The sequence below is a fragment of the Gorilla gorilla genome, chromosome 9, assembly GCF_029281585.2.
Source record: "Gorilla gorilla gorilla isolate KB3781 chromosome 9, NHGRI_mGorGor1-v2.1_pri, whole genome shotgun sequence".
NCBI lineage: Eukaryota > Metazoa > Chordata > Mammalia > Primates > Hominidae > Gorilla > Gorilla gorilla.
The window spans coordinates 76,612,907-76,895,389 of NC_073233.2; the positions used below are offsets into that span (position 1 = coordinate 76,612,907).

General features: G+C 49.4%; 4 protein-coding genes and 1 non-coding gene across 14 annotated transcripts; 2 read left to right on the plus strand and 3 right to left on the minus strand.

The window, feature by feature from the left end:
• The first annotated feature begins 3,637 nt into the window (after window positions 1-3,637).
• On the plus strand, window positions 3,638-10,520 carry GAL (galanin and GMAP prepropeptide). Of its 5 annotated transcripts, none has more exons than XR_008669441.2 (7): window positions 3,638-4,029; window positions 4,221-4,301; window positions 4,896-4,950; window positions 7,321-7,407; window positions 8,259-8,377; window positions 9,992-10,144; window positions 10,262-10,343. XR_008669441.2 is itself a non-coding variant. In XM_019037298.4 (6 exons), exons 2-6 carry the CDS (start codon window positions 4,221-4,223, stop codon window positions 10,364-10,366), a joined length of 447 nt encoding a protein of 148 aa, XP_018892843.3. In that variant the 5' UTR covers window positions 3,697-4,029; the 3' UTR covers window positions 10,367-10,520. The 5 variants fall into 5 exon arrangements, 3 of the variants coding, with proteins under 3 accessions (XP_018892843.3, XP_004051727.1, XP_055210666.2); XR_002007911.4 differs by lacking the exon at window positions 8,259-8,377 and adding an exon at window positions 8,143-8,220 and having other exon boundaries at window positions 3,721-4,029; XM_019037298.4 differs by lacking the exon at window positions 9,992-10,144 and having other exon boundaries at window positions 3,697-4,029; window positions 10,262-10,520.
• On the minus strand, window positions 8,538-71,625 carry TESMIN (testis expressed metallothionein like protein). Of its 3 annotated transcripts, none has more exons than XM_055354690.2 (11): window positions 71,496-71,625; window positions 70,221-70,730; window positions 67,237-67,395; window positions 65,005-65,125; window positions 62,332-62,408; window positions 58,717-58,805; window positions 35,489-35,591; window positions 32,923-33,060; window positions 30,559-30,734; window positions 28,046-28,180; window positions 8,538-8,810 (listed from the first exon to the last, which is right to left on the minus strand). In XM_055354690.2, the coding sequence occupies exons 2-11, from the start codon at window positions 70,689-70,691 to the stop codon at window positions 8,777-8,779; spliced, it is 1,503 nt and encodes a 500-aa protein (XP_055210665.1). In that variant the 5' UTR covers window positions 70,692-70,730; window positions 71,496-71,625; the 3' UTR covers window positions 8,538-8,776. The 3 variants fall into 3 exon arrangements, with proteins under 3 accessions (XP_055210665.1, XP_018892842.1, XP_004051728.1); XM_019037297.4 differs by lacking the exon at window positions 8,538-8,810 and adding an exon at window positions 26,438-27,016; XM_004051680.3 differs by lacking the exon at window positions 8,538-8,810 and having other exon boundaries at window positions 27,120-28,180.
• Window positions 71,626-74,982: 3,357 nt separating this feature from the next.
• CPT1A (carnitine palmitoyltransferase 1A) lies at window positions 74,983-163,047 on the minus strand. Of its 2 annotated transcripts, none has more exons than XM_031015971.3 (19): window positions 162,891-163,047; window positions 135,874-136,027; window positions 132,975-133,114; window positions 128,007-128,178; window positions 124,543-124,644; window positions 119,749-119,886; window positions 117,389-117,466; window positions 115,339-115,446; window positions 113,845-113,932; window positions 105,350-105,545; window positions 102,307-102,495; window positions 101,175-101,280; window positions 95,852-95,968; window positions 93,798-93,962; window positions 82,715-82,849; window positions 81,622-81,774; window positions 80,311-80,424; window positions 79,655-79,747; window positions 74,983-77,819 (listed from the first exon to the last, which is right to left on the minus strand). In XM_031015971.3, the coding sequence occupies exons 2-19, from the start codon at window positions 136,012-136,014 to the stop codon at window positions 77,733-77,735; spliced, it is 2,322 nt and encodes a 773-aa protein (XP_030871831.2). In that variant the 5' UTR covers window positions 136,015-136,027; window positions 162,891-163,047; the 3' UTR covers window positions 74,983-77,732. The 2 variants fall into 2 exon arrangements, with proteins under 2 accessions (XP_030871831.2, XP_055210667.2); XM_055354692.2 differs by lacking the exon at window positions 162,891-163,047 and adding an exon at window positions 151,963-152,050.
• Window positions 163,048-221,920: 58,873 nt separating this feature from the next.
• On the minus strand, window positions 221,921-229,098 carry LOC101123926 (uncharacterized). Its single transcript, XR_010129146.1, has 4 exons — window positions 229,036-229,098; window positions 225,846-225,916; window positions 223,217-223,302; window positions 221,921-221,956 (listed from the first exon to the last, which is right to left on the minus strand). It is a non-coding gene; the product is annotated as an uncharacterized protein (transcript).
• On the plus strand, window positions 228,925-266,088 carry IGHMBP2 (immunoglobulin mu DNA binding protein 2). 3 transcript variants are annotated; one of them, XM_004051683.5, is made up of 15 exons: window positions 228,925-229,366; window positions 231,405-231,574; window positions 233,481-233,673; window positions 233,871-233,968; window positions 236,760-236,923; window positions 240,135-240,335; window positions 243,163-243,310; window positions 254,593-254,767; window positions 258,752-258,934; window positions 259,249-259,367; window positions 259,918-260,012; window positions 260,764-260,887; window positions 261,702-262,568; window positions 263,666-263,838; window positions 265,019-266,088. In XM_004051683.5, exons 1-15 carry the CDS (start codon window positions 229,062-229,064, stop codon window positions 265,214-265,216), a joined length of 3,213 nt encoding a protein of 1,070 aa, XP_004051731.5. In that variant the 5' UTR covers window positions 228,925-229,061; the 3' UTR covers window positions 265,217-266,088. The 3 variants fall into 3 exon arrangements, with proteins under 3 accessions (XP_004051731.5, XP_063549359.1, XP_055210668.2); XM_063693289.1 differs by lacking the exon at window positions 231,405-231,574 and having other exon boundaries at window positions 229,276-229,366; XM_055354693.2 differs by lacking the exon at window positions 228,925-229,366 and having other exon boundaries at window positions 231,432-231,578.
• The last annotated feature ends 16,395 nt before the right edge of the window (window positions 266,089-282,483 follow it).

A 282,483-nucleotide genomic window follows, 5' to 3' on the forward strand; every position in this document is an offset into this window, starting at 1 on the left:
GCTGCTGATTTCACCACTGCAGCTCCACTGCCAGGCAATGGACGGTTGAGCTCCCGTGCAGTGGGCATGGCCCAGGTGACCCTTGACCCTTGACCCTTGCTTGAGTTCTCAGCTTCAGGGTGGTTTTTCCTGGTGGTGGACAGCGCTTCTAAGGAGGATGGGCTGGCTCGAAGGCAGCGGGGGACATCAGGCTTTCTGCTTGATTTCGATTACTCTAATGGTGACCCACTTTGTCTGCCGCACACTGGGCTGTCTTCAAGATGACAGGTTGACAATGACTGCCATTGGGTCATTACCGAGCAAAGAGCCATTAGCACACTGGCTGTGGTTCCAGCACAGTCTGTGCCGGGAGGCAGGTGTCTGTCATCCCAGGTGTGCTGGCCTCATTTGTCTGAAGGAATCTGCTGACCTCAGGAAACCCCAGCACGCCTTCAGGCCACTGCCTTGCTTGTCTGTAGCCTTCCCGTGGTCACCGCACTTCTGGGCCAGGGTCCCAGCCAGGGTTTATACCGAGACCCACTCACCCAGACTAAGCGGGAAGCAAGACGGTGGGTGTCATCCCACGTGGAAAAAGAACTTAGGGACCTGGAGGAATCAGGCATGGGCATGTTTATTTTGAATACATGTGTCTAATTATTCAATGGAGCTTTCTTAAATGAATTCAAAATACACGTGAAGATTTGTTTCCAGTTGCTTAATGTCTTTTTAATAAGGAGGCTCTGACCAGATAACCTACCCTGAAATATCTTTTTTGTTTTTTGCTTTTTGTTTTTCGAGACAGAGTCTCGCTCTGTCGCCCAGGCTGGAGTGCAGTGGCACGATCTAGGCTCACTGCAAGCTCCGCCTCCTGGGTTCCCGCCATTGTCCTGCCTCAGCCTCCCAAATAGCTGGGACCACAGGCACCCGCCACCACTCCCGGCTAATTTTTTGTATTTTTGGTAGAGACGGGGTTTCGCCATGTTAGCCAGGATGGTCTCGATCTCCTGACCTTGTGATCTGCCCGCCTTGGCCTCCCAAAGTGCTGGGATTACAGGCGTGAGCCACTGGCACCCGGCCTGAAATTTATTTTTGTTTCTTTCCTTTCTCTTTCCTCACTTTCCTTCCTTCTTCTCTTTTCTTCTTCTCCTTCTCCTCCTCGTCCTCCTTCTTCTTCTTTCTTCTTCTTCCCTTCTCTCTCTCCCTCCCTCCCTCCTTCTTTCTTTGACAGAGACTTGCTCTGTTGCCTATGCTGGAGTGCAGGCTTGATCGTGGCTCACTGTAGCCTCAACCTCCTGGGCTCAGGTGATCCTCCCACCTCAGCCTCCTGAGCTGAGTAGCTGGGACTACAGGCACGTGCCATCATGCTTGGCTGATTTTTAAAAAATATTTATTTATTTCTTTTTAGTAGAGATGAGGCCTTGCTATGTTGCCCCAGCTGGTCTTGGACTCCAGGGCTCAAGTGATCTATCTACTCACCTCAGCCTCCCAAAATGCTGGGATTACAAGCGTGAGCCACCGTGCCCAGTCTGAAGTTTCTTTGAAAGCAAAAAAGGAAACAAAAAGAGTACATAGGCCCAAATGAAGACAGCTGAAAGTTTAATGTACCTCAAATTCCAGCCCACGACTAAGGGATGGACTTTGAGTCTCTTTTCGAATCCATCTCAAGGATTTAGGTTTAGAGTTTCTGCTCCTTTAAACAGACTAAGAGCCTCTGTGGCGAAGTAAATAGAGAAAATAAGTGTAGTCAAGCTCTGGCAGGATTCGGAAGGGGGCCTAACGTGGAAGAAAGGAGAAGGCTGGAATTGACTAAGATGTGCTATGCACTGGGCTGGATTTGTTCTCAGCAGAAAGCAAGAAAGAGCTCTGGGATGGTAGCAGGGCTCCCACTACCACCGGGGGCCAAAGGTTGCAGTATTTCTCAGGTAGCCAAGAGGCAGCCATGAGCCCAGCCCCTGCCCACTCCCTGATGTCATCTAGACACAAGGACATGGGGCGTGAGAGGACATCATCGTCACTTCTCTGCAGAGTCACAGGAACGTGCCCTCTGCTCCTCTGCCTCTCAGCTGTCCTGCCCACGGCTGGCCCAGACTCCCATGGCGACTCACTGTCTCCCACGCCCCCCACTCCCGGCAGGAAACCACTTCAGGGTTTACTGTGGGCTCCGAAATCAGCCTGTGAGTCCTAGTTAGGGTCCCCTGTGCCTGACTCTCCTCTCCCCAGGCTGCAAGAAATAGGGATGACCAGAAGTCAAACTGTGCCCTTGGGAACACCCCACCCCTCACAACTGTCGTGCCAGGAGTCTGTTCCTAAGACCCCTCCCCAAGCCCTGTCTCCTCCTCTTCCTCCCATAAACCACAGCAGACACTCAGCCACCAGGCTGCAGCCCTGCACCTTCTCCAGCAGCCGCTGGCCTTCGCCAGAGTTCTTGAAAGCCCAGTTGTCCTTCCCCAGCCACGTGGAGGCAGACGAATCTCTCCTGGGGGCAGCCTGTAGCTGTCTGTGCAAAGGTTCCCAAGACTAAAGTGTAGAGGACAGGTAAGATGACACTGTCATGATCATCATTCGTCCTGTGCCCTGTGGACATCAACCCACAGATGTGACATCAACCCATCTGATATTGAGCCCAGTGGGTGGGGAGATCCTAACCCAGCTGCTGCTGTTGAGGACTTGGGTGGTGTCTGGCCAGTGGGAGGGGAGGTCAGGCGAGTTTTCAGCAGATGACCCCGTGCTCTTCGGAAGCCCGGAGGTGCCACATTGTACAAGTGTGATGCCTGGGATCCTGTGCTCCCCTGATGCCTGGGAACGGGGTGAAGGAACAGCCTAGGCTTGGATTCTCTCCTGGGTTGTTTTGGGACTTGGCCCCAGCTCAGGAAGGGTTCGTGGAGGAGCCAAGGAGGGCCTTGTTCCTGTGGGATGTCTTTGCCTTGGGCACAAGGACAGCCTCTTGCTGCTGCTCTGCCCACCGCCCACCCCTTGGCAGCCTCTGGGAGTCTGGGCTGCTCTCCCTCTGGACCTAACCAGTTGCCCAATGGCTGGACCTGCTTAAAGCTCCATCTTACAACTGGACCAGGGAGCCAGGGGAGGCACTGAGAGGCCGAGCTTCTGAGCTGGTGCCTGTGGATGCTCGACGGTCCCGCAGCTCCCACAATGGGATGGCCAAGCAGACCCTGAGATCCACAGCCCCCCTTTAGCGAAACAGGAGGGAGGTCGCTGGGCACAGGGAGCCGGGAACGCCTGCCCTCCCCGCCATCAACGGCTCCCGAGGCCTGAACCTTCGCTCCAGCCCCAGCACAAGCCGGCCAGGGCGCAGGGCCAAGTGTTGCCCGCCATTCCCCGGGTACCCCATGACCTCCCAGCTGGGGCTGGCGCGGACTGAGGAGTCGTCCCTGCCCGTCACCCTCTGGGGTCTCCAGTGCCGCGGAGCTCAGCTGGCTCTTGCAGCGGTAGGGGCTGGGAGGAGAAGCTGCAAGGAGACCGCAGGCGCGGGACGTTGTGGGGGGGTCAGGCTTGCTCTGGTGCTGGGACCCCGGGGGGAGCAGTGGGGTTGACGCCACAGCGATGACCTGGGCCGCGGGTCTGGGGGCTCTCCCGCGGGGCGATGGGGCTCTGTCTTTCAGGATTAGGATCTCTCCCACCGGGTTTGGGGTTCTCTCTGCGGATTTGGGGGAGTCTCTCCCGCGGGATGAGGGGGGGCTCTCCGCCGCACCCGCCTATGATGGCCCAGAGGACCCGAGCTCGGGTCACTCCCGTCGCCCTCGGGGCTCGGCGAGGGCGCAGGAGGCGGGCGCTGAGCCGGTGACGCGACTCCGGGCGGCTCCCGGGCGCGCCGCATATATAGCAGCGGCGGCGGTGGCGGCGGCCACACCGGGCGGCGGACACGTGGAGGGACCCGGTCCGCGCCTCCTGCCCCTGCTGCCGGCCGCGCCATGCGGTGAGCGCCCCAGGCCGCCAGAGCCCGCCCGACCCGGCCCGACGCCCGGACCTGCCGCCCAGACCCGCCACCGCACCCGGACCCCGACGCTCCGAACCCGGGCGCAGCCGCAGCTCAAGGTACTACAGGCGCCGGGCCGACCCCGCGCCCCCGGGAGGCCTCCCCCTCGGCTCTCCTCTGCCCAGGGACGGTTCCCCCAGGACCCTGGCCCGGCCGCCGCCTCTGCTCCTCCCCGCAGCCCGGGCACTCCTTGCCTCGGGGCGCAGCCCACTCCGGGTTCCGACCCGCCCGCCCTGTCCTTCCCTTCCAGATGGCCCGAGGCAGCGCCCTCCTGCTCGCCTCCCTCCTCCTCGCCGCGGCCCTTTCTGCCTCTGCGGGGCTCTGGTCTCCGGTAAGTGCGGGGCGCGTCTCCTCCGAGCGAAGGGGACATCAGAGCCGGCCGGGCGTGGAGGGCTTCCTGGAGGAGGCAGCCTCCACCCTGCCCGCGGGGATGGGGGTGGAAAGTGGAAAGGCTCGTGCGGGCGCTGTCCTGGCCGCGGGCGTCGCGGGAAGGGTCCGGGGGTCCCTGGGATTCCCCCGCGCGCTTCTCCGAATGTATCAACAGCCCCGGGCTATAACCGGGCCGCCGGGAGAGCTCTGCGCTTCGGGTCAGCGCCTCGGGAAAGCGAGAAGCTCGCCCGTTCCGCAGGGCTTAGTTAGAACGGAGGGCGAGGAGCCACCGGCGTGGCCTCAGCGTCACTAAAGCAGGTGCAGTGCGCTGAGAGTGCGCGGGCTCAGGCCCTCAAGTGAAGTATTTCGTAAATCAAGTGGTTCCATTTTCATGTCAAATACAGTCGACTTAGGGGTAAACCTGGAATCTCGCGAGCTATCCAAAAGCACATGCATTGTTCTAAGTCCTCTGCCATGCCGGGAAAGCCTGGGTGCACCCATTCAGCATCGGCTCCAGGCACAGCCCTGGCGTCTGACCCCCTTTTCTCCCTTCAAGGCCAAGGAAAAACGAGGCTGGACCCTGAACAGCGCGGGCTACCTGCTGGGCCCACGTAAGTGACTGACAGCATGGCCTTCCCACTCCTGACCCCACCTGCCCCCTCGCTTTGAACCCTGGCTCCTGCCCCTCCGCCTGCGGCTGGGCAGACCCTCTGGCCTCCCTCTTGACCTCATTGCCCGTCTCCATTGCTCTGCACACTTGATCTGTGTACGGTTCTTTCCAGAAGCTTCTCCTGCCCCGGCTCTGCCGCCCTGTCCCAGGGTGAGATTCCCACTCTGGGCTTTGCTCAAGTTCTCCTGGGCTTTCCCGCCTTGCAGTCCTTACAGGCCCTGTTCTGGGCCTCTCCCCAGGCCCCCGGGTCTCCCAAAACACTCAACTCCTCGGCTTGCAGAGCACCCTAGGTCAGCGGACCCCAAATCCTGCCTCCCTCTTCCCTTTCTCCAAGCTCCACACGGGAATTGCCAGATCGCCTGAAGGCAGCCCAGAGAGGCTCTCCTCAAAACAAGGTTCAGGTGACCCTGCCTGCCCAAGCCTGTGTCCCCTCCCTCTCCCTGTCCTGTTGTTGTCACCTGTGTCAGCGGTGTCCCCTGCTGCCTGAGGTGAGCCCTAGCCCTAGATGGGACACTGCAGGCTGACACCTCCCCGTGTCCGCCCCTGCCCCTGCCCGTCCCAGGCCTCTACTTTCTCCACATCCTTGGTCTGTGCAGCAATGCCTTCTGACTTTCCTCCAAAGGAGGGGACAAGAGGAGGCCTTGGCTCCCTCCTGTAACTCACCTTCCCCTCCACACCTCACCATCCACCTTAAAAGCCTCCCTGTACTGCCTTCTGCCAGAGGAAGGATGTGAACAGCACGCAGGGCCTATCTGAGCCCCGCGGAGCAGCAAATGGGGAGAATGGTGCTCTTCTCCCCATGCCGAGGAAAGCTGCCTTAGTTCTCAGTCCCAGAGTCGAATACAGCTTCCTCCTCCTGCAGACGCTTGTTTATCGGGGTCACTCAGAGGACCCCCAGAGTCAGGCTTTAAGAAACAGACACAGGGATGACAGAGCTGCCTGAGGCCGCGTGCGGATCGGTCCAGGCTGTTCACCACAGGGCCTGCTGGTCTCTGCACGGCCCTCTCATCCTCTCCCTGCCCATTGAGTGGCCTGACCTGCCTGAGGGTCGGCTGATTTCCTCAACCCTTTGCAACCCTGAGCTCTGCCACTCAGAGGGCACCTCATCTTTGTGTGCTACGGGCCCAAAACAAAGGCAGAACTGGTCAATGAGAACATTTATCTGTGTTGCTTTGGAATATTGAAAATCTATTTGTCAAGAAGAGTTTGACCCCTAATTAGAAAACAAACTCATTTTCGCCATCAATTTTACGGCCCTGTTCAGCTGTAGCTAGACGAGTTGTTTGTCAAAATACTTAACAATGTGCCTTTGATTTCTAGGATCTGCTAGAAATGCAGCAAAAGCAATGTTTTTGCACCAGCTGCTGCTGAACGCAGTGTGGCCGTGGCTGAGGGTGCATCAGTGACATGAGGCGACCTATGATTCCTCTATAAATTTAGCACCAAGAACGGCATCTCTGGAAATACGAGTTAATTCTCCTTTGTCTGGCCTTGTAGATGGCACAGTCCACCCAGGCCAACCAGCTGGAAACACAGAGGCGTCCTCACCCTCGTCCCCATCTCTCATTTCCATTTCCTTTCCTGCACAGCCCCAAATCCAGCCCTCCTCTTCACCCCACGCCTCTTGGTTTACAGCACTCATCGTTTCTTCCCTGGACTTCTGGGATCTCTGTGCTTGCAATCACAGTTCCTCCATTTTCGCACCACGAAACACACCCACACACACATGGGAACGCACACACGCTCCTGCACCCCCCACCCCCATCCTGTCTCCCTCTGTGACCCTCTCGCTCCCTCTGTCTCTCTCCTTCTCTCTCTCTGGCTCCAGTCCATCTTGCACACAGCTGCCAGAGTGAAAATAAAAATCGGATTCAGTCACAACTTAAACTCTTCAGCGTCCCCCATGCTTTCAGGGACATGAGGACCCAGCTCCTGTTGTCTGCCAGGGAGCCACCCAGTTTGATGCCAGCTCAGTGCCAGCTCAGATGCCAGCTCCTCTGGACCCAGGCGCAACCCCTGCAACAGGGCAGGTTCTGGGCCTCTCCCCCACTTCAGGAGCCACACCTCCCTTTCTCCCACCCACCCTGTGCAAACCCTCACATTCCCTTTGACCCTGGCGTGAGCGGCCAAGCTCTTACCTCAGCTGGGTGGAGAATCGCTCCCTCTTCTCTGGTGTCTGTCCCTGGGCTCTATTTCACAGTCGAGTTGCGTGTGTGTGTTGGCTACAGGCAGCCCTGTGTCCTTCTTTGGGTGTGGGGAGGGCGTGCATGACAGTCACACCCAGAGGCTTTCCTCTCTGATCTGCAAACAGATGCCGTTGGCAACCACAGGTCATTCAGCGACAAGAATGGCCTCACCAGCAAGCGGGAGCTGCAGCCCGAAGATGACATGAAACCAGGTGAGAGGACTCCTATCCCGGGCCCCGGGGCACCTCACTTCCACCAGCTCCCAGGTGCATGCAGGGGACAGCTGTGGGTGTCGGGGCTGTCCACAGCTGCAGCCCAAGCCTGGCCATGACTTGACTAAGACGATGTGGCCTCGCCACACCTGTCAGCAGCTGCAAACAGAACCTGCAAACCTGAGACAGCAAGGGGTCCTTCTAGGCTGGGAGGCTGCCCAGGCACCAGGGCCTCCAGAAGAGCGGGACTGGGCACGATGGCTCCTGCCTGTAATCCCAGCACTTTGGGAGGCTGATGCGGGTGGATCACCTGAGGTCTGGAGTTCAAGACCAGCCTGGCCAACATGGCAAAACCCTGTCTCTACCAAAAATATAAAAATTAGCCAGGCGTGCCTGTCATCCCAGCTACTTGGGAGGCGGAGGCTCGAGAATCACTTGAACCTGGGAGGCGGAGGTTGCAGTGAGCCAAGATCATGACACTGCATTCCAGCCTAGGCAACAGAGTGAGACTCCATCTCAATTAAAAAGAAGAAGAAGAAAAGCGAGGCCTTGAACTGGATATCTCCCCCACTCCCTCACATTGAACAAGGGCCTTGGAAAGCACAGCAGGGCCTCAGGCTGCTGGGATCAGATCATTGACCTTGCAGCGCCCAGCTCCTCTGTAGGGAGGGGGATGACCTGAGACACTGAAGCACCCTCTGCACAAGTCGTGAATGTTGATCTTTTCTCTTCTAGGAAGCTTTGACAGGTCCATACCTGAGAACAATATCATGCGCACAATCATTGAGTTTCTGTCTTTCTTGCATCTCAAAGGTATGTGAAATATCACCAACTTAACATTCATCTCTTAGCACACTGGAAACGTAAAAGGCCCATCGAGAAGAGAACCCATAGAATCCCCCTGGGAAGTAGCCGATTACTTATCTACATACAAAGTCCTGTTTGGCTGTGTGTCGGGATGACAGAGAAGGTAACACTAGAGCTAGCTCCAGAGGGCTGGGATTGCGGCAGGGGCATTCTACCGTCGTGGAGGGCCATCGGGCCAGCGCTGCTCCCAGGAAGAGAGTGGGCCTCAGCGTGCAGCTCATTCTACTGGAACCATATCTATTCACACGGTGACAACTGCTGTACCTTTTAGGGCACAGGTATACTACAGGCAAAGTTCTTTGTGAACCGTCCTAAACCTTTTCTCTTTTCTTTTTTCTCTGTCTTTTCTTTCTCTTCTCTCTTTTCTTTCTTCTCTTCCTTCCCTTCCTCTTTCTTCCTCTCTCTTTCTCTCTTTCTTCCTTCCTTCCTTCATCTCACTCTGTCGCCCAGGCTCGAATGTAGTGGTGCAATCTCAGCTCACTGCAGCCTCTGCCTCCTGGGCTCAAGTGATTCTCGTGCCTCTTCCTCCCAGGTAGCTGGGAAAACAGGTGCGCACAATTATGCCTGGCTAATTTTTGTATTTTTAGTAGAGGCTGGGGTTCATCATCTTGGCCAGGCTCATCTTGAACTCCTGGCCTCAAGTGACCTGTCTGCCTCAGTCTCCCAAAGTGCTGGGATTACAGGCGTGAGCCACTGTGCCTGGCCCTAAACCATATTTTCTAAGCATGGGAAATTAATAGAAGCCCATATCTTAGACTGCAGTGTTTCTCTATGCAGCCTTCCTGCCAGGCAGGCTGCCTTGAAATCTAACTGGAAAGGCTCTGATCCTGGCTTCCAGTGTCTTCTGCAAACACTGGGGATGAGGAGACCTCCGCACACTACGCTTGGCATTCATTCCACGATGGGCATCTGGCCTTGATCAGATAACCACACAGGTCCTACTGCAGCAGTGGAGGGAGCCGGAAAGTGGCCCCGGTGCTCTGAGGGTTAATAGGGAGGTGGTCGTGGGGAGGAGGGATGGACCGCTTTGCCTCTCCAGCAGAGAAGACCTTCACCTGGTGCTCTGAGAGTTAACAGGGAGGCAGTGGTGGGGAGGAGGGATGGACCGCTTTGCCTCTCCAGCAGAGAAGACCTTCACCTGGTGCTCTGAGAGTTAACAGGGAGGCAGTGGTGGGGAGGAGGGATAGACCGCTTTGCCTCTCCAGCGGAGAAGACCTTCACCTGGTGCTCTGAGAGTTAACAGGGAGGCAAGCGGTGGTGGGGAGGAGGGATAGACCACTTAGCCTCTCCAGTGGAGAAGACCTTCACCTGCTGCTCTGAGAGTTAACAGGGAGGTGGTGGTGGGGAGGAGGGATGGACCGCTTAGCCTCTCCAGTGGAGACCTTCAGTTGCACATCACAGTTTTGTCCAGTTTTGAAAAATCAAGGCTGATCCTTGGGTTCATTTTGGATCAGGGCTGCACTTTAGGTGGTGATGGGGAGAGGGAAGAGGAGTGAGGGGAGGGGAGCGGGGGAAGGAGACTGCCAGAGAAGGTCTTGGAAAAGGCGGTGTTCATTAGAAATCTCAAAACCGAGTCACCAAGTTCCCTCTGTTGGAGCCCAGTGGAGCCTCTGGGAGAAAAGCTGGGGTGACTTTTCCTACAAGGGGCAGAGGGACTCTGCTAGATTTTTGTTTTTCATTTGTTTTTAATTTTGTAACATGGAAACTCTTTCCTTAGGATATACCAGCTCTCATTACTCAGCTAGGAATTATACCTCTTTAAAGCCTGAATTTAAAAGTCTGACAGTTTTAAATGCTTACTAACTGTGGGAGTTAAATCATTACGAAGTGAGGAATACAGAGTGTCGTCCCTGATTCTGGGTTTAATCTGGTAAGAATCTTTACAGAGGACGACCACACGCCGCTTCCTGTAGCATGTGTCGTGGTTGTAATTCTCTTGTGTGCGTATTAAGAAGTTGCTGCTCAGATGTGGCTCTTCCCTTTGCAGAGGCCGGTGCCCTCGAACGCCTCCCGGATCTCCTCGCCGCAGCCTCCTCAGAAGACATCGAGCGGTCCTGAGAGCCTCCTGGGCGTGTTTGTCTGTGTGCTGTAACCTGAAGTCAAACCTTAAGATAATGGATAATCTTCGGCCAATTTATGCAGAGTCAGCTATTCCTGTTCTCTTTGCCTTGATGTTGCGTTGTTATCATTTAAGAATTTTTTTTTTTGGTAATTATTTTGAGTGGCAAAATAAAGAATAGCAATTACTTGCAATTGTCTTTTTCTTCCACACCTCTGTCTCATCACCAGCGCCACCCATGGGTTTTAAAAGATAAAGCTTGATCATAATCATGCATTAGACATGAATTTTAAACCCAAATTCTACCATCAAGAGCATCTGAGATACCACCTCTTATTGCATGTCCAGGGGACATAAATTTATCTCCATATTAAGCTGAGTCAAATGTAATTATGAAGGTAAGTCTGTTACTGAGATGAACAAAAACACAAAACAGACAAAACCCCTGCCCTCATGGAGCTGATATTTTAGGGAGATGGGAATGAAAAAGACTACAACAACCTTAAACAGATGGGTGAGTTGCGTGGTACTCATGGAGGTGGTCAGTGCTGAGAACAGACGTGGTGGCCGGGTGGGAGGGCCAGGAGCAAGGTAGAAGAGGAGAGATGGACGGGCAGGTAGAAAGGCAAGGGCAGGAGGTGTGTGCTGGGATGGTGCTGTGTGAAGGAAGGCCTGTGGGAATATCTCTTAACGTGACAGAGACTGAGTCTTTTGAGCAGAGATAAAAAGATCATCCCAGAAGTTTTGAAAAGAAGGCAGGCGGCCTGGCGCGGTGGCTCATGCCTGTAATCCCAGCACTTTGGGAGGCTGAGGTGGGCGGATCACTTGAGGTCAGGAGTTTGTGACCAGCTTGGCTAACATAGTGAAACCCCATCTCTACTAAAAATACAAAAATCAGCCGGGCATGGTGGTGCACGCTTGTAATCCAAGCTACTTGGGAGGCTGAGGTTGGAGAATCATTTGCTCCTGGGAGATGGAGATTGCGGTGAGCCAAGATCACACTCTAGCCTTGGCGACAGAGAGAGACTCCGTCTCAAAAAAAAAAAAAAAAAAAAAAAAAAAAAAGAAGGTAGGCGAGGGGGAAAAGCCGGACATTTCTGTCAACGTGGGAGGTGGTACACAGGCCTTTTTGGTTTCACCAGAGCTGGCTGTGCGGTGGGAGTGGGAGGTGGCTTCCCAGTTTCCCCCCATTGGCAGTTTGCTGCCTAAGACCTGTTTCAAGGGGCACAGAGCCCTGGCATCCCTCTCCCGGCTCGGTGACCCCCCCTCCACCACCAGTCAGCTGTGCCCCAGCTCCATCCTGGCTGCCTCCCTCTCCTGCAGGCTCCACGCTCACGCTTGGTGGCCTTGGGTCGCCGGCGCTTCAGACCACTCCCAGCCCAGAGGTAGTGACATCACCCACCTGGTGGGCTAAACACCTGGGCCCACCCTCTCACTTCCTATTCACCATCCGCATTTATCCTTTTCCACTTTTTGTTTCGTTTTGTTTTGAGATGGAGTCTCACTCTGTTGCCCAGGCTGGAGTGCAGTGGCGCGATCTCGGCTCACTGCAACCTCTACCTCCTGGGTTCACGCCATTCTCCTGCCTCAGCCTCCCGAGTAGCTGGGACTACAGGCGCCTGCCACCATGCCCGGCTAATTTTCTTTTGTATTTTTAGTAAAGACAGGGTTTTACCACGTTAACCAGGATGGTCTCGATCTCCTGATCTCATGATCAGCCCGCCTCGGCCTCCCAAAGTGCTGGGATTACACTCCTCCATGTTTTTTAAAATCTCTAGTTCTCCAACTTGGGCAGGCACCAGAAATCCCCGAGGCCTTGTCAGGAGGCAGTGGCTAGGCCCCTCCCCAGGGTGTTGGAGCCAAGAGGGCTGGGTGGGCTGGAGCTGGTGGAGCTGGGCCCCCAGCAAGCTTTCCTGCCGCTGCTGCTGCTCACTGGAGGCCTGTGCACATGTCCCTCCCAAGGCCTAGGGAGCTCCTGGCATGGAGGAGGCAGATGAGTGGGTGTGTCTGGGGACCACACTTCGGCCACTGGGCTTCAGCCCCACGGTTTGCAGCCTGTCCTGTCTGGTCTTCCTGTAGCCTTTGCCCCCCAGATCCAGTGGCCATGGACACCATCTCTGCCTCAGCCCGCCCCCCAGCCTCCTGCACTCAGTCCTTCAGACGCCACAACTGCGGCCCTGCCTCGCTGACCTAAGGCCTTTGCATGTGTCCCTCCCAAGGCCTGGGGAACTCCTAAGCAGCCCACGGGATTCCGCTCCAGGGTCACCTTATCCAGAGTGCCCTTCCCGTTCCTCCACCCCAGCATGTGCGGTGCCACCCTAATCAGCATGCCTGTCACTCTAATTGTTTGCAGATGTGTCTCTCCTCACTACACCATGAGAAAGAAGTACCTGAAGGACCCGAGATTAATGACGCTGTGCTGAGTGCTGGGCTCTCCGCACTGCACATGGCTCGCATGAGCCTCCTGAGCAGTGTTCAAAAAGGGTCAAGGAGCCCAGCCTCCATGCAGGTGTGCGGCCTCTGTGCAGGGGTGCGGCCTCCATGCAGGTGTGCGACTTCTGTGCAGGGGTGCGGGCCCCAGGGTCAGCAGCACAAAGGTGTCGGACTCTCCCCCTGCGGCATCATCTACCTCCTTGTCTAAACCTTGCCTTCCTTTTAGGTATAAACGGAGTGGGGCAGGTGGCAGCCAGAAGGTGAGGGAAAGGAAGTGAGGGGCCAGGAGCAGCTGTGGTGCCATTTGCTGTGATGGACAAGGCCACAGAGGTGACGTCTTTACTTCCCAGAGAGAACGTGGTTGGAGGTGGCCGCAGCCATCCTGGATCAATCTGTTGCTAACAACAGCAGTCTTTTCAAGGGAAGGTGTTCTCCAGCCACCTCGGGAAGTGAAGAATTTACGGACAGGCCTGAGAAACACCAAGATGCCTAATGGAGAGGTGGAGAGTGTTGAGGTTGTGCACCTTGGAGGAGGTGGCTGTCTCTATCATAAAAGCTGATCAGCATGAAAGCCCGTCCACCTCCTACTTGCTCTATCTAACCAGGAGCAGAGCAGACGCCAGGGTGATGCTGCCTGAGGGCGCCTGGCATGGTGGAGGCAGGTGAGCGGTGGGCCAGTCTGAGGAAGAGGCCTGGGCTCAGGAGGTCCCTGGAGGAAGGAGGAAAAGTGCTTTGTTTAAGAGGAAGAAAGAGAGGCGGGGTGTGGTGTCTCATGCCTGTAATCCCAGCACTTTGTGAGACCAGCCTGGGCAACATGGTGAGACCCTGTCTGTATAAAAAGAAGTAATTAAAATTTTTTTTTAATTAAAAAAGAAAACAGGAGGGAAGAGAGAGTCTTACAGGGATAAGGAAACCCTAACGCCAAAGATGTAAAGAATTTACAGCTGATCATTTTCTAACATAGGGCCCAGGAAACTTTTATTTCAATGCAAAAAAAAAAAAAAAAGGGATTCTTGTACATTTTGGAGTCAGGATTGTAAGCCTCCAATAAAATTCTAAGCCGCCTAACCGACTGAATGGATCCGTCTCTTGGCCAAGGAGACCCCAAAGAAGCCTCAAAAATTAGGTCATGACGGGAAGGGAGGGGCCAGACATGCTCATTATGCCTCTTCCCCATGGAGTTTAGACACAGCTGACCAGGGACCAGCATTCACATTACAACAGAGATCTTGAGACTGACAAATCAGCCTCTTTTTAGCAATAAGATACCAAATTCCAGCCTGACTCTGGTATAGCATCACATGACAAATAACAAGCCCTGAAGGAAATGAAAGTATTTTAGCCCCACATATATTTCTTTGACATATTCTGAAATGGCCCTGCAAAGCTGACTCTTGTGGGGGAAATTTGCATTCTATAGAGAATCTCCTTCCTAGTCTGACACGTTTCTAAGGTCTGGTAAGAGACATTCACCTGAATGTCTATTCTCTCTGGAGCCTGCTACCTGGAGGCTTCATCTACATAACAAGAACCTTGCCTTCCACAACCGCCCCCTCCCACCTCCATCTACCTTCCCTTAATTCAAGTTAACTTCAACTCTTCAGAAGGGCTTAACTCTTTCAACCAATTGCCAATCAGGAAACCTTTGAATCCACCTATAACCTACAAGCACCCACCCTACCCCACTCATTGAGATGTTCCACCTTTCTGGGCCAAACCAATGTATACCTTACATGTATTGATTTATGTCTTTGCCTGTAACTTCTGTCTCCATAGAACGTATAAAACCAAGCTGTAACTCAACCACCTTGGGTATATATTCTTAGGACCTCCTGAGGCTGTGTCACGAGCCATGGTCCTTAACTTGGTCCTTAACTCAATCAGCTCTACCTTGATTGAGATCTGTCTTGATACTTCTTAGTTTACAAGATTTTATCGTGTGTTATCATGATAAAAACTAAGAAGGCTCTAGAAACCAGAAAGCTTGACAGTCTCTGATATAACTTTAAAAAAAAAAAGATCCAGTGATTTCTGCTTCCAGGAGATGGAGTAGAGGTAGAATTTTCCTTTGTCCTTTTGCTAAGTACAATTAAAAATCCTGAACATCATATATAAAGCAAACATAAGAAGACTCTGAAAGCCCAAGCGATAGGCAGACCAGCTAGGAACTTCAGCCCGTGGTGAGTTCCCTGGGTTTTCTTTTTGCCTTACATATCTTAGACTTGGGCTGAAGGAGCCAGCATCCTAGAAATGCCAACAGGCACAGACCACGAAGGCCCCAACAAAAGCTGCCCTCTCTAGATAAAGGACCAGGAAAGGGAAGGCTGGTAAGACAGAGAATTGTAGATAATGACCACTCTACTCCAGACAGACACCCCAGCAAACACTGTGGCTTCACCAGGCCAGCCAAGGCTAGGTGGGGAGCCTAGACTTACTTATAAGGCTGTGACAAGGTGGCCCAAACCCCAACCAGGGGAAAGTTGTAGGGTGCCAAGTAAAGAACCAGGACTTCATCCCCCACAACCACCCCATCCCTGGCAGTAACAAGACCCCCCTATACAGTGTCAGCAGAGACCACCTGGGAGCCTGGATTCTGTGTCCCTCCTCCCACACAGTAATAGGCATACTTCTCTCCATGCATTGGGGTGGTGTCAGAGGAAGGTTAGTGGAGAATCAGCACTTTTACCACCTCCCAGTGTGACAAGGCCACCCCCTTCTCCTGTGGTGTTAGCAGAGACCATGCAGAGGGGTGCAGTAAGAAAGCGCTCCTACGCCTCCCAGCAAGGGAGGTATTAGTGGGGAGCTGGAACTCCCACTCCTGCCCAGCCATAATGAGGAGCAGCCCACCCATGCCCAGGTGTCAGTGGAGACTGAGTGGGAAGCCTGGACTTCTGTCCCCACCTGGCAGTAATGAGGTGGCACCCCCAGCCTTTCCCCTCCAGGGCAATATCAGAACAAGCCAGCTAAAAGAGAAGGTTCAAATAAAATCCAGAGTTTCATACCATAGCACCCTAAAAGTCCAGGTTTCAAAGATCACTTATGATACCAAGAATCCAGAAGATCTCAAACTGATAAAAGACGATCAATAGATGTCAACACTGACATAGTGAGTATTAGAGTTATCTGACAAAGATTTTAAAGCAGCCATCATAAAAAACAAATGCTTCAACAAACTATTTCAAACATACTTTAAACAAGTAAAAATACAAAGTTTCAGCAAAGAAACAGAAATTGGAAAGAAGAGCCAAATGGAACTTTTAGAACTAAAAAATACAATAATTGAAATAGAAATTCCAGTGGATGGACTAAATAGCAGAATGTAGAGGGCAGAGGAAAGAACCTGTGAACTTGGTTTTGTTTGTTTGTGTGTTTTTTGTTTTGAGACAGAGTCTTGCTCTGCTGCCCAGGCTGGAGTGCACTGGTGTGATCTTGGCTTCCTGCAACCTCCACCACTGGGGTTCAAGTAACTCTCCTGACTCAGCCTAATGGGTAGCTGGGATTACAGATCTCACCATTGTACTCCAGCCTGGGCGACAGAGCAACACTATCTCAAAAAAAAAAAAAAACAAAAAACTTATGTGTAAATATGTAAATATAATAAAACATGTTATCATTATATACTAAAAACTATACAACACTGATGAAAGAAACCAAAGGAGTTTTAAATAAATGTAGAGACATACCATGTTCATGTTCATGGATTGAAAGACTCAACAGTAAATATGTCAGTTTTCTCCAAGTTCATATACAGGTTTAACACAATTCCTATCAAATCCCAGCAAGATTTTTTGAAGAAATAGATAAGCTTATTCTAAATTTTTTTTTTTTTTTTTTGAGACAGAGTCTCGCTCTGTCTCCCAGGCTGGAGTGCAGTGGTGCAATCTCGGCTCACTGCAAGCTCGGCCTCCTGGGTTCATGCCATTCTCCTGCCTCAGCCTCCTGAGCAGCTGGGACCACAGGCGCCCATCACCACGCCTGGCTAATTTTTTGTGGTTTTAGTAGAGACAGGGTTTCACCATGTTAACCAGGATGGTCTTGATCTCCTGATCTCATGATCTGCCCGACTTGGCCTCCCAAAGTGCTGCATTACAGGCGTGAGTCACCGCACCTGGCCAGCTTATTCTAAAATTTATATGGAGAGGCAAAGAAAGTAGAACAGCTAAAGCAACGTTTTGAAAAAGAAAAATAATGAAGAGTCTACTTGAGTTAAAAGCTACAGTAATCAAGACTGTGTGTATAGATACATAGATCAACAGAACAGAGAATCCAGAAATAAACCCACCCAAATACATCCATCGGTTTTTGACAATGGCGTGAAAGAAATCAATGAAGAAAGGATAGCCTTTTCAACAAATGGTGCTGAAGCAATTGAGTATCTATAGGCAAAAAATAAAATCAAAGTTGAAGAAGAATTGTGACCTAAACCTCATACACTGTTTTTTTAATTTTAGAGATGGGATCTCACTATGTTGCCCAGGCTGGACTCAAACCCCTAGGCTCAATGAATCCTTCTGCCTCAGCCTCCTGAGTAGCTGGAACTATAGCCATGCAACACTGCACCTGGCTTCACACCTTATTCTTAAAATTAACTCAAAATGGATGATAGATTTAAATGCAAAATGTAAAACTATAAACTTTTAGAAAATCCTTAGGATCTATGGCAAATAAAGAGTTCTCAGACTTGACACCAAAAGCATGATCCATAAAAGTTATATATAAAGATATATTAGACTTCTCCAATAAAAATACAAAAATTAGCCAGGCGTGTTCGTGGGCACCTGTAATGCCAGCTGCTCTGGAGGCTGAGGCAGGACAATTGCTTGAACCCAGGAGGTGGAGGTTGCAGTGAGTCAAGATCGCATCACTATACTCCAGTCTGGGCAACAGAGCAAGACTCTGTCTCAAAAAAAAAAAAAAAAAAAAAAAAAAAAAACAACTCTGAAAATTCAACCGTAAAGAGAAAAAAAAAAAAAAAAGAAAAATAAGTCAAATTAAAAATGGGCAAATGCATAAACAGATATTTCGCCAAAGAGGAGATATACATGGAAAATAAGCACATGAAATCATGTTAACATCATTGGTCATTAGGGGAATGCACATTAAATCCACAATGAGGTGTTGCTAACCACCTATCGGAATGACTAAAAGAAAAAACAGTGACAGCATTAAATGCTGGCAAAAATGCAGAGAAAATGTGTTGCTCACGTACCGCTTGTGGAAATGCAAAATGGTACAGTGTGTTTGGAAAACATTTTGGCAGTTTCTTTAAAAACTAAATATACAACTTGGTTAATGGGTACCAAAAATAGAAAGAATGAATAAGACCTACTATTTGATAGCACAGTAAGGTGACTATAGATGATAATAAACTAATTGTACATTTAAAAATGAGTTAACAAGTGTAACTGGATATTTTGTAACTCAAAGAATGTTTGCAGGATGGATACCCCATAACCCAGGACGTGCTGATTTCACACTGCATGCCTGTATCCAAACATCTCACGGACCCCGTAAATATATATACCCACTATGCACCCACACAAATTTCAAAACAATTAAATTTTAAAAATAAAAATAGGCCGGGCGCGGTGGCTCACGCCTGTAATCCCAGCACTTTGGGAGGCAGAGGCGGGCGGATCATGAGGTCAGGAGATCGAGACCATCCTGGCTAACACAGTGAAACCCTGTCTCTACTAAAAATACAAAAAAATTAGCTGGGCGTGGTGGCGGGCGTCTGTAGTCCCAGCTACTCGGGAGGCTGAGGCAGGAGAATGGCGTGAACCCGGGAGGCGGAGCTTGCAGTGAGCCGAGATTGCACCACTGCACTCCAGCCTGGGCGACAGAGCGAGACTCCGTCTCAAAAAAAAAATAAATAAATAAAAAATAAAAAATAAAAATAAATATGCAACTACCATACAACCCACCAATTGCACTCCTGGGTATTTATTACAAAGAATGAAGACTTAGCTTTACACGTAAGCCTGTACACAAATGTTCATAGTAACTTTATTCATCATAGCCCCAAACTAGAAACCACCCATATGTCCTTCAATGGGTAAATGGTTAAACTGTGGTACATCTACGCCATGGACTACTACTCAGCAATAAAAAAGAATAAATTGTGTGGCTTTTTGTTTATTTATTTTATTTTTATTTTTTATTTTTTTAGAGAAAAGGTCTTACTCAGTTGCCCAGGCTCCTGACTTGGCCCCTTGAAGCCATGGGATTACAGGCGTGAGCTGCCACACCCAGCCAGAAATGAGTTGTTGAAACACATAGCAACTTGGATGAGTCTCCAGAGAATTATGCTGAATGGAAAAAAGGGAAAAAACAAAAAACAGGCTGAGAGTGGTGGTTCATGCCTGTAATCTCAGCACTTTGAGAAGCTGAGGTGGGAGGATTTCTTGAGGCCAGGAGTTCAAGACCAGCCCGGACAATGTAGCAAGACCTTGTCTCTACAAAAAATAAAACATAAAAATAATTAGCCAAGCATGGTGGTGCAGTACCTGTAGTCTTAGCTACTTGGGAGGCTAAGGCAGGGGAGGATCTCTTCAGCCCTGGAGTTCAAGGTTACAGTGAGCTATGATCACACAACCATACTTCAGCCTGGGCGAGACAGCAAGACTCTGTCTTTAAAAAAAAGTTCCCAAAAGTTACATACTATATAATTCCATGTATCCAACATTCTTGAGATGACAATATTACAGAAATGGAGAAGAGATTAGTGGTTACCAGGGGCTAGGGAGGTGATGGGGATGGTAGGAAAATGTGTGCGGGCAACTTGAACTTGAGAGACCTTTGAGGTGACAGAAATGTTCTGTCTCTTGACAGTATCAATGTCGCTATCCTGGTTGTGATATTGTCCTATAGATTTGTAAGATGTTATTATCATTAGGAAAACTGGATAAAGGGTACATTGCATTTCTCTGTATTATTTCTTCTTCCTTCCTTCCTTCCTTCTTTCCTTCCTTCCTTCCTTCTTTCTTTCTTCTTCTTCTTTTTTTTTTTGAGATGGAGTCTCACTCTGACGCCGAGGCTGGAGTGCAGTGGCACGATCTCAGCTCACTGCAAGCTCTGCCTCCCGGGTTCACACCATTCTCCTGCCTCAGCCTTCCCAGTAGCTGGGACTACAGGCACCCGCCACCACGCCCGGCTAATTTTGTTTTTGTATTTTCAGTAGAGACAGAGTTTCACCGTGTTAGCCAGAATGGTCTCGATCTGACCTCGCGATCCGCCAGCCTCAGCCTCCCAAAGTGTTGGGATTACAGGCGTGAGCCACCGTTCCCGGCCTCTCTCTATTATTTCTTAAAACTGCATGTGGGCTGGGTGCAGTGTCTCACACCTGTAATCCCAGCACTTTGGGAGGCCGAGGCAGGCGGATCACGAGGTCGGGAGATGGAGACCATCCTGGCTAACACAGTGAAACCCTGTCTCTAGTAAAAATACAAAAATTTAGCCGGGTGTGGTGGCAGGCGCCTGTAGTCCCAGCTACTCTGGAGGCTGAGGCAGGAGAAAGGTGTGAACCCGGGAGGCGGAGCTTGCAGTGAGCCGAGATAGTGCCACTGCACTCCAGCCTGGGCGAAAGAGCGAGACTCAGTCACAAAAACAAACAAACAAACAAACAAAAACTGCATGTGAATCTATAGTTATTGCAAAATGAAAACTTTAATTTTTAACGAAACAAGTTAAAATATTTTTGGAAGCCCTGATGTGTTCGTTGTTGAATTCTAGCAAACATTTAGGAAAGAAATTGTTTTAAATTCTCTATAATCTCTTCCAGAAGATAGAACTGAAGGGAATATTTCCTGACTCATTCTATGAGGCCAGCATAACTCTAATACCCAAACCAGACAAAGACATTAAAAGAAAACTATAGACCAATATCTCTCATGAACATACAAGCAAAAATCCTCAACAAAATACTAGCAAGTTAAATCCAACAATGTGTAAATAAAATTATATGCCATGAGTAAGTGGAATTTATCACAGGTATGCAAAGCTGGTTTAACATTCAAAAATCAATTGATGTAATTAATCAAATCAACAAGCTAAAGAAGAAAGATCCATTAATTATATCAATGCACACAGAAATAGCATTTTACAAAGTCTAACACCCATTCCTAATAAGAACTAGAAATAGAGGCGAATTTTGTCAACATGGTAAAGAACACCTACTAAAAACCTACAGCTAATATCATAATTAATAGTGAGAAAAGAAGCCAAAGATGTCCCCTCTCATCACTCTTTTAAACATTGTACTGGAATGCCTAGTCAATGCAATAAGATAAGAAAATGATATACAAAGTTTACAGATTAGGAAGGAATAAATAAAGCTTTATTTGCAGACGTCATGATCATCTATGTAGAACTCTAAAAGTATCATCAACAACAACAACAAATGTCCTGGAATTAATAAGCAATTATAGGAAAGTTGCAGGATACAAGGTTAATAAACAAAAGTCAATAGCTTTCCTATATACCAGCAATGAACAAGTAAAATTTGAAATTAAAAACGCAATACCACTTACGTTAGCACCTCCCAAAAATGTAATACTTAGGCATGCATTTACCAAAACCTATATGAGGAAAACTATATAACTTCGATGAAAGAAATAAATACAGAGCTAAATAAATGGAGAAATATTCCATGCTTGTGGATAGGAAGACTCAATATTGTCAAATATTAGTTCTTCCAAATCTGATGTATAAATTCAACACAATTCCAATAACAATTCTGGCAAGTTATTTTGTGGATAGCAAAAAACTGATTCTTGTGCCAGGCATGGTGGCTCGTGCCTATAATCCCGGCACTCTGTGAGGCCAAGGCAGGAGGATCGCTTGAGCCCAGGAGTTTGAGACCACCCTAGGAAACATAGTGAGACCTTGTCTCTATAAATAATAAAAAAAATTAGCCAGGCATGGTGATGTACACCTGTGGTCCCAGCTGCTCAGGAGGCTGAGGCAGGAGGATCAGTAGAGTCTGGGAGGTCAATGCTGCAATGAGCCGTGATCACATGCCACTGCACTCCAACTTGGACAACATAGTGAGATCTTGTCTCAAAAACAACAAACAAACAAACAAACAAACAAAAAACCTGATTCTAAAGTTTATGTGGAGAGCCTAAAGACCCAGAATAGCCAAAAAAAAAAAAAAAAAATTGAAAGAAAAGAACAAAGTTGGAAGGCTACTATAAAGCTACAGTAATCAAGATGGTGTGGTATTAGTAAAAGAATAGAAAAATAGATCAATGGAACAGAATAGAGGGCCCAGACTCATACAAATAGAGCCAACTGATATCTGACAAAGGAACAAAAGCAATACCATGGAGAAAAGACAGCCTTTTTGACAGAAGGTGCCAAAACAACTGAACATTCGTATGCAAAAAAAGACTAGATAAAGCCTCTTATCCCTCTCACAAAAATTCATTCAAAATAGATCATAGACCTAAATGTAAGTTGTAAACTATAAAATTCCTAGAAGATTGGCCAGGTGCAGTGACTCACACGTGTAATCCTAGCACTTTGGGAGGCCAAGGTGGGAGGATTGCTTGAGGTCAGGAGTTCGAGACCAGCCTGGCCAACATGGTGAAACCCCGCCTCTACTAAAAATACAAAACTTAGCCAGGTGTGGTAGCAGGCGCCTGTAATCCCAGCTACTCAGGAGGCTGAGGCAGGAGGGTCTCCTCACTTGAACTCGGGAGGCGGAGGTTGCAGTGAGCTGAGATTGCCCCACTGCACTCCATCCTGGGGGACAGAGAGAGACTCCATCTCAAAAATAAAATAAAATAAAATAAAATAAAATAAAATCCCTAGAAGATAACACAGGAGAAAGTATGGATGGTCTAGATATGGCAATGATTTTTTAGACACTATGCCAAAGGCATGATCCATGAAAAAAAAAATTGATGAGCTGGACTTTATTAAAAACTTCCGCTCTACAAAATACACTGTCAGGAGAGTGAGGAGACAAGCCACAGACTGGGAGAAAATATTTGCAAAGGACGTATCTAATAAAGGACTGTTATCCAAAATATACAAAGAATTCTTAAAACCCAACAATAAGAAAAGAAACAACCCAATTAAACAATGAGCAAAAGACCTCAACTGACATCTCACCAAAGAAGATATGCAGATGGCAAGTATGCATATGGACATATGCTCAACATCATATGTCACTGGGGAACTGCAAATTAAAATGGCAATGAGATACCAGTACACACCTATTAGAACGGGCAAAATCCCAAACACTGACAACGCTAAGTGTTGGTGAGGAGGCGGAGCCACAGAAACTCTCATTCACTGCTGGTGGGAATACTCATTGAAACAGCTTCTTTGGAAGAAGATAGTGGTCTCATGCAAAACTAAATATATTCTTATTACATGATCCAGAATCATTGGGTAAATCCATTGATGTTTACCCAAAGGCATTAAAAACTTGCATCCACACAGAAACCTACATACAGATATTTACAGCAGCTTTATTCCGAGTTGCCCAAACTTGGAAGCAACTCAGATGTTCTTCAGGAGGGGAAGGGATGAACAGTGGTACATCCAGACAATGGAATATTATTCAGTGCTAAAAGGAGATGAGCTATCAAGCCATGAAAAGATATGAAGGACATAAATGCATATTACTAAGTGAAAGAAGCTAGTCTGAAGAGGCGACCTACTGTATGATCCCACTTAAGTGACATTCTGGGAAAGGTAAAACTGTGGAGAGAGTGAAAATATCAGTGATCGCCAGGAGTTGAGGGGAGGGAAGGATGAACAGGCAGAGCAAAGGGGTGGTTTAGGGCAGTGAGACTGTTCTGTGTGCTGTAACCCTGGATATGTGCCATTGTACATTTGTCAAAACCCATAGCATGTGGAATAACAAGAGGGAATCCTAACGTCAGCATGGGCTTTGGGTTTGTGGTGTATCACTTTGGATGATGGTGTATCACTGTAGGTTCATCAGTTGTAACAAAAGGACGGCTCTGGTGAGGAATGTTGGTAGTGGGGAGGCTGCGGTGTTGGGGGGCATGGATTATATGGGAAATCTCTGCACTTTCTGCTCAGTTTTGCTGTGAACCCAAAACTACCCTAAAAAATACTCTAGTAAAAAAAATAAATAAATAGAGACCCAGCATGGTGGCTCACACCTGTAATCTCAGTGCTTCAGGAGGTCAAGGAGGGAAGATCATTTGAGGCTAGGAGTTTGAGGCCTGGGCAATATAGCAAGACCCTGTCTCTACAAAAAATAAAAATACAGAAACTTAGCTGAGTATGATGGTGTGAGCCTGTAGTTCTAGCTACCTGGGAGCATTGCTTGAAGCCAGGAGTTTGAGGCTGCAGTGAGCTATGATCGCACCACAGCACTACAGCATAGGCAACAGAGTGAGACTCTGCCTCTATTAAAATATATATATTTCTAGGGAATCATCATTAAAAAGGTTGTCACTGCAGACTCTGTCTTCATAATTCGGTAATAATGTTTCTATAGTCCGTCTATTTCCAACAAACATATGAAATGGTTTACAGTAAAAGATGTATGTAATAGTACAAATAAAAAGCATGTTTAAAAAAGTAAAGCTGTATGGAAAAAAGAGAGGGACAGTTAATCCTAAACCTGGGCTAATGTGATTTCTGGTATTGAATAGATTTACTTTTGAATTTCCTGAAAGTCAAGGCAAAATTTAAAATATCAAACATTAAAGTTTTTATTAAAGTTTGTTGTTGAAAAACAAACCAGCTACCATTTTTAGGAGGCTCAAACTTTTTCCTGATAGTCATTTTTAAATATATGAAGAGAACATCCATGCAATGACAGTCTTCAATTCCAGTTTTATCGGTGGCTGGGGCCGGGCAGTGCTCCCTGTGGCTCTCCAGTCTCTGCTGGGGGCCGGGGGTTGGGCGCAGGATGGAGGCAGGGCTGGGGGAAGATGCCTCTCGGTGATCCCTCCTGTCGTGCTTCCTCCCTCCTCTGAGGCTAAGGACTCCTGGGGAGAGAGTGCAGCACGGAGACTGCACAGCCGGCCCCATGCACAAAGCTGTGCCCGGGTGCCTTCCTAAAGAGCGCGCCGCCTGCAGAACGGGAGGCCTCCTCCCTGCTTCGTCTTCTGCGCCCCCTCCTGCTCTCTGGATCCTCTGGCTGCTCTGATCATTTTATCTTGGATGAGGGTTCAACCTTTGAATTCCCTAAGACGGTATTTTAACTGACTCCTTACGATAACTTGTTTATTATGGTTTGAAACCGCGCCCACACTGAAAGGGGACCAGTGCTGGCAGAACTTCAGGTACTGGTGAGAGGTTTGTAAAGGGATAGGAGCATCCAAGCCGAGATGAAAAATACACCAAGCCTTCTGCTGACCTTCCGCCGCCAACAGCACCTTCTCTCCTAAGGATGCTCCCTGGCCGCCAGACTTTCTGTGCAGTGCGCAGCCTGTGTTCACTGACAGGAAAGAGCGATTTCAGCGCGTGTCATTCTAAACAATGATTTCTTCTCCGTGTCTATGAAAAAACAAGGTTTTTTTTTCTTTCGGATAAACAAAACAAAAACCCAAAACCAATAGATAATCTAACCTTAATCACAAAGGTGGTCCGAGTTATTTAATAGGTACAGAGTAGAAAGATATGGTTAAGGCTGGGCGCGGTGGCTCACGCCTGTAATCCCAGCTCTTTGGGAGGCCCAGGGGGGCGGATCACCTGAGATCAGGAGTTCAAGACCAGCCTGACCAACATGGTGAAACCCCATCTCTACTAAAAATACAAAATTAGCCGGGCGTGGTGGTGCGCGCCTGTAATCTCAGCTAGTCAGGAGGCTGAGGCAGGAGAATCACTTGAACCCAGAAGGCGGAGGTTGCAGTGAGCCGAGATCGCGCCATTGCACTTCAGCCTGGGCAACAGAGTGAGACTCTGTCTCAAAAAAAAAAAAAAAAAAAAAAAGATATGGTTAAATTTGCACAGCTACTCTCTCAGATAAGAACATGATATGTTAATTTGTATATCGTTTTAAAATAGCACTGGCTCTCCGCCAAACACATAAGAGATGGGATTTTCTAGCTTTGTAGTCATCTTCTGTACTGTCTCTGGTCAGCATAGTGGCTTTATGCACGTCTGTATCTCGGCTTTCACTTCTCAGACGGGATTCCCTGCAAGTGGCACCTACTCAGTGAATTCTTCTCTGCCAGAAGACCCTGCAGGGCTCATGCCTGCCCAGGTTGGCTCTTCCCTCACCTCCAGGCGTTAGCTCAGTACACGTGGCCACAGTCAGAGCATCCTTGGCCAGCGTAGGCTCCTTCTCCATAGGAGCCCGGGATTCAGGGCGGGCTCCTGTGCAATGTGGGGGGCCTGTATCCCCAGCCCCACACTGAGTTCCCTGCTCACACTTCCTCTGGGCTCCGCGGGTGGGCCACACCTGGTTCAGGATCTCCCTAGGCAGCCGTTGCCTCAGGAGAATGCTGGAGGACATTGTTCCCTTTTCCTCCCTCCACTCGGTGCCCCAGGGCTGTGCTGAGGCGCCCGAACCCTTAAGGTGTGGCTGGTGCCAACTGAGACCTGCTGTGAGTACAAGACACCCTGCATTTCAAATATTGGGTACACATAAAGGAATGTGAAATCTCAATCATTTTCATTTTGATTACACATTGAAACGATAGTATTTTGGATACATTGGGATAAATAAAAGATTATTAAAACTAATTTTACCTGCTCCTTTTCAAAGTTTTACATGTAGCTACTAGAAACTTTAACAGTACTCATGTGGCTGGCAGATCTTGCTGTTGGCAGTGTTGCCGAGAGGGACAGCAGGATGGAGGCAGCACCCCCAGAGGCAGCTCCCAAAGTCCCCATTTCCAGGTCACCTTCCAGCTCCCAAGGGTGAAGGAGGCCAGGTGGCTCCCCCAGCAGTGCGCCTCCCTGTTCGCCGCGATGCTGACGGGACTGAAAGCACACACAGCAAGTGGGGTGTACGGCTGGCTGAGGGTTCCACGTCTCACAATGCATGTCTTTACCTCTGGTTTTCTGCCACAGACTCTGGATCCCAAGGGTCCAAAGGGAATTGCAAAGGGGAAGAATTCAGTCTTCCTTTTCTCCTCTGTGGCTTCTTGTGGCTGTGTTTGCAACTAGACTGTTCCAGACAGCTCCACAAAAGACAGCTTCCTCCCTGGTTGCTTGCTCACTTATGTGCCCAGTGCCTGGGCCCAGCAGCCACACTTCTGTCTCTGCTGCATTTGTACTTGAGTTTCCTGAACACCCTCTAAATGGCCAACACTAGTAATGAATGCAGAAACATGAAAGAATATTCTCTCAATACATTTCAGGGTGGGTACTCATCAGATGAACACATTTTCAGTTACTAAGTTAATGACAACAATTGAAGACATTGGAAATTTTTATTCATCTTTGCTTTACAACAGAACCAAAAGCGTCAACTTAAGAATTCATTTTACCTGCTGGTTTCCACAAGCTAGTTATGTGAACCATGTTTTACAAACAATAATAATATTACAACAATAATTATGGAGAAGTTAATTGGATAATAGAGCTTTTCGACAATTCAAGTAGAAACACAGAAGAAACTGGATAATTTTAAGTCCTCTAACTCAAGACATGCTGGTGCAAGCCCGGTCTGTGAGGCCCCATTGCCTGCGTCTCCCGGGGGCCTTAGGAAAGACTGACAGTTCGCGTGCCTCTGGGGAAATATCTACGCTACAGAAAATCTTTGGGTGTTCAGTAGTTCTCTAGAGATTTTAAGTGGTATCACAACAGCCCATCCGGAGAACTTATTTCTAAATAATTTGAAAAACAAACAAGAAACCATTAGGGTTTTCATGCAGAGCAGCCTCTAGAGCAACATTCTCTGAGAGGAAGAGTCGACCAGAGTGAGCTCTCCGCAGGGCCTGCTCTGCCCTCCCCTGCCCCGCTCTGCCCTTCGCAGGGCCTGCTGTGCCCTCCCCTGCCCTGCTCTGCCCTCCGCTGCCCTGCAGACACTCTCCCAGGACTATGGGAACCCAAGCTCTCCCCTCTGGGCCAGACAAACAATGCTCAGGCCACGCACCTCCTCAGAAAAGGGGGCATGGGTTGCCACATCTTCAGAGAGCTCTGAGTAAACTCCCTGGGCCCAGGGATGCAGGGGAGCCTGGTTGTTGCTGCAGAGCCAGCCTCATGTTCCCCTAAACAACCTTTCTAAACTAGAGATTTCTAGACTAAGACAAAATCAACATGCATTCACACTTTATACTCTACTCCATTTTCAATCCCTTAGATTTAAACTCAGTGTGGAGAATCTGCGATAAGCACCTTCCAAATTCCTCCAGGATCATCTGCTCTGCCAGGCACTTGGAGCAGTGTTCTTTCTCGGCCTCTTCTCCCTGAGCAAGCAGGCAGGCGCATGTGGCCTCCACCACCTCCCAGGAGATGCATGAGGAAGGCCGCCTGTCAGAAACAGAGCAGTTAAAGGCCGCTCAACAGTGCACCGTTTCTACCTACAGTACTATTTATATTCAACAGAACATTGCTTGTCCATGCTATTTTAAAGAACATCATCCACTAAAATCTAACGTTGTCTTCCTCATACTGGAAACTTAGGCTGGGCACAGTGGTCTGTAATCCCAGCCCCTTGGGAGGCCAAGGCAGGAGGATGGTCTGAAGCCAGGAGTTCGAGACCAGCCTGGGCAACAAAGTGAGACCCTTTTTTTTTTTTTGATACTGAGTCCTGCTCTGTTGCCAGGCTGGAGTGCAATGGCACGATCTCGGCTCACTGCAACCTCCAACTCCCTGGTTCAAGTGATTCTCCTGCCTCAGCCTCCTGAGTAGCTGGGATCACAGGCATGCGCCACCACGCCTGGCTAATTTTTGTATTTTTAGTAGAGACAGGGTTTTGCCATGTTGGCCAGGATAGTCTCGATCTCCTGACCTCATGATCTGCCCTCCTCGGCCTCTCAAAGTGTTAGGATTACAGGCGTGAGCCACCACACCTGGCGGAGACCCTGTCTTTAAAAAAAAAAAAAAAAAAGAAAGAAAAGAAAAGAAAGAAAGGATTAACTGGTTTTAGAAGAATAACACATAGGACAAGTAAATCTGTCCGTTTTTGACATGCCTCTCATGGCGGGTTTGAAATTTCCTCAAAATTAGATTCACTGACGAACCCAGAGGATCCCGGGCTACAGTGTCAAGCACGTGGGCCAGGCAGGAAATTGCAGAGGCAGGACTCTTGGCTGAGGCAGGGCACGGGGACAAGCCGAGCAGCTTTGCTCTGAGTGCTGTCCACGCTGGGTGTCTGCCTGTCCTCCCCGCAGGCCCACGTGCAGCCAGAGAAGGCCAAGGTTCTGAGGACTCACCTGTCAAACCTTGGGGTCCTGCTGTCAGGACAGCCTTCCCCATCAATGCCGCTTGGAGCTGTGAAAGAGGTTCTGGAAGACAAGCTGAACCGCATCACATAGCGCCAGCTATTCTCCCCACTGAGCTCAGGGGGCAACTGTGGCTTAGCTAGATAGCAACCCAGGTGACGCTAAGTCGAAAAATTTTCAGGAAAACTTTATAAAACATTAAAAAGTGTTGGATTATAAAAATAAAGCAAAATGTTGGATTAAAGTCTCTCTATAAAGACAATACATGACGACGTTGGTTGAAGAAGAAAAGACAGGGCTGCCCTTGGGAAAAGAAGGACTGCTAACACTGCAAGACCAGGCTCCAATGTACAGGCCCCCGCCGGACTCCACAGAACACACATCCTGCTGCAGGCGATGACATTTTCACACATCACTTCACAGACAACGCAGCCAGGTTTTGGTAAATTTTTACTGATAAAGACCTCTGTGGGTCAGCTGGGTGCGGTGGCTTACGCCTGTAATCTCAGCAGTTTGGGACGCAGAGGTGGATGAATCACAGTTCAGGAGTTCGAGACCAATATGGCGAGACCCCATCTCTACAAAAAGTAGAAAAATCAGCCGTATGTGGTGGTGCGTGCCTGTAGTCCCAGCTACTCAGGAGGCTGAGGTGGGAGGATCACCTGAACCTGGGGAGGCTGAGGCTGCATGAGCTGTGATCGCACCACTGCACTCCAGCCTGAGCAACTGAGTGAAAACCCTGGCCTCAAAAAAAAGACCCCTGTAGGTCACAATCATGAGTATTTCTGATATCTCTCTAACCAAATAAGCATGAATTTGGCTTTGCAAAATATTAATTAATGACATCTGGTAGTTTATCATGATATGACCATTACATTGAACTCAAAGAAGTTTTTTTTAAACAAATGAATGGAATCTAATAGATAGTAAAATTATGACTCAACTTTGAGAACTACTAGGATTACAATGTGGCTTCAAAACTGATAAATGCAAAATTATCCAACTAATCCGGATCCACAATTGCTTAGTAAGGAAAACAATCTGGACCAAGTACAGCTCTTTGCTGCCACTTCCCACGATAAAGGATAGGGAGGTACGCGCTGTCTTTGCTGCACCGGGTCGTTGTGGCTCTATATTAACGCAAAGGCAGTGTCAGAACTCTGCTAGCCCTGCTGGTGATCCTGGCAGCAGGGCTCTTTTGTCTGGTACAAAACGGGAGTAACTCAGACAGTGAGGATGAGAAGACAAAGAGGACAAAACAGGTTTCTGCAGCAGGGCCTCTAAGGAAACACAGTGGCCACCCAGGATTAGCCCATGGAGGGAGGAACGGCTTCCCTCTGCCCCCAAACACACGCCCGCCCCTGCAGGCTCACACATTCTTTCCAGTGTATAAATTGTCCTTAATTCTCCTCTCAAATTAACCTCTGTTCCCTCTATTAGCAGAGGTTAGTTCAAAGTACCTACCTATCGTGACTGAATCTTGGAAGTCCTGAAAATTTCGTTGGTGGCAGGTAACGGCTGCCTTCCAAACCTCCAGTCTGCATGTAGTTTGGCATGCTCATTAGTGTCTTTCGTTCTGGGCTTTCTTCATAATTTTTGCAACCAATGCATTTGCAAATAGAAGAACACATAATTTGGGCCTGGTAATATAAAATGCTTCAATAAAATTAGGTTGTCTCACAAGTCATCAAAAACTGACAAATTCTATTTGGACCTTAAATAATTCTTCATGTATATTTGCCCATGACAGAGAGTGTGTGGGTGTCTGTGTGTGTTGAGTGTGAATGTGTGGGTGAGAGCGTGTGTTGAACGTGAGTGTGTGTATGAGTGTGTGTGGGGTGTGTGTGTTGAGTGTGAATGTGTAAGAGTGTGTGTGTTGAGCGTGTATATGAGTGTGTGGGGTGTGTGTGTGTGTCGAATGTGCGTGTGTGTGCATGAGTGCATGTGGGGTTTGGGTATGTGAGTGTGTGTTTATGTGTGAGTGAATGTGACTGTGTGTGTTTGAATGTGTGCGTTTGAGAGTGTGTGTGTGTGTGTGTGACCTGCAGTTTTCATCACGTGCTGCTGTTGTGGAGATGCCGTAGTCCTGCTGCTGACAGAGTGGAGGCCGAGTGTATGGGTGTGAGTCCCAAGCAGAGAGAGGGTGTTGCTCTCCCTTCTCTACCTGAGAGCCAGCAGGCTGCTTCTTTGACTTGTTTTGAAGAAAGCCTGCCTTAGCTGATTATAAAACTCTAGCTTATGGTTCTCTTTCAGCATGTGAGGCTATTATGCTGGTTCTATGGGTGCAGAGAATGTACAAGAGAGTAGAATTCGAAACCTGCCTGAGAGCAGGCCTGTGGCTGGAAGCTGTCAGGGGAGACCTCTCCTGCTGCCTTGTGGGTGGATTTTGTTTCAAGCTTTTCCTGGCAATGTGATGCTCAGGGGGCCGGCATGTCCCATCTGTACCCAGCAAGCCCCCTCTTGCCCCCTCATGCCAAATTCTTGCTCATGTGGGCCCCAGGGGCTGACCGAGAGCTGGCACTGCCAATCACTATGGTTTTTGGCTTTCTCTTTCCTTCAGCCCCCCGGGGATTTCCCTCTGTTCTTTCCAGCTGAGAGATGCATCTTCAGGGGGATGCGTTCTGTTTCATCTGCACCTCTGGGTGTTTTGAAGCAGGAGGGTTTTCAGAGTTTCTAGTCTACACGAATGCCAGAGACTAAAGAGCAGTGCTATCCCTTTCCTCTGAGCCTGCACATTCTGTGGGCTGTGCCCAGCATAGGCTCTGCCTTGGGGAAGTGGGCTGAGCCACAGTTCCATGGCAGCCAGTGAAGGTGTTTTGCAGGACAGAGGAGCTGCTATGGGTGCGATTGGAAGTGGTTCCTCGGGGGTGATGTCAGTCCTGTTTCAACTGTGCATCTCTGTCGTGTTTTGACTGTGTTTTCCACATCCGAGCTGGGGAGTGTGGGGTCCACCTTCCCAGGTCTTTCAGTGCATTTCTCAAGCCCAACCCTCTGTGACAGACAGCCTTTGAAAAGTATAATTCACAGGAACCCCCAAAAGACCTCAAGCAAACCAAAACAGAGGTTTGTAAGGAAGGTTTGCTCGGCTGTTCCCCTGATAGGGCCTAAGGGTTCCCTCACTTTCTCTTTCCTCCTTTCCCTCAACACAAAGGAAAAGAGAAATAGCAAAGAGAGGTGAAACAGCGACAGCACTGAAGGGGAAAGTGGGTCCTCATTAATCTTTGGGAAAAGAAAAAGCTTTTGTCCAGGCCGTGATCTGCAGCTTGCTTTGTTAGCCTCTCTCCATTGGCTTAGGCTGGCTGTCCATTCTGGTCTCTGATGGGGCTGTGAGCCAGGGAGGAGCTACCCTTGGTCAAAGCACCAGGTGAATGGATGTCTGGGGACAAGCGCCACAGGGACTTGGAACAGACTGAGACTTTGAGGCCAAACTGTCCCCCACGGCCCCACCTAGAGCACCTGGGCTTTACTCAGGGAGGAAGAGGCACGGCTGCCCTCCGGGAGCTTCTACCCTGTTGGAGGACCAGCGTGGATCAGTGGCCGCGGAGGGACAAAGCCACGCAGAGGGCACCCTCACTGGGTACTCAGGGCTGGGCTCAGGGGAAGCAACATGCTCCAAAAGGAGCCCTCAGCAAATTGACCTGGTTCACAAAGCTCAGCTGTATTTGGGAAATTAATTCAGATTAATGTAAGTGTCCTTCTAGAAACTCTGGAAGAAAAAAATAATTACATTTATCTTTTTAAATTACAGCAAAGTTTTTTTAACCACAAAAGTTACTCAACATATTTACCTGTGTTTTTTGTTAGTGAGTTAGGGAGCTGGGCACTAACCTCATAGCACTCGCAGTAATTCTTCAGGCAGCCTGACCTCCTGCAGTTGCACCCTTTGTTGTGCTGGGGCTTGACATTGCCCAATTGGCCCTTCCCAATTTTTGGCTGGAAAGCTTCTGGATTTCTACCAAGACATGCCTAGGGTAGAATGGGAAGCTCCATCAGGATGGATTTTATCATTTAAAACTCAGCTCAATGAAGGGCATCTCATTTGAATCTGATTGTTGTAAAAGATGCCACAATAAACAGAGTCTCTTGACATGGTTCAGAAGGTGCAGCCCCTTCTTGTTTGATTTCAATTTGTTTCCATACACAAAAAGATATATTGTAGCTAAGGTTTCTTCATGTTTTGTTTTCTGAGTTTCCAAGTCTTACATATTTACTGTAAAAAAAAATAGATGGTAAAGATGCAAAGAAAATCATTATTTCCGTGTGGACACATTTCCATCCAGCATTTCTGGGGCCCTCTTTCCTAAGATGGTTGAGACCATGGACCATACTAGCAGCTCGCACTGCCTGATCACAACTCAACACACCATGTGCCAGGCTTCTTTCCATGGGATTTATATATACATGCCCTCTCATTTAATCCTCAGCAACTAACGCATGATTGTTTTATACCCGGAGAAACCCAGGCACCGAGAGGTTAAATAACTGCTGGTAAGTGGCGAGATCCTGATTCAAAGTCCCTGTGCTGACTTCAAAGCAGGTCTCAACCGCTGGGCCATGGCTTTCTCAAGCAATACACACGATATGTTATCCAGGTCTATTTGTTGTCCCTTTTTAATCTATCTATACACACAAATACATACATATTTTTACATACAAAACAATTCAATGCTCTTTGTAAAAATTCAAATACAGAGGTCACAGTGGAAGTCCGTGGCCTCCGTTCCGCCTCCTGGGGTTGACATTTGGAATCGGTGCTGTCCAGCAGCATGGCCCCTAGCACAGGGCCATCGCTGCAGAATGTGCTGCTGGACAGCCCCCGCCTGCGGTGCGCGGCTTTAGGCATTTTCACGGATCACTGAAGTGTGACAGGCAGTGGAGGCACACATCTGCAGCTGTGGCATGATGATCTTGTGCATGTGTGCACACCTGTGTACCTGTGCACACCTGTGTACCTGCTACCAAGGTCAAGTTAGAGGACAGGCGGCCCCACAGGTTGCCTTGTGACTCCTCCTCAGCGGTGCACCCCCGCGGGGAATGCTCTTCAGACATAGAGGGCTTTAGGTTTGCCTATGCTGGTGCCTCAGGTAAGTGGAATCCCACAGCTTGTACTCCCATGTCGGCTGCCTCCCTCAGATAACAACTAGGAGGTCCGTCCGCACTGCTGCTCTTAGCTGTAGCTCCTGCTGTTCATCAATGCGTCAATTCATCCATTCTACCACGGATGGACATTTGGGCTGTTTCCAGTGCCTGGCTACTCTGAATGAAGCTGCTGTGAACATTCCTGTACAAGTCTCCCGGTGGACATTGGCGCTTGTTTCTATTGGCTATATTTGTAGGAAGGAAATGGCTGGATCATAGCATACACAAAGGTTTAGTTTTGGTAGCTATTGTCAAACAGTTTCCCGAAGTGGTTGTGCTCCTTTATATGCCTATCAGCAATGTATGAAAATTCCAACCCTTTTTGTTTTTACAGTTTTAACTGTAGATAGTATTCTTTATCCCTAAATAAAATGTACTAAAGTTTACATGCGTGACAATTTTCTTCTGTCCTATGGATCTGGCTATATCAAAATTGGTAAGATATTTCAAGTCATTTATCCATAATTCAAGAGGAGAATTAAATTATTTTAGAAAACAATGCAGAGAGCAGCCACACCCTTATAATTGTGTTCTATTTGCACAGGACAATCTCAGGTCTACAGTCAATGGCTCTCAATTTCCCTTCGTGAATGAGTGGGCACTGGAAGTGTCTCCCTGGAGTGGGTTGACAGCCTTGAGCCTAACTGTCCCTCCCTTATCCCTGATTATCTTTTGTGCCTAAAGAAAGGGATAAAAGCTGCAAGCTCCTGTGTTTAGCCTTCAGCAGAGTGGCCATCGGGGCCATCAAAGTAACCTTTTGCGTCTCTGGGAAAACCTAGATTCTTCTCTTTTTCTGGAAGCTGAGGGGTGAAATTTAAATTGTTAAATTTTACAATTGAAAATGTAGGCTGCCTGAGCACTTTCCCCCAGCCTTCTCACGCAGTGGACTGTCTACACCTTTGCGGCTACACTGCTCCAGCTCATGCTTATCTGCTATGTAAGATGACCCCAAATGTCTAAACTCCAAGATAAAGTGGACATTCGCATGTTCTTGAATCAGAACCTTCCTAGACTGCTGCATCTCTGAAGCCTTCCCACATAATAAAAGGGAAAAGGCCTTTCTTTGCCTACCACTTTTACAACAGCCGCTTGTCGTGGTTCAATACCCCCACCGGCAGGAATCAAGTTGTATTCAATGTAAATTCTTCAAAACTGTGGGTTTTTTCCAATGAGGAATCTCTGAAGGTGATTTTATGAACATCTCAAACAGTTTGAAATGCTTTTAAAATGCATACATTTAATGGACATTTATTACCTTAATGGCTTTAAACCGTTCAATATCATGATGCAAGTTGTTGCAACAATTATTACAATTGCAGTTGTTGCAAAAGTCCCCACTGGCAAAGCAGTCACAGTACCTGTGAAGGAAAGGACAGAGTGAGTGGCAGGCACAGACGGCACAGTGAGTAGTGAAAAGAAGAGCACACACGTGTAAGGAAAGAGCGGGCAGTGTGCTGCAGTCAGAACACTGAATACTTTCATAGACGGCTCAGACTCCTTTTATATGAGAACTAGATCAACTAGGATAATGCTCACCAGTGACTAACACAGAAGGGAGTAAAACTAGTTAAAACCATTCATTTCATAATATAGGATTTTGCAAAGCAAAACAATTTCCTGTCAAATCCATTGCATCAATCAATCCTCCCTGGCCCCTAATTGCCCTCCGCCATTTTCCAAGGAGTGCAATAAGTTTGGTGGGCAGAAACATCAAGTAATGAAGAGCTGTCCCCATCAACCATCCCAGTCCATCCAACATGACTGAAGGTGTGTTCACTTCTTCACCAGACCTTGACTTTGAGTGAAAACTAATGGGACCCAGAGGTGGAACCTGGCCTAGGCCTTAACTCGTTTTCATTCTGTGAGGGGGAAGTGAATGGCAGAGGAAAGGAATGGATGAGGCGGCTGCAGTCACACCTCTTGGTTGTAATGCGAGGGTTGTTCGAGAATCCTGAGTCTAGTGAAGCCCTTGGAGTGCACACCACCATGCCCTGTGACTCCTGGGGCCACACAGGTGGGTGGCAGTGCTGTGGATTGTCTCTGAGGGCTTCCTGGGAGAGCCGCCAGTGCTGGCAGCCAGTCCCCCTCCCAAGGTCTTGTAAGACGCCTGCTCCTGCATTATAAGGCAGAGGTGTTTACAGGCACGTGCTTTACCCTTACCGGGATGGGCAAGGGCGACGCTCTCCTTAACTCATGTGAAAATGTAGCATCAAGGCAAGGACTCCTACTGTGCCACCTATGACCCGCGCCCCAGAGAGCCACCCCATGGCTTCCACCTGTGACCAGAGAAGACCCCTGTCGCTGTCTTCTGTGAGCATGGTTCATCGAAAAGAGCTTCCAACTTGTTTTCCACATCGGCTCTGCCGCCTTCTCCCCATGTGCCAGTCAGCTTTGCAAGCTGTAGAGTGGGAATCGTGGTGCTCAGCCTCCCAGTCCCAAAGCGCTGCTGAGGGAAACCCTGGGCGTGTGAAGCTTCCCATAGTGCTGCAGGAACACGGCGAGGGCCGTGCAGGAGACCAGAGGTCTGCAGAAGCCTCTCTGGGGCAGAATTCCCAAACACAATTCTTTTCATAATTATTATTTTCATATTTTAAAATAATATTTTAATGTCAAGTCAACAGGAAAGTAAAGAGGATCATTAGAGGCCAAAAAGACAAGAAATTGTGAACCCAGAGAGGCGAGTTCTGCAGCAGCTAAGTGCTGCCCTGGGGCATCTGCCAGTCCCTAGGGACCCGGAGCTTGGGTTCCAATGTGCAGCAGACAGGAGACAAAGTCTGGGCATCAGACCAGAGACCCCTCATAAAGTGTGGATCCCTGAAAGGCGAGCTCCCCAAGGAGTGAATTATTAGAGACAACTCCACTCCACAACAGGGGAGAGGAGAGACACATCCCCTGCAGGGAGAAAGGGGAACTATAGAGGTCTCTCCTGAGCCTGCAAGCCACGCAGATGGAAAGAAGGGAAAGGGGACAGTGACAGAAGATTTGGACACCAGATAGCAGAGGGGCGAGAGAACTGGCGTGGCAGACTCAAGAATGCTGAACCTGAAGTCAGCAGGAAAGAGCTGGGAAGGAGCTTCGGAAGGCTCTGGAATGGGCAGCACCAGGTTCCTCCAAGGGAGAGCAAAGCCAGGCGAGATAAGAAGAGAACCAGGGGGATTCTCTGCAGGAAGGCACGAGTCCCCAGATGACTCCTCCTTCCTAAGCAGCTGGGACCCCCCTGCCACCGTGGCAGAGACTAAAAGTGACTCTCTCGGAGCAAAACCATTGGGCGTGGGATATGATAATGAACAAATCCAAGAAAAGTGATTGTTGAGACCCCTAGGTTTCTTCTACTCAGCTTCTAGCATTCTAGCAGGAGACTAGAAAAGCCTCCTCTGAGGACTCTGACCAGCCCAGGAGAAAATATCTAGAATTTGACATTGAGCTTTCCCAATAAAATAGCTAAGTGACCACCCTGTGGTGAAGCTACAGTGACCAAGCCCTCAGCAGTGCACCTGCAGGCCCAGTCAGCCCACACCTCAGCTACAGCCCCCAGACAGCCCACTCCTCAGCTACAGCCCCCCGGTCAGCCCACCCCTCACCTGCAGCCCCCAGTCAGCCCACGCCTCACCTACAGCCCCCAGTCAGCCCACACCTCATTCTTAAGTATGAGCAGAGTGACGCCCAGGGATCCACAGACATGTTAGGAAATCTTCCAGAGTACGAAAGACAGAGGCCCAGAGAAACGGACCATGCATGGAAAAGAAAACTAGGAGGAAAGTGGTATCAACAGCCTTAGAGAGACTAAGAAAAGTTATTGATCGATGAAACAGGAAAATAATTCTTATTAAAAAATCTCAGGATATGAAAAAAGATATTTTAGGAAGCAAAAAAGTAATCACAGTGATGAAAGACCTAGAAGGTATGAAAACTAGAACTAATCAGAGGAGAAAGCAACAGTGGGCCAGACTAGAAAATCCAACATTTATGTAGTAAGAATTTCAGAAATACTGAATATTAAGAATGAAGGGGTTACAATAATTCCAGAACATTTCCCAGAACTAAAGGCCATGAGTTTCTGAAGGGAAAGGACCTGCCTTGGGCTCTGCACAGTAGCTAGGAAAGAGACTGGAACCAAGACAGCATGAGCACATTCTGCAGCACTGGGAATAAGAGATGATCCTCTATGGTTCTAGAAAGTATAAAACAGTTTTCATACAGAGGATCAAGAAAAACAATGATGTTAAAATTCCACTAGCAACATTGGAAGTTAGAAGAAATGCAGTAAGGCCTTCAAAAGTCCAAAGAAAAACCATTTCCAACCTGAAGTTATACTCCCAATCTAAATTATCATCTAAGCATGAGGATAGACTAAGACATTTTTAGACACGTAAGGTCTGAAGAAATTACATCCCATGTACTCTTACTCATGGAAGCTACTGGAGAAGGCACTGCACCAAAATGAGGCCGTGAATCCCACAAGGAAGATGCGGGCTCCAGGAGTCAGGAGCCCAAACATGACAAAGAAGCTGGTGAACCCCTTAGCATGATAGTAGAGGAGAGTCCAAGACGGGAGCTGCACGCAGGCCTGGAAACCAGCCCCTCCATGGCAGGCCAGGCCAGGCAGCTCAGGAAAAGCCTTCACGACAGGACTGACAGTGCCCCCACTTCTGGGCATGTTGAGAAGACTGTTACACAACCAGAGGAGAGGTTAGTATTATGTTAGTGTTGTGTGCATAGAAGACTAAGTACTGGGTATGAACAGAAAGGGAAAGGTAAAGAAGTTCAGGAAAGGATAATTCATGAAGGCTCAGCAGGGACCAGAGTTTTCATCGTCATAAAAATGTAAAGACTCAATGCTAATCTAACCAAGTCTATCTCATGTCTGGGTGTGGGAAATGTGTGTGTTGGTAGGGGTTGGTGTGTGAGTGGGAGAGGAAATAAAGCTAAATCCACATTTCCCACAGTACAAAAACAATAGATCACACCAAACTGAAAAGCCGAGGAGTAATTCAGACCTGTTATTTAGACTTATGGAAGCAAATATTAGAAGATTCAGTTAAAAGAGTTGAAAGTTCCTGGGGGGCAGAAAATAAGGAACAATTGTCAGGGTACTACTATGTTTTGTCATGAGCCTGGTACAATTATGTGGCTCTCTAAATTATATGTGTATGTGATTTGGATAAAAATAATAAACTGAGAGTAAGACAGAATAAAAGATAAAGAAATTAGTCTAGATGCAGCACAGAAGACAGATTGCAAATATACAAGAGAGGTTAAGAGAAACAGTCAAGAGTTAGAGAGGCTAATGTGTCTGTCTGGTGAGCATTACGGAAGGAGAGAGGAGAGAAAATGAGGGAGAGGCATCTTTGGAGTGAGGATATCCGTGAGTTTTCCGGAACTGATGATAACTGTGGATGCTCAGATTTAGGAAACCTAATGAACTCTAAGAAAGACAAACAAAAAGAAAAACCAAAGACAAAAAGAAAATCTCAAATGCACCAGAGAAGAAAGATACATTACCTAGACTTGCATCTGACTGCTTGTTAGAAATAATGGGAAACAGCAGACTGTTTTCAAAGCATTGGCAGAAAAAACCTGACAACCTAGAATTGCATACCCAGTAAAAGTATGTTTACTCACCAAGGTCCAGGCTAGGCACACTTCTTTTTTTCACTGTACACTCTTTTGCTGACTGATTTTATTAACTTTTGCCCTTTTAATCTTTTGAAGATTTTAAAATCTGTTTTCACCAAACCTGCTCTCTCTCCCACACTCCAGACCCTAAAATCCTTATTGTTTTATTTCCCAAACATAATGAAAGGGTGGGCTGTCCACATGTGCTCTTATCATTCCTCATCTCCCATTCATTCTTTAACCTTTGCGTTCAGATTTCCTCCTCCTGCCTACAGACTCTCAAAGGCAATCAACCAGCTCCTGGAAAACCCAGGGCTCTCTTCACTGTTATTGAGAGCTTTAGACCCTACTGTGTTCCAGAACCACATCCCAGCTTCCAGTCAGAAATCTCTATCTTCAATTCAGCGTGTCCACCCCTCCACCCACGGTCTTCATCTGCACCCCTCGTGCTCCTCCAGCCACTCTCTCCTCCTGTGCTTGCTCTCCATCCATGGTGTTACCATCTGCCCAGTAACACAGCCCCTGCGTTGGTTCTGACAATTACCTTGCTCTGTTTCCCCACATCCAAGGGTTGCCAAATCTACTGATTCTGGCTCAGAAATGTCTTTTATTAATTTCATTTTTGATAAATGTAAATCATATTTATTGTGGAATTTTAAAAAATACAAATAAGTAAAAAGAAACAAATTACATCCAATCTGAATCTCATTCCCTAGAGATGATCATTTGATGAATATATTTCAGACTTTTTCTGTAAAACTATACATACTGAAATAAGTATATGTTGTTTGGTTACAGATTATATGTAAACAAAAATAAGATCATATTCTACAAACTGTTTCAGTGTGCTTTTATTACTTATGAATAGAAGTAATAAAGATAACATCTTTCTTTTATTACTCATCAGTATGTTATGAATGTTTCCCATGTAAATAGATTTACATACCATTTTAATTGCTGTACATACCCCATACTATAGCAGCACCTTGATTTATTTAATAATTCACTTTATACTGAGCATGTAGATGTTTTGTATATCTTGGAAATATAAACAATACTATAGTAGTGGTGTTGGTCTTCTTTCTGTTCCTAGAACCATCCACCCTCCCTCTCTTGCCACAGGGCCTTTGCACCTGCTGTTTCCTCTGCCTACAACACTCTTAGCATCCACTTTCAATCTACTTCCACCCAATGAACTCCCCCTAATCCAAACACACCTCCTCAGGGAAGCCTTCCCTGACTGGCATGCTTGCTCAACACGTCCCACCCCCTCAGCCCATTACTGCTCCTTTGCCACATTTTCCATGGTTCCACTCCGACCTTTAATTACGTGATGATTCATACGGGAATAGTCACTGTAGACTGTGAGTGCTGGGAGGGCAGGGACCGTAACTCTCTTGCTCACTCTGTCTTCCCTGTTCCTGAGATCATGGGCATTCAAAAATATTTACGGAATGAATGTATAAATGAGTGAAAAAATGATACAATGCATATGTTAGAAATGTCTCTGGAATCTGTGTTTTTTCCTTCATTGTTACCACCCCTGCCCGGGTTCAGGTCTGTGCTGCTGCAGTGGCCTCCTAATTAACCTCCCTTTCAACTTCCTCCACTTTGCCATTAGCACTAATTTTCCAAAACATAAATCAGGCAAAAATAAGCAAGCGAAAAAGCAGTAATCAGAAAATGCAAAATAAGATGGTATTGTATATTCCTAGTGGGGGTATAAAATGGTATGGCCACTATGGAAAGATACGGCAGTTCCTCAGAAAGTTACTATATGATCCAGCAATTCCACTTCTGGGTATGTACGCAAAAGGAGTGAAAGCAGGGACTCAACCAGATACCTGCTACAACAGTGTCCATTGCAGCATTAGGGTAAACAAAACATGATTCATCCATACAATGGAATATTATGCAGTCATAAGAAGAGAGGACATTCTGACACATGCTACAACATGGATGGCACTTTAGAAACACTATGCTAAGTGAACTAAGCCAGATACAAAGGGACAGATATTGTATGAGTCCATTTATGTGAAGGACTTAGAATAGTCAAAAGAAAGAAAGTAAAATAGGGGTTACCAGAGATTGGGGAAAGGGGATGATGGAGAGTTTGATGGGTATAGAATTTCTGTTTGGGATGATGAAAAAGTTCTGGAAGAATTCAGTGATGGTGTTTGCGCAACACTGTGAATATATTTCATGCCACTGAACTGTATATTTTAAAAGTTTAAAACAGTAAATTTTATGTTATGCATATTTTGCCACTATCTTAAAAGACAAGGCACAGAGCAGAATGTATGGAATGCTGCCATCTGAATGGGAAAAAGGAACCTAAATAAAACTTAAAACTTAAAAAAAAAAAAAAGTTGTTACAAATAAGTCCCTATGTGTCAATAATCAGACAAAGAATGCAAATAGATTAAAGAAAGCTATTGAACATGGGTTATTAGATTTGCTTTTTGAAAAATTCGGCTATATTTAACCTACAGAAGACACACCTAAAACAAAACTGCCACACAGAAAGTGCAAAACTAAAGGAATGTTATAAAGCATAACTCACTAATACTGCACTAGAGAAAGAAAACATGGTGCAGCAACATTACCGTCGGACAGAAAAACAACTGAAGGCAAAATGCGCCAAGATACAGAGGCATAGTCATTAACAACTGATGGAATAATTCACCAAAAAGATGTAGCAATCATGAATTTGTATGACCTTCATGCTATAGATTTGAAATATATAAAGCAAAATAGAATTATAAGGAAAAAGGAGACGAATTCATAATCTTAAGTGAGGGATCTAAACACATTTTTAGCAAAAACATAAAAATCACACAAAATTGAATAAGCAATTAGCAGATTTAAACAACAAAATAAGCCAGTGAATGGATAGATAACTGCCCCCAACAAATAGAGAATATACATGTTTTTCAAATTAATATAGAATATTTTCAAAATTGATTGTATTAAGTCTTCATTAAAGGAAGTCTTCATTAATTTCAAAGAATTGATGTACAGACTACATTATCTAACTACAGAGTAATTAAATGAAAAGAATTAACTAAAATATCATTTAAAAATATATACATATACATACACATATATGTATACATAATACAAATGTGGACACTATGAAATGTACATCTAAATAACTCATGAGGTAAAGAGAACATTACAATAAAAACGACAAGCTATTTCAAGCGGATGATAGTGAAAATACTGCATATCAACTCTTGTAGGATGCAGTAAAGTAGTCCATAGGGGTAATTTACAGCTTTAAGTGCATTTCCTAAAAAAAAAAAAAAAAATTTAAAGATTGAAAATAATAAGGTAAGCAGTTAACACAAAAAGCTAGCAAAACAAGAGAAGGAAATAATAAAGACAGCAGTAAAAAGCAGAAATTAATGTACTTCATGAACCACAACCAAGAAAATCAATAAAAGCAAAAGCTGGTGCTCTGAGAAGGCTGACAAAATAGACAACCTCTCCTAGAACTGATAGAGAAAGTCTAGAAAAGGTCAAAGGACATAATTATAGATACAGAGGTCATCTTTAAATATAGAATATATGAATACAAATATATGAATAAATTTGAAAGTTTTGAGGATTCAATACTTTTTAAGAAAAATATAAAATATCAAAATTGACTCAAGAAAAAACATAAAAAAGAAAACAAACTACAAAAGAAAGTGAATGAGTAACCTATCACCTTCACCACTCCAACTCCAATAGACACCAGACCCAGACAGTTTTTCAGACAAGTTTTTTCAAACGTTCAATGAACAAATAAATCCTACCTTACCCAAACTTTTTTAGAGGCTAGAGAAAAAGAAGCCAGTGGGGTGGGGATGGGGAGCCTAACTAACGCATTTTATTAGGCAATACAATATTGATACCAAAATGAAAGAATATATGAGAAAGAAAAATTACAGGTCTATCTCACTTGTGAACAAAGATTCAAAAATCCTAAAGAGCTAAATCTTACAGTACATAATAATCAAATTGGGCTTAATCCCTGGAATGCAAAGGCAGATTAACATTGGAAAGTTTGTTGTCATAGATATATTATGAGATTAAAAGAGGAAAACAATCTGATCATTTCAACAAATACATAAAAAGGCACTCAATAAAATTCACCAGTCCTTTATTATAATTCCAATAATTATAATAATAGCAAATCCCTTAGGAAACTAGGAATAGAAGGAAGCATCCTTAACCTGAGAAGGGCACGTAGCAGAGAAGCCAGTCAGTCCTGCAACAGCCACTTCCCCTTATCCTACAGTGGCAGCAATTGTAGTGGAGCATATGGTTGGCTCACCTCAAGAGTGCATTTCCCAGCTTCCTATTTAGTTGGCCCGACCACATGACTAGGCTGTGGCCAAAGGGCTATCAGTGGAAGTGATTATGACAATGCCGGTCTTGCCATGAAAGGTTAAGGAGTGTGCACTTGCCCTCCTGTTTTCTCTTCCCCAGTGTCTGGAAGATGAACATAAGGGTAGGGGCTGGTGCAGCCTTCTTAGACCACAAAATGCAAGCCCTCCATTGAAGATGTCAGGGCAACTAAGACAGAAATCTGAGACAATAACATTGATTAGCCACCATATTAGTCCTGAAATGGTTGTAGTTTTGAGTCTTTGTTATAGCATCTGAGTATGTATTCTACCTAATAAGGGCATCTCTCAAACACCTACAGCAACTATCTTATTTAGGGCAAGGCAAGGGAATTTTAGAAATATTTAGAATTTAGGAGGAATTCAACAGTGCCCCAGACCAGAACTTCCATTCATCACTATGAGGTTCTAGCCAGTATAATAAGGCAAGGAAAAGGGAAAAGAGTACAAAGTTGGGGAAGGTACCACGGTCCAACATCTGTGATAACATCATTGTTTAAATAGAAAGTTGAAGGAAATCCACAGACAAATCATTACAAATAAGAAGCAGAATTCATGTCTGGAGCGGGATTGAGAACCCCAAATCAGACACATGTGTAATCAAACCCTGAGAGCTGACGGGGCTGCACTGCAAATATCGTGGACTATATCTGTGTTTTGCCATACATGCTGCTAGACAATTAATTGTCCGTATGGAAAAAAATAAAATTGAATCCCTACCTAATGCCAATCACGAAAATCAATTCCAGGTGATTTAAAGCTCAATGACAAAAGCAGAAATGTAAAACTTTTAGTAGAAATTCTAACATCACATTTATCCCACCTTGATCTAGGTTGCAGTGAGCATCATTCCATTAAAGACGCTGTCCTGGAGGCGCAGACTGCCTCAGTGCTGGCACACTGGCAACACTGCAACACTTTTTGGGTCATCCTGCCCTGTGGCTTGCTGAGAGGGTGATGATACTGTTCAAGGAAATACTCATGATACCCTCTGTCAGATTCACTTCCCACAGGCATATTGAATCGTGAAATTTTAGTCTTGGTGGTTGAAAAGACCTAAAATGACAGTTTTTTTTTGTTGTTGTTGTTGGAAACGGGTTCTCACTATGTTGCCCAGGCTGGTCTCGAACTCCTCGGTTCAAACAATCCTCCTGCTTCAGCCTCCCAAAGTGCTGGGACTACAGGTGTGAGCTACCATGCCCAGCTCAGTGACATATATTCTAAACTCATTCTTAATTCATTGGCCATCCTGACATATTGCTTGCTATAAAACACTTAATAACATTGAATTAAATATTTAAAACCTTTTAGATGGCTATTTGAGCTGGTAAAAAATTGAGGAAACCCAACAGAGGGCAAAATTCAGAGGGCCAAGCTAAAACTGAAGCCTGAAGTGACCTCTGAAGCATCTGCTGATCCCAGCAACCAAAGGCGCTGGTTTTAACTGCTGCGTGGAGGAGAAAGGGGGAACTATGGCAACCCTAACTGTGGCAAACACTTACAAGGACATGTGCGATCTGCTGGGCTGTGCTCTAGGTGCTTTATGTATATTAACCCCAGTCGAAGGCACACTCAGGGTAGAAGGTCTGCTGCAGGATCCACACATGGACCAGAACTGCGGAGGGCTCTATCTACTCTGGGAACAAATGCCCTGAAAACAAATGGCAAGGAAATGTGCGTGTGATCCTGGCTGGTGGGAGGGGAGGAGGCTCACTTCAGGTTGAAATCTGAATTCATACTGTGCAGCCTAATAAAAAAAAAAATTAGCCAAAAATTGTTAGTCATCCAAGTTGGAAGTGCCACCAAGCTCCAAGTGGAAGCAAACAAACCTTCTCTGAAGAGCACATTCTCAAAACAAGCCTCAAAGAACTCCCACAGGGAAAGCCCCAGTGATTATAATTCACAGTTTAAAAAAATCACAAAATATGTGAGGTTCCAAGCCATAAGGAGAAAAATTCAAGAGATGAAACAAACACAGAATGAGACAGAGACTTTACTATAGTTATGAGCTACAGAGAAGATAATTATTTAATATTTTAAAATTTAAAATAAGAAATCAAAAGTGTGAGTAAGCAACAAGAGACTACCAAAAAAATGACCATCCAGATTTCACCTTCTACTCCACAGAATTCTGGTGGCAATAATTAATCTAGTTAATTAGAGACAAAAGGCCACGTGAAGAAACAATATCACAGACTGTACAATCTATGCCTGAAATTTTAGGGCTTGGGCTGGGTGCAGTGGCTTACACCTGTAATCCCAGCACTTTGGGATGCTGAGGTGGGAGGATTCCTTGAGCTCAGGAGTTTGAGACCAGCCTGGGCAACATAATGAGACCCTATTTCTAAAAAAAAATAAAAATAAAAAAGCTGGCTTGTGATAGCAGGAGGTTGAGGCAGGAGGATTGCTGGACCCCAGGAGGTCAAGGCTGCATTGAGCTATGATCATACCACCTTTGCATATCAATTCATCCAGCCTGGGTGACAGAGTGAGATCCTGTCTCAAAAAAAAAAAAAAAAAAATGAAATGAAACTGAGTCTGGATTTTCTTAAAGTCAATCAATATATGAAAGGGCTAATTAAAACTATCCTAAAAGGCTGAGTGCAGTGGCTCATGTCTGTAATCCCAGCACTTTGGGAGGCCAAGGTGGGCGGATCACTTGAGGCCAGGAGTTCAAGACCAGCCTTGCCAACATGGCGAAAACCCATCCTACTAAAAATACAAAAATTAGCTGGGCATGGTGGTGCATGCCTGTAATCCCAGCTACTTAGGGGGCTGAGGCACGAGAATTGCTTGAACCTGGGAGGTGAAGGCTGCAGTGAGCCAAGATCACACCACTGTACTCCAGCCTGGGCAACAGAGCCAGACTTTGTGTCAAAAACAAAAACAAAACAAAAAAACAAAAAAACTGTCCTAAAAAATATCTACACTCATGGTATAAAACCAATTCCTGCTTTTCTGAGAGGAAGAGACCTCTCTCCATCCTAGTGGACAGTGCTCCTTCTCACTCTATGAAATAATTGTCCAAAAATGTATAATTTAACATTTACAGGCAAACCTCATTTTATTGCACTTTGTTCTATTGGGCTTCACAGGTAATGCTTTTTTAATAAAACAAATTGAAGGTTTGTGTCAACTCTGCATCAAGCAAGTCTAACGGCTCCATTTTTCCAACAGTATGTGCTCACTTCATGTCTCTTTATCATATTCCTGTAATTCTTGTAATGTTTCAAACCTTTTCATTACTGTTATGTCTGTTATAGTGATCTGCAATCCTCGTTCTTTGATGTCACTAAGTGTAATTGTTTTGGAGTACCACAAGCCACGTCCATATAAGAGCACAAACTTAAGTGCAATTGTTTTGGAGTACCACGAGCCATGTCCATGTAAGAACATGAACTTAACTGATGAATGCTGAGTGTGTTCTGACTGCTCCACCAACTGGCGGTTCCCTGTCTCTCTCCCTGTCCTCAGGCCTCCGTATTCCCTGAGACACAACAATATTGAAATTAGGCCAGTTAACAACTCTACAATGGCCTCTAAGTGTTTAAGAGAAAAGAAGAGTCTCACGTCTCTCACTTTAAATCAAAAGATTAAGCTTAGTGAGGAAGGCATGTCGAAAGCCAAGATAGGCTGTGAATCAAAGGAAAAGCTTTCGGAGGAAATTAAAAGTGTTACTCCAGTGAACACACAAATTATAAGAAAGCAAAACACTGCTGACATGAAGAAAGCCTGAGAGGTCTGGAGAGAAGATGAAACCGGACAAAGCCTAATCCAGAGCAAGGCCCTAATGCTTGTCAATTCCATTAAGGCTGAGAGAGGTGAGGAAGCTGTACATCAAAAATTGGAAGCTAGCAGAGGCTGGTTCATGAGGTTGAAGGAAAGAAGCCATCTCCATAACGGAAAAGTACAAGGTGAAGCAGCAAGTTCTGATGGAGAAGCTGCAGCAAGTTCTCCAGAAGATCTAGCTGAGATCACTGATAAAGGTGGCTACACTGAACAACAGGTTTTCGGTGTAGATGAAGCAGCCTTCTACTAGAAGAAGATCCCACCTAGAACTTTTGCAGCTAGAGAAGAGAAGTCAATGCCTGGCTTCAACGCCTCAAAGGACAGGCTGGCTCTCTTATTGGGATATGGTGCAGTTGGTGACCTTAAGCTGAAGCTAATGCTCATTTCCCATTCTGCAAATCCTAGACCCTTTAAGAATGTTGCTAAAACTACTCTGCCTTGTGCTTACAAATGGAACAACAAAGCCTGAATGACAGCACATCTGTTTACAGCATGATTTACTGAATATTTTAAGTCCACCGTGAAGACCTACTACTCAGAAAAAGATCCCTTTCAAAATATTACTGCTCATTGACCAGGTACCTGGCCCCCCAAGAGCTCTGATGGAGCTGTGCAAGGAGATTAATATTGTTCTCATGCCTGCAAACACAATATCCATCCTGTAGCCCATGGATCAAGGTGTCATTTTGACTTTCAAGTCTCATTATTTAAGAAATACATTTCATAAATCTATAGCTGCTATTGATAGTGATTCCTCTGATGGATCTGGGCAAAGTCAATTGAAAACCTTCTGGAAATTATTCCATTCTGTGTGCCATTAAGAATATTCATGATTCATGGGAGGAAGTAAAAATATCAACATTGAAAGGAGGTTAGAAGTTGATTCTAACCAGCTGGGCGTGGTGGCTCACGCCTGTAATCCCAGTACTTTGGGAGGCCGAGGCAGGCGGATCATGAGGTCAGGAGATTGAGACCATCCTGGCCAACATGGTGAAACCCCGTCTCCACTAAAAATACAAAAATTAGCTGGGCGTGGTGGTGGGCGCCTGTAATCCCAGCTACTTGGGAGGCTGAGCCAGGAGAATGGCTTGAACCTGGGAGGTGGAGGTTACAGTGAGCCAAGATCATGCCACTGCACTCTAGCCTGGTGACAGAGGAAGACTCTGTCTCAAAAAAAAAAAAAAGTTGATTTCAACCCTCATGGATGGCTTTGTGGGGTTCAAGACTTCAGTGGAGGAAGTCACTGCAGATGTAGAAATAGCAAGAGAATTCGAATTAGAAATGGAACCTGAAAATGTGACTGAATTGTTTCATTACCATGATAAAACTGTAATGAATGAGGAATTGCCTCTTACAGATGAGCAGAGAAAGCAGTTTCTTGAGATGGAATCTGCTCCTGGTGAAGATGCTTTGAACACTGCTGAAATGACAATACAGGATCTAGAATATTCCATAAACTGAGTGGATAAAGCAGTGCAAGGCTTGAGAGGATTAACTCCAATTTTGAAAGTTCTACTGTGGGTGAAATGCTATCAAACAGCATCACATACTATAGAGAAATCTTTCCTGAAAGGAAGAGTCAGTTGATGTGCCAAACTGCATTGTTGTCTTATTTTCAGAAACTGCCACCGCAACCCCAGCCTTCAGTCCCCCACCACCCTCAACAGTCAATAGCCACGACATTAAGGCAAGACCCTCCCTCCACCAGCTAGAAGATGACTACTCGCTGAAGGCTCAGATGATTGTTAGCATTTCCTAGAAACAGTGTTTTTAAATTAAGGTATGTACTTTTTAGATAGAATGCTATTGCACACTGATTCGACTACAGCATGTTTATAGTTATATAAACATAACTTCTACATGCATTAGGAAACCAAAAACCTTGTGTGACTTGCTTTATTGTGATTTGCTCTGTTGTGGCTGTGGAGCTGAAGCTGCAGTACCTCCAACGCAAGCCTGTATGTTGTTGCCTATACCAAAATAGGCCTGTTATAAACGTTTTTATATTTTATATTTTACGTTAAATTTTTAAGTTGTATATTTTACAGTTGCTTTAAAAAATGATGTAGCAAGGCCGGGCGCGGTGGCTCACGCCTGTAATCCCAGCACTTTGGGAGGCCGAGGCGGGTGGATCACGAGGTCAGGAGATCAAGACCATCCTGGCTAACACGGTGAAACCCCGTCTCTACTAAAAACACAAAAAATTAGCTGGGCGTGGTGGCGGGCGCCTGTAATCCCAGCTAGTGGGAGGCTGAGGCAGGAGAATGGCGTGAACCCAGGAGGCGGAGCTTGCAGTGAGCCGAGATCGCGCCACTGCACTCCAGCCTGGGCGACAGAGCGAGACTCCGTCTCAAAAAAAAAAAAAAAAAAAAGAAAAAAAGAAAAAAAAAAATGATGTAGCAAATCAATGTTTAACATATAAGAAAATGATTAAGAAAGACATTTGTCACAGTGCTGGAAATGTAGACGTTAATTACTTAAAAAATCTGGCTGGGCGCAGTGACTCATGCCTGTAATCCCAGCACTTTGGGATGCCATGGCGGGCAGATCACCTGAGGTCAGGAGTTTGAGACCAGCCTGGCCAACATGGTGAAACCTCATCTGTATTAAAAATGCAAAAATTAGCTGGGCATGGTGGCGGGCACCTATAATCTCAGCTACGCAGGAGGCTGAAGCAGTAGAACTGCTGGAACCTGGGAGGTGGAGGTTGCAGTGAGTCGAGATCACACCATTGCACTCCAGCCTGGGCCGACAACAGCCAGACTTTGTCTCAAAAAAAAAAAAAAAAAATATTTAAAATCCATCAGTAAGTTTCCAATAAAATAATCAGAAAGCATTTAACTACCTCTTCAGTTTACATCAACACCATTTTAATCATCCAGATTAATTTATCAGTTAAAAATAATTCCCAACTTTTTATGGCTAATGAAACAATAGCAACAAAAGGTTGGGGTACATTGTTTCAAGTTTCAGGGGTAAGGAACTAAGAGAGGAACTAAAAAGGGTAGTTCCAGCTCTATTTGGAGGAGGAAGATGAACGAGTAAAACGCTTGTCTACCACAGGAAGAGGGCAGGAGACAATCTTTACAGGTGTGGAGGTTCCCCCAGGAAACCTGAAAGCAGAAGTTGCTAAGAGTGGAAGCTTCTTGGAGGGAGACAGACTATAGGAGAAGTGGAGCAGGGTACTATCACTTTCCATGGAGCCTTGACTGTGGTAATCGATTTTTACCCATGCCATCGCTAAAAACAAATACAAAAAATTAGCTGGGCATGAGGGCGCATGCCTGTAATTCCAGCTACTTTGGAGGCTGAGCTGGGAGGATCACCTGAGCCCAGGGGGTCAAGGCTGCAGTAAGCCACGATTGAGCCACTGCACACCAGCCTGGGCGACACAGTGAGACCCTGTCTGAAAAAAAAGTTATAAAATAAAAAAAAAATACTGTCATGTGTTTTTATCTCTATTGATGGCCAATTATAATAATAATCCCTCATAGCCTGTATACAGCAGAGACTCCCATGAGAGTAGGACTAACTCACGCTAAGAAAATTACATTCCATTGCCTTGCGCTCATGACTTAGTTGCGGGGAATAAAAAGGTAAAAGAAATGGAAAGCTATTGATGGCGATGATGCCACAAGTGCGAGTGAAGCAAGCAACGGAGGATCCCCAGCTTATGTTCCTTCACCTGAACCAAGTGTCTCCACATGAGGACAGGTGGCATGTATGGAGAGACACCAGCACGAGGTCAGGGGTCTGCCACCAACAGACCTCACTGCTTGGGTGAATTTACCTATTCCTTAGCTTTTCCAAAAACAGAACACAAACTTTATTAGTATTTCCAGAGATAACTGGTTTCTCAGTGATGGATTGATTCCAGCCAAATCACAATGCATGATCAGAATGCCATGCATCAATTCATGATGGAAATAACATCCTTTTCCAGTGCCCAAAATGTTCACGTTGTCTCTCCAAGGCCTCTCATTTCTCAGTATGGAGCCACTAGGAAGCTAAGTCAATGGCCAGACAGTTGCATGTTGAGCACAGAATTCGAGGTGTGTAGACATCGAGTAGATTGGGAGGGCTCTAAGTCTCTTGCCCACTGCACACAGCACTTCGTGGAGAAGGCATCTCCGTGCCCTTACAGACAGTGCTCTGTCGCCTGCCAGCACTGGACACACTCTGGGCCTCCTTTCCTCTGTTCCAATGCTGACCGAGTGCCCTCGTGATGGTACATTCTTTCTTACATGTGTCGGTCACCAATTAAGCTAGGAAGCTGCTTCTAGACAAGAAGCTGTTTCTTTGGCCTTCCATTCTGACGTAATTCAAGTTAAGCCTTTCTTAGAGTCATCTCATTTCCAAGTCCATAGGAGTTACCTCATTTTGTCCCCAGTTACAGTCTACACCCTACTTTAGGCTTCATGGTCATTTGACCTGCCTGGTCCCCACACCCAGCCAGCAGCTGAGCAGCTCCCATCCCCAGGAGCCCACCACCCTGTACAGCTCTGTCCTCTGGATGCCACCACCTGGTCCTCCTCCACATCTGACATCTCCATCTGGGAAGGCCTGCTCTGGCTTGACAGCGTCACAGGGTCCAGGCTTTCTCCCACTGTCCTTCCTCCTCCTTACCCAGAGCTGCGTCTTTAGTTTCCCCATCAGTCATGTCATGGCGTTTCCAATGTTCAGAGAAGTATATGGCCTCATAGACTAAACCAATGAGAGCTCAAACATTTTCAGACAGTCAACCCTAGACTGTCTGCAATTACTTTTTAAAAATCAATTTGTTTTTCCACTTTGGTTGTATGAACTAAGTTTCACGGACTTCTGGATTTCTACCCACTGGTGCACCCCCACATCACTGTCCCATCACTGGGGCTCTCAGTGACTTCAGCAGGAGCTCTGCAATGGAAAAATCACGTGAAGACTGTGGTTAGGGTTGTTAGACATTGGGACTAGGACATGTTCTCCCTTTTCAACATGTAACTTAAGGCTAGGCAGACATAAGAGCCGAAAGTGAGCAGCCCACAGCAAGAGCTGAGGGAGGGCAGACAGCACAGACACCAGACGCCAGCTTTGGCAGGGTGGCCGAGGAAACTGATGCCCCTAGTGCTGTCAAGCATGGCAATGAGGTCCGCCTCCTACTTCAGCCACATCGTCTACTTCCAGCCCCCGACTCCACGTGACAATTGGCCCTATCATCCCTTGACCACACCTCCTGGCTGGGGGAGAACTTTCTGAGAAAATTTCAATGTAGAATAAGCCAATTCATAAAACTTTTTAAAAATGGGATGTGGAAATATTACAGTTAACGCTCAACAATGACATGGTTAGCACTTGTCTGAGGGGCTAGAGGATGCAAACCAAAACCCAAGAAAAATTACGCCCCTTGAAGTGTGAGCCACCAGTGTCTTGACTAAATTAGTTGGCCAAGATAATACCAAAAATTCGTACCAGCTTCATGCAAAAGTGGCTGCTTCTCGCTGTTTTGGTTGACAACGAGCATTAGGACAAGGTTGCTGAGAAGTAACTGTAACACGTGCAGTGCTAGCCGTTCCGGTTTCTCTAGACTATGCTCCACTTACTGACTTCTAAGCAACCTTATTTCATATTTAATAATGAAGGATTTGTGATTACTTACAATTTCAGACACTGGGATTTGGTACAGTTACATGGCTTTTTACACTTTGTGCCCCATGAACTAAGAGTTACTCTATAAAGATTAAAAAAGAAAATGTATTCAGCTGGTTACTCCTTATATAGAGAATTAGCTAAGCATCTGGTGTTTTTCAACACATTGTGAGAATCTCAACACCAGATCGTTATAGGTATTATTGACAGATGCCTAATCATGAAGTGGGAGTTTCCAATGTGATGGAACTAGCACCACCAAACACAGCCACACATGCCCAGGGAGTCAGTGTGCATGCGGAGCAGGGTCCTAAGGCTCTTCACCCTTCCCAAGATGTCTTCCTGGAGTTCTTCTCCCCCTGACCTATTTAAATCTCTATTTTTTGTGCTCCTCTCCCCACTGAACAGCTCTTTCCCCCCCAAAATCTGAATGCTAATGGGAAGTACAAATTAAAGAACAATAGATAAAGCGTCGTTCATCTTCAGATATACCAGTGCTAAAGCAGTCCACGCTGTAATATTACTAACAATATCAAAGCATGTTAGTAATCACTTAAGTGTGCCATGTGATCACTGGGGACTTTCCTCATTTTAGGAAGGGATTATTACAACTCCCTCCTAACTGCATTTGGCGATTAGCTCAGAAGTCATCTTCAGGGGCATTAGAGAAGAAACAAACTCTTCCTCTAACGTGTCTCTGGGTGTTGCTAAATGTGAGGGCAGCTGCACATTAAACCATCGGGAGAAGTTCCCAAGCATTGCTCAGAAGAGACACTCACCAAGGAGCTCAGAACATTTGCAATGGAAGTGGTTCAATAGGCTGTGATGACAAGGGGGGTGCACGTGTACAAAACACCATGTGACAAAAACCAAACTAGATGAATTCTAAACGAATACAGCATTTAATTTAGAATTCTGTGACAGGGCTGTCCCTGTGCCCAGTGGGGGCACGCATCTCTGTCAGTGTGCTCTTTGAGGTCATGTACACAGGCCTCATCTCTGCAACGCACTGGCCACTTCTGAGCAAGGCTGCATCTTAGTCTTGGGTTTTCTACCAGAGCTAGAACAGCACCTGGCACACAGTCCGTGCTTGCTGTCAGCCTCGTGCCATCTCATGGAACATAGGGGTTGGTAACTAATACAAACGCCCTAAAGAGAGGCAAAGTCTTTGCCCTGTCCTCTGTGCTCCGAGCGCCCGCACACTCAGCAGTCTTGGCTGGCTGTCGGGGCTGAGGTCAGTTCCAAATCCCCCCCCACTTGGCCTGCCCTCACCTCAGTGCTCTGGTCTTCCGCCCCTGCTCTCACCACCTGTGCCTCTGTTTAGTGACCCATCCCACTCCCCATGGGAAACAGCTCATGGCACGTGACACGGGGGCAAGCTGCTAACTTTGACTGCTTCTGGAGAGAGCTCCCATTTTAGAGGTAAAGACAATGTTGCTGAATGCTGTATTAATTGAGAATTCATCTAGTTTTGTTTTTCCTTTAGAGACAGAACAGTTACAGCTTTCTGCCCTCATGGGTGCCTAGAGGTGGCAGGTCCAGCTATCCTGCCACCTGGCCTGTCCACCTGTGGGTCAGACCTGGGCCTGTTCAGAGGAGGGCTCTGACAGCTACTTCACTGCTCTTGCCCTTGGCCCTCTCAGATCTGCCCTGAGCTGGGGCACAGGGTGGCCCGGCACTTCCTGTCTAGAGGAATGAAAACTGTTCCGTTGAGGAAGTGGTGTGGGGGCTTGCGGAGGCAGTCCAGTGGGGACCCACTGTAACTGTGGAGGGAGGGTGACAAGCCTACGAGTATCTACAGAGTCAAGAGGAGGCCGGCAGGCATTTACTATAAATCACTGTGTGGCCAGGACTGTGGTCAGTGCTTCAGGCGACACCAAGGATAACTATCTGTTTAATATACAGTGCCTGTCCTGCAGGAGTCCACCAAGTCAGCAGGGACACGAGACATAGGCAATGGAAACATTAGAGCACAGAAGAGAATAATCAACCAGCACACTGTCCTATACTGACTATGCACATGGTGCCATATTGACTGTAAATGCCACAGGAACTCAGAATAATCAACCAGCACACTGTGCTACACCGACTGTAAACACTGCAGGAACTCAGAGGCAGCATAGTTCAGCACAGATGGAAGAACTGAAAACCAAATGCTCTTGAAGGAGGTGGAACTTGACATCAACTTTTAAGGCGGCAAGGTTTCTTCACTATTACTCAACAGGATGACCCAGTTGAAATAACAGCGCCAGTAAAGACACCCATCAGGAATGAGCACGGAGTGCGGGGGCAGTGAGGGCCTCTGACGGCAGTGGACACTAAGTGGAAACTCACTTCCATGGCTCCAGATGGACTGCTCTCTCAGTGCCCATCTAAAAATTAAAGAGTTAGAAGAGATGTGGACAACTCTGCCTCAGAAAAGCATTCTAAACAAACTACACCACAACAAGATAACCTCATCTTTAGGAAAAAAATTTCCAGAGAAGCGGACTCTTAAATATTCTTTATTATGATGTTCATTATGTTACTAAAACCAGTAGCATCAACAATGTGTCAGAATTCACATTTATTACCAGATTGGTAATAGGATTATTAAAGCTACAGAGTGTCAGGACAAGGATTTGTATTAAAGAGTTTTTATTAATATGATAAGCTAGTTAATAAGTTAGCCAGTTCACCCCCCAACCCTAACAAATGACCATCGGGTCAGCTCGCACACTCAGCCTGCTGGCCTCCAGCCTAAGCTGAACTGCTTCTATGGCCTCTACTAAGTTAGATATGGCTGAACCACACTCGGCTGACAGAGTCTTGGTTGGGAACTCACACGGAATGAAATAACCAGCAAAACGTTCTCTGACTGCTTTCTTACCACCAAAAATAAATTGGTAGAGATTCCAGTATATCATCAGTATTGCAGATGTCGACATAAAAATCATCAGGCCCAATTAAGTGGAGAGGCATTGGATTAAGTAATTATGTGCATAAAAAATACAAATACACATCTCATGTTTTTCCTGGCACACCGTTTACAATAGAGAAATATTTTGTAACATTCAAAATAAAGAAAAACATGTGACTGATTGAAAAAAATCTAGTATAGACACAGAAGGAGGAAAAGGAGAGAGGAAGAAGAGCAGGGGGAGGAGAACAAAGAGGAGGAGGAGGGGACGAGAAGAGGAAGGAGGAGGAGGAGAATGGGAAGCCGGGGGAGAGGAAAAGGGGGAAAAGGAGAAATAGCTGCCCTGAAAACGCTGTCATGACTGCTGCTCTGTGCAAATGCCCATCGGCTGCACCACATGGAAGCCTCAGAGGGTGCTGCAACTGGGGGAGCACGCAATTAAAGTATGAGAAGTATCAAATGTCCTTGAATGTTCTAGACACAATACAGCACAGAGTCAATACTATTGACCAGGTGTCCCCAGATTACAAGAAAGATGAGTATCTTCAGAACTGTAGCCTTTTAGATCATCCTGTGTAATGTATCAGCAGAATCTGGAAGTAGCTGAAGTCATTTTTGTTTGGTCCAGAAATGTTAACAGCCATGATGAGATGACCAATTACAATCATAGCAACTGCACCCTCACCGATCCATCACACCCAGAGAGTGAAGCAAGCAGCATGGCCCACAGTCTTATTCTGTCCAACTCAGCAAAAGTTGTCAACAGCCTAGGCACAGAATTACAACAGCTGAAAGAGCCACTGCAGAAACTGAAGCAGCGGTGCCCAGGAGCAACCAACGCCCTTCAGCGACCATGAGGGCTGATAGCGTTGATCGGTTCCAGTGTGTTTCCAGATTCATGGCCTTTCATTCCAGCCCCAAACCACTCTCCTCGCACTTACCAAGGCCATCACGAAGCCATGCCCGATGGCAGAACTCTGCAGGAGCCTGGAAAGCACTGGAGGCTGCGGGCTGTATCCTGTAAGGTGTTTGACTGCTGTCTCTCAGGCCCAGGGTGTGTGTTTGCCTTAGACTGTGGGCCCAAAGAACTCCTGCAGGCAGGCCGGGCACGCCTGTAATCCCAGCACTTTGGGAGGCTGAGATGGGCGGATCATCTGAGGTCAATATTTCAAGACCAGCCTGGCCAACATGGTGAAACCCAGTCTCTACTAAAAAATACAAAAATTAGCCTGGTATAGTGGTATGCGCCTGTGGTCCCAGCTACTCGGGAGGCTGAGGCAGGAGAATTGCTTGAACCCAGGAGGCGGAGGTTGCAGTGAGCAGAGATCATGCCATTGTATTCCAGCCTGGGTGACAGAGCAAGAGTCTGTCTCAAAAAAACAAAACAAACAAACAAACAAAAAAAACAAGAAAAAACAAACAAACAAACAAACACCTCTTGGAGGCAGGAATATGCTGATCTCCATAATCAACTACAGGGTTCAATGAATGGAGAGGGTTGCCCAAACCACTGTTAATACATAAATGTTAACCTGATAATTTCAACCAGTTGATTAGTTTAATTAGCAACAATTATAAACACAAGACAGGCAAGAAATAGCAAGATTATAAACACAAGACAGGCAAGAAATAGCAAGATGAGGTCCCAGATAAGTGCAGCCTATGTCCACCTGGAGATGTGAAGACAGATCATGCATTAGCACCTGCCATAGAGCTCGAGCCAACTCAGCATGGAAGGCAGCGGGCGGAGGCAGCTGGAGGGCACTCTGCAGCCCCCCGTTCATGCTGCATGGCTGCCACACCATTATTTCCACGGACGACAGCGAAAAAGAGAGGCCAGCACAGTTTGAATCAACATGGAATGAAGACAGAGCTATAAATGGCAACAAGCCTCAGAAACACCAACATAGGACAGTGGACAGGAGGACAGGGACAGATGCAGGTTATGGGCCAGACTTTCCAGCAGCCTTTGCAGCCCCAATGAAACCAGACACAGACAGCAACACTGTTAGTGGCATTGCTGATGGTAAAAACATTTCTCAGAAGTCATGAAGGTGTGCAGTGAAGCTCATTTTATAGTATAGAAGAAAATCGTGAATGTATCCAAGAGTCTCTTAAATTATTACATTAGAGTGACAATGTATTGCTTCTAATCCTTACCCAGCCAAAGTTATTTTTGGTGGTCCTGGAAGAGTTGATCCCGAGGGGAAAGCAGACCCGTTGACTACCGATGGTAAGGCTCCCTCAAGCTGTTCAAAGTCAAAGGCAAGGATATTTTGAATTAGCAAGGATTTTTAAAGTTCCAGTCAGCCAGCCCCGTAGATAAAAATGATTCTTTTTTTCCCTAAAGGTTTACATCACCATCCCTTTATAACCATGTCTGGCCTTATTACCACAAGGAATCCACTGACATTCGGAAGGTCTAGTGCTGAGGTGTGTCACAGGCCTGCCTGGAAGTGTGCAAAGATGTCTGGAAGTGTGCAAAGATGCAAGGCTGGCCTCCACGGGCTGGAGGCCGTCCATAGCTGTCACTCAGCTGGCCAGGGGTATTGTCATGGAACTCCTTTTCATTTTTATAGACTATCAATTATGAAATAAATTTAATGACAAATTTCCATAAACTAGAAATGTTCTTATACAGATCTTGACATTTGAAGTCTTGTTGGCAACCATGATTTTTCATGTATTCAAAAAAATATTTTGCAACCAGTTTTAACAAATTCAAAAGCAATGTCATCATCTCTGCATTGTCCATGTTCTTTGCTTTCCCAGGTCTCATCTTTCTTTATGTTACTCATTAGCATGGCCTGTGGAGGCTGTTCACAGGGAAAGGAACAGGCAGCAAAGCCATCACTGGCCTACTTCTCTTCTACTCAGTAGCTTGAAGAAATTAACAGCACTAAATACAATTAGGTTTTCAGATTATTTGCATATATCACAATTAAACCTCATATCCTTGTCCCTTCCTCTGTCCAAAAATGGAAATGTATCTTTAAATTTATTTTTAAAGCTTTAAGAAGTATAGTCTTAGAAAAAAAATGCATCTTGTATTCATCCTCTGCACTTCCTCCATTCTGTGCCCAGTTTAAACTGTGTGTCATCACCATCCGTTAGGGCTGGAAGACACTGAGAAAGCCTCCCGGGTCCCACTGCCTCATTTACAATCAGTCTTAAGTCCCCAGGCTTCTTCCCGGGAAACCCCTTCCTGCTCTCCTCTTGCTCGTGCACAGAAGGGAGTGCTCACAAGGCCCTGAGACAGGTGTCCCTTTTGCCCTCACCTGGACACCTAATTGTTAGGCGCCTGTCTTCAAATGTCAGTCTGAAGAGTTTTGCATTCTTTTGGAGAAAGGATGTCATAGTTCTCAGGATTGAGGCAATTATTCGCATAAACCAGGTAAAATTACTTTTTTTCCCCCTTTGCTTATTTAGCCCCAAAGTAAAGCAGAGACATCTCTTATGTACTCCATAGGTTGTAAATCCAGGGCAACTTTATGCTGGAATCCATGAGTTTCTTCAGCAATGTTTGGTCCTCTTGGAGTGAAGGAAGTCAACTCGGAGGCAGGGCTTCTCAGACTCTGCTGTGTGCACAAGTCACCCGAGGCCTTTATGAAAATGCAAATCTGATTCAGGGGGTCTGAATCCCAGGTTTGGGGTGGAACCTGAGGTTCTGCACTTCTTAACAAGCTCCCAGGTGATCCCAACAGTTCTGGTCCATGGATCACACTTTGGGTGGTAACGCTCCAAAGAATATACAGAACTGGGGTCTGGCAAGGAAGCAAACGATTCTCGAGAAGCAGCAAATGCATTGCTAAAAGAATTGTCCTTGAGGTCCATGCTGGATAAGGGGCCAAAATGGGGACGATAATAAACAGTCAAGGAAAGGTGGGGGAAGGTGGGGAGACAGCAAGTTATGGCCAAATGGGTGTTTCTTATGGAAGATCTTAGAGGTGAAAGAGCAAGTGCAATGTGTGCCTTCTGGACTGGTGGCTGAAACAGCAGAGAAAGGCCAGCAGCGTGGAGGGGGCCAGAGGGTAGGAGGGTTCTATGAGGTTCCAACACAGACTCCATCTGGGTGCTCGCCAGATCCTGACTTACACTCACCTCCTGCACTGATAACACTCTCTTTTATCTTGGCCAATGTATCACTTGAGAAGTATTTACTCACTCATTCAACAAATATCTAACTCAATTTACACTCACTTCCTTTGAGATCTCATCTATTCATATGGCTTTCAACGCCATCTATACACTAGGACTCCCAATCTCAGCCCTCCTGCCCAGCCCTTCCTCACTCTAAACTCCTACGCAACATCTTCTGAGGCATCCCAAATTTAATATATCCAAACGGAACTCCTGGACGCCTTTGAAAAACTTGTACCATCTCATCTTTGTTGATGGAAACTCCATCTCTCCAATCATCCAGGCTGAAAACCTTGGGTGCATCCTTGACTCCTCTCTTTCTCTCACATCCCACATCCAATCCATCAGCAAATCCTGTTGACTCAAACTTCAAAGTATCCCTAGAAGCTATTTCTTGCCACCTCCACTGCCACCACCTGATCTGAGCGATCATCTCTCCCCGAGATTATTGCCATAACAGGCTCACCGTTCTCCTTGACCCCTCCTCCCCACCAGCCCCTCTTTAGAGTGGAAGCCATAATCCTCCCAGTGCCTTGACTTCCTCCCTGCCCTGCTCCCCTAGCTCACACTATCCCAGGCCCAGTGGCCTCCTCGCTGCCACCATAGCAGGCATGACCCTATCCAAGGCCCGCCTGGGATGTTCCACAGCTTGCTTCACACGGCTCATTCCCTCATCTCTTTAAAGGCTTTGCTCAAATGTCACCTTCACAACGGAGCCATGATCACCTTTTTTAAACCTGCAACTAGGCTTTTTCCCCATCAAATCCCCATCCCCCCAATCCGCTTCCTCTGCTCTCCTAACAGATGATGTAATTGGCTTCCTATTAGATTTGCTAATTGTCTATCTCCTGCAGTAAAATGTAAGCTGCAGGAGGGCGGAGTTGTGTGTTTTGTTTTCTGAGGTTCACTTACCTCACAGATCAGTGCCTGCCCTTATTGAAGGGTGAGTGGGTGCCCTACATGGGCCAGGCTTTGTGCTGATTCTCATTTTACAGAGATGAACGAGACACATATGGCCTCTGCCCCCATGGAGCCTGCATTCTTGTGGGTGGATGCAGACAAACCAACCAACCACAAAACGCAAGCCAGTGAGAGTGCCATGCAGAGCAGGAGACAGCACTGTGACTGTGGCTGGATGTCTACGCTGGGGAGTTAGGGAAGGCTCTTCCGGGGAGGTGACACTTCATACCAAAACTCGGGAAAAAGAGCGTATTTGTCCTCTACTTATATGTAATATACACATATCATGGTGTAATCATAAAAGCAAACTTTAAAAAAGTATTTCCATAACACTGAGGAGGGTGAGGAGTGTTCTGGACCGAGGAGGTGGAATATGCTGTTGGTGGGGTCACAGAGGACAGACAAGTTAGCAAGCGTGGCAGAATGCCGGTCTGGAGGCTGCAGGAAAGGGCAAAAGGGCTTCATCAAGTTGGTGAAGAATAATTGTGTCCGAGACTGACTCCAGCCCACAGTGTCTGACACAGTGGGGCAGGGACTGAACACTTGGTCAGTATTTCACTTTGACTTTTAAATGGAAAATAAATTATATTTCCTGAGTAATTCCAACCATAACAATCAAAATTTTAAGAGACAATAATGCAAAATTGTATTTTTTAAATTAAAACAATGACTCACTTGTTGTGTAATGAGATTTAATTTTGTTGATGCTGGCAAAAATCTCCCTACTAAAGCAGTCATTGGTTTAGGGACATCTGTAAGGAAGACAATTAAAAATTAATTGTAGCATCTATCGTTCCTCTTCCACTTACACGTGGATGAAAGTACAAAAGTCTGTTATGGACGTGTCCTATGCAAAGTTATTTCAACTTATCTTGATGCTAGTTACGCATTTTATTCTCTAAAACCTTTCAAGTCAGTATTTTACTTAATATACTCATTTTTCTTTTCTTTTTTGGGGAGATGGTCATAAAGCTACTTGATCTGAGCTTCCAGGGTTGGTCTACTAGGCTAAAACAATGTTGTTAGTGCTCTGGTTCCCAAATTGTGTGCCAAGGTGCCCTGTGTAGCCACAGCAAACTCACTAGGAAAAAAAATGTTTGAGATAGGGTCTCGCTATGTTGTGAGGCTGGCTTCAAACTCCTGGGCTCAAGCAATCCTCCTGCCTCAGCCTCCTAAGTAGCTGAGCCTATAGGCATACCCAGCTTCGCTGGATATTTTATGTTTTCTTTTCTTTTCTTTTTTTTTTTTTGCTTTTTTGAGATAGGATCTTGCTCTGTTGCCCAGGCTGGAGTGCAGTGGCACTACCACGGTTCACTGCAGGCTTGACCCCCCTAGGCTCAAGTGATCCTCCTGCCTCACCCTCCCACATAGCTGAGACCACAGGCTTGTGCCACCATGCCTGGCTAATGTTTTCATTTTTTGTAGAGACAGGATCTTGCCACATTGACCAGACTGGTCTTCAACTACTGGGCTTGAGCAATCCTCCGGCCTGGCCTCACAAAGTGCTGAGATTACAGGCGTGAGCCAGCACTCCAGGCTGGTATTTTATGTTTTTAAAGAAAGCCCAGGGACATCTATTGGATACCACAGGAACTACTTTTTTTTTTTTTTTTTGAGACAGGGTCTCACTTTGTCACCCAGGCTAGAGTGCAGTAGTGCAATGTTGGCTCACTGCAGCCTCAGCCTCAACCTTCTGGCCTCAAGCAATTCTCTCACCTCAGCCCCCCAGTCAACTGGGACAACAGGTGCACACTACCAAGCCCAGCTCATTTTTTTTTGTATTTCTTGTAGAGACAGGGTTTCGCCATGGTACCCAGGCTGGTCTTGAACTTCTGAGCTCAAGTGATTCACCTGCCTCAGCCTCCCAAAGTGCTAGGATTATAGGCGTGAGCCACCGCAGCCAGCACTACTTTCGATTTATGTGTATTTTTTTTTTCAAGTGGTTACTAAGTTGTTTGGATATAAATACTTACTAAGCTATTTAGACTAAACTACTTAGTACTGGAACTGATAGGTACTTATTTGGTTTACAAGTGCCATGAAAAACATTCTTGAGACACTAAGGGTGTGTAAGCCTTTGTGCTCATGAGTTCAAGCAGAAGCACCTGAACACTTTTTCTCCTCCAGGCCTAGGCATCCTTTGAGTGAGGAAACTCAGACGCAGGCAGCAGGATGCACGTACCTTATGGTGATGTTTAATATGTGCACAGTGTAACAAAGGAGATGCAGGTGGGGGGAGTATGATTATATGATAAGGAAGTTGAACTGGAAAACACTATATAAACTCTCTCCTCCTGCAGACCTTAAGGCACCAGGATTTTGTCATGTGCCAGGAGGAAGGGGAACAGGAAAGACCTTCTCCCTGCCTGTAGAGATCAGAGATGCAGCATGAACCTATAGGAGATGAGGCCAAAGCTCCAACCTCAGCTTCTTCACTGTGAAAAGAGTCAATGTCTTGAGGATATTTATTCTGTCCCTGGATAGGGAGACAATCAGGATGCAATGGGGAGACAGGGAGTCACGCTTTGTCTTTTTGCCCTGGACTTCAAAGGCCAGTGAAACTACATCTGGATTTGCTATTGGTTTCAAGTTATAGGCAAGGTCAGTGAATCACCTGACAGTGAATATTCTCTCGTTAACTCAAGATCTAGGGTAATGTGATTACGTGCAGTCCCCATAGAGAGGCCTAATTTTCAAGAATTAGCATCTCACTTTTGTTAAACACAATCCTAAAATACGTCATTTACTCTTTCTCTAATCATGCATAAGGCATTTCAGAACAATCAAGTACTTACAGGTCATTTCTTATTATTGTGCCAGGTTAAAAAAGTTTCTTAGTCAGATAAGAATGAATTTCTTAGAATGAATGTCAGACAAATCCTTTGTTATTTCAGAACTCATGGTGATTAAAGCAGAATGATAGTTCTCATTGATTACATTGAAATGTTTACATTAAAATGTAGGTGTTTACACCACACCTGAAGTCAACCCATCAGGTCAGTCTGGGAAAGGCTGATATTTCAATCTAGGCACATGGAGGCACCTACTTGTGGAATTCCTACCAATGCAGTGTCGGTCTGAGTCATCACCTGTTAGGATCACAAAGCTCTCAGCAGCTAGGTGACATGAGGGACAGCTATCCAAGAATTTGAGACAGTCAGTACGGGGTACAAAAATTAGTCTATAGATATATATTTTTACATTCTTAGCTTACTAATATGGACTACGAGGTTTGCCAAATTTCCTATTTAATATCCTGGTTGCCATTTCACTTTATATAAAAAGCCAAACATATTCATTTACCAACTTACATATATGACATAGTTTTTTTATTAATTAACTTTGTACCTGACTGTAGATAATTATTTTGATCTTGATACTGAGGAACCAAGTGGAGTGCTTTTAGTTCTCTTGTTCTAGAATTGTCTATACATAGCATTTGTGTGCCCCCTTTCAATTGGCATATCACCTAAAATGAAAAAGAACAATCAGGTTTCATTTTTGAAACATAATTCCAGTAATAATGAACCTAAATAAACTTAAATCTGAGAAAATAGCTTTAATCCAGAAGTTACATTTTAATGGAAGATAGAAAACTATAGATCTGTTTTCAATTTCTTACTCTACACTAACATGCTCTTTGGAGACACCAAAGGGCAAAAAAAAAAAAAACAAAAAAAAACCCAGAAATGTTTCCTGAGATGCGTCCAGTGTGTGAACAGAAAAAAGTTCCTGTGCCTGGCTTTCTCCACAGGTGTCTGATTTAGTTGGGGATCAGGTAGCCATGCCCCAGAGCTTCCTTTGTCCTGTCCTCACTCCACCATTGACATGAGCAGAAGAGAGTGCTGCTCCGCCAAGTCCCAGCCCATTCAGCCCCAGTGGGCACTGAGGCCCTTGGCGGCATGTCCCTGAGTCCCTGGGCACGCACTTAAAATCCTCTCTAATTTTACTCCAACTGTTCTTTCCTGCCACACACATGTCATTATTTAACACATGGGGTTTTAAAAACACATCTATTTTATTTCCTACAAGTACAGCTTAGAAAGGTTAGTCCAAGAACTATAAAGTTCTAAGAAGCCACACTGATCTGCTTGGGCCTGAGCAGCACTGTCAGACCCCTCTTGGATACTGACCGTAAATAAATGGTCGCAAGCCGGGTGGGTCTGCCAGTCCATCCCATCAGTCAAGCAAAAGCACTGAGGGAACTCACTGTGTGCCCAGCCCTGCTTCAGGCTGTGGCATGTGGGGATAGAAAGGCGAGAGATGCTGTGGCTTCTGCCTGGACACAGCTTCCAATTCTGCTGGCAGAACCACAACTACATAGAGCAGCTGTGCTTTATACACTTAAATTGCTTATAATCTAGATAGGAGAACCCAAAGAACCATAAAGGACCAATGTTATCAAAGTAATACACATTGGACCTACTATGGTCATTGGATCAATATTCCACATCATCCTGATATCTGATGAGAGGCCAGCATTCATGTTCAATTGGAGTTGTATTTGTATTTGGAGGATAAAGTTATAGCTACACACACACACACACACACACACACACACAGGAAAGGCTCAGAGTGAACTCTGCAGACCTGCCTCTACTGCACACTCCTGGGCCCTATCCACATGGGAGCCTTGGCTCTGCCCTCTGGGGAAATGTGCTAACATCACTCTGCAGTCTTGGGGAGTCGGAGAGTTCTCATCCTGCTGACCTGCTTTTAGGGTCCTGGAAAAACTGCTATCAGAACCCACAGCCCCAAATAGAACCACCGATGGAGAGGCTAATGTTAGTGTACACCACAGCTAAACCAAACTCATGACAGGCTCATTTTCAAGTATTTGCTTGTTAACGTCTATGCCTTACAGCAAGGGCCTCATTTCTAGGAATAAAGAATTGCTGGGGGAAAGGCAATGATCAATTCTTGGACTCTGGGTGCTTTGCTAAGGGAATGCTGTGGGCGACACTCTCCCCATTCCTAGTCCTTGCCACGTGAGATCTGGAGTCCCAGATGCACCACTTAATTATGAAGACCAGTGTAGATGATGTAACATCTCTGTTTCTTACCCATAAAGTGGTGATAAAAAGAATGCCTATCCTACAGAGTTGTTAGGAGGATTAAATAAAGGTGCAAAAATATGACATAAACCACAGCTGTGACTGATTATGTACCCTATACAAGCGTTACCTGTTATCATGAGAGATTGGGACACGAAGGAAGCAGGCTCTGCCCTGAAGACACAGAACCGTGCCCCACACCAATATGCCAAACCATGAGGCTCAGCTGCAGTCCCTGACCCCAGCACTGCACTAACTGATGTGATTTGTGCTTGCTCTCCTTAATGAATACAGCAATGTCCTCATCTTTGTTCGATTTGCTAAGATGGAGTAGAAATGAGAATCTTAGAGGTGAGATGTGAAAGGCTGTAGCTCATGTCCCTGTTTTGCTAATGAGACAACCAAAAATCCTGATACAATACATACGTGAAATGAAAAACGAGTGAAATGATCAGTCGACTTAGTAATGATGGGGTCCAGCATTTAGTATAATGTTAGTCCTACACATCTTCTTTAGCATAATTACCATTGGGTTGGAATCTTTCTTAAGAGAACAGCAGGAGGCGTCCTCTAGTTCCTGGGACGATGGGAACTTGCAACAGGATTCCTGAGCAAGAAGATTCTGCAAAGTTGCTTCTTCCAGATTATTACTTGTAGTAGTACCACCTGCTTCCTTGATTTCAACCTAGAAAAAAGCAGTAATTATTTTAGAGAACACATGGTGGACACTGGCTCTTGCAGTTGCATAATCTAGAAAATTGAAATCTCAGTGATAAGTAGAAGTTATGGTGAAACCCTGTCTCTACTAGGCATGGTGGCGCACTCCCAGCTACTGGAGAGGTTGAGGCAGGAGAACTGCTTGAACCTGGGAGGCGGAGGTTGCTGTGAGCTGAGACAGTGCCATTGCATTCCAGCCCGGCCCCATCACACATTCTTCCAGCATGCTCAGTAGTTTGAATTAGATGTTCTAGTCAATTGTTTTTTCCTCAAAAAGCCCAAAATCCTTGGTAACGTTTTAATATTATTTATGATGTGTTTATAGGAAGATTTGTAATTAGGTAGTAGCCCTTTCCTGCCTTAATAGTAGGACAACGAACGTGAAATGGTGGAGAGTAGGGAGTGGCTGCCAGCTTTGTGTTCAAGCTGTCTTCTGTAACAACTGTCAACCCGATGACAAAATTACCAAAGATATGGAGAAATACAGGGATAATACTGAAAATCAATAGAATTTTTAAAAGTAAGAATCCTTGTGGTTAAAAAAAAAATTACAATCAGGATTGTTTCAACACTGGGATGCTGCTTTTTACAACCTGTAGGAATGTGAGGAGGAGTGGGAAACCCACGCTTTGCATCCTCCCCTCCCCTCCTCCTCCACCTGCACTTGCCCAAGCTGCCTGGACCAGAGGACAGTGGGGCTCCCCAAAGGCCAGGAGGCAGGCCACAGAGCCCTTCCAAAAAGATGGTGGCTCTAAGGTAACATACTAAAGACCTCAAATAAAAATCACACAGCAGGTATCTTTCAAAATGCAGATCATGACTCAAATTGGAGCTTGTCCAGCCCAATAAAATCAGAGGCCCAAACAAATCATATTTCCCATGTATGGGCAAATCACTCAGCACAGCAGACTAGCATCTAGGTATAAATCTTAAAAGAGATAAAGTTTAGCTATATTTTAAGTAGCTTTATTTAGAAATTTTAAATTTCATATAAATACACATAAAATTTTCTTCTACTTGCTGCTTTGGGGGATGTGCTATGCACGTCATCCCAGTTTAGATTTAACATATCTCCCTGTAATCAGCAAATACTACTATAATAAATATATCATTTCCTCAGACCTATGCAACTAATATCTGAACTACTTATACTAAAATTCCATTTCTGACCTTTCAAAACAAAGGTCAACATGTGGGAATGAATTTCTAGAAGAAGGAAATTAGCAACTGATCCTGAATATTTACTGAAAATAATTCCATTCTGTTTAAACGATAAACATGTCTGTGCTGTATCTGGTCCATTTTATTAATGAATCAGAAAGCAGTCAATAAAAATTTAAAAAGCAAAGTCTCTCCTTTAGTTTGTCAGACCAGCAATCTCTTAAAATTGGATTAAAGAGAATTTTACTATCTTTAACATCAGAAAATTCTCTTGTGTGTGTTTTGTTTGTTTTTTAAGACAGGGTCTCACTCTGTCGCTCAGGCTGGAGTGCAGTGGTGCAATCTCGGCTCACTGCAGCCTTCACCTCCCAGGTTCAAGCGATTCTCCTGCCTCAGCCTCCCGAGTAGCTGGGATTACAGGTGTGCGCCACCACACCCGGTTAATTTTTGTATTATCTTCCCTGTTCTGATTAATGCTTTCTGACTCCACTCTGTGAGGAAATGAGCCGAGCTAGGACCTACGGGCAGGAGGCGCTGGACACCAATCCGGCTGGGCAGCGAAATGCAGTTCTTAACATTTCAAGCCCTCTGAGAAAGGCTGTGAGAAAGACCTCTGTCCTGGGAAAAGGCTGGGGGGACTGGTGAGCTCTATGGCTCCTCTGAGGACAAACAGAGGTCAGTGGAGGCCCCAGCCTCTGCCCATCCTTTTCCAGTACACTAAGGAGTGGCAATTACCATAACAGAAAACTGGAAGAGCAGAAATCCAAGCTCCTGCTGCTCTGGCTTATGATACAGGGTCAGGCTCCAGCCATCTCAATACTGACTCAAGCATTGTGTCCCACAAACGCTTTATCTACAACTTACTAAAATGACCTCATGGATGAGTGGTCTCGTTTTCTGAGCTGGGTCCTTTTTGAGGGGTCGAGAACACATTTTCCTGGGACCCTTTGTTTCCTTTGAAAACTCATTAGTTTTGGCAAGAACAAAGCGGAAAATTATCAGTGGTCATCTACAGCTAGAGAGGGCAGTCGGCTGAGAGCTGGCAAGCATTTCTTTAGGCTCTGATTTACATTGCATATGCTTGAAGAGCTATTACTCATTAGCAAAGGGAAGATCTCACATCTTGACTTCAAGGCCCGGAAAATCCAAGTATTAACTCTGAGTCCTTGCTGTGGATTCCAAGCCTGGTAAAGTTAAAGGAAAAAAAAATGCAAGATGCAAACACGCCAACCCTCCAACACATTGCGTTTGTTTTCACAGACAATAGTTACCAGCAGACAGCGGGCCTCTCTCCTTAAGCCAAGGATAGCAACAGGGCCCAAGGGAACCTACGTCCTAGCTTTCCCCCTCTTTTTTTGTTGTCCGCCGTCTGCATGGTTAGGTCAGCTTTGGACGACTGGTGCAGGGCAGAATTCCCTCCAGGGGAAAGGGCTTGGCTGGGCCGATGCATGTTGGATTAGGAAGACGACATAGAGCATACGCTCTGCCGAGAATCAGTGACTCCGGTGGGCTGTGTGTGGTGTCACCAGCGAAAATGCTTGTAGAGGGAAATCCTGGGGTAGACTAGCAGCCTCAGATGGGTTGGGGAAGGGATGGAGGGGGAGCTGTGCCCATTCCCCAGGCGGTTCTTACTGGGATCATGCGGACGCCCGGGTGGGCGGCTCCTTCCAGGACCCAGGCGCCCAGGGGCAACACCGCCCGGCTGCGGTGCGCGGGCAGCAGCGAGGACAGGAAGTGCACGTTGCAGGCGGGCGGCTGCGGGGCCTGCAGGAGCGCGACGTCCTCCAGCGCGCTGAGCTCTGGGATCCCGGGGTACTCCCCGAGGAGCTCCCCGCCGTCGCTATCGCCCCCCGCGAGCTTCGCCTTGACCTGGCCCTTGCAGTCGGCGCCCAGCGCGGGGTTGAACGCGTGCAGGACGGGTTCCTTGGGGTCCGCCGGGCCCAGGTACGCTTCTTTGAAGACGTGGAACTCGTCCTCCTCGTGCTTCACGGGGGCCTTCAGGCCGATGTTCTCCGAAACGAACGGACCCTCGGGGCTTAAGAGCTCCGTCACCATCGCATCCTCCGGGCTGGGCAGCCCGCCCGGCAGAGGGCCCTCCTCCATGGCGCAGGGCGGCGGGGCGGGATGGCGGGGGCCGCGCACCTGCAACACGCGGCCAGGTGAGAGGCAGCCAGGGGAGAGGACGAGGGGAGGGGCGGCCAGGAAAGGGGACAGCCAAGGGAGGGGCGGCCAGGGGAGGGGACCAGGTGAGGGGCGGCTAGGGGAGAGGGCGGCCTGGTGAGGGAGGGCCAGGTGAGGGGCCCGGGGAAGAGCGACCAGGTGAGAGGGTCAGGGGAGGGGCGACCAGATGAGGGGCGATTAGGTGAGGGGCGGCCAGGTGAGGGGCGGCCGGGGAGGCGGTCAGGTGAGGGGAGACCAGGTGAGGAGCGACCAGGGGAAGCGGTCAGGTGAGGGGCGACCAGGGGAGGGGCGGCCGGGGAGGGGGTCACGGGAGGGGCGACCAGGTGAGGAGGTCAGGGGAGGGGCGGCCAGGGGAGGGGGCCAGGTGAGGGGCGACCAGGTGAGGAGCGACCAGGGGAGGGAGTCAGGGGAGGGGCGACCAGGTAAGGGGCGGCCAGGAGAGGGGCGGCCGGGGTGGGGGTCAGGTGAGGGGCGGCCAGGGGAGGGGGCCAGGTGAGGGGCGGCCGAGGAGGGGGTCAGGTGAGGAGCGGCCAGGGGAGGGGGGGCCAGGTGAGGTGCGACCAGGTGAGGGGCGGCCTCGCCCACGGCCCGCCGCCCGCCGCCCGCCGCCCACCGCCCACCGCCCACCCGCAGGGGCCCGACCCGGCCCGGCAGCCCCCATCCCCGCCTGCAGAGCCGAGGCCCAGCCCGGGGACCGCCCCGTCATGCCTCCTCGGAGGGACGCACCTGGGGCCGCCGGGGCTGCCGCAGCGTGGAGCGAGCGGGATGAGGCGTGGGCCGGGCCTCAGGCGCAGGCGGCCGTTGGCGGTTGGAGAAGGGGGAAGGGTGAGGGGGCAGGAACCTGGGGGGAGGGGAAGAGGCGCCCGGGCAGTGGGCGGGGCCTGGGAGTGGGGCGGAGTCGAGGTCGGGGCGGGGAGGTAAAGGCGGGGCCAGGGAGGTGTGGTGGGCGTGGTCTGGGGCGGGCGGAGACAGAGTCGCGAGGGGCGGGGCCTGGACTGCCACTGTTGCCAGAGCGGGTCAGGGGAGGCACTCCCAGGGTTCAGCCGATCCAGGCTCAGGTGGGGAAACTGAGGTCCCCATCAACTCGGGCAGCGCTAAGTGGGACTGCCTAGCTTGGCTTCTGACCTTGGGCTTCAGATATATTTTTCTGGCCAGGCGTGGTTGCTCACGCCTGTAGTCCCAGCACTTTGGGAGGCCGAGGCAGGCGGATTACTTGAGGTCAGGAGTTCAAAACCAGCCTGGGCAACATGGTGAAACCCCGTCTCTACTGAAAATACAAAAATTAGCTGGCCGTGGTGGCACGCGCCTGTAATCCCAGCTACTTGGAAGGCTGAGGCAGGAGAATCGCTTGAGCCCGGGAGGTGGAGGTTGCAGTGAGCCAAGATCCCGCCACTGCACTCCAGCCTGTGCCACAGAGCTAGACTCCGTCTCAAAAAAATAAATAAAATAAAATAAAACATTTTTCTACACTCGAGCTCTCAAGACAGATCCCGGCCTGGGACGCTGCGGGTGGACAGAGGGCAGGGGCTTGCACCGCACGTTCCCAGCCTCGCACCCACTCCCGATCGTTGGCGACGCAGCTTACAGGTGCAACTGATGGAGTTGGTCCCGAAATAGAAGTAACAAATACGGCTGGGCGTGGTGGCTCACGTCTGTAATCCCAGCACTTTGGGAGGCCGAGGCGGGTGGATCACCTGAGGTCAGGAGTTCGAGACCAGCCTGGCCAACATATAGTGAAACTCCGTCTCTACTAAAAAATACAAAAACTAGCTGGGCGTAGTGGCACACGCCTGTAGTCCCAGCTACGTAGAAGGCTGAGGCTTGAACCTGGGAGATGGGGGTTGCAGTGAGCTGAGATTGTGCCACTGTACTCCAGCCTGACCAACAGAGAAAGGCTCCCTCTCAGAAAAAAAAAAAAAAAAGTCACAAATACAATGAAAGTCTCAAATTTTGGGTGGGGAATGAGCTATTTCATCTTTAAGGAGTCAATAGATATCACTGTTTAATCAAGAGAAGAGGTGAAAGTTTAATTCAAGTGATGGCGAAACCTGCAAAGGGTGTAGAGGGACTGGTGGGAGTGGGTGCTGGGGAGACAGCCTCAGGTACTGTCTACTCAGGTACTGTTTTGGTAAAAATAAAGAATGTAAAACATCAGCTTTCTAATCTCACTTTTAAAAATTAAATACTTTTCTAAATTTTTAAAGGGTAGTACCCAAGGCACAGCAACACCGTGTACTATTTAGTTGTACATTTAACATTCAAAAATTAAGAAAATTTTGCCTGGGGCTGGGCGTGGTGGCTCATGCCTGTAATCCCAGCACTCTGGGAGGCCAAGGTGGTCAGATCACTTGAAGTCAGGAGTTCAAGACCAGCCTGACCAACATGGTGAAACCCTGTCTCTACTAAAAATACAAAATTAGCTAGGCATGGTGGTGCACACCTGCAATCCCAGCTATTTGTGAGGCTGAGGCAGGAGAATTGCTTGAACCTGGGAGGCGGAGGTTGCAGTGAGCTGAGATTGCACCATTGTACTTTAGCCTGGGCAAAAAGATTGAAACTCCATCTCAAAAATCAAACAAACAAAAACAACAACAACAACAACAAAAAACACTCACAAAAGCAGAAAAAATAATAAAAATAATAAATCGAAGAGCCCAAGAATTATGCATAGCTTGAGTGGCCCAAGCAAGAGAGTAACCCACAAGGTTGCACCGTTCATTCGTTTACTAATCAGAATCAGACGTCTACTGAGTAGCATCATGCCAGGCATACACAGCCACCTGTGGGGGTCACCCACGGGTTGCAATCAAGCCTGGAGGCTCTGCACCTGCTGCTCCTAGATGCTTGCTGCCCTGCTGCACTGGCCGGGCTGGCTCCGTCGAGTCTCTCAGGTCTCAGCTCAACCCACTCTAAGTGGGTCACCCTTCCTGCCAGCTACCACCCCCTCCCAATGATCCTCTTAGTTGCCTCAGAACACTTAAAATCCTTCAACTGGTTGGCTTGTTCTCTTTTTCCTCTGTGATATGGTTTGGCTCTGTGCCCCACCCAAATCTCATCTTGAAATGTAATCCCTCTGTGTCAAGGGAGGGACCTGATGGGAGGTGATTGGATCATGGAGGCGGTTCCCCTACGCTGTTCTTGTAATAAGAAGTGAGTTCTCACAAGATCTGATGGCTTAAAAGTGTTCGGCAATTCCCCCTCACTCTCTCTCCTCTGCTGCCATGTAACAGGTTTCTTGCTTCCCCTTCACCTTCTGCCATGATTATAAGTTTCCTGAGGCCTCCCCAGCCATGCTGAACTGTGCGTCAATTGACTGTCTTTCCTTTATACTTACCCAGTCTCAAGAAGTTCTTTACAGCAATGTAAAAATGGACTAATGAGACAGCCAGAACCTGGTGGGGTCACTGCTGTCTCCCCAGTGCCTAGAACAGGCGCTGATATGGTTTGGATGTGTGTCCCCACCCAAATCTCAGGTTCAGTGGTAATCCCTAATGTTGGAGGTGGGGCCTGATGGGAAGTGACTGGATCATGGGCGTGCATTTCTCATGAACGGCACCATCCCTCTTGCTACTGTCCTCACCATAGAGTGCGTGAGTTCCTGTGAGATCTGGTTGTTCGCGAGTGTGTAAGAGAGCACCTCCTCTCTCTCTCTCAGATCTGGTTGTTTGCAAATGCGTAAGAGAGCACCTCCTCTCTTTCTCTCTCTGTCTCCTTTCACCATGTAGAATGCCTGCTCCCCCTTTGCCTTCCACCATGAGTAAAAAGCTGTTTGAGGCCTCCCCAGAAGCAGATGCCTCCATGCTTCCTGTATAGCCTGCAGAACTGAGAGCCAATTAAACCTCTTATAAATTACCCAGTCTCAGCTATTTCTTTACAGCAATGTGAGAATGGCCTAATACAGGTGCTCAAGAAAAACAGAAAAATGGAATTCATGCATTACTTTAACATATTTATTGAGCATCTTTTATGTGTCAGGCACTGTTCTCAGCACTGAGGCAATGGAATGGATGAATAAATGCACAGCAAGTGAAAATCAACAGGCTTTTCTTTCCAGCCCAGCACATGAACTTGGTGATGTCCATGGTCTCCTCCAAGGCCTTGTTTCCATATGCTGAGACTTTTCACTTTGTCTCAAGTATCTGAACTTGGTCCTTGACTTATAATCCCCTTAATATAACAAAAGAGACAGAAACAAATCTTGTAGTAGACTGGGGTTAATGTTTTATTAATGATAACCTACATTCACACTGCATTTCTAAGATTTACATCCAAAGAGCATATTGTATTTACATGCACCGGTCAGCCCAAGATAACAAATTCAAACCATGGCTGCGTTAAGACAATGGTTTGTTCCAAATTAAATTAAATAGATAATACTCTTATCACCCCCCTTGGACATGTACAATAAGACCCCTCTTTCTCCCCTCAAGGAATATAAAATTGCATTGATAACTGCACTGATGAGCAACAATTACATTTGAAACATTTAAAACCTGAGAGAGAAACCCAAATATGTTTAAGCACTCACGTCTACACTCAAAATGCCCTGTGAACTCTACTGTAACACAGATTGCTCAGTGGTCAACAGTGCATGATCTAGCTGGCTCTGATAGGGACTGACGCCGGCTGCTGGCTTTTAACGGGAAGTGCTATTCTTGCCCAGGGCAGAGAGAGCTACATCCCCCCTGCCTGCTTGACGGACAGTCAGGGGCTTTTGTTGTTGGTTTATTTTTGCTTTTTTTTTTAGACGGAGTCTCGCTCTGTTGCCCAGGCTGGAGTGCAGTGGAGCGATCTCGGCTCACTGCAAACTCCGCCTCCCGGGTTCACGCCATGCTCCTGCCTCAGCCTCCCGAGTAGCTGGGACTACAGGCGCCCGCCACCACGCCCGGCTAATTTTTTGAATTTTTTAGTAGAGACGGGGTTTCACCGTGTTAGCCAGGATGGTCTCCATCTCCTGACCTCGTGATCCGCCCGCCTTGGCCTCCCAAAGTGCTGGGATTACACGCATGAGCCACCGCGCCTGGACGCTTTTTTTTTTTTTTTGTCTTTTGTTTTCATTTTTTCTTGCTTTCAGGAGAAAAAAAATCTTTGGCCCATAAAGGTGGGATTTTTACATCATGAAGTATACATACATAAAACATGCATGTGGGCCGCACATGGTGGCTCATGCCTGTAATCCCAGCACTTTGGGAGGTTGAGGCAGGTGGATCACCTGAGGTCAGGAGTTCGAGACCAGCCTGACCAATATGATGAAACCCCATCTCTACTAAAAATACAAAAATTAGCAGGGCATGGTGTTGGGCGTGTTATCCCAGCTACTTGGGAGGCCGAGACAGGAGAATCGCTTGAACCTGCAAGGCAGAGGCTGCAGTGAGCCGAGATTGCACCACTGCACTCCAGCCTGGGCAACAAGAGTGAAACTCCATCTCAAAAAAAAAAAAAAAAAAAAAAGGCATGTGTTCTCCGGCAAGCACCTTCCATCGACTCCAACAGTTCAGCCATCGCTGTTGTACTGTCGGGGTGCAGGACTCTGAAGGAGTCAGGCCCAACTAGAACCAAGTGGTCAAAAAAATAAATACACAATTTAAAACAATGGACAGCTAAGCTTGTCATGACAGACAGTGGGAATTTCATTCCATGATGCTTCATTTTTGCATTAAATACTGAAGATGACTCAGTGCATAATTGCTTTGTGGTCCATGAGACGCTTTTGTGAAGGCACTCCTATCTGAAGGACAGGCTGGGTGAACACCTAGCACCGTCACTTGAGACATCTTGGCCGGTCACCAAGGTGAGCCGGCATACTGTCTCCATCACCCTCTGGTGAGTCTTTCCCCTCACTGGGTGGGAGCAGAAGGCCATCCCTTGGGGTCATGGAGCCACTCTCTCCTCACCACGGTGGGCTGCCCTCCCCTTCCTCACTTGCTAGTCCCCGCTTGGTGGCCGATGCCCTGCCCTCCTTGCTGTCACTTTGGGAAAGAGATCCTCCTGAGGCACGTGTCATGTTTTATTCTTGAGTGAATTATCTGACCATCATGGCCCTTGCTCCCCTTTTATGACATGTGCCTGTTATTTCTTTTGTTGCTTCTGATGACAAGAAGGCAGTCCCGGGAGGGGAGTCTGGCACAGCTGCCCTTGGGAAGGAACTGGTGTTTCTGAGGGGGAGGGGGCTGGTGGGGTGTAGCAAATGCTTACGTACGGTTATCCATACTCAGTCAATTGTGAACGGAACAGTATACCCACAATTCCACCCAAAGACTCCACAAAATAAATCTTTCTCTCCATCTCCCTTACATTTAGGGCCTTTCATTTTTAAGGCACTGGGTTGTGAAGACTTGAAGACATACAAGGTCAGTAAAACTGAAGACGTTGCATCCTGCTTGCTTCAAATGTGGAGAGGCAAACACAGGCTACTGGACCAGACGGGAACGGTTACCCACGGTGACAAAAGCAGGTCTCCAAAGCACAGCATTTTGGTTAGTGCATTCCAGATGTGTTAGCTACAACTGGGGACACCAACTTGAATAACACATTTTTCTTTTAACAAAACAAAAGTTTACCCTGCTTGGATGATGCTAAATGCCCTTAAGCACTAGGCCTTCGGTTGCCACTGAGAAAGGACACCATTTCCATTCCACTGTGTGTGAAGCCACAACCCTACTAATTCCTTCATTAACTCAACAAGATTTGCATCCCTTAATAAATCCAAGCCGATGCAGAGACATCAGGGGAGACTTTATCAGATGTCCCCCAAGGGAGGGCAAGTCTGGAAGTAGTGGGGTTATGCTTCACAGGGGAGAGATACTGTTCTAGGAAAAAAAAAACACCCACATTTTCTGGAAGGAAAACTGAGTTTTTTTTAAGAGCAGCGTTTCATCCCGAGCTAAGGTCAGGATTAATGCCTATTTTTCATTTGGTTTGCATCAGAAGAGCTTGTTTTCCTTCCCAGCAGCTCCAGTGGAATTACTTTTTGGAATTAGAACTGAGACCAAACAAAGTGATGATGTCAGTCATTGCTTCTTTCAGGTGCCTTCCAAAGCGATGAGAATCCTTTCATGTAAAAACAAAAACCAAAAACCTATTAAAACGTGGCCATCCCCACATTTCAAGCTTTTTCATTTGCAATCTGACCCAATGTTTCATTGAAATTCCTTTCTGCCAGTTCTCTAAGATCTGACCAACGTCTTAAAGCTTAACTTAGACATTCCAGAGAAATGCTGAGAGTAAAGAGATGACAGCTGATGTGTCATTGTGCGGGTGTGTTGTCGATCTAAGCCTTCCCCTAATGCCAATGCGTTTATCCCACGGAAAACACAATGACCATCCTGAGCATGGTGGCTCATGCCTGTAATCCCAGCACTTTGGAATCGCTTGAGCCCAGGAGTTCAAGACCAGCCTGGGAAACATGGTGAAACCACATTTCTACAAAAAATACAAAAATCAGCCAGGTGTGGTGGCACTCCCCTATAGTCCCAGCTACTCAGGAGGCTGAAGTAGGAGGATCCCCTGAGCCCAGGAGGCTGAAGCTGCAGTGAGCCGAGATCACACCACTGCACTCTAGCCTGGGTGGCAGAGTGAGACCCTGTCTAAAACAAACAAACAAACAAACAACAAAAGAAAACCACAGTGAACAAATAAACCCCAACTTCCTCTGTTAACAGCGACAGTGGCATGGGTTGCCAGGCTATGTACGACAAGGAAAGCAGAATATAAACAAGGGCAATGTGCCATGCTAGGGAGGAGGTCCCTTGTTCCATCCACAGAGGAAGCCGGGGGTCCCCTGCTCTGTATGCAGATTTCTTAGTGTGTACCCATTATTTTTAGTTCACCTTCCAAGTGCTAAAGAGTCTGAAAGTTACAGCCGCACTCCAACGTTAAGCTTCAAAACCATTGCTGCCAACAGAGGTAAACATGTTAAACCAAATCAGATACATTTCCATTTTTTTTTTTTTTCTGAGATGGAGTCTCACTCCATCACCCAGGCTGGAGTGCAATGGCATGATCCTGGCTCACTACAACCTCCACCTCCCGGGTTCAAGCGATTCTCCTGCCTCAGCCTCCTGAGTAGCTGGGATTACAGGCGTGTGCCACCACACGAGCTAAGTTTTGTATTTTTAGTAGAGGCGGGGTTTCACCATGTTGGCCAGGATGGTTTCAAACTCCTCACCTCAAGTGATTGGCCAGCCTCAGCCTCCCAAAGTGCTGAGATTATAGGTGTGAGCCACCGTGCCTGGCTGAGATACATTTCTTTAAAACTAGGTAAAGAGAATTTTGAAATTCACTTATGGCTGGGCACAGTGGCTGAAGCCTGTAATCCCAACACTGGGAGGCTGAGGTAAGAGGATCGCGTGAGCCCAGGAGTTCAAGACTTGCCTGGGAAATGTGGGGAGACCCTGTCTGTACAAACAATTTTTTAATTAAAATTTAGGCCAGGCGCGGTGGCTCATGCCTGTAATCTCAGCACTTTGAGAGGTCGAGGCAGGTGGATCATCTGAGGTCAGGAGTTTGAGACCAGCCTGCCCAACATGGTGAAACCCCGTCTCTACTAAAAATACAAAAAAATTAGCCGGGGTAGTGGCGGGTGCCTGTAGTCCCAGCTACTTGGGAGGCTGAGGCAGGAGAATCACTTGAGCCCGGGAGGCAGAGGTTACAGTGAGCCAAGATCTCGCCCCTGCACTCCAGCCTGGGCGACAGAGTGAGACTGTGTCTCCAAAAAAAAAAAAAAATTTTTTTTAAAAAGCAGTCCATTTACATGAAAATGCCCAAACCAAGTAAAAGCAGGCAGTTGAATTGACTTTTTCTGTCAAATTAAAGATGTGTTTCCTTAAAAAGAATAAAGCAAAAATACCCCATCTTCAGAAAAAGGAACTTCTTTTCATACATACCGTCTCAGGGCAAGAGAACTTGGAAGAAATGTGGAAATTGATGAGGTTCTCTCCCACAAGGATGTACGACACACCATAGCCATCATCAGCAACCTGGAGGACAAGGGAATTTGAATTTGTTGCTGGGAAATGAAACGACGTGAAAAAGGGACTTTCTAATGTTCTAAATGCAACACTGGCGGGGCTCGGTGGCTCCTCCTTGTAATCCCAGCACTTTGGGAGGCTGAGGCAGGCGGGTCACTTGAGCCCAGGGGTTCGAGACCAGCCCGGACAACATGGTGAAACCCTGTCTCTACAAAAAAATACACACACAAAAAAAAATTAGCTGGGCATGGTGGCATGCATCTGTAGTCCCAGCTACTCAGGAGGTGGAGGTGGGAGGATCACCTGAGATGGGGGAGATTCAGGCTGCCATGAGCCATGATCATGCTTACTGCACTCCAGCCTGGGTGACAGAGCGAGACCTTGTCTCAAAAAAATAAAAAATAAGTGCAAGACTGCCAAGGACATCCATAGCAATGATCAGCAGTAATTCCTTTATGGTGGTAGAACCACAAGGTAACGGGGGCACCCAGCACGGAGATGGGCCCATCACACCCCATTACCCATCCCATCACCACGCCCCACTGTGCCTCGCCCAGCCCCGCCGCACTCACCGGTCCAAAGCCCCCTCCGCTGGACACGTACTCTGGGTTATTCTCCAAGTCAAACAGCTCCACTTGCTGCTGAGGGGTCTGGCTTGTTGATAATCTCCAAGGCTCAGATAAAACCTATTGAGTGAAACAGGGAAATGTTTCCCAATCCCCTCCTCTACTGTCCCTCAGGAGTCGCTTTGGGAAGACGAGAAAAGCCTGGCTTGGTCTTTTGATTGTTCCACACACCACAAGTCTATGTCTCCAAAGGCCTCGCTGGCTTGGGCAGCGTATCTGCAGAGAGCATGCGGGGTGGGTGGGGCCCCCAGATTGGGGCAGGGAGTGCAGGGCGGGGGTGGGGGCATACCAGCAAATAACATCTCAGACAGTGAAGGTAACGGATATATGGAGTAAGATTCGGAACGGGGACAGAGGTGTCAGACTTGTACCAACTCCCACGAGCCAGCTGCCATATTTTCAGAGAATTTTCAAGCTGGCTGTTAAATACAGCCACTATTAAAAATTAAATTTGCCAGGTGCAATGGTTCATGTCTGTAATCTCAGCACTTTGGGAAGCCGACGCGGGTGGATTGCCTGAGCTCAGGAGTTCGAGACCAGCCTGGGCAACACGGTGAAACCCCGTCTCTACTAAAATACAACAACAAAAAAAATTAGCCAGGCGTGGCAGCATGTGCCTGTAATCCCAGCTACTTGGGAGGCTGAGGCAGGAGAATAGCTTGAACCCGGGAGGTGGAGGTTTCAGTGAGCCAAGATGGCGCCACTGCACTCCAGCCTGGGTGACAGAGCGAGACTCCATCTCCAAAAAATAAAAAATAAAATAAATAAATAAATAAAACTTAAATTAAATTTGAGCTGGGCACAGTGGTGCACATCAGCTACTCAGCAGGCTAAGGACGAAGAATTGCTTGTGTCTAGGAGTTTGAGACCAGCCTGGGCAACACTGTGAGACCCTGTCTCAAAAAACAATAATAATATATTTCATAAACTTACAATAAAATAAAGGATTTTTAAAACAAAGGTGGTATGCGCTCACAGCTCATCACTCCCTAGTTACTTCCGTGCGTCTTACTGTGACGTAAGCTCTCAAGGTCTTCGGGTCTATTAAGTCAGGGGCTACGTGTGACAGCGAAGTTACTGAAGAAAGGCAGTACTAAACGCGCTGCTCACATTTTCCGTTTTATGACAGCTACGCCCACAGACCCGTTTTTTTCAAATGCCCATTCTGACATTAAAACATGTTCATGCAAGGCTGTAGTAATTTACTAAGTTTTGGTCTAGCCAATACAACTGATGGAAGAAGTGGAAGAGACTTACTTCCTTAAGGAAAGGGGACTCCACGGCGAGATATTTAGACACCACGTAAAGGCAGAAGAGGTGACGATCGATCCCAGAGCCGGTCATGGCGAGGCGATACATATGCTGATGCTTCTCAGACGCCAACTTGAACAACTTCAGCCTCTGTTCCACCTGAGTGACAAAAGGTGGGAAGGACATATGTTGCGTGTCTCAAGTTGAGCGGTTACAGATCTAAGTTAGCCACCACACCCGGCTAATATTTTTTGTTATTTTTAGTAGAGACGGGGTTTCAACATGTTGCCCAGGGTGGTTTCGAACTCCTGCGCTCAGGCAATCCGCCCGCCTCATCCTCCCAAAGTACTGGGATTACAGGCGTGAGTCACCGCGCCCAGTCTGACAGCCTTTCCAGAATGAAGTTTGTCTCGGAAAAAAGAGCCCTGGCCGGTGTCTCCTCTGGGGATCAGCAGAAAGCACCTGCACGCTCTGGGGATCAGCAGAAAGCACCTGCACGCTGGAGTCAGGCGGACCCAGTGGCCTGGGTCTGACCTCGGCCATTAGTGAGCAGAATGGTCCAGCAGCTGCTGAATTCATCTAGGCCTCTGTTTCTTTATCTATGGAAATGAACTGATGACACTTCTCAGGACCACTGCTAAGAAAATTTAAAGGACAATGTACAGAAAACCCCCAGGCCCCAGCCTGGCACTTGGGGCCCAGTGTGGCAATGGCTCTAATAAACAATGGAAGGTCTCCATGCGACGGTCACAGCTCGCCTACCCTGACACCAACCACCTGTTCAGTTCCAAAGCAGCCACCTGCTATGCCTTTCCTCATTATGTGTCCTGGCCTAATTTAAAGACTCTCAGGAAGTAGAATATGATTTGGAGAAGTATCATTTGTAACATGCGTCTCTGTCCTTGTCCCTACCTTTACCTTTTAATATTTTAATACCTTCTGTACCCTTGAAAGGGGCAGAGGAAAGAAGCTGAATTGAGCACCCCTGAAGAAGAAGGTACAGGAATGATGAGATCAGAGAAGCTGGAGTGATGGCCTCCAGAAGCCTTTTAGGGAAGTGTGACAAGCATGTTGTGTCCTCAGCCTGATGGCACATTACCGTCTGGGCCGGGTCCACCATGGCCCGCACGAAGTCGCACGACTCAGTGGTGCAGGAGCGCACGGTCTCCGTCCTCCCCTCTCGGAAGAGCCGGGTCATGGAGGCCTCGTATGTGAGGCAAAACTTGCCCATGTCCTGGGGAAAGAGAAGTACTTTAGCGCACGGCAGGGCATGCTGATATGTCTAAAACGTAAGGAAGGATTGGGTAAGGTTGGCAAGGAGAAGTGGACTTCATTGTCAACAATTTTTTGAGATGGAGTCTTGCTGTTGCCCAGGCTGGCATGCAGTAGCATGATCACAGCTCACTGCAGCTTCAACCTCCCCCTGCTCCGGTGATCCCCCCACCTCAGCCTCCTGAGTAGCTGGGACTACATGTGCATGCCACCTACAGCATGCTCACTGCAGCTTCAACCTCCCCCTGCTCCGGTGATCCCCCCACCTCAGCCTCCTGAGTAGCTGGGACTACAGGTGCATGCTAATTTTTAAAAAAAATTTTTTGTAGAGACAGGGTTTCACCACATTGCCCAGGCTGGTCTTAAACTCCTGGCTCAAGCGATCCACCCGCCTTGGCTTCCCAAAGTGCTGGGATTACAGGTGTGAGCCACTGTGCCCAGCCTATTGTCGAATCATGTTTTCAGTCTCTGGCCGCTTTTACACGTGGGTAGTTACGTGGCAGCAGACAGAGGTGTCACTGGCTTCAGGAAGGGCCTGGTGGAGGTGGGTCAGTTTCTAGGTTAACCAGGTTTCTGTTTCAAGATGCAACTGATACTATGACACCCCCCCCAACCCCCGAGTCCAACACACCTCCGCTGCATTCCCTTCAGGCTAAGGTGCAGCCTACAGCAGTGTACAGAAGGAATGCCGTGCACAGCAGGGGATCTGTGTTTGAAATGATTTAAAGACACAACGTATTGCCTGGAGCAATTCCACTGCGTCTGGAAGATGGTGAGAATGATCTGGGAGAGACTGTGCTGGGGTGCAGGAAGAATATCTTTAGCAGGAGGGCGGGAAGTGGGTGGGGCCGGAGCCTGAAGCACAGCCACTGCCCCATTAGACAGGAAGCCTCGGGTGGGCTGGCAGATGCACAGGGAAGGTCTCTTCCAAAAGCTCCTGTTTTCTGGGTGAAGCAGAAGAAAGCGGGCCTGCTGAGGGCCAGGCTGGGGAGGAGGTGCTGGCAGCGGGAGAGGGGTGTGATGTGGCATTCAGGGGCATGGAAACACGGTGCCCGGGCCCACTCGGGTCAGCGCTCACTCGTGGGGAGGGGAGACGAGCCAGCTGTTGAATGCTTTTTTTCCAGCTAGGCCGGTGCCTTGGGAACAGAATCACAGCAGCTGGAGAGCTGGGCTGAACCCGGGAGCCTCTGCAGGGTCCCCAGGTAAGTTCAGGGGGACCAGGGAGCAAAGGTAAGGGATGGTCCCAAAGAACCATGGAACCCACGCCCAGAGAAGAGAAAAGGGAGGGCAGGGAGGGACAAGGGGATGGGGTCAAGGAACGTGGGCATCTGGGCCTAGAGAGGACAGCACGGCAGGAGGGGCTGATGCCCCTGAGGCTGAGCCTTGGTGGAGATGACGGGATAGTGCAGCAAGGGCCCCTGCTGGGAACAGCAGATGGTGGATAAGGACAGAGACTGAGTCCAAGGCAGCACGCAGCTGTGGGAGGAAGAGCATCTGCGTGCTGCCCCAAGAAGGGGCCCGGGGCCACCAGGCCAGCTCAAAGAGGACCAGGTTCCAAGTGGGGACGAGAAGGTGATAAGCAGCAGTTTATGGACCCAAATGATTCCTGACCAGACACATCCCTGCACATTAGGGTGCACCCTGGCACAGGCCCTGGTGGCCCCAGGGTGGCAGACCCACCCATCTGCAAAGGACACCATGTGGCAGGCTGATACTGTCAAACGAACCCAGAAGAGGGTGCCAGAGGCAAGGCTGGGCTGAGCACAGGGCCTGCTCAGCCTGGGGAAGGGGAAGCCGGACAGAGCACAGGACCCGCTCAGCCTGGGAACGAGGAGCCGGACACAGCACAGGACCCGCTCAGCCTGGGAACGGGGAGCCAGACAGAGCACAGGACCGGCTCAGCCTGGGGAAGGGGAAGCCGGATAGAGCACAGGACCCGCTCAGCTGGGGAACGGGGAGCCGGACAGAGCACAGGACCCGCTCAGCCGGGGAACGGGGAGCCGGACAGAGCACAGGACCCGCTCAGCCGGGGAACGGGGAGCCGGACAGAGCACCGGACCCGCTCAGCCTGGGGAACGGGAAGCCGGACAGAGCACAGCACCCGCTCAGCCTGGGAACGGGGAGCCGAACAGAGCACAGGACCCGCTCAGCCTGGGAACGGGGAGCCGGACAGAGCACAGGACCCGCTCAGCCTGGGGAACGGGGAGCCGGACAGAGCACAGGACCCGCGCAGCCTGGGGAACGGGGAGCCGGACAGAGCACAGGACCCGCTCAGCCGGGGAAGGCCTGGCACCTGCACACAGGCCCAGCTGAAGTCAGGCTCCTCACAGTGCAGCCAAGATCTCTGGAGGAGAGGAGGCCCCTGAAAGGCAGAAGGTAGCGTCCAGGACCAGGGCCCCTGAAAGGCAGAAGGAAGCGTCCAGAACCAGTGAAATGAGAGTGCATCAGCCAGCAGAAAAAGGAAACTGAAGGCGTCGACAAGAGCAGCGGCTTTGCAGAGGGAAGCGTCTAGAGACCGTGGGAGCACGCTGGACACCAGCGCTAAGCAGCACTTGCAGTGAGGACCTGGCTGAGCCCCCAGGATCCCCCCAACATAGCTGGCCGCCTTGGGGAGCTCTCTTCCCCAACCCACAGATGCCACCAACCCTGGTGGCATGACACGACACTCAAGATTCCCTTGGGAGCGGGGGTCACAGGCCTGGGGCCTGCCATGAGGCCACGGGGCCTCCTGCTTCCCATGCTGATAGCAAACGCGCCTTTCAGAGCCCTTCCCGCATCTCCTCACTACAGAGCACTTCATAGGCGCTCACGATGAAGAAGTGGGGAGAGGGAGAGAAGCAGATAAAAGGGAAAGCGGAAATGTGGCATTTTAGTTATTTAATAAAGGTAAACTTGAACTATATGATGCAATGATTCATTTGAAATCAACGTTCCAATATCAAACTTTAATTGTGTAAGTTATGAGAACAGTCATGCCTTGTGCCCACAGTTTAAAAGACAGTCATCTAAAAAGCTTCTTGGCAAATGCATTGAATATTAGTGTGCAAGCCCCACTGGAGCTCAGACGCCATCAAAGAGCCAAACCAGGTTACAACTGCGGCACCCTTGACCCACTGTGACCAGCCGCCATCAGGAGGATGGCCCTTCGCTGCCACCAAAACATCTCCAGTTTCTAAGAAGCAGGATTCAAAGACAGTCTATAGATATACTGACATATACGGCATCACACACTAGCACTGTTACTGTGGGGCTAATGATTCAGGTTGGTAGGGCTTCCAAAGCAGGAGGCAAATAACTGCTGCAGACTAGAATTAACACCACTGTCTAGTGTCAGCATTCAATCCATATTCAATATTCAATATTGATTTACTGATGCTCCCGGCACAGGCAATACTGTTGTAAGACAGATGATGCCTTTGCCCTCAATGAGCAAACATTCTAGCAGGAGACAGGGATGAACAAAAAAATTCTATCACATTAAGTCAGGCCACTGAATAGAAATAACACAGGAACAGGGAACTAGGGAACAGAACAATAGGGGAGGGGCTACCTTTTTTTTTTTGGAGACAGTCTCACTCTGTTGCCCAGGCTGGAGTGCAGTGGTGTGATCTTGGCTTACTGCAACCTCTGCCTACCGGGTTCAAGCAATTCTCATGCCTCAGCCTCCTGAGTAGCTGGGATTAGAGATGCGTGCTGCCATACCTGGATAATTTTTGTATTTTTAGTAGAGACGCGTTTCCCCATGTTGGCCAGGCTGGTCACAAACTCCTGACCTCAAGTGATCCACCTGTCTCAGCCTCCCAAAGTGCTGGGGTTATGCTTTATAAAATGAAATACACAAGGTTATTGTGCATAACCTTGAAGGACCCCTTCAAGGGGTCAATATAACACAAGGTTATATTGTGTATAACCTTGAAGGACCCCTGAGAAGGGGTCCCCAGGCTCTCCTAGGCTGCCCAAGGGGTCCAGGGCAGAAAAAAGGTTCAGCAGCTTAGAAGAGACCCACAGGGCCACAGCAAGGTTCTGGATTTATGTAAAACCACAGGGAGGCTCTGCAGCTCCCAGCTGGGTTGAGATCGGTCTGAATGTTAATTTTTGAATGAATAAATCTGATGTATACTTTTAATAGATCACTTTAATGGATCTGTCATTTTTATTTTATTTTTTATTTTTTTGAGACAGAGTCTCACTCTATCGCCCATGCCGGAGTGCAGTGGTGCGATCTCAGCTCACTATAACCTCCGCCTCCCAGGTTCAAGGGATTCTCCTACCTCAGCCTCCCAAGCAGCTGGGATTACAGGTACCTGCCACCACGCCCGGCTAATTTTTTGCATTTTTTGGTAGAGGCAGGGTTTCACCATGTTGGCCAGGCTGGTTTCGAACTTCTGACCTCAGGTGATCCATCCGCCTCGGCCTACCAAACTGCTGGGATTACAGGTGTCAACTACCACGCCCAGCACTCCAGCCTGGGTGACAGAGTGACACTCTGTCAAGGAGGAAAAAAAAAAAGAAAAGAAAAAGGAAACTTCACAACATCACCTGCTAATATTTTGCATTTATCCTTTCTAGACTTTGCATGTAACAAAGCAAGAGTTGGGAAACTTCTGTAAAATGCAGAACAGGCTGTGTGGGCCAGGTGCTCTCTGTGGCGACTACTCCGCTCTCCCACTGGAGTGAGAACAGCACAGACAACATGTGAAAGCTGGGCATGGCCGTGCCCAGAACGCTTCACTGATGAACACTGAGACTTCACGTAATTTTCACATGTCACAAAGTATTGGTCGCCTGTTGATTGCTTTTCAACTACTAAATATGTGAAGCCATTCTTAGCTTTCTAAGCCATGAAAACAAAAACATTGAAAGGCCAGGTTTGGCCTATGAGCCACAGTCTGCAGATCATTATAAGAAACACCTGACTTTCACACACTGTTTTATGACTAAATATTTTTCTGTATAATATGCCATAGATGGCTGGGCGTGGTGGCTCACACCTGTAATCCCAGCACTTTGGGAGGCCAAGGATTGCTTGAGCCTAGGAGTTTGAGACCAGCCTGGGAAACAAGGTGAAACCCCATCTCTACAAAAAACATAAAAATTAGACGGGCCTGGTGGTAAATGCCTATACTCCCAGCTACCTGGGAGACTGAGGTGGGAGGATCGCCTGCACCCAGGGAGGTCGAGGATGCAGTGAGCCATGATTGTGCTACTGCATTCCAGCCTGGGCAAGAGTAAGACCCTGTCTCAAAAATATATATACACATATATATGCCTTAGACATCACTTAATAGCTATATAATATTCCACTGTGTGAAAATACCCTATTTTAATTTAGTATCATGAAAGGAAGATTCACTCTGCTGAAAGGAAAGGATTACACTGAAAGCTTCGTGCAAGAAGCTGCCTTTTTCTTTTGTTCCCAAGCACAGAGTGACAGATAAAAGGCGAAATGTCTCCACTCTGGGTTCACCGGGTTTTGTGTAACAAATATGTAACTGACGATTCCCCTACTGCCCCTTTTCTCTCGCATCATGGGAATTCCGTAACGTGGTCACGCCCTCCCTTCCTTCCCCTCCTGCCTGCTTTTCCTTTTAAATACTGAAGCCCTCAAAACCACCTTTGGAGGAAGGCACAGGCCTGTCTCCCAGGCACGCATCTTTAACCTTGGCAAAATCAACTTCAAAATAAATTGAGACCTGTCTCAGACACTTTCTGGTTTCAGTTTTTTTTTTTTTTGGAGACGGAGTCTCACTCTGTCACCCAGGCTGGAGTGCAGTGGTGCGATCTCGGCTTACTGCAAGCTCTGCCTCCCGGGTTCACGCCATTCTCCTGCCTCAGCCTCCCGAGTAGCTGGGACTACAGGCGCCCGCCACCGCGCCCGGCTAATTTTTTGTATTTTTAGTAGAGACGGGGTTTCATCGTGTTAGCCAGGATGGTCTCGATCTCCTGACCTCATGATCCGCCCACCTCAGCCTCCCAAAGTGCTGGGATTACAGGCATGACCCACTGTGCCCGGCCTGCCAGCATTAACTTTTAAGATTTCTTCTTCTTCTTCTTTTATTCTTTGAGACGGAGTTTTGTTCTTATTGCTCAGGTTGGAGTGCAGTGGCGTGGTCTTGGCGGCTCACTGCAACCTCCACCTCCCACATTCAAGTGATTCTCCCGCCTCAGCCTCTCAAGTAGCTGGGATTACAGGTGTGCACCACCACCCAGCTAATCTTGTATTTTTAGCAGAGATGGGGTTTTACCATGTTGTCCAGGCTGGTCTCGAACTCCTGACCTCAAGTGATCCACCTGCCTAGGCCTCCCAAAGTGCTGGGTTTACAGGCACGAGCCACTGCGCCTGGCCAGATTTCCTCACATTTTTACAGTAAGCTTGCTCACACGTGTTTTTTTGTGTACCTACCCTTTTTCATGGATCATGTGCAGGGTCAAAGTTATTCTTCCCCGATGCATGTTTCCAACTGTGTGGTCTGTGCTGCTCCCAGTCCTGCCATGGGGCCCCTAAATTTATTAAAACTATTCCCAGCTGCTCTATGAACATCCCTGCCTCAGTCCACCCTCACCAACATGAAAAAAAGCCTTTACCAACCCCGTAGGCAAAAATCTAGTCTTGTTTAAGTTGTACTTGTTAGATTCTTGGTAAGATTAAGCTTATTACCTACACTCATTGACCGTATTTTTCCTCTCTTGTGAACCACAGTTTCTGGTCTGACTCCTTATTTCTCTTGGATTATTTTTTTCCAAAGGCAACCACTTAGCCAGATTTCCCAACTCCATTTACTCACCAGCTCCCTGTCCCCTACTGATGTCAAATGCTCCCTCCATTACACGTTATTTCCCGGGCCTGCTTTTGTACGAGGACTGCAGCATTTTATTTTTACTAAAAACAATTTTTTTAAAGATAGGGTCTCACTGTCATCCAGGCTGTAGTGCAGTGGCACGATCACGGCTCACTGCAGCCTCCACCTCCGGGGCTCAAGTGATCCTCCCACCTTAGCCTCCGGAGTACCTTGGACTACAGGCATGCGCCACCATGCTGGGCTAATTTTTTTTTTTTTTTTGTATTTTTTCTACAGACAGAGTCTCCCCATATTGCCCAGTCTGGTCTCAAACTCCTGGACTCAAGTGATCCACCTGCCTCAGCCTCCCAAAGTGCTGGGATTATAGGAGTGAGACCACTTTAATCACAACAGTCTTCTAACTCCTACACTTTTGAGTTTTAGGATTTGAAAAAGTACATGTCCACCTCCCCCTGTCCTGCCTCCGCCTGATTGCTTTTCTTTTCAAAAATGTTACAGGTGACTCTCAAATGTTAGCCTTTTCAAGCTTCAAGATCAACTGGGCAAGCTCCTCTCCTGAAGTCCCTGCCTGACCTCTCACTGTGTTCATATTAAATGTGTGAACTAAGCCAGGCATGGTGGCTCAGGCTTGTAATCCCAGCACTTTCGGAGGCTGAGGCAGGCGGATCACTTGAGGTCAGGAGCTCGAGACCAGCCTGGCCAACATGGCGAAACTCCGTCTCTACTAAAGATACAAAAATTAGCCAGGTGTGGTGGCAGGCACCTGTAGTTTCAGCTACTCGAGGGGCTGAGGCAGGAGAATCACTTGAACCTGGGAGCCGAGTGAGCAGCCGAGGCTGCAGTGAGCCGAGATCGTGCCACTGCACTCCAGCCTGGGCAACAGAGTAAGGCTCCGTCTCAAAAAAAAAAAAAAAAAAACAGTGTGAACTGGGAACATCCCTTCCTCTATGGTTCTGAAGTTTTTTTTCATCCAAAATCATGGCTTTTTCTCCCTCTCCCTGGGGAGGAGTTGGGGGGCGAGTGCTCCTCGGCCTTCTTCCCAGAGTCCAGTCTGCTTTATACACGTATGCCTGGAAGGTGGGACCCCAGATTCTCGTTTCTATTACATTCTCTTATTATATTTCCCACTTGGCCATCATCCTCGTGCAAGAAAGCTGGTGGTCTTTGTGCGACTCTGCGCTGGGCCGGCTCACTGGGTGTGCCTCTTAATCGTCAAAGCCTTTCTGCTGTTCCATCTCCTGAACAGACATAAATGTTCCTCCTGCCCAATTACCCTGTCATCTGCTAGAGGCATCCTCATCTTTCTTGATTTTAAGGGGACTGCCTCCCACACTTTTACTTTGAAGCAGTAGCTAGCTATTAATACACGATGCCGCTTATCCTGTTAAGGAAAGAGCCCTATTACTAAGCCCCTTGACCAAGAGCTCTTATCAGGAATGGATGTTAAACGTGAAACGTCTTCTTAGGATCTATGAAACTCACTATCTAGGCTCTTCTCTGACCCAACAGTATGGTTTAGTGTATGACTGGATTTACTGACACAAAACCAGCCTCTCACCGCTGGTGTACACCACTGTGGGTGACTATTCTTTTCCTACAGTGCTGGATTCTAGTTGCTAAGATTTTATGGAGGGTCTCTGCACTTCCATTCATGCGGGAAGCTGGTCTGTGCTTCCTTTTTCTGCGTTTAGCTGCAGCACAGTGATGAGAGCCACAGGTTCTCGAACAAGCCTGCCTGCTTCCGATCTCAGTCCTGCTGCGTACGAGCTGGAGCCCTCAGGCAAGATGCTTCACCTCCGAGTGTGGAGGGCAGAGATGAAGAGATGCCTTCCTTGGGGCCGTCCTGAAGTTTCGCTCGCTCCTGCCAAGTACATGGCACAGTGGCTGGTGCCCCTTGCAGCTCATTCCCACACCTGGGCCATGTGGGTTCTGGGGAGCAGATGGGGTGGCTTCCTTTGTGGAGTCTCTGAGCTGCAAGCTCTTTGGAGTCACGAGGGTGGCTCCCTGACAACCTCTCACTTTGGTCCATGGACCAGAGACCTTTTCAGGTTTTCTACCTTGAGTCAACGTCACCAATTTGTACTGCTTGCAGAATAGTCATTTCAGCATGTTTCAAAATGTACTAAACTGGAGCGTGGCATTTCCTTACTAAACTCCTAAGTCCTGCACTTACTTGCAGGGAATTCTTTTAAAAAAGAAAAAAAATTAAAAAGATAAAATAACATCCTTTCTGTAGGTAAGGTATCAACTGCTTGCATGCCCTCATACTGCACGTTTACGGGCAAAATCTGCTCATCAATTCTCAAAATCCAGCTCATTGATTCTGAGATGCGATGCCCCTATTCCATGTCACCTTTTAATCACATGATCTTTAGTCAATGATCTGTCACAGACAGGAGCTTGTCACTGTGCTCCTGGTACTCTGCCCAGCTGCTTCTGGTTTACGCATAGTGAGCATGTTACTTGGGAAAGCAAGGCTTCATAACTGTGACAGTCTTTACAGACTGTATTAGCATGCATTTTAAATACGATTTTGGCCCATTCATTCCAGTTCATCTGATATTAACACTGCCTCTTACTTCTCTGTAACTGTTTTCTTAACTTTAGGTGGAGAGGGCATAGACTCTGGAGCCGCTGGCCGGCTTTATCCCTGCCTAGTGCCACCCTGGCAAGCACCTGGCCTCTCTGCACCTGTTTCCTCACCTGTAAAATGGGATAACAAGAGTTTCTGAGGCATAATGGGGACTTGTAAATTTTTAAAAATGGGATAACAAGAGTGCCTCCCAGGTGCAGAGACAGTGAAGCATGAGGTACGTGATGCACCAAGCAAAACTCAACAATGGCACAATCGTTACCAAGGTTGGGGGGGCAGTACTACAGGCTGCATATGTGTACAACACTCAAGTTTTAAAACAAGGCTGGGCACGGTGGCTCACGCCTATAATCCCAGCACTTTGGGAGGCCAAGGCGGGTGGATCACCTGAAGCCAGGAGCTCGAGACCAGCCTGCTCAACATGGTGAAACCCCATCTCTACTAAAAATACAAAAAATTAGCTGGGCATGGTGGCGCACACCTGTAATCCCAGCTACTCGGGAGGCTGAGGCAGGAGAACTGCTTGAACCCGGGAGGTGGAGGTTGCAGTGAGCCGAGATCATGCCATTACACTCCAGCCTGGGTAACAAGAGTGAGATTCTGCCTCAAAAAAAAAGTTGGGAATATCTCAAGCCAATGCCACGATGACTTGTGCTGCCCCCAGAAACCAAGGGCCCCCTCTCTGGGATGGAATGCTCCCTCCAATGGACAAGAAGACCCATTTATGTCCCTGCTAGGGGTGCAGGCTGCTCCTCCAACAGGGGTTGCCAGGTGCAAGCCAAAATATGGCCAGTGCTCAGAAAAGGGAGATGGAAATGCCATGTGTATACAGGGGATCCAGCCCATGGCACCTCCAAGTGGCTGGAGTTTCTCCTTTTATGGAAGGAGATGTCAAAGGCCAGAGACGTTAAGTAATTTGCCCAAAGACATCACTTAATAGCTATATAATATTCCACTGTATGAAAATACCATAATTTAATTTAGTATGGTGAAAGGAAGATTTACTCTGCCAAAAGGAAAGGATTAAGCTGAAACCTAAGTCATGCAAGAAGCTTTTTATTTTGTTCCCAAGCAGAGAGCGACAGATGAAACGTGGACCATGTTCACCTGACCTGTGTAAAGTGCAGATTTACCGAGCGCCAGACGAATACGTAACTGACTATTCCCCTACCTGCCCACACTATTTCCACTTTAGCAAATGCTAGGATTCGGGGCTTATTATGGGGCTTAACTCTCCCTCTGTAGAGTGATGAGATCTCACTTTGTCCCCATCCCCCAGACTCTCCCTCTCCCGTGTCAGCTGGGAATCTACGCCTGCTGGAGGGGGATTTGCGAACTTTGCCCGCGTGCGTGGTGAAACACCCAACGCCACCCGGCCCCCGGAGACCGCGGTCGGGGGGAGCTGTGCTTCTCCTATGCCGGGTTTCGGGCCTTCCCTCCCCACTGGGTGAACAGTCTTGGGCAGGTGTAGGAACCCCAAAGTGCTCACGACAAAACCCTAGGCGGTCAGTTCTTACCTTGTAGTGCGCCAGCTGGAGGGCCAGCTGCACAAAGGCGTCTGGGCTCGTGCGACATTTCTTGATGATTCCTTTACCAAAGGCTACGAATGGGAAGGAATGGAAATCCACGTCGTTTGCCAGAAGATTTGCAGTGTTCAGGGAGGTCTCTATAACCTCTTGACACTTGAGAGAAAGAAGAAAAAGGTTTTACGGAACGAGGGGAGAAAAGTACTGACGCACACCCAGAAGGAAATTGGAGGCTGGTTTTTAGTGCAGCTACAAACTCGGTACTGGAAAGTACACAAACGTTTTCCTGACCCAGAAGCCCTAGTAAGTTAGGGGCATGGCTCCCTGACCCCGGAGGAGCAGCTGCAATGTTATAGCAGGTAGCGGGTCTGACATGAGCAGGCCAGGAGAGGGCTTCCTCCGACACACACTGGGAATATCAGGCGACCATCAGTGATGGTCAGGTGGTTGTGAACTGTCTCTCTAAAATAATAATCGGTCACAGCCGGTGCCAGGGAAAGGCAGTCTCTCAGTAGATAGAAATGGAGCTGGTGACCAGCAGCTTCCCAATAAGATCTCAAGCGTTGGGCGAGTGGGCTGAAGCACGCGCACTGAGAGGCAAAATGGCGGCGTCTAACTGGAATATGAGCTTCCTCCAGCAATGCTAAACAGGCAAGGTCAGAACACCTCAAGTGAGCATGCGCACAACTCCAGTAAACATACTGCGCATGCTCCCTTCCCAAGCGCTGGAGCCACTGTGCATGCGGACAGCCCACAACAAGGGAGGAATTGGGGGAAGTAACACAAGACCCTGGACGCATGCCAATGTATAAAACCTCAAGTCAAGAGGTCAAACCTCGCACTTAATCTCCCAAGTTGGCCGCTTGGCCCTCTTCCAAATGTACTTTCCTTCCTTTCGTTCCTAAAGTTTTTTAAATAAACTTTCCCGCTTTTAAACTTGGTCTCTCCTGCCTTCTGCCCCACAGTCAAATTCGTTCTGAGAAGGCAAGAATTGAGGTTGCTGCAGACCCGTACAGATACGTTCTGACGCTAACAGGAACACTGGTAGGGGACGGGGGCACCCTGGCTTCCAGTGAGACCCCAAAGGGTGTTTCAAATAGTCACACGTCATCTTATGAGGACGTCATCACACAGTGGCAATCAAGAAACACATTTTTTTACTTTTTATTATTTATTTATTTTTATTTATTTGAGACAGGGTCTCCCTCTGTTGCCCAGGCTGGAGTGCAGTGGCACCATCGCTGCTCACTGCACCTTCTGCCTCCCTGGTTCAAGCCATTCTCCTGCCTCAGCCTCCCGAGTAGCTGGGACTACAGGCACTTACCACTATGCCCGGCTAATTTTTGTATTTTTAGTAGAGACGGGGTTTCACCATGGTGGCAGGCGCCTGTAATCCTAGCTACTTGGGAGGCTGAAGCAGGAGAATCGTTTGAACCTGGGACGCAGAGGTTGCAGTGAGCTGAGATCGCGCCATTGCACTCCAGCCTGGGTGACAGTGCGAGACTACATCTCAAAAAAAAAAAAAAAAAAAAAAAGAAAATGGTATCTTGGACTCCAGGGAATTTCTCCTTGGATTAAGTGAACTAGGATTTGGTATTTGCAACCCTAAAATTCCTTCCCAAAAGGGCTCCTGTGAATGGGCTGCCTCTGAGCGTGTTTAAGAGGTGCCAAAATGAATTAAACTTTGAGAAGTATAAATGAGCAATTTAGAGGCTTTCAGCTCTAACCTATGTGATTTTGGCTTTTAGTTTTTGATTATGAGCATTCTGTAGATGTCTAGTTAAGTTTAAGCTGGAAATAGCGCTGACAGTCTTAGCCAGGAGCTTCAAACAGAAGAAGAAATATTTACCGAGGCTTCCGAGGCAACAGGAGCTGTGACAGCCCCGCAGACCCACGGAACTCCCTGAGCAAACAACTTTCAGCCTCAGTGGTCTTCAACTGAGCTCATGATAGGGCAGGAACTACGGTTGGAAAATTCATCTGTAAGACTTCAAATGTGTTTCCCATCCCAGGTAAGTAACAATGGTTGGATAATCCGGACTTACTTCCCCTGGGATGTCCCACTGCAGCCTGGTGGGGTACGGAATGTTCGGATTGGTGTCGCCTTTGCAGTGCCCATCCTCTGCATAGCCCAGCTGGAGGCTGTCAGTGGACATGACGTACTGTCAAAAATAGAACAAAATTATTAAAACTAACAGTGGTACATAAAACACATTAACCTCCAACATGAAGAGAGGGTTGTTCTTTGCAGAGATGTTACAAAGTTTGAATCACAGCTGTTAAGGCTTCCAGTATGCTCAGCACCTAATGAGGTGGATCTGATCTCCATGTCAGATGTGACAGAGAGAGGACAGACGAGGGCTAAGGGCTTGCTCAAGTTTGTGACGCTCTCCTTTCACTGGCAAGTAAACCTAAGCCAATTTATTCAACGGTGTTTATTGGGCATCTACTACGGGTCGGAACCACTGTAGCATCAGCGGCATCCAAGCCCTGGTGACAGCGCAGACAAGAACTGTGTTTTGTGAACAAAACAGACAAGAATTCTTGCCCTTCCTTAAAAAGTGAAATATACCTGTATGACCCAGCAGTTCCACTCCTAAGTATATACTCAGTGAAATGAAATGAATAGATGCTCACACAAAAACTTGTACAGAATGTTCAGAGCAGCATTATTCATAATAGCCAAAGAGTGGAAACAACACAAATGCCCATCAACTGATGAAGAGATAAAAAAAGTGTGGTCAATCCATACAATGAGATATTATCCAGCCCTAGAAAGGAATGAATTCCAGGTATGTGTTACAACGTACTGAACCTTGAAAACATTATGCTGAGTGAAAAGAAGCAGGCAGGTGCGGTGCCTCACTTCAGTAATCCCAGCACTTTGGGAGGCCAAGGTGGGAGGACTGCTGGAGGCCAGGAGTTCCAAACCAGCTGGGCAACATAGTGAGATCTTATCTCTACAAGAAATTTAAAAAATTAGCCAGGTGTGATGGCACATGGCTGTAGTCCCAGTTACTGAGGAGGCTGAGGTGGGAAGATCACCTGAGCCCAAGAGGTCATGGTTTCAATGAGTCATGACTGTGCCACTGCACTCCAGCCTGGGCGACAGAGCAAGACCCTGTCTCTAGAAAAGAAAGAAAAGAAAGCAAAAGAAAAGAAAAAAGAAGCCAGACATAGCAGACCACATATTGTATGATTCTATCTATATAAGATGTCCAAAATAGGCACATACATACACACAGAAAGATTAGTGGTCATCAGGAAACTGGGGGAGAAAGGAATGAGGGGTTTCTTTTGGAGGTGATAAAAATAGTACAGAATTAGGCTGGGCTCCGTGACTCACGACTGTAATCCTAGCACTTTGGGAGGCCAAGGCGGGTAGATCACTTTAGGTCAGGAGTTCGAGACCAAGCTGGCCAACAAGGGGAAACCCCGCCTCTACCAAAAATACAAAAATTAGGTGGGTGTGGCGATGCACGCCTGTAATCCCAGCTACTCGGGAGGCTAAGCAGTGACTGTTGCACAAGCACCTCGTGAATATACTAAAAACCACTGAATTGTACACTTTTAAAGGGTGGATTTTAAGGTATGTGATTTATATCTCAACTAAAAAAATTAAGTTTTTTTAAAAGAGGAATCCCTGTGCTCAGGAAGCTTACATTCTACTGAGGGAGGTAAAAACAACAACACAAGGTCGGGGTGACTGTCGGCTGGCGAGGGGGCGGGTGGAAGGCGCCGCTAATACGTGGGGGTCACAATCCAGGCTGACCTGAGCCAGCAAACGAACAGACTTGATCAGGTTCCACCTGCTCTGGGTCAGAGCTCCAGAAGAGCCTGACACAGAAACATCAGAAATAAATCAAGAGCAAGACCGGGTGTGGTGGCTCATGTTAGTAATCCCAGCATGTTGGGAGGCCGAGGCAGGCAGATTGTTTGAAGCCAGGAGTTCGAGACCAGCCTGGGCAATGTGGCAAAACCCCGTCTCTACAAAAAAAACAAAAATCAGCTGGGCGTGGTGGCGCACACCTGTGGTCCCAGCTACTCGGGAGGCTGAGGTGGCAAAATTACTTGAACCCAGGAGTTGGAGGTTGCAGTGAGCTGAGATTGCACCACTGCCCTCCAGCCTGGGCGGCAGAGCAAGACCCTGTCTCAAAAAATAAAAAATAAAAATAGAACAAGAACAAGAACAAACAGACTCAAGTTTGACTAGATCTGTCTTTAAGGGACTGCACTGGGCCTCCATGTGAGACTAAGTCAGTCCCCATCTGTGTATGGATCACATAAGCCCCCAGCCAGGGGTTGCTGGAGTCAGGCCATCCTGTCTGCTGGACGCTAACAACTAAACACCACTACTTCTACGTGCCCACCCTGGTCTAAGACAAAATCCCTTTATCCTTATCCAGAGAACTTTAAAAAACAAGCCTGATCTTGTAAATATCCAGTAGATTTCTCTACTTGATAAATGTACCCTGTGTGATCCAGCTGCCTATGGTCCCAACTCTTTTTCTTTTGCCAAACAACAGCTCTTAGGCATATAGGACTCGGGAAGTCCTTGGCCTGGGGTATAACAAGCCCGGGCTATTATGCTGTGCAGAGATTTATTAAAGCGTGCCTTCTTGCTATGTCCAGAGACACTGAAGGCAGCTTGATCTTCAATGCGCTCTGTAGCTAAAAGGCTCTCTCAGCTTTTGTCGGCATCGCTAAAGAACCCTGGTGGTGGTGAAAAGCCCTTTTAATATTGGCTGCTTTTTATCAGGTATTAATGTCCTAGGGTCATACTGGTGTCTTAAAGCCTAGAGCACTATGTTTTTTTTTCCCTTTTTATCCTTTTTCCTACATAGAAAACCTCCCTTGGCTGAAGGAGTGGCTGGAGGTTTTGCCAAGACTCCAACCAGAAGTAAGACAATTAAAAGAGGCAGAGGAAGATGAGACAGGAGCCCCTAACCTAGTCTTGGGAGAGGGTAGCAGGGCAGTGCCATTCCTAGGGGAAGTGAGGTCAGCTGAGACCTAAGGAAGACCTGACGGGGCCAGGAGCCAGGGGAAGCCAGGGGGAAAAGCCTTCCAGGCAGAGAGGAGGGTGTGTGTGAAGACTTTGCAAGAAAAAACTGGCACCAGAATTTGTTTATCTCTAGGGGAAAAAATAGACAGACACAATATTACAAAAAGAAACGTCAAGGCCAGGCGTGGTGGCTCACGCCATAATCCCAGCACTTTGAGAGGCCAAGGCGGGTGGATCACTTGAGGTCAGGTTTATATATATATAAAAATTATCCGGGCATGGTGGCGTGTGCCTATAATCCCAGCTACTCGGGAGGCTGAGGCAGGAGAATCACTTGAACCGGGGAGGAAGAGGTGGCAGCGAGCTGAGCTCGCACCACTGCACACCAGCCTGGGTGACAGAACAAGACACCATCTCAAAAAAAAAAGTCAAAATTCAAAACATTCACAGAAGTTTAAAGAAAAAAGAAGGTCATACATTATGATGTCTTCACAAGTTTACTACTAATTTCTTTCTTCTTTTTTTTTGAGACAGAGTCTCACTCTTTCGTCCAGGCTGGAGTGCAGTGGCGTGATCTCGGCTCACTGCAAGCTCTGCCTCCCGGGTTCACGCCATTCTCCTGCCTCAGCCTCCTGAGTAGCTGGGACTACAGGTGCCAGCCACCACGCCCAGCTAATTTTTGTATTTTTAGTAGAGACGGGGTTTCACCGTGTTAGCCAGGATGGTCTCGTTCTCCTGACCTCGTGATCCGCCTGCCTCGGCCTCCCAAAGGGCTGGGATTACAGGTGTGAGCCACCGCGCCCAGCCACTACTAATTTCTAATTTCAGACACACAAACCCGGCTCCATGCCCTATCAAGAACAGCGAGGTGCTCAGCCTGCAGCTGGACTGTGTCTCCCACACACGCCGTGACTTTCAGGTCATTTTATTCCACTTCATTTATTAGGCCAGCAGGAAAATTTAAAACACTGCAAAAAGATGGTCTTTATAGTCAGTGTGAATCTCAAAGGGGCTTGTTGCTTTAAAAGAAAAAGATCTCAAGTCTCATCACAACAAGTGACCACAGTATTTTCTGTGCCAAGTCTACGGATGATGATCCTAGAATTTAGCAACTTTAAACAAGAAACTGACCGGTGAGTTAAGGAAACAAAACTTTCATTTAACTTCTCATGCCAAACATGGAACAGGTCAAACAGTTCAGAGTAACGAATTATTAAAAAAAAAAAAAAAAAAAAAAAGGCTGAGTGTGGTGGCTCACATCTGTAATCCCAGCACTTTGGGAGGCCCAGGCAGGCAGATCCCCTGTGCCCAGGAGTTCAAGACCAGCCTGGGCAACATGGGGAAACCTTGTTTCTACAAAAAATACAAAAATTAGCTGGGCATGGTGACACACACCTGTAGTCCCAGCTACTTGGGAGGCTGAGGTGGGAGAATGTCTTGAGCCTGGGCGGTCAAGGCTACAGTGAGCTATGATTGTGCCACTGCACTCCAGTCTGGGTGACAGAGTAAGACCCTGTCTCAAAAATAAAAAAAAAAAAACAATGGTAGAGGCCAATCCACAGGTGCAGGCAGGGGGACAGGGGTTTGTGGTTTTCAAATAACCTGGTAATTTTAAGAATTAAAATGATGTCTTAGGTAAAAGACATGCTGCATGTTTATAAACCCAGATTTTCACATGCTTGCTTCTATTTGGCCTAAAAAATGCGGTAGGTAGGAAACACTAGGAAATCCAGCACATAAGGGATAGTTTATTCCAGGAAAAACCGAGCTTCACTTCTGCTGTGAAGCTGCGGCCTGAGAGTCAACTGCCATTTCACTCTTTTGTTCCCTAAGGAGATGGCAGGAGATGCACTGCTGTTCAAGGGACCTAAGTTATGGGAAAGGAAGACAGGGATGCCTTTAATCTAGTGATTTAACTTCATGTGCATTACTAGTACGAGTGAAAAATTCATATTCTATAATCACGCAAATATTACAAAACTAAATTGACTGTGGGGTTTGCATTATCTTTTTTGTTTTTTCTTTTTGAGACAGAGTCTCGCTCTGTCGCCCAGGCTGGAGGGCAATGGCATGATCTCGGCTCACTGCAACCTCTGTCTCCCAGGTTCAATCGATTTCTCCTGCCTCAGCCTCCCAAGTAGCTGGGGCTACAGGCATGCACCACCATGCCCCGCTAATTTTTGTATTTTTAGTAGAGACGGGGTTTCACCATGTTGGCCAGGCTGGTCTTGAACTCCTGACCTCAGGTGATCTGCCCGCCTCGGCCTCCCAAAGTGCTGGGATTACAGGTGTGCGCCACTGCGCCTGGCCAGGTTTGGATTTTCAAAAGCAACTTCCACATTCAAGTGAAAAGTGTGAAAACTCACCTCCCAAAGGTGGGCCACGATCGGTGCATCTGCCCAGGAGTGTTCCGCGTTGAGGCCCATCTTCCCGTTTTTGAAGACAACAAACGTGAATGACTTGTCAAACCACCTACGTGAAACACACATGTGTGGAACTTAAGTGTTTAAAGAGGCAAAAATGAGGAGACATTGCACCTCTCTGCTTCATCCTGGATGGACTAATTCACTTTGCACCTGTCCCTCTAACAGTGAGCAGACACTCAGTCTCTGTGGAGTGAGGGTGAAAAGTACAAACGGGACACTGAATCACTCATTTCTTCCCTGTCCCAGACACAAAGATGAGCGCTTATATCCTGGCAGCCTGAAGTCAGGACCTGTTGTTATCGCAAGGCAACTGGGGAGAGGTGGGAGGCTCTTCCCGTGGGCACATGACCCCTTCATCAGCCAATCCTTGGCCCCACCCTGCAGGGGACGGGGCCGGCCAACACTTTACAGATAAGAAAAAGAGGACTTGAGATAGCCACATGCCAACACCCTGGCCTAACCCTGTGCCCAGCCCTGTTTGCCACTCTCCCCTGCCTGAGTCCAGGGACCTGGCAGCCCTACATCTCATGAGCATCTCCAAACAAAGGTGGTCATGCACAGAGGAGAGAAGAATCTCAGATTTGCAGCTCAGGCTGTGTATGTGTGATAGTTTTGGCAGAGGGAAGAAAACTGAAGGTTGGCCAGGCGCGGTGGCTCACATCTGTAATCTCAGCACTTTGAGAGGCTGAGGTGGGTGGATCACTTGAGATCAGGAGTTCATAACCAGCCTGGCCAACATGGTGAAATCCTGTCTCTACTAAAAATACAAAACTTAGCCAGGCGTGGTGGCACGCACCTGTAATCCCAGCTACTTGGGAGGCTGAAGGAGGAGAATCGCTTTAACCTGGGAGGCGGAGGTTGCAGTGAGCCGAGATCAAGCCACTACACTCCAGCCTGGGTGACAGAGCAAGACTCCATTTCAAAAAATAAAATTAAATAAAACTGAAGGTTATATTTTTATGCCACCTTCTTTCTTAGCATTATAGATACTTAGGGGTGAGTGTCAGGCACACAGGGTATTTCTTCCAAGCTCATGGGCGAACTCCTGTCTCTCAGAAGGTAAGGACAGTACCTGTCATAACATCGGCCGTGTAGTAGAGATTTGGCGTAGCTGTCCATCGACGTATCCGGGTCTTCACTTCTGTATCCTTCTTCAGTTTCATCTAACGTCACGAAGAACGCTGCTTTCTCCACAGCATCAAGAGACTGCTTATTTTTCCCACGTCCAAAATAGGCCTGACGACACCTGGCCCAGGGAACTCTGCAGTGAAGATGAAATATGATTAAAGGCAGCCGGACCTGCAGCGATGGAGCGTGATGTTTGAAATGACACAATCAAACCTTTGCAGTTTTTCAGAATTTCTTGAAGGAAAACTCCATGTTGATGATGTTCCCCATCTGAGACTGTTTGCTGGAAGGACTCTCACCTGCTCCTGGTCTCCAGACCACAGCACGGGGAGCGGTGGGTATTTTTTGTTCGATAAATGCTGACTAAATGAACGGCCAGATTGCAGGCTGGCCCCGTGGGCAAAGCCGCCAGGAAGCAGCAGACCCAGATCACCCTGTTCCACGCTCCCTGACACACCCTCCCTCCCCTCCACAGGAACCACCCTAGGTAAGTTCCAGCAGCCCAGGTCACAGTAAGTGCGTGAGAGTGCGTCCCTCATGCCAGGCTCTGCTCCAAACCTTTTCTGTGTACCAACTCACTGATCTTCTCAATGCTACTGTACCCATTTTTCAGATGAGAAAACTGAAGCACGGAAAGATTAGGTCACAGCTATTTTGAGGCAGAGTCGGAACCCAGGCCATCAGCCCCCAGGTGCATGCCACAGATGCCCATGTGACCCCTCCACAAGGAGGTCTCCATGCCCGTCTTATTTGAATACACAGAACTGGTGTGATGCCCACTTCCTTCTTGGAAGACCCACCAGCTGGGCTTCCTCGAGTACTCCCGGGTCCCTCTCACTCCAGCTCCTCCAGGGCCCTCTGCCACTGCCCACCCTTCCAGATCGGGGCCATCTGGCTCTCTCCCCACCTTCTTCTCTCTAGGAGTGCTTGGCTATGGCGGCCCGCAGGGCGAATAAGCCTAGAAACACGCCAGGCCTCAGTGCACCCCGCTCGGGGAACAAAGGTGACGGTGACGGTGGCCGGCACGTACGGAGCCCTTCCTGTGAAGGACTCCCGTGGGTAAGATGCTGATCTGGCGCTGTCCAGAGGGGGCATCGGGACGGAGGCGCCTACAGACCCACAAGGAGCCCAGGCCCCGCGGCGCCTCCTCAGGCGCCCCAGGTCTCCTCCGCTGGGGATTCCAGGCTCTCAGAGGAGCGCATCGGATGAGCGCATCTTCACCCGAGATGCATCTCCTGCCGCCGCTCTTTCCAGCCTTGTCAACACCACAGAGGATACCGAACAACGCCGGCTTACCCGCACACATCCTCCTCCATCCCGCTCCTGCTCCCGGGCCTGGCCCTCTTTCAGGCCCTCACTACTTGGGCCACCGAAAAGCATCCCTGTGTCCAGGGCCCCTCCTCCCTGCCCAACCAGAAGAATCTCCCGCATTAACCTACTCATGCACCCCCGGCCCCACCCCACCCTACACCACCTGAAGCGGCACCCAGTCGCAGAATCAAGCTCAAATATGGTTGGGTGCCTGGGACCCTCCCCAGCTTGGCACCGTGGCCCCGCCGCCCAGCCCACTCCACGGCTCCTGCCTGCTCTGCTGCCCCGCGGCATGCGGCTCCACCCCCTGGACACCCACTGTCCTCCTGGTCTGCTCCCGCCCTCTGCAAGACACAGCCCACCTGCGGCCCCTCCACGCAGCACAGAACCTCTCCTGATCTTTGCAGAAGGGGCCCTACACCTGCCCCTCCCGCCTTACTCCCAGCGATAGCATAGCAGTTGTCACACTGCTGGAACGCAGCAGCTCTCAGCTGGGGACAACAGTGTCCCCCCAATGCTGGGCAATGTCTGTGACACTTCTGGTTGTCACACAGGTTGCTGCTGGCAGTCGGTGGGCAGAGGCCAGGGCTGCTGCTCAGCATCCGACGCTACACAGGGCAGTACCCCCCACAAAGAGGTACCCGGCCCTAAGTGTGCACAGCGCTGAGGTGAGAAACCCTCCTATACAATACACACCACACCCGCGAGAAAACCAAGCTCGGGCTGATTCGCTTTCTTTTTTATGTTTTGAGACGGGGTGTCACTCTGTCACCCAGGCTGGAGTGCAGTGTCTTGATCATGGCTTACTGCAACCTCAACTTCCTGGGCTCAAGCAATCCTCCTGCCTTAGCCTTCTGAGTAGCTTGGACTACGGGCACGCACCACCAAGCCTGGCTAATTTTTTGGTAGAGATGGGGTCTCACTCTGTTGCCCAGGCACATCTCAAACCCCTAGGCTCAAGTGACCCTCTTGCCTTGGTCTCCTAAAGCAATGGAATTATAGGCGTGAGCCACTGCGCCCGGCCTGATTCTTTTTCACTGAGGCAAGGAAATGTAACCCTAACACAGGGGCCTTGGTTTCCATTTGTTCTGTTTCCTAAATTAATAAATATGCCCACAGCCCCGTAAGAAAGGCTAATCCTGGCCAGGCATATGGTTCATGCCTGTAATCCCAGAACTTTGGGAGGCCAAGGTGGGTGGATCACTTGAGGTCAGGAGTTTGAGACCAGCCTGGCCAACATGGTGAAACCCTGTCTCTACTAGGCATGGTGGCGCACTCCCAGCTACTGGAGAGGTTGAGGCAGGAGAACTGCTTGAACCTGGGAGGTGGAGGTTGCTGTGAGCTGAGACAGTGCCATTGCATTCCAGCCTGGGCGACAGAGCGAGACTTCGTCTCAAAAAAAAAAAAAAAAAAAAAAAAAAAGCCTAATTCTAATCGTCACTTCTCCCTGTCCTGGACTCTCGAGTGTTTCCACACACATTTGCCTGACACACACACAGGGGTGGCCAGGGACCCCCCACCATGTCCCCATTGCTCTTGAGACCTGCCAAGCTGGGAGACCCCAGAGAAAAACAGAGCCGAGGTGGGGAGCCCCGTGCCAGTATTCCCACGGGCCCCGGTGAGGAAGAGCGCCTCCACCACCCCCCAAAACAGGACAAGGGACCTGGGCTGCGCACCTGTCTCCTGCGGTGAGGGCTGCCAGCCTGGCCTCCCCGGGCTGAGGCTCCGAGGTGTTGTCCAGGATCCTCTGCATCTGCTGCTCCATCTCCCGGGGCTTCAGCAGCCGCCCGTCATGGTAGAGCCAGACCTTGAAGTAGCGTCCTCGATGGTACACGACGATGTGCTTGCTGTCTCTCATGTGCTGGATGGTGTCTGAGCCGGCCGCAGGTTGGAGACACAAAACCAAGAGTCCCAAGTTCAGCACGTGCTGAGACGACCGTACCCTGACTCTGCAAAGGGCATGGGAGTCCCTGCTCTGCGTCTCTCCAGGCAGCCTCAGGAACCTATTCCTCAAGACGTTTTAAATGATTAAGGACAGCTTGGAGTTAAAGCTCTGGATTGGAGAGGCCTGACTTCTGAGCTCAGCTTAGTCACTCATTAGATTATGACCTCAAACAAATTACCCGAGGCCAGGCGCAGTGGGAGGCTGGGAGTGGTGGCTCACGCCTGTAATCCCAGCACATTGGGGGAGGTGAGAGGATCGTTTGAGGTCAGGAGTTCGAGACCAGCCTGGCCAACATGGTGAAATCTTGCCTCTACTAAAAATACAAAAATTAGCCAGGTGTGGTGACATGCACCTCTAGTCCCAGCTACTCGGGAGGCTGAGGCAGGAGAATCGCTTGAAACCAGGAGGTGGAGGTTGCAGTGAGCCGAGATCACACCACTGCACTCCAGCCTGAGTAACAGAGTGATACTCCATCTCAGGGGGGGGAAAAAAAAAAAAAAAAAAAAGCATGCTTAGCAAAATGGAATATTATCATTAAAAAAAAAAAAGAAATTACCCAACCCTCCCTAAGCCTCTCCTCAGTAAAATGGAGGTCATATGTTCCCCATATGCACTGTGCAAGAATTAAGAGACAATATCCGTAAAGCCCATGTAAATAGGCATTCAATCCGTATAGTAACTTTTTATCAATTAATGACAATAGGGCAACTTAGAAAATATTCTGAGAAACATTCCGAGAATTGTTTCTGAGAACCTGAGAAATGTTCTGAGAAAGAAAGTGGAAAATTACGAAACCAAGCCATTCTGTAAAAACTACTAAAACAGAGTAATTTAAGCTCCTCAGTAAGCTTAAACATCACAGAAATGTGATGAAGTACGTTCACTCCACGAATATTTATCAAGTCCTCTTAAGCACTGCTCAGTGGGGATGCACAGTGACAGCTGATCAAGGCAGATCGTCTAGTGAGGAAGACGTAATAAATGCATGATTAAAAATAGGACAAGCTACCAGGAGCAGTGGCTCACCCTGTATTCCCAGCACTTCAGGAGGCCGAGGAGGGAGGATTGCTTGAGCCCAGGAGTTTGGGATCAGCCTGGGCAACATGGCAAAACCCTATCTCTACAAAAAAATACAAAAATTAGCTGGGTGTGGTGGTGTGCACCAGTAGTCCCAGTTATTCTGGAGCTGAGATGGGAGGATCACTTGAGCCTGGGGAGCAGAGGCTGCAGTGAACTGAAATTGCACCACTGCACTCCAGCCTGGGTGACAGAGCAAGATCCTATCTCAAACAAACAAACAAAAACAAAATAGGACAAGTGTCACAAAAGGCTAGAAAGTATAGGACTAGGACCAACCTAGACTGGAGATGTGAGAAAGCCCTTCCTCCCCCACTAAGGAAGTGATGTTTAAGAAGAACCCGGCCAGATGAAGAACAGAATTAATCAATATTATGCCCGATCTCATGTTTTTTTTGAGACGGAGTCTTGCTCTTATTGCCCAGGCTGGAGTGCAGTGGCGCGATCTCAGCTCACTGCAACCTCCGCCTCCCAGGTTCAAGCTTCTCCTGCCTCAGATTCCTAAGTAGGTGGGATTACAGGCACCCGCCACCACGCCCGGCTAATTTTTGTACTTTTAGTAGAGATGGGGTTTCACCATGTTGGCCAGGCTGGTCTCAAACTCCTGACCTCAGGTGATCCACTCGCCTTGGCCTCCCAAAGTGCTAGGATTACAGGCATGAGCCACTGCACCTGGCCTCCCGCTCTGATTTTTAAAATGTTTACCAAACCAAGGATGCAGGAGACCTGCTTTGGTTTGCGGAAGGGTTCCTACCAGAAACTTGGACCAAACAGCATTTGAAGCCTTCGCTTTAAAGTCACAAACAAGACAAGAATGCACAACATGACTACGTATATTCCACATTACACTCAGGATGCTGGCCGGGCAATAAAATAAGAAACAAATAAAAGATAAAGGATTGAAAGGGAAATATCAAAGGTGTCATTTGCAGCTATGATTAGCATGTGGAAAATCCAAGAAAACCTATCAGCTGTTTAAGCCAATAAGAATACAGCTGGGTAGTGGCTGGGTGCAGTGACTCACGCCTGTAAACCCAGCACTTTGGGAGGCCGAGGCAGGCGGATCACGAGGTCAGAAGATCAAGACCATCCTAGCTAATATGGTGAAACCCCATCTCTACTAAAAATACAAAAAATTAGCCGGGCATGGTGGCATGTGCCTGTAGTCCCAGCTACTCAGGATGCTGAGGCAGGAGAAGCTTGAACCTGGGAGGCAGAGGTTGCAGTAAGCCGAGATCCTGCCACTGCACTCCAGCCTGGGCGACAGCAAGACTCTGTCTCAAAAAAAAAAAAAAAAAAAAAAAAAAGAATACAGCTAGGTAGAAACACAGTTTATAAAAACCTTTCATGTTCCTATACCCCAGGGCACAGGCTGAACTGTGTCCCCCCATTCATATATTGAAATCCTAACCCCCAGCACCTCAGAATGTGGCCTCATTTGGAGATGGGGTCTTTAATGAGGTCATTAGGGTGGGCCCTAATCCTATGTGACTGTGTCCTTTTAAGAGGAGTTTAGGGTTGGGTGCGGTGGCTCACATCTGTAATCCCAGCACTTTGGGACGCCGAGGTGGGCAGATCGCCTGAGGTCAGGAGTTCGAGACCAGCCTGGCCAACATGGTGAAACCTCGTCTCTACTAAAAAATTATAAAAATTAGCCAGGCGTGGTGGCGGACACCTGTAGTCCCAGCTACTTGGGAGGCTGGAGCAGAAGAATCACTTGAACCCAGGAGGCGGAGGTTGCAGTGAGCCAAGATTGTGCACTGCATTCCAGCCTGGGTGATAGAATGAGACTCAGTCTCAAAAAAAAAAAAAAAAAAAGGGAGACTTTAGGACACGCACAGAGGGATGACCATGTAAGGACACAGGGAGGAGATGGTTGTCCAAGGAGAGAGGCCTACAGAAGGAACCACCTCTGCCAACACCTTGATGTTGGAGTTCCAGCCTGCAGAATTGTGAGAAAATCGCTGTCTTGCTTAAGCCGTGCAGTCTGTGGTATTTGTTATGGTGGCCTGGGCAAACTTACACGCTGCATAACCAACACCTTGAAAATATTCTTGAAAAGGAACAAAACAATAAAAGTGCTTAGAAACAGCTCGAACAAATGATGTGCAAGGCCTTCATGGAGAAAAGTATGACATTTTATTAAAATCGCCTAAAAAACAAAAAAGGGGCCAGGCACAGTGGCTCATGCCTGTAATCCCAGCACTTTGGGAGGCCGAGGCGGGCGGATCACTTGAGGCCAAGAGTTTGAGATCAGCCTGGCCAACATGGCAAAACCCCATCTCTATTAAAAATACAAAAGTAAGCTGGGCGTGGTGGTGCATGCCTGTAATCCCAGCTACTAGGGAGGCTGAGGCAGGACAATCGCTTGAAACTGGAAGGTGGGGTTTGCAGTGAGCCAAGATTGCACCACTGCACTCCAGCCTCGGCGACAGAGACTCAGTTTCAAAAAAACAAAAACAAACAAACAAACAAAAGTAAAAAAAAAAAAAGCAGAATGTCTGGAATATATAAAGACTTTCTACAAATCAATAAGGAAAAGATACACATCCATTTTAAAAAAATATACAAAATATAAGAACAATATTCTCAACAGAAGAAACCCAAATGTCCAGTTAACATTTTAAAAGTTGCTAACCCTTTTGGCAAAAATGAAGGGAAAAGGGTATTTTATAGATTGCTGGGGACGTGAAAGTTGGTAAAATCACTTTGAGGGTAATTTGTCCATGTCAGTAAGACTGGAAATGTCCACCAGGGCAGCCAGCAAGCCAATTCTAGGTGCCTGCTCTACAGACTGTTTGACCAATGCATGCAGGGGAGAAACATACACAGAATTCACTGAGCATCACTTAGAAAGGAAAACATGAAAGAAAGAAAAGCGTTCACATACTGGAATTGTTTTGATACTATAACAAAGTACATCATAAATGTCAATAATGATTGTACTGGAGTGGTAAGATTAGGGCTGTATCTTCTGCTAAAAGATTTTCTAAATTTTGGTAGTAATTCCATTATATAGCAATATATATTATTAAATAGAAAAATGCCAGAACTTAAGACCCTTAAGATAAGTCTATACCTCTTTCCCTTTTTTTATTTTGGGGAATTTGAATGGTCTAATTAGTGAGGATTGTGACTGATGGGATCCTGCGGTGGGGATGTCTGAGAAAGTGGGTGGGGCTTTGCCCGATGATCACCAATGAATGGCATTGCACGTGCTCATATACATTTACCTTTCTTTATTTTTTTTTTGACAGGGTCTTGCTCTGTCACCCAGGCTGGAGTGCAGTGGTGCGATCTCAGCTTACTGCAACCTCCTCCTCCCAGGTTCAAGTGATTCTCCTGCCTCAGCCTCCTGAGTAGCAGGGATTACAGACATCTGCTATCACGCCTGGTTAATTTTTGTGGGTTTCTTTTAGTAGAGGTGGGGTTTCACCATGTTGGCCAGGATGGTCTCGAACTCCTGACCTCAAGTGATCCACCCGCCTCGGCCTCCCAAAGTGCTGGGATTACAGGCGTGAGCCACCACTCCCAGGCTTTGTATTTACATTTCTTTCATTCCCAGTGATGTTGAATGCTTTTCTATAACTCCTTAAACATTTCTCCTTCCAGGGGTGCCCATCATTTCCTTTCCAATTAGGATCTTCATGGTTTTCTGGCAGATTTATAAGAACTCTTTACATATTAACCCTGTTCTCTGTTGTGAGCACTTACCCTCAATTTGTTATCTACCTTTTAAAACAGTTTGAAGTATTTTTGAAATATAGAAAACTAAAATCTTTACATGACAATATTTGGATTTTTCCATTGTTATAATGAGTTGAGCTGTTTCTACCCAAAAGATATGTCCATGTTCTAGCCCTGGTACCTGTGAAAACCTTATTTCTTAATTGGAAGTAGGGTCTTTTTTTTCTTTTTTTGAGACAGGGTCTCATTCTGTCACCCAGGCTAAGTGCAGTGGTGTGATCACAGCTCAGCTCACTACAGTCTCCACCTCCCAGGCTCAAGTGATCCTCCCTCCTCAGCCTCCTGAGTAGCTGGGACCACAGGTACACACCACTATGTCCGACTAACTTTTGTATTTTTTGTAGAGATGGGGTTTTGCCATGTTGCCCAGGCTGCTCTCAAACTCCTGGGCTCAGGTGATCCACCCACCTCAGCCTCCCAATGTGCTGGGATTACAGGCATAAGCCACCGCATCTGGCCTGGAAACAGGGTCTTTGCTGATATAATTCAATATTAAGATGAGGTCATACTGGACTAGGGTGGACCCCAAATCCAATGACTGTTGTCCTTGTAAGAGAGACACACACACACAGAGGTGAGAGCCAAGGTGACATGGAGGCAGAGATCAGAGTGATATGCCTACAAGCCAAGGAGCACCTGGACCCCCCAGAAGCTGGAAGAGGCATAAAGGCCTCCCCCAGAGCCTTCGAAAAGAGCACGGCCCTGCTGACACCTTGATCTCGGACTCTGGCCTCCAGAGCTGTGGCAGAAGAAACTTCTTTTGTCTTAAGACATCCAGTTTGTGGTCATTTATTCCAGCAGCCCCAGGAAACTGATTCAGGTATCATCCTCAGAATGGCTGTCCAGGTACACTAGGTAACTAGGTTTTATCCCAGCATTTCCCTTGTTTATTGATTTATTTTATTTTTATTTCATATACATATTTTTTTGAGATGGAGTCTCACTCTGTCACTCAAGCTGGAGTGCAGTGGCATGATCTTGGCTCACTGCAACCTCCACCTCCCAGGTTCAAGCAGTCCTCCTACCTCTGCCTCCTGAGTAGCTGGGATTACAGGTATGCACCACCACACCTGGCTAATTTTTGTATTTTTAGTAGAGATGGGGTTTCACCATGTTGGCCAGGCTGGTGTCGAACTCCTGACCTCAGGTGATCCACCTGCCTTGGCCTCCCAAAGTGCTGGGATTACAGGAATGAGCCTTTGTGCCTGGCCTCCCTTGTTTATTTTTTTAAACACATACATATTTACCTCCTGGAATCACTGTCAGTGTAGGCCTCATGTCTCAAACTTAAACGATCTTAAGGATGTCCCCATACCACGGTGCTGACTGACAGCAGGTGACAGCCTCCCCAGGACACCCTGACCCACTTCCCTTTGGGGACACTGCCTGCCCTGGTCGGTGAAGGGGCAACTGCCCCTCCAATCAGGGAGACACTGTGAGAGGATGGAGAGAACCAACTTCACTTTCCTCCACCTCGTTGCCCAACTGCCCCAGGACTGCTGTTGGCCAACACATCTGTTTTTCACATGTTGAGCTACAGGACAATGGACGACAGTGTGTGGCAGGAAGAGAGGAGGGGTTTAGCCAGAAACACTGTGAAATCCGTGAACACACATGGAGTGGGTTCTTTTTTGTTTTTTTGAGATGAAGTTTCACTCTTGTTGCCCAGGCTGGAGTGCAGTGGCACAATCTCAGTTCACTGCAACCTCCACCTCCCATGTTCAAGTGATTCTCCTGCCTTAGCCTCCCAAGTAGCTGGGATTACGAGTGCCCACCACCATACCTGGCTAATTTCATATTTTTAGTAGAGATGGGGTTTTGCAGACCAGTAGTAGGCTGGTCTTGAACTCCTGACCTCAGGTGATCCACCCACTTCGGCCTCCCAAAATGCTGGGATTACAGGCGTGAGCCACCGCGCCTGGCCAGAATGGGTTTTTAGAGAACCTCTGAAGGCAGGATCAGAGAAAAGGGGAGAATCTGCTTAGGAAAGCCCACTCAGAGGCCAGCTTTTGTGCAAGGATACAGCAAAGGCTCCCCAACGACCACCACAGTGCACACTACTGACTAGGGCTTGGTCTGGAATATTGACTAGGGCTTGGTCTGGAAGGACTGGGCTGCAACAAGACACTCAAAACTGCAGGTCAGGCCAGGCATGGTGGCTCACATCTGTAATCCCAGCACTTTGGAAGGCCGAGGTGGGACGATCACGAGGTCAGGAGATTGAGACCATCCTGGCTAACACGGTGAAACCCCATCTCTACTAAAAATATAAAAAATTAGCCGGGCGTGGTGGCGGGCGCCTATAGTCCCAGCTACTCGGGAGGCTGAGGCAGGAGAATGGCGTGAACTCGGGAGGTGGAGGTTGCAGTGAGCCGAGATCGCGCCACTGCACTCCAGCCTGGGCAACAGAGCGAGACTCCCTCTAAAAAATAAATAAATAAATAAAATTGCGGGTCAGCTCTGGCCCTTTCCAGCCAGCTTCCCAAGCAGCCCCGAGGCCCGCCCGTCATACAGGCCTGCCATGATGGTCTTGGGCTCTAGCTCACCAAGTGTCTCTGGGTAGTTCCCCATCCACAGGCACCTGGGGAAATGGAGGCCATGGACAGCACAGCCTGGGCCCGGGCCTGGCCTGGATGTTCCCCACGGTGCCTGTTCTCCCTCCCTGTCATTCTCAAGGATGTCCTGGTTTGGACGGTGGCTTACGTGGCCACCCTGCCCAGGTCAGGCAGCTGATAAAGGAGTGGCTGGAACACAAAGCCACCTTTCCAAGCACAACCCAGTGTGCGTTCCATCACAAACGCTGACTGTGAGCCGGAGCAAAATGCCCCTGAGGAATCCAGACTCAGGAAAAAAACACTCAGCTGTGCGTGACTCACGCCTGTAATCCCAGCACTTCGGGAGGCCGAAGCGGGCGGATCACTTGAGTCCAGGAGTTTGAGATCAGCCTGGGCAACACGGCAAAACCTCATCTCTATAAAAAATGCAAAAATTAGCCAGGCATGATGCATGTGCCTGTGGTCTCAGCTACTGGGGAGGCTAAGATGGGAGGATTCCTTGAGCTCAGGAGGTGGAGGCTGAAGTGAGCCGTGATCATGTCACTGTACTCCAGCCTGGGTGGCAGAGAGAGACCTCATGTCAAAATAAAGAAATAAATAAATCAAACACTCTATGAGACAGTCGGCAGTCTTCAACCAAAGAGAAATTAAAATCTGGAAATCAGTCAACAACAGTGTCCAGGCCTAAGAAAGACAAAGGAAATTCAGCGGAAGGAATGTTCACCAGCCTACAATCTCAGGAAGGGTCAGCAAAAATCAATTTGGCCCCTTTGACACTTCCTAATTCTGAGCACAGGAATGGAAAAAGTGCCGATTCTCCAGGGGGCCCCGAAGAAGCTTCACTCACCTGTCTCCTCTCCTGGGATCCGGGAAGTATTAAACATCCGCTCCCACTGAGCGGAGCAGAGTGGAATCGTGGATCCCAAAAGACGAATCTGTAACAAAAATATATTTCAAACCAACAACGAAAATCCCACAGAAGAAAAGCAGCAAGTTGGCCGGGTGCGGTGGCTCACGCCTGTAATCCCAACACTTTGGGAGGCTGAGGCAGGTGGATCACGAGGTCAGGAGATGGAGACCATCCTGGCTAACACAGTGAAACCTCGTCTCTACTAAAAATACAAAAAAATTAGCCGGGCATGGTGTCGGGTGCCTGTAGTCCCAGCTACTTGGGAGGTTGAGGCAGGAGAATGGCGTGAACCCGGGAGGCAGAGCCTGCAGTAAGCTGAGATCGTGCCACTACACTCCAGCCTCGGCAACAGAGCGAGACTCTGTCTCAAAAAAAAAAAAAAAGAAAAGAAAAGAAAAGCAGCAAGCAGCAAGCAAGTTAAGACCACATGGAAATGCTGAATGTGTTTTCTGTGCAAATTGCTTCGTTTGACTTCCTCTTTTCCAATGGCTCCCTGGAATGATTCGTTGGGGGACTCATTAAACCATGCCAGGGTGCAACTTCCTGCACAGTTAAATCCTAAATAACACATTCTAATTGATTATTGATAACTGACACTTAAAACCAAAGAAATATTCCAGGAAGAAAAGTCTTGTTTCTTATAAGCAACTAAGCAGCTAGTATTAGTTCAAAAACATCAAGGGCTTCTCCAAAGGGCAGATTACAGAATTAAAGTACAACAGATGTATATTCATTTAGGAGACACAAGGAGAATTACATCTCAGAATAATTAGGCTGGGTGAAAGAAACTAGAATTTCGAAAAAAAGAGTGCATACTGTTATGATTCCACTTACATAAAGCTTTAAAAATTGCAAACTAATCTAGAGTGACAGATAGTAGACCAGGGGGTCCAGGACCAGGTGGGAGGGAGAGATGACAAAGGGCAGAGGGGTTTTCAGGTTGACTGATGTATTCACCATCCTGACTGCAGTGATGATGGTTTCTCAGATGCATCAATATATACACATCAGAAGTTATCAAACTCTACACTTTATTTTTAAATTTTTTTTTTTTTTGAGATGGAGTTTCGCTCTTATAACCCAGGCTAGAGTGCAATGGTGTTATCTCGGCTCACTGCAACCTCCACCTCCTGGGTTCAAGTGATTCTCCTGCATCGGCCTCCCAAGTAGCTGGGATTACAGGTGCGTGCCACCGCGCCCAGCTAATTTTTCTATTTTTAGTAGAGACAGGGTTTCACTATGTTGGCCAGGTTAGTCTTGAACTGCTAACCTCAGATGATCCGCCTGCTTTGGCCTCCCAAAGTGCCAAGATTACAGGTGTGAGACACTGTGCCCGGCCACAAACTGTATATTTTAAACATGTGCAATATGTCAATTATACCTCTGTAAAGCTGTTTGAAAATAATTTTTTAAAGCAATTTGTTTGCCTACTGGTTTGATTTCCTCCCGGTCCAGTTTGCGCCTGTAAAGCAGGATGGCATGGATGGCGTTGCCGGCTCTTGCTGCCTGAATGTGAGTTGGAAGGATATACAGCAGATCCTGAAAAGCGACAAAGGTGGAGAGAATTTGCATAGGGAAAGATAAGCAAATTTAAATAATCACAGCACATCCTGCACGCTGTCACAATATTTCTAGAGATGCATCAATATACACACATATTCGGTTACATCTGCAATGCTACAAAATAAATGGTAATTTGATTTTCTCCACTTTGACTTTGTAAATGTTTTATGAGAACATAAGTCCTCTAAAACTTCTGCGCTATTAAAGATAACTATTTGCACCAAATACCCTCATGTAACACAGAGAAAGGAAAGCAAAAATTAGTCGGGGAGCAATTAGACAATCAGGAAGTTTTCCGGATGAGACACAATGAAAGGTTAAAATAGTTGTTTATATAGAGCTGTGCCTGCAGCTTTCTAAATTTTGAGACTCTGTTCCAAATGTCTACATTTTCCACAATTGGAAGAAAAGGCCAAGGAACACAGGTCTAACCTACATTTTGGAAGAGTCTATGTACACACCGTGTCCCCATTGATGTAGAAAGTGCCTCTGTTTGTGGGAAATAAACAAAGGTCTCCTGGCGGGAGGGGCATCAGATAAATAGCTCACTTCCAAATAGAGCAGGAAAAGAAGTTCTATGGACTACACTAACGGTTTTTCTTTCAGTTTGAGATTATTTCAGATGGGAAAAAAAAAGTTAAGAGAAAAAGAAAGGAAAATTTTGAAACAAAGAAAAACAGAAAGAAAAAGCAAATGATAGGCCGGGTGCTCATGCCTGTAATCCAGCACTTTGGGAGACCGAGGCGCACGGATCACCTGAAGTCAGGAGTTTGAGACTAGCCTGGCCAACATGGTGAAACCCCGTTTTTACTAAAAATACAAAAATTAGCCGGGCGTTGTGGCAGGTGCCTGTAATCCCAGCTACTCAGGAGGCTGAGGCAGGAGAATTGCTGGAACCCAGGAGGCGGAGGCTGCAGTGAGATGAATTGCACCAGTGCACTCCAGCCTCGGCGACAGAGCAAGACTCTATCTCAAAAAAAAAAAAAAGAAAAAGTAAATGATTAAAAAATAAATGAGGGAAAAAAATAAAAGGAAGTGAAGGAATGGAAGGAAAAGGAAAGAGAAGAGTTCTATTTGCCAGTTATTAAAGCAGTGGTCAAGAACCCAAACTGAGAGGCCTTCTAACCATCCATGCTTTGAAAGACAAAGCCCAGGAAACCAGAAACTACCGTCGATGCACACCCCTCTGGCGTCTCAGAAAACAGTAGGGTGAAGCGCAGCGCACTGGTGGCAGGATCTTGGCCAACCCACTGTCCCTGAGCTCTAGGGGTTCTGCAGGGATCTTAAGGCCGCTGTGGCACCAAGTTCCAGTGCTAAGCCATAAAAACAGCAGGACAGGCCAGGCACGGTGGCTCACACCTGTAATCTCAGCACTTAGGGAGGCTGAGGCAAGTGGATCACCTGAGGTCAGGAGTTCGAGACTAGCCTGGATAACATGGTCAAACACCGTCTCTACTAAAATACAAAAATTAGCCGGGCGTGGTGGTGGGCACCTGTAATCCCAGCTACTTTGGAGGCTGAGGCAGGAGAATCACTTGAACCCGGGAGGCGGAGGCTGCAGTGAGCCGAGATCATGCCATTGCACTCCAGCCTGGGGGACAAGAGCAAAGCTCCATCTCAAAACAAAACAAAACAAAAAAACAGCAGGACAGGTACAGCACAGTGAGGAATTCCTGTTTGCCAGAAACTTATTTTTGCAACCCAAATCCCCCTGCAGTAGCAGAGCACCCTGGGCTACTAGGCTAACACTGAAGGGTACTCACAGGGTTCTCCGGCCTGGAAGCAGGACAGAGAGGAGCATGAGCCAATCCCCAGAGCTTTCCCAGGCCGTCCACAGGCCTGTGAAGATGCCACCTCTGTGGACAGACCCGCCGCCCCACCGTCCTCGTCAGACAGCAGCCCGGGCGGGTGGACTCACCATGGCATAATAGTTGCTGTTCACCATGAGCGGCCCTCGTCCTCGGAGGTAGATGTACTCCTCCCACCAGTCGCTCACCTAGTGGGCGCAAACACCAGACAAACCCGCAGGCTTAGCAGGGGCCAGGCAGGCTCCCTGGCAGCAGCCCAGAGCCGCGGGGAAGGGCAGGCAGTGCTTTTGGCAGACATTTCGGCGTCTAACAGGGGCCATTCCAGAACAGGGAACGCAGTCCTAACTAGATGGAATGCGACACCGTGGGAAATGAAAAGTGTTCTTTTTAAGTTGAGACAGGCAGAAAGAAGGTACATCACCTTCATTTTGTAGATGGTTCAAAAGGGAAATAGAAAGCTGAAGTGGGAGGATTGCTTGAGACCAGGAGTTCAAGACCAGGCTAGGCAACATAGCAAGGCTCTAGCCCTACATTAAAAATAAAAATAATAAACAAAATAAAAATTTAAAAATGTTTAAGAGACCAAATGGAAAGTAAATCATAAATGTTTGACTGCTAACATGTTTTAAAAACCAAAACTATGGGCTGGCCATGGTGGCTCACACCTGTAATCTCAGCACTTTGGGAGGTTGAGACAGGAAGATCGCTTGATGCCAGGAGTTTGAAGCCAGCCTGGGCAACATAGCAAGGTTCCATCTCTCCAAAAAATTTTAAGAAATTAGCCAGGTGTGGTGGCTCACGCCTGTAGTCTCAGCTACTTGGGAGGCTAAGGCAGGAGGGTTACTTGAGCCCAGGGGTTCGAGGCAACAGTGAGCTATGATCGTGCCACTGCATTCCCACCCGGGCAACAGAGCAAGACCCTTTCTCAAATAAAAGAAAACAGAAACAAAGGCCAGGTGTGGTGGCTCACGCCTGTCATCCCAGCACTTTGGGAGACTGAGGCGGGCTGATCACTTGAGGTTAGGAGTTCCGGACCTGCCTGGCCAACATGATGAAACCCCGTCTGTACTAAAAATGCAAAAATTAGCCGGGTGTGGTGGTGGGCGCCTGTAATCCCAGCTACTCAGGAGGCTGAGGCAGGAGAATTGCTTGAACCTGGGAGGCGGAGCTTGCAGTGAGCCGAGATCGCTCCACTGCACTCCAGCCTGGGTGATGAGCGAGACTTTGTCTCAGAAACTAAAGAAAATAAAAGAAAACAAAGAAAAAACCAATGTTATGCAAAATTGCTCCACAGACTGCTTCCCAGGTCTCCCTGAAGAAGCCACCGTCCCAGTCCGTGGCACTAACCTGGTGTTCCGCAGGTGTTGTCTCTATTCCCTGGCACATGTGTCCTGAGGCCACCCAGAGGCAGTGCCCCCCAACCACCTCACAGCTGCTGTCCCTTCACAGCCTGCTGGACCCAGGGATCGCTTCCTTTCAGCTTTGTGCTGAAACACACGTACCTACAGAACAGTGCCCATGCAAGGGCCTCGTGTGCGGAGAGCTGTGCAGAGAGTTGACGTTTACCAGTCCAGCACACTGGTGCAGCCAGCGAACATGCCCGGCCTCCTGAGGCTAGAGAGACCCCTCCAGGCACTGCCCATCCACCCACGATGCCACGTCTAGCGCCACCTGCTGGTTCTGTCAGGGTCGCTTTGGACACCTTCTCTTCCGTGTTAGTTGTTCCTCAAAGCTAGACTCCCTCCCGTGCTTTGTCTGCCGGAGGCCTGCTCTTACCCTCCCAGTACGTGGAAGCCCAGCCAGCTCCCCGCACACAGGGTGCCAGCTAAGACGCTTCATTGGAGGAGATGCTCCTGGGACCACTGAGCCACACTCAACCCCAGGGAGGGGCGATCAGCACCGCCCTATCCCACACCATCCCTGCATCCACCAGCGAGCTCGGGAAGGATGCCCTTGGAATCAAGATAAACCAAAGAGGAGGATGGGAGCAGGTCTCTGGGGCAGCATGGCACTGCTGCAGGAGAAACAGCTCACAGGAGGACTCTCTGGGGAAGAGGGAGAGGGAGAAGCCTCCTGCGTGCAAAACACAGCATCGTGCCGGTGTACCTGCACTCAGGGTAAAACTGTCACTGTAGGCTGGGTGTGGTGGCTCATGCCTATGATCCCAGCACTTTGGGAGGCCGAGGTGGGAGGATCACTTGAGCCCAGGAGTTTGAGACCAGCCTGGTCAACATAGTGAGACTCTGTCTCTACAAAAAAATCCAAAAACCAAGAAACTGTCACTGTAACTACACGTCAGTCCTAACACACACACTCCACTCTGCACAGAGGTAAAACTATAGCTGGAACTTCCTAGGGTGTGATTTTGGCTAATCAAAACTGTCATTTCAGCCCTGTTATCCCTGCCCCTCAAAATTAGCGTCTTCATACAGAAAAATTTCATCAAGAAAAACTGTGTATACAGACTTACGTAATTTGTAGCCCACCAGGATTTTAACTTCAAATACCACTGTAATCTTGGTCCAAGACCGATAGCAAAATCTTGAGCAAGTGCCGTCATCCGTTTGAAGTCTTCTTCCTTCATAAGAGGCCTCACCGACTGTAGATACTGGGATTATTGGGAAAAAAAATCACCCAAGTTAAAACATATTAATCAAAGCCTATGTTTGCCTCACTTGTGCCTTAGGAAAAGTTCTAACACATTGAAAAGGTTTTAGGCTGGGCATGGTGGCTCATGCTTGTAATCCCAGCACTTTGGGAGGTCAAGGCCAGTGGATTGCTTGAGCTCAGGAGTTCAAGACCAGCCTAAACAACATGGTGAAACCCCATCTCTACAAAAAAAAACAAGACAAAAATTAGCTGGGCATGGTGGTGCATGTCTGTGGTCCCAGCTACCTGGGGGGCTGAGATGGGAGGATCGCTTAAGCCCAGAAGGTTGCGGCTGCAGTGAGCCATGATCATGCCACTGCATCCCAGCCTGGGCAACAGAGTGAGACCCTATCTCAAAAAAAAAAAGAAAAAGTTTAGACTCTTCCCCCAAGTTGGTCTTGGCAGTCCTTAGACAGGTAAACTCCCTTCAATGCTAAATGGTGTCATAGGGTAATGATAATTTAACAATTAAACTTTTTCTTCCTTTATTAGCTTTAAAAGTGTCCCAAATCCTGCATCACCAGAAAATCACCATTAAATTTTTAGAATTTAAAATAAATTCTAGAGTTGACAAGAAAAGTTAACAAGGAAATTTCAAGAATGTCTCTTATCTATTATTTGGCCCTTAATAAAAGATCTGTTCTGACCTAAGTAAGCTTTGATGACCTGCGATGGTGACCATGAGATGGGGCAGAGTCATGCTGAGAGCTGGGTGCTGGGGCTGCACAGGTGCTCAGGCAGCAGGATGGGAACAAGGGGCTGGAATAGGTCACAGAACCAGGCTAAGGCCAGTGCCCCAGGTTCAGGGTTTCCAGCCCCCACCCCGCCTCGTCCTTTTACATGTGCTACTTTGGTTGAACAAATGCTCAGAGGTGGAAACACAGAGAGCAATTGTTTAAAAAGACACTCAAAAGCTTCTGCTACACACCTAAGCAAGCTCTTACAGAAAGTAACACTGGTCAGGTGTGGTAGCTCACACCTGTAATCCCAGCACTTTGAGAGGCTGAGGTATGAAGAGTGCTTGAGCCCAAGCAATCTTGACCAGTTCAAGACCACCCTGGGCAACAGAGTGAGACCCCCCCATCTCTGCAAAAAAAAAAAAACAAAAAAAAAACAAAAATTAGCTGGGTGTGATGGCATGTGTCTGTGGTCCCAGCTACTTGGAAGGTTGAGGTGTGAGGATCACTTGGGCCCAGGAGTTCAAAGCTGCAGTGAGCCATGATCACACCACTGCATTCCAGCCTGGGTGAGATGCTGTTTCCCCCAGCAACAAAAAGTAAAACTGTTGCTAACCCCACAATTTGTCATGACATATTTTAATCCGACAAGTTGTTTGTCTGCTGTAAAAAACAAAGCTTGGTGCAACAGTAATCTCTCTATAGTCCCTCCCTGTACATTGAAAAGTAAGACCCCACTCCCTTAAAAGGGCCAGCTGTGGCTGGGCACGGTGGCTTATGCCTGTAACCCCAGCACTTTGGGAGGCTGAATCAGGAGGACTGCTTGAGCCCAGGAGTTCAAGACCAGCCTGGGCAACATGGCAAGACCCTGTCTCTACAAGAAAGTATTTGCAGGCATAGTGGTGCACACCTGTGGCCCCAACTACTTGGGAGGCTAAGGCAGGAGGATCACTCGGGCCCAGGAATTCAAGGTTGCAGTGAGCTAGCACGGTGCCACTCCATTCCAGCCTGGGCAAGAGAGTGAGACTCTGTCTCCAAAAAAAAGGGGGAGGGGGCAGGTGTCAAGCATCTTGAGGCTTATTCAAAGTAAAATGCCCGTGAATGAGACAGAAAATCATGCCCTGAATGAGCTGAAGTGGAACCCTGAGCTATGCAACACAGACAGAGGTCACTGAAGGTCAAGCATCTCTCGCTCACCCCATCCTGCCAGTGGAACAGGGGCCGTCATCAGCCCTGATTTGCAAGCGTGGGCACAGAAGAGGAGAGATGGGGTGGGCCAGGTATGGTAGCTTGTGCCTGTAATCCCAGTACTTTGGGAGGCCGAGGTGGGCAGATCACTTGAGGTCAGGAGCTCGAGACCAGCCTGGCCAACATAGTAAAATCCTGTCTCTACTAAAAATACAAAAATTAGCCGGGTGTGGTGGTGCACACCTGTAATCCCAGCTACTCAGGAAGCTGAGGCAAGATAATTGTTTGAACTTAGGAGATAGAGGCTGCAGTGAGCTGAGATCATGCCACTGCACCCTAGCCTGGGCGACAGAGCAAGACTCTGTCTGAAAAAAAAGAGCAGAGATGGGAAGAAACTTACCAAGGCCAACAGGGACTCAATAACCAAGGCTGGATTCAAACCCTTAGGGACTCAGTAACCAAGCCTGGATTCAAACCCTTAACCCGAGAAGTTTTTGCTTATTATTATAGTTTTAAAATTGGAGTCCCAGGATGTGGAAAAACTAAAGCACCCATGCACTGCTGGTTAGAATGCAAAATGGTGCAGCTGCGTGAGAGTCTCATGGTTCCTCAACGAGTTACCACGGAATTCCCATGAGCCAGCAATTCCACTCCTGGATACGTCCCCAACAGCGGATGAACAGGTTGATAAACTGTGGTCCTTCCATACAATGGAATACTATTCAGCCACAAAAAGGGATGAAGTTCATCCATCCTACAACACAGGTGAACTCTAAAGACATGCTAGTCACAAAAGGCCACGTGATTCCATTTATGCGAAATGTCCAGAAGAGGCAAATCCATACAGACAGACAGGAGATTAGTGGTTCTGAGGGGCTGGGAGAGGGAGGTAGAAGGATGGGCAGTGACTGCTTAGTGGCTATGAGCTTTTGGGGGATGAAAGGTCCTGGAACGAGACAGCAGTGAGGGCTGCGCAACATTATAAATGTACTTAGTGCCCCTGAACTGTACACTTGAAAATGGTTAACAGTACAATTCATGTTGTATACATTTTACCATAATTTTTTTAAAAAGAAAGAAATGGAGCTGCTCCCTCTCCTTTTGTTCAATTAAAGAAAAAAAAAGACCGAAGCAGGTAGATCACTTGAGCTCGGGGTTCAACACCAGCCTGGACAAGACAGTGAAACTCCGTCTCTGGAAAAAAAAAAAAAAAATAGGGCCAGGCGTGGTGGCTCACGCCTGTAATCCCAGTACTTTGGGAGGCCGAGGCAGGCAGATCACGAGGTCAGGCGATGGAGACCATCCTGGCTACAGTGAAACCCCGTCTCTACTAAAAATACAAAAAAAAAATATTAGCCAGGCGTGGTGGCGGGGGCCTGTAGTCCTAGCTACTCAGGAGGCTGAGGCAGGAGAATGGTGTGAACCCAGGAGGTGGATCTTGCAGTGAGCCGAGATCACGCCACCGCACTCCAGCCTGGGTGACAGAGCGAGATTCTGTCTCAAAAAAAAAAAAAATATTGCCCTATGTAGTGGCATGCACCTGTAGTCCCAGCTACTCAGGAGGCTGAAGTGGGAGGATCATTTGAGCCCAGGAAGTTGAGGCTGTGGTGAGCCAAGATCGCGCCACTGCACTCTAGCCTGAACAGCAGAGTGAAACCCTGTCTCAAAAAAAAAAAAAAAAAAAAAAAAGAAAATGAAAAAGAAATGAGTAGCTTTGAGGATGAAATGACAGGCTTTCTAGGTACTGCCTTGCCCTTGGGGGCCTGGCTTTGAAGTGGGGCTGCTGTGTCAAGAAGCACCCTGTCCTCAGACCGGCTAGAAGCTGACTATCACCCCACCCTCAGCTGGTGACCCTCACCAATCAGATCAAAAACATTCGCCACCCAGCAACAGATGAACGGATAAATAAAATATGGTCTAGCCATGCAATGGAATACTATTCAGCCATAAGAAGGAGGGAAATTCTGACACAGGCTGCTATGTGGATGAACTTTGAAGACATTTTGCTGAGTGAAAGAAGCCAGTCACAAAAGGACAAATATGATATGATGCCACTTATATGAGGTCCCTCAGATTGGCAAATCCAGAGGCAGAAAGTAGAAGAGAAGTTACTAGGTGGGGGGAGGGAAGAATGGGGAGTGACTGCAATCATTTAATACAATGTTGTATTTAGTAATTATGTAAAGTAGCAAAAACTGGCCTGGCGCAGTGGCTCATGCCTGTAATCCCAGAACTTTGGGAGGCTGAGGCGGGTGGATCACTTGAGGTCAGGAGTTCGAGACCAGCCTGGCCAACATGGTGAAACCCTGTCTCTACTAAAAATACAAAAATTAGCCGGGCGTGGTGGCAGGTGCCTGTAATCCCAGCTACTCGGGAGGCTGGGGCAGGAGAATCACTTGAACCTGGGAGGCGGAGGTTGCAGTGAGCTGAGATTGCACCACTGCATTCTAGCCTGGGTGACAGACGGAGAGTCCATCACAAAAAATAAAATAAAATAAAATAAAATAAAATAAAGCTTTAAAAAATGCACAAGCAGTTTCTCTATGAAACCTGACACTTTTTAAAAAACACCTAAGATGCAGCAGTGATGCATTGGAGAAAAAAAAAAAGAGTTCCTATGAGAACCCTACCAGGCACACCGCTGAAGGCTACTTGAGCCAAATGACGGTGACCTAGTTCATCATAATTAAGACCTAAGCCTTAATCCACAGATGGCTGACATTTCAGTGTGAGGCCTAAGCCACACCTACCCTGTTCACAGTGTCTTTGACAGCCGGGACCGGCAGGCGAGGCAGCGATGTCTGGAAGCTGTACAACATGGGTTTTCGGCCTGAAAAGATCTTGACCATACCCTGAAGAGAGAGAATTATATTTTCAGACTACTGCCATACTACCCTGAAGGCACCTGTTCTCATCTGATCTCGGAAGCTAAGCAGGGTCAGTCCTGGTTAGTACTTGGATGGGAGAATTACAATTTCAAAGACAAGGCTATGTTAAAGATCCGAAGCGACTTTTCCCGTGCGCACAATGTGCTAACCACTTACTGATTTTCTGTGTCGATTTATTTTTCATCTGGTCCATCTTTTACCCACCCCATACTTACAGGTTCTAGCAAATAAGCATATAACCCTGCCCTCCATGCCAATAAAAGCCTGGGCAACATGGCAAAACCCCACCTCTACAAAAAATTAGCCAGGCATGGTGGCATGTGCCTGTTGTCTCAGCTACTTGGGAGGCTGAGGTGAAAGGATTGATTGAGCCTGGGAGGCTGATGCTGCAGTGAGCCATGATCACACCACTGCACTCCAGCCTGGGCAACATAGTGAGACCCTATGTCAAAAAGCAAAACAAAAACAAACAAACCAAAAAACCAGGTAGAATCAAAGCCAAGCCTGACAGAGGCCGTGAGATGTTGCTGCCAGCGTCGTGACTGGCCAGGACCCTGACCGTGCTTCTGCACCTAGGGTGAGTCTCACCCCACCTCCTTCTGCAAGGCCCTTAGTTTCGGGATGGGCTCCAGGCTCTAGGAACAGTGAGGAGGGTCAACGTGCCTGGCCCTGAGCCAAGCCAAGGGGAAGCAGTGTCTTTCCTTCAGTCATTGCCAAGCCTCCCAGAGGACACATCTGTGGCCCTTGGTTTTAGGCTGGATGATCAAGCCTGTATAATAACCAGTCACCTCAATGGCAACCAAAACAAAGGCAGTCCTCGGGCCCAGGCGGGGAGTCCTGGTACTGCAGGGCGTTGGGACTCAGCTGAACCTCAGCTGTGAACCCACTGGAGGGAGTGCCCTTTAGCCTGCTTTGCCAAGTGTGGGAGCCACCCCTGAGTCTCTTCTAGGTGTTAAATTCTGCTTCTCTAGAAATCAGAAATTTTATATCCAAATGGTAGAAAATTGATTTGAGAGAAAAAATTGGTTTGGCTGGGTGTGGTGGCTCACGCCTGTTGATCCCAGCACTTTGGGAGGCGGAGGAGGGTGGATCGTTTGAGCCCAGGAGCTCGAGACCACCTGGCCAACATGGAGAAACCCTGTCTCTATTAAAAATACAAAAAATTAGCTGGGCATGGTGGTGTGTGCCTGTGGTCCCAGCTACTGTGGAGGCTGAGGTGAGAGAATCACTTGAGCCCGGGAGGCGGAGGTTGTAATGAGCCGAGATTGCACCACTACACTCCAGTCTGGATGACAGAGCAAGATGCTGTCTCAAAAAAAAAAAAAAAAAAAATTTGTTTGGCAAAGAGTGGAGTCCCGGTGTGTGGTGGGCACTGCAGTGACTCCCACGCTTCTCTCACAAGCAGGCTGCCCCAGAGGTTGGGATAGCAGCCCAGTCCAGGCAGGCACCACTGTGGGGGCCACCCCGAGGCGACCGAGCAGAAGGGCCCCGGGGCCAAGGTCTGGGCAGACAAGAAACCAAAGCAGACCCATGGCTTCGTATACACCGGCAGACCCACGGATCAGCCCCATTCGAGAAAGATTCTGCAGAAAATGTTTGTATGATGACCTGGTCCATTATAACCATTTAGGCCACTTGGCAAGACAGGGGTGAATAAAGCAGTTGTTTCTTTACACATGTCTGGCCCCAGAAACCCAGGTTGGGCTTGAGGTGCCGAGCAAAGCCCAAGGCCCAGGGCCATGACTACAATGGGCAGATGGTACACGGGGCACACACCCGCCTGCAGGGGGTCACCCCAGCCCCCCAGACGGAGGCCTCGAAAGTCCAGAGACGATGCCCATCTTGGAGGGTTGATTTTCAGAAAAACTAAAGCCCATAAATTTTTTTTTTTTTTTTTGAGACAGGGTCTGGCTCTGTCCCCTAGGCTGGAGTGCAGTGACACAACCACAGCTCACTGCATCCTTGACCTCCTGGGCTCAAGCATTCCTCCCACCTCAGCCTCTCAAGTAGCTAGGATTACAGGCATGCACCACCACGCCTGGCTAATTTGCCTGGCTAATTTTTGTATTTTTAGTAGAGATGGGGTTTTGCCATGTTCCCCAGGCTGGTCTGAAACTCCTGAGCTCAGGTGGTTCACTGGGCTTGGCCTCCCAAAGTGCTGGGATTACAGCCATGAGTAGCCGTACCCAGCCCCCATAAAAACATTTAAATTGAGACCGGGTGTGATGGCTCATGCCTGTAATCCCAACACTTTGGGAGGTCAAGGTGGGCCGATCACTTGAGCTCAAAAGTTTGAGACCAGCGTGGCCAACAAAACCCCGTCTCTATTAAAAATACAAAAATTAGCCAGCCATGGTGGTGTGCACCTATAGTTCCAGCTACTCAGGAGGCTCAGGTGGGAAAATCACTTGAGCCTAGGAAGTCGAGGCTGCAGTGAGCCGTGATGGTGCCACTGTACTCCAGCCTGGGCAATGGAGCAAGACCCTGTCTCAAAAAGAAAAAAAAAAAAAAAAAGCTGGGTACGGTGGTTCACACCTGTAATCCCAGCACTTTGAGAGGCCAAGGCAGGATCACCTGATGTCAGGAGTTCAAGACCAGCCTGACCAACATGGTAAAACCCCGTCTCTACTAAAAATACAAAATTAGCCAGGCATGGTGGTGCATGCCTGTAATCCCAGAAACTTGGGAGGCTGAGGCAAAAGAATTGCTTGAACCTGGAAGGGCGGAGTTTGCAGTGAGCTGAGATCACACCATTGCACTCCAGCCTGGGCAACAAGAGTGAAACTCCATCTCAAAAAAAACTAAAATGAAAAAATATAAATAAAAATAAAAAAGAAAAACATTTAAATCATGAAATTTGGACAAACATCCACATATATGGCAAAGCCATTACCTTAAATAAGGGACCCTTGGGCTGAGGGCCAAAGCAAGCTGGAGGAACATTCCAGAAGCTAAGTCTGAGTCACGGGAGCCTGTCCGAGGGGTCAGCTAAGGTAACCATTTAATGCCTGACAAGTGAGTCAAGAACGCTACAAAGAACCGGATGGACAGCACTTTTATTTGATGAATGACCTGAACTACAAACCAAGCAGACCTCAATCTAAAATGCTGCAGGTCTCACTAATGTCACGAAAGAGAAGCACTCTTTGGCCCCTGCTTTTGTGTCGTGGTGACTCAAACCTCTCCAGCCATTCAAGGTTGAGACCCAAGTCACCAACCAAGCATAGAGGGAGAAAAGGTCGCAGGGGTGTCCTTCTGCAGGGGTGTCCTTCTTCCCAAAGCCCAAACTGTCCACCCCCTCCACAGCCAGAGGGACACGCAATTACCATCCAGATCTTGGTGGCGCGACTCATCTTGCCGTGCTCAGTGAACATCCACCCGTGGTAGGAGAGCAGCACTTTCAGGGAGTAGCGCATGGTGACGATGAGGGCCACCCACAGGCCGGTGCCAAACAGCACGCCGCTGACCACGTTCTTCATCTGGCTGGACATGCAGTTGCTGTGGAGACAGACCCAGACAAGGGAGGCTGTGCGTGAGGCCACACAGTGCCACCGACACCACCAGTGACACCACAGTGCTGCAGGGCCCAGCAGCCTGCCCCAGGTACAGCCGGGAAAGTCAGAGGGAGAGCACTTGCAGGAACTGAGCTCTTAAAACACTCACGGGCACTCTCCTCCTTGCCCCAAAACCAATCATGCCAGAAGTAGCTGGCAGACCCAGGCGCCCGGGGCAGGCCTGTATGCTCTCTTCCCAGAGGTCCCTTCAGCCTGATCTGCTCGGGTGGCCTCGAAACCAACCAGGGCTAATTTGTGTCTTCTGGAAAAAGATACAGCTTTTTCCAGGACCTCAGGACCAACGGCAGAGGGGATGCTGTGAGGCCGGGACCTGGCCACCGTGAGAGCCATGCCCTGCCGACCTGTGCGTCCCCGGCAGGTGCGCAGGAGATTCTGGGCCACTTTCTTCAGCTCTTGATGAATTTTTTTCACTCAAACTTACTTTTAGATGTAATCGTAATCTCAAATTATTTGTTACAACTGTTACCTCCAGTATTTATATCAAAAGAGCTTGTTTTTGACTTAGGCGTATTTAACACAAATAAAGAAACAAACTGTGTAAAACGGTCATGTAAATATTCAACTTAAATACAGGAAATGTTTTTGTTTGTGAAGGAAGGTAGTATATATTATGGTAAAGATGGGACTTTAAAAATGAGATGAAATTCAGCTTTTTTTTTTCTTCTCGAGACAAGAGTCTCGCTCTGCTGCCCAGGCTGGAGTGCAATGGTGTGACCTTGGTTCACTGCAACCTCCGCCTCCCAGGTTTAAGTGATTCTCCCATCTCAGCCTCCTGACTAGCTGGGATTACAGGTGCGCACCACCACATCCAACTGATTTTTGTATTTTTTGTAGAGATCGGGTCTTGCCATGTTGCCCAGGCTGGTTTCAAACTCCTGTCAGGTGATCCACCCGGCTCGGCCTCCCAAAGTGCTGGGATTATAGGTGTTTGCCACTGTGCCTGGCCAGAAATGCAGCTATTTTGTGGTTTGTTTTAGTTTTGGTTGTTTTGGGAACTGCAAAATATTTTTTAAATGAAAACTATTTAAGCATGCTTCAAATGATTAAAACACCAATATATATAACCTAAAGGTGTCCCTAATATTTGAAAAGCACTAATTTGGCCAGGTGCAGTGGCTCAAGTCTATAATCCCAGCACTTTGGGAGGCTGAGATGGGTGGATCACTTGGGTCCAGGAGTTCGAGACCAGCCTGGACAACATGGCAAAACCCCATTAATACAAAAATAAAATGTAAAAAAGAAAATAAAATAAGAAATAAAAAATAATAAAAATAAAAAATAATAAATATTTCTTCAAAATAAGAAATAAAAAAAGAAAACCACTAATTTAACACTGTATAATATTTAAGTGGACAAAAACAAATTATCTTCAAGATTATATACTCTTTGCTCCAAAATGTATATCTTTCTATAACCCGTGAAATCTAGCACTGGAGTTTAACTGTAGTCTCTTTTTTAAACCTATACACTCTTTTCTGGTCATCTAACCTATAAACAAACTTGGGTTTAGGGATTTAAGAAGCTATCTTTTAGATAATCTACATTTTAGATTACTGAAAGAAAAAGACCTATATACTTACTTGATTTGCAAAAATAAAAATATTTTAGCATAAACAAATAAATGACACATTCAAGATTTTTAAAAGTATAGACATAGAGGCACTCAGATAAAAAATGTTAGCAAAAAGCTTTCTTTGAAAAGACATGCTCCTTACAAGGCTGTCGGGGACAAACTCAGAGACAAACCTCACATGACACGGATGACTCCACTTTTTTATTCTTTCTTTTTTTTAAGAGATAGGGTCTCACTATGTTGCTCAGGCTGATCTTGAACTCCTGGGCTCAAGCAATCCTCCTGCCTCGGCCTCCCAAAGTGCTGGAATTACAGGCCACTGCACCCAGCCTGACTCCACTTTTGAAGGCAGTGGCCCGGAGATACTGCAGATCCCCTCCAGGACAGGAAATGGCCCATGAGGCTGGAAGACACTGGCCCTTAACCCGGCCTTTCTAAATTTAGGCCAGGGATGGCCCAGTTTACCAAAATAGGTTTAAGAGGTACAAAGAAACAAATCTTACAAAGACCCAGATTATTAAGGGCTTTAAACAGTCAACACTTCTAAATATAATCCAGTTTTAAGAGAGCGCCTACACTAGAGAGTAAATTAAAGATCTGGCCCGGGTGCAGTGGCTCACGCCTGTAATCCCAGCACTTTGGGAGGATGAGGCGGGTGGATCACTTGAGGTCAGGAGTTCAAGACCAGCCTGGCCAACATGGCAAAACCCCACCTCTACCAAAAATACAAAAATTGGTTGGGCGTGGTGGCGTGTGCCTGCAGTCCCAGGTACTCAAGAGGCTGAGGCAGGAGAATCACTTGAACCCGGGAAGTGGAGCTTGCAGTGAGCCGAGATTGCACCACTGCACTCCAGCCTGGGCGACAGAGTGAGACTCTATCTCAAAAAGAAAAAAAAAAGATATTCATTAACCCCATGAGAGAATGAAAAGTACGTAGGAACAGCTCCAGACGCAAGGCTCGGAGGCAGCTATCCACCGCAGGCCTGTGGGTCCTGGGACCTCAAGGAAGAGAGCAGCCAGGCCTGCCCCGAGCACCCAGGTCTGCCAACTGCTTTCTGTGTGACAGCAATGACAGCAGTCCCCAGGCAGACAAGGAACCTGGCAGGCGTCCCAGCCAGGCATGCTTCTGCTAAAATGACTGGGAACTTTTATTATGTTTCTTGCAGACTCTTATAGAGGCCTGAGCCAGCATTCCTGAGCTACCTCAAGGTTGCAAGCAACTCAGCTGGACGCTCGATGACTCTGGAGGGTCCAGGGGCTTCCTGGAGAAGGAACAGGATGTGGAGGGGTCCTCTGCAGACCCTTCGCAAAAAGAGGTTCAGGAATCAGGGCACTTGCTCAAGCTGTCATCAGGAGACTCAGACCATTAATCTGCTTAATCTTTTATTTCTAGTCATCAGAATCAAGGCTGGGCATGGTGGCTCACACCTGTAATCCCAGGACTTTGGGAGGCCGAGACGAGTGGACCACCTGAGGTCAATAGTTCGAGATCAGCCTGGCCAACATGGTGAAACCTCATCTCTACAAAACATACAAAAATTAGCCAGGCATGGTGGCGGACACCTGTAATCCCAGCTACTCAGGAGGCTGAGGTAGGAGAATTGCTTGAACCCGGGAGGCGGAGGTTGCAGTGAGCCGAGATCGCACCATCGCACTCCAGCCTGGGCAACGGAGCAAAAACTCCATTTCCAAAAAAAAAAAAAATCAAATTTAGCCGTTAACTGAGTGAGTTTTCGTTTACGTCTCTTTTTCTGCCAGTTTATTTTCTTATTTCTTTCTGATTAAACAATATTTATATGCAAACAACCTGGAAGGCGTGACTATAAAGATCCAGAGCTTTGTTTTTTAGCTTAGCCCAGACCCGGCATTGTGCCTTCCACCTGCAACTCCTGGCCCCAAAACAAAGCCCAATTATGAGGAGTTGGTGGCTATTATTGACCTCAGGTGATCGACCCACCTCGGTCTCCCAAAGTCCTGGGATTACAGGTGTGAACCACCGTGTCCAAATGGCAAAAATGCCATTGGTGTAAACAAGCAGCACAGAAATCGAATCAAACGTCTGGCACAGGGCAGCAGGGACGCTTCCGAGACACTGTGGAGCTTTCAGACCCGAAAGTAAAATGTGTGTCCAAGCCCAAGGGTCACGGCTGCACGAGGAAGCTGAGTCACCCTGCGTTCCACCGTCTGGACGTTCAAATGGTGGTAAAGCAGCGGTGTTCATTCGCATTTGTCTCACAGAAGCTTCTGGGGCAGGGGGTGGGGGGACCTCAGTGCTACACTGAAGAAAGCACAGATTTCAGAGCTGTGCAGAGCTGGGTTTGAACTTCAGCTTCCCCGCTCCCTCTTCCTGTGACTTGGGCAGACACCTGCACCTGTCTGAATGCTTCCTCACTCGTAAAAGGGACCCTAATGAGAGGTCACTGCAGTGCAGACTCTGACCTTCCTAGATGGGAGTCTGGGCCATCTCCAGAACTGGATGGAATAACGGACATCACAGGCGTGCAATAAACATGTGCTATCAACAGGCGGCAGGTGGTTAGAAAAATAAAATAAAATGAACATGTGCTGAATGTTACCTAAGGTGTCTCTGGGCCTTACCTCTTGGTAGCAAGAAATAAGCCCCAGGAAAATTCAAAACCTTAGGGGTGGGAGTGACAGGGGGGTCCCTGGAGATTTCTAAACCATCCTGACAGAGAGTTAAGTGGGTGAGGTCCCTGCAGAGGACCCCACAGCAGTCAGTTCAAGGGTCACAGAACTCTGGGATGAACAGACTCCAAGTGCAAAGAAATGACTACATGGGGAATCAGCCCTTTGAGCAGAAATTCCGTTTCAGAGCCCTATTGGCCAGGCCAAGGGCACTGTCATTATTGGCCAAACCCTCGGGCCCTGACACCTCCCGAGGGGTGCCCCAGGGCCACTACCAGTCTTCTCACCCTGGTCTTCAGAGGAAAGGCCGCAGGGGACCGCAAACTCCTAGGGGGACCTTAACAGCACCCAGGAGACGGGAAGAAAGCTGACGTGAGAACAGCATCAGGAGCTTCACATGGAATCCAGAACAGTGACAATCATCACATTTGAAGAGACATAAAAACAGCAATAAAATCGGTAACTTCCCAGACAATTGGAGATTTCACAGGATTACTTACGCCGTTTCCAGGGTCCGATTGATTTTTGCAATTATTCCTAACGAGGGGTCGATCTTGGCATACATCGTTGTCATCACGCCCACCACCACGATAAGCCAACTGGAGGGGCTCGCCGGGTACACGCCAGTGATGATGCCGTTCTAAAGACAGACACCCGGGCCGTGAGCGGTGTCCTCCCACAACCCACAGGGCAATGACGCTTCATGGCCCCGGCAGCAGGGCTGCTGGGACGGCAGGCAGTGAGAAGAGAGCGTGGACAGCGTGCGTGCACTGGGAAACCACACCCCACAGGCTGGGACTCTCCCCAGAGTTTACAGCCTGCGGTGATTCCAGTTTCCTCCCTTCCACTACTTCTGAGCCAAAACCCACCCTGAAAGCTTCCCCAAGAGTGGATGCCCCGGGACATGATAATCAGCCCAGGCACTAGTTTAGCTGGTGAAGGACGTCACTGAGCCACCATGACGTCCTGGCCCCAGCCTGCTACTGTCTAGAATGCCCCGAGACCCCGGTTCCAAAACTGCTCCTCTTGCTGCCCCTGTGTCAGAAGGGCTGCTTAACCCTGAAGATTTCATGGGAGACCTCACCCCATGTCAAGAATTTGCTGTAAAATACTCCAGCCAAAAAAAAAAAAAAAGGATTATATCAAACAAAATTGGCAAAATTGTTGAAACAAGGAAGGGAACGGTGGGGATCTTTAATCAGTCCTCTTCACTCTTGTGTATGTTTGACAACTCCAGTTAAAAAAAATTCTTCCTAAACCATCCTAATAAGATATTGATTTCACCAAGATAATGGATTAAAAATGACCAAAGCAGGCCAGGTGCAGTGGCTCACACCTGTAACCCCAGCACTTTGGGAGGCTGAGGCGGGCCGATCACTTGAGGTGAGGAGTTTGAAACCAGCCTGACCAACATGGTGAAATTCTGTTTCTACTAAAAATACAAAAAATTAGCCAGGTGTGGTGGTGGGCGCCTATAGTCCCAGCTACTCAGGAGGCTGAAGCAGAAGAATCACTGAGCCCAGGAGACGGAGGTTGCAGTGAGCCAAGGTTGTGCCATTGCACTCCAGCCTGGGCAACAGAGTGAGGCTCTGTCCGGAAAAAAAAAAAAAAAAAAAATTAGCCGGGCATTGTGGTGTGCACCTATGGTCCCAACTACTTGGGAGGATGAGACAGGAGGATTGCCTGAGCCTAGTGAGGCTACAGTGAGCCGTGATCGCACCACTGCACTCCACCCTGAGCAACAGAGCAAGACCCTGTCTCAAAAAAAAAAAGAGGGGAGGGGAGGGGAGAGGGAGAACAACATTCCCACTGGGTTGAATATGACAGCCAAGCCTCTGCATCCAAGTTTCTATTTTCCCAGATTCCAAGGTGAAAAAGAGCAGCTCTCGGCGAGCTGAGCTAGTGCCTCAGTGACATCTCGGATGTCACCTTGGTGGGTTATTTATCTGGGCCCAAGAACCCACAGGTTGAGCCCCAGGGACACCCGTGCAGCTGTACTGGCTCCCAGGGGCTTGCCCGCCATGCTGTCCCTGCTGCCACCTGCTCTTGAGCTTAGGCCTTTCTCAGTGGCCCACTTCAGTGCCGCCCTCGGAGAAGGAGCACCGGGAAGTGCACAAACTGAACTGAGTTACCGCTGGGGCTGGCAGGGGGGTCGGCGGGGGGAGATTTCCACTTTTGACTTGATGAACTTTCACCTAGTTTGCGTGTTTTCAAACATGCACTTGTTCCTTCTATGATGTTTAAAATAAATTAAAATACATGGAAAAACAAGACACTTACTTAAAAAAGAACAAAGTTCCACTTCTTTAGATAAACAGAATTGAGAACATGTGGACTCAACTGTATTTGAACTTATGTGGAGAGTTTCTTTTTTTTGTTTGTTTTTTTTGAGACAGAGTCTCACTCTCTCACCCAGACTGGAGTGCAGTGGCGCGATCTCGACTCACTGCAAGCTCCACCTCCCGGGTTCACGCCATTCTCCTGCCTCAGCCTCCCGAGTAGCTGGGACTACAGGCACCCGCCACCATGCCCGGCTAATTTTTTGTATTTTTTAGTAGAGACGGGGGTTTCACCGTGTTAGCCAGGATGGTCTCGATCTCCTGACCTCGTGATCCGCCCGCCTTGGCCTCCCAAAGTGCTGGGATTACTGGCGTGAGCCACCACACCCGGACCTTATGCAGAGAGTTTCTAATGTGTGAATGTTTTATAAACAAAGTAGTTATTACATCCACTTGCTGAAGTTTGGAAAAAATATTTTTTTGTTTTTTTGAGACAAAGTCTCGCTCTGTTGCCCAGGCTGGAGTGTGGTGGCTCAATCATGGCTCACTGCAGTCTCTGCCTCCCAGGTTCAAGCAATCCTCCCACCTCAGCCTCCTGAGTAGCTGGGACTACAGGTGCATGCCAACATACCTGCCTAATTTTTCTATTTTTTGTAGAGATGGGGTTTTGTCGTGTCACCCAGGCTGGTCTTAAACTCTTGAGCTCAAGCAATCCGCCCACCTCAGCTTCCCAAAGTGCAGGGATTACAGGTGTGAGCCACTGCACCTGGCCTGAAAAAAATCCTATTTGAACAAGGTGTAAAAGATTCTGACTCAGAGCAGAAGATGTGAATTCTAGTCTTTACTCTGCCTTCTATTAAGTAGGTCGCTGGCCCTTTAAGCCTCGATTTCCCAGCCTGCTTTAACGCACGCCAAGTCCTTCCACCTGCCTAATGGAACTGCTCCAAGCATCCAGTGAGCTAAAGTCTATGTGACAGGGTCCCCAAGCCTTAAGTACCATGGAAATAGGTAAGTGATATGCAGTCGCCAGTCTGAAACACGTAGACCTCAATAGCTGCCAGAGCCCCGTTCTTAGATATTAAAAGGCATACTGTGTAGATTTCAACAAATCTCAGAAAACCTTGAATCTGATGAACTTCTTTTTCCAGGAATGAAGTCCAGAGAGATAGATTTGTCTAAGAGCTTCATGGCTCAGCCGCAGGTCAATCCCGTCCGGAGTGACCGTGAACTGAAAGGCCACAGCTTGGTGAGCTTCTGCCATCTTCAGAGAGTACCTGGAAGGAGAAGGAGAAAACGTAACACAGTGGAACGTGTGACCAGACACTAAAACCCTCATACAGAAGTGCCATTCCTTCTGAACTTAAGTTCTTCCTCGCCACTTAACAGATTTAATACTTTTCATCAACAGACCAATTCCATCACCACAGCTGGCACCCCCTTGCCTGTCCACCGCTACAAAGACAGTTGCTGCCTCTGCTTAGAGGCCCAAGATGATCATCAGGAGTCAGGCCCGTGGTACCCCAACCCTGGCCCTGGACATTCCCCGGAACCACGCCTCCAAGCCAGCATCCAGGCCCGTGGTACCCCAACCCTGGCCCTGGACGTCCCCCGGAACCACGCCTCCAAGCCAGCATCCAGGCCCGTGGTAACCCAACCCTGGCCCTGGACATTCCCTGGAACCACGCCTCCAAGCCAGCATCCAGGCCCGTGGTACACCCAACCCTGGCCCTGGACGTCCCCCGGAACCACGCCTCCAAGCCAGCATCCAGGCCCGTGGTACCCCAACCCTGGCCCTGGACGTCCCCCGGAACCACGCCTCCAAGCCAGCATCCAGGCCCGTGGTACCCCCAACCCTGGCCCTGGACGTCCCCCGGAACCACGCCGCCAAGCCAGCATCCAGGCCCGTGGTACCCCAACCCTGGCCCTGGACATTCCCCGGAACCACGCCTCCAAGCCAGCATCCAGGCCCGTGGTACCCCAACCCTGGCCCTGGACGTCCCCCGGAACCACGCCTCCAAGCCAGCATCCAGGCCCGTGGTAACCCAACCCTGGCCCTGGACATTCCCTGGAACCACGCCTCCAAGCCAGCATCCAGGCCCGTGGTACACCCAACCCTGGCCCTGGACGTCCCCCGGAACCACGCCTCCAAGCCAGCATCCAGGCCCGTGGTACCCCAACCCTGGCCCTGGACGTCCCCCGGAACCACGCCTCCAAGCCAGCATCCAGGCCCGTGGTACCCCCAACCCTGGCCCTGGACGTCCCCCGGAACCACGCCGCCAAGCCAGCATCCAGGCCCGTGGTACCCCAACCCTGGCCCTGGACATTCCCCGGAACCACGCCTCCAAGCCAGCATCCAGGCCACACCTACTGACGTAAAGCCCACGGCGCTTCAGCAACTCGCACAGCACAGACAAATCTCAATCTTGCAGCCAGGCCCTTGGAGGCTGGCATTAGAAGAGGCCCAGAGTTTCCACGCAGGAGTCCACGAAGGAGCCCACGACAGCCCTAGACCCTGAACTTCGAGCGCAGATCAATCCCAAATGCCTCTGCCTCTGGTGTCTGTGTGGCTGCTCTTTCGAGAAACTGTTCTAGGGTTTCAGAGAGACCCACGAAGACTCCATGAGTCACATGCGCAGACACCTCAAGAATGGGTGTTCACAGACGGAGCGGGCCTTCTTCCTCGGAGGCAGCGGCTGAAGCGGAACGTGCCTTGGCGGCCCCACGGGCTAAACGGATCCCGGGGCGCTGCAGTCCAGACCCAAGCACAGCCCCTGGGGACAGCATCCCCTGGCCGGCTGCAGAAAACTGCTTCCGGATCTGCTACATTCTTCCTGTACCCTTCATCCTGGCTCCGGCCGCCTTCCTTCCGGCTCCTTGGCACAGCCGCTCAGCACAGCACAGCCCACCCCCATCCCCTCCTGGACCCCCCGGGGTGGTGGCTCCTGCCCTTCTCACGGTGCCTCCTCCACCTCCTCCCAAGCTGCCTGCCACAAAGTACTAAATGGATAAAAGAGAAGCTAAGAGGAAAAAACTATCAAGGACCATAATAAAAATCCAAAAACTCGTGTGTGTGGTGTGGGTGTGTGTGTGGTGTGTGTGTGTATACGTGTGTGTGGCATGTGTATGTGGTGTGTGTGGTGTATGTGTGTGGTGTGTGCGTGTGTGGTGTGTGTGTGTGGTGTGTGTGGGTGTGTGTGGTGTGGGGGTGTGTGTGTGGTGTGTGTGTGGTTGTGTGTCTGTGTGTGGTGTGTGTGTGTATACGTGTGTGTGGTATGTGTATGTGGTGTGTGTGGTGTATGTGTGTGGTGTGTGCGTGTGTGGTGTGTGTGTGGTGTGTGTGGGTGTGTGTGTGTGGTGTGGGTGTGTGTGTGGTGTGTGTGTTGTGTGGGGGTGAGTGTGTGTGGTGTGTATGGTGTGTGTGGTGTGGGGGGGTGCGTGGGTGTGTGTGTGGTATGTGGGGGGGTGGGTGTGTGTGTGTGGTGTGTGGTGATGTGTGGTTGTGTGTGGTGTGTGTGTGTGTGGTGATGTGTGGTTGTGTGTGGGGGGGGTGGGTGTGTGTGGGTGTGTGTGCGTGTTCTCACCACAGGATGATTTTCCTGTTTTCGCCCACTGATGCCCTCTGAAGGCGAGATCAAAATCAGTGGCTATCACAGTTTCAAAGATCCCCTGTTACAGAAATCAGCCTGACTCAGTCCTCCACCAGCCAAAACACAGAACCATCCGCTGGCAGGCCCTAGAAAGGCACCCGACTTCAGACATCTGTCCATATTACAAATATTTGTTGACTGCCTCCAACGTGCCAGCCGAGGAGAAGAGCTGCACACCAGCAGAAAAGGTCCCTCTGCCCTCCCACAGCTTAGACCGGGCTAACAAGCAACGCAGGAGCAGTGCTCTGGTGCAGGAAGGGGAGAAGCCGAGGGGACCTCTCAGGAGACAGGGAAGCCAGGAGAAGGAGCAACCATGGGAAGAGCAGGCAAGAGCTGGAGGCAGGAAGGGCAGGAGGCTGGGGTCAAGGGCAGGAAGCTGGGGTCAAGGGCAGGAGGCTGGGGGTCAAGGGCAGGTGTCTGGGGTCAAGGGCAGGTGGCTGGGGTCAAGGGCAGGGTGGCTGGGGGTCAAGGACAGGCTGTCGGGGGGGTCAGTGGCAGGACAGCTAAGGTCAAGGGCAGGCCAGCTGGGGTCAAGGGCAGGGTGTCGGGTCAAAGGCAGGGTAGCTGGGGTCAAGGGTAGGGTGTCTGGGGTCAAGGGCAGGTGGCTGGGGTCGACAGGGTGTCTGGGTTCAAGGACAGGGGGCCTAGTTTGGAGAGGAAGGCAGAGGCAGCCGGTGGGAGGTGGCAGGGTTTTGTGCTAGCAATGGAGAAGCATCCAAGGGCCCGGAGAAAGGGGAACCTGCCACTATTTCTGTTCTAAAGACCACTCTGGCTGCTGTATGGAGTATGGATGGGGATGGGGAAGCAGGACCAGTTAAGAAGCTGAGGCTGTCTTCCAGGAAGGTGCATGGGCCTGGCCCAGTCTGTCAGTGACAGGGACAGTGACAGTGTGGACAATGACCCACACAAGACAGTCTGCAGAGGCACCTTGAGCTGCACTTGCTGGTGAAATGGGCCCTCGGGCTCCTGACTTGAGCCACCCACTCAGTGAAGCCAGGTACTGACAAGGGACAGTCTCAGGGAGGGAAGGAGGCAGGCTGGGGCAGAAGCTGAGAATTCATGCCTGGACCTGCCACATGTGAAATGTCACCAGGACATCCGGGTGAAGATGCCCCACATCGCCAGAGCGAGGGAGGAGCTGGGCAGGACGACACACACGGGAGGTATCAGCACAGAACCTGCCAGCTCTGCCTCAATGACTCGGAAAGAGTAATTTGGCAAAACTACATTCCACCAGCTATAACTTCAGCTTAGAGCAATTTGCAAAGCAATCGACAATATGTATGGGCCAGGCACGATGGCTCATACCTGTAATCCCAACACTTTGGGAGGCTGACGTGGGAGGATCGCTTGAGTCCAGGAACTCAAGACCAGCCTGGGCAACATGGCGAAACCCCGTCTCTGAAAAAAATAAAAAATTAGCCAGGTGTGGTGGCATGGGCCTGTAGTCCCAGCTACTTGGGAAGCTGAGGCAGGAGGATCCCTTGAGCTCAGGAGGTAGAGGCTGCAGTGAGCCATGATCACGCCATTATACTCCAGCCAGGGCGACAGAGTGAGACCCTATCTCAACAACAACAACAACAACAACAACAAAACAACAGTATTTACATATTATTTAGTAGGCACGCAGCCAACTCCCATGGCCTGGCCAGTTTTAAAGGAATGGATCCCATTTTTGAAAGCAGCAAGATCACCAAGCAGATGTTTGCCATGGGTTGAAGAGGGCATCAAAGCAAGCAGCTCTGAACCATTTCTCAAAAAGCTATCTAAGCAGCTGTAAGACTCCCGTGGAGTCTCAAGGTTAACTTTTTTTTTGAGACGGAGTCTCACTCTGTCGCCCAGGCTGGAGTGCAGCGGCGCCATCTCAGCTCACTGCAACTTCCACCTCCCGGGTTCAAGCGATTCTCATGCTTCAGCCTCCCGAGTAGCTGGGCTTACAAGTGCCTGCCACCACGCCTGGCTAATTTTTTCTATTTTTAGTGGAGACAGGGTTTCACAATGTTGGCCAGGCTGTTCCCGAACTGCTGAGCTCAAATGATCCGCCCACCTCGGCCTCCCAAAGTGCTGGGATTACTACTATGAGCCACCACGCCCGGCCTCAAGGTTAACTCTTAGCCCCCTTCCCCATCAAAGCCTTCGCAGTAACCATGAGGAAGGCATCCCAGAAGAGGACTCTGCAAAGCATGCACCGTGGCAAATAAAGTGACGTGACTGGCTACCTCTGCACGATTGATAAGATCTCCTGGGCTTCATACAGAACACAAAGGCATTATTCATGGCAGTGGATTAAATATAGCGTCTGTAGCCAAGTCCCTCCAAAGGTATGTATCCGATGCTTGCTCAGAAATCTAACCTCTGATAGGAAGAGTCAGACTGGAGGTAATTATAGTGTCCTTTCTAGGAGTGAAACGCCCTCGCAGAGCGATCTGAGTTTAATGAAAGACTTGTTTATTTGGACTGGTTCAGGGTAACCCTAAGAGTTCTAAATGCCCCTAAGGTGCACAATTTGTTTTTCTACTTCTGCAGGAGCTGAGATGGGCTGTCCTGACCTAGCCTCTCCCTCTTTGAGCCATGAGCAGAAATGAGTGAATCCAGCAAGGGCCAGAGGAGCTCCCTGTGCAAATGTAATGAGCGCAAATCCCACCCTGGGTTCTGGCCTGGATCAGTGGCCTTATGCTTAAAAACACTGATATAGCCGCACCTACAGCAGTCCCCTCTCAGCTACAGTTTGCACCTTTGTTTGTTTGTTTGTTTGTTTGTTTGAGACAGGGTCTCGCTGTATTGCCCAGGCTGGAGTGCAGTGGCACGATCATGGCTCACTGCAGCCTCTACTCCCCAAGCTCAGGTGATCCTCCCACCTCAGCCTCCTGAGTAGCTGGGACTATAGGCATGCACCACCATGCTCAGCTAATTTATGTATTTTTTTGTAGAGACAGCATTTCACCACCTTGCCCAGACTGGTCTCGAACTCCTGGACTCAAGCGATCCACCCATCTCAGCCTCCCAAAGTACCGGGATTACAGGCGTGAGCCACCATGTCTAGTGATTTTGCTTTTTGAAGTCTCAATTATCCATGGTCAACCACCATCTGAAAATATTAAATGGAAAACTCCAGGCTTGGTGCCGTGGCTCATGCCTGTAATCCCAGAACTTTGGGAGGCCCAGGTGGGTGGATCACTTGAGGTCAGGGGTTCGAGACCAGCCTGGCCAACATGGCGAAACCCTGTCTTTACTAAAAATACAAAAATTAGCTGGGCATGGTGGTGCATGCCTGTAATCCCAGCTACTTGGGAAGCTGAGGCAGGAGAATTGCCTGAACTGGGAGGCAGAGGTTGCAGTGAGCTGAGATTGCACCACTGCACTTCAGCCTGGGGTACAGAGTGAGACTCCAACTCAAAAAAGAAAAAAAATCATAGTTTTCGATTGTGCAGCATTCTGAGTAGTATGATGAAAGCTCCCACCATCCCACTCCCTCCTTCCAGGGACGTGAATCACCCCTTTACCCAGGCTACCCATGCTGTCAACACTCCCTGCCTACAGGGAGTTACTACACAGTAGTACTACACAGGAAAACACCTCGTATACACATCTGTCCCCCGGAATCTGAGGGGGACTAGTTGCAGGACCCCCATGCTTACCAAAACCGATGAATGTGCAGTCCCTTATAGAAAATAGTCTAGTATTTGCAAATAACCTACACACATCCTCCTGTATATATATTTTTTTTGAGACACAGTCTCGCTCTGTCCCCCAGGTGGGAGTTCAGTGGTACAATCTCGGGTTCAAGTGATTCTCCTGCCTTAACCTCTAGAGTAGCTGGGACTACAGGCATGTGCCACCACGTCTGGCTAATTTTTGTATTTTTATTTTATTTATTTATTTTTGAGACGGAGTTTTGCTCTTGTTGCCCAGGTTGGAGTGCAATGGCGCGGTCTCGGCTCACTGCACCCTCTGCCTCCTGGGTTCAAGTGATTCTCCTGCCTCAGCCTCCTGAGTAGCTGGGATTACAGGCCCCCACCACCACAACTGGCTAATTTTTGTATTTTTAGTAGAGACAGGGTTTCAGTACGTTGGCCAGGCTGGCCTTGAACTCCTGACCTCAGGTGATCCACCCGCCTCAGCCTCCCAAAGTGCTGGGATTACAGGTGTGAGCCACCACGCCCGGCCTACATTTTTGTATTTTGAGTAGAGACCTGGTTTCACCACGTTGGCCAGGCTGGTCTCAAACTCCTGACTTTAGGGGATCCACCCACCTCGGCCTCCCAAAGTGCTGGGATTAACAGGTGTGAGCCAACGCGCCCAACCCTCCTGTATACTTTAAGTCATCTCTAGATTACTTACAATAATGAATACCTTATAAATGCTATGTAAACAGTTGTTATGCTGTATTTTTATTTTGTATTATTTTTTGTTATTATTTAGGTTTTTTCTTTTTCCCCAAATGTTTTCAATCCTTGGTTGGTTAAATCCACAGAAGCAGAGCCTGAGGATACAAAGCTGACCGTATAGGTTTGGTTCTGTCCGCAGATTCAGGCACCCACCAGGGGTCTTGGAATGTATCCCCCCAAGGATAAGGAGGGACCACTGCAAGTGTAAGACTGCCTCCTGTGGCCAATAGGGAGTGCAGATCTAAACCACAGGAAAACACCACTTCACACTCAGGAGGATGGCTAGTATCACAAAGATGGATGATAGCAAGTGTTGGTGAGGATGTGGAGAAATCAGAATTCTCATGCATGGCTGGTCAAATGGTGCAGCCACGTTGGCAAACAGTCTGTCCGTTCCTCAAAAGCTTAAATACAGAGTTACTGGCCTGGCACCGTGGCTCACACCTACAATCCCAGCATTTTGGGAGGCCAAAGCAGAAAGACTGCTTTAGGCCAGGAGTTCCAGACCAGCCTGTGCAACATGGCAAGCCCCTGTCTCTATATAATAAACAAAAATAAAAAAAAAAATTAAAAATTGGGCCAGATGCAGTGGCTCACCCCTGTAATCCCAGCACTTCGCAAGGCCAAGACAGGAGGATTGCTTTGGCTCAGGAGTTCGAGACCAGCCTGGGGAACATGGCAAGACCTCATCTCTATTAAAAATCAAAGAAATTACCCAGGCATGGTAGTGCATTGCTGTAACCCTAGCAACTTGGGAGGCTGAGGCAGGAGGATCGCTTGAGCCCAGGAAGTGGAGGCTGCAATGAGCTGTGATTGCACCACTGCACTCCAGCCTGGGCAACAGGGGAGATCCTGTCTTAAAAAAAAAAAAAATTGTAGAAAAATAGACTTACCATACGACCCAGCAATTCCATTTCTACATATATACCCAAGAGAACTGAAAACATGTCCATACAAAAGTCTGCACACGAACACTCACAACATCATTCATGATAGCCAAAAAGTGGCAATACATTCTGCTGATGAATGGATAAATATAATGTGGTCCATCCATACTGTGGAATAGTATTCAGCAATGAAAAGGAATGGACTTCCGACACCTGCTGCAACATGGATGGACCCTGAAGACGTGATGCTGAGTGAAAGAAGCCATACAGAAGGTCATATATTGCTGATTCTATTTATTCTAAATGTCTGGAACAAGCAAATCTACAGAGACAGAAAGTACACTAGTGGTTGCCAGGGGCTTGGAGCAGATGGGAAGATAGGGAGGTCATGGGTAAGGAGTTGGGGGTATCTTCTTAGGGTGATGAAAACATTCCAAAATTGATTGTGGTGATAGTTGCACACCTCTGTGAATATACTAAAAACCACTGAAAGCCTGGGCAACATGGCGAAACCCTGTCTCTGCAAAAACTACAAAAATTAGATGGGTGCGGTGATGTGTGCCTGTAGTCCCAGCTACTAAGGAGGCTGAGGTGGGAGGATCACTTGAGCCTGGAAGTTCGAAGCTGCAGTGAGCCGTGACTGCACCACTGAATTCCAGCCTGGGCAACAGAGCAAGACCCTGTCTCAAAAAAAACCCAAACTCACTGAAGTGTACACTTTAGATGGGTGAATTTTATGGTATATGAATCTCTCAATAAAGCTGTTACCAAAAAATACTGTCTGAAGAAGTGTTATCTATTTAATGTCTATGCACCTAACCATTCTCTCCTCAAATATATAATGGTGGGGGTGGATATGTTATTCTTTTCTTCCATATCCTGTCCACCATAATGCTCTGGTCACATTAAGGACTCATTCAGCAGCCATAAAAAAGAATGAAATTGGCCGGGCACAGTGGTTCACGCCTGTAATCCCAGCACTTTGGGAGGCCGAGGCGGTAGGATCAGCTGAGGTCAGGAGTTCGAGAACAGCCTGACCAACATGGAGAAACCCCATCTCTCCTAAAAAATACAAAACTAGCCGGGCATGGTGGTGCATGCCTGTAATCCCAGCTACTCGGGAGGCCAAGGCAGGAGAATCACTTGAACCCAGGAGGCAGAGGTTGCAGTGAGCTGAGATCATGCCATTGCACTCCAGCCTGGGCAACAAGAACAAAACTCTGTCTCAAAAGAAAGAAAGAAAGAAAGAAAGAAAGAAATCATGTCCCTTGCAGTAATATGGATGCAACTGGAGGCCTTTATCCTAAGTGAACTCACTCAGAAACAGAAAACCAAATACCGCATGTTCTCACCTATAAGTGGGAGCTGAACAATGGGTACCCATAGACATAAAGATGGAAGTGACAGGCCGGGTGCGGTGGCTCACGCCTGTAATCCCAGCACTTTGGGAGGCCGAGGTGGGCAGATCACCTGAGGTCAGGAGTTTGAGACCAGCCTGGACAACATGGTGAAACCCCATCTCTACTAAAAATACCAAAAATTAGCCAGGCGCGGTGGCAGGCGCCTGTAATCCCAGCTACTTGGGAGGCTGAAGCAGGAGAATCGCTTGAACCTGGGAGGCGGAGGTTGCAGTGAGCTGAGATCGGGCCACTGCACTCCAGCCTGGGGGACAAGAGCAAAGCTCCATCTCAAAAAAAAAAAAAAAAGAGAAAAAAGATGGAAATAACAGACATTGGGGATTCCGAAAGGGAAGGGAGGCAGCAGGGCAAGGGCTGAAAAATTACCTATCAGGTACAATGTTCACTCTCTTCCCTTTCATCGAGGGCACTCTGGGTACACCAGAAACCCAACCCCACCAGTATGCAAAATGCCTGTGTAACAAACAGGCACGTGTACCCCCAAATCTAAAATTAAATTAAATTTAAAAAAAGACTCATTCAAAACAACTGTTAACTCATGGCATTAAGGAATTTCTGTGAATTATCTTTTAGGTATTACAAGATATTGTGGTTATGTTTTTTAAGAGACAGAGTCTCGCTCTGCTGCCCAGGCTGGAGTGCAGTGGCACAATCACAGCTCACTGCAGCTCTGGGTTCAAGCAATCCTCCTGCCTCAGCCTCCTGAGTAGTTGAGACCCTCCTGAGTAGTGTGAGCCATGGCACTCAGGCAGTGGTTATTTTTAAAAAGCGTTCCCATCTTTTATTGATACATCCTAACATATTGCTACATGCAATTGTATCTTTTTTTTTTTTTTTTTTTTTGAGACTGTTGAGTCTTGCTCTGTCGCCTAGGCTGGAATGCAGTAGCACGATCTAGGCTCACGTTAACCTTTGCCTCCCGGGTTCAAGCAATTCTCCTGCCTCAGCCTCCCCAGTAGCTGAGACTACAGACACCTGACACTGCACCCAGCTGATTTTTGTATTTTCAATATAGCCCAGATTACACCATGTTGGCCAGGCTGGTCTTGAACTCCTGACCTCAGGTGATCTGCCCAACTCGGCCTCCCAAAGTGCTGTGAGCCACTGTGCCCAACCTAATTTTATCTTTTATCATATCTGGGACTTGCTTCAAAATCACTTGGGGTGGGACAAATGGAGGGACAGGTAGGAAGGAGCCATGTGTGAGAACGGGTGAAGGGCAGGGCTGTGCAAGCCCGGTAGGCAAGTGTCTCTTCTACGCACGTTTGAGATCTCCTGATGTTTTAGAATGTGTTGAATGAAATGAAACATTCATCTGCTGCAATTGGAGCTCAAAAATCTCATGTTTGGAGAGCTCCTCAGATACTCCAAGTGCCCCACGTGCCCACCTCCCAGGAAGGGAAGCACACACTTCTCACCCCATAGCCCACCAAATACAACAGGGCTGGCAGCAGAGAAACGGCGTAACCCATCCGGAGCCAGGGAAGATAAAACCAGGAGGAGCAAAGGTTTCCGGGGCCAGAGCATGTGGAAAGTTGGCCATGCCCAAGCCCCCTTACCTCGTCCCCACTACCCACAATCTGGAAATACCTGAAAAGTCACCACCTGCTTGCCCAACCCAACAGGATTTTTATGACCCTGGTGTAAAAAGGATGAGAAAGGAAAAGCAGGGCCTCCCCCCAGTGCCCGCCTCCCTCCAGTGCCTGCCCCCCGCCTCACCCAGCCAGCCTCTTCCAGGTGCTTCCTCTTCAGGCAGGAGGCCACGCTCCTGGCCCACGCAGGGACTTCACCTCTCCCCAGAAGAGGGCACACCTGCTCCCTGCCTTTCACCCAGCTGGGAGTGGATGCAGAGTGGCAGCTTCTCCCACCTCTGAGTCACCGGAAGCAAAGCCGGGGGACTGCAGAAGACACGGGCACCATGGCTTCACAGAGGCCAACCCACCCCAGTGAGTGCCACCCAGCTCCTGGGCCAGCCTCACTCACTCCAGACACAGGGCAGACGGTTCCTAATGTCTCTAAAACCGAGGAACTCATAAGAATGGTAACCAGATAAAGCCATTCACAACACAACCCCCTTCCCTCCCTGGCCCTGGAGAGTAGAGGGCCCCAGACCAGAGTCTGAGAGTGGTCAGCACATTTCCTGCCTTGATGTACCCCCGCATTGAAAGCCAACCTGAGGCCGCGCACCGTGGCTCAGGCCTGTAATCCCAGCACTTTGGGAGGCCAAGGTGGGAGGATCAGTGTAGGTCAGGAGTTCGAGACCAGCCTGGCCAACATGGTGAAACCCTGTCACTACTAAAAATACAAAAATTAGCCAGATCTGGTGGTGCACGCCTGTATTCCCAGCTAATTGGGAGGCTGAGGCAGGAGAATTGCTTGAACCCGGGAGGCAGAGGTTGCAGTGAGCCGAGACCAGGCCACTGCACTCCTAGGTGAAAGAGTGAGACTCCATCTCAAAAAAAAAAAGGTCAGGCGCGGTGGCTCATGCCTGTAATCCCAGCACTTTGGGAGGCCGAGGGGGGCAGATCATGAGGTCAGGAGGTAGAGACCATCGTCGCTAACACGGTGAAACCCCATCTCTACTAAAAATACAAAAAAAAAATTAGCCGGGCATGGTGGCGGGCGCCTGTAGTCCCAGCCACTCGGGAGGCTGAGGGAGGAGAATGGCGTGAACCCGGGAGGCGGAGCTTGCAGTGAGCTGAGATCAGGCCACTGCACTCCTGGGTGAGAGAGTGAGACTCCCTGTCAAAAAAAAAAAAAAAAAGAAAACCAACCTGGCCCTCAGCGTGACTTTCTGTAACATACTTTACTTAGCACAAACGGGATCCCTCAAAGTAAATCGGGTCTGCGGCCTCACCGCACTGGCATAAACAGGACTGGGACTACAGGTGGCTAACCTCACCTTCCTGGAAACAGACAGCAGCCAGGTGAGGCAGGTGAGCAGCTGAGACTGGGATGGGCAGACGACAAGCCCAGGGCCAAGGGCGCAAAGCTCTTCCAAGGACCTGGTGCTTAGGGAGGAGGAGTGGGGGTGAGGTGGGGTGTCCAGGTGGAAGAACACCAGTCACTAATAAATTCCTGGACCTCAGATAAGCCTCACAAAAACTTTGGGAAGCCAAGGCGGGCAGATCGCTTGAGCCCAGGAGTTTGAGACCAGCCTGAGCAATGTGGCAAAATCTCATCTCTACTAAAAATACAAAAATAAACCAGGCGCGGTGGTGAGCACCTGTAGTCCCAGCTACTTGGGAGGCTGAAGGGCAAGGCTCACACAAGCCCAGGAGGTTGAGGCTACAGTGAGCCATGATCACACCACTGCACTCCAGCCTGGGCGACAGAACGAGATCTTGTCTCAAAACATACACATACACAAGCTCCAGTGAACTTTACTATATTATACAGCAAGACTGTTTTCTGTCTTAAATGCTTTAAATCATAAGATACCGCAAACACACAGGCAAGCAGAGAGTAACACCTGTGTACCCTCCTGGAATCAACAAATTTAACATTTTGCTGTATTGATTTAGAATGTCCCCCCACCCCACCCCACCCCCACCAGTTTGTTTGTTTATTTTTGTTTTTGTAGAGATGGGATCTCACTATGTTGCCCAGGCTGGTCTTGAACTCCTGGACTCAAGCAGTCCTTCCTCTTTGGCCTCCCAAGCTGCTGAGATTACAGGTGCCCAGCCCTGCAAAAATTTCTAAGATGCAATAGATACAACCTCCTCTCCCTGTCCCCAGAATGCGGGGCTCATCTTTCCCTACGTATTTGAGTATCTACAAGTGCATACAGTGCCACCACACACGTGCGAGGCACACACAAATGCTGCCTACTCTGTGCGCGCTCCTGCAACTTGCTTCTCGTCCACATTGAGTTCCAAGCTGCCCCACGCCCACCTACACAGCCCTGGCCCTGCTGTCCTGCACCCCCCTGCTGGCAGGAACCAGTCTGCTCTTGTGTCCCTGCTGGGGCTCAGGGAACTTCTCTGTTCACTTTTTCACTGTTGCAAACAAAGAAGCAGACAGTGGCCTTGTCCATGTTGCAGCATCGTATTTTAATGGGGGTAGAAAAAGAGCATGGTGTTTGTGGGCACCCCTGGCCTCTGGGGCAGACTTCCTCATGCCTGCCCTGCCCTGCCTGCTCTACCAAAGTTCCAGCTCCTTCTTGATGTGGTCATCCTGCCCTCTTTGCCCTCGCTGAAGTCCCACCAGCTGCTCGACACCCCATCTCCCTGTGTCTCCCAAGTCAGCTTTCCCAGGGCGTCTGAGTGCCCTGCCCACCTCGCCATCGCCGCCACATCGGCCCCAGCCAGGGGCTTCTTGGAGAGGGGGGCATACTCCACCACTTTGCAGCCTGTGTTCCTTCCGCTTCTGTGTGTCCAGAATGGGCCACCTGTCCGCTACAGCCAGGCCTGGGTCAGGGCCCCTCACCTCCCACCTGCGTGGGAGTCCCTCACCAGGCTCACTGCGTCTTCCCCTCCCCAGCACCTTTCATCGAGGGCAGGAGGCCAGGGCACCCGTGTGTTACAACTCCCCTTCCCGGAAGCCTTCCCTGGGGTCTTGGGCATGCCCTGCCAGACTGGGCACTGTGGCTGGGAGCCCCAGCACGCTGGGAGAAGGGCCCTCAGGCCAGCTGGCAGCCGGGCCTGCGTCTGGATCCAGGCCACCGACACTGGGCAGCCTCTTTGCTCACCCCTTCAGCCTTCCTGAGGCTGTAGTGAGGAGGGCGGCAGGGGCATGGCATGGCCTGAGGCTTGGGCAAGCAGGCGTCCGCCTCCTCCGGCTGGTGGGGGCTCTGCCACATCCCACTCACGGTGTACAACTAAATCGTTAGTCTCTGTGGGCCAGCCCCACTTCCCGTTCCTTCTTCCTCCTGGGGGAGGCCACCAGGCACGCAAGCTGGCCCCGGTCCATCTGCTGCTGCCTTGGGCCCCTCTGGCTTCTGAACTAGTAGGTGGCTGCCCCTGTACCCTGGGAGTCAGCCAGCCCCCCAGGACTTTAGCTTCAACCTGAGCACACTGCACCTGACCTTCCAAGCACGTCTTCACCCAGCCAAAACTTCACCAGCTGACAATGAATCTCACCACCTGTCCACGTGCCCGCATCCTCCCCAGGGTTTCTCTTACTGAGAACGCCGGCACCTGCTCTGCCTGGGAAGAAGCAGGGATGGACTAGGGGTGTTCACTCCAGTCCCCAGAACCTGCTGATGTGAAGGTCCCCGGGCCCACGTGTCCCACCAGCAACACGTCCGCTCTACAGCCCAGCCTTCCTTTCTCCAAGCCACCCCCATACAGAGACTTCCCAGAGAGACCTGCCCAACAGCTCTTTAATCCACGTCACCCCAGGGGCCGGCCTATCTGCAGCCCCTCTCCTTCTGTGATTTTCTTTCATGCCCAGGTATCGGAGACATATCACAGCCCTGGTGGGAAAAGGTGGTGTCCCGGGGGACAAAGTTTACACAGCGTGACCATTGGGATCCAAGCTGCACGGCAGGGCGTGCACCTGTGCCCCAAGTTCAAGGATGGCTAGAGGAGAGAACGCTTTTACTGGAAAGGCAGAAAAGAGGAGGAAGAAAAGTTAAAAGGAAGAAATGAGAAAATACAGAAAAATACAGATGGATGAAAAGGGAACTTAACCTCTCCCCTGTCACTCACTCGTTCCCACAAATCATCGCGGAGCCCTCGGACGGGAATCCCGAACTAGCCCTGGGAACGGACTCGTGGAGGAGGCAGCTCTGGGTAAGTAAAACAGGCGGACCCTTGGGTGCTGTTCCTGACCTAAGACCCCTCCTTGCTGTGTGCCCCCAGGCCAGCTATGGAGTAAATCGGAGGTGGCAGCAACACCCCGGCGGCCTCCACCACACCAAAAACAACACATCGTCTGGCATTGTCATGGGGCCGCGGATGTGTCTATTTTCACTGAAAGTACAGAAATCACTTCTGAGAAGCTGGCATGGTGGCTGGGGCCTGGCCTGTACCTCTGCCCCAAGTGGACACGAGCCCTGAAAGGCTGAGGGGAGGCCAGGTGCAGTGGCTCACGCCTGAAATCCCAGCACTTTGGGAGGGCAAGATGGGAAGATTGCTTGAGTCCAGGAGTTCAAGACCAGCCTGGCCAACGTGGCAAAACTCCTTCTCTGCCAAAAATACAAAAAATTAGCTGGATGTGGTGGCGCACACCAGTGGTCCTAGCCATTCTGGGGGCTGAGGTGGGAAGATTTCTTGAGTCTGGGAGGTCGAGGCTGCAGCAAGCCCGGATTGTGCCACTGCACTCCAGCCTGGGCAACAGAGTGAGACACTGTCTCAAAAAAAATAAAAGAAAGGCTGAGTGGGGTTGGGGGATTGGGGGTGGAGATCGCCCACCTGGAGCCCACCTGCTGGGAGCTCACACAGACCTCCTTGCCCGGAGAACACGGGGTGCCCACCAACTCCCAGGTGGAGCATGGGAGCCAGGCCACATGCCATCCTGGAGGCTATGACGGGACTCATCACTGAGCTCTGTGCCATAGCACTTAAGCACCTTATGCTAATCTGCTCTCGGAACCACACAGAGATGCAGAATAAGAGGCCCCAGCCAAGGCTGCAACCCCTTCATCACAATTGTCACAAATCCGCTGTCCTGTCTCCAGCTCACCTATTCCATGGTTGTTCCCACCACCTTCCAAGCTCAGCTCTCCCTGTCACCTGCCCCTCCGCCAGGCCCACCAGCCTTGACCTATGCCACTAACTGGCTCGCAGCTGGGAAGTCTTCAGCTCTTTTTCCATTTCTGTTTTCTCCTTTCTTCATACTTAGCTTAAAGCTCCCAACACTTTAGGGGGCAGCCCACGAATCCAAACTCCCCAAGAAATTCTACAAGAGACATTTAGCAATGTCACCTGCACCGGCTGGCAAATGACCTTCACTTGTGAGTTATGTGTCCAGTCTTCCAAATACACTTCTCAAGGACATGAATCCTTGTGTCATCCGAATTGAATCCTGAAGACTACGGACAGTTCTCCAACGCTGAATGCTACATCAACAATCGTGGGGGGGAAGGTGATAACACATCTTCAATTTTGCTTACGATTATCTTCATTTTAACAACTTTGCTCAATATCCCCCAAATCCTTGGCCAATAAACTGCTCTGGTAATTTGTTTTTTGAAAGTGTTCACTTTGTTCCCTTTCTCCATAATCAATTCCTTTTAACCAAAACCTTTCACCTCTTTCGAAGTCATTGGCCTATGAATCCTAACACTGGCCACGTAATCAAGAAGACACTCATAACACAGGTCCCTATGCCCTTTGAGCAAACCTCCCCACTCCTGCACCCCCAGTCCTGCAGAGCTGAGACAGGCAGGTGGCCGAGGAAAGCAGGTGAAAGGTCAGCTTGATGCACCGTGCATTGCCAGGTTTCAAAACACGCCCAAGGAAAATGGAGATATGGGACTTGCCTCTGTAATATAAAACAAACAATAAAACTTGATACATGACAACGGACTTCCAAGAAAATGGTCTTTATAGCAACTGAAATATGTAAATAATTTCTGAGTGGGGCAGAAGTCTTTCAACACAGCCTTGCAATCAACACGTATGGAGATACTAATAGATAGGTGTGTGGGAAGGTAGGTAGGTAAGGCATAAAGATTCCTTTTTGTGCTTTTAATAATGAAGTTACAGCACATTCCTTTTTTCGAGACGAAGTTTTGCTCCATCACCCAGGCTGGAGTGCAATGACATGATCTCGGCTCACAGCAACCTCTGCCTCCTGGGTTCAAGTGATTCTCCTGCCTCAGCCTTCCCAGGAGCTGGAATTACAGGCATGCACCACCACGCCTGGCTAATTTTGTATTTTTAGTAGAGATGGGTTTTTACCATGTTGACCAGGCTGGTCTCGAACTCCTGACCCCAAGCGATCCGTCTGCCTTGGCCTCCTAAAGTGCTGGGATTACAGGCATGAGCTACTGTGCCCGACCCAGAACATTCCTTTTACCAAACCCTTTGGCATATGCTAGACAATGTGACCCATATATATTTTTATATTGATGTATTTGACTAGCATTAGATCATTTAATTCCCACTAGCACCCTAGGAAATGGGTACTAGGGCTATCTCCATGTACTAATGAGAAAACCAGGGCTTAGATGTCAAGAAACTTGCCCAGTGTCACAGCCAGCAAATAGCAGGGCTGGAAATCAAACCCAGGCCCAGGCCAGGTGCGGTGGCTCACGCCTCTAATCCCAGCACTTTGGCAGGCCAAGGCAGACAGATCACCTGAGCTCAGGAGTTTGAGACCAGCCTGACCAATATGGTGAAACCCTGTCTCTACTAAAAATACAAACAATTAGCTGGGCATGGTGGCATGCACCCGTAGTCCCAGATACTAGGGAAACTGAGAGAGGAGAATTTCTTGAACCCGGCAAGTGGAGGTTGCAGTGAGCCAAGATTGCACCACTGCACTCCAGCCTGGGTGACAGAGCAAGACTCTGTCTCAAAAACAAACAAACAAACAAACAAAAACCCAGGTCCAACTCCAAAACTTATACCCTTAACTCCCAAAGTAAAGTGGTAGGTACTACACAAAAAGTTCTACTTAGGATTCCTAAAGTTACAACACAGATATAAAATTAGGTCACTGTTGTAACCAAAATGATGAGATTGCAGCCAGCAATAAAACTCCAGTAAGTACAAACACCATCAGTGCCAACTGTAAAATTATTCACATGCTGCAGTCTTCCCACTAGCATTTCACAGTGCCCATGCACACAGGAGCAGGCTCTGCCTTCTATTCAAACCTAGCTAACAGCTGCCCATTTCCTCCAGCGGTAAACAACTGTGTTGGAAATCCTCTGAGAAAAGGTTACCGATGGGAAGCGACAGCTTAGCTCAGCAGGAATACCAGGCAGGGCCTCTAGGAACAGAGAAAGTGTGAGGTTGGATGACATGGGCCTCATCCCTGGAAAAACTGGAGAAGGCACTGTAGGCAGGGTCAGAAGCAGCGTCTCTGGCAAAGGGCAGGGCAGTTATCTTATCATCTACAACACATTCTTGGATGCCCAGGTGACCAATGCCTGGGAAGATTCTGCTTCGCTAGAAAGCTAGTGCCAGCCTCCGGGACTGGCTCCAGCTCGGGGAAACCACCTTCACAACATGCATGATTTCCAAGGTGGCAAAAATCTGGCCTGGCCTCCTCACTGCTGCCCAAAGAACTTCAAGGGAAGTACCAGGAAGGCTCTGGAAGGACAGCAGCAGCCCAGGGGGTTCCCTAGAACTAGCACACATGTGCAGTAAAGTTCATGGCTCTTCTGAACTGAGATGCAGGCAAAAATTAGCAATAATGGGAAGGAAAAAAAGCAGCAGCTCCTCTTCTCCAGGCAAGTGTGGGTGTGCGCTCTCTGCACTGTATGAGCCACATCGTTATTCAATTGCAGATATGCACATCTGTAATGGTGCCCTTGTACTTTTCCAGTAAATGTGTATACACACAAACAGAAGTTGTTTCCCAAACTTGGCTGGGCGTGTTGGCTCACGCCTGTAATCCCAGCACTTTGGGAGGCCAAGGCGGGCGGATCACCTGAGGCCAGGAGTTCAAAACCAGCCTGGCCAACATGGTGAAACCCCATCTCTACTAAAAATACAAAACATTAGCTGGGTGTGGTGGTGGGCGCCTGTAGCAGGAGAATTGCTTGAACCTGGTTGGCGGAGGTTGCAGTGAGGCAAGGTCCCACCACCACACTCCAGCCTGGGCAACAAGAGCGAAACTCCATCTCAAAAAAGAAAAAAAAAAAGAAATTGTTTCCCAAACCTGATGGAAGCACCTTAGAAGTGAGAATGTAAGACTCACCTTATGTTTTTCAGAGGGTTTCATGTACAAGAAAGGTGAAGGATTTTCATTATTATTTTTTTTTTTATAAGACAGGGTCTTGTTCTGTTGCTGAGCGTGACCTTGAACTCCTGGCTCAAGAGATCCTCTTGCCTCAGCCTAAGCTGGGACTACAGGTGTGCTCCACTACGCCCAGCCTGGAGCTTTCATTATGAAAGGTTGCGTCTTGAATTCATGACTGATCATTCAATATTCACATTATTTAAATTGGCCACACAGTGGATTTCCTGTACTGAAGTTTATCATAATGGACTATTCACATTTATGGGGTCAATATAATGGGCCATCAGGTTATAAAAGGAATTCTGGGCTGGGCACGGGGTGGCTTACGCCTGTAATCCCAGCACTTTGGGAGGCTGAGGCGGGTGGATCACCTGAGGTCAGGAGTTCAAGACCAGCCTGGCCAACGTGGCAAAACCTCGTCTCTAGTAAAAATACAAAAATTAGCCAGGTGTGGTGGTGGGCACCTGTAATCCAGCTATTCGGGAGGCTGAGGCAGGAGAATCGCTTGAACCTGGGAGGCAGAGGTTGCAGTGAGCCGAGATCATGCCACTGCACCCCAGCCTGGGTGACAGAGGGAGACTTCATCTCAAAAACTAAAAATAATAAAATAAAAGGAATTCTGGACTGGGTATGGTGGCTCATGCCTGTAATCCCAATACTTTGGCAGGCGGAAGCAGGAAGTTCGCTTGAGCCCAGGTATTTGAGACCAATCTGGGCAATGTAGCAAGACCCCATCTCTACAAAAAATACAAAAAATTAGCCAAGGTGTGGGTAGTGCATGCCTGTGGTCCCAGCTACTTGCGAGTATCACTCGAGCCCAGGAGTTTGAGGTTATGGTGAGCTATGATCACGCCACTGCACTCTAGCCTGGATGACAGAGCGAGACCCTGTCTTACCAAGTACTGTAAAAATTAAGCCAATTCTGGGTGGATCACTTGAGGTCAGGTGTTTGAGACCAGCCTGGCCAACATGATGAAACCCTGTCTCTACTAACAAACAAAAACTACCTGGGCGTGGTGGTGCATGCCTGTAATCTCAGCTACTCGGGAGGCTGAGGCAGGAGAATTGCTTGAACTGGGGAGGCGGAGGTTGCAGTGAGCCATGATTGCGCCACTGCACTCCAGCCCGGGCGATAGGGTGAGACTCCATCTCAAAAAAAAAAAAAAAAATTAAGCCAATTCAAATTTAGACCTTATAGTGCACCACGTCAATAAGTAATGGTTAGATAAATACAGACAAATATGATCTTAGAAAAAAAATTTGGAAAAGCCACAAAGATTCACAATTTTATAAAGAAGATAGCCAAGGTATTGACAGACCCAGTTATCTGACCTAGCTATTCAGAAGCCCACCAGAAGTTTAACAGCTGCTACTTCTTTCCCACTGTGCCTGCCCTGCCTCTAGCCAGCATCGGCACTCGGGCAGGAGCTCAGACTGCAAGGAGGAGACCTGCACCTGCCCAAAGGACATCCTAAACCCCCTCTTCGTACCAGTATATTGTTCCCACAAATGTCCCTAAGACAACAGGAGCGGTGTCCCCTGTATCTCCCATGCATATTCTTCACCTTTGCACAGAATATAACAACTTGAACTTCTAATTCAAACTGAACTAATGTGGGGACTGCAAAATACATTGGTGTCCCTAAATCCCGCCTGCAGCCAGGACATTGTTTGCTAGAGCCTGTATTTACTTTACACACTCAAAACTCTCTTCACATCTGACCTCTGATTGGATCCTCACAAAACTCGTGTGACATAGAATGACAGGTGTCAGACCCACCACCTTACAGATGAGGAAATGGAAACCCAGAAACCCTAGAGGCGGATTCAGTGCCGCATCCAGTCTGCATGGGATAGGGAGTGGGGTCCTCCAAAACCCAGGCCCTCTGGCTGCCCAGTGGTCTGGGAAGCAGCCTGGGAAAGGGAAAGAAAACACACAGATCTGGGTTCAAATCCCAGCTCTACCAATTACTCAGACCTGTGACCTTGAGCAAGTATTTGCCTCACATAAAGTATGCAGGACGCCCTTACCTCCTCCGGCAAACTGCAGGAGGACGTGGCAGCCAGCTCTGACACCTGTTAGGTCTTTACTGCAGGAACATGTTCTTTGTCCCTTTCCAACTGTAGCCCTGTGGTGCCAATGCAAACCCTCTAGGAATGTGGATTTCTCTTCCTACCTGTTGCACCCCCACCCCATGCCAAATCTCAATGCCAGCATTTGATACCTTCTGACTTCGATGTATACCTTTTAGCAATCTGTGGTTGTACTTTGCGCAAACTGTACTGGACATCACATCGCGTCACTGTGTGTATTTGAAGAAGTATAAAGAAACCAGGAAGTCCGGCGTGGTGGCTCATGCCTGGAATCCCAACGCTTTGCAAGGCCAAGGTGAAAGGGTCACTTAAGGCCAGGAGTTCAAGACCAGCCTGGGCAACATAGTGAGGCCTGTCTCTACAAAAAAATATAAAAAATTAGCCAGGTGTGGTGGCATATGCCTGTGGTCCTAGCTATGTAAGAGGCTGAAGAAGGAGGATCCCTTGAGCCCAAATGGGAGATTATGTTGAGCTATGATGGCACCACGGCACTGCACTCCAGCTTGGGCACCAAGGCAAGATCTTGCCTCGGAAAAAAACAAAAACAAAAACAAAAACAAAAACTCCTGGCGCAGTGGCTCACACCTGTAATCCCCGCACTTTGGGAGGGTGAGTCAGGCAGATCACCTGAGGTCAGGAATGCAAGACCAGCCTGGCCAACATGGTGAAACTCATCTCTACTAAAAATACAAAAATTAGGCAGGCATGGTGGCATGCACCTGTAGTCCCAGCTACTTGGGAGGCTGAGGCAGGAGAATCGCTTGAACCCAGAAGGCAGAGGCTGCAGTGAGCCGAGATCATACCGCTACACTCCAGCCTGGGCAACAGAGTGAGATTTCCTCAAAAGAAAGAAAAGAAAAGAAAAAAAGAAAAGAAAAGAAAAGAGAGAAAGAAAGAAAAATGAAACAAAATCTCCAAGAAAAGAAAGGGAAGGAAGGAAGGAAGGAAGGAAGGAAGGAAGGAAGGAAGGAAATAAAGAAAAAGGAAAGCAAACCTCCATGTATGAAATCTTTTTCAGGGCACCAGAGGAGATGACAGTTGGCAAATCAGGGATAAATCCTTTTATAAATGAAGAATCATTTTATAAAAAGTCAAATTTCAGTGATAGCATATGACAGTTTCGTCTCTTCTCTTCTCTTTTCTTTTCTTTTTTGAGACAGAGTCTTGCTCTGTCAACCAGGCTGGAGTGCAGTGGTGTGATCTCGGCTCACTGCAACCTCCAACTCCTGGGTTCAAGCGATTCCCCTGCCTCAGCCTCCCGAGTAGCTAGGATTACAGGCGTGCGTCACCATGCCCAGCTACTTTTTTGTATTTTAGTAAAGACGAGGTTTCACTGTGTTGGCCGGGCTGGTCTCGATCTCCTGACCTCATGATCCGCCCGTCGTGGCCTCCCGAAGTGCTGGGATTACAGGCGTGAGCCACTGCGCTTAGCTGACAGTTTCTCCAGGGCATCAGAACACAGCGTTAAGAACGCTGTCTGTGGTGACTCAATGTGACTTGATGACCACAGGACCCCCTGAGTGAGCCAGGGCTGGAGGGCGAAGCAGACATCACTGCAGAGAGCTACCAGCTTGCTGTGGGGAGAGAATAGGGACGTGGTCTCGGGTCCAGATGTCCTCAGCCACAGTAGCAGCATGAAGGAAGGTGCATTGATGGGGGACCCAAATGATCCTGTGCTCCCTGCCTCCCTCACAGGAACTTCCCATAACACAAACAGGAATAACAGTGCCCCTCGTCAGGTGGTTGTGGCAATCCAGAGTGGAAAAAGGGTGCCTCGGGCAGGGCGAGGGGGCTTATGCCTGTAATCCCAGTGCTTTGGGAGGCTGAGGTGGGAGGATCGCTTGAGGCCAAGAGTGCACTATGATTGCGCCACGGCACTCCAGCCTGGACAACAGAGCAAGACCTTGTCACTAAAGAAAAAAAAAGAAAGGATGTCTCAAATGTTCTGTCATTCCTTCAACACATATCTGAATGTCTGCTCTGGGCCACTGAAATAATGAGGAAGGTGAATGTAAGGGTGAGTTAGGAAGAAGTAGCAGCACTTAGCCCCGGCTGCATGTGGGGGCTTAGGGAACAGGAAGAATGCAGGCTGGCTCTCCGGCTCCTGGGCTGGGTACCACAAACCACCAGCATCAGGAGTATGAAGGCTTCCTTTCTTAACCTAAAGAACTTGGTGTCCAATGCCTAACCTATATCCCTCAGGAAGCAGAGCGGTACCCACCCTACTGCCCAACCCTCCAAGGTGACCGTGACCCTCCTGCACACCCTGGAGAGGCACACCTCACTCAGCAGCATGATTTCTTTCATTGTTAACTTCCAAAGACGTTCCTGGACCGAAGAACAATCCTCACCAAAAAAAAGGCAAAGGCAGACACTTCTGAGGCCGTCAAGTTACCCAAATAGGGTAGCTGGCCTCAGCCCAGGGCCTGCTGGGGATCCAACCTTCACCTGACATTTGGATGGGGTAAAAGTTGAAATTTACACAAGGTAACAAATATTTGAAGCTAGCAAGCAGAAAAAAGTCCTTACTTGTGTTAAGCAATCAATTTGTTTAAAAAACATATCCTGTACATGTCGTCAAAGAAACTGGTAATAGTGGTGGCATCTGGAGAGGGGAACCAAGTGAGAAGGACTCTACTCTGTATCTGCACCTTTTTAAAAAAAAAAAAAAAAAAAAACAGAGACAGGGTCTGGCTGTCACCCAGGCTGGAGCGCTGTGGTGCAATCATAGCTCACTGCAGTCTCCACCTCCTGGGCTGAAGCCATCCTCCCACCTCAGCCTCCTGAGTAGCTGGGACCACAGATGCACTCCACCAGGCCCTACTAATTGTTTGTAGAGACAGGGGTCTGGCTCTGTTGCCCAGGTTGGGTCTCGAATTCCTGGCCTCAAAGCAATCCTCCCACCTTGGCCTCCCAAAGCATTGAGATTACAGGCGTGAGCCACGGGGCTGGGCCCATTTGTGCCTCTTTAACTTTGCATCGTATGCTTATATCGCTTATTTGTAAAAACAAAACAAAAAAATGTCTTCACAAGAAAAGCTCAAGACTGGCAGAAGACAAGTGAGGCCTGTTTAAAGTGTGTTGGAGAGATCCTCTCCAACACACTTTAAACAATCTCGAACAGCCATTTTAATTCTTAAAGCACCAATTCTTCCGGAATTCAAGTTCAGGCTTCCACCAGCAACAGAACTCTGGCCTGCCAATAATAACCATGCAGAGTGACTAAACATTTTTTCCAACAAAGGAAAAAATGCAAACGATCAAAGTGCAGAAGCAGCCCTTGGCCCGCGCAGGCTCCGGTTTCCGCCTCCCGCCGCCGCTGCCACCGCCCCTGCGCCTTTAGATTTCGGGCAGCAAGTTTAATCGCTGGCTTGGAAAGCGTCCTCGGAAGGGCACCGCCAGCAACCGCAGCTTCGCGCCCCGCCCCTTCCCCCAAGCCCCGGGCGGGCGTCACGTGACGGCTGAGAAAAGTAGGGGAAAGGTCAGCAGCAGCCCCGCCCCCGGGCTGGCGCGTCCCAGGCGCTCGGATCCTGTTCCACCCGCCGTGCCCACAGAGACCTTCCGGAACGAGTTGGCGCGCGTCCCTGTGGCCACCCCAGCGACAGCGGGAGAAATGCAACGCACCTCTCCGTGGGAAGGTCGAGCCCTGCGGTGCCCAGCTGTGGGGACAGCTCGGTGCTCAGTGCTTCTGATGACAGATGCTGCATCCAACGAGCCAGAAACGCAGGCACCGCGCTCAAGAGCCCAGGGCGCGTCTAAAAGGGGCTCACTGTGAAGCCCCAGTGAAAACTGACGGTGTTTTTATGAATGAGCACTCGGGGCCAGGGTTGGGTAAGGGCAGGCCCTCGTTCCAGGACTCCCCGGAGGCCCAACTTGACCGCTCGGTGACCATTGGTCCGGGGCCCGGGCCAAACGCAGCAGCCACAGCAGCATCGGAAGGGACCCAGTTTAATTCTCTTCCCCTCCAGGGTAGGCGGCTTGTTTTTAGTACCAACTCGAAACGTTATTTTGGCCTGTGCATGATGCCAATTTCTGCCACTTTGAAACAAAGTGTGTGCACTCCCAAACCTGGCCCTTTTTATTGTTTGATTCCAACTGTTAAGATAGAGTTCAAGTGCAAGGTCTAGGCTAGCAATGCTTCACAGGAAGGAAACCAGTAATTTACATGCGAAAAGCAGTCCACAGGCTCTTGGTATTGAGGCAAAACCAATCCAAAGAACCAGCTGTGAATGCTGATGGTCCCCAGACCAACTGACAGCTGGATGCTCGCTGGCCTCAGCGGTGTGCATTCTCAGCGACACTAATGTCCTCAATTTATTGCTACGTTCACTCAGTCAGAGTCGCCTTAAAGAATTTGGAAAGGCCCGGGGGTGGGGGTGCTTCCTGGCATAAATAAAAGACCAGTGCTCAGCCATTTTTTATTCACTTGGTTTGTGGCTTAGAATGAAATAAACATGCTTGCATATCTGGAATGACCAGAAACCGGACACCTGTGGAAGAAAATGGTGTAACAAAATACAACGTTGCAAAAGGTAAAACCGATTTTCATTTTATTCGGTAACTTACAAAGTTACCGGCTTCCTACTAAAATCTGCCCTTAAATATTTTATAACACACGGAGCCGAGAGTAACCGAAAGCCTGTGCCGAGTTGGGAATATTAACTTTGTTATGTATTTAACCTGGTAGGTAGTTGGGATTTTTAACTCTCTGAGTTGTTTTCTTTTTTTAAAGTAAGATCGGCCCTCATCTTTGAGTTCTGCGGCTTTAACGAAAGCCCAGGGCGGATTTACATTATAAAGACGCTGACCCACGGCCTTTCCTGACAAACCGAAAGAAGCCGGCTGTTGGCTAGCGGCGGCGGTGGCTCCGAGAAGGGGCTGCCCCGCGTGGCCCTGACCGCACCGTCGGGCTCGCAGGCCAAGTTCGCCAGGGCACGGCCACGTGACACCCCCACCCTCCCGCGGCCCCGCCGCTCCCAGCCCGGCACGACCTTGGGCACATGCTCCGTGCCCACCTGCCCTTGACCCAGCGCTGCACGGGAGAGGCTGCGGGGCGCTCCCAAGCAGGCACTGGGCCCGGCACCCTCATCCTGCTCACGGCAGCGCTCGGACCGCGCCTGGAGTCCCTGCGCCAAGGGCGTGTCCCGACGGCTGCACTGCGAGGGCGGGCATGGGGAGGGGGACCGGGGAGACGGACGCTGGGATGGGGTCAGCGGCGCCCTGCCGAATCCCGAGGGCCAAGCATCCCTCCCTCAGCCGCACTGCACCTGCCCGTAGGTGACCAACCCACGGGCGGACCCCCAGACCCAATCCTCTCCAGAGCCAGGGTGGGATGGGCAGGGACAGGAGCCGGAGGCCCTACTGGCCCCGGGCGAAGGCATCCTGGAAAGCATCCAGAGCGTCCAGCATCCCTCCCGCGGCCACCCGCAGGCTGACCGACCCCTGGGCAGACCCTCAGACTCAATCCAGTCAGGGGCGGATTAAGGAGTGGGAGAAGGGAGCCGGTGGCCCCGCTGGCCCCGGGCCGGAGGCGTCCAGCCAAGTCCGGAGGGCCGAGCATCCCTCCCGCGGCCGCACGGGACCCGCCTGCGGATGGACCGACCCCCGGCGGACCCTCAGACCCAATCCCCTGGGGTACATGGGGAGCCCCGGCCTCTTTCTGGGTTCAGGATCTCCACAACCCCGCCGTCCGGGGGGAATACCGGGGTTCCTCTCGGCGCCCCGGTTCCGGCGGCGTCCCCCACCCAGTCCGGTTCCCGGCAGCCCCGCGCCCCGCCCGTCCCCGGCCCCCGCAGCCCGCAGGGCCGCCCCGCCACCCTCCCCACCGCGGGCGACCGGGCCTCACCGAGTCAGCTACGGAGGGGCGGCAGCGGCGGCGGCGGCGGCGGCGGCGGCGGCGGCGGCGGAGTGAGCGAGCGGCGAGCGGGCGCCGGGGAAGGAGGGCCGCGGGCGAGGCCGAGCGCACCCGACGCCGGCAGCAGCGGATTGGCTGAGGCGGGTCCGGCTGCGGCGCCTGCAGGCGGGTGACTCCCGGCGTGCTGAGGGCGGGCCCGGGGCCTCGGCGGGGCGGGGCGTCCGCGGGGCGAGGAGGGGAGGGAAACTGAGGCTCGCGCGGGTGCTCGCGTCCTCGACCTCTGCCGGAATGGGGTCTAGGACGAGATTCCTCACCCTCCGAGCCTCAGTTTCTTCATCCGTAAAACCAGCCATCTCTTGGAGGCCGTGCGCATAAAATCGCTTAGCTTCGTGCCTGGCTGATGCTCGCGACTTATCTATCGGCATTGCCCCGTGTAATGCTCCAGGCACCCCCTGATGGTAAATACACCCCCGACCCCTTCATGCAGACAAGGGTCGCGGGCCAGGAAATAAGTTACCCCACATCACCGAGCTGAGAAGCAACCGATCCACAGGGAGTGGTGGCGCACGCCTGTAATCCCAGCTACTCGGGAGGCTGAGGCGGGAAGATCGCTTGAAGCCAGGAGTTCGAGGCCAGCCTGGGCAATGTAGCGAGACCCCCGTCTCTAAAAAAAAAAGCGTGGGGAAGTGATAGATCGGACATTGGGTCCAGATCTGATTCCACAGCCCATGCCCCAAATCAGACCTTATACCACGAGTGACAGTCATCGCGATCCGGAGGCAGCGTGGCTCCTCCTCATCTAGCTAGGATAAAAATGCCTCACTTGGGGGGCTTTGGTGAGATTTACTAAAATAATTCTTCCAGCGTCAAGAACATAATAGGTGCTGGGAGAGGAGTAGCTGGAGCCCAGGGCAGAGCGACCGAGAGACCCTTGTGCTGGAGCTCGGGAGAGGGGCCGGGAGCGGGAACTGAACATCCACCGGTCCCAGGAGTCTAGGGCGAGCGCAGCTGCAGGGGACCCGGGGGGTTGAGGGGGAGGGAGAGGGGCCCCAGGCATAACAGGAGGGCCAAGGGGCTCTTCCTGACCGGGAGCCACCCCTCCCCTATCTTTGCCCGCAATGCTTCCAGGCGCGAGCTAGCGGCTCTGCATACAGCAGGTGCTCCATAAATGCACCGATGTTATGAACAAAGACTCTTTTAAACCTCTTTTATGAATCCTGCTCTTTTTAAGTTCGACCACTTCTTCTAGTTATGAAAAAATCCATGTTTGCAACCATCCTTCTTTCTGTATCATTTGGTTGTTACCGCAGAAGAATTTAGAAGAGAAAATGAAAGTTCTCCTTTGATCCCGCCCCCCACCACCGCTGCAGTTAACTCTCCCTGCGGTTCCCGGGCTCGCTGTTTTAAAGGAAGGCTAGGATGCAAGCTGTCTGTAAGGCTGTTTTGTTTTCACTTGGCTTACGTCGTAGACAGTTCTCTGTTGGGGGACGGAGATGACCACCGGCCTTCCCACGGCTACATAAGATTTCCTTTGACTATGCTGTGATCCATTTACGCGGCCCCCATTGGACAGTTAGGCCCTCCTCCCCGCCCCCCACCCCACCATTGCAGGTATAAATAAAAGCTGCGTTGGCCGTCGATGTACCTCCTGGAGCTCCTGATTATCCTGTAGGATAGATCCCTGGAGGGGAAGCAACCAGGCACGTGCGACATTTTGGTGACACACGCCAGGCTACCATGCCGAAAAGTTTATCAACTTCCACTGCCACCCGCGCGTGCAAGCGGGGCCCTGTCTCCGATTATGGATTATTTTAATCTTTGCCAATCCTAAAAGGAGGGGTGGGGGAGGGAAGAATCTCTCATCTCTCCTTTTAATTTGCATTTCTTTGAGGTTAGAAGTTGGGGGTTTGTCCCCCTGCTTGCGCTTGTCTGGACCACCAGTGAGCCCAGGCACGCGACCCCCGCAGATTTCACCGCCCCAAGAGGCCGGTGGGCTGGGCCAGGGCACACGTTCCTGGCGCGCGGCTGCACCCCACGAGCCCTGGCGGCTCTCGCGCGTGAGGCTCTCCTTGCACGTGGGCCTTCGCGGTTTGCACTACGGAAGCTGGACTGTCATTCTCACCGCAAATGCCCTTCCCTCCTTTCCCTGGAACCTCAGCCACCGACAGGTCCCCGCTCCAAGGTCATTTCCTCCCTCGCTCAGCGCCCCGGTGCGCGCCTAGCTGGGATTGGCCCCGCGCCCTGTCTGTTCCCAGGGCTCTTCGGCCTTGACCGTGCGCCCTTCCCTGCGCGCCCCCTAGGTGCCACCTGCAGGCCGGGCGGGGCAGGGACAGGGACCCAGTCTGTGGGGACGCCGAGGCGCCACGCTCACCTGTGCCATGGTGGCCGGGCTCTCGGCAGCTGCAACGAGCCCGCGCCGGCCTGCAACTGCAGCCGCACTGGGGAGGCCTTATTCCCCTCCCGCCGACCACGCTGCAGCTCTCCTGCCCGGGTCTGCGGCTCCCGCGGCTGCGTAGCTGAGTCTATTAATAAAGAACCAGAGAACGAGGCCTCCCGGGGAGCTCAGGGCCTGAGCCTCAGTTCCCTGGGGCCAAAAACGTCTCCATGTCTGCCTCTGAAACTAGAATAATCTTTCTCTAGCCTTGTTTTTTTTACAAATTCTGCCCCAGTTTGAATACTGTAGCAATTGCCTACCATAGCTACAAGAAAACTTTTCTTTTTAATGTAGGTAATGTTTTTATTTACCGCTAAGATTTCTCTTTTTACTCAAAAAATACTTTTTTATGGAAAAATCCAAACCTTTTTATTCATTCGTTCATTCATTCATTCATTTTTGAAACAGGATCTCTCTCTGTTGCCCATGCTGCAGGGCAGTAGCAAAATGACAGCTCACTGCAGTGTTGACATCCTAGGCTCAAGCAATCCTCCTACCCCAGCTTCCTGAGTAGCTGGGACCACAGGCAAGTCCCGCCATGCCTGGCTAATATTTTGAAAAATCCAAACCTTTGAAAAAAATTAACCAGAATAGTATAATAAAGGCCTATACAACCAAAACCCAAGGTCAACCATTATGGAGCTAGGGCCAAGGTGTATGCCTGTGTTCCTACCCACTCCTGCCCAGTCCTACTGTTTATTTTAAAGCAAATTCAGAAATCCTACCGTTATGTCCACAAATTCCTTTTTTTTTTTGACATGGAGTCTTGCTCTTTCCCCAGGTTGGAGTGCAGTGGCGCAATCTCACCTCACTGCAACCTCTGCCTCCAGGGCTCAAGCGATTCTCATACCTCAGCCTCCCGAGTAGCTGAGATTACAGACGTGCATCACCATGCTCGGTAGTTTTTGTATTTTTAGTAGAGACAGGGTTTCACCATGTTGGGCCAGGCTAGTCTCCAACTCCTGATCTCTGGTGATCCATCTGCCTCGGCCTCCCAAAGTGCTGGGATTACGGGTGTGAGCCACTGCGCCCAGCCCTCAAATTCTTGAGTACAAACCTCTAAAAGATAAATATTCTTAAGTAAAAAATATGACCATACTATCATTGTCCCACCTAAAATAGATGAACAATTGTGACAGAAAATGGTAAACCCTGTTGCCTGCCAAGAGCACAGCTGAGTCCCCACTTGATCTCGCCAGCCTCATTTCTTGCTGGCAACTCCCAGCAGATTCTGATCCAGAAGTGTGTACGATATTTTTGGAACTCAGCTCTGGTATCCCCATAGGAAACAGTGTTGAAATCTCAGTGTGGTGTGCTTCCCTCTCCTCTCTGAAGCCTGTAGTCCCTCTGACCTTGCACCTTGGGCCTCTAGGTGTTGAGTAAATATGGTCAGTTCCACTTTGCTGAGCCTGCATCACCAGGGTTTCATGAGGACAGAACAGGGTGATGCGGACGAAAGCACCTGCACGCAGCAAGAGGACGTGCACGGAAAGGACTCAGAGCAACAAGTGCACTGTTTTCTTAACGGAACACGTCTGCTCTGACGCAGGATCAGAACACATTCTTTTGTTGTTGTTTGTTTGAGATGGAGTCTCTCTTCGTCACCCAGTCTGGAGTGCAATGGCGTGATCTCGGCTCACTGCAACGTCTGCCTCCCAGGTTCAAGCGATTCTCCTGCCTCTGCCTCCCAAGTAGCTGGGATTACAGGCACGTGCCACCACGGCTGATTTTTGTATTTTTACTAGAGACAGGGTCTCACCAGGTTTGCCAGGCTGATCTCAAACTCCTGACCTCAAGTGATCTGCCCGCCTCAGCCTTTCAAAGTGCTGGGATTACAAACATGAGCCACCGCACCCAGCCCAGAACACGTTCTATCCCACTGCTCCTGGATGCTTTGCTGCCCATCTGTGCCTCAGTTTCCTCACTTAAAAGAGGACCAGCTGGGTGCAGAGGCTCACGCCTGTAAACCTAGCACTTCGGGGCTGAGGCGGGTGGATCACCTGAGGTCAGGAGTTGGAGACCAGCCTGACCAACGTGGTGAAACCCCATCTCTACAAAAAATACAATAATTAGCTGGGCGTGGTGGTAGGTGCCTATAATCCCAGCTACTTGGGAGGCTGAGGCAGGAGAATCGCTTGAACCTGGGAGGCAGAGGTCGCAGTGAGCCGAGGTCGCGTCACTGCACTCCAGCCTGGGCAACAAGATTGAAACTCAGTCTAAAAACAAAAAAACAAAACAACAAAAAAAAAGAGGACCTTGACCCAGGGCACTAATGAGCAACCTTTCACCACTCTCCGTCGTCCCTTCAGAGCTGGACTCCGCTCTGTTTCTTCTGCACCTCTTAGTCCCTGGCACTCTGGTTGGCCCATTGAGGCACAAGGAAGGTTGGCAGGGGGTTGCCTTCTGGGGAGGCAGCACAGTGAAGAAGCAAGAATGGAGGTCAGGAGAGGGTGCAGCAGGCCACAGGGCACAGAGCTGAGTCTGGCTGGCTGCATGGGTGCCTCACTGCTCATCTGGCCTCAGTTTCCTCACTTCAAAAAAAGAGGATGGCCAGGTGCGGTGGCTCACACCTTAATCCTAGCACTTTGAGAGGCTGAGGCGGGTGGACCTCTTGAGGTCAGGAGTTCGAGACCAGCCTGGCCAACATGGTGAAACCCCATCTCTACTAAAAATACAAAAAAAAAAAAAAATTGCCAGGCATAGTGGTTGGCGCCTGTAATCCCAGCTACTTGGGAGGCTGAGGTGGGAGAATCATTTGAACCCAAAAGGCAGAGGTTGCAGTGAGCCAAGATTGTACCACTGCACTCCAGCCTGGGCAACAGAGTGAGAATCCATCTCAAAAAAAAGAGAAGACATTGACCCTGGGCACTAATAAGCAACCTTTTCACCACTCTTTTATTTCTAATCTTATTCTGATTAGTTCATTTATTTGGAGAAGCAGTCATATTCTGGTGTTGGGAGTGTGAACTCCAGAACCACTCAGCCTGGGTTCAAATCCTGTCTCTGCCACTTACTAGCCGAGTGATCTTAAACCTCCCTGCACCTCAGTTTCCTCATCTGTAACATGGGAAAGAAATAGAAGCTGCCTTGGAGAGTTGTAATGAAGATGAGTAACTGCTGGGAGTGCTTAGAGCATTCCCTGGTACACAGTAGGTGCCACATAAGCTTTAGCTGTGATTATTATTCCCCCCCATCCTGTCATGAGTCCATGTTTTAAAAGCTGTTGCCCTCCCAGATCAGAGAATGCTGGAAAAAAAGGAAAAAATGTCTAAACGAATAAACAAACACTGTTGCCTATAAACAGTACGTTTAATGGGGGAATAACTAATTTCCCTGAGCATACAGCAGAAATATGCAAAACTGCCACCTGGAGCCTACAACCAGCATCAAATTCGCTCATTCCTTTAAAAGATGCTTATCAATAAGCACAGCGGCTGCCAGGACACCGTGTACTGCCAGCCAAGAACCAAAAAGCTGGGCATTTTGACCTATACAGGTTAATTTCAGATAGATGAGGGGCCTCTTTAAGGCCGTTTGAAGTGGTCAGAATAGTTCAAAGGTCACTATTACTCCTTCCTCAGTTTCCCCAGTCATCTCTGAGGCCCCCATCTACCCAGCCTACTTAGAGAGTATGCGTTCAGGCCAGGACCTGAGCTTCTTCATGGGATCAGAGCAGTGTGCTGGGCCCAGAGCAGGCAATGCCTTAATGGATGCTATTGAAGTTGGTATCTCGACTTGCCCAACACCAGGGCCAGGGCAGTCTTGCTCCTGACTGCTGTGCTGGCAGCCCAGACACTGGGACTTCATGCACAGGGAGGAGGTGACCCTCCTGTAGCTCATTTTAGCAGATACCTGAGTTTTTAAATGAGAGCATTGGCAAAAGGTCTTCTATGTTAAGGACATAAATCCTCCCCTTTGGAGGTGGAGGTAGAGGTAGAAGGAGAACGAGAGAGGCAGGTAATAACTTGAGTCTTTATAGTTTTTAAATTTGGAAGAGCCGGGCACAGTGGCTCACGCCTGTAAACCCAGCACTTTGGCAGGCTAAGGTGGGTGGACCATCTGAGTTCAGGATTTCGAGACTAGCCTGGCCAACATGGTGAAATCCCGTCTCTACTAAAAATACAAAAATTAGCCAGGCATAATGGCACACGCCTATAGTTCCAGCTACTTCGGAGGCTGAGGCAGGAGAATTGCTTGAACCTGGGAGGCAGAGGTTGCAGTGAGCTGAGATTGCGCCATTGCACTTCAGCCTGGGTGACAAGAACAAAATTCCGTCTCAAAAAAAAATTTGAAACGGGGAGTCACTGACCCTTGGAAAACCTGATGATGGCTACAAATGCTATCCCTGGAAACACACACACGCACACATGCACACACATGCGCGCACGCATGCACACACATGCACGCACACACGCACACACATGCACACACATACAGTAAATCACTCCAGTCATGACCCTTCCAAGACGCGTCTATAGCCTCCTGCCCCACACAGGTTAAGAAAAAATATCCAAAACTTGGAAATAAGGCAAAAGCATGTCTGAACGTGATTTCAGTGTCACACTTGATCATTGCCTAACCGTCCCATTCAAGGATTTGCTCATTTTCTAGGGAACAGTAACTTGGACAAGGCCCCAGAATCTGTGAAGTTACATGTGAGCTGGTAGATTTTTGCCCAACAGAAATTCAAAGGATTTCCAGTTGATAGAAAAAATAATTCCCCAAGGTTATGATTTTATTGCCCTGCAGGACATTAACCAGTTTTGTAGCAATCTTATGGCAGCTTTCTTTTCTTTCCCTTTTATTCTTAAGATGGAGTTTCACTCTGTCACCCAGAATGGAGTGCAGTGGTGTGATCTGGGCTCACTACAACCTCCACCTCCTGGGTTCAAGCATTTTTCCTGCCTCAGCCTCCCGAGTAGCTGAGACTACAGGTGCCCGCCTGCTCAGTGGCTCTGTCTCCAGCCTGGCTCTCCTTTGAGCTCCCACCCTGCCACTCTGGCATCACCTTTCTGATCCCCTTAAATCCTCACTAGAGCCCACCCTTACCCCCCAGCCCTACTGCCACCCCCAGAGAAATGACTTCATTCACTTGCTCCCTGGGGCCAAGTTACCCACCGGGAGAAGTCAAGTCTCGGTTGCCAGCAAAGCAGGACCACAAAGAAAAGAAAAATTAGGGTGTGTGGGTGTGTGGGTGTGTGTGTGTATGTGTTTTCTATGTCAAAGCAGCAAATAGGGCACGGTGGCTGACGCCTATAATCACAGCACTTTGGGAGGTCGAGGTGGGTGGATCACTTGAGGTCAGGAGTTCAAGGCCAGCCTGGCCAACATGGTGAAACCCCGTCTCTACCAAAATTACAAAAAAAAAAAAAAAAAAAAAATAGCTGGGTGTGGTGGCACACACCTGTAGTCCTAGCTACCTGGGAGGCTGAGGCAGGAGAATCGCTTGAACCTGGGAGGCAGAGGTTGCAGTGAGCCGAGATCATGCCACTGCACTCCAGCCTGGGCAAGAGTGAGAATCTGTCTCAAACAAACAAACAAACAAACAAACAAAAAAAAAAAAAAGAAAAGAAAAAAGATAAGAGAAAAAAGAAAAAAAAAAGAAAGCAGCAAATACCTATCAGAACCTCGGTGGACTTCTTTTTTTTTTTTTGAGGCGGAGTCTCGCTCTGTCACCCAGGCTGGAGTGCAGTGGCGCAATCTCGGCTCACTGCAAGCTCCGCCTCCCGGGTTCACGCCATTCTCCTGCCTCAGCCTCCCGAGTAGCTGGGACTACAGGCTTCCGCCATCATGCCCAGCTAATTTTTTTGTATTTTTAGTAGAGATGGAGTTTCACCGTGTTAGCCAGGATGGTCTCGATCTCCTGACCTCGTGATCTGCCCGCCTCGGCCTCCCAAAGTGCTGGGATTACAGGCGTGAGCCACCGCACCTGGCCAATGGACTTTCTTATGCTTATTTAACAGTTTAGCACCCATCTTTATGAGACAAAGCAGCAAATATAAGAAACCGCGTTTACTCATTTCTGTTTGCAGCGTCATTTCACAAAGACCCTGATTCTGACTTGCAGCTCTCCAGAAGGATGCTTTGAAGACAAAACAGGACAGAGTCCATGGCCCCCATGCCTCTTGCCTGAGTTACTATATTTCTTAAACGATAAGTGACCCTACTTCTTGCCTTTTCCTGCACATAAGGTGACGTCAGCTGGGCGCGGTGGCTCAGGCCTGTAATCCCAGCACTTTGGGAGGCCGAGGCCAGCCGATCATCTGAGGTCGGAAGTTGGAGACCAGCCTGGCCAACATGGAGAAACCCTGTCTCTACTAAAAATACAAAGTTAGCCGGGCGTCGTGGCGCACGCCTGTAATCCTTGCTACTCGGGAGGCTGAGGCAGGAGAATTGCTTAAACCTGGGAGGCGGAGGTTGCAGTGAGTCGAGATCACGCCATTGCACTCCAGCCTGGGCAATAAGAGCGAAACTCCGTCTCAAAAGAAATAAAAATAAACAACATCTAACAAGGTTAGTGATTATGCCTCTGTAATCTATAACCAAATATAGCCAAACCCAACTTCTGATGTGATTCTGCGTCAATGTAACTTCTGAGAAAGTTTGATGTGATTTTGCACACAGGGAACCTCCACCACAGGTATATAAGGTGTGACCTGAAACACCGTGGCGGAGCAATATGATGGAACTGCTTCCGGGCTAGAGGCCTCAGTCAATAGTCCTCAGCAAGATCTCTGAATAAACTAACTTTAAAGCTTCAAAAGCTTGATTTTTTTTTTCTTTAGTCGACACCTTTCAAATTACATATGAAGAGATTGCCATAATCCTTTTAGCAGTTAGGACCTGGAAAGATTTTTTGTTGTTTGTTTTTTGAGACAGGGTCTCCCTTTGTCACTCACGCTGGAGTGCAGTGGTGCAGTGGCACAATCTCAGTTCCCTGCAGCCTCGACTTCCTGGGCTCAAGTGATCCTCCTGCCTCAGCCTCCCCAGTAGCTGGGACTATAGGCGAATGCCACACCTGGCTAAGTTTTGTATTTTTAGTAGAGACAGGATTTCACCATGTTGCCCAGTCTGTAGGTCCTGGAAAGAGGAAAGATCTGAATCTGGCCCTGGTCTTACCCATATTCACTCATTGGATCATGCATTCATGCATTCTGCAAATATGTATTGAGCCCCCATACTTGTGCCAGCACTATTCTAGACACTGGGACTCTCAGGGAGTGAACAGAGCATTTTAACCAAGCTACAAATTCTAGTGAGAGAGGTGGTCAAGAAACAGATTCATGTGAAAAGGGCAAAGGAGGCCAGATGCGGTGGCTTAAGCCTGTAATCCCAACACTTTGGGAGACAGAGGTGGGTGGACCACAAGGTCAGGAGTTCGAGACCAGCCTGGCCAACATGGCGAAACCCCTGTCTCTACTAAAAATACAAAAATTAGCCAGGCATGATGGCAGCTGCCTGTAATCCCAACTACTCGGGACCCTGAAGCAGGAGAATCGCTTGAACCTGGGAGGCGGAGGATACAGTGAGCTGAGATCGTGCCATTGCACTCCAGCCTGGGCGACAAGAGCAAGACTCCATCTAAAAATAAAAATAAAAATAAAAAATAAAAAATAAAAAGCAAAGGAGAAAAACAAACCAGGGAGTAGGGCAGAGTGTGGCTCTGGCATGGGGTGGGTGGGGACTAGCTTACAGATTTGATAGACCATAAGCCCCCTAGGGCTGGAAACCCTGGAAACCAGAACCAGATACATAACTTGGGTTTCAGAAATGTTAGCTGAATGACTGAGTGATGGTTGGGATGGACGGGTGGAGGGTTGGGGCTCTGCAGGCTTAGCTGCCTGGTGCCCCTCCATCTGGCCCTTCCCTTCCAGGCCCTCACCCCATTTCCATGTCTCCCACAGGAACCTCTAAACTGTCCCCATGTGTGCCCTTCTTCGCGGTCACCTTCTGTGCCCCAACATCTTTGAGGCAATCCGTGGCCTCCAGGCAGAACAGGCTTCAAAATTTGTCAAGCAAAGTGAAATGAAGGCTGAGACCTTTCATCAAAAACTGTGAAGAATTTTAAGCTGAGGTGGGAAGATCGCTTGAAACCAGGAGTTTGAGACCAGCCTGGGCAACAAAGCCAGACCTTGTCTCTACCAAAAATAAAAAATTACCTGGTGGTGTGCCTGTAGTCCCAGCTACTTGAGAGGCTGAGGTAAGAGAATGGCTTGAGCTTGAGCCCAGGAGTTCGAGGCTGCAGTGAGCTATGATCGCACCACTGCACTCCAGCCTGGGTGACAGAGCTCTCGAGACTCAGTCTCCAAAATAAATAAATACATAAAATTAAAAAAAAAATTTTTTAAAAAGAAAGGAATTTCAAGCCAGTGACTGCAGAGCATGAAACTAACCACGAAGCCCTGTTAAGTTCTCCCCTTGTGTGACTGTGCGAGTTGCATTTCCCGGAAGCTGGCCCTTCCTCTCAGGCAGGCCGGAAAGACCTCCTAGAGATCTGTGCCCAAATGACCTTTCCAACCTGGGATCACAAACCTCACTGGGCTCTGTGCTCCCTCCACTCAAGACCTCACCCCACTTCCTGCCTCTGAGCATCTGTTCTCGCTGTTCCCTCTGCCCAGCGTGCCTTTCCACTCACTTCTTCTTGTCTTTGTGCACAGCCATGGATCAGGTGCCAGGAGAGCAGACGGAGGCAAAGCAGGGCCAGTCAGCTCTCCAGAGAAGACACTCTCAGAGGGCAGCTGCAGCCTTGCCCCACTGCAAGGCTCAAGCAGAAGCTTCCTCTGCTGCAAAATGGAGCAGCCATAAAAACCACGATGCAGGATCTGAGGTGCAACTCTGCTAAGCTGTCTTTTTTTTTTTTTAAGATGAAGTCTTCATCTCTTGCTCTGTCACTCAGACTGGAGTGCAGTGGCAAAATCTCGGCTCACTGCAACTCCACCTCCCGGGTTCAAGCGATTCTCCTGCCTCAGCCTCCCAAGTAGCTGGATTACAGGTGGGCACCACCACGTCCTGCTAATTTTTGTTGTTGTTTTGTTTTTTGTTTTGTTTTGTTTTGTTTTTTGAGATGGAGTTTTTGCTCTTGTTGCCCAGGCTGGAGTGCAATGGTGCGATCTTGGCTCACCGCCACCTCTGCCTCCCGGGTTCAAGTGATTCTTCTGCCTCAGCCTCCCAAGTAACTGGGATAACAGGCATGCATCACTATGCCTGGCTAATTTTGTATTTTTAGTAGAGAAGGGGTTTCTCCATGTTGGTCAGGCTGGTCTTGAACTCCCAACCTCAGGTGATCCACCCACCTTGGCCTCCTAAAGTGCTGGGATTACAGGCTTGAGCCACTGTGTCTGGCCATTTGTGTATTTTTAGTGGAGATGGGGTTTTGCCATTTTAGCTAAGCTGGTCTCGAACTCCTGACCTCAGGTGATCCGCCCACCTCGGCCTCCCAAAGTGCTGGGATTGCAGGTGTGAGCCACTGCGCCTGGCCCTGCTAAGCTCTCTTTTTTTAAATCTACTGAGATTTGACTCACATACCATAAAGTTCACTGTTTTCAAGTGTACAATTCAATTGATTTTGGTATATACACAGGGTTGTGCAACCACCACCACAATCTAATTTCCTAAACATTTTCCCCTAAACAAAACACTCAACCCATTAGCAGCCATTCTCCCCATGTTCCCCACCCGGGGCAGCCACCAGTCCACTTTTTGTCAAATTCACATATGGATTTGCCTATTTTGCACATTTCATAGGAATGGGATCCTACAATATGTGGTCGTTGGTGACTGCCTTTTTTCACTGAGTATCATGTTTTCAGGGTTCACCAATGTTGTAGCCTGGGTCGGTGTTTCACTCCTTTGTATAGCTGAATAGTACTCTTGTTTGTCCGGACAGACCACATTGGATGCGTCCATTCATGATACGACAGATGCGCACAGCACTTTCAGGAACCAGCTCCCAGTCTGCCTGTTGGAGGTGGGTGTGGGTGCCCGGACCTCCCACGCTGACCTTGATCCTGAAATATAACCCAATGGCTGTCTCCTTTCCCTTCTGGAAGATTCCCACTCAGCCTTCAAGGTCCACTCGGAGGTCACTTGCGTCCCCCCATTACCCCAAATAGACATAATGGCTTCCTCCGTTGTGCTTCCAGTGAGGCTTCTTCCTTGTCTAAGACCCACCCGTCTCTCCCACCTCGCCGCTCCAGTCCGAAACTGCGATTGTCCTGTTTCTGGGGTCCTGGGCATCTCCAACCCCCCAAAACGTTTGTGCATTGGAAAAATGGGGAATTGGCTGGGCGCTCATTGGCTGCCGGAGAAGCTAATTGTTTCCTTGAAGTCACAGGTTTCGGACGGAGGAAAGAAGAGCTGGGGTATTCTGGCGGTAGGGACCGGTGGGGAGGAGGAAGTGACCCTCCTCTAAGGGCCGGGGTGGGGGGAGGTGGGGAGGGAGCGGCCGACCGGCCGAATGGCGCTTTCTTTGTTTTTCATGCAACATAATTCCATGGCCAGTCCAGGCGCTGCAGCCCCCTCCCCTGCCGGCCCCGGCGCCCGCGCAGGACCGCAGAGGGGCTGGGGGTCCAGGGCGCAGTCCAGTTCCAGGGCGCCCGCGCAGCCGCGGGTCCTTCCCTCTGGGAAGGAGCTGGCGGAGGCTAGGGAGGGGGAGTGCGGGTGTCCCCCGGCTTCCTGAGCTCCTCTAAGCGCCCATGGAGAGCCCCAGTTCCGTCCCAGGCTCTCCCTCGGCTCTTTTTATTTATTTATTTATTTATTTATTTATTTATTTATTTATTTATTTATTTATTTATTTATGATGGAGTCTCGCTCTGTCGCCCAGGCTGGAGTACAATGGCACGATCTCGGCTCACTGCAACCTCTGCCTCCCCGGTTCAAGCGAATCTCCTGCCTCAGCCTCCTGAGTAGCTGGGATTACAGACGCTCGCCACTACACCCAGCTAATGTTTGTATTTTTAGTAGAGACGGGGTTTCACCATATTGGCCAGGCTGGTCTCGAACTCCTAACCTCGTGATCCGCCCGCCTCGGCTTCCCAAAGTGCTGGGATCCTCGGCTCCTCTTTTGCAGACGAGGAGGCGCAGGGGCGAGTGGGGAGGGCGTCCTCGGTGAGCGCGCGAATACCCTCCTGAGTCAGCTGGGTCTGAGGCGGCTGGCAGGAGAGGCTCCCCCCGCCCGGGCGATAGCTGAAGGTGGAGGTTGACCCAGGCTGCGCCCGGGGGGAAGAAGTTAGACCGCAGGAGGGACCAGCGGGCATTGGCGTGAACCCCTCAGTCGCCCCTCCGGAGTGTGAAATTGCCTCTTTGCCCGACGCCGGGCTGGGACTGGGGGTGGGGAGAGACGGAGCGGGGATGGCCGCCCGCTGCCCGGTGCGCTTCCCGGAGCTGCGCAGAGCCCCGAGACCCGGAGGGAGGACCGAGCGCGCTGCGCGAGCACCCCCTGGTCGCCTGCCGGCGCTCAGCATCGAGCACTTTTTCCTGCTCCGGGTGTTCTCGGTCCACCCTGCAGCCCAGCCCCGGCGGACCCTCCCCCGGCCCGGCCCAGCGTCCCCAGGGGCTCCCGGCCCACCCCGTCCGGTCTGGAGCGAGAGTTCACTCCCCGGGCTGACTGCTCCGAGCCCCCTTTATTAGAAGCATTCCTTGTGGGAAAACAGGAAACACTGACCTGTAAAACAAAACGCTTATTAAAATCGCCTGGAATCTTGTTGCCTGATTAGCATGCCGCTCTGCTTCCTGTTTTTGGTCTGTGCTACTTTCCATATAGTTTTCTCAACTCTTTTTGTGCGCGCTAACAAAATGGAAGTCCCTTGTTATATAAGCGTTTCTGCTCGTTATTTTTTAACGTTTATATTTATAAACGTTGTTTTCCTCGAGTAATAAATACAATCTCTTGAGAAGACACCGAAACTGAACAGCGAAGCCCCGTGGCCCCTCTCCCTCCCACACCCTTCCACTCCCCCTCTGGAAGTAAGCACAGTTGTGAGTCGGCTGTGTATTCTCCCAGTCTTTTTCGCATTTTATGTACCGTATATATATCTAGAAATACATAGTTTTATTTAGGGGTCGCTTTAATGTAAAGCAGATGGGGTTGTAGATACAGTTCTAGAACGGGCTTTCCCCCACTTAACAGTGAGTTTGGAAATTGCTTGGCCTAGACCTGCTTGTTTCTTTTTTTTTTTTTTTTCTTGAGACGGAGTCTCACTCTTGTTGCCCAGGCTAGAGTGCAGTGGCACAATCTCAACTCACTGAAACCTCCGCCTCCCAGGTTCAAACGATTCTCCTGCCTCAGCCTCCCAAGTAGCTGGGAGTACAGGCATGCGCCACCACACCCGGCTAATTTCGTATTTTTAGTAGAGATGGGGTTTCGCCATGTTGGTCAGGCTGGTCTTGAACTCCCGACCTCACGTGATCCGCCCACCTCGGCCTCCCAAAGTGCTGGGATTACAGGCGTGAGCCACCGCGCCTGGAAGGGACCTGTTTCCTTCCTGACTGCATAATAGATGTACCACTCACAGCTGGAATGCGCCTTCGTTTATTTGAAGCATTCTCTGTTGTTTTTAGTTTGATTCCAGCTTTTCTCTATCCAACCCTTCAGCCCCTGTGTGCACCTGCTAAACTCCAGGCCTCTCCTAGGTGCGGGGAATGTGTGCAGTCGGGAACAAACAGACACATTCCACCATCGCGGGGCTTGGGCCTGCAAGGGCAATGAACCAATACACCGGAGGTGGGTGAGGAGGGGATATTTTATTTTCTGAGAAGAGGATATATTGGGATCATTACTATGGTTCAAATACCAGAGCAAAGTTAAACAGTATCTAGAGGCCACGTGTGGTGGCTCACGCCTGTAATCCCAGCACTTTGGGACACCGAGGTGGACAGATCACTTGAGCAGGAGTTGGACACCAGCCTGGGCAACATGGAAAAACCCCATCTCTACAAAAAATTACAAAAGTTAGCTGGGCGTAGTGGCGCTCGCCTGTAGTCCTGTAGTCCTAACTACTCAGGAGGATGAGGTGTGAGGATAGCTTGAACTCAGGCAGCAGAGGTTGCAGTAAGGCAAGGTGGAGCTATTATACTCCAGCCTGGGTGGCAGAGCAAGTCTGTCTCAAAAAGAAAAAAGAAAGAAAAAAGTATCTAAAGAAAAGTCTTACTCCCATCCCTGGCCTGTATGACACATGGTCTCTCGTGTATCCATCAGAATTTACTTATGAAAATATAAGCAAAAACGAGTACCTGTATGTGTTTGCTTCCTTTCTCATGGTGAAGGGAGCACGCTATCACCCGTGCTCTATGCTTGCATTTTAGAATCTACTTCTGTGTCTGGGTGCTCATTTCCATTAAGGTTCATTAACTTTATTTATATATGCTGCCTAAAGGGACAAAGTGCTCCATCGTAAGGATTTATCTTACCACAATCATTTGTTCCCTGTGACACAAGAGTCTTCCCAGTCTTTTGCTCCTATAAACATTGTTGCAATGAATAACTCTGTACAAAGGTCAGGTTTTCACCTGTAGGCCTCATCCCTTGGGTGGATTCCCAGAATTGTGATTGCTGAGTCAAGGCCATGTGTACAGACAGTGTTGACGTCCTTCACCGATTTGCCCTCTGTATTAGTGAAGACCTCAAGAGAAACAAATCCAATAGGATATATGTGTACATATGCATGCACACAAACACACACACACACACACACACACACACAGAGTTGGGAGGGTGGGGAGAGAGAGATTGAGATTTATGGTAAGGAATTGAGAAATGACTCCCTAAATTATGCAGGCTGACAGTCCCAAGATCTGCAGTTGGCTGCTAGAAACCCAGGAGAGCAGATGCAGGGAAAGAGCCATGTCCCCCTTCCAAAGCAGTCAGGCAGCAGGAATTCCCTCTTGCTTGGGGGAAGATCAGCCTTTGGTTCCACTTAGACCATCAACTGACTGGGTGGAGCCCATCCGAGGTAGCAGGGCCCTCTGCTCTCCTCAGTCTGTGGATTTCAACGTTCATCTCATTCAGAAACAGCCTCACAGGCATACCCAGGATCATGTCTGACCAAATATCTCGGCACCCTGTCGCCCCATCAGGCTGACACATCAGAGTAACCATCACGTCTCCCCGTGGGGATTGTCCTGTTCTGTAGTCCCCTTGCCCAGGTGTGAGGGTTTGCACAGGCCTAACCAGAGTGCCTGCCGAAATGTTGACATTCCTCTGTCTGAGAAGTGAAAAGTGGTATCTTGGGGGCAGTTTGCACACGCATTATTTTCATTGTAAGTAAACCTGAGGCCGGGCGCGGTGGCTCTCACCTGTAATCCCAGCACTTTGGGTGGGTGAGGTGGTAGGTCCTCTTGAGCCCAGAAGTTTGAGACCAGCCTGGGCAACACAGCAAGACCCCATCTCTACAAAAATTAGCTGGGTGTGGTGGTGTGCACTTGTAGTCTCAGCTACCTGGGAGGCTGAGGTAGGAGAATCACCTGAGCCCTGGAGGTTGAAGCTGCAGTGAGCCGTGATTGTGCCACTGCACTCCAGCCTGAGCAACAGAGCAAGACCTTGTCTCAAAATAAATAAATAAGGTGAGCATCTTCTTTTTTTTTTTTTTTAGACGGAGTCTTGCTCTGTTGCCAGGCTGGAGTGCAGTGGCTCAATCACTGAGCATCTTTTTACAAATGTGGGGGCCATTTGTGTTTCTTTTTCAGTATACTGCTCATATGCTTTGCCCAGTTTTCTATTAGGCTGTTGCTGTTTTTATAGATTGAGCTGAAAAAAATTTATTACCAGTGTGTCCTAAAAACAACAGTATTGAGATACAGTTCACCCTCTAAAGTATATTTCATCGGTTTTTAGTATATTCAAATAATTGTGCAACATGATCACAATCAATTTTAGAAAATTTTCCTTACCCCAAAAGAAACCCTGTACCATTAGCAAAATCACTTCTCATTTCCCCCAACTCTCCCAGCCCCTGGCAACCACTAATATACTTTCAGTCTCTATCGATTTGTCTATTCTGGACATTTCATACAGATGGAATCATACAGTATGGGATCTTTTGTGTCTGGTTTCTCTGCGTAATTCTTCCGTCCAGGTTGTGGTATGTATCAGAACTTCATTCCTTTTCATGGCTGAATAATATTCCACTGTGTGGACGGACCACATTTCAGGTCTCCTTTCAGCTATGGATGGATGTTTGGATTGTTTCCACTCTGGTTATTATGAGTAATGATGCTGTACACGTCTGTGCACACGTTTTTTTGTGGGACATGTGTTTCCAATTCTCTTGGAATGGAATTGCTGGAAACTGTTTCAGGAATTGCCAGAGTGTTTTCCAAAGTGGCTGTACTATTTTACATTCCCGCCAGCAAAAGCAGGGCCACTATGAGGGCCCCACTTCCTCTACGTCCTCACCAACACTTATTACCTGGAACTTTGATTATAGCCACCCTCGTGGGTGTGAAGGGGGTTTCATTATGCTTTCAAGTTGCATTTCCCCAATAACTAACCAGTTTGTCTTTTTATTTGCTTTTTCTAAAATTATTTAATTTATTTTTTGAGATGGAGTCTCACTCTTGTCACCTAGGCTGGAGTGCAGCGGTATTATCTCAGCTCACTGTAACCTCCACTTCCCAGGTTCAAGCGATTCTCCTGCCTCAGCCTCCTGAGTGGCTGGAACTACAAGCATGCACCACCACGCCTGTCTAATTTTTGTTATTTTTAGTAGTGACAGGTTTCACCATGTTGGCCAGACTGGTCTCAAACTCCTGACCTCAAGTGATCCATCCACCTCAGCCTCCCAAAATGCTGAGATTACAGGTGTGAGCCACCATGCTCAGCCCATTTGCTTTTTTTAATGTAGACTTTTTCTGTAGTCAAACACTTTATTCTTTTATGGCGTCTGAGTTTTGAGTCATAGATAAAATTGTCCCTGCTCTAAGATTCAAAACAAACTTCCCCATATTCTCTTCTAGGACTGTTATGCTTTCAGGCTTTCCATTGAAAACTTGGATCCGGCCGGGTGCAGTGGCTCACGCCTGTAATCCCAACACTTTGGGAGGCCAAGGTGGGTGGATCAACTGAGGTCGGGAGTTCGAGACCAGCCTGACCAACATGGAGAAACCCCGTCTCTTAAAAATACAAAACTAGGCCAGGCGCGGTGGCTCACGCCTGTAATCCCAGCACTTTGGGAGGCCGAGATGGGCAGATCATGAGGTCAAGAGATCGAGACCATCCTGGCTAACACAGTGAAACCCCGTCTCTACTAAAAATACAAAAAATTAGCCGGGCGTGGTCGTGGGCGCCTGTAGTCCCAGCTACTTGGGAGGCTGAGGCAGGAGAATGACGTGAACCCGGGAGGCGGAGCTTGCAGTGAGCCGAGATGGCGCCACTGCACTCCAGCATGGGGGACAGAGCAAGACAAAACAAACAAACAAACAAACAAAAAACCCAAAATTAGCCAGGCATGGTAGAACATGCCTGTAATCCCAGCTACGCAGGAGGCTGAGGCAGGAGAATTGCTTGAACCAGGTAGGTGGAGGTTGCCATGAGCCAAGATCATGCCATTGCACTCCCGCCTGGGCAACAAGAGTGAAACTCTGTCTCAAAAAAAAAAAAAAAAAAAAAAAGAAAAGAAAGAAGAAAAAGAAAACTTGGATCCACGTGGATTTTACTCTGGTGTCTGACGTGAAATATGCATAACTTTCTTTGATTTTCCCAAGGTTGTGCCGTGTGTGTCCCTGGCAACCTGGAGGAAAGGATTTGGTCGGGCAGTTAGCCCAGTGTGGGGAGGTGATATTTGCAGAGACTGAAGACAGGAGGCACAGTCTCCTCCATACACAGAGACCACAGACGGAGAGAGCTGCATGTGCCAAGGTCTCAAGGTGGGAGGAAGCTCAGCTCATTCCCAGAACAGCAAGGCCAGTGCGGCTGTAGGTGCTGGGGAAGCAAGGAGGACAGGGATGTGTTCCTGGAGGGGCCAGCCCAGGTAGGACCTAGTAGGTAACTGTGGAGTCTGGCTTGGATTTGGGCTCTAATGGTACCGAGGAGCTGCAGGCAAGATCTTTAAAACTGTTCACTTGATAAGATAAGACCCAGACGGGAAACTGGGGGGCCTAAGGGTATGGACAGTTCAAATTTTGCTGCAAATTGGCTGGGCGTGGTGGCTCACACCTATAATCCCAGCACTTTGGGAGGCTGAGGCATGTGGATCACCTGAGGTCAGGAGTTTGAGACCAGCCTGACCAACATGGTGAAACCCAGTCTCTACTAAAAATACAAAAATTAGCCAGGTGTGGTGGCGGGCACCTATAATCCCAGCTACTTGGGAGGCTGAGGCAGGAGAATCACTTGAACCCAGGTGGTGGAGGTTGCAGTGAGCCAATATCGTGGGACTGTACTCCAGCCTGGTGACAGAGTGAAACTCCATCTCAAAAAAAAAAAAAAAAAAAAAAAAAATTGCTGCAAATTGATGAATTGTTCTCCAAAAAACTGTATTATTTTCCCTCACCTTTCACTTGATGTTATTTCCGTATCATTTGCTATTTTATTAAATATTTCTGAAGCATGGTTTTTAATAACTGCATGGTTTCTTAAAAAACATATTTATTGAGATATAGTTGATATATAGTAAACTATACATATTTAGAGTGTACAGTTTGATAAGTTTTGACATCTGTATATGCCCGGGAAACCATGACCACAACCAACATAGTGAACACATCCATCGCCCCCAAAAGTTCCTCATACCCCATTGGGGTGTTTCCCTCCTGCCACCCCCTCCCCAGGCAGCAGCCCATCTGCTTTTTGGTAATGATTGCCTGGTGCTTCTCACCATATGGCTGCCTTGTAATTATTTGAGCATTCCTCTACTGTTAGACATCCATGTTTATCCCATTTTTGCTACTTTGGCTAGGAAGAGCATTCTCATACATACAGATATCTTCATATACTTGACTATTTCCTTACAACAAATTCTAGAACTGGTATCTCCAGACGAAAGGTTATGAATGTTAAGAATTTGGAAGCAATTTGCCCAATCTTGTTCACAAGGCTTGCTAGGTATGACATGCACTTTCCATTTGATTTTCTTTCTGAAAAGTTGAATCATCGTAATGCCAAAAAAAAAAAAAAAGTACTAACCCTCCAAGCGTGGCTCAGATGTTTCTGCTTGGACCTAAGAGGTGGCTATTTTTGGAAAGGTCCTTTTGTGGCTGTGAAGGAAACAAATATTCCCTCTTCCTTCAGATCCTAAAGTACTCAGTACCTTGGTGGAGTTTGCTGTGGGAGCACCCAATAGCCTGCCCTCAGCCATTTCCCTTCCTGCAGAATTCAGGAGGCTTCTGCAGCAAGGATAGTTCAACCCCCTTCAACTCTGCAGGCTTCTCTGGTGGAGGCAGGGACCTCCAGAGTGACTGACAGTAGTTCCAAGGCAGGCAGAGTGGGAGAACTGGCCTCTCTGTAACCTTACCTGCCAGGGGCCCTCCACTTCCCAGGTGTGAAAACTGAGGCTTAGAGAAGGGCGAGGACTGGCTGAAAAATCCCATAGCAGATAAGCAACAGAACTGGAACCCAACCCAGCTCTGCTCCACTCTGACGGCCACAACAGCCCAGCAGGTGGTCTGAGTGGTGCTGGGGACACCAGATGTGACTCAGGTGAGATATGAACACATGGGCTTTATATCCACAGCCAGGTATTTATTTTAATGTGTATCAATAAGTAGCTGTGACATCGAGGCTACGATTTCACAGCTGCAGTGATGTATGACAAGGTTAAAGGAGGGATTTAAGCTAAAAAGTGAAAGAAATGAGGCTGAGTTCACACCTCTAATCCTAGCACTTTGGGAGGCCAAGGCGGGTGGATCCCCTGAGGTCAGGAGTTAGAGACCAGCTTGGCCGACATGGTGCAACCCTGTCTCTACTAAAAAAATACAAAGGCTGGGTGTGGTGGCTCACACCTGTGATCCCAGCACTTTGGGAGACCAAGGCAGAAGGATCACGAGGTCAGGAGATCGAGACCATCCTGGCCAACACGGTGAAACCCCGTCTCTACTAAAATACAAAAAATTAGCCAGGTGTGGTGGCACATGCCTATAGTCCCAGCTACTTGGGAGGCTGAGGCAGGGGAATCACTTGAACCTGGGAGGTGGAGGTTGCAGTGAGCCGAGATTGCGCCACTGCAGCCTAGCGACAGAGCAAGACTCCGTCTAAAAAAAAAAAATACAAAAATTAGCTGGGCATGCAGTAATCCCAGCTACTCGGAAGGCTGAGGCAGGAGAATCGCTTGAACCTGGGTGGCAAAGGTTGCAGTGAGCCGAGATTGCACCACTGCACTCCATCCTGGGGCACAGAGTGAGACTCCATCTCGAAAAAAAAAAAAGTGAAAGAAATGAAAGAAGTGTGAAATGATCACACCCGTGGTCATAGGCTACCGCAAAAGAGTCCAGAAACAGTGAAAATAGGCAGGGGCCTCACTGCTCCACCTTGACTCGGGCAAGCCCTTCCCCCTTGCAAAGACACCAGGTAAGATGGGTGGCTGCAGGTGGCAGTCCTGGCCTTGCAGGTGCCCCATCATCACACATGCGCATACGTATGCAGGGGCACACACTGCAGAGGCCGCAAAACAGGCCTCCTCTCCAGCTCTACACCTGACCTGAGCTTCTCCCCACGCTCCAGGGAAAGATAATGACCACTGGTCCCAGGTGCCAGGTGCACGTGGCCACGTGGAAGGCTGGGGACGTGACAAGAAGGAGGCAGGGCTGGGGAGGAGTCTCTGGGGGTGACAGGGTGTTTAGAGGCCCTTAGGTGCTCTGTCCCCCACGTCCAGGTGGGTCAACACTGGTGGGCTTTGTCTTGAGAGGATGCCAGGATGAAGGACAGGACTCCAGGCCCGTGCCTTGTCACAGCAACACCAGCAGGCCCTCCTCGGCCCCAGCCTTCTGACCACCCTGGCCTGTGGGAGCTCTGGGCCTTCCCGAAAGCCTCCACTGCTACCTGCACTGGGCACTGCCAACAGCCCGCCCGGCTGCTTTACCTGTAAACTGCTCCGGAGGATTACCAATATGGTAGTTTCCTTTCGCCTGTTCTACACTGTACATCCTGTACCACAATTCCCATGCCTTTTGCTTCCTTCTTTCCCTCCTTTCCTATCTTCCCTCCTTTCCTACCTTCCCTCTGTCCCTCCCCTTTCCCCTCCCTCCTTTCCTCTTTCCTTTCCTCCCCTTCTCCTCCCCTTCTCCTCCCCTTCTCCTCTCCTCTCCTTCCTTCCTTCCTTCCTTCCTTCCTTCCTTCCTTCCTTCCTTCCTTCCTTCCTTCCTTCCTTCCCTTCTGTCTGCATTTGGTTAGTTACTCTCTACCTTTTTGTTGCTGTTCTCACACCATTGGGCCCTACTTTCATTTTGATTTCTTACTCTTTAAAAGAAAAAAAGTAGCCAGGTGCAGTGGCTCACGCCTGTAATCCCAGCACTTTGGGAGACCGAGGTGGGTGGATTACCTGAGGTCCGGAGTTGGAGACCAGCCTGACCAACACGGAGAAACCCTGCCTCTACTAAAAATACAAAATTAGCTGGGCGTGGTGGCGCATGCCTGTAATCCCAGCTACTCCGGAGGCTGAGGCAGGAGAATGGCTTGAACCCGGGAGGCGGAGGTTGCTGTGTGCCGAGATCGTGCCATTGCACTCCAGCCTGGGCAATGAGAGCAAAACTTCGTCTCAAAAAAAAAAAAAAAATATATATGTGTATATATATATATATACACATATATATGTATATATATATACACATATATGTATATATATACACATATATATGTGTATATATATATATATACACATATATATATATATATATAGAAAGAGAGAGTCATCATTCCAGCATCCGCCCCTGCCTTCTCCTCCCCAGATTCCACTAGAGGAATGTCTACTGGGGACTCTCCTCTAGCCCCATTCATGTTGAGTGTGAGCACACGCATGCACACATATGCACACACATGGGCACACACACACAGGCACACACACACCCGTGAAGGCATGTAGGCCAGCCCTTTATGGCTTTATCTCCCCATGTTTTTTTTTGTGTGTGGTTTTTTTTGTTTTTTTTTGTTTTTGAGACAGAGTTTCGCTCTGTCTCCCAGGCTGGAGTGCAGTGGCCCAATCTCGGCTCACTGCAAGCTCTGCCTCCCGGGTTCACGCGATTCTCCTGCCTCAGTCTCCCGACTAGCTGGGACTACAGGCACCTGCCACCACGCGTGGCTAATTTGTTTTTTGTATTTTTAGTAGAGACGGGGTTTCACTGAATTAGCCAAGACGGTCTCAATCTCCTGACCTCATGATCTGCCTGCCTTGGCCTCCCAAAGTGCTGGGATTACAGGCATGAGCCACCGCGCCCGGCCTATCTCCCCGTGTTTTAGACAACCAATGTTTCAGTTCAATTGCCCATTCCAATTTTTTGCCCAACTATTCCCCTGAGGATAACTCTCTGCCCATTGTTGGACATGATGGGGTGCACAGGATGTTCCTCGGGCTGAGGAAATGTGACTCCGCCATCCAAATTGGTGCAGTATCTTCTGTTCTCCTTCTTTTATGCACTCTGAGCATTTGCATCCACCACCAGGCAAGCCAAGCCCAGTCCCAAGCCGACACCCAGGGCTCCCGCATCAGCCTGACTTGCAGCTGTGTCCAGGGCCTACCCCAGGGAATTGGCCACACAGCTAGCAGCAATGTCTGTCTCTGTTGCTGGCTGACAGCACTGTCCTTATTGGCATTTTATGCCTCAGACGGTGCAAGAGAGACACTGACTAGGGGCATTTACTCACTTGCTATCATGAGGCAGAAATTTAAATAATAATAATAATAATAATCAGTACTGCATTTATTCACGCCAAGAAAAGTAAAAGCTAAGGCCCAGAATATGGCAGGGCAAAGGCTAAAAAGAAAAGAACAAGTTTTCCTCTTGCCTAGCCGCTCACTTTAAGGACAGTTAGAAGATAACGCTGTCTAAATAGCCAAGGCCAAAGGAATGGGCTCCAGACACCCCCCTCCCTTCCAGAGAAAGCTTGAAAGAAAAAAGAGAAAGACAGGTTCTTTTACTTGTTACTCTTTTCCCAGGCTTCTTAAGCATGATTAGCATGATTATGTTTTACAAATGTCTGTATTTAGCCAGTTCTTGTTTTTCTTTCAATGCAGCTACAAGGCCACTGGCTAGGTCACAAATTATGTTATGCTATAGATTACGTGACCTGTTACTGTATGATTAACTGCTTTTATTTTGCTACTGCTTTTATTTTGCTCCTGTAAGGCTGCTTATAAAAACCCTGCTCTTTGTTCAGGGCTCAGCTTTTGGATGTGAATCCTCTGAGCCGGTGCGTACCTAAAATAGACAAATCCTTCTGTACTGCAAATTGGTTTTTCCGTTCCTCAGTTTACTGCAACATTTTTGGCAACCACGAAGGGACTGGAGACGGCAGGCTTACTGTCTCCTTTGCCTCTGGGGGCTGGAGCGAGGGTCTCAGGAAACCTGTGACCCCAGGTGCCACCGGGAGAACTTCAGCCTGGGGGGGAGATCAGCTCTCCTGTGACCCGGCACCCCTACCCAGCAGTGCAACGGAAACTAAAGAGGGACTACAGGATGATTTCAGAAACAACGCGCTTCAGGAACCACAGTAAGGTTTTGGGGGCTCAAGGCAGGACCCGTCCCTTGGACAGAAAGGGAGCCTGATCATCTCCCGGGGTGTGCCAAATAGTCCGAACCAGAGGGGCTGGGGATGACTGGAGGGGCTTGTCAATTCGGATGAAACTCACACCCCGCCGACACAGGATGCAAGAGTGGCTCGCCAAGTCGGCTAGGGAACTGGAGGTGGCAAGAGTGGCTCGCCACCCCAACTGGGAACTAGAGGGGGTGAGAGTGGCTTGCCACCCCAGTTACCAACATGGGAACTGAAGGTGTGTGGAAGTGTGTGAATGAAAGGGCCTCATTAGGCGCATCAGCTGCGAAGTGAAGAGTCACAGATCCCTTAGTGTAGACTGTGTGCTCCGAGAAAGTGTGGGGCCGACTAAGACTAGTGGTGATCTGCATATGGCTAATAGGAGCTGCCCTACAGCTCAGAGTTGTAGCAGGAATAAGGACCTCTCCAAAGCCAAGCAGCATCTGAAAACCCCCGTAATAGGAGACAGTGTAGTTGGTCCAAACGAGAGGAAGAGTGAGTAGGCAACAGTGAATGTGCTGCGTTGCAAAGGGAGGAATGGGAGGAAAGTCATCAAAACATCAAAACTTACTCTGTGGGAGTGCATGTTACGGAACCTTAAGAAAGGTTTTGCAGGGGATTATAGAGTTAACCCCCTCAGAGGTTGAGAACTCTGTGTGAATTAGAATTGCCCTCTTCTGGTGTTGGATGGCTGACCGAAGGAACTACAGACAGGGAACAACTGGCCATGTATTTAAGGTGGTGACAAGGGTTGGAGAACAGCCAGTGTACCTGGATCAATTTCCTTATATTGACTCATAGTTAAATATAATATAGCCAAAACCAGCATAGATCCAGGCCTGTTTAACGGCTTATTGCAAAAAAAAAGCCAAAAGTGAAAGTAAGAGCAGCTTTGCTGGCAGACACAGAGTTAAAAGGGAATCCCAGAGACAGCAAGAGAAGCCAGTTTTACAGGAGCCACCAGAGGTAACAGAAATTCTTCCTCCATATATCCCAGCCTACCCCCCCTTTACCGAGGCTGACAGCCCCCCCCAGCAACCAGATTCAGGAGCTAACATGCCCCAGGTCTCACCTCGAAGGGGAGGATCAGAGCCTTGAGAGGCCAGGAAGGAGGTCAAGATAGTCAAGTGGGCCATCTCAGATCTGGCCGTGCTCGAGCTATGCAAATGCCTCTCAGGCGGACGCGAGGACCTATCTATTATGATGACCAGGATCCCAACTAGGACCGAGAGGATGCAACTCAGCTTCAGCGTTTGCAGAGGTACCAAGAGGCACTTCTGCAGGGGCTACGAGTTGGTAGAAGGAAAGCAATGAATATAAAGAAGATTTCAGAAGTGCTTCAAGGAGCTGATGAGAGCCTAAGTCAGTTTTATAAGAGACTCTGTGAAGCATTCTGGCTTTATACCCCATTTAACTGTGAGGCTGCTGAACATCAGCCTATGGTGAACACTTCATTCGTAGGGCAAGCCCAGGGTGACATCAAGTGGAAGCTGCAGGCATGAATACCACCCAGTCCATAAAAGTGGCCACCACGGTGTATGTTAACTGTGACCAAGGAACAAAACGGGAAAGAGCAAAAGCCACAAGCGCGGCAGCTAAGCACGCCAACCATTAAGTTCCTCTCCCCAGCCCGGCTCTATCTGGAAAAAGAAGGGGCCAGGGACTTGGCGCCAGGAGAAGAGCAAAGGAAAAGGAAAGGAGAAAGTAAGAGTAAGTGTGAGAAGGGAAAGAAGAAAGTAAAAAGGAAATCAGAAAAAAACAGGAGAGACAGACGGCAGTGCACGGGGGCGGGGCCCGTGCCGTTGCCCGGCCCCACCGGCTGGCCGCAAGAGCAGAAGAACTCAGGAAAGAAAAAGGAAAGTAAATTGAAGTCTTAAGAAAAAGGCCAATCTGTTGTCAACAGCTCTTATGGAAAGGGAGATTCGCAATGTGAGAGGACGTGGATGCGGACGTAGACGTGGAAAAAAGTCAAGTTAGGAATGGATTCAAGAGCCAGACAAGGTGGGCGCCTGTGGTCCCAGCTACTCGGGAGGCTGAGGCAGGAGAATGGCGTGAACCCGGGAGGCGGAGCTTGCAGTGAGCCGAGATCGCGCCACTGCACTCCAGCCTGGGAGACACAGCGAGACAACGTCTCAAAAAAAAAAAAAAAAAAAAAAAGAAAAGAAAGAAAGAAATTAATGTGCGCGATGCAAAAAGAAAGGACACTGGAAGGATGAGTGTTCAGAAGGCAATGAGGGAAATAGCCAAGACCACGAGACAAAGAGGCCATCGGCCAAGGGCTGCCGCACCTTGGGGAACCAAATACTGATCTGATCAGGCTGGCAGGAGCTGAAGGACGTAAGGAATAGGACAGACCGGGAACCTTCTCATTAGGCACCCAGGGGCCCATGGTCACATTAGAAGTTAAAGGCAGCAGGATTCTGCAGTATCTGGATTCCAATTTCTCACTGATGGCTAAGCCACTAGATGGAGTTACAAAGGGGGAGAAAAAGAACCCCTCTTCTGGGAAACAGCTGGAGAAGGAGCCCTGCCTGGTGAAAACTTGCTTATAGACTTCACAGAACTGCCCCGTGCCAGAGGTTATTGGTACATGCTAGTGCTTGTTTGCACCTTTTCAGGGTAAGTTAAAGCTTTCCCCACCAGGACAGAAAAAGTACAAGAAGTGACTAAAGTACTGTTAAAAGACATTATTCCCAGGTTTAGACTGCCTCTAACTTTAAAGTCAGACAATAGGCCAGCATTTGTAGCTGAAATAGTGTGAGATTTAACAAGACTGTTAAAAATAAAATGGAAGTTACACACGGCCTACTGGCTGCAAAGTTCAGGAGAAGGTGGAAGGCGTGAACCGGACACTCGAGCAGCTACTGAAGAAATATTGCCAGGAAATTCATTTAAGATAGAATCAGGTTTTTGGCTATGGTCCTCCTCTGAGTCAGGTGCACCCCTACCAAACAAACTGGGTATTTGCCCTATAAGATTTTGTTTGGTCGGCCACTCCTACATCATAGGTCAAATTAAAGGTGACCTCCAGGAACTAGGGGAATTAACCTTAAGAAAGCAAATGCAGGTTTTTGAAACAGCCAAAGTGTTCATAATTAGGTACATGAAAATGCCTATAAGCCCGACACCCTTTTAAATCTAGTGACTCTGTTTAGGTTAGAAAGTAAAACCTGATTTCTCTAGGATCCATATAGGATGGGTCCTATATCGTAATCTTGTCCATTCCCACTGCTGTTTAACTTGCAGGTGTTATGTCTTGGATCCACGACAGTCGGCTAACACTGGCAGCTCAGGACAAGTGAACCAGCCAGCAGGACCCAGATCACCCAACCTGGCTGATCCTTAGATGAGACCGAGCTGCTGCTGAGGACAACAGCCCTGCTCTAGTCACTCTGGAGGCTGACTAGTCTACGCACGGCTGAAACTTGAGGACTTGTTAAGCAGGTAATGTAGCTAAAATCTTAAGATTAGTGGTTTTCCTGTACACTAACTGTTTTACTATTGTTCTGTCGCTGTGCTCAACCTTTTTCCCAGGTAAGGACCTTTTTTGTCCTTGCTGGATATGAATATGCTGTACATTGTTTTGTTGTTACCCCCCTTAACCATGTAGAAGAAACACCTATAGAAGGTGTCCCCACTGTACACATACTACTTGGTCAGGGAACAGTATAACTAGAACCTTATTGCTCTATACTTATTATGAGTGTACAGGGACTCGCTTAGGAACTTGTACTTATAATCAAACCACCTATTCAACCTGTGACCCAGGAAATGGCCAGCCTTATATATGCTATGACCCTAAGTGTTTACCTGGGACTTGGTTTGAGATTCATACCGAGTCAAAGGGAGGAAGTTTTATAAGTCGAACCCAAGCCTCTCTTCCCAGGGGTGGGGGGTGGGGTGGCTATATCCATATACTTTGATATTTGTCAGTTAACATCCATGAACCAGAGATTGTGAACTATCTCACAATCTCTGGTCCTACAGGGTACTATACAAACTGCCAGTACAAAATTGTATGTGCACCCCCTGTTTGCCCCTCTGAGGCCCTAGCGATAGCTTGCTGGAACCGCACAACGCAGTTCACTGACCGATCATCACCGAGGCTAAAGCCAGTCTTGCTCATCAAAGTGCCAGCAAAACCAGATTGTAAGACAAGCACTTGCAATCCTGTAAATCTTACTATCTTAAAGCCAGATCTACCTATATAGACTGCAGGTTACTCCATGGCATTACAAAGCTACAGTCAAAAAGCTAAAATAACTTTGTATATTCTAAAGAGGACTCAAACCAAGCGGTCAGCTCAGCAGCAACTCCGAGTCTTTAAGTCATTCTTTGAGCATATAAACCAAAAGTTACCAGAGCCTCCTCCTTTAGCCAAAAACCTATTTGCTCAGCTGGCTAAAAACATTGCCTGCAGCCTAGGCATTTCCTCATGTTATGTTTGTAGAAGGACTAACATGGGAGACAAATAGTCTCAGGAAGCAAAAGAGTTAATGCCTCAAGATAACTTTACTCTGACTCTCTCTTTCCCCAAACAGATACGCACAAGTTCAAGCGTCTAGCTCTTAAAAACTTCTGTTATTAGCAGATACTGTGTTGCTCCCTAGGGAAAAGTTTTTACAGACCCGGTAGGAGAACTAACCTGCTTAAGACAGCAATATTATAATGAAACATTAAGGAAAACTTTGTGGCAGGGCAGAGATGACTACAAAGCACCTCATCCAAATCTGTTCTCCTGTTTCTCTTCTCTAAACCACACTTGGTATCAACTTGAAGCTCCAAATACTTGGCAAGCACCCCCCCGTCTTTATTGGATCTGTAGGCTACAGGCATATTGACAGTTGCCAGTTAAATGGACAGAGGTGTGCTTAGAACGATTAGACCATCTTTCTTCCTACTCCCACTGCAACAGGGAAAAACTTCAAGGTACCCTGTCTATGATGAAGTTAGAAGAAGAAACAAAAGAGATGCAGACACAAAGAGGTATAAAAATAAGAGATTGAAAAGGCACAGATTAGCCCCCTGAAAAAATAATTCCATACTATAGGCTAGCTACCTGGGCACAAGATAGGTCATAGAGAGACCGCACTCCTATCTACATGCTTAACCGCATCATAAGATTGCAGGCAGTACTTGAAATCATCACCAATGAAACAACAAATGCATTAGATGTACTGGCCCAGCAAACCACAACATTGAGAAACGCTACCTATCAGAACAGATTAGCTTTAGACTACCTCCTAGCCCAGGAAGGAGGAGTATGTGGAAAGTTCAATCTAACTAACTGTTGCCTGGACATCGATGACAGCGGAAAAGCAATTATAGAAATAGCTGCAAGAATGAGAAAATTAGCCAGTGTTCCAGTTCAAACTTAGAAAAGGTGATCCCCAGATTCTCTCTCTGGAGACTGGTTTTCATTTTTCGGAGTGTTCAAGACTTTAATAGGAGTAGTGCTGGCCACACTAGGAAGCTGCATAATACTCCATTGTCTCTTATCTTTCCTTGTTAGAAGTATTCAATCAACTATAGAGGCAATAGTAGCCAGGCAAACTACAACTCAGCTAATAGCTCTGCGTAAATATCAACCTTTGTCTAAAGAAGAAAACTTGTCTCTTCAGGCAGAACTAAGTAATAGTGATGCCTTTTATTAAACTTATTTCATAAAAGCCATCAAAGGGGAGAAACCGAGGCAGAAATTTAAATAATAATAATAATAAATACTGCATTTATTCACTCCAAGAAAAGTAAAAGCTAAGGCCCAGAATATGGCAAGGCAAAGGCTAAAAAGAAAAGAACAAGTTTTCCTCTTGCCTAGCCGCTCTCTTTAAGGACAGTTAGAAAATAAAGCTGTCCGAATAGCCAAGGCCAAAGGAATGGGCTCCAGACACCCCCCTCCCTTCCAGAGAAAGCTTGAAAGAAAAAAGAGAAAGACAAGTTCTTCTACTGTTACTTTTCTCGGCTTCTTAAGCATGATTAGCATGATTATGTTTTACAAATGTCTGTATTTAGCCAGTTCTTATTTTTCTTTTAATGCAGCTACAAGGCCACTGGCTAGGACACAAATTATGTTATGCTATAGATTACATGACCTGTTACTGTATGATTAACTGCTTTTATTTTGCTACTGTTTTTATTTTGCTTCTGTAAGACCGCTTATAAAAACCCTGCTCTTTGTTCAGGGCTCAGCTTTCAGATGTGAATCCTCTGAGCCGGTGCGTACCTAAAATAAACAAATCCTCCTGTACTCTGTATTGGTTCCTCTGTTTCTCAGTTTACTGCAACAGTCATACATTGATTGAAGCTACCCCATGACTGAAGGACATAAAATCATCTTGAAACCTGAAATACCTACAAATATCTTGGGTGCCATCAGAGAAACCCTCTAGTGGGGATGGCAGTGCCAAGAAGAGTTTCCTAACAACATGGAAATTGTTTGTACAGGATGGTGCCACTTGGGGAAGGAAACCTACTCATCAGCAGGGTTCAGTTCAGCCCATCCCTGCACTGCGGCAGTTCCCCCCACACCCATTCATTTTGCGGTCCCAAGTGGTGGCCACGTTAAGCCAGTACGCACGAGTTCTTCTGATGGGCATCGATGTGTCCTACTTGAAGGAATCCCCACATTTCCACAGGGCCGCGCCCCACGTGGCCACCCCTACAATAAGCCAGGTTTCTACCACCCTCCTGCCTGACTTGCAGCCGCTGCCCAGGAGCCAGTAAAAACCCAAACACAGGGGCTCCCACCACTGTTCGATTTTATTTTGTTATGTTATGTTATGTTATTTATTTTATTTTTGAGATGGAGTTTTGCTCTGTCACCCAGGGAGTGGGGTTGAGTGGTGAAATCTCGGCTCACTGCAATCTCTGCCTCCCGGGTTCAAGCAATTCTCCTGCCTCAGCCTCCTGAGTAGCTGGGATTACAGGCGCCTGCCACCACGCCTGCCTAATTTTTGTATTTTTTAGTAGAGATGGGGTTTCGCCGTGTTGCCCAGGCTGCTGTCAAGCTCCTGACCTCCAGTCATCTGCCCACTTTGGCCTCCCAAAGTGCTGGGATTACAGGCGTGAGCCACTGGGCCCGGCCTACCTTTCAATTCTTCCACCACTGCCAGGAAAACAGTGTGCAGTTCAGCCCACCAAGCTGATTTGTTTCCACCCTTCTTTGATCAGAGTGGCATCCCTCCAGACGGGATGTTTCCTATTCACCACTAACCAGGCAGCTCTTTCCTGGCCAGTTGACAGCTGTGTATGGGGCATTCCCCAAGCGATGATAAAATCCGGCAGCTCAAATGAGAATTTATGAACACAAAGAACCAAACAACAGACCTACTTGAGGGTGGTCTACTTGAGGGTGGAGGGTGGGAGGAGGGAGAGGAGCAGAAAAGATAACTATCGGGTTAATGCGGTTTGGGTGTGTCCCCACCCAAATCTCATCTTGAATTGTAGTTCCCACAATCCCCACGTGTTGTGGAAGGGACCCAGTGGGAGGTAACTGAATCATGGGGCAGGTTGTCCCCATGCTGCTGTTCTCATGATAGTGAGTGAGTTCTCACAAGATCTGATGGTTTTATAAAAAGCTTTTCTCCCTTTTGCTTGGCACTTCTCCTATCTGATGCCATATGAAGAACATGCTTGCTTCCCCTTCCGCCATGATTGTAAGTTTCCTGAGGCCTCCCCAGCCATGCTGAACTGTGAGTCAATTAAACCTCTTTTTACAATAAAGTACTCAGTCTCCTGGGACACGGTGGCTCAAGCCTGTAATCCCAGCACTTTAGGAGGCTGAGGCAGGTGGATCACATGAGGTCAGGAGTTCAAGACCAGCCGGTCCAACATGGTGAAACCCCATCTCTACTAAAAATACAAAAAGTAGCCAGATGTGGTGGCACATGCCCATAATCCCAGCTACTCGGGAGGCTGAGGCATGAGACTCACTTGACCCTAGGAGGTAGAGGTTGCAGTGAGCTGAGATCATGTCACTGCACTCCAGCCTGGGTGGCAGAGTGAGACTTCGTCTCTAAATAAATAAATAAATAAATAAATAAATAACCCAGTCTGGGGTATGTCTTTATTAGCAACGTGAGATACATGGGTACTGGGCTTAATACCTGGGTGATAAAATAATCTGTACAACAGGCCGGATGTGGTGGCTCATGCCTGTAATCCCAGCACTTTGAGAGGCTGAGGTGGGAGGATCACCTGAGGTCAGGAGTTCAAGACCAGTCTGGCCAACATGACAAAACCCCATCTCTACTAAAAATACAAAAATTAGCTGGGCGTGGTGACAGGTGCCTGTAATTCCAGCTACCTGGGAGGCTGAGGCAGGAGAATCACTTGAACCCAGGAGGCAGAGGTTGCAGTGAACCAAGATCATGCCACTGAACTCTAGCCTGGGGGATAGAAGGAGACTCTGTCTCAAAAAAAAAAAAAAATCTGTACAACAAACCCCTGCGGCATGAGTTTATCTATGTAACAAACCTTCACGTGTACCCCTGAACCTAAAATAAAAGTTAAAAAAAAAATCCAGCAGCTCCTCACACAGTTCCAGAGTCAGTCCCAGGGGATTCTCCCTGCTTGTGAGTCTCCTCCTTGCCTTCCCCAGCAAGGAGTCCCCATCCTTGCCTTTATATAGGATGGTTCACCATCCTATATGAACCATTTTCGTGTTGTTATGGAACTTTTCTTGGTGCTGTCATCTCCATTAGAGGGTTTCTGTGATGTCACCCAAGGTATTGTAGGTATTTCAGGTTTCAAGATTATTTTATGTCCTTCAGTCATGAGGTAGCTTCAATTAATGTCTAACAGCAAGTTAGTAAATGACCCTCCAATGGAAATTTTCTAGTCCAAAGTCCCAGGTGGACTGGGTGTGATGGCTCATGCCTGTAATCCCAGCACTTTGGGAGGCCATAGTGAGAGGATTGCCTGAGTCTAGGAGTTTGAGACCAGCCTGGGCAATATGATTAAACCCTATCTCTACTACAAATACAAAAATTAGCTGGGCATGGTGGTGTGTGCCTGTAGTCCCAGCTACTCAGGAGGCTGAGGCAGGAGAATCGCTAGAACCCGGGAGGCAGAGGTTGCAGTGAGCTGAGATCATGCCACTGCACTCTAGCCTGGGCGACAGAGAGAGACTCTGTCTCAAACAAAACAAAACAAAATAAACAAACAAACACCCTTACACACAGCGTTTTCCATGACCTGGGTAATGGGCATGTCCAGTAGAAACACATTCTGTTCATCACAAAGCCAACATCAAATGGCTTGTGTTCAAATCTGATGAGCTGCTCCGTCTGAGACATTTGACTTGGCATGTAGACAAGGAAAGGAACAGGGACCTTTCTCAGGGTACACAGACCCTACAGTGACTTTTACCCAGTCCAGCAGTCCAGCTGTCCCCTCAGGAGTCACCTCCTGCGTGTCTGAATCAGGGACAGCTCCCCGTGATTGTCCCATGGTGAGCTGCGGGTGCTGTGTCAACCCAAACACACTCTTCCACCCTGCAGCATTTAAAACTGAAGACACTGCTCCTAAATCAGCTACTGCCAGAATCCATTTTCCTAAAGGTGCCCCAGGAAGCAGAAAACATGGAGCTACAAAATGAAACCCTTCCGTCACACTCCACGGCCTGGCTTTGGCAGTCGCTTGGTTCTGTCCTCCCTGCTGTGGACCACCTTGTTGGTGACCAGAGTTCTCAGAGGCACTTTCTGTTATTCCTGCGTCATTTTGCCCTTGGGAGTCAGCTTTGAGGCTAGCAGCCTGTCATCCAAAAGGCCACTAGGATGGCCAGATAGTAGAAAGAGCTGGACTGGCGATTTCAGCTTGCAAATCAGGGAGAGGTCATCTCCGGTGTGGACTGAAGGTTTGCTGTCTTCCAAGAGGGAAAGGGCAGGTGAGGTTGATGCCTCACAGGGCCCGTATCACACAGCAGAGTCACACGTATTCAGCAGGTTTGGAGGAAAAGCTATATTTGTTCATAATGGGGGTTGAGTGCATGTGCGATGGGTAAACATGCATGTAACATACATTTCCATGTTCACTTTGGGGTGGGGCTCTGGCTTTAAAATGAGGTGGAATGTGGCTCTTTTCATCAAAATGTGAGCTATAAGGCTGGGTGTGGTGGCTCACGCCTGTAATTCCAACACTTTGGAAGGCTGAGGTGGGAGGACTGCTTGAGGCCAGGAGTTCAAGACCGACCTGGGCAACATAACAAAACCCTGTCTCTACAAAAAAAAATTAAAAAGAAAAAGGGCAGGGCTGGGCACGGTGGCTCATGTCTGTAATCCCAACACTTTGGGAGGCCAAGGTGGGCAGATCATTTGAGGTTGGGAGTTTAACACCAGCCTGGCCAACATGGTGAAGCCCCATTTCTACTAAAAATACAAAAATTAGCTGGGTGTGGTGGTGGGCACCTGTAGTCCCAGCTCCTCAGGAGGCTGAGGCGGGAGAATAGCTTGAACCTGGGAGGTGGAGCTTGCAGTGAGCCAAGATCATGCCATGGCCCTCCAGCCTGGCCCACAGAGCCACCATCTCAGAAACAAAACAAAACGAAACAAAACGAAACGAAACAAAACAAAAAAAGAGGGAGGGTACAGTCACATTGTTTTGAGGTCTTGGTTAAACCTACTGAATCCACACGTTGCATGTGAAAAGGAGGCAGAGGAACAGTCCATTATGTATTCTTCTTGAGCTCAATAAAACTACACTTTTATGAGAAAGAAGTCAAATATGCATTGAGGTGGGTGGTGATGGCAGGTATCTTTTCTTTCTTTCCTTCCTTCCTTCCTTCCTTCTTTCCTTTCTTTCCTTCCCTTCCCTTCCTCCCCTCCTCCCTCCCTCCCTCCCTCTCTCTCTCTCTCTCTCTTTCTTTCCAATCTCGGCTCACTGCAACCTCTGCCTCCCGGGTTCAAGCGATTCTTCTGCCTCAGCCTCCTGAGTAGCTGGGATTACAGGCATGCGCCACCATGCCTGGCTAATTTTGTATTTTTAGTAGAGATGGGGTTTCTCCATGTTAGTCAGGCTGGTTTCGAACTCCAACCTCAGGTGATCCGCCTGCCTCAGCCTCCCAAAGTGTTGGGATTACAGGCGTGAGCCACTGCGCCCGGCCAGTGGGAACCATTTCTAGTCTCCTCTTGTTCCATGCCTGTGAAGATAAGCTGTTAATTGACATTGTCAGGGTGGCCTCTCTTCATGGGTGGCCTCTTATCTTGTTGCTCTGTGTTTAGGAACAAAAGGAAAGGCAGGATTTGTGTCACTTGGCTTCCCAGCTTAGCCCTTCCCTTTGGCATAGCAGGTTTGGGGTCTCCAGATTTTATTTTCCTTTCACAATTCTGACACCAACTCGGGGAAAACACACTGTGTTTTTCTACTTCTGACACCAGATGTGGGTGTTTTTTTCCACACCAAGCAGTTCTCCAAATACCAGCTGGGCAGTCCTGCAATGTAATCCAATGCTGCCTCTGTCGACCTGGCGTTGGCACAGACCCCACAGGTTAAGCGCCCAGTCCCACAGACTGCCTCCAGTTCGGATGCCAATCCCAAGTCCAAGCTCAGGCCTCCAGCACTTCTAACCCATTGCCTGTCAGTTGGGGGTTCTCACGACACTCTCCTAATGGTCCGTTATTTGCTAGAGCAGCTCACAGAACTTGGAAACACTTCACCGATTTATTAGAAAGGACACAAACTCAGGAACAGGCACATGGAAGAGATGCACAGGGCAGGGTGTGCTGGGGCGGGGCTGGGACGGAGCTTCCATCCCCTCTCTGAACATGCCACCTGCCCAGCATCTCCACCTGTTCAGCGTCCTGGAAGCTCATCAGATCTAGCTGTTCAAGAGGTTTTTTAGTGCTGAGGGCAGTGGCTCATGCCTGCAATCCCAGCACTTTGGAAGAGGCCAAGGCAGGAAGATCCCTTCAATTCAGGAGTTCCAAACCAGCCTGGGCAGTGCAGGGAGACCTCTTCTCTACAAAAAATTTAAAAATTAGTCAGGTGAGGTGGTGGGCCTGGGTGACAAAAATTTAAAAAAAAAAAAATGAGACAGGGTCTCACTCTGTTGCCCAGACTGGAGTGCAATGGTGCCGAATTTGCTCTTTGCAACCTCTGCCTCCTTCAAGCGATTCTCCTGCCTCAGCCTCCTGAGTAGCTGGGATTACAGGTGCCTGCCACCACGCCCAGCTAATTTTTTTGTGTTATTACTAGAGATGGGGTTTCACCATGTTGTCCAGGCTGACCTCAGGTGACCCACCTGCCTCAGCCTCCAAAGTGCTGGGGTTACAGGCTTGAGCCACCGTGCTCGGCCAAAAAAAAGTTTTCAAAGAGGTTAATCTGTAGTCACCACGTCCCTCCTTCCTGGAGGTTAGCAGGAGGTGTTGAAAGTTCCAGCCCTGGAGTCCTTTGGTCTTTCTGGTGACTGCAAACCCTCCCCAATCTGAGGCTATTTGGGTACCCTACCCTAATTTATCTCATTAGCATAAACTCAGCTGTGATCAAAAGGGCACCGTATGAATCACAAAAGACAATCCCACGACTCTGGAAATTCCAAGGGTTTTAGGTGCTCTATGCCCGGAACAGGGGACAAAGACCCAGTATATTTCACAGTATTCCACGGTTGTCTAATGTGAGCCGGTTTTATTTTTGTGAGCAAGTGATAAAATCTTAGAGTAAAGCCCCCAAGGGCTAGGGCTTATTTGTTATGGTTGCAGAATGTACCCTGTGCTGACAAACACACCAGGGGATTCTAAAGCGCCGTCAGGGACCTGGTGTGGTGGCCCATGCTTGTCATCCCAGCACTTTAGGTGGCCCAGGAGGGAGGACTGCTTGAGGCTAGGAGTTTGAGACAAGCCTGGACAACATAGTAAGGACCCATCTCTACAAAAAAAATACAAAAATTAGCTGGGCCTGGTGGCACACACCTGTGGTCCCAGCTACTCGGGAGGCTGAGGTGAGAGGATCACTTGAGCCCAGGAGTTGGAGGTTAACGGTGAGCTATGATTGTGCCACTGCACTCCAGCCTGGGTGACAGAGCAAGACCCCATCTCTAAAATAAAATAAATAAAAATAAAGTGCAGCCAGGGGTGAGACTCACCAGAACCTCTGTGCCGTTCAGTTTCTTCATGTGTAAGATGTGAAAAGTCCCAGAGTCTCTGTCACAAGGCCCTTCCTAGGAAGGGGGTTAGGTGAATTGCACAAGTTGTGCCTGGTCCAGTGCTCTGCACATAGAAACGCTCAACAAACATCACCGTGAGCTCCTTCAGCAGTCAGGGACCTTCCTACTCCACTGGACCCAGAAGCACTGGGCACCACACTCTCTGTTCCTTTTTTATTTTTTCTTTTCTTTCTTTCTTTTTCTTTCATCTTTTTTTTTTGGACAGTGTCTCACTCTGTCACCCAGGCTGGAGTGCAGTGGTGCAATCTTGGTTCACTGCAACCTCCATCCCCGAGGCTCAAGGGTTCCTCCCTCCTCAGCCTCCCAAGTAGATGGAACTACACGTGTGCACCACCACACCTGGCTAGTTAAATTTTTTTTTTTTAGAGAAGAAGTCTCCCTAAGTTGTTCAGGCTAGTCTCGAACTCCTGAGCTCAAGAGATCCACATGCCTCAGCCTCCTAAAGTGCTGGGATTACAGGTGTAAGCCACCGTGCCTGGCCTGTTTCTCTTTTTTTTGAAACAAACAAGTTCTTACTTTGTCTCCCAGGCTGGAGTGCAGCGGGGTGAACACAAGCTCATTGCAGCCTCGACCTCCCTGGCTCAAGCGATCCTCCCTCCTCAGCCTCCCAAGTAGCTGGGACTACAGACATGTGCCACCATGCCAGGCTAACTTTCATATTTTTTGTAGATATGGGGTTTCTTCATGTTGCCCAGGCTGGTCTTGAACCCCTGAGCTGAAGCAATCCATCCATCTTGGCCTCCTGAAGTGCTGGGATTACAGGTGTGAGCCACTGTGCCCGGCTTTCCATGTTCCTTTGTCTACTCAGGGAAAGGACTGCATCTTCTCACCCTTTGACCATTTCTTCTTCGTCCTGCTGAGTCATGGCAGCCCTCGTGCCATATGATTTTATTTTACACAACTGTATTCCAATCATCAGTTCCTTTGAGCGTTGGCCTGGTTCTGGAGGGAGGACCTCTGTGTCTCCTGGTAGCATCACCCGGAAGAAGAAAAGAAGGAAGCAAGATGGCGCCTTTCAGGAACACAAGTCAGCCAGGGTTTCTGCACCATTCCTGGTCTATGCCCCGGGAGCCAGGGCCTCGACTCTGCAGAGCCCAGTCACGGGAAGAGGTGTCCGTGCAGGAAGTGGGTCGGAGAGCACCCAGCCTTCTAGGTGTGCTTCTTTTTTTTTTTTTTGTGACAGAGTCTCGCTCTTGTTGCTCAGGCTGGAGTGCAATGGTGCGATCTTGGCTCACTGCAACCTGTGCTCCTGAGTTCAAGCGATTCTCCTGCCTCAGCCTCCCGAGCAGCTGGGATTACAGGCGCCCACCACCACACCCAGCTAATTTTTTGTATTTTTAGTAGAGATGGGGTTTCACCACGTTGGCCAGGCTGGTCTCGAACTCCTGACCTCAGGTGATCCACCCACCTCGGCCTCCTAAAGTTCTGGGATTACAGGCATGAGCCACCGCTCCCAGCCCCAGGTGTGCTTCTCTTATCTCTGTGAGCCACTGCAAGCTTGTGGCCTGCCTTGGAAGTGGCTAAGGCCCCAGGAGTCTGAGGCCCCCAGGGTGTGGAGATGCTGGGAGAGAATCACAAGCAGCTGCTGTCCCTCCTGGGCCCCTGATGCAGCCCCTTCCTGGATCTTTTAGATAACACCAAGCCCCCCGCACGCATTGCAGTACAATGACATGCTTGATGCCTCCAGTGCTATGTCTGGCCTGTCTGGGACTTGGTCTCTTCTGCAAAGCTCCTGGGGCATCAGTCTTGCCTGACACTGACCTTCCTGAGTTGGCCCAGGATCCCACCGACATCTGCACCTCACTGAAGAGGCAATCCCAGCCCACCTTGGGAACCAACCTCTGGCTCATCAGCTGCGAGGAATTAGGGATTCTGAGAGAGAATTCATTCATTCACAGAGTGCTAACTGCATACCCAGGGTGGTAGTTGATGCTGAGCAAACACGAGTGAATAAAATGGATAGGTGCCCCCTGCCAGAGCTGACAGCCTAGCAGGGCAGGGAGGAAGATGGGAAGCCTGTGAACATATGAATAACATTTGCTGACCCAGGAAGGGACAGACAGCGAGCAGACAGTGACCTGGGGAGGCACCTACTGAGATGGAATGGTCTGGGCCCCATCCAAGCTAGAGAGGAGGATCTATAGCAGCTACACACTTATTTCAGCAGGGCGTGGTGGCTCACGCCTGTAATCCCAGAACTTTGGGAGGCCGAGGTGGGCAGATCACTTGAGGCCAGGAGTTCGAGACCAGTCTGGGCAATATGGTGAAACCCCATCTCTACTAAAACCACAAAAATTAGCCGGGCATGGTGGCGCATGCCTGTAATCCCAGCTACTTGGGAGGCTTAGGTATGAGAATTGCTTGAACCCAGGAGGCAGACGTTTCAGTGAGCTGAGATCGCACTCCAGCCTGAGCAACAGAGCGAGATTCTGTCAAAAAAAACCCAAAACACTTATTTCATATTCAAAAAATATTCTAACTTAATTAATTAATTTTATTTATTTTTTTGAGACAGAGTCCTGCTCTGGAGTGCAGTGGCACCATCTCAGCTTACTGCAACTTCCATCTCCCAGGTTTAAGCAATTCTTTTGCCTCAGCCTCCTGAGTAGCTGGGATTACAGGCACACACCAGCATGCCCAGCTTTTTTTTTTTTTTTTTTTGTATTTTTAGTAGAGATGGGGTTTTGCCATGTTGGCCAGGCTGGTCTTGAACTCCTGACCTCAGGTGATCTGCCTGCCTCAGCTTCCCAAAGTGCTGGGATTACAGGTGTGCGCTACCACACCCGGCCTCTAACTTAATTTAATTTTATTATTATTATTTTTAGAGACAGGGTCTTGCAGTGTTGCCCCAGCTGGACTCAAAACTCCTGGGCTCAAGTGAGCCTGCCGCTGTAGCCTCCTGAGTGGCTGGGACCACAGGACGCATCTTATCCCATGAAGACTTGCTATGCTTTGAATGTCCCTTTGGAAGGGGAAGACTGTCTTCCACCCTCTGAAGATTTGCTGAAAATCAAATGTCAAAAGACAGATTAATAGGAGAAAAGGCGTACAAATTTATTATGTGGGTGAGGGAGACTCATGCCATGATTACTATAACCCTGCAATGGGGTATAGGAGCTTATACCCCCTCTTTTCCTAGAGGAGGGAGGAGATGGGGAATATGGAGGATTCTTCTGAGGGGCAGCAAATGGTTATTAGGGAAAAAGAACGGACCCAGGAGACAGAAATTAACTTGTAAATGATTCTCTCTGGAGTCTGAACGAGCCCAAGAGGCAGGCATGATCTGGGGGAAAAGTCTTTTTTTTTTTTTTTTCTGAGACAGAGTCTTACTCTGTCCCCCAGGCTGGAGTGCAGTGGCGCGATCTCAGCTCACTGCAACCTCTGCCCTTCGAGTTCAAGCGATTCTCCTGCCTCAGCCTCCCGAGTAGCTGGGATTACAGGCATGCGCCACTGCGCCTGGCTAATTTTTTGTATTTTTAATAGAGATGGGGTTTCACCATGTTGCCCAGGATGGTCTTGAACTCCTGACCTCGTGATCCACCAGCCTCGGCCTCCCAAAATGCTGGGATTATAGGCGTGAGCCACTGCGCCCGGCCGATCTGGGGGAAAAGACTTTCTAAGTGCGGTTGCATCTTCAGACCTCGTCTGTCACAATGACTTAACAGGGAGGGGGTAGGAGGGGCCCTATTTGGAACGTCCAAAAGTTAGTTTGAGGTCAAAACCAGACTGCATTTAGAATTTGAAATTTGATTTTGGGAAGTTTGTTAAGTATAAAAGGTTTGAAACACTTGATATCAAAATAAGAAAGGTTTATAACACTTGATCAGGCCGGGCGCAGTGGTTCATGCCTGTAATCCCAGCACTTTGGGAGGCTGAGGCAGGCGGATCACAAGGTCAGGAGATGGAGACAATCCTGGCTAACACGGTGAAAGCCCGTCTCTACTAAAAATACAAAACATTAGCTGGGTGTGGTGGCGGGCGCCTGTAGTCCCAGCTACTAGGGAGGCTGAGGCAGGAGAATGGCGTGAACCCGGGAGGCCGAGCTTGCAGTGAGCCGAGACTGCGCCACTGCACTCCAGCCTGGGTGACAGAGCAAGACTCCGTCTCAAAAAAAAAACAAAAAACAAAAAAAACAAAAAAAACACTTGATCAAAATAGGATTACGGGTCATGGTAAAATAATAGTCATTCATTTAGCCAAAATGACAATTAAAAGATGTCAGAAAGCAAAATCTTTACTTTTTGATAGAGAGGAGATTGAGTTTTCTAAACAATCAAAAGACCTAATAAAGACAACAAGAGGGACATGCTGACCCCCCTGCCTTTTTTTTGGCGGTTTACTCAAAAGGTGAAGACAAAATTTACTATTTCTTATTAATACCACATGAAAATCTTGTTCAAAAGAAAACAAGTTCTATCCTTGCATCGATATATTACTGTATGTTAAGCTTAATTTTATTTTATTGCATTTTATTTTATTTTTTTGATAGAGTTTCACTCTTGTTGCCAAAGTGCTGGGATTACAGGTGTGAGCCACAGCTCCCGGCCTAAAGCTAATTTTAATAACAGCTTAAAAATAGATCTGTCCAGTCCAGGCACGGTGGCTCATGCCTGTAATCCTAGCACTTTGGGAGGCTGAGGCTGGCGGATCACTTGAGGCTGGGAGTTCAAGACCAGCCTGGCCAACATGGCAAAACCCTGTCTCTCCTAAAAATACAAAAAATTAGCTGAACAAGGTGGTGCACACCTGTAGTCCCAGCTACCCGGGAGGCTGAGGCAGAAGAATCACTTGAACCCAGGAGGCAGAAGTTGCAGTGAGCTGAGATTGTGCCACTGCATTCCAGCCTGGGTGACAGAACGAGACTCCGTCTCAAACAAAACAAAACAAAACAAAAATAGATTCATCCAATCTTAATCAGCTTTGACCATACAAGATTTCCACAAACCTTTTATAACCTCTTACAAAAACCTTTTTGAGTCTGTTTCTCCAACTTTCTATATCTATTGTTTTATTTTTCACTTTTTCAATTTAAAACAACCTTTAAATAACCTGTAAACTAGACAAAATTACTTTTCCTTTAACAAAACTGCATTCTCATGTTTTTTTGTAACCCTCCTTACCAAAAACACACCCTACTTTCTCTGTACACTTTGCATACAGAATTTGTTTTTCTTTTATCTGGTTTTTCTTATTGGGTTGTGTGTGTGTTTTTTTTAACAGGGTCTTACTCTGCTGCCCAGGCTGGAGTGCAGTGGTATAATCACAGCTCACCTCAGCCTCAACCTCTCAGGCTCAAGTCATCCTCTTGCCTCAGTCTCCCTACTAGCTAGGACTACAGGCATGCACCACTACACCCATCTAATTTTTGTATTTTTTTGTAGAGATGGGATTTTGCCATGTTGCACAGGCTGGTCTTGAACTCCTGGGCTCAAGAAATCCGCCTGCCTCAGCCTCCCAAAGTGCTAGGATCACAGGCATAAGCCACTATGCCCTGCCAGTAGTTTTAATTACATGTATTAACTATAGTTTTAACTCTTAGTAACTCTAATTTCCAGTGAAAAACCTAGGGGGCAAGCAATTTTAATTGTTATGTATCAGGTTCATAGCCCAAGACAGAGGACAGAGCTGTAAGGACATGGCTGGAGGGTCCAACCCCTCCCAGCATGGTCAGGAGGCAGAGCTGGGCCAGGGAGGATGGGACGATATTGGGCTTAGCTCTGCTCAGCAGCTGCTGGCCTAGGCACTGAGGACACGCATATGTCACCAGGACTCACCATGGCCACCTGCCTAAAGCCTAGAATCTAAAAGCTCAAAACCAAAGACATGAGGTCACAGACAAACAAGTATTAAAAATATCACAGAAGTGGCCAGGCATGGTGGCTCACACCTGTAATCCCAGCACTTTGGGAGGCTGAGGTGGGTGGATCACCTGAGATCAGGAGTTTGGGACCAGCCTGACCAATATGGTGAAACCCCATCTCTACTAAAAATACAAAAAAAAAAAAAAAAATTAACTGGCGTGGTGGTGCACACCTGTAATCCCAGCTACTTGGGAGGCTGAGACAGGAGAATTGCTTGCACCTGGGAGGCGGAGGTTGCAGTGAGCTGAGATCATGCCACTGCACTCCAGCCTGGGCGACAGAACAAGACTCTGTCACAAAAAGAAAAAAAAAACAAGAAACAAAAATCACAGAAGCAACAGTTTCATGACCTTAAAACATCTAACCAAGATTGTATAAATTACTCTGACCTATAGACCCAGGCAGAAATGTTTGAAATTCTGCAGATATTTTTATCTTATTTTACCAGAAGTTATTAAATTTATTTCATTTTATTTTTTAGCCTTTTATTTTTCATCTAACTACTTTCTGTGAGTTTTTAAAATTTTAAATAGAGGTAGGGTCTTGTGTTGCCCAGGCTGGTCTCAAACTCCTGGCTTCAAGCGATCCTCCCACTTTGGCCTCCCAAAGTTCTGGGATTACAGGTGTGAACCACCATGCCTGGGCACCAACAGTTTTAAAACTAGTTTCATTTATCAAAGATTACTAAAGTCATGTGAACTTGAAAAGCATTTAGGCTTTTTTTTTTTTTTTTTTTGAGACGGAGTTTCGCTCGTCACCCAGGCTGGAGTGTAATAATGGCGTGATCTTGGCTCACTACAACCCCCGCCTCTCAGGTTCAAGCGATTCTCCTACCTCAGCCTCCCAAGTAGCTGGGATTACAGGCGCATGCCACCACGCCTGGCTAATTTTTTGTATTTAGTAGAGATGGGGTTTCACCATGTTGGTCAGGCTGGTCACGAACTCCTGACCTCGGCTGATCCACATGCCTCGGCCTCCCAAAGTGCTGGGATTACAGGCGTGAGCCACCACGCCCAGCCTTTGGCTTATTAATAATGAGGACTTGCTTATTTGTAAGTCAGTTTGGTACCATGTAGACAGTATACCAACAGACATGTATACACATGTATTAATACAAACAAACATAAATACAAATCTTATAGCTTTGATTTTTAAATTTTAGCCACTAGATAGGCAAAACTCACTGGTTTAAAAGGACAGTTAGACTAAATTATGCCACTGTAAATGGAACAAGTTATAGCTGAAGCCCTTACAGAGTTTTTGAGAAACCAGGGTAGCAAATTTATATTTCATCCAAAGCACAACGAGAGAAAGTAAGCATTTTAAAAGGAGCTCAGGTGTGTTAGAGGAAGATTAAAAATGAATGCCAAGATAACACAAAATCATAGGATTTCACTACACGATTTTATAGAGACTATTGCATTTAGATAGTTAACTTGTGGCCAGGCACGGTGGCTCATGCCTGTAATTCCAGCACTTTGAGAGGCCAAGGTGGAAGGATTGCTTAAGGCCAGGAGTTTGAGACCAGCCTGGGCAACATAATGAGATCTCATCTCTATTAAAAAAAAAAAAAATGCTGGATGCAGTGGCTCATGCCTATAATCCCAGCTACTCAGGAGGCTGAGGCAGGAGAAACGCTTGAACCTGGGAGACGGAGGTTGCAGTGAGCCAAGATCACGCCATTGTACTTCAGCCCAGGCAACAAGAGCGAAATTCTGTCTCAAAAAAAAAACAAAAAAACAAAAAAAAAAAACTGGGTACAGTGGCTCATGCCTGTAATCCCAGCACTTTGTGAGGCTGAGGTGGGCCGATCAGTTGAGCCCAGGAGTTTGAGACCAGCTGGGGCAACATGGCAAAACCCTGTCTCTACCAAAAAACCATAAAAAATTAGCCGGGTGTGATGGTGCGTGTCTATAGTCCCAGCTACTTGAGAGGCTGAGGTGAGAGGATCCCTTGACCCCAGGAGGTGAAGGTTGCAGTGAGTCGGGATGGGCCCACACACAGTATGTATATGTGCGTAAATAGACACATAGTTTCTAGTTTAATTTCTATTTTCCAACTGGACCAATGAGCTCAGGGTGGAGTCCATTAACAAACAGAACCAACAAAGCTTTTGCAGTTCCAGGGCCGGATACTTATCTATGCAAAAGACAGGTGTAGCTAGAGAGCAGAGCATCTAGACCCCCAGAAATGAAGGATTCCATTTTTACACTGAAACTTGGGTCCCCGATAAGAAGGAAATGCTCTAGGACCGGCCTCCACAGAGCTTCCACAAGCAGCACACTGAAAGGGCATCCCCCAAGGCTGATGTGTGGTCCAGTGCCAATCAGCCCCTTCTGTGATCAGCCCATCCACCATGGGAGCCTTCTTCCTCTGTGGTGTTTCCATTGTGTCCAAGTGTTCTAACCTTTCTTTCTTCTCTCTCTTTCCTCCTTCCTTCCTTCCTTTCCTTTCCCTTTCTTTTTCTCTTTCTTTCCTTCCTTCCTTTTCTTCCTTTCTTTGTATTTCTCTCTCCTCTCTCCCCCTCCGTCCCTCCCTCCCTTCCTTCCTTCTTCCTTTCCCTCCCTCCCTCCCTTTCCTCCTCATCCTCCCTTCCTCTTTCTCCTTCCTTCCGTTCTTCGTTTCTTCCTTCCTTCCTTCTTCCTTTCCCTCCCTCCCTCCCTTTCCTCCTCATCCTCCCTTCCTCTTTCTCCTTCCTTCCGTTCTTTGTTTCTTCCTTCCTTCCTTCTCTCTTTCTTTTCGAGACAAGAGTCTCGCTCTGTCACCCAGGCTGGAGTGCAGTGGCGCGATCTTGGCTCACTGCAACCTCTGCCTCCTGGGTGCATGCGATTCTCCTGCCTCATCCTCTCAAGTAGCTGGGACCACAGGTGCATGCTACCACGCCTGGCTGATTTTTGTATTTTTAGTACAGACAGGGTTTCGCCATGCTGGCCAGGCTAGTCTCAAACTCCTAACCTCAGGTGATCTGCCTGCCTCAGCCTCCCAAAGTGCTGAGATTACAGACATGAGCCACCGCACCTGGCCTCAAATCGTGCCTTTCTTATAGAAAGTCACAAAGAAACAAGAAGCCCCTGCAGTAATAACTATTCACTGCAACCACCGTCAGCCACCTCCAAAATTGTAGCCCTTGCCAGTGACTTGCCAGTTGCCGCACACACAGAGGTCAAGCGCTCTCTCACAGTACAAAATAATCCTGGGTATCTCAAAAGCCAAAGAGATCTGGTAACTCAATGCAGAAGACAGCAGCGCTTTAGAGCTGAGGGTCTTGGGAGCTCATGACTCTTGGGGCTCCACAAGGAAAACAGAAGACCCCAAATAGGGGACGTGCAAGGCACCTTTTTCTATGTTCTTCAAGGGGTCTCAGGGCTGCTAGAAGTCTCCCCTAGATTTCTTCATGTGGTATCAAAGATGGCAAAAGGAAGGAGTCTTAGAAGAGCAAATTTGGGGAAATTTTAAGTTTTCTAAAAGGTAAATGAAATTCTACATTTTTCTCTGCAAAAATCATGTCAACATGTGGTGGCTCAAGCCTGTAATCCCAGCACTTTGGGAGACTGAGGAGGCGGATCACATGAGGTCAGGAGTTCGAGACCAGCCTGGCCAACATGGTGAAATCCTGTCTGTACTAAAAATACAAAAAAAATTAGCCTGGTATGGTGGTGCGCACCTACAGTCCCAGCTACTTGGGAGGCTGAGGCAAGAGAATTGCTTGAACCCGGGAGGCGGAGGTTGCAGTGCGCTAAGATTGCGCTATTGCACTCCAGCCTGGATGACAGAGCAAGACTCCATCTCAAAAAAAAAAAAAAAAAAAAAAAAGGAAGCAAATGGTTGTAGTTCAGGGCTTCCCCTTTAGCAATTTTTTTTTTTTTTTAGATGGAGTTTTGCTCTTGTTGCCCAGGCTGGAGTGCAATGGCGCGATCTCGGTTCACCAAAACCTCTGCCTCCTGGGTTCAAGCGATTCTCCTGCTTCAGCCTCCTGAGTATCTGGGATTACAGGCATGCGCCACCACACCTGGCTAATTTTGTATTTTTAGTAGAGACGGGGTTTCCCCATGTTGGTCAGGCTGGTCTCGAACTCCCGACCTTAGGTGATCCGTCCACCTCCACCTCCCAAAGTGCTGGGATTACAGGCATGAGCCACAGCACCAGGCCTGTTCTGTCCCCATTAAACACTCACCTCCTACTCCTCCCTCCTCCAGCTCCTGGCACCCACCATCCTACTACTTTCTGCTGCTAGGAATTCGACTACTCTAGGGACCTCATGTAAGCAGAAACATACAAATGCTTGTCTTTTTGTGTCTGGCTTCTCTCACTGAGCACAATGTCTTCAAGGTTCATCCGTGTTGTGACATGCATAAGAATTTCCTTCCTTTCTATGGCTGAATGATATTCCATTGTGTGGATGGACCACATTTTGTTGATCCTTCCATCCATGGATGGACACGTGGGTTGCTTCCACCTTTTGGCCATTGTGAACAGTGCTGCTACGAACATGGTTGTACAAATGTCTCTTCAAGACCTTGCTGTTGGCCGGGTGTCATGGTTCATGCCTGTAATCCCAGCACTTTGGGAGGCTGAGGCGGTGGATCACCTGAGGTCCGGAGTTCAAGACCAGCCTGGCCAACATGGTGAAAACCCGTCTCTACTAAAAATACAAAAAATTAGCCGGGTGTGGTGGTGTACGCCTGTAATCCCAGCTACTCAGGAGGCTGAGGCACGACAATCACTTGAACCCAGGAGGTGGAGGTTGCAGTGGGTCGAGATCGCACCACTGCACTCCAGCCTGGGCAACAAGAGCAAAATTCCATCTTAAAAAAAAAAAAGACCCTGTTGTCAATTCCTTTGTGTATAGCCCCAGAAGTGGAACTGCTGGATCCTATGATAATTTGAGGAAACTTGTCTAGTTTTTAAAAGGAGTTAACTTTCACCAGTTTGATATTGATAATATTTTATTATTTATTTATTTATTTATTTCTGAGACAGAGTCTCACTCTGTCTCCCAGGCTGGAGTGCAGTGGCGTAATCTCTGCTCACTGCAGCCTCTGCCTCTGGGGTTCAAGTGATTCTCTTGCCTCAGCCTCCCCAGTAGCTGGGATTTCAGGTGCGCGCCACCATACCTGGCTAATTTTTGTATTTTTAGGAGAGACAGGGTTTCACCATGTTGGCCAGGCTGGTCTCAAACTCCTGACTTCAAGTGATCTGCCCGCCTCAGCCTCCCAAAGTGCTGGGATTATAGGCGTGAGCCAGCACGCCCGGCCAATATTGGTAATATTTTATAGGCATGTCACCAAACAGTTCCCCAGATGGCAGTGGCTGTAGGTAATACAAATAGTGAACACTGACTGAGCACTTCCTGTGGGTGGCTTGCTAACTGCTGGATTCCTCACAGCAACGCATTAGGTTTGGTGCTAGGATGACCCCCATTTGACAGATGAGACAGGGGCTGGGTAACTTGCTCAAGATCACACCCAGCTCCCTGCGGTGGGTCTGGGATTCCCACTCAGCTCTCTAGCTGCAGAACCCATGCTTACACCCCACCCCACCACCAAGCTGAACTGCCTGACTGCAGCAGGAGTCTCCAGAACCTGTTTTTTATTTCAAGCATAGTAAGAAATGGAGGTGTGCTTATGTCAAAGAATATGGAATAGGCCAACGATTCCCGTCTTAAACATCCTATATCCTGCACATAGAACAGAGACCATACAAGACACTGCTGGGCTGGCTGGGAGAGAACCCAGAGAGGGGGTGGGTAAGGGGAAAGGATGCGAGACCTCATGATTCTAGAGACATCACTTTCAGATGGAGATAGCATGAGCTACCGCATTTAGAAATTTATTACTTCCAGATGTGGCTGCATTAAAGACGCAAGCACACCACAGCCCCAGGTCCCTCCCACCACCCTCAGCTTCGCTCCAACCCATGTGGAGCCCTGGAGGCCTGACTCTCTGGGTACTCATATCTCCAAATTCAGGATGCCCGGGATGGGCGGGACCAGGAACGCTCAGCCCACTGGGCTGGTGCCCCCTGCTGCACGCGGAGGACACGATGGGGGAGCTGGGCCAGCACCTACCAGGGCGCTGGGCACCTGAGGGGTTTTCTCATCTCCAGATCTCAGAGCAATTCCCCGTAGGACTCCTGGGGAAAATACTTAGCCTGGTCGGATTACAGGTTTGTATCTGTCACTTGAAGCCCTAACTCTTCTTTTGGAGGATGGCTCTGTCTCTGTGAATGAACCAAACCAGGGGCCTGGCATCATCTGAGAGCCCCTCATCCCCACGCCCAGGCCCTTCCCTTTGCTGGTTCCTTTGCTACTCTGGCTCCACCTACCCTTCTCACCTGGGTAGCTCCCAGCAGGCCCTGCTGCCTGCCTCAGCCACCCCTATCGATCCCAGCAGCCCAAGCCCTCTGGGTCTGCCTGCTACTTCCAAGACTGAGTGCAGCACAGCCTGGGTCTCTGCTCTGTCTCTGCTGTTGTCAGCTCCCAGAATGTGCTGTGCCCACTCCCCAGCTGTCCCTCCTCCTGTCCTGCCCAGCCCTCCTGTGTCCCTGCTGCACTGTGTCACTCCCCCTGCACTGTGATCCCTGCCCCTGCTCGACTGTGTGAGGCAGAAGGGCCAGGAGCAGGGACCCGAGGCCACCTGCTCTGAACCCCAGCCTTACAAAAGCCCCGCTGGCGACAGATCTGTTTCGATTACTCAGATGGAATTTGCTGTTCTTGTCCATCTCGTGGAATCTAGGTTGCACCTCTCTTGATGTCAGCTCCAAGTCCCAGCTGCGTCCCCGCCCCACTCCCCTGGGCCCTGCCGCCGCCACATGGGGTGGAGGGCTGCCAAGAATACTATTTATCCAGCCCTGGGAGGGCCATGCTTGTCATTCTCCCTGAGTTCCTGTTTTCTCTGGCTCGGGGGCCTGGTGCTTACAGACATGCTGCTCCAGTTAAACTATCTACAACAGGCATGCATGGCTTTAAACCAGAATACAGAAACTTGGTCTCCTTGGGAAGCAGGAGTTTATTTTTATCCTTTTGTAAGTATTAACTCGGCAATCACAACAAACACGGAGCAATCTCAATGCTGTTTATCCGGAGGACAGTCTGCGGGGTCGTGACGACTGAAAGAAAGGATGTCACAGGCTTGACCACAGACCCTGACTGTTGTCATCAGTTACAGCAGGGGCTCTGCACACAGCCCTCCCCAGCCAGCGTGACCCCGGCAACGTCCCCTGCTGCACATGGCCGTGTTTATCTCCAGATGTGCACTGACTGCCTCGCTAGCTTGTTCATTCACTCTGTTGGCAGGTGCAGAGGCTGGGACACCAGATGCCTTGTGGCCAGGAGTGCCCTGCGCTGGCACCTCACCTCCCCTCCCACACTGTCTATGCTGTGACTTCCGGAGTGCATGGGAGGATGGCCCCACCTGAGTGACCTTGAGGCTACCTGGAAGTGTCAGAAGGTACACGAGAGGCTCCCCTACCCAGATGACTCTAAGGTGACAGCCAATACCAGTATTCTGGGTATATTTAACTATGCCCACTGTTGGTGGTTTAGGCCAGCAACTGCAGTTATAGCAAGAGCTGTGAGGGACAGAATTCTGCAGCTGCTCAGCTGTGTGGCCCATGCCCTGTGGGTGCCATCCCTCAGGATGCCCACTGTGGGGGATGTCCTCAGTGTAGACCTGCTAGGACAGCCCTACACCTGCTCGCGGATTCACTGCTGCTTTGGGGACAGTGCTAGGCGTCACGGGTTGGAACAAAGTGGGGTCACGGGTGGAGGGTGGAGGAGAAGGGGAGTGAGGTGGGTTCACGCACGGAGGGTGGAGGAGAAGGGGAACGAGGTGGGTTCACGCACGGAGGGTGGAGGAGAAGGGGAGCGAGGTGGGTTCACGTGTGGAGGGTGGAGGAGAGGGGAGTGAGGTGGGGTCACGCGCGGAGGGTGGAGAAGGGGAGCGAGGTGGGTTCATGCGTGGAGGGTGGAGGAGAAGGGGAGCGAGGTGGGTTCACACGTGGAGGGTGGAGGAGAGGGGAGCGAGGTGGGGTCACGCGCGGAGGGTGGAGGAGAAGGGGAGCGAGGTGGGTTCACGCGTGGAGGGTGGAGGAGAAGGGGAACGAGGTGGGTTCACGCGTGGAGGGTGGAGGAGAAGGGGAGCGAGGTGGGTTCACGCGTGGAGGGTGGAGGAGAAGGGGAGTGAGGTGGGGTCACGCACGGAGGGTGGAGGAGAAGGGGAGTGAGGTGGGGTCACGCGTGGAGGGTGGAGGAGAAGGGGAGTGAGGTGGGGTCACGCGTGGAGGGTGGAGGAGAAGGGGAGTGAGGTGGGGTCACGCACGGAGGGTGGAGGAGAAGGGGAGTGAGGTGGGGTCACGCACGGAGGGTGGAGGAGAAGGGGAGTGAGGTGGGGTCACGCGTGGAGGGTGGAGGAGAAGGGGAACGAGGTGGGGTCACGCACGGAGGGTGGAGGAGAAGGGGAACGAGGTGGGGTCACGCACGGAGGGTGGAGGAGAAGGGGAGCGAGGTGGGTTCACGCGTGGAGGGTGGAGGAGAAGGGGAACGAGGTGGGGTCACGCGTGGAGGGTGGAGGAGAAGGGGAGTGAGGTGGGGTCACGCACGGAGGGTGGAGGAGAAGGGGAGTGAGGTGGGGTCACGCACGGAGGGTGGAGGAGAAGGGGAACGAGGTGGGGTCACGCGTGGAGGGTGGAGGAGAAGGGGAGTGAGGTGGGGTCACGCGTGGAGGGTGGAGGAGAAGGGGAGTGAGGTGGGGTCACGCGTGGAGGGTGGAGGAGAAGGGGAGTGAGGTGGGTTCACGCGTGGAGGGTGGAGGAGAAGGGGAGTGAGGTGGGGTCACGCGTGGAGGGTGGAGGAGAAGGGGAGTGAGGTGGGGTCACGCGTGGAGGGTGGAGGAGAAGGGGAGCGAGGTGGGTTCACGGGTGGAGGGTGGAGGAGAAGGGGAGCGAGGTGGGTTCACGCGTGGAGGGTGGAGGAGAAGGGGAGCGAGGTGGGGTCACGCACGGAGGGTGGAGGAGAAGGGGAACGAGGTGGGGTCACGCGTGGAGGGTGGAGGAGAAGGGGAGCGAGGTGGGTTCACGCGTGGAGGGTGGAGGAGAAGGGGAGCGAGGTGGGTTCACGCGTGGAGGGTGGAGGAGAAGGGGAGTGAGGTGGGGTCACGCGTGGAGGGTGGAGGAGAAGGGGAGTGAGGTGGGGTCACGCGCGGAGGGTGGAGGAGAAGGGGAACGAGGTGGGGTCACGCGTGGAGGGTGGAGGAGAAGGGGAGCGAGGTGGGTTCACGCGTGGAGGGTGGAGGAGAAGGGGAGTGAGGTGGGGTCACGCGTGGAGGGTGGAGGAGAAGGGGAGTGAGGTGGGGTCACACGCGGAGGGTGGAGGAGAAGGGGAACGAGGGGGGGTCACGCACGGAGGGTGGAGGAGAAGGGGAACGAGGGGGGGTCACGCACGGAGGGTGGAGGAGAAGGGGAGCGAGGTGGGGTCACGCACGGAGGGTGGAGGAGAAGGGGAGTGAGGTGGGGTCACGCGTGGAGGGTGGAGGAGAAGGGGAGTGAGGTGGGTTCACGCGTGGAGGGTGGAGGAGAAGGGGAGCGAGGTGGGTTCACGCGTGGAGGGTGGAGGAGAAGGGGAGCGAGGTGGGGTCACGCGTGGAGGGTGGAGGAGAAGGGGAGCGAGGTGGGGTCACGCGTGGAGGGTGGAGGAGAAGGGGAGCGAGGTGGGTTCACGCGTGGAGGGTGGAGGAGAAGGGGAGCGAGGTGGGTTCACGCGTGGAGGGTGGAGGAGAAGGGGAGCGAGGTGGGGTCACGCACGGAGGGTGGAGGAGAAGGGGAACGAGGTGGGGTCACGCATGGAGGGTGGAGGAGAAGGGGAGTGAGGTGGGGTCACGCGTGGAGGGTGGAGGAGAAGGGGAGTGAGGTGCGTTCACGCGTGGAGGGTGGAGGAGAAGGGGAACGAGGTGGGTTCACGCACGGAGGGTGGAGGAGAAGGGGAGCGAGGTGGGTTCACGCACGGAGGGTGGAGGAGAAGGGGAGCGAGGTGGGGTCACGCACGGAGGGTGGAGGAGAAGGGGAACGAGGTGGGGTCACGCACGGAGGGTGGAGGAGAAGGGGAGTGAGGTGGGGTCACGCGTGGAGGGTGGAGGAGAAGGGGAGCGAGGTGGGGTCACGCGTGGAGGGTGGAGGAGAAGGGGAGTGAGGTGGGTTCACGCGTGGAGGGTGGAGGAGAAGGGGAACGAGGTGGGGTCACGCACGGAGGGTGGAGGAGAAGGGGAGCGAGGTGGGGTCACGCACGGAGGGTGGAGGAGAAGGGGAGCGAGGTGGGGTCACGCGTGGAGGGTGGAGGAGAAGGGGAGCGAGGTGGGGTCACGCACGGAGGGTGGAGGAGAAGGGGAACGAGGTGGGTTCACGCACGGAGGGTGGAGGAGAAGGGGAACGAGGTGGGGTCACGCGCGGAGGGTGGAGGAGAAGGGGAGCGAGGTGGGGTCACGCACGGAGGGTGGAGGAGAAGGGGAACGAGGTGGGGTCACGCACGGAGGGTGGAGGAGAAGGGGAGCGAGGTGGGTTCACGCACGGAGGGTGGAGGAGAAGGGGAACGAGGTGGGTTCACGCACGGAGGGTGGAGGAGAAGGGGAGCGAGGTGGGTTCACGCACGGAGGGTGGAGGAGAAGGGGAATGAGGTGGGTTCACGCACGGAGGGTGGAGGAGAAGGGGAACGAGGTGGGGTCACGCACGGAGGGTGGAGGAGAAGGGGAACGAGGTGGGTTCACGCACGGAGGGTGGAGGAGAAGGGGAACGAGGTGGGGTCACGCATGGAGGGTGGAGGAGAGGGGAGTGAGGTGGGGTCACGCGCGGAGGGCGGAGGAGAAGGGGAGCGAGGTGGGGTCACACGCGGAGGGTGGAGGAGAAGGGGAGCAAGGTGGGGTCACACGCGGAGCATGGAGGAGAAGGGGAGCAAGGTGGGGTCACACGCGGAGCATGGAGGCGAAGGGGAGAGAGGCTGGACCCTCTGGGTGCTCCCTCTAGGATGAGGGTGGCAAGTGGGCAGTGGCAGCCAGGTTGAGACCTGCCTGGGCTTCCTGTCCCGAGACCCACGTGCCCCACACCCTCCGTCTGCATGCGCCTGGGCAACCAGCACCGTGCAACAGGGCCCAGCGGTACTTTCTCTAACTTACTTCTTTTCTTCTTGAAGTTTTTCCTTTTCCTGAATCTCATAATGATTCTTGGCCATGATTCTGTCTTTTCAATGACTGTGGCTTCTACTCGAACAAGATCCTTTCTAGAAGGAAGAAAAATCAACAATAATGTACCTTTTGGATTATTTTTCAAATGCCTTAGGTGAGAATTTCTAAAATGAAGTTATACTTTCTTTTGTTGATTATAAAAGTAACACGCCATCAATGGAAACATTTTGAAAACCATGAAAAAGGACCACAAAGAACAGTTCCAGGGAGTCTGAACAAATCTTCAGAGGACCACACTGTCATGAAACAGCAAGAGACCAATAATTTGGTCTGGATATTCTCATGGGCCCTAAATGTCCACTATTATTAAGTATAAATGTTGTGTTTGGTGTCAACAAAGAATATGAATGCAACTCCCCACCTGGCCTAATTGCACTGTGACCACTGTCTGCATGTCCAGCCCTGGAGCCCCAGACAAAGCCCAGCACTTCACAGCCATTACCCGAGGAGTGGCTTGCCAAGCAGCGTGAAGTTGTCTGCCCCAACCAGCAGGACCTGAAAAAATTCAACAGGTGTGTTTCATCAGTGGCTCACTACGATGAGTAAGAACAGTCGCTAATAACAGGTAGTGATGTGAACACCACACAAAATGAGAAAGACTGAAAACATTGTGACATGAATTTCATCTGCTGTCTAATGATCTCTTTAATATCTACAACCGGGGCTGTGAGCTGACAAGTGGCAGCACTGCACAGCCGTGGGGCTGCCTAAGGGAAATGCTCCAACCCTCAGAGGAGACGCACAATTTGATTATTAGATACCATGGATATGCATCCAGATAGCTGCTGTAATCCTCATACCAACGGTGACTTCAAAAACCCTATCTCCGGCCGGGCGCGGTGGCTCATGCCTGTAATCCCAGCACTTTGGGAGGCCAAGGCGGGTGGATCACAAGGTCAGGAGATGGAGACCATCCTGGCTAACACTGTGAAATTAGTCTCTACTAAAAAAATACAAAAAATTAGCTGGGCGTGGCGGCATGCACCTGTAGTCCCAGCTACTCGGGAGGCTGAGATTGCGCCATTGCACTCCAGCCTGGGCGACAGAGCGAGACTCTGTCTCAAAGAAAAAAACAAACAAACAAACAAAAAAACCCTTTCTATCAAAGCATAACATAGAGAGAAAAAGCACAAATCATACCATCGTGTCTCTTGGCGCAGTTTACAGTTCTACTAATATTGCAATGATTGAGGCTCTCCTGTATTCTTTTAACAACTGCAAAATTCTCAAGAGCCAGGCAACCATTCTCAATGCCGGGAAATCACGACACCAAGTGTGGCTGCAGATGAAGACATCTTTGCCTTCCAAATGCAACAGTGTTCTTTCTTCTTTTTGTGACCCGGAGTCTCGCTCTGTTGCCCAGGCTGGAGTGCAGTGGCGTGATCTTGGCTTGCTGCAACCTCTGCCTCCCAGGTTCAAGTGATTCTCCTCCCTCAGCCCCCTGAGTAGCTGGGACTACAGGCGCCCGCCACAAACCCCGGCTAATTTTTTTTGGTATTTTTATTAGAGATGGGGTTTCACCATGTTGGCTAGGCTGGTCTCAAACTGACCTCAGGTGATCTGCCCGCCTCGGCTTCCCAAAGTGCTGGGATTACAGGCGTGAGCCACCACGCGCAGCCTACAGTGTTTTTATTAGATGTTGGAGATCATCTTAAATTTTACTGATAAGAAAAAATCCAATCATACTCAACTTAAATGTCTAGAGACAAAGTATATCATATAACAAACAGTGGACACGCATATTAGATAGTGACAAATAATAAAATAAGTATTTTTAGAGTTTGTTTCAGCATGACGTGCACTCCCACTGGGTTTCCTGTTATAAAAAACAATCTGCTTAGGAGGGGCTTTCTAGAATTTTTTGTTAATGTGAAATGTTTCAAATATGCAAAGGTCTGCCTTCAGAGGAGGAGCTTTAATTCATAAAGAAAACCATGTAACTTATATTGATAATTAAGCATCCCAGAAAAATTACCTGTTGCAGAGGTAATTATAATTTTATAAAAAGAGTGGGCAGGCCGGGCGTGGTGGCTCACGCCTGTAATCCCAACACTGTGGGAGGCCGAGGCGGGCAGACTGCCTGAGGTTGGGAGTTCAAGACCAGCCTGACCAACATGGAGAAACCCCATCTCTACTAAAAATACAAAATTAGCCAGGCGTGGTGGCGCATGCCTGTAATCCCAGCTACTCAGGAGGCTGAGGCAGGAGAATCACTTGAACCCGGGAGGCAGAGGTTGCAGTGAGCCGAGATTGTGCCACTGTACTCCAGCCTGGACAACAAGAGCAAAACTCCTTCTCAAAAAAAAAGAGTAGGCAAAAATCAAATAGATGCCCCCAGCAAATAGAATCATAGCTGAAGGCTAGAAATGCCTAGCTAAATAAACGGACTGGCCAGGCACGTTGGCTCATGCCTATAATCCCAGCGCTTTGGGAGGCCGAGGCAGGTGGATCACCTGAGGTCAGGAGTTCGAGACCAGCCTGACCAATACGGTGAAACCCCATCTCAACTAAAAATACAAAAATTAGCAGGGCGTGGTGGCATGCACCTGTAATCCTAGCTACTCGGGAGGCTGAGGCAGGAGAATCACTTGAACCCAGGAGGTGGGGGTTGCAGTGAGCCAAGACTGCGCCATTGCACTCCAGCCTAGGTGACAGAGCAAGACTGAGTCTGAAAAATAATAATAAACAGACAAACCATGCAGTTTTTTTTGAGACAGGGTCTCGCTGTGTTGCCCAGGCTCGAGTGCAGTGGCCAATCATGGCTCACTGCAGCCTCAACTTCCCAGGCTCAAATGATCCTCCTACTTCAGCCCCACAAATAGCTGGGACTACATGTGTGTGCCACCATGCCCACCTAATTGTTTGGAATTTTAGTAGAGATGAGGTCTCTGAGGTCTCGCCATGTTGCCCAGGCTAGTCTTGAACTCCTGAGTTCAAGCAATCCCCCACCTTGGCCTCCCAATGTGGTGGGTCACCAGTGTGAGCCACCATGCCTGGCCTAGACCATGCAGTTTTGAATGGTCGGTGAGGTAAATTAGCACCCAGGGAAATGCCTGTCAACCAGTGTTTACTATTTAAAAACAGCAGCAGCTGTCAAAGCTAATGACAGAGTACTGTCTTAGCAGAAACTTAACAGTTTTTTCCTCATAGACAGGGGCTAGAAAGTGCACTACATCCTTAGCCGGGATTTTTATTACCTTTGCAATCAAGCATTTTTCTATGGGAATGCATTAATAAGACTGGAACACAATAAAGACATGTTTCTACCCTCAGCACTGTTTTATGTGCTGTCTCCCTTCCTCCAGGGAGCAGACCTGCTGGGCCAGGCACCGCCCTCAGAGCAGTGGAAGCCTGCCCTGCCCTTGGAGCCCAGCCCCGCCGTGGGCGCCCCCGAAAGTCCCTTCTGAGCCTCAGCTTTGTTGCCCTCCACCTGAGACGGGGTCGGCGAGGGTCCCTCCTCCGTGTGAGCTGGGGCGTGGGGATTACATACTTGGTGGCTGAGTCCCTGAATATCCAGAGAAGCTCGGTGGTCTCACCTTCTCCAGTCGAATTCTCTCTCCACACGCAAGGTCTAGTTCATTTCCAATTAAGATCAGGTCTTCAGAGGTCACCTTCCACTGGCGGCTGGCAAAGTGCACCACGGCAAAGAGCCTGCCATACTGCCCCGTGGCGATCAGCTCATTCACCTTCTTCACGACCTCTGCAGGGGAAGGCGGGTGGGTGGGCAGTCACCCTCACCTGCTCCCCCACACACTGCAGTGTGATGTGCAGCTCCTGGTGGTGGGGCCCTAGGGTGAACCTGACAGCCAGCACCCCTTGTGAGCACCTCACTGCTGGCGGCCCAGCCCCTGCTCCACCCCCTGCAGGCACAAGGGCAGGCACAAGGGCAGGCACAGGGTCAGTCTGCTGCTTCAGGAGCACCAGCACTGTGGCACGTGGGGCTTTCACAAAAGGAAGCTCCCCAAGACTGCAGAGAACGCCCAAACCGCCTCGTGCAACTCCCTCGCCTAAGCACTCAGCACGCCTGGCTAGGTTTCTACAGCTCTAGGGTGGGCGAAATCCTCCACCTGGTTCATTCTCATGAGAATGAGGAGCCAGCAGACCAGAAGTGTGCAAACCCCAGGAAGCGAAAGGAGAGGACTTTGCAATGAGGAGCCTCCCGTATCCCAACCCCATATCCCACCCCCGGGGCAGGACACGTTCCCCTGCACGCCTGCGCCCACAGGGGCTCCGCGCTCAGTTCCTGTTATCTCTGCTCTGACCCAGGTCACAGTCCTCTCTCTCCTGCACCGTTTACTCTGAACAAGCATTTAATGGGCACCGACCCACCGGCCTGACCGAGGGCGAGACACACAGAAGGGACGACAGAATGCCTGCCCTGGAAACACTGTCAACACCAGAAGCACCAGCACCGAGGGTGAAACTCTTGGCGGACTTGTTTCACTCGCACGGAATCTCAAACAGTATTTAACATATAAGAAGATTTCACTTGAGGATCTTGATTTCCAGTGTTCTGGAAAGCGAGGATCATGGCAAAGAGTGGCTAATGATCCTGTCCCTTCTGACACGGGCTCCAGGTCGACATGAGTCCTGATACCTCTGCATGTTTCTCCAACAGCCCGGGTGGCACCGGCTTCCAGTAATTGTGCTTAACTGTGCTAACTGGGGAGAGCTGTCGCTGCACCCACCAACAGCGGCAGACGAGATGGAGCAGGCGCCCCCTGCCCTCAATTATGCCACCTGCCTGCAGTGTGGCAGGTGTTCAAGGAGTAGTTAATGAAAAACATCTGAAATTCTGGTGTTAACTGGTGAAAATGGACATGAGTGCTGGCACTGTGCTGTGTCTGGGAGCATCTGGAAACATGAAGCCTCGTTCTGTGGCCTGGTGACAACCTCTGTGGCTGACTGGAGCAGGGTCTGGGTGGTGCCCTCTAGCTTCTGTCTCCCAGGGAGGTCTTACCTGCATGGTGTCTGGTCTCCTCAACTGGGTCTGGCAGAACAACTTCTGGCCAAGGTGGTGAACTCAGGGATGTTTTAGGAACATATCTGTAAAACACATTTCGTAGACAAATGTCACAAGCACCTGAAAAGGCAGCTCAAATCCTCTAAGAAATGGCCACGCACAAATGTTAGGAAGGGATCCCCGGCAACAAAAGGTTCGCTCTTTCGGACAGGCCCTGCCCCTCTGGGGTAACCCCGAGGACAGGCTCCCTGTATCCTTTTAGAGCCACAGGGAACAATGGCTCATCATTCAGTAATCAAAGCAGGAACTCTCACTGTTCTGCAAAAGAGCCCTCACTTGGGTACTTCTCAGTGCTGGAAGGGTGCCCATCCAAGAAGGCTGGGCTTGTGGCGTCTTGGGGCACATTTATCTTGGAGGCACAGGCTGCCTCTACTTTCCCCACAACCCGGGACACAGGGCCAGCAGCTCTCCCGCCTCCCTTGGCATCCAGTGGCCCTGGAATGGCAGCTCCAATGACCCTTCACCACATCCTGCTCAAACAGGACCATGACGTTCCCTGCTCCACCTCCACCTCCTCCCAGGTAGGTGCCTGCTCTTCCTTCACACCCAGGTGAGTGCCAGGCAGAACTGGCTCGGAACCCCAGACAATTCTGTGTCCTGGTGTCTGCAACTGAGCAAATGGGAAAACAAGCACCTGCCTGAAAGGGCTGTGTTAGCTATTAGATGGCTACTGTTCACAGCCGGTCCCAGCATGGCCAGTGAGGGTCGGGTGTTAGGAGTGCTCAGTCCCAGCAGCTATAGCACTGCGGTCCCCAGCCACTTCCCCTCCCCACCCTCAGGATGCCAAGCTTGGTGTGGGCAATGCCTTTTTTTTGAGACGGAGTCTCGCTCTGTCACCCAGGCTAGAGTGCGGTGGCATGATCTCAGCTCACTGCAACCTCTGCCTCCAGGGTTCCAGCGATTCTCCTGCCTCAGTCTCCTTAGTAGCTGGGATTACAGGCACATGCCACCACACCTGGCTAATTTTTGTATTTTTAGTAGAGATGGGGTTTCGCCACATTGGCCAGGCTGGTCTCGAACACCTGGCCTCAAGTGATCCGCCCACCCGGCCTCAAGTGATCCGCCCACCTCGGCCTCCCAAAGTTCTGGGATTACAGGCATGAGCCACCGTGCCCAGCCCAAGATCTTCTTCATTTCCTAACTCTCCCCTGCCTGCTCAGCCTCAGGTAGGTGGAGGGGAGAAGAAGGGAGGAAAGAAAGGGGGGGGCCTAGATTCAAAAGGAGGTGGGGTCTTTCTTTCTGTAGTCTACAAAGAGGGAGGGTAGGTAGATCCCAAACCGAATTATTCAGAACTGTTTTTAAACTTTTATTGCTGCTGCCACTGCAAAGTAAAATTTCAATCTTTCTACTCCAGGGTTGCATTAGGAGGAAGAAAACGACTTGCTCCATATGCAAAATGTGCCGGCCTCCACACCAAGGACCAGGCCCACATGTCCTGTTGGCTGGCGCGCAGGAGGGGCTCCACACGAATCTGGGAGAGGAATGAATGCTTTCCCAGTGGGGTAGGGCTTGGAGCTCCTAGAGACACGAACTCCGTGGTCTGTGGTTGGTCAATGACCTTGAGAGACAAGGAGGACAAGGAAGGTGCTGCTCCCTACAAAACGTCTTTGACCTGTTTGATGTCTAGTCTCCCCATACGGGTCCAGCAGTGCCCAGTGTGAGAAGAACACGCTGGCAGGAAGGTGCTAACCTCTCACACAGGACACAGGGGTAGTAGGCACAACCTACCCACGTGCTCACTTACAACTTCTTCTTATGCTCAGAATGTTTTGCCGCTTCTTTGAGAAGCAAGAAAGACTCCCATATCTCCCCACTGCAGAGGATCCCTGGAGTCCCAGCAGCAGTTCCAGCAGCCAATGTTTTGTGAGTGCTGACTGTATGCCAGGCACTGTTCTAAGCGCTTTAAATGTATACATTTACTTAATCCTCTCCAACACCCATGCAGATAGAAATGAACACTACTTCCATCTTGCAGAAGCCTGGTGTCCCAGGCTGTGAGGGGCAGCCGGAACTGCACCCCGGGGGGGTCCCTACAGTAACTGCTATCCCTGCATTGCTCCTGTGTCTCCCACCAGTGAGTGGAACTTTGTCGAATGTTTTCTGCAGTTTATGATACCTAAAAATGTTTTCTCAAGTATAAAATTTTAACACTGAATGTGCTTTTTCAAATAATGAGTTTCTCTTAGAGACTCTGATACAAACTTCCTCATCAGAAATCTTGAGTTAAGACTTCAAGCTCCTCCATAATAAAAGAGAGCAAACACATATGGAATTTCTCTTTGGTCTCTTGCAGTTACGTCTTCTTTTAAGGGTCTGAGAAAAATACCGTCAAAAAAGTTAAAGCTGAAAGTGGTGGTGCATGCCTGTAATCCCAGCTACTCAGGAGGCTGAGGCAGGAGGACCACTTTAGGCCAGGAGTTCAAAACCAGCCTGGGAAACATAGTGAAACTCTGTCTCTTAAAAACAAAAGAGGAAATTCAAATATTATTGAGAACCAAAAGGTAGGAAGTTTTGACTTTAGAAAGATGGTTCTACAAATGAAAGGAAAAGAGGCACCAAAACCCACATTTTGATATTACCCTGGTAGATATGAAGTGCTCTGTGAATTGAACCTTCGAGAAGCAGACCAAAGGGAGGCTGAGGGAAGAAGAGAAACACAGATCATTACCACTAATACTACAAATGCAAACTGCCCTTTATGATGCTAAATGCACGGCTGCTGCTCCTGGTACATGGTATGAACCACTGCATGACAGCCTGCCCACAGAAACACCTAGGTGAGCAAAACTACAAGAACGTCACTTACAGCGACTGGTTATATGTGTTGAGATCAGTTAGCCACATCATCTACAAGCACCTGAGACCAGAACCACCCGTCCACTAACTCATGCCTTGACTAAGTGCCTGGTAGGTTCAGACTCTGATCTGTGCCCAAGTGTGGGAGCAGCCTCCAAGACAGCTCTGCTGGGCCCCGCCTCCTGCTATTCTTACCCCTGTTAGCCCCCTAGGAGTGGTCTGTGTGTCCAACAGCTAGTGACAGACATGCTAGCACGTGGCTTCTGGGATGAGGTGATAACTAACTGGGACTTCCATCTTGGATGCCTGTGCTCACCCTTTCTGATCTCTGGCCTTAGGGCTGCCCTGCTGTGAGCAGCCCTACCTAGAGGTCCACATGGCGGGGAACTAGGCCTATTGCCAACACCCACGGGAACGACCTTGCAGGTAGATTCTCCAGCCGCTGGCGCAGTGGAGTCTTGAGATAACTACAGCCCCTGCAGACTTGCTTGCTGCAAGCTAAGACCCTGAGCCAGAACCAGCCACTTCAGCTGCTTCTGTGTTCCTGGCTCTCAGAACTGGTGTGAGTTAATAAATGTTTTAAGCTGCTAAGGTTTGGGGTAATTTCTGATGTAATCGTAGATAACGAATACACCAGGAATACACCAGGAAACAAAGACATTCAATCTACTGAGAAGGCAGGGGATCAAAATAAGTGCTTAGGTGTAAAAAGCAGAGAACAGTTTCTCAATAACCACTTTTAAAGAAACTCAGCTATAATTTACACACCATAAAAACCACCTTTTTAAAGTTCACCCATTAGCACCAGCTCCCCATTTGCATCTCCTCAGCTGCTTTCTCCTCTCCTCTCCCATTTGGGCACCTGGGGCTCAACCCTTGGCCTTGACCTCCTCTCCGCCCATGGCCATTCCTCTGGTGACTGCATCCAGTCCGATGGATTTAAACGCCCCCAATGTGCTGGTGACTCCCAAGTTTATACCTCCAGCCAGGGCTTCTCTCCTGGATTTGCATACCCACCTATCTATCTGCCTTAGCCACTTGTGTCTGACGAGCACCTCACACCTCCAGAGGCTCCTCATTTCTTCCCATGCCTGCTTCTCCCACACTCCTCCCTCTCACATGAGGGCAACTTCATCCTCCCAGTTGCTCAGGCCCCAAACCTCCATCAGTTTTGACCCTTCTCTTGCACACTACTCAGCCAACCCATTGGCAAATCCATCCCACTATTAAAAACTTAGCAGGCTTCTGTACCTAATTTGCTTCTAGCTTTGTCTTTGGGTCCACAGGGAACAAACAGTCTCCTTCCTCTCCCGCAGGATTTCCTTTAGGTAGTCCTGGAGACTGTGACTGTGTACTTCCATCACGTCTCCTTTGCTCACTCTTCAAGGCCCCAGCTGCTCACTGTTTTGGTCACCTTGTCTCTACTCGCTTCACTGTGTGTCTTTCTCTCCTAACGCGTGAGTCTGTACTTGAACATAGCATTGGAGGGGTGGTTTCATGTAGGTAGGTAGAATGGAGTAAGTCCCACTGCTTTTGTAAAAACTTTCCTGCCTACTTAAACCTAAGTTTTATTACGGAAAATGTCAAGCATACAAAAGTAAAGAGAACAGAATAGTGAACTCTCTCTCAATTATCCCTTTCCAGGTTCAACAGTTACCAACTCATGGCCAATTTTGGCATCTACATTGCCTCTGGCCCAACTCTGTGATTATTATTAATTTCTTAATAGACTTTATTTTTTAGCGTAGTTTTAGTTTCACACCAAAATTGAGTGGAAGGTACAGAGAGTTCCCATATGTCCCCTGTCCATGTGCCCACAGCTTCCTATCAACATCCCTCACCAGAGTGGTACAATCTTTACAATTGATGAACCTACATTGACACATCATTGTTATCCAAAGTCCATAGTCTACATTAGGGGTTCACCCTTGGTAGTGTACATTCTACGGATTTGGACAAACTTATAATGACATGTACCTACCATTATATCATACAGAATAGTTTCACTGCCCTAAAAATCCTCTGAGCTCTACCTATTTATCCTTTTCTCCCCCAATCCTCTTAGCCCCCATCTATCTTTTTACTGTCTCCTTAGATTTGCCTTTTCCAGAATGTCATAGTGGGAAACATACAAGATGTAGCCTTTTCAGGTTGGCTTCTTTTACTTAGTAACATGTATGTAAGTTTCCTCCATGTCTCTTCATGACTCATTTCTTTTTATTGCTGAATAATATTCTACTGTATGGAGGTCCTACAGTTTATGTAACCGTTCATCTCCTGAAGGACATCTGGGTTGCTTCCAAGTTTTGGGAATTATGGTACTATTCTTTTAATATCGTCCAATATAGAGTTAGATCCAGTTTTCCATTTTTGGGGGTCATAGTGAGACATGAGACCCCGGTTTAAAACATACATAAACACTCATGCACACAAATACACACTCCAACCATTTTCAGGCAGAGATTTATAGAGTTTTTAACGAACATAACCTTTTCGGAGCCTCGTATCAGCCCAGCGCCTTAAATACGGCTGTTTCTTTTGCTGAATGAGTTCAGATTAGGCGAGGATATCCATCATCATTTTTCAGACCAGCTCGCAGCCTGGGGGCAGTGGTTCAAGCACAGGCTTTGGAGCCGAAATGACTGCACCTGAAGTACTCTTCTTCCACTTCCCCGCTGTGTGACCCTGGGCACGTTACCTAGCTCCTCTAAGCCTCACTCTTCTCCCCCATAACATAGGGCCTATACCAAAGTTCAAGGGCTATTGTCAGTATTCAGGCTATTAACTGAAGGAATCAAAATCTGAACCTGGGTTCCCCCGACTCCAAAACCCGTGCTATATTCACCACAAATGCGATCAACACACAAGGCACCAGGTCGGACCCAGGCACATACGTGGCGAGACCGCAGGGAGCAGCGCTCGCTCTGCGTCCTCCCTTCCTCCCATATCCCAGGTCTCACCTGCTCCGGGCCCCAAAGGTCTCAGGATGCTGTGGCTGCACGCAGCCGCCAGCCGCCCTAAGGTGACCGTCAGGGACGATGCTGCCATGGCCGCCGCCATCTTCCCGCAGCCTCGGCCGGAAACGGAAACGACGCGAACCGCGTGCGTAACGCACGGGCCCGGCGGGGAACACCGGTCCCGCTGTAACACCGGCCCGGCGCAGAAGCGGGACGTCGGCTGCTCGGGGCCCAGGCCGGCGGCGGCGATGGCCTCGGCAGCTGTGGAGAGCTTCGTGACCAAGCAACTGGACCTGCTGGAGCTCGAGAGAGACGCGGAGGTGGAGGAGCGCAGGTACGGGAGGCCGCCGGCGCCGCTCCCTCGCGGTCGGTCCCGCAGTGTCCCGGGCAGAGTCTCCGGGGGGCTCGGCCTCATAGTCTGGGGCGGGAATTTCGTCTCCGACCCTTCGAGTCAGGGGCAGGGACCGTCCGTCCCCTGCTTGGCCATCTCCCGAGTTGTCAGTCTCATCACTTCCTGGGCAGCGCGTTCCGTTTGGGGACCCTTAAGAAGCACTTTGATTTCCCGACCCGAGACCCCCCCCTAAGCTTACACTCCTGGGCCCTGGCCCCGACCCCAGTTCCACCCGCAGCGAGTTAGCAGCCCTTTCCCTTATCCATTCAGTAAACATGGTTTGCGCCCATTCTCAGTCAGGCCCCGGCAGCATGAGTCAGGTGCACTGGCTGCCCCCGATCCGGCCAACGGCGGGCTGGGCATGAGCAGAGAGTCCCTTCCCCTCCAGCGCGTCCAGGGCCGGCTGCGTGCGTGTCGCGGGGAAAGAGCCTGGAGGAGGAAGGCCCTTCCCTGGGGAGGGTCATGGTGGCTTCAAGGAGGGAGTGGTGCCTGAAGGAAAATTGGAGTTAAGCTGGTGGGTGCGGGGTAGGATGGGGAGCCGTCCTGAGAGGTGTGGGAAGCCATGTGAGAGCCGGGCTTGTTTCCGAATGGGACTATTTACTTGTCCAAAACAATCAGAGCTAACACTTACGTACTTTCCATGCGTTAATTCTTTTACACCTCATCCCATGCCAACCCTACAGTGTAAGTTTCTTTTTTTTCTTTTTCTTTCTTTCTTTCTTTTTTTTTTTTAGACAGAGTCTCTCTCTGTCGCCCAGGCTGGAGTGCAGTGGCACGATCTCGGCTCACTGCAGCTTCCATCTCCCGGGTTCAAGCGATTCTCCTGCCTCAGCCTCCTGAGTAGCTGGGACTACAGGCGCGCCACCACGTCCTACTAATTTTTTGTATTTTTAGTAGAGACGGGGTTTCACCATGTTGGCTAGGATGGTCTCGATCTCCTGACCTCGTGGTCTGCCCGCCTTGGCCTCCCAAAGTGTTGGGATTACAGGCGTGAGCCACCGTGCCTGGCCGCAGTGTAGGTTTCTGTTACTGTCATTTTCCGTCTAAGGAGATGGAGACAGAGAGGGGTTAAGTAACTTGCCCCGGGGTGACACTGTAGCCCGATTTGCTGTCAGGCAGTCTGCTTCCAGAGTTTGCAGTCAGCCATATGTGGGTAGGATTTGTCTGAGATGCTTTTGATCATGGCAGTGGAGAGCTTTTGCAGTTATGTTGAGTTTCTTAGAATCCCAGCTGTTTCATTTATGGCTGTGTGACTTTGCAGGTTCTGTCTCTGAGCCTTACTTACTTCATCTGTAAAACTGGGATGATTCCCACCTCACAGGCTTGCTCTGAGAATGAAACGATCCCCTGTCAGTCAGGTGCTCAGCATGGTGCCAAGGACAGAGTCAGCCCCCATGGCAGTGGCTCTTTCTGAGGATGCTGAGCAGACTGGCAGGGCGAGCCTGGGAAGGGCCTGGCTAAGGAGCTAGTCTTCTGTTCTGTGTGTGAAGGATGGGCCATCAGCGGGGTTAAGCAGGTGAGGGAGGCGAATAGATTTGCATTTTAGGAGGATTTCTTGGGTATCCTGCTTTTGATTGGACGTGGAGAGGCCAGAGGTAAGGTAGTTGAGAGGCTGTGTTTAGTCCAGGTGAGCAGTGATGTGGATTTGAACCGGGGCTGTGGCAGCCAGGATGAGAGGCAGAGAAGTCCAGGTAGAAATGGGAGGGGCCTGATAGGACTTAGTGACAGATGGGAGGAGAGAGGGGAATGCTGATTGAAAGATCTGTCTCAGGTAACTGAGAGAAGGGTTGTGGCATTAACTGCCCTAGGGGGATGTAGGAGGACCGGGATTGGGAGTGGAGCCAATTCGGAGTTCCATTGGGACATATTTAGTGCCTGTGAGTAGATCTTTATCTATGTGTCTTTCTCTTTGACTTTTCCTGGGTGGGTGGAAGTAGAAACTGGTAAAAATCCTGAAGCATCAATACCGAGTGTCTTCCAGGTCCTGGCAGGAGAACGTCTCTCTGAAAGAGCTCCAGAGCCGAGGCGTGTGTTTGCTGAAGCTGCAGGTATCCAGCCAGCGCACTGGGCTGTACGGACGGCTGCTGGTCACCTTTGAGCCCAGGCGATGCGGGTCCGCGGCAGCTCTTCCCAGTAACAGCTTTACTTCTGGTGTGTGCGTATTGACCTAGACAGACATTGAAATTTACTGGCATTCAGACCGTGACTTGTACCCTCGTAAAGACTGGATTACAATGACCAGTTGGAGAATAAAGCATTGCAATGAAGAGCTCTTAATCAGAAGTCCAACAATTGATGTGGGTTTTAGTTGTCTAGATCAGCGTTGTCCAAAATGGTAGCCATTAGCCATGCGTGGTCATCAAATGTTTGAAGTGTGGCTTGTAATTGCTGCAGATACAGAATACACACCAAATTTGGGAGATTATGTTAAAAAAAATTGGGAATATCTTGAGTAATTTTTCTGAATACTGATTACATGTTGAAATAATCTTTTTCATATATTGGGTTAAATAAAAAAATCTTATTAAAATAATTTACCCATTTCTTTTCTTTTTTTTTTTTTTTTTGTTTGAGACAGAGTTTCGCTCTTATTGACCAGTCTGGAGTGCAGTGGCATGATCTCGGCTCACTGCAACCTCCGCCTCCAGGGTTCAAGTGATTCTCCTGCCTCAGCCTCCCGAGTAGCTGGGATTAGAGGCATGCGCCACCATGCCTGGCTAATTTTGTATTTTTAGTAGAGACGGGGTTTCTCCATGTTGGTCAGGCTGGTCTCGAACTCCCAACCTCAGGTGATCCGCCTGCTTTGGCCTCCCAAAGTGCTGGGATTACAGGTGTGAGCCAGTGCACCCAGCCTCTTTTAAATTTCTTAATATGGCTACTAGAAAACTTAAAACTACACGTGACTGGGTGCCTGTAATCCTAGCACTTTGGGAGGCCGAGGTGGGTGGATCACTTGATCTCAGGAGTTCGAGACCAGCCTGGGCAACGTGGCAAAACCCCATCTCTGCAAAAAAATAGAAAAATTAGCCAGATGTGGTGGTGTGCGCCTGTAGTTCCTGCTACTTGATGGGCTGAGGCAGGAGGATCGCTTGAACCTGGGAGGTTGAGGCTGCAGTGAGCTGAAATCACGCCACTGCACTCTAGCTTGGGGGCAAAGTGAGACCCTGTCTCAAAACAGACAAAAACAAAAGAAAAACTACACGTGACTCTCTTTATGTTTCTATGTAATGGGCAGCCTTGGTCCAGCTGGTAAACATGCAGGATGTGTACTTCTGTATTCCCAACCCTTTCTTGTGCCAAGCATGCTTCGGCTAAACTTGTGCCAGCCTGGTTGGAAAGGAGGGGCAGTTAGAAGAAGCTTCTTAACCACACGCCTGGGACGCTTGTGTTAGACAACCACAGCCTTGGAAGCCTGGAGGAAGCAGCGTTGCCAGGGCTGTACTTTTTACTATGAAAGTGTCTCTGCCTTGTTTTGGTGGTGATGGAGTTTTAAATTTCATATTTTGATTTCGTAGACTTTAGCCCAACAATTACTGGAATATTGGCTGGATTTGGAGAAGATGAGACGAGGGTATTGAGAGAGGAGAGGGCAAGGAGGGGAACCTGTAGGTTGGAGTCAGACCTGAGCAGAGTTTGAGATTTTTTTTTTCTGAGATGGAGTCTCACTCTGTCGCTCAGGCCGGAGTGCAGTGGTGCAATCTTGGCTCACTGCAGCCTCAGCCTCCCGAGTAGCTGGGACCACAGGCGCCTGCCACCACACCCGGCTAATTTTTTGTATTTTTAGTAGAGACGGGCTTTCACTGTGTTAGCCAGGATGGTCTCAATCTCCTGACCTCGTGATCTGCCCACCTCTGCCTCCCAAAGTACTGGGATTACAGGCGTGAGCCACCGTGCCCGGCCTAGCTTACTTTCTTTTTTTTTTTTTTAACTGTTACTGATTACATTTACTAAAGAAAGTAACAAAGATAAAATATTTGAAGTATAGTGGATTTTATTACAGAAAATGATATTGAAGCTTTCCCCAGTGCCTGGCGTCACTGAGTCTTTGTTTTTGCAGGTGATATCGTGGGCCTGTACGATGCTGCTAATGAGGGCAGTCAGCTGGCCACCGGGATCCTGACCCGGGTCACCCAGAAGTCGGTCATGGTGGCCTTTGATGAGTCCCACGATTTCCAGTTGAGCTTGGACCGAGAGAATTCCTACAGACTGTTAAAACTTGCCAATGATGTCACTTACAGGCGACTGAAAAAGTAAGTGGATGGGACTGGAAATCCTAAGTACCATCTTCCTTCAACACAGCTAACCCATTCCTACCATGCCTGTCGCACAAAAGAGAGCAACAGGTCATGGTGTGGGTGTGGCCCTCATGGGAGTTGGTGGCAGCATTGGGGCAGAGGCTCGGGCACTGAATTGCAGGTGTTCTAATTTTAGTTTTCTCCCTTGGCAGAGCCCTGATTGCTCTAAAGAAGTATCATTCTGGCCCAGCCTCCTCACTCATAGAAGTGCTCTTTGGCAGATCTGCTCCCAGTCCTGCCAGTGAAATACGTAAGAACTTCTGAGTTTTCTTTTTTGGATGAAATCACTACTGAAAGTATAGAGAACAGTGTGACCTTGGGCCGTTTTAATAAGAGTTTGAGAAAGTATGACTAGAAGAAATCTCCCTGAACATCTTTGTAGGAATGTCTCGGAGGGCCTTGCATGAACTGGACCGTCCTCCTTGTACTCAGTCCTAATGAACTGGCTCGTTCCATTGAGGTTTTTTTTTTTTTTGAGACACAGTCTTGCTCTGTTGCCCAGGCTGGAGTGCAGTGGTGCGATCTCAGCTCATTGCAACCTCCGCCTCCCGGGTTCAAGTGATTCTTCTGCCTCAACCTCCCAAGTAGCTGGGACTACAGGCATGCACCACCACGCCTGGCTAATTTCTGTACTTTTAGTAGAGACGAGGTTTCACCATATTGACCAGGCTGGTCTCGAACTCCTGACCTCATGATCCACCCGCCTTGGCTTCCCAAAGTGCTGGGATTACAGGCGTGAGCCACTGCGCGCCTGGCTCCGTTGAGTTTTTAGTTAAAAAAATTTTTTTTTGGCGGGGGGTGCAGATGGAGTCTCGCTCTGTCATCCAGACCGGAGTATAGTGGCATGATCTTGGCTCACTGCAACCTCCGCCTCCCGGGCTCAAGTGATTCTCATGTCTCAGGCTCCTGAATAGCTGGGATTACAGGCACACGCCACCACGCCTGGCTAATTTTTGTATTTTTAGTGGAGACAGGGTTTTGCCATCTTGGCCAGGCTGTTCTCAAACTCCTGATCTCAAGTGATCTACTCACCTCAGCCTCCCAAAGTGTTGGGATTACAGGCGTGAGCTACCATGCCTAGCCTCCACTGAGTTTTAAAATAATGTTCTTTTTAGTGTATATAAATCTTTTATTTTGAAATGTAATGATATTTCTTTTAGCTTAGTACTTTGTGAAAATAGAGGAAAGCTGATCATACTTTATGCTTGATAGCAATTTTAGGTTGGAAAAATCTTTTTTTTTTTTTTTTTGAGACGGAGACTTGCTCTGTCACCCAGAGTGGGGTGCAGTGGTGCGACCTCGGCTCACCGCAACCTCCGCCTCCCGGGTTCAAGTGACTCTCCTGCCTCAGCCTCCCAAGTAGTTGGGATTACAGGTGCCCACCACCATGCCCGGCTAATTTTTGTATTTTTTAGTAGAGACAACATGGTTTCACCATGTTGGTCAGGCCGGTCTTGAACTCCTGACCTCAGGTGATCTACCCGCCTCGGCCTCCCAAAGTGCTGGGATTACAGGCGTGAGCCAGCGTGCACGGTCTGTGCACTTTTTATGTCCTTTGCTGTTCTTGGAGAACGTCATTTTTGGGAGGAGTTTGTTGTCTCATCCAGTCACTGCCCATGATTTAACAGTCCTGTGAGTATTGGACTTGGCCCATTTGTAAAGCGGTGGCTTTGGCCAAGCCTCATGCAAGGGTTACCCCGCAGCTATTTTCTATCATATTGTGCTAGGCAAGCCAGTGTTGTGTTAGCTTCAAACACACAGGACGACTTTGTAGCACTCTTTCAGCATGCAGTCCCTCAAGATGTGTTATTTTTAAATACTCATTTTCTTTCTGCATTTTCCTTTGGAAATTCTAAATGCACTCACATTTCAGTAATGCTTTATTTCTATGAAATATTTACTGAAGGGCTCCTATGCGTCATAAACTGAATTAGAAATGTATTTACTGTGTCTTAGGGACTCTGGAATGGCTTGGCTAGAGCACGGGAACGTGGGGTTCAATGGCCTGTTACTAGCTGCACACCCTGCCATCTTCCATGTTGGCTTCAGTCTCACAAGTCAGGGTCAGCAAACACCCTTTGCTTATGAGCTGCTCCTTATCCGATAGGCGTCTCTGTATAGTGGGCACCATGTAGCGAATGCCATGGCTGCAGGGCTGAGCACACCACCACCTGCTCTCAAGAGCACAGCATAAGAAGCAGGTCTTGGCCAGGCGCGGTGGCTCACACCTTTAGTCCCAGCACTTTGGGAGGCTGAGGCCGGCAGATCATGAGGTCAGGAGATCAAGACCATCCTGGCCAACATGGTGAATCCCCGTCTCTACTAACAACACAAAAAATTAGCTGGGTGTGGTGGCACTCACCTGTAGTCCCAGCTACTCTGGAGGCTGAGGCAGGAGAATCGCTTGAACCCAGGAGGCGGATGTTGCAGTGAGCTGAGATCATGCCATTGCACTCCAGCCTGGGTGACAAGCAAGACTCCGTCTCAAAAAAAAAAAAAAAGAAGCAGGTCTTTAGTCTTGGTCGTGGAAGATTCAAAATAGAAACACGATCCTAGAATTTGTTAATCATTGTTTTTGTCATTTGTCTTTATCATTTTATGGGCACTTTAAAGAGGGACAATATGTTAGAAAGGAATATGCTCTAGGAAACATTTCCTTCATTCCTGTTACTCTAGATCAGGGGTTTTTCCCGTGAAGGGATGGATTATGAATGTTTTGACTCTGTGGGCCATATCATACATACCATCTACAGCAGGCAGCTGTAGATGGTATGTAAATGAACGGGCGTGGCTGTGCTCCAGTGAAACTCACCAAAACCGGCAGCTGACTGGATGTGGCCCACAGTTTGCCGATTCCTGTTCAAGGAGAAACCTTGTGAAAATAAAGCAGACTTAATTTTGTGTTGATTGGGTTGCCCTTGGTGAGGACCGGCGTGTTCCTGACAGGCATCACTCATCCCCCGGGGCACACACTCTCTGAGGAGGAACACCCACAGAGCTCCCCAGAGCACCTGAGTCTCACGCTGCTGTTTCTTCCACAGACCCGCTGACATTCTTCAACACCTGCCTGGACACCTCCCAGAAAGAAGCGGTTTCATTTGCGCTGTCTCAGAAAGAACTTGCCATCATCCATGGACCTCCTGGCACTGGGAAAACCACGACTGTGGTTGAGATAATTCTTCAAGCTGTGAAACAAGGCTTAAAGGTGGGCAGTGCACATCACTTCCCTGTCAGAGCCCATCCGCTCCTGGTCTGTTGTGTTCAGTGGGTGCTCAGCGACCTTCCAGCCTCAGTTCTGGTGGGATGGGTCAGGAACATTACTGAGCATTTATTGATTGAGCCTTGGACTGCCCCTGTTTGATTTCCAGCATCCCCATGAGTCTGGGGGAGCACGCGCAGGAGCCGTAGCCTGGGTTGTTGAGGAAGGCTCCTGGAGCCCTCTGAGGCGTGGCAGCCTTCGTGTTGGCCAGGCCCTGGGTCAGGGTTTATTTGCTCACCACACTTGCTGTGCTCATGCTCCTCCGTGTGCACGCCCGTGCAGGGGCCTGGAGTTGGCCTGGGCCCGGTCTGTGCCCGTCAGGAGCTCAGCGTCTGGTTGAGGTGTTAACAGCTAATCAGATAGTCTGGTTAATGGATACAATGCACATGTCCAGTGCACAGATGAATGATTTTCTGAGATGTGGAATATAACATTGTACATTATTATTCACTTACATTTTAAATTTTTTTTATTTTTATTTTTTTGAGACGGAGCCTCACTCTGTCACCCAGGCTAGAGTCTGGAGTGCAGGGGTGGGATCTTGGTTCCCTGCAACCTCCGCCTCCCGGGTTTAAGTGATTCTCCTACCTCAGCCTCCCGAATAGCTGGGATTATAGGCGTGCGCCACCATGCCTGGCTAATTTTTGTGTTTTTAGTAGAGATGGAGTTTCACCACATTGGCCAGTCTGGTCTCACTCCTGACTTCAGTTGATCTGCCTGCCTCAGCCTCCCAAAGTGCTACGACCACAGGCATAAGCCACTGTGCCCGGCCCAGTTACATTTTTAATGGCTGAAAAAGGATCTTTTATGATCATCTGCATCAGCTTGAGTCATTGTGGATCTTGGCACATGGAGAGTTTTTTTTTTTTTAATTTATTTTTATTTTTAATTATACTTTAAGTTCGAGAGCTTTTTGAAAAACCTTTCTGGTTTATAAAAATGTTGGATAATGATGAGAATTGGAATAATGGCCAGTTTTGTAGGTTGATGTTTACTGGGTGCTGCCTACCACCAGGCATTGTTCTGAGCACCCATTTAATCCTCACTGAAACCCTGTGCCAAGGCAGGTGGTTAGTGGCCCCAGTTTGTAGACGAGGAAGCCGGGTGTGGTGGCTCACACCTGTATTCTCAGTACTTTGGGAGGCTGAGGCGGGTGGGTCACCTGAGGTCAGGAGTTGGAGACCAGCCTGGCTAACATGGTGAAACCCCGTCTCTACTAAAAATACAAAACAATTAGCCGGGTGTGGTGGCACACACCTGTAATCCCAGCTACTTGGGAGGCTGAGGCAGGAGAATTGCTTGAACCTGGGAGGTGGAGGTTGCAGTGAACCGAGATCGCACCATTGCACTCCAGCCTGGGCAATAAGAGCAAAACTCCATCTCCAAAACAAACAAACAAACAAACAAAAACACGAAGAAACTGAGAAACAAGGTCAAGTGCCCAGCACTTAGAGTGGCAGAGCCAGCAATGGAACTTGGGCAGAGCTGCAGGGAAGCCTGTCACTTGCTTAAAAGATTACGTCCAGCGGTTTTCCAATGTGTGAGTGTCTTTGCACATGTTTGAAAACTGGTAAGAAAAGATGACTTATTGGAAGGGAGCAGATTGGTGGTTTTAATTGGGTGCCGACTATTCACTAAAAGTGAGCCAAGACACACCTGTGTGCACACTTTGGTGGAGATATGCCTTGGGACATGCCAGTGGGGTTGGAGGCGATGCCGGGCGTAGAGAGTGGTGGCTGAGCCTCCTTCCTGAGCTGCTGTTTGTTTTGAGCTTAAGAGCCTGTAGAGACTCTGCCTCCTCTGCTGGTTGCTACCTCTTTTTTTTTTCCTCAGAGATGGGGTCTCACTATGTTGTCCAGGGTGGTCTTGAACTCCTGACCTCGCACCTTGGCCTCCCAAAGTGCTGGGATTACAGGCATGAGCCACCGTACCTGGCCAGCGTCTCACTTTTAATAGTGGAGCTGTGGCTGGGTGCGGCGTCTCATGTCTGTTATCCTAGTGCTTTGGGAGGCCAAGCGGGGAGGATCACCTGAACCCAGGAGTTTGAGGTCAGTCTGGGCAACATAGCAAGACCCAGTCTCTACAAAAAATAGAAGAAATTAGCTGGGCATGGTGATGCATGCCTGCAGTCTCAGCTACTTGGGAGGCTGAGCCAGGACAACAGCTTGAGCCCAGGAAGTCACGAAACACCAGGAGTGTGGTCTAGGTCTTGCTGCTCGCCACACAGAAAGCCAGTTACTGAGGGCAAGTATTGCCAAGGAAGAGGCTTTATAATCAGATGGTGCAGCCGAGGAGATGAGAGCTCATCCTCAAACCCATCTCCCTGACTAAAACTAGGGGTTTATATAGCAGGGAAGAAATGTAGCAATGTGTAAAAAACAGGGACTAGGGAGGGCAAGGAGGCACCTGTAGTGGTCTGGTGATTTTCAGATCTTTGATATTTTTTTGAGGGGCCTAAATGTCCTTTTCTGAGGAAGAAACTCACATAAATAAGTTTGAAGCTTTAACAGCAGATGGTCAATTTCTCTTTATCCAAAAACAACTGTCCATGGGACTATTGAGCCGGTTTCTCCATGATCCTGCCACTGCGCTCCAGCCTGGGCCATAGAGCAATTTGTTTCAAAAAAAAAAGAAAGAAAGAAAGAAAGAAAAATATAGTGGAGCTACAGTGTTCGGGAGACAACTCTGAGTCCATTTGAAACGGGAAGGGTTCCCTTGTCCCCCTCGCAGGGCGTGGGATGGGGGAGTGGCTCGCTTCTTCAGTGTCCTGTTGCTCAGACCTGCAGGGGAGCATACAGATGGGCAGGCTGTGGGCTCCGACCTCATGGCAGTGTCTAGGGGTGAATGTTTACAGCTCTGTGAGTTACAGGGTGCTGTCTTAGTTTGCCGTCTATAGGTGGCTTATGTTAACCAACTCAATTAGATCCCCTTCCTTGTCACAAGGACAGAGGGCTTTCTGTATCCCGGGTTCTTGCCTTGGGGTACCAGAAGAATCGGATCACACATGGGCTTGGAAAATGAATGCAAGATTTGATTGAGAGCACGTGTGTACATGCCTTGTGCTTCTTTCTACCTTTAAGGCTTTTTGTTGTTTTAGTGTCAACTTCAGTGGTTTGATTACAAAGTAAATGACCAGATCCTAACTTGCGATTCCCAGGTTCTGTGCTGCGCCCCCTCCAACATCGCCGTGGACAATCTGGTGGAGCGCCTGGCTCTGTGTAAGCAGCGGATTCTGCGCCTGGGGCACCCCGCCCGCCTCCTGGAGTCCATTCAGCAGCACTCCCTGGATGCGGTTTTAGCGCGGAGTGACAGTGCCCAGATTGTTGCAGATATCAGGAAGGACATCGATCAGGTCTTTGTAGGTGTCATGGCTAGTGTCCATGTGGGGCGTGGGCTTCTGATCTGCAGTCTTTTTAAGGAGCAAATTTATCTGTCTGCATTCCTCTTGATCTTCTCTTGCTTCTGTCGATTCCTTTAATAATTTTAAAAATTGGGCTGCCTTTTTTTTTTTTTTTTTTTTGTGACAGAGTTTTGCTCTCATTGCCCGGGCTGGAGTGCAATGGCGCAATCTCGGCTCACTGCAACCTCTGCCTCCTGGGTTCAAGCGATTCTCCTGCCTCAGCCTCCCTAGTAGCTGGGACTGCAGGTGCGTGTCACCATGCCTGGCTAATTTTTCTATTTTTAGTTGAGACGGGGTTTCATCATATTGGTCACGCTGGTCTTGAATTCCTGACCCCAGGTGCTCTGCCCGCCTCGGCCTCTCAAAGTGCTGGGATTACAGGTGTGAGCCACCATGCCCGGCCTTTGTTTGTTTTTTTTTTTTTTTTGAGATGGAGTCTCGCTCTGTCACCCAGGCTGGAGTGTAGTGGCGCTGTCTTGGTTCACTGCAGGCTCTGCCTTCCGGGTTTGAGTGATTCTTGTGCCTCACCCTCCCAAGTAGCTGGGACTACAGGCATGTGCCACCACACCCAGCTAATTTTTTTATTTTTAGTAGAGACGGGGTTTCGCCATGTGGGCCAGGCTGGTCTCGAACTCCTAACCTCAAGTGATCCACCCGCCTCAGCCTCCCAAAGTGCTGGATTACAAGTGTGAGCTGCTGCACCCAGCCAGGGCTGCCCATTTTTGATAGAGAACTATACTTAGCATTTAACAGAGTCTCAACTGTCTTCAGAGCACTTGGTTAGTAGGTGTGAGGAATTGTAAAGAAAACATTTTCCGGCCGGATACAGTGGCTCACACGTGCAATCCCAGCACTTTGGGAGGCTGAGGTGGGCGGAACAGTTGAGGTCAGGAGTTCGAGACCAGCCTGGCCCACATGGCGAAACCCCGTCTCTACTAAAAATACAAAAATTAGTTGAGCATGGTGGTGGGCACCTGTAATCCCAGCCACCTGGGAGGCTGAGGCAGGAGAATCTCTTGAACCTGGGAGGTGGAGGTCGCAGTGAGCCATGGTCACTCCACTGCACTCCAGCCTCGGTGACAAAGCAAGACTCCGTCTCAAAAAAAAAACCAAACATTTTCCTGGGTGTCTTTCTGTCTGGTCCTGTTGTCTTGGTAGTAGTGGCAATGGGAGAAAAGTAGCCTGAACATAAACATTGAAAAAATTGGCATCCTCCTAGAGCTTTCCGTCCATTCCACCTTCTCCTTGTGAAAGAGGACACCAGTCAGCTGGAGAAGTAGAGTGGTGGTAGGTTTCTTCCATTTGAGAGGGCCTTTTCCCCCCAGCCCGACACTCTGACACTTTTGAGCTCTTTGGTTCTCCCGTGGTTGCTTTGTTGTAGTGTCTGTGCTCACGTCCTGTCCTGTGTGCTCACTGTCGGCACTGGTACTCCTCGGTGTCTTAGTCTCAGAGGAGTGATGGCAGCAGGGAGGGTGCTGGAGCCAGTCTTTGCTCTAATGTCTGTGCTCACTTCTTGTCCTGTGTGCTCACTGTCGGCACCTACACCCCTCGGTATCTTAGCCCCGGTGGACTGATGGCAGCAGGGAGGGTGCTGGAGCCAGTCTTTGCTCTAATGTCTGTGCTCACATCTTGTCCTGTGTGCTCACGGTCGGCACCTGCACCCTCAGTGTCCTAACCTCGGAGGAGTGGCGGCAGCAGAGAGGGTGCTGGGAGCCAGTCTTTGCTATGGGCCCGTGGCATCGAGGCTGCTTGCGTGGCTGCTTGCATGGCAGCATGGGGATGGGCCGCCTGCTGGGAGGTGGAGGAAGGATAGATGCATGTCGTGCAGGTTCGAGGTGGTGGAGGAATATGCGTGATGTTTGCTCATCACAAATGTGGGTGATTTCATTTCCTGTTGAAATTGGTGCTTTTGAGGATTTTCTTTCTCTGTAAATTATGCACAGTAAAACACCTCCTGTCACCCCTGCTAAAACTCCATCCCCCAAAGTAGAAATCACAAATAAGGAAAGGTTACATCTTTTTTTTTTTTTTTTTTTTTTTTTAAAGAATCTTGCTCTGTCGCCCAGGCTGGAGTGCAGTGGCACAATCTCAGCTCACTGCAACCTCTGCCTCCTGGGTTCAAGCAATTCTCCTGCCTCAGCCTCCCGAGTAGCTGGGCTTACAGGCACACACCATGCCCAGCTAATTTTTTGTATTTTTAGTAGAGACAGCGTTTCACTGTGTTGGCCAGGCTGGTCTCGATCTCCTGAGCTTGTGATCTGCCTGCCTCGGGCTCCCAAAGTGCTGGGATTACAGGCATGAGCCACTGCGCCTGACCAGTTCCATCTTTTTGAGATGTGAAGTAAGTTGAGGTTTTGATTATGGGTTGAAAAAATTTTTTTTAATCTCCTGAAAAATGTAGAATAATATGTGAAGCTCAGTCTCTCCATTCGTAAGCTCCTACAACCCAAATCCTGGGGCAGGCAAGCGCTTTTTCTTCCCCAAGATCAAATGCCTGTGTGCAGGGCAGGGCTGGTCCAATTTCTGGTCTCCTCTGAGTTAAAAACGTGGTCTCTTTCCAGGACTTTCCAGGACTTAAAATGTCTCTTCCTGTGACTTCAAGGCAAGTGAGGATGTAAGGTGCTTAGTTGCGTGTGTGTATCTGTGTCTCTTTCAAGGAAGATTTCTGAGTGTTTTTTACGGAGTTTATTGAACTGGACCGAATGATAGAAGCACTTCATAAATAGAGTTGAAGAAGTACAAAGTTGGACTGAAGTAAGTGTATCTCCTTTGTTTTTCTTTATAGGTGAAAAACAAAAAGACCCAGGATAAGAGAGAGAAAAGTAATTTTCGAAATGAAATTAAGCTGTTAAGAAAAGAACTGAAGGAGAGGGAAGAAGCAGCTATGCTCGAGAGCCTCACTTCGGCAAACGTGGTCCTTGCAACAAACACAGGTGAGGGGGCGTCTCCATCCTGCCTGTGTGGCCTCGAAGGAGTTGGGGTGTGTTCCCTCTTCTGTTTTCTGGAAGAGTTTGTTTAGAATTGGTATTTCTTTCTTAAAAGTTGGGTAGAGTTCACTAGGGAAGGCCTCCGTACCTGCAGTTTTCTTCATAGAGAGGTTTTGAACTACACATTCAACTTCTTCAATAGATAAAGGGCTGTTGAGGTTGTTTTTCTTCCATGAGCTTGTAGCTTTCAAGAAGTTTGTCCATTTTATCTAAACGGTTGAATTTAGAGGCATGAAGTGGTTCCTAATATGCCCTTATTCTTCTTTTACTGTCTGCAGGATCTGTCATGATATAAACTGTATTATTCCTGATATTGGTTTGTGTGCTCTTTTTTTTCCTGCTCTTCTGGCTGGAGGGTTTTTTTTTAAATTTAGATTTTATATATACATACATATGTGTTTTAAGAGACAGGATCTCTGCCAGGCACAGTGGCTCACACCTGTAATCCCAGCATTTTGGGATGCCAATGCGGGTGGATCACCTGAGGTCAGGAGTTTGAGACCTGCCTAGCCAACATGGTGAAACCCGGTCTCTACTAAAAATACAAAAATTAGCCAGGAGTTGTGGTATGCACCTGTAATTCCAGCTACTTGGGAGGCTGAGGTAGGAGAATTGCTTGAATCCTGGAGGTGGAGGTTGCAGTGAACCAAGATTGCGCCACTGCACTCCAGCCTGGGTGACAGAGCAAGACTCTGCCTCAAAAAAATAAAAACCCCAAAACCAAAAAAACAAAGCAAAACAAAAAAAGAGACAGGGTCTCACTGTGTTGCCCAGGCTGGTCTCAAACTCCTGGGCTCGAGGGATCCCCCTGCCTCAGCCTCCTAAAGTGCTGGGATTACAGGTGTGACCCACCACGCCCGGCCTGGCTGGAGGTTTCAGTTGATCTTCCCAAAGAACCAGCTTTTGCTTTTTCTCTGTTGTTTTTCTGTTTCATGTATTTCCACATTGATCTTTATTGTTTTCTGTTTTCTTGGGCTTGTTCTTTTTCTTGCTTCTTAATGTAGAAGCTGAGATCATTGATTTGAGACCTTTCTTTTTTTCTGATATGAGCATTTAGCTCCATAAATGTCTCCCTAAGTACTGCTTTTGTGGCATCCCACAAATTCTGATCTGTTATATTTCATTCATTTCAAAATGCTATCTCATTTGCCTTTTGGTTTTTTAGAAGTGTTATATAGTTTCCAGATAGTTGGGAAATGTCCAGATATCTTTCTGTTGTTGATCTCTCCTCTCCTCTCCCCTCCCCTCCCCATCCCCGTCCTGTGTGGGATCTCACTGTGTTGCTCCTCTCCTCTCCTCTCTTGTTCTCTCCTCTCCTCATCCCTGTCCCTGTCCCCATCCCCGTCGCCTTCCCTATCCCCATCCCTATATGGGATCTCACTATGTTGCCCAGGCTGGACTCAAACTCCTGGGCTCAGGTGATTCTCCCAGCTCAGCCTCCTGAGGAGCTGGGGCTCCCGGCATGTGCCACTGCACCTGGCTTACTTTCTGTTGTTGATTTCTAATTTAGTTCCATGTGGTCAGAGGACATACTGTCATGACTTGGATAGTTCATCAAGACTTACTTTATGGTCCAGAATCTGGTCTCTGTCTTTGTGAGTGTTCCATGCACACTTGATAGAACGTGTGTTCTGATTTTATTGAGTGTTCTGTAAGTAGTCAGATCATGATGGTTGATGATGTGGTTCAAGTCTGCTGTTTTGAGAGAGGGATGTTGAAATCTCTGAATATAACTGGACATGTCTGTTTTTCCTGCAGTTCTATTGGTTTTTGCTTCATATCTTTGGAAACACTTTTATTGGGGTCATAAATGTGAGGCTATGTTTTCTTGATTAATTAACAAATTTATCATTATGAAACGACCTTCTTTATCCCTGATAATATTCTTTTTTTGAAATCTACTTTGTCTGATATTAAAATAATCATTTCAGCATTTCAGCTTGCTCTTCTTTTCATTATGGTCAAAAAAATGTAAAATTTACCATCGTAACCCTTTTGAAGTCTGTAGTACAGTAGCATTAATTGGATGCATGTTGTTGTACAGCAGATCTCTAGAACATTTTCATCTTGCAGACCTGAAGCTCTGGATCTGTTGAACAGCAGTTCCCTTTTTCCCTGTCCCAGGTCCTGGCAGTCACCATTCTCCTGTCTGTTTCTAAGAATTTTATTATTTTAGATACCTCAAGTAAGTGGAACCATGCAGGATTTGTCGTCTTGTGACTGGCTTGTTTTATTTAGTGTAATGCCCTCAAGGTTCATCCATGTTGTCCAGCTTTCTTTTTATTTTTAAGAGATAGGGTCCCAATCTGTCACCTAGGCTGGAGTACAGTGGTGCGGTCAAAGCTGTACTCCAGCCTTAACCATGAATGTGGGACCTCAAGCAATCCTCCCACATCGACCTCCTGAGTTGCTGGGATTACAGGCGTGAGCCATTGCACCCAGCCCCCACCTTTCTTTCAACTAGTGTTAGTGTGATCTATCTTTCTCTATCCTTTTTCTTAGAACCTATTTGTGTCTTTATGTTTAAAGTGATCTTTTAAAAAATATTTGAGACACGGTCTCACTGTGTTACCCCTAACTGGAGTTGCAGTGGTGCAATCATGGCTCCCTGCAGCCTCAACCTCCTGGGCTGAAGTGATTCTCCCACCTCAGCCTCCTGAGTAGCTGGGACAACAGACATGTGCTATCACACCCTGCTCATTTTTTTGATTTTTAATAGAGACAAGATCTCACTGTGTTGCCCAGGCTGGTTTGGAGCTCCTGGACTCAAGTAGTCCTTCCGCCTCTGCCTCCCAAAGTGCTAGGATTACAAGTGTAAGCCACTGTGCCTGGCCTGTTTATTTCTTTTTAAAGAGAGAGTCTTGCTCTGTTGCTCAGACTGGAGTGCAGAGGCGTGATCATAACTTGCTGTAGCCTTGCATTCTTTGGCTCAAGTAATCCTCCCACCTCAGCCTCCCAAGTAGCTAGTACTGTAGGCATGAGCCATTACACCTGGCTAATTTTAAAAATGTTCTTTTCTTTTTTCCTTTTAGAGATGGGATCTTGCAATGTTGCCCAGACTGGTCTCAAACTCCTGGCCTCAAGTGATCCTCCCACTTTGGCCTAAAGTGAATTTTTTTGTAGATAGCATATAGCTGGGCCTTGCTTTATTATCCAGTTTGACAGTTTCTGCCGTTTGTTCTTTGTTATATTTTCCTCCTCTTCTGCTTTCTTTTAATTAATTAATTGAACATTTCTTTTTTTTTTTTTACATAAGTTCTCACTATGCCCCATGATTGAAGATTTCTTAGGATTTTATTTTTATTTATTTATTTATTTTTAAAAGATAATTTATAGAGACAAGGTCTTGCTGTTTTGCCCAGGCTGGTCTCGAACTCCTGGACTCAGGGGATCCTCCCACCTTGGCCACCGTGGTGCTGGGATTATAGGCATGAACCATCACTCCTGGCCTATTTTTGTTTTTGTTGGCTTGTTAGCTATATATCTGTATTTGATTCTTTCAGTGGTTACTTTAGGCCTTACAGTATGTGTCTTCAACTCATCATAGTCTGTTCATATGGCACCTCACATATAGCATAAGGGCTTTATGATTGCAAGCTGACATTTCTCTCCTCTTAGCATTTATGCTTTTGTCATATATTTTTCTTATACGCATATTCTAAGCCTTACAATACTTGTTCTTGTTTTAATGGTGAATTATCTTTAAAGAGATTTAAATAATAAGAAAAATGTCTTCGTATTTGCCCGTGTAGTTACCACTTTTGGCGCTTTGTTTTCTTTTGGTTTAGGTTGTGTATTTCCACGTGGCATCATTTTCCTTCCACCTGAAAGGCATCCATGATCATTTCTTGTAGTGTGGGTCAGCCGGTGATGCAGTCCAATAGCTTTTGTGTGTCTGAAAATATTTTGTTTCACCTGCAGTTTTGAAAGTATTTTTGCTGCGTGAGAATTCTAGATTAACACTTTTCCTTGCAATATTTTAAAGATGTTGTCCACTGTCATCTGCCTGAGTATTTCTGAAGAGAAATCGGTCATCCTTATCCTTGTTCCTTTGTATGTAACGTGTCTTTTTTCTTCTGTCTGCATTTAAGATTTTTTCAGCCAGGTGTGGTGGCTCATGCCTGTAATCTCAGCACTTTGGGAGGCTAAGGCGAGTGGATCACCTGAGGTCAGGAGTCCGAGACCAGCCTGGCCCACATGTACTAAAAATACAAAAAAATTAGCAGGGTGTGGTGGTGGGCACCTGTAATCCCAGATGCTCAGGAGGCTGAGGCAGGAGACTCGCTTGAACCCGGAGGCGGAGATTGCAGTGAGCTGAGATTGCACCACTGTACTCCAACCTGGATGACAGAGCCAGACTCCGTCTCAAAAAAACGAGAAAGAAAGTGATGCTTTCTTTATCACTGGTTTTAAGCAATTTGACTATGATTTGCCCTGGTGCTATTTGCTTCATGTTTTTTTTTGAGACAGAGTCTCACTCTGTCGCCCAGACTGGAGTGCAGTGGCACAATCTTGGCTCACTGCAACCTCTGCCTCCTGGGTTCAAGCGATTCTTCTGCCTCAGCCTCTGGAATAGCTGGGAGTGCAGATGCACACCACCACGCCTGGCTAATTTTTGTATTTTTAGTAGAGACGGGGTTTCACCACATTGGCCAGGCTGCTCTTGAACTCCTGACCTCGTGATCCACCTGCCTTGGCCTCCCAGAGTGGTGGGATTACAGGTGTGAGCCACCGCACCCGGCCTCATGTTTTTTAACATTGTGGTGAGAACACAACATGAGATCTACCCTCTTAAATGTTTAAGTGTACTATATAATATTGTTAACTATAGACATCGTGTTGTGCAGCAGATCTATAGAATTTATCTTGCACAGCTGAACCTTTATACTTGCTTATTGCTGAGTTCACTAATTTCCTTCTTTCATGCCTAATCTCACATTTGTCCCATCCAGTGTAACTTTCATCTGACATCCAGAAATAAGAGTCTTTTTATATCTTTGATGTTCTTACTTAATTTTTTTAACATTTGGAATACAACTATAATAACTGTTTTGAATGTTCTAGACTATTATTTCTCTATCACCTGTGTCATTTTTGGTCTCTTTTGATGAACTGTTCCCCTTGAGTGGTTGTGTTTTCCTAACTTTTTGTAGGCCTGCTAATGTTTGTTTGGATACCGGACATTGAGGATTTTACGTTGTTGCATGCTGAATATTGAATATTTTTGTATTCCTATAATCTTTTTTTTGTTGTTTTTTTTGTTTTGTTTTTTGAGACAGCGTCTTGCTCTGTCACCCATGCTGGAGTGCAGTGGTGCAATCTTGGCTCACTGCAACCTCTGCCTCCTGGATTCAAGTGATTCTTTTGACTCAGTCTCCCGAGTAGCTGGGACTACAGGCATGCGCTACCATGCCCGGCTAATTTTTGTATTTTTAGTAGAGGCGAGGTTTCACCATGTTGGCCAGGGTGGTCTCAAACTCCTGACCTCAAGTGATCTGCCTGCCTCGGCTTCCCAGAGTGCTGGGATTGGTGTGAGCCACCACGCCCAGTCTCCTATAATATTCTTGTGCTTGGTTTTGGGAAGCAGTAAAGTTACTTGTAAACAGTTTAATCCTTTTGAGTCTTGCTTTTGAGATGTGTTAGGGTCTGGATCAGTGCTTAGTCCAGGGTTAATATTCCCCTGTACTGAGGTAAGACCCTTTGAGCTTTCTACCCAATGCACCCTGCATCATGAGATTTTTGAGTTTGACTGGTGGGATTAGGTGCTGTTCCCGGCCTTGTGTGAGCACTGGGCACTTTTCTCTCATTGTTTTGGGTGGTATTTTTCCCAGGCCTGGAGTAGTTTTCTCGTAAGCATGTGCTAATCACAATACCCAAGGGAATCTCGCAGCAGATCTCTGGTGTTTTTTCTCTCTGTGTAGCAGTCTCTTTGGCATTTTGTCCTGGAAACTCTGCCTGCCTTGGTCGCCACAGATTCTCAGCCTTGTCTCCTCAACTCAGGGAGCCTTCTAGGTTATACCTGGCTGCCCCTTCTCTGTACTCTCTCCTGGAAACTCTCAAGGCAGAAAGCTGGGGTAACCCCAGGGCTCACCTCCTTTGTCTCTCGTTATTCAGGGGTTACTTTTCTTTGTTACCTGTTGTCTAGTGTCCTGAAGAGTGTGGTTTCAGTTATTTAAAAAAAATTTTAAATAACTGGCTGGAGGGGGGGTTGTTATTTGAGATGGGAGAGTAAATGCAGTCCCTGCTATTCCATCTTGGGCAGAGGTGGAGGACGCACATTCTCTCTTGTAGCCAGGAGAGAGCACTCCCGTTACAGAGCTGTGTACCTTGTGACTGTTGTGGGAATCTTGTCAACCACTCTTTTGGGGTTTAGGAATGTGTTTGTGAGACCTCTGGTTTGTTCCTGTGTGATAATAGTACCACAAAGGTAGCAGCTGAAAACAACCCACGTTTATTATTCTACAGTTTATCTGGGTGGAGAGCCCAGCTGAACAAGGTGCTGTGCTCAGGATCTCACAAGGCTGCGATCGAGGTGTCAGTGGGGGCTGCAGTCTCATCTGAAACTTGCCTGGAGAGGATCTGCCTTCAGGCTCACGTGGTTGTTGGCAGCATTCAGTTCCCTGTGGGTTCTTGCTGGGTGTTGGCTGGAGGCTGCTCTTAGCTGTTTGCCCCGTAGGCCTTGCCAACATGGCTGCTTGCTTCCTAAAAGCCAGCAAGAGACACAGTCTCCTAGCACAATGGGTTATCGTCTTATGTAATGTTATCGAGGGTGTCACATCTCATCACCTTTGCCCTGTTCTGTGGATTAGAAGCAAGTCTCAGGCCCCACCCACACTCGAGGGGAAGGGATTATGCAAGATGTGAATACCAGTGGCCAGGATCCTGGGGCATACCTTAAAGCAAGCTTGTCTAACTGAAGGCCTGCAGGCCACATATAGCCCAGGATACTTTGAATGTGGCCCAACACAAATTTATAAACTTTCTTAAAACATTATGAGATTTTTGTCTGTGTGATTTTTTTTTTAAGCTCATCAGCTATTGTTAATGTTAGCATATTTTATGTGTGGCCCAAGACAATTCTTCTTCTTTTAATATGGCCCTGGGAAGCCAAAAGATTGCACATCCCTGCCTTAGAGTCTGTTTGCCACAACCTCTCAGCTGGTGGGCTGCTCTAAGGAACAGAGTCCAGGTTCTTTTTTTTTTTTTTTTTTTTTTTGAGACAGCATGTCACTCTGTTACCCAGGCTGGAGTGCAGTGGCACAATCTTGATTCACTGCAGCCTCCTCCTCCCGGGTTCAAGTGATTCTTGTGCCTCAGCCTCCTGAGTAGCTGGGATTGCAGGTGCATGCCACCAGGCCCAGCTAATTTTTTTTGTATTTTTTGTAGAGACTGGATTTCACCATGTTGGCCAGGCTGGTCTCGAACTTCTGACCTCAAATGATCTGCCCACCTTGGCCTCCCAAAGTGCTAGGATTACAGGAGTGAGCCACCACACCTGGCTAGATTCTAATTGGCTTTGTAGTTATTGCTTTATCCAGTTGTGTTTTAAATCAGACAGGAGAAAAAAAGAGTCACAAGCAGAAAATACATTTATGGGGTCTTTTATATCTACCCATGTAGTTGCCTTTATTTCTTCATGTAGATTTGAGTTACTCTCTCCAAAGGACTCCCTTTGGTATTTCTTGAAGGGCAGGTTTGCTGTGACAGATTCTCTAAGCTCATCTTTATCTGGGCATGTCTTAGTTTCTCCTTCATTTTTTGAAGGATAGTCTTGCTGAGTATAGAATTCTTGGTTGACAGTCTTTCAGCCCTTTGGACGTGTCATTCCACTGCCTGCATACTTTCTGATGGGAAAGCAGCTATTGATCTCATTGAGGGCTCCTTATATGTGACAAGTTGCTGCTCTATTGCTGCTTTCAAGTGTCGTCTTTTGTCTTTTGAGTGTGTGATTATCATGTGTTAGGTGTGGATCTCTGTGAGTAAATTACATGGAGTTTGTGGAGCTTCTTGGATGTTTAGATTCATGTTTTTCATCAAATTTGGGGAGTTTTCAGCCATTATTTTTTCAGGTATTCTTTCTGCCCTTATTCTACTCTTGTCTCCATCTACAACTCCCATTATGAATCAGTTGATTCACTTGATAATGCCCCACACAGCTCTGAAGCTCTGTTCATTTTCCTCCATTTTTTTCTTTCTGATCTTCAGGCTGGATCTTCTCAATGGACCTCTCTTCAAGTTTGCTGATCATTCTCTCCTGTTGAATCCTTCTAGTGAATTTCAGTTATTGTACTTTTCAACTCCAGAATTTCTGTGTGGTGTGGTGCTTTTTTTTTTTTAGATGGAGTCTCGCTCTATCGCCAGGCTGGAGTGCAGTGGTGTGATCTTGGCCCACCGCGACCTCTGCCTCCCAGGTTCAAGCAATTCTCCTGCCTCAGCCTCCCGAGTAGCTAGGTCTACAGGCGTCTGCCACCATGCCCAGCTAATTTTTGTATTTTTAGTAGAGACTGGGTTTTACTGTGTTAGCCAGGATGGTCTCTATCTCTTGACCTCATGATCTGCCTGCCTCAGCCTCCCAAAGTGCTGGGATTACAGGCATGAACCACCATGCCAGCCTCTGTGTGGTACTTTTTAAAAAATTATTCCTGTCTCTTTATTGATATTCTCTTATTTGGTGAGACATTATTCTCATACTTTATTTCTTTAGACTTGTTTCCCTTTTGCTCTTTGAACATACTTAGAATCGCTGATATTTCAAGTCTTTGTCTAGTAAGATCAGCATCTGGGCTTTCTCTAGTATCCAGTTTATTTATTTATTTATTTAATTTTTTGGAGATGGAGTCTCGCTCTATTGCTCAGGCTGGAGTGCCATAGTGTGATCTCGGCCTGCTGCAACCTCCGTCTCCTAGGTTCAAGCGATTCTCCTGCCTTAGCCTCCTGAGTAGCTGGGATTACAGGCATCCACCACCACGCCTGGCTGATTTTTGTATTTTTAGTAGAGATGGGGTCACCACGTTGGCCAGGCAGGTCTCGAACTCCTGACTCAGGTGATCTACCAACCTTGGCCTCCCAAAGTGTTGGGATTACAGGCGTAAGCCACCACTCCTGGCCTCAAGTATCTGTTGATTGCCTTTTTTCCCCTGAATATTGGCCATATTTTCATGACTCTCTACGTGCCTTGTAGTTTTTTGTTGAAAATGGATGATTTTAAATAATAGAATGTGGCAACTCTGGAAGTCAGGTTCTCTTCCCACCCCGGGGTTTGTTGTTGTTGCCACTTGTTGTTTGTTTAGTGACTTTTCTGGACTAATTCTGTAAAATCTGTATTTTTTGTCTTGCGTGGCCACTAAAGTCTAATACAACTTAGTGGCCAGCTAGTGATTAGACAGAAATCCCCCTGAACTCCTGGAGCCATAAATGCCCCAGTCTTTGCTGAGTGGCTCTGTGTGTGTGCTTGGGCACACCTCCAACACAGAGCCAGGCTGTTTGTGACTCTCAGCTTTCACTTCCCGTTTGTGCAGTGCATTGAGCTGAGCCACAGGTGAGAGCTGAGGGCCTCCCGAGGTCTTTCCTGAGCCCTGTACATGTGTGTGGCCTTCTAGATTCCCAGGAATATGTTGGAGCTTTTCAAAGCCCCCTGAGGATATCTCATTCCCCAGCTTAAAACTTTGGTTATCCTATCATTTGCTCCAACCATTATTCTCTGTCTTAGAAAACTGTGATGTTCAACAATTACCTCTGATTGTTTTTGACAAACACCACCAGGGAAAAGGCTGTTTGTATTACATGAGCTCAGATAAAGTCTTTTGAGTGTGGTCTACCAGAGGATTCCCAGACAGATGAGATAAGCACAGTTTCTGGAGTGGGGCTTTTCAGGAATGCCAACCCTGTTCTGCACCCCCTGGGGCTGGCAGGTGCTGGTTTTCACCCTGACTTCAGGCTGAGGGTTTCAAGGCTGCCATAGGGATGGCTGGGAATAGGGCAGGTTTCAGTGCCACCGAGCTCCTGTGCTGACGGGGATTCAGATACTTTTCTGGAATGAAGACTTCCCTGATTGCTGCAGCCTTTGGCGAGTTTCCAGAGTTCTGAGAAAGTTGATTCTGACCATTTGCCGATGTCTTGTTACTTTCGTGGACGAGAGAATTCTCAGAGCTTGTGAGAGTCTCTTTGATGACATCCTTCTCTGGCTTCAAGGACAGCACTTGCTGGAAATCAGGAGGCATCCCCTGAGCCCCACAAGGTCAGCTTGTGGCCTTTGTGGCCTTTCTGTTCCCTGCTAGTTGTTGGGGAACTAGAGTGAGTTCCTGGAAGTGCTTCTCCATCACGAAGTCTGGTTTCTCTCTGTACTGTGAAGTCACATCTGTGACCTAAACATGTCTCTTAATTATCCAAAGCCCAGCGAAGTTCTGTCTCCTCTGTGGGTGCTTTTTCTAGCCATCTCTGAAGAGTCAATCTTGAGAAATTTCTCAGTATGTCTTCATCATGGCATTATGTACATATCATTAGCATAATTCACTCAGATGGAAGGCAGAAAGGGTGGGAACTAACATTGATCACATTTATGGAAACCTGCCTTCTTGTGCCGGGCACTTTATATATGTTATCTCCCTTTGTGGTGCAATCGCATGACATGCAGTCATTGTCCATGTTTGTGGGTGAGGAAACAGGCTTGGGGGTGGGAGGCTCGCCTGAGGCCCCACACTGTTGTCTGGAGACAGCGTGGGGTCCGAGTCTTGCTCACAGCCTGAATGCTGCACTCTGCTGCTCCGCATCCCAGGAAGGAAAAGCTGCTGCAGTGGGTTTGTGTTGCCAAATACATGGAGGCTTTTTTCTGGGTGAGTGCCCAGCAGTTGATTGTTCTGTATGTCCAAGAAAGTCACCTTAGAAAAGAATTAGGTTCTAAATTTAGAAAATAATTGAGTTACAATATTTAGAACTCAGACAGCATCCCTTGGGCTTGGGGTCACAGCCCCGAAGGTGTGATTAATTTTGCCGATTGAAGGTCAGAGGGGCCTGTGGCCAGAGTACCCACTGCTTAAGACACAGGTGAGCTGGAACCATGAGTTTTAAAATGTCTTGGCCAAGTTTTTATTACAAGATACAAATTTATCCCACACAGTTGCAATGCAAGCCTTGATGAAACCCCGGCTTGGTGGTGTCTCCTCCGGTGTGGCTGTGCTGTTGGGAAGCAGCTGTGCCCCTGGAGACTCCCGGCTCCCTGTTTCCACCAGGTGCGTCTGCCGATGGCCCCCTGAAGTTGCTGCCCGAGAGCCACTTCGACATGGTGGTCATTGACGAGTGTGCCCAGGCCCTCGAGGCGAGCTGCTGGATCCCCCTGCTGAAGGCCAGAAAGTGCATCCTGGCGGGCGATCACAAGCAGCTGCCCCCCACCACAGTCTCTCACAAGTAAGACCCCTTTGCCTCACATGCCCTTCTCTACCCCCGCCCTCCTGCGGTCCTTCCGTGCTCAGCCAGAAGCCCCAGGCTCACCAGGAGCCCCTGCGGTGCCTCCTCGGTTTCTCGGCACAGCTCCTACCCCGTCTTACAGCATTCATTCATCTCGACGTCACATCTGTGAGATCATGTACTCCCCGAGGGTGGGGTCGCATCACCTTCATCTTTGTAGCCTCAGAACTGGACACAGGGCCTGGCACGTTTCTGGTGCTCCGTCCCTGCTTGTTGAGTTGAATATCCCCTCATGAACCAGGCAGGTTTGATGGTAGAGTGCCGTGAGAGCCGTGGGCTGGGCTAACTGGCCTCTGGGTGGATGTGGGTTCTTTAGTCTTCAATCTGTAGACACATCCCTGGATGGAGGGCAAACCATGCTCAGCAAACCATGGTTCTGCCGTGCGGAGACACCGGAGCCCTGATGCAGTGGCCTGGCCCAGGCTGTCCTGGTGGAGACACTGGAGCCCTGATGCGGTGGCCTGGCCCAGGCTGTCCTGGCGGAGACACTGGAGCCCTGATGCAGTGGCCTGGCCCAGGCTGTCCTGGTGGAGAAAGTGCTGCCCACCCCCTGGCCCCCCTCTCACCTCTCCCCATACTACCCAGCACTCACTGCTCCAGCCACACAGGCCTCGCTGGCCCCTCTGCCTGGACCACTCCTGCCTGGGTGTGGCGGGCGTGCCCTCTCTCCAGATGAACCCTCTGCATGGTATCCCTTGACTGCCCTTACATGAGGCCTGTGAACAGGGCCTGGCACATGGGCTGTCTTTGGACAAGTCCCTGTTCAGAAAGTTGTCACTGAGGAATGAAACGCTTCTGAGACTCCTGCATCCTGGCCCTCACTTCCACCAGGGGAAGATTGATTTCTTCTGATTTCGGTTGCCTTTTGAAACACTTCTCTGTTTCACTGTGGGTGTGTAGAAGCTGTGAACTCGGAACTTTCGTTGTTTTCCGAGGACCGGAAGAAGATGTGCAAGAAATCATGTCGAGTAGAATCTCATCACAGGGGCGTGGGCAGCCCAGGAGTTGGGGGGTATGTAGAGAGAGGTGTCAAAAATAGTAATTGAGAGTGAGCTTTGGGAGGAAGATGTTGGAAATAAAGGTGGTGGAAGAAAGGGGAGTGCTGGGGAAAGGTGCTCTGAAAGATCGTCCTGGTGGGAGACACATGGGGATCTAGAGTGGAAATGTTACGGGATCTCTGGGGTGTCGATTTTTCTGGCTGGAAACCTCTGCGGCCGCAGCACCTTTGCCCCAGTTCTTGTCCTGCATCCAGGAAGAATGAGGTACGCAGATTAGTGAAGGGTGAAGAACAGTTTTATTTAGTGTTAGAACAGCTCAGAGTAGTGGGTAGCTCCTCTCCGTAGGCAGGTCATCTGTCGAGTGTTCAGCTGTCAGCAGAGGAGGCCCTGGAGAGGGTGGCTCCTCTCTGCAGGCAAGTCACTCGGACATCTCTGCAGGTCTCTGAAGCTCTCAGCAGAGAGCATAGCTCCTCTCTGCCCTCTCCGTCCTCTGGCTGTCCTCTTGCCTTCTCTGACTGAGCCCAGGGCTTTTATGGACCTCAAGAGGGAAGGAAGGATGTGCCAGTTGGTCCATGGGTGGCCATGGGCGGGCCTGGAATAGGTACCATGAGTCCTCACTCTGGTCCACAGGACTGGCAGCCCAGCCGCCAGCCTTCAGGCCCTCCTCCCTGGCCTTCCACCATCCCCTTCCACTCAGGACTCTGTCTGCCTCCTGCTGCCATTCATGGCCCCGGGGCTTGGCCCCAATCCCACTCTGAGATCCGAGTGGGTGCTGGGAGCTGAGAGAGGCCAGGCAGTGGAAGCAGACACCCATGACCCTGCAGGGACGGTGGGGGGGTTGTCCTTCCTGGGGCGCCTGCGGGTGCAGGCTGCAGAGTGGGAGGGCAGCTACAGCTGCACCCAAGAGCTCCTGCCCCACCACCTCAGAAGAGGCCAGGCTCCTGCTTGTTCCCGGCTCCTGCCTGCTTCGTGGAGCAGGAAGCCCAGGTCTGCAGCCACAGGTCTGGCGGCTGCAGCTGCACGCGGAAAGGCAGATCCTACCTGTTCCCGGCTCCCCTAAGAGCACCGGGAGACACAGATCCACAGCTGCAGTTTGGGCGGCTGTAGCCCTGCCCTCCTGGAGCAGGAGGCCTGGGTCTGTAGCTGTGACCCTGTGTCTGGGCTGCAGCGGCCATTCCACCTCAGAAGGGGCGGGGCTCCCACTGGCTTCATGGAGTGTGCAGCCACAGCCAGGGTTCCCTGCTGCAGCCGGCATGATGGCAGCAGCCACTGCCATCAGAACCTCCCTGGGAGCAGAGAGGACAGGCGTGGGAGGACGCTTATTCAGTGGCTTCTTCCAGGGAGAGGTTCTCGAGATGTCCTTAAAGGAGGTCTTCATCCTCTGGAAAGCCTTTGGGTGGAGGAAGTTTGGAACTGTGCCCTTGAGCAGGGACCCTGTTGTGTAGGAGGGAGTAGGATGGTTTCGGGGGAAGACGTTGGGTGGCGTTCCCTGCAGAGAGTAGGATGGTTTTGGGGGAAGACGTTGGGTGGCGTTCCCTGGAGAGAGTAGGATGGTTTGGGGGAAGACGTTGGGTGGCGTTCCCTGGAGAGAGTAGGATGGTTTCGGGGAAAACATTGGGTGGCGTTCCCTGGAGACAGTAGGATGGTTTTGGGGAAAACATTGGGTGGCATTCCCTGGAGACAGTAGGATGGTTTCGGGGAAAACATTGGGTGGCATTCCCTGGAGAGAGTAGGATGGTTTCGGGGGAAGACGTTGGGTGGCGTTCCCTGGAGAGAGTAGGATGGTTTCGGGGGAAGACGTTGGGTGGCGTTCCCTGCAGAGAGTAGGATGGTTTTTGGGGGAGGACGTTGGGTGACGTTGCGCTGAGTGTTTTGGGTTTGCAATTGGTACTGATCATCGCGTCCTGTCCTCATTTTATTGGAATTAAAAATACGTTAATCACAGAGGTCTGGTAAGTTTCCAGAGGGAAGGTCTCTGAAGTGGAGCTGGGTACTGCCCCAGGGTTTTGGTGGGGTTGGTGAGCCGTAGTGGTGCAGAGGGTGGGCTCTGGCACCAGGTGGCCCGGGCAGGTCCTGGCTCTGCAGCTCACCCAGGCAGCTGTGGGCTGGCAGCCTCCTCTGTCTCACCCTTCTTACATGTAACATGGGAGTCATAACAGTAGCCACCTCATGAGGTTGTTATAAGGAGGAAGGGAGTTAATCCACATCTGGTGCACCCAGCAGTGCCTGGCGCCTGGGCAGTGCTCAGCCGCTGCAGCCGTTCTTGGTGGGAGTGGACTTGACTGCTCACAGTTGGAGCATGTTGGAGTGTGTTCGTTCCCTGTTATGGCTGTGACAAATGACCATAAGCTTAGTGGCTGACAACAACAGATTTTCTGACCTCCAGAAACGACAATCTGGGGGTCAGATGTCCAAAATCAGACTCACCGGCTTAAAATCAAGGTGTGGGTGGGGTTGCTTCTTCTGGAGGGTCCAGGGGAAAACCCATCTCCTGGTCTTTTCTGGCTCCTAGAGGCCATTGCTTGACTTGTCGCCCTTTCCTCTGTCTTTGAAGCCAGCCGTGTTACGTCTTCAAATGTCTCCCCTCGGTGACCTTCTCTGACTGACCCTCGTATGCCCCCTTATAAGACCCTTGGGTTATCACCTGGGTCATCCAGGGTCGCCTCCCCATCCCAGGATCCTTAACTTCATCTCAGCTGCAGCGTCCCTGTTGTCCTGTAAGGGAACATTCACGGGCCTTGGCGATTGGATGTAGGTGCCTTTGGGGCTGTGATTCAGCCAAACCCGCCCCTTGGTGACTTCTGGGTCAGAATCCAGGGGAGAGTTGGGTCCTGAGGTTTGGGGCCTGTCCTCCTCACTTGCTGTGGTTCACACCTGGACTCTGGGGTTCAGGCCTGCCTTCCCCCTTTCTCCCTCCTGGGCGCAGGGCTGCGCTGGCAGGGCTGTCGCTCAGCCTGATGGAACGCCTGGCTGAGGAGTATGGCGCAAGGGTGGTGCGGACACTGACGGTGCAGTACCGCATGCACCAGGCTATCATGCGCTGGGCCTCGGACACCATGTACCTTGGGCAGCTCACAGCCCACTCTTCCGTGGCAGGGCACCTCCTGAGGTGAGTAGCTCGGCCCCACCCGCCGCCCCATCCTCCTGCCCTGACTAATCCTCTGCGTCACCTGTTTCTACGCAGCAAGCTGAAGTGAAGCTTTCTGCATGAAAGTCGACTCTGAGGCTAGCTTTTTGGAAGAGAGGGTGGCCTTGCCCTGGAGAGCTGGGTCAGGCCCGCTCCCTCCCATCTGATGTCCTGATGTGCTCATTGTCCTCCCCTACCTAAGCCTTTTCCTCGTGGGAGGGGTCGGTTCTGTTGGGTGGGGCCTCAGTGCTGCACTGTGGCCCCCCTGATGTGCTCCCTCTCTGCCTGTGTGCCAGGGACCTCCCAGGTGTGGCTGCCACAGAAGAGACGGGTGTGCCCCTGCTCTTGGTGGACACCGCCGGCTGCGGGCTGTTTGAGCTGGAGGAGGAGGACGAACAGTCGAAAGGGAACCCTGGTGAGCTTGCTTGCAGATGGCCAGCTTTTTTGTTTAAACATACCTCCAGCTCTTTAAAAATAAAAGGCACTTTAATTGCCTAATTCCGGGAGGAGCTGAGAGCAGTTGTTGATGGCCGTGAAAAAACGGAGCCCCACACTGCAAGAGGCTGAGCAGCATCGTTTTCTCCAGGGTGAGCAGCCCGCTCCTGGGTGAGATGGGCCTGGCAGCATTTTACGGCCTTCTCCTGAATGGTGGCCCAGCTCTGCCTGGCTGGTCTGGTGATGGGAACTGTCATTGCTCAGCTGACACCACCATCTCCCCAGTTCCACGTTGAACAGGATGCACGGCCATAGGAGTCAAAAGGCCTTCATTGCTGATGTGAAATTCAAGTTAGCTGGGCATGGCTGGTCCTGGGGCCCTGGGACACAGATGATTAGCTCCCAGGAAGCCACCTGAGTGGAGGATCAGCTGGCCATGATAGACAGAAACGTGCCCGAAACACGTGTTGGTGGTGGATGCCCGCTTGGGGCGACCTTCTGCTGCTCACCCGTTCTTTCTTTCCCTTCAGGCGAAGTCCGCCTCGTCAGTTTGCACATCCAGGCTCTGGTGGATGCTGGTGTTCCAGCCCGTGACATTGCCGTGGTCTCGCCATACAACCTCCAGGTACGAGGGTTTCCTTTTGTCCCTCTGCAGAGCAGCTGGGGCTCACACAACCTAGAGGGTGAAAGAAAAAGAGTGATTTGTTGGCTGTGGTGACCGAAAAGTTCAGGGGTAGGGCTGACCTTATTGTGACTGGATCCAGGGCCCAAATGATGTCGTCAGGGCCCCCTCTGCGTGTTCGTCTGCCCGCCCCACCTTGCCGCCCTGCCCCGCCTGCCCTGCCCGGTGCCCCAGCCTTCTGTACTGGCTTGTGTTCTGGCCAGATTTGCCAGGTGACCCCAGCAGCCTCAGGCTGACACAGTCCTTCCACAGGCAGCCCTGGTGGAACAGCCTGTCCTTTTCTGGCATTTCCCACAGGAGCCTCAGCCTTGAGCCTTGCTGGTCTGGCTCAGGTCGTGTTCCCATGCGTATCTCATTTGGTAGGAAAAATGTACCTTCCGGAGTATGGGGAGGATCTGTGGAAGTGGCCATCATACCTTCCTGGTGTGCAGGCATCACACATAGGCCTGTCTGAGGCTGGCGGCTGTCATAAGCCAAAAGAAATGATCAAATGCCAGGGACAGGGTGTGGTGTTGGCGTGCATGCGTGCCCGTGAGGAGGGCGGACAGGAAGCCTTTCCCCATGGGGCTCCTGCAGGCTCCACTTTCCAGGTCCTGGCTGTTTCGCAGCGTGAGGCCCTCTGCTGAGCTGAAGGGCAGGGTCTTGCTGTGCTGGCATGGGGGGTGAGGAAACCACAGCCTGGCTGGTGTTTCAGGTGGACCTGCTCAGACAGAGCCTTGTGCACAGGCACCCCGAGCTTGAAATCAAGTCTGTCGATGGCTTCCAAGGCCGAGAGAAGGAGGCCGTGATACTGTCCTTCGTCAGATCCAACAGGAAAGGTACGGAGCCCTAGCCAGAGTCCTTTGGGGACAGCACAGAAGTGAATTTATTGATTGAGGGGCATATTGGGTGACTGCTGGGTGCCACACTGGTTTCTGGCATTGTGCTCATGGTGCAGCTTCTGTCCTTAGTAAGTTCATGTCAGGCAAAGCACAGGCAAGAGAGTCTGCGGAGGCTCAGAGGCGTGAGTGTGCTGTCAGGGAGCAGGTGGCTGGGGTGGCAGCTGGGGGCGCAGGGTGGGCTGGGAATGATCAGGACACCCTGCCGAGGAGGTGGAGCCCCCTGCGGCCCAGAGCTGGCCTTTAGCCTCCATGCACGGAGCCGCGGGGTGTGGTGGTCGTGGCTGTGGTTTCTGTGCTGCTGTGGTGTGTGGGCTTTCCCATTCGGGATGAGAGTTGTTCCCAGAAGCAGGTTTAGTGAACGGGCTTTGTGAGACATTCTCAGAAGGCAGAAAGCAGGTGAGGCCTGGCTAGAAGCTATGGGGGAAAGAAGGGAAGGTCCTGGAAGGTTTCTTGTGCTTTCTCCCTGGTGCCAGCTGCAGCCACACCCCAGGCGGCCCCTGAGGCTGGGCTTAGAAGGAAAGGAGCGACAGAACCCAGTCGGGTTCCCCAGAGCCCCACTCAGTCAGCTGTGGCAGCCAGATGCCAGGGCAGGTGTGGCATCACGGTGCCACGCGTGGCCGGGCAGCCGTGTGGATGGTGGGCCACGCGCAGGGGACCACACTTTTGGTGGTGGTTACTGATAAGGGCGTAGGAGCCTGACTGTGTTTCTTAGTCTGAAACCTGCTTCTCACTCCCCTCTGGCCTTTTGTAGGTGAAGTTGGTTTTCTTGCTGAGGACCGGAGGATCAACGTGGCTGTCACCCGTGCCCGACGCCACGTGGCGATCATCTGTGACTCCCGTACTGTCAACAACCATGCATTTTTGAAGACCCTGGTGGAGTATTTCACACAGCATGGGGAAGTACGCACGGCCTTTGAGTATCTTGACGATATTGTCCCAGAAAACTATTCCCATGAGAGCTCCCAGGGTTCCAGCCATGCTGCCACCAAGCCCCAGGGACCTGCTACGTCCACCAGGACCGGAAGCCAGCGGCAGGAGGGAGGCCAGGAGGCCGCAGCACCTGCCAGACAGGGCCAGAAGAAGCCAGCTGGGAAGTCTCTGGCCTCTGAAGCCCCATCTCAGCCCAGCCTCAACGGAGGCAGCCCAGAGGGAGTGGAGAGCCAAGACGGCATGGACCACTTCCGGGCCATGATAGTGGAGTTCATGGCCAGCAAGAAGATGCAGTTGGAGTTTCCTCCTTCCCTCAATTCCCACGACAGGCTGCGGGTCCACCAAATAGCCGAGGAGCACGGGCTGAGGCACGACAGTTCCGGGGAAGGGAAGAGGAGGTTCATCACTGTTAGCAAGAGGGCCCCGCCGGCCCCGCGACCCCGAGCAGCCCTGGGACCCCCAGCAGGGACCGGTGGCCCAGCCCCTCTCCAGCCAGTGCCCCCTAGCCCTGCACAGACTGAGCAGCCTCCCAGGGAGCAGCGTGGCCCAGACCAGCCTGATCTGAGGACGCTGCACCTGGAGAGACTGCAGAGGGTCAGGAGCGTGCAGGGGCAGCCCGCCAGCAAGGAGCAGCAGGCCTCAGGGCAGCAGAAACTTCCAGAAAAGAAAAAGAAAAAAGAAGCCAAAGGTAAGTCAACTAATAAGAACATGGGGCAGTGTCCCCTCACTGGGGTGCTGGCCCCACTTGGAGCCCACCTGCCACCATCAACAGAAGGAAGGGCTTCCTCCTGGTGGCGCCGTGCCTGTGTCATTTTAGCTTTATTTTCAGTCACGCCACTCCCAGCTCCGTCTGGGCTCCCCTAGGTCGGTGATCAGGTCACGGGCACCTTCTTGTCCCAGAGCCTGTGTGGGACTCGGCAAGTAGGCAGCACTCAGAGCATGTCTGCGGCAGCAGGAGGGGCCTGGAAGAGCAAACATGGATGGCTCCCTGGAGCCCCTTGGGAATGGAGCTATCACGGGGTCCCATGCAACATGTGGCCCTGGAGGGTGGAGGTCTTGCACAGCAAAAGGGTGCACTCTGCCTGGAAGTTGTCCTGGGCAAAATGCTCAGAACCACAGGGGCTGGCTGAGCGCAAAACCATTCTTGCCCTTGGGCCATGTGGAGTCCCTGGGTGGGCTCTGCCCTGTTTGCCACATCCTGCATTGTGCCCACCCCGCAGGAGCTGGCTAGGCGTGCAGTGGGAGTTGGCCAGGCATACGCTGGCAGAGCGTGTAGACCTGGTCGGTCTTGGGGAACTCCTGCTACCGCCGTTTTCCTCAGCAAGAGCATGCAGGAGTTCCAGCTTGCATTGATTCATTGAATTCCTGAAGCGAAGCTACACCAGCACATGGGTGGCTTTGATAGGGGCCTCCCAGAGCCTGGGGCTCCAGAGGAATTCACTCCTAAAACCTTTGTTGAGCAGCTACTGTATGCCACGCTTTGTGCTAGAGGACAGGACTGATGCCACCCCTGCCCCCAGGCACTGACAGGGTAGCAGAGGGAAGACACATGAGCTGCTTTTTAATTTTTTTTAGAATTAATAGAGACGGGGTCTCACTCTGTCACTATGTTGCCCAGGCTAGTTTTGAACTCCTGGCCTCAAGCAGTCCTCGTACCTCGGCCTCCCAAAATGCTGGGATTACTGGTGTGAGCCACCGTGCTTAGCCATGAATTGATTTTAAAACCTTAAATGAGGGGCCAGGTGTTGTCTTTCCGTTTGCCTGAGTGACGCGGGTCTTCTCCAGGACATCCGGCCACAGATCTGCCCACGAAGGAGGACTTTGAGGCCCTGGTTTCTGCCGCCATTAAGGCTGATAACACCTGCGGCTTTGCCAAGTGCACAGCCGGCGTCACAACCCTGGGCCAGTTCTGCCAGCTCTGCAGCCACCGCTACTGCCTCAGCCACCACCTGCCCGAGGTATGTCGGCCTCCCCTCCTGCGATCAGACAGTGGGGAGGGGTGGTGGGTTCCGTCTCCAGGAAGCAGACCCTGGGCAGACTTGTTCCAGTCGGAACAGTCAGCTCCTTACGAGCTCCAGATACCTTCAGAAACAGAAATCAGACACTGACTCATGATCGGTTTTCAGCACATCAGGGCACAAGCAAACAAAATGCCTTATTTGCTGAGCTGCAGCCACGTTAGTGGGAATTCTGGGCAGAGGGAATTTTGTCCCAGTGTCCTTGGGTTCTGTCAGTGGCCTAATCTGGTCTGTTTGGCATAGGGGAGGTGGGAGGCAGAGCCTCCAGCCCGTCATCTGAGCTGGCCATGGCCCGGCTGCTGTGTCATTCATTCCTTGAACCGGGGTTGATGAGAACCCCCTGGGCCAGGTGTGGGCGCCTGTGGGAAGCTGAGGTCTGAACCAGCCTTGTCTCTACCCTGGAGGATGCTGGGCCTGGTCGGGGATCTGAGTAAGAGACCAGCATACGGTAACAGGTGTTGAGTGCTCCGAGGGAGAAAACCCAGGGCCAGGGTGGCAGCAGGGTCACCCACCCAGATGCAGCAGTCAGGGTGGGCTTCCTGGAGGAAGTAACACTGGGGCTGAGACCTGTGGGACAGAAGGTGGGAGCTGGGCTGGGGAGGACAGGGCCGATGGCGGGTGGGCAGGCAGGCTATCCACCCTTAGAACATGCGTAAAGCCCCGGGCCCAGTCAGAGAGTTGGGAGTAGAGTGTGAGGCAAGATGGCTAGAGTCAAGGCTGGGCATGTCCTGGCGAGCTGCCTGGAGGAGTCAGGCCTGATCTGAAGGCAGTGGGGCACCCTCTAGGGTGTCAGCAGGGCTGTGATGTCACCGGTCTTGGCTGCAGTGTGGATTAGGTAGGCGGAGGCTGGGAGGCAGTGGGAAGTGGCCGCAGGGACTGTGTGGTCAGTCAGGGTGGTGCCATTTCCTGTGTGCACACTCGGGGGCTCCCGCCACACCAGGGTGCAGACCACCCCGCCGCTCTCCCGCCAGGCAGCCTGCAGGGTGAAGGACTGACATGGCGGGAGGAGTGGCCTTCTCTGTTGTGGCGCCTGTGGCCCCCCAGCTCTTTGATGGGCAGAGCTGCAGGATCTGCCTCCTTGCCCCTGTGAGCCCAGCAGTGATTCTTGTGTCCTCCCCAGATCCATGGCTGTGGTGAGAGGGCTCGCGCCCATGCCCGGCAGAGAATCAGCCGGGAAGGGGTCCTCTATGCCGGCAGCGGGACCAAGGACAGATCCCTGGACCCAGCCAAGAGGGCCCAGCTGCAGAGGAAGCTGGATAAGAAGCTGAGCGAGCTCAGCAACCAGAGGACCAGCCGGAGGAAGGAGAGGGGGACGTGACCAGCCGCATCCTCGCACACCCCGCGGAGCTCTCTCCATGGTAGCCCAGGGCGCCGCCAGACCATGCTCCGCCTCCACCAGGGCCACAGAGGAGCGGAGGGGCCTATTGGGGAGGAGCGGAGGGCCCTGTGGGGGAAGGTTGGGTTTTTGGATCCCAGGGATGAGCTTTTCCGATGTCACAATGTGGAGAAAAGCACCTGGGGGACAACAGTGCTCGTGCAGGTGGGGCTTGGGAAATGCACGTCCCTTCTCCTCACTCCCCGCCAAAACCCACATCCCAGCCTCTGGATCCTGGGGAAGGTTCCAGTCCCTGGAGAATACCCAGGGCCTCAAACTTGAAGTCACTCCTCCAATGTCTGGGACTTGCCAGCTCAACCCATTAGGATGAGGGTGCTGAGAGGAAACAGGAAACAAGACTCTGCGAATGGCGCTCAGGCAGGGAGTGGCGTTTGGCTTGCACGTTCCCATGCGGCCAGATGCTGGGGCCACTTTCCTTCTGTCTGCTGTTTGCTGGTGACTGCAGTGTTCCCCCTCCTCCTCACCACGGGGCTCCTGTGAGTCTGGGGGGCACCTCTTTCTGGCCTGTGCACCTCTCTCTGGCTTATAAAGGCGCCTGGCCTGTGCCAGCCCCTCCTTGTTGCGCCTCACTGTGGGGACCAGGTGAGCCGGCTCTCCCACGTGGCTGTCCCGGGAAAGCTGCCCCACAGCCTCAGCATCTTCAGCACTTACCGATCCAGAGCCTCCCGGCCTTCTGTGGTGCCCTGTACCAACTCTTCTGTTTAAGAGAACCTCAGATGATGTACCTGAGCCTCAGGGTTTTGTTTCAGAGGGATATAAATTATTTAAAAATTAAATGAAAACGTTGCACACTGCCCCAGTGTGTCTGCTGTGGGTCTAAGGGGCGCGCCCTTTGCCTGTTCTGCTCAGCTGCTGTGCCCTCCCTGCCGCGTCTCTCAAGCCCCCTCTCCTTCTGACCTCTCTGCGGCAGACTCTCCCGGTGCAGGCTCCTCTCTCCTTAAATCCCATTCATGTCCTTTTATGTCCCCGATGGTTCTGAGTGAGGTTGAGCTTCCCTGACCTGCACCTAGGGTGGCTGTCCCCCAGAGGCCATTTACGCAGCGCGTTCGGCTAGTGTGTCCTCAGGCCAGGCCTGCACGCTTTGACTGCCGTGTTCTTGCTGGTCCTGGGCGACTCTCCCCTCCTACCCGGGCTGACGCCCCACCCTGGGCCACTAGAGCCCCTCCTCCTCCCCCTGTCCTGGACGCCTTCCTTGTGTGTTCCCGTCAAGTGGCTTTTGGACTGAATTGTTTGGGAAGGGGACCAGAACTCTACTGCATTTTGTGTCAAGTGCTGCAGAGTTAATCTGGTTGCTTCCATAAGTGCTGAGCACCGTGCACAGAAGGCTGCAGTTCTCATGCTCTTTGAGGACCCGTGGCTGTGGGAGGCATTTGTGTAATGATGCTCTTGGGGGATGAGGGCACCATTGGAAGCATCTCCTGGTCGACACAGCACACAGGGACAGGTGTTCTTCCTGCAGGGGCGGGGGCGGGGGTGCCTGCTTAAGCTCCCTAACTTCCCAGAATCCAAACAGCTGATAAGAGTCCTGCCCTGGGGTTGACACGGATGCTGAAAGATGTTGGCTCTTGGGTGGGAGACAGCTGACAGCCACACTCCCTGCCTCCTAGGTAGCCTGTCTGCAGGAGAGAAGAAGGCCAAAGAGAAACAGACCCAAAAATGGGGGTGGGAGAGTGACCTGATGACACTGTTTGAGCACCTGGATGTAGCCATGCCTGACCTTCACTCCATTCTTCCTGGTGTCCTGAGCTAGTAAATCCCCTTTTTTAGCTGAAGAAGTCTGCCTTGGGTTTTTGTCACTTGCTGCCAAAGAATCTTTGCTGACCCAGTTATGCCTACATCCGTTTATCTTATCGGGCATACCCCTCCCAGCATGGAGGCAGTATGGAATTAGTGTCGCCCACTCATTAGAGAAGGCACGATTGGAATCCAAGCCCTGTACCTTTATCCAGGTGTTCTTCTGTGGGCCGTCCCTCCAGGAGGAGCTTGAAGTAGAGGAAGGCAGCCAGCATCAGCGGCGGGCGGGGCGGGTGGGGGGTGGAAGCTTCTGGAATCGGAGGGACCTGAGTCTGAACGCCAGCCAGCACCACCGTCCACTGAGGTGTGGCCTCAGCAAGTCACCTCTCCTCTCTGAGCCTGTTTGTCATCTGTGAAGCAGGACGGGAACAGTTGCTGCCGTGCCAGCTGTGCTAAGTGGAAGACATGAAGTGCAGCATCACGTCCTTGCGGGACCTGGCTCCGGGTTCGTCGTCTCCCTGGCTGTGCCTCCCAGCCTCCTGCATGGAGCCTTCTCCCCTTCAGCGCTGACCACCGCAGCCCTTGGTGATGCATTGTTAAAATGCCAGAACCCAAGGTTGCAACATAAAAAGTTTCCATTTCTCATCCCAGAGAGGCCTTGTTAGGAAAATATTTGTAGCTGGTTGTTTGAAAAGTACGCTACAGTTTGGCCTGGATAGGGTAACCCAAAAAAAGGAAAAAAATTTCCCAAGCCAAACGTCTCCCTGGCGAGCTGGAGTGTGGTCTTGCTGACAGTAGCTGCAGGCTGTAGCCCACCCGGGCCGGAACTGGGTGGAAGGGAGTAGAGGACTCCCTTCCAGGGAGAACTGCCCACCTCCACCCGTGCGGCTCCCCTGAGGTAGCCCCGCCATGTGCTCCTTTCCGGGGGTGCCGGGCAGGGCAGTGGGCACAGGCAGGAGCCCCTGCCAGCTCTGGGCTTTGCTCCTGAGTTTACTTGGGATGTGCTGCATGCCTTGGGGCCTCAGTTTCCTCCTCTGTAACATGGGGAAGTAACAAGACCTGTCTCAGGGTAGCTGTGAGGATGAAATGATCAAACACACAAGGCCTTGGGTACGGCGCCTGGCTTCTAATAAATGTGTTGCCCTCCTCCTCGTCATCTTGCAAAGCAGCAGTGGAGAGGAACGAGACGGCACGTGCCGCCTATAGAAGGGTTTCAGCAAATGGCCTTTCCTACCAGAGACAGAGGCAAGAGTGCCCAGGTCCCAAGGGCCCACCGGTCAGCTGCTGGTGGAAGTCGCAGGTCCCCCAGTGTGGGTCTGCCTGGCTTCCTCGCACCCAACACAGCTTGCCCCCGCCCTGTGCCGAGCAGGCCAAGGGCGGGCCTAGGGCAGGCCTGCTCTGTTTACCTTGGTTTGTTTGTAGCTGCCCAGAGGGATCCCAGAGTGGGCTGAAAGGCACCACGCTGCTTTGGGAGGTTTTAGGCCCACGTTATAGCCCTGGCACTTAAAAGGAATTGTGGTCACTGCTGGGAGCATAGCAAAAGCTGCAGCCTTATTTGGTCTGGAAACTTCTTTGCTTGCAGGAAAAGCAGAATGGGGAAGCAGCCTCTCGTGTGGGTGGGCAGATTGGGGCCAGTTCTTCATTACCCAGGGATATGAATTACTTTGCTACCTCACTTGGCTCTGGTTTTGGCTTCTGGCCTTCTCCACTGAAGCTGCAGCTCACAATCTCCCCCGGCCCTCAGCTGCCAATGAGCTGTTCTGTTGTGCAGCTTTATTGAGGTGTAATTGTCATGCCATAGAATGCACTCATTGTAAATATACGATTCAGATTCGATGATGTTAGTAAACATGGGGCTGGGCCACATACCCCCACCCGTCCCTACTGCTGGGTGCTGGTCTGCAGTTAATCTCTGCTCCTGCCCTCAGCCCCAGGCAGTCACCAGTCAGCTTTCTGTCCCTATACATTTGCCTTTTCTGGAAACTTCATATAAATATAGACTGTCCCCAACTCCCCGTGGTTTTGACGTAACGATTTTTTGACTTTACAATGGTGCAAAGGCTTGTATGCATTCAGTAGAAACCACCATTCTGTGTTCATGTTCAGTACAGTATTCAGTAAATGACATGAGAAATTCAACACTTTATATTATCAAATAGGTTCTGTGTTAGATGAGTGTGCTCAGTAAGCGTTCTGAACATGTGTAGGGTAGGCTAGGCTAAGCTACGATGCCCAGGAGGTCAGGTGTATTGAAAGCATTTTCAATCTGCAATGTTTTCAATTCCCCATGGATTTGTGGGGAACATATTCCCATCATAAGTCGAGGAACATCCGTATCCAGCCCCGTGCATCTGCGTTCTTTTACTTCACCTGATGTTTTTGAGGTTTGCCCATGTGGTGGCGTGTATCAGTGTTTCAGTTCTTTTTATTGTCAAACAATGTCCCATTGTATGGATACACCCATTTAGTGTATCCACTCATCTATCGGATATTCAGATTGCTTCCACTTTTTGGCTGTTTTGACCCATGAGGCTGCTATGAATATTCATCGTTCAAGTCCTTCTGTGAAAACATGCATTTTCATTTTTCTTGGGTAGATTCTTAGAAGTGGAATTGCTGGGTCATAAGTTAGTTTATTCATTTAAGAAACTACCAGGCTTTTCCAGAGAGGTTATACCATTTTACATTCCTGCCAGCTATGTATGCGGGTTCTAGTTTTTCTGTTCTTGCCAACATTTGGTATTGTCTGATTATTATTACTATTACCGCCATGTTAGTGGGTATATACTATGATCTCATTGTAGTTTTAATTTGTATTTTCTGAAAGACTAAGGATGCTGAGCACCCTTTTCATGCGCTTATGGGACATTTAGATATCTCCTTTGGTAAATTTTTCTTTTTTTTTCTTTTTTTTTTTTTTGAGACAGGTCTTAGTTTGTAGCTCAGGCTGGAGTGCAGTGGCACAAACAGGGCTTACTACAATCTCGACCTCCTGGGCTCAAGGGATCTCCAGGCTCAAGGGATCCTCCAACCTCAGCCTCCCCGAGTAACTGGGACTACAGGCGCGTGCCACCACACCTGGCTATTTTTTTTTGTAAAGATGTGGTTTCGCCATGTTGCCCAGGCTGATCTCAAACTCCTGGGCTCAAGTGATTTGCCCACCTTGGCCTCCCAAAGTGCTGGGATTACAGGCGTGAGCCACCACACCTGGCCTCTTTTATTATTATTATGTTCATAGAGACAGGGTCTTGCTTTTTTGCCTGGGTTGGTCTTGAACTCCTGGGCTTAAGCCATCCTCCTGCCTCAGCCTCCCAAAATACCGGGATTATAGGTGTGAGTTACCGTGCCTGGCCCTTTGGTGAAATTTCTGTTCAAATCTTTTGCTCATTTTTAAGATAAATTGAAGTGTCCTATTATTGAGATATAAGATATCTTTAGGCCGTGCATGGTGGCTCATGCCTGTAATCCCAGCACTTTGGGAGGCCAAGGCAGGCGGATCACGAGGTCAAGAGATCAAGACCATCCTGGCCAACATGGTGAAAGGCCATCTCTACTAAATATACAAAAATTAGCGGGGGCATGGTGGTGTGCACCTGTAATCCCAGCTACTCAGGAGGCTGAGGCAGGAGAATCACTTGAACCTGGGAGGCAGAGGTTGTAGTGAGCCCAGATCATGCCACTGTACGCCAGCCTGGGCGACAGAGGGAGACCCTGTCTCAAAAAAACAAAACAAAACAAAACAAAACTTTATATAGCCTGGATAGAAATCTTTTATCAGATGTATGATATGCAAATATTATCTCCCAGTCTTTGGATTATTTCAATATTTCCTTAATATTGTCTTTGGAAGTGCAAAAGTTTTAATTTTTTAAAGTCCAGTTTATCGATTTTTTTTCTTTTATGGCTGTGCTTTCGGTGTCATGTCTAACATCTCTTTACCTAAATTGAGATCACAGAGGTTTTTCCTATGTTTTCTTTTAGACATTGTACAGATTTAGTTCTTCTGTTCAGGTCTGTGATCTGTCTTGAGTTCATTTTCATGTATGGTATTGGTATAAGGCAAGGGCCAAAGGTTGGTTGGTTTGGTTGGTTGGTTTTTGCATGCGGATCTCCAGTTGTCCCAGCAATTGTTGAAAGACTCCTGTTTCTTCATGGAATTGCCTTGGCGTCGTGTTAAATATTGTTTGAGCATAAATGGAGGGGTTCATTTCTGGGTTCTCAATTCTGTGCCATTCATCTGTCCATCCTTACGCCAATACCACAGGCTCCTCCCATCCCCATCATGAGGGCAGCCTTCTGGTCATGGAGACATTGCAAGTTTACACTTAGAGGCATGGCCCCCCCAACCCGTCTCTGACTCAGCGAAAATGGAAAGAGTTTTGAAAACATATAGCCACACTCAAGATAAACACCCCTGTGTTCCAGACCACAGAGAGAAACAGGGCTGGCTGGATGCGATGGTTCACGTCTATAATCCCAGCACTTTGGGAGGCTGAGACGGGCGGATCACCTGAGGTCAGGAATTTGAGACCAGCCTGGCCCAACATGGTGAAACCCCGTCTCTACTAAAAATACAAAATTAGCCGGGCATGGTGGCACATGCCTGTAATCCCAGCTACTTGGGAGGCTGAGGCAGGAGAATTGCTTGAACCTGGGAGGCGGAGGTTGCAGTGAGCCCAGATCGCGCCACTGCACTCCAACCTGGGCGACAGAGCGAGACTCTGTCTCAAAAAAAAAAAAAAAGAAAGAAAAAGAAACAGCTGGCCGAGGAGGGGATGCTGTGGACCTGCTAGGGTCCTCGTCTGGTCAGGAGCAGGGGTGGCCTGGAGCCTTTTTTCCTGTGGGTAAAAGGAACAAAAACGGCCAGTTATGAAGTGGGATCTGAGCCAGGCTCTCACTATGAAACTGGATGGTAAGGCAGGGCTTTCTGATTCATCAGAGGAAAAAAAAAAAGCTGTTCCAGTTACTATGGCTGCATAACACATCTACCCAAAACAGCCATTTATCACATTCATGGGTTCTGTGGCTCAAGAATTTGGACAGAGCACAGTGAACATGGAGATTCGAGAGGCCGGTGCTTGTCTCAAGGTGGCACCGACCCTGAGGTGAAATTTGGTCCTGGGGCTGCGGCAGGGTCAGGCCGACCTTGTCCCCTGCTGAGACCCCATGTTTGCTTAGCTCCCCAGCACCCACCCTGAGAGTCGCCCAGTGAGTCGCATGCCCCTGGCTCAGGCTGTCTTCTGGGCACCGGACTTGAGCGTCAGTCCCCAGCCTCGCAGCCCTAGGTGCCAGTCATGTGCTGATTATCTCCAGCTTTGATCCCTCCCCACACTCCAAATACCACTCACATTTCCCCTGGGATGTTTAGTAGGCAGGTGAGTGCAGCGCCTCCAGAATCCAGTGCCTAGTCTGCCCCGGGGAGTGGACTGAGCGCTTCCCTCCCCACAGGTAAATCCATATGCTAATCCCCAAACCTGTGAATGTGACCTTATCTGGGAAAAGAGTCTTCGCAGATGTAATTAAGTAAAGGTTCTTGAGAGGAGATCATCCCGGGTTACCTGGATGGTCCCTAAATCCAATGACAGGTGTCCTTCTAAGAGACATGTGAGAAGAGAAGGAGGCTGCCTGCAAACACAGGCAGAGGCTGGCGTGGTGCAGCCACAGGCCAAGGAACGTGGAGCCCCCAGAAGCTGGAAGTGGCAGGACAGAGCCGCCCCTCGAGATTTTATCTTGAAGAGAGAGAATCAGTTTCTGGGTTTGTTGTTGTTGCTGTTTTTTGAGATGGAGTTTTGCTCTTGTTGCCCAGGCTGGAGTGCAGTGTCGCAATCTCGGCTCACTGCAACCTCCGCCTCCCGGGTTCAAGCGATTCTCCTGCCTCAGCCTCCCGAGTAGCTAGAATTACACCTGGAATGACAGGTGCCCGTCACCACACCCAGCTAATGTTTTTATACTTTTAGTAGAGACGGGTTTTTGCCATGTTGGCCAGGCTAATTTCGAACTCCTGACCTCAAGTGATCCACCCGCCTCGGCCTCCCAAACTGCTAGGATTACAGGTGTGAGCCACTGCACCAGGCCGTTGCTGCTTTTGAGTCAGGGTCTCAGTGTGTGGCCCAGGCTGGAGTGCACTGGTGCGATTATAGCTCACCGAAGCTTCAGCCTCCAGGGTTCAAGTGATCCTCCTGCCTCAGCCTTCCAAAGGGCTGGGATTACAGGCGTGCGCCACTGCCTCTGGCCTTCTTACATCTTTTTTCCTGTTTTCTATCTCTTCATCTCTTCCTTTTTTAAACAATGAGATGTTCCTCAGCCTTATTTTCCAACCATTTTATTTTTGTTTAGGTTTTAAAAATTCACACCATTTTCCTTTCAGCATCCAAGAGCCCTTCCCTCGTGTCCCTTTTTGCAGCGCCCTCCCTGTTGGGGCTGTGTCTTCTCTTTTCTGTCTGCGGGTGTGGTTTTGTATTGTTTGCTGCTTTCTTTTTCCTGCAGTGTTTCGATTCCAAATGGCTTCCGTCTGCCTTTCGCATCGTGGCTTTCTGCAGATTCTGGTAGTTGTCCCCTCCTATCAGCCAGGGACTGACTCTCCAAGACCGTGCAGAGGGCTCGCTGACTGTGGGCTTCACTGAGGCATCAGCTGCCCGGCCGTTGAGCCAGGGACCAGAAGTCTTTCCCCCCGGATGTGCCAGGTTGCAATCACAGTCTCTGTTCATACACCCGCTTAATCACCCTCCACTCAGTACGGGGTCCCCCTGCCCAGCTATGCCTTGGGACCCTCAGGCAGACTCATTCTGTTTTACCCACTGCAGAGCCTAGTCGGGTATTTGGTCTTTTCTCAGAGTAGAGGAGGAGGCTTCTCTGAGTAGCAGATGGGATTAGAAGATCTGATTGCTGCTGCTTTCATAAAAATTGTAAAATATCTATAACATGAAATTTAACATTTTAACCATTGTGTAAGCAAGTGTACAACTCAGCGGCATCCCTTACATTCCCAGCGTTGTGCAACCATCACCACCATCTGTCTCCAGAACTTTCTCATCTTCCCACATGGAAACTCCATCCCCATCAAATACCAACCCCCCAGCCCGGCCCCCCAGCCCCTGGAATCTCTGTTCATTTTCTGTCTCCATGACTGATTGCTTCTTTTAAAGACTTCCATCCACCCGCCTTATTTTAGCTCCTTCCCACCCCACTTCTTGGGCTCCCAAGGCCCCCAGTTCCTGAGCCTTTAGGTGATTCTGTGGCATCAGTTTGTTTAGTGGCCTTATGTAGATGTGTGTGTTCAATCCGCTAACTTTACATGGATGTTTCTCTAGATCAGGGGGTCCCAGGGGTACGGGTCCATGACCTGTTAGGAACTGGGCCTCACAGCAGGAGGTGAGTGGTGGGTGCGCCCCGTGAAGCTTCATCTGTATTTACAGCCACTCCTCACTGCTCGCGTCACCGCCCGAGCTCCGCCTCCCGTCAGATCAGCGGCGGCGTTAGATTCTCATAGGAGCGCGAACCCTATTGTGAACTGCGCATGCGAGGGATCTAGGCTGCGTGCTCCTTTATGAGACTCTGATGCCAGATGATCTGTCACTGTCTCCCATCACCCTAAGATGGGACTGTCTAGTTGCAGGGAAAGAAGCTCAGGGCTCCCACTGATTCTACATTATGGTGAATTGTAGGATTATTTTATTATATATTACAATGTCAATAATAGAAATAAAGTGTGCAGTAAATGTCATGCTCTTGGGTCATCCTGAAATCATTCCCCCTGCCGCCCCACGGCCTGGCCCGTGGAGAAATTATCTTCCACGAAACCGGTCTCTGGTGCCAAAAAGGCTGGAGACTGTTGCTCTATAATATTTAAGTTATCTTTTGCAGAGACTTTGTTTTTTGAGACAGGGTCTTGCTCTGTTGGCCAGGCTGGAGTGCAGTGGCACAATCATGGTTCATTGTAGCTTCGACCTCCTGGGCTCCAGAGATCCTCCCACCTCAGCTTCCTGAGTAGCTGGGACTACAGACACATGCCACCATGCCCAGATAATTTTTTAAAAAAATTTTTAGTAGAGATAGGGTCTTGCTGCCCAGGCTGGTCTGCTGGGCTAAGTAATTCTCTCGCCTCAGCCTCCCAAAGTGTTGGGGTTACAGGCGTGAGTCACCACGCCTGGCCCTTTGCAGATACTTTGTAAACAACCAGTAGAATCATTTTATAATCACATTATATTACATAATCATTTAATGTTAGTGCTTAATGACAAAAGTTGGATATAAAACTACATAATCAGCATGCTCAACGTACGCCAAACACACATATATGCATAGAAAAGATGGAGCTGGGTGTGGTGGCGCACACCTGTAGTCCCAGCTACTCAGGAAGCCAAGGCGGGAGGATCGCTTGAGCCCAGGAGTCCCAGGCCAGCCTGGGTAAACATAGTGAGACCTTGGCTCTAAAATTAAAAAAAGAAAAAGAAAAGATACGAAGGCGTATGGCCATTGTAAACACCTCTGATCTTTGGGATTTGGTGTGATTCTTGGTCTCTCGTTTATAGCTAAAAAAAAAAAAAAAAGTTTCTCCAGTGATGAATGTTGGTTCTGTAATCAGAACAGGACAATTCCTGCTGGTTTTCCAGTTAGGCAGCCGATGGGGTCGCAGCTGCTCCCATTTTTCAGCAAGTGCCAAGGAAAGGCCAGATTTCCAGTGGGTCTGGGGTCCTCCGTGTTCTTTCTCCATCCCAGGCCTGTGTGGTCTCGGTGGCTGTGGGCTGGGGTGAGCCAGAGTTGGGCAGTGAGGAGAGGAAAATTGGCCCAGTTTGTGTCTTAGAAAAGTCCCTCTGGTGGCTGCCTTGAGGAGGTGTCTGAGGTGGAAAACCTGCCAGCAGCTATAGTCTGGAGAAGTCAGGGTCAGGTGGGGTACACAGGGGCGCATCTGCTGACTATGCATGGGCTCAGTCATCAGAACTTGCAGACTGGCCTCCTGCAGGGGTGAGGGGCTGGGAAGATCCCCGCGCTTCTGGCTTGGGGGACGAGTGACTTTAATGGCTCACAAAGCACTGTCCAAATGTTAACAATAATAATTGTATTTCTTTCTTGTTTAATGCACATATGCTACCCAGAAGTCCCACACTCCTGGAAATGCATGTATATGCAGAATTCCGGGTTTTCTAGGGATGTCAGGCTAATTGGCATCTACCAGACAGTTCTACTGAGACCTGGGGCCCCTCGCCATGAGCAGAAGCAGGGAAGGCTGCAGCCCCCCTGGGGTAGGAGCTCTTTGTCCTCATTGTAGCAGCGGTGGATGCAGCTCTCAGCCTGGCCCTTTTCAAGTCAGCCGGATAGGGTCCGAGTTCCTCCTGTCACTTGGGTCAGCCGGACAGGGGCCGAGCTCCTCCCCTCACAGGCCCGCTCTGTCTCATGACAGGTGTCAGTACCCGCTTGTCTGCTGGGAGAACTGTGTGATTCTCTGACAGAGGTCATGACACCTTGATACATTCTGCACCTTGGTTGCTGGGGGAGACATCTGACATCAGCCCGGCCAGGAGAACCCAGCTGTGGTTCCAGGTGTGGTGTGTGGCTCCAGGGGATGGCTTTTGGGGGTTTCACCCAGTCACGGCAAGCCTATCCCCTTGACCTGTGCCTATTCTAGGTGGACCTGGGAGCCTGATTCCAGGGGGACCTGGGAACCTGGTTCTGTTCAATGAACAGAGGAGAGGAGGACAGAGGAGAGAGGCCCCCAGAGGCTGGGGGCCTCTGGGAAAGATCTGATTTACGTTTTCTTTCTTTTTTGAGGCAGGGTCTCGCTCTGTTGCCCAGGCTGGAGTACAGTGGTGCAATCATGGCTCACTGCAGCTTCAACCTTCTGGGCTCAAGCGATCTTCCTACCTCATCCTCCCCTGTAGCTGAGACTACAGGCATGCGCCACCAACATCTAGCTAATTTTTGTATTTTTTGTAGAAATGGGATTTCACCATGTTGCCCAGGCTGCTCAAACTCCTGGGCTGAAGCAATTCACCTGCCTTGGCCTCCTGAAGTGCTGGGATTACAGGTGTGAGCCATCGTGCCAGCTCTGTTTTTAAGGTTTCACTCTGTCACCCAGGCTGGAGTGCGGTGGCACAATCACAGCTGACTGCATGCAGCCTCCACCTCCTGGCTTGAAGTGATCCTCCCACCTCACCCTCCTGAGTAGCTGGGACTGCAGGCATGTGCCACCCAGCTAAAAAATACACCCGGCTAATTTTTGTATTTGTTGTAGAGATGGGGTTTCACCATGTTGCCCAGGCTGGTCTCAAACTCCTGAGCTCAAGCAACCCACCCGCCTTAGTCTCCCAAAGTGCTGGGATTACAGGCATGAACCACCACGCCTGGCCTGATTTACTTTATCTCAGTGGATTTGCTACTTCTGGACATTTCCTGTCATAGAGTTGTACAACATACGGCCTTCTGTGACTGGCTTCCTTCACTGAGCGTGTCTTTCGGCTTCATCGGTGCTGCAGCGTGTCAGCTCACCATTCCTTTTTTTTTTTTTTTTTTTTTTTTTTTTAATAGAGTCTCCCTCTATCGCCTAGGCTGGAGTGCAGTGGTGTGACCTCAGCTCACTGCAACCTCTGCCTCCCAGGTTCAAGCGATTCTTCTGCCTCAGCCTCCCAAGTAGCTGGGACTACAGGTGTGCACCACCACGCCCAGCTAATTGTTTTGTATTTTTAGTAGAGACGGGGTTTCACCATGTTGACTGGGCTGCTCTTGAACTCCTGAACTCTGGTGATCCGCCCACCTTGGCCTCCCAAAGTGCTGGGATCACAGGCGTGAGCCACCGTGCCCGGCCTCGCCATTTCTTTTTAAGACAGAATAACATTCTGCTGTGTGGGCACACCACTTTTTGTTGATCCATTCATCAGGATAGGCATTTCGATTTTTCCACTTTCTGGCTATTGTGAATAATGCTGCTATGAACATTTGTGTTCAAGTTTTAATGTGGACGTCTTTTTCCTTCTCCTGGTTACTTACTTAGGAGTGCAAATGTGGGGTTTCATGGTAGTCTGTCTTCTGGATGTCTTGAAAAGCCAGCAGTGATTTAGGCCTTTGCAGCCAGCCTCTGAACCAGACTCTTTATAACTGTCTCCTTTGGCCCTCACTCTCCCCCTGGGAGGGAGGTGTGGACGTTCTGTCTGTTTTTTCAGGTGAGGAAACAGAGGTGCAGGGCAGCGGGGAGACTTGCCGGCCCTCACTGCAAACTCCGCCTCCTGGGTTCAAGTGATTCTCCTGTCTCAGCCTCCTGAATAGTTGGGATTATAGGCATGAGCCACCACGCCTGGCTAATTTTTGTATTTTTAGTAGAGACAGGGTTTCACCATGTTGGCCAGGCTGTTCTTGAACCCTGACCTCAGGTGATCTGCCTGCCTCAGCCTCCCAAAGTGCTGGGATTATAGGCATGAGCTACTGCGTCCGGCTAGACTCTTTTTTTTTTTTTTTGAGACGGAGTCTTGCTCCAGGCTAGAGTGCAGTGGCGTGATCTTGGCTCACTGCAACCTCCGCTTCCCAGGTTCAAGCCATTTTCCTGCCTCAGCCTCCGGAGTAGCTGGGACTACAGGCACATGCCACCATGCCCAGCTAATTTTTGTATTTTTAGTAGAGACAGGGTTTCACCATGTTGGCCAGGATCGTCTCAATCTCTTGACCTCGTGATCTGCTCACCTTGGCCTCGAAAAATGCTGGGATTACAGGCGTGAGCCACCACGCCCAACCGACTCTCTTTTTATTTAAGAGTACAGCACTAATAGCTCACAGAAAGCTCTAGGTGTGCGGATGGGGGAAGGGTGAGTTGATTAGTGGTTTCATTGTCAGCTTACAAGGACATTAGTGATTTCGTTGGGGAAAACCTTTCATATCACTGTCTGGAGTTCTTGCCTCTTGGGCAGGCCATTTTCCCCAGTGTGGTAGAATAATAGCTCCCCAGCGTTGTCTGTCCATGTCATAATCCCTAGGATCTGTGAATTTGTTACCTTAAATGGCAAAGGAGACTTTGCAGGTATGACGAAGAATCTTGAGACTCAGAAACTCTTACGAGGCCAGATGTGGTGGCTGGCGCCTGTAATCCCAGCACTGAAGCTGCAGCAGGAGAATTGAGAACAACCAGGGCAACACAGTGAGACCCACGTCTCTACAAAAAATAAAAAATTATCTGAGTGTGGTGATGCATGCCTGTAGTCTCAGCTACTTGGTAGGATGAGGTGGGAGGATGGCTTGAGCCCAGGAGATAGAGGCTGCAGTGAGCCGTGCTTGCACCACTGCACTCCAGCCTGGGTGACAGAACAAGACCCTGTCTCAAAAAACAGAAAAGAAAGAAAAGAAATTGTTCTGAATTATTGTGGTGGGCCCAGTGTAATCAAATCACAAGAGTCCTGAAAAGAGGGAGGCATGAATGTGAGAGACAGACACGGCGATGTGGTGATGGAAGAGAGAGATTGGAGATGCTACCGTGCTGGCTTTGACGATGGGGGAGGGCCCACCAACCAAGGATGACAGGTGGCCTCTAGAAGCTAGAAAAGGCAAGGAACAGGTGGGGTGTGGTGGCTCACGCCTATAATCTGAGCACTTTGGGAGGCCAAGGCGGGCAGATCACCTGAGGTCAGGAGTTAGAGACCAGCCTGGCCAACATGGTGAAACACCATCTCTACTAAAAATACAAAAATTATCCAGGCATGGTGGCGTGTGCTTGTAATCCCAGCTACTTGGGAGGCTGAGGCAGGAGAATCGCTTGAACCCGGGAGGTGGAGGTTGCGGTGAGCTGAGGTCACGCCATTTCACTCCAGCCTGGGCATCAGAGTGAGACTCTGTCTCAAAAAAAAAAAAAAAAAAAAAAAAAAAAAGAAAAGAAAGAAAGAAAAGAAAGAAAAGGCAAGGAACAGATTCTCTCCTACAGACTACAGAAGGAACGCAGCCCTGCCAACCTGTGTTAGACTTTGGGCCTCCAGAACTGTAAAATAACACATTTGTGTTGTTTTAAGCCGTGAAATTGGCAGTCATTTGTTCCAGCAGCCATAGTTACTCTCCAGGTAACTAATGCACCCAGTAAAGAATCCTCTAACTTTCTGCCCAGGGAGCTGGGGTCTCCCCCGACCAGCGTGCGCTTTGATTTTTCCTCCAGTGTTCAGAATGGCGCCTCATCCCTGTCCTGGTCCCACCTGGTGCCCCGGGTGCAGGCCTGAGCTTTGTTGGAGATGGAGGATACTAAGCATCCGCCCCTGTTTTTGGATGCAGGCTCCATGCTGGGCTTGGGGTTGGCTGGAGAGCATGAGACGGGGGAGGAGACGCACTTTCCCCCGAGTACCCACCCCTGAGAGCGAGAAGAGCACGTTGGTTATACTCGCTCACGGCTCTGGAGCCCCAACATCTGGCTGCAGAGTCCACTTCTGCTGCCTCCTGGCTTTGTGACAAGCCACTCAACCCCTCCAGACCTCGGTGGCCTCGCCTGTAAAACGAGGATAGTGCTGGGAACAGTAGTATCTGGTGCTGTGGGGGCCTGAATGATTAACTTCCTTATGACGCCAGGAACCGCCCTGGCCTGAGGGAGGGCAGCACCCAAGTCTTTATTAGCGAAGTCGCGTTCGAGTTTGTGTTGCGTGCCGGGCGTTACACCGAGTCCTGCACCTGCACTGTGTCCTTTCATCTTCATGGCAGCTCTATGGGGTCGTTTCAGTGAAATCTTTTCCCTGGGAGAAATTCCTGGGAACAGGGAGTGCCAGCTCACTTCTGCAGCTTTCAATGGCCCGGGGTCCCCAGTTGCTTACTGCAGTGGGGTCCTCACCCAGCAGGGGCCTCCCTGTCCAGGCTGGATGGTGGAGGCCCCTGGTCTCAGGCCACTCTGGGGCTGTGGGAGCCGGTTGGGTGGGGACATGATGGCTGGAAGCAATTTGCATGAGGGGGATCTGAGACTGGGGCAGGGAGTCTCGTGGGAGGCTTTTGAGCTCCAGGGCCCTCAGTACATGGCCCCCTCCTTCCCAGCCACACACAGCCCCTCTGCACAGGGCCTCGCTGGGGAGCAATTCTTTGGGAATTGGCGAGGGTGGGGGCCAGGGTGGGGGTAGGGTGGGGGGGCTGGGGTGGGGCGGGGGCAGGATGGGGGTGCTGGGGCAGGGTGGGGGCAGGATGGGGGGCAGGATGGGGGGGCTGGGGCAGGGTGGGGGCAGAGTAGGGATCTGGGGGTGGGGCGGGGCAGGGTAGGGGCAGGATGGGGGGATTGGGGTGGGGTGGGGGTAGGGTTGAGGGGGCTGGAGTGGGGCAGGGTGGGGGGGCTGGGGAGGGGGTAAGGTGGGGGCTGGGCGGGATGGGGGCAGGGTGGGGGGCTGGGGAGGGGGTAGGGTGGGAGTGCTGGGGCAGGGTGGGGGCAGGATGGGGGTGCTGGGACAGGGTTGGGAGGCTGGGGAGGAGGGGAGGAGGTAGGGTGGGGGTGCTGGGGGCAGGGTGGGGGGTTGGGGCGGGGTGGGGCAGGGTGGGGGGCTGGGGGTTGGGGGGCAGGGTGGTGGCCTGGGGGTGGGGTGGGGGTGGTGTATCCCGAGGTCCTGCTTTGCTGCCTCTTCCGGATGGCCCATTTTGTTTACGAGCTGGAGGAGCTGCCTGCCCGGTGGAGGGCCAGCCTCGAGTCACTCTTAGAGCCCCTGGCACGCCACTGGGGGTCGCTGTGGTGGTGGGGTGTTGGGGCGGCCCATGCACCTGCTCCGTGAGTGGGAGGCGCAGCCAGCTTATCCATCCCGATGGTGGTGTCTCTTGGGCTCTTAGTGGCCCCCACCTTCCCCTCCTCTATGTCTGCTTGAAGAAGAATTTCGGGGTGGAGGAAGCCTCGGTGAGGTGACAGCCACTTCTGTTTTCTCTCTGTGCTTCCCTCTCCTGTGTGCTCCTGGCTCCCCAGGTCAGACTGCAGCAAGCGGGTCTGGAAAAGGCCAGCACTCCCCTCGGCAGAGGGGCCAAGAGGGGCTGCTGGGGTGGGGGTGGAGGTGGGCGGTCTTGCAGCAGAGCAGGGGAGGCTGCCAGGCCAGGGCCATTGTCACCCTAGCCTCCTCCATCACCCCAACCTTCCCCGGTCACCCGGACCTCCCTTGGCTCCTGTGCCTGGTTGTCTCTGGCACGTGGTGACCTGGATGCTCCAAGTTTGATGTGGACTCCAGGAGTAGTTCTGCTATGGGAAATGAAATGTAGTTAGGTTCGAGAGCCAAATACACCATGGCCTTATTTGGGATGAAGGCTCATCCTCTGACAGCCTGCAGTACCTCGTGGGGTTGACGTCTTTCAGCTGACCCTCGGTGGGCCCAGGGACAAGACAGAGGGGGACCGCTTAGGCTGGGCTGGACTGGGTCCCGAAAGGGTGGCTGTGGCCACATGCTGACCTGCAGGGTGTGCCCAGATAGCTCTCACCTACTGCAAGCCCTCTCGCTGAAAGGGCCCAGGGTTCCACCTTAGGGATAACACTGCTCAGTGACAGT

Excerpts from the sequence above, each read along its gene's own strand:
- GAL (XM_019037298.4), top strand. The coding sequence starts at position 4,221 with ATGGCCCGAGGCAGCGCCCTCCTGCTCGCCTCCCTCCTCCTCGCCGCG. Across the intron at positions 4,302-4,895 it reads CTGCGGGGCTCTGGTCTCCG|GCCAAGGAAAAACGAGGCTG; the intron begins GTAAGTGCGGGG and ends TCTCCCTTCAAG. Across the intron at positions 7,408-8,258 it reads CGAAGATGACATGAAACCAG|CACACTGGAAACGTAAAAGG; the intron begins GTGAGAGGACTC and ends TTCATCTCTTAG.
- TESMIN (XM_019037297.4), bottom strand. The coding sequence starts at position 70,691 with ATGGAGGAGGGCCCTCTGCCGGGCGGGCTGCCCAGCCCGGAGGATGCG. Across the intron at positions 62,409-65,004 it reads AAATAATTATCTACAGTCAG|ATGTCCCTAAACCAATGACT; the intron begins GTACAAAGTTAA and ends TCTTCCTTACAG. Across the intron at positions 33,061-35,488 it reads AACGGTTTAAAGCCATTAAG|GCATGTCTTGGTAGAAATCC; the intron begins GTAATAAATGTC and ends ATTCTACCCTAG.
- CPT1A (XM_031015971.3), bottom strand. The coding sequence starts at position 136,014 with ATGGCAGAAGCTCACCAAGCTGTGGCCTTTCAGTTCACGGTCACTCCG. Across the intron at positions 133,115-135,873 it reads AGAAGTTCATCAGATTCAAG|AACGGCATCATCACTGGCGT; the intron begins GTTTTCTGAGAT and ends GTCTGTCTTTAG. Across the intron at positions 101,281-102,306 it reads CACGGCCGATGTTATGACAG|GTGGTTTGACAAGTCATTCA; the intron begins GTACTGTCCTTA and ends TGTTTCACGTAG.
- IGHMBP2 (XM_004051683.5), top strand. The coding sequence starts at position 229,062 with ATGCTGTGGCTGCACGCAGCCGCCAGCCGCCCTAAGGTGACCGTCAGG. Across the intron at positions 231,575-233,480 it reads CAGTAACAGCTTTACTTCTG|GTGATATCGTGGGCCTGTAC; the intron begins GTGTGTGCGTAT and ends TTGTTTTTGCAG. Across the intron at positions 263,839-265,018 it reads TCAGCCACCACCTGCCCGAG|ATCCATGGCTGTGGTGAGAG; the intron begins GTATGTCGGCCT and ends TGTCCTCCCCAG.